The sequence below is a fragment of the Macaca fascicularis genome, chromosome 5 (genome assembly GCF_037993035.2).
Source record: "Macaca fascicularis isolate 582-1 chromosome 5, T2T-MFA8v1.1".
NCBI classification, from domain to species: Eukaryota; Metazoa; Chordata; class Mammalia; order Primates; family Cercopithecidae; genus Macaca; species Macaca fascicularis.
The window spans coordinates 112,437,083-112,725,440 of record NC_088379.1 but is presented as its reverse complement, the minus strand read 5'-3'; the positions used below and the strand labels follow the sequence as shown (position 1 = coordinate 112,725,440).

General features: G+C 35.5%; 1 protein-coding gene across 1 annotated transcript; it reads left to right on the top strand.

Moving 5' to 3' along the window:
* The first annotated feature begins 47,680 nt into the window (after nt 1-47,680).
* On the top strand, nt 47,681-155,492 carry DKK2 (dickkopf WNT signaling pathway inhibitor 2). The gene is made up of 4 exons (XM_005555625.5): nt 47,681-48,620; nt 151,367-151,517; nt 152,611-152,766; nt 153,110-155,492. Exons 1-4 carry the CDS (start codon nt 48,399-48,401, stop codon nt 153,358-153,360), a joined length of 780 nt encoding a protein of 259 aa, XP_005555682.2. The 5' UTR covers nt 47,681-48,398; the 3' UTR covers nt 153,361-155,492.
* Nucleotides 155,493-288,358: the final 132,866 nt, after the last annotated feature.

Sequence of the window (288,358 nt, the reverse complement as noted above, 5' to 3'; positions counted from 1 at the left end):
CACTTGAGCCTAGGAGGTGAAGGTTGCAGTGAGCCAAGATCGTACCACTGCACTCCAGCCTGGGCAATAGAAGAAGACCCTGTCTCAAAAAACAAGAAGTATTTCACTTAATTTTAAAATATATCTTAAAGATACATCACATAATTTCATCATTACAAATTTGATTTTAAAGTTTTTAACAAATTGAGTAAAAAAGTATAATGATATCAAATTTGTTTTGAAAATCTTTTACAGTATTTTTTTTTGGTTATAAAATGGTTTACTTTATTATTATTTTTTTTTTCAGCACACCAACATGGCACAAGTATACATATGTGACAAACCTGCACGTTATGCACATGTACCCTAGAACTTAAAGTATAATAATAATAAAAAAATAAATAAACTTTTACAGTATTTCTTTAGGAGAACTCCTAAATTTCAGAGTTAGAATATAATATTTAAACTACTCTTCAGTATCTACATAGGTTATAAAATAATCTATTATTCATAGGGTTATTCTTAATTTCATTAATAGCACTCATAATAATATTAATTATTTTGGAGACTCTTTCACAATGATCTTGCAGACCAATTGTTGCTATGTATAATGCAATGAATTGGGAAAACATCTGTTTATACTTTTTAAAATTTGGCCATATACATAAATTGCATGTCAACCATAGCGTGGGCTCTATTTATTATTGCAAAATGTATGCCATTGGGAAATGGATTCTTTTTCCAGGAATTAATTTTTAAGGCTTTCAAACATAAGTGACCCCTTTGTAAACATTGTATGTAATTTTCAACATAACATAACTACTAGTACTTTTGCATTCCTTAACAGTCTTTACATTATGAGTAATAAGACGTCATTATCAAACAGGATAGTTTCATCTGTTATAATCAAAAGTTGACTGTAGTTTATTGCTCAGCTGGTTTTCTACCTCTTTCTCAATGTTGTTGACGTTTCTTCAAAAAGAACCATGGCTTGCAGAACAGAAGAAATTTTTTGTTATTATTACTTATAAACTGTCACTCATATAATGTTAATTTTAGTTTAGTGTTGTGAGGTCCATCATATTTTGTAATTATTTATATTCTTGTGTAAGAAACAACTTATTAAAAGTGTTTTAATCAATTCAGTGTTAATATTATAATATTCATTCTTTTTCTCTGAATCTCAGTAATGTAATACACATTTGCCAGTTTTGTCCTTTATACTCTTCCTCTTGCTACTTGCTCACCCTTCTCTCCTTCCTTCCTTCCTTCCTTCCTTCCTTCCTTCCTTCCTTCCTTCCTTCCTTCTTTCCCTCCCTTCTTCCCTCCCTTCCATTCTCTCCCTCCCTTCTTCCCTTCCTCTCTCTCTTTCCATCTCTCTTTCTCCATATCCCTTTCTTTCAAGCTCTGCATATAGGTGAGCTGTATTTTATTAAACACACTCCCAACAACGTTCATTTAAATTTACCCAATTTTTGCTGCAAAAAATTAACAATTTAAATATGACTTTGCAAACTTATTTATACAATTTTTTTTTTTTTTTTTTTTTTTTTTTTTTTTTTTTTTTTTTTTTTGAGACGGAGTCTCGCTCTGTCGCCCAGGCTGGAGTGCAGTGGCGCGATCTCGGCTCACTGCAAGCTCCGCCTCCCGGGTTCACGCCCTTCTCCTGCCTCAGCCTCCCGAGTAGCTGGGACTACAGGCGCCGACAACCGCGCCCGGCTAATTTTTTTTTTTGTATTTTTAGTAGAGACGGGGTTTCACCGTGGTCTCGATCTCCTGACCTTGTGATCCGCCCGCCTCGGCCTCCCAAAGTGCTGGGATTACAGACGTGAGCCACCGCGCCCGGCCTACAAAATTTTTATAAATAGAATTGTTGGAACAAAGGGCTTGGACATTTCTTTGTGTTTCAGGGGAAGAACTGGAATTGTGTTCTCATTGGTGATCAGATCTCTATTTTTGTATTTTCTTCCATCTTTCACATTCTTTGTAGGCTGTTAAAGTGCTATTTTTATTTTAATTATATAAATGATACATGGATTTATATTTGATGAATAATTATCTGGAGAAAAAGTTTTATTCCCTTTTTACTCTCTGACAAATGTGTGGAGAGGACATGCATTTATACACAGATATTGATTTTTTTCTCTTTTTGTAAAGTGGGCTATACTATTCATATTATTGTACGAATATGTCAGATCATTAAGTCAAATTTTTATGCTTTCTCTTTTAAATAGACTTTAAGGAGGGATAAATAAAATAAAATAAAATAAAATAAAATAAAATACATTCATTTAAAAGACACAGGCCAGGTATGGTGGCTCACGCCTATAATCCCGACACTTTAGGCAGCTGAAGCAGGTGGATCGCTTAAGCTCAGAAGTTCGAGACCAGCCTGGGCAACATGGCAAAACACTATCTCTATAATAAATAAATAAATAAATAAATAAATAAATAAATAAATAGTACAGTTTAATGAATTTTAACAAGCGCTTACATCCATGTAACCACAACCACAATCAGGATGTGAAACATTTCATTATCCTACAAAGTTCTCTTGTGCTCCTTTTGCAGGCAATCCCATTCCCAAATCTGGCTCTAGGCCACCACTAATCTGATTTCTATCATTTTAGATTCGTTTTACCAGATTAAAAAATTTATAAAAATAGAATTATGCAGTAAATAGTCTCTTGTGTTTGACATCTTTTTTGATAGCAGGCATTCATTTTTTTCAGAGTCACTCATGTTGAATGTATTAGTCTTGTTCCTTTCATTACTGAGTATATATACGGATTTGTTTATGCACTTACATATAATATACATTTGGGTTGTTTCTACCATTTTACTATTATGAACAAAGCTGTTGTGCATGCACACACACACACACATACACGTCTTTTTATTTAGAGACATATATTATTTATTTGGGGTAAATACCAAGAAATGGAATTATTGTGCTAAATATAGCAGGCACATGTTTAATTTTATGCAATTTTATGCAGACCAATTTATTAACATTTTTCAATGGTCTCCGAATTTAGTTTCTTTACTATTTAATCTTTGCCTGACCTAAATGACTGAACATTTTCTCCTATGATTTCTTCTAGAAGTTCTGTAGTTTTAGCTTTAACTTTTAGGTTTAATAAGATGATTCCAAGTTCATTTTAGTGTATGTTATAAGGTAAATGTCATTTTTTTCCCATGGGGATATCCAACTTATTATTATTATTATTATTTTGAGACGGAGTCTTGCTCTGTCGCCCAGGCTGGAGTGCAGTGGCCCAATCTCAGCTCACTGCAAGCTCCACCTCCCGGGTTCACACCATTCTCCTACCTCAGCCTCCTGAGTAGCTGGGACTACAGGCACCCGCCACCACACTCAGCTAATTTTTTGTATTTTTAGTAGAGACGGGGTTTCACCATATTAGCCAGGATGGTCTCGATCACCTGACCTCGTGATCCGCCCACCTGAGCCTCCCAAAGTGCTGGAATTACAGGCGTGACCCACCACACCCGGCCAGGGATATCCAACTTTTTAATGCTATTTTCTTAAAGACTATTCTTTTCCAATCCAAATTCCTTGGCTCCTTTGTTGAAAATTAGTTGACCAAATATGTGTGGGTCCATTTCTGCACTGTGTTCAGTTCCATTGATCTATATGTGTATTCTTAGAGTAGCACTGTACTGTCTTATTGTAGCTTTAAAATAATCCCTGAAGCCAGATAATCTATTTTCCAATTTTCTTTTTTGTTCAAAATTGTTTTGGCTATCCTGGAATTTTTAACTCTTTGTATATCAATATATATGATATGATCTTCATATCAATTTGTCAATTTTCAAAAAAACCTTTCTGAAATTTGGTTTTCAGAACTGAACTTTTCTGGTTTTCAGAAATTTTATTATGATGTGCTTTAGTGTTGTTTGAATGTGTATGAGTGTGTGTATGTGTGTATGTAGTATCTGTGTATTTGTACATGGGTATATATGTATGCATTATGTATATGAATGTATATATGTGTGTATATGTGTGTATGCGTGTATATGTATACATGTGTGCATGTGCATGTGCCTGCATGTATGTGTGTAGGTGTCTGTATGTATTTGTATGTACACATGTGTGTGCGCATATATGTGCATGTGTCTGTGTATATGTGTATATATGCATGTGTTTAAGTGTGTGCATATGCATGCATGCACTTTTATCTTGCTTTGGATTCCTTGTGTTCCTTGGATCTATGGTTTATACATTTCAACAAATTTGGTAAGTTTTTGGCCATAATGTCTTCAAATATTTTTCCTGGCCAAGCATCCTGGGATGTCTAATTGAACATTTTAAGACCATTTGATATTGCCTCAGGTGTTCCTGAAGTTCTTTTCATTTTTTTACAGTCTTCCCTATATCTTCCCATCAAATAATTTTAATGGTTTCTATTGATGTTTATTAATATCTTTTTTTCTTCCAGTGTCAAATCTGATGTTGTCTAATATTTTTTATTTCAAGTATTTTTTTGGTTATGGAAGTGTCATTTGATTTTTAACAGCAGTTTATGTCCTCATTATATTCATATTTTCCTTTAACTCTTTGAACATATTATAAGTTATTTAAAATCATTTTTGCTAATTCCATCATCTGTATTATTTTTCAGTCTGATTCTATTACTGATTTTTCTTCTGGTTTAGGTTACATTTTTTTCTGATTTTTGTCATTCAGTAATTTTTTTGATTGAATACTGGTGATTGTAAGTTACATTATTGAGAATTTGGATTTTAGTGTCTTCCTCTAAAGAATGTATATTTTGTTCAGGCAAGCAGACAAGTTACTTAGAGATCAACTTGTTTCTTTCAAGTCTCGTTTTTATCTTCTAGAGCTAGTTCAGCCTTTCTACTAAGATATGGCACTTCCAAGGTTGCTGCTGAATGTCTTGGGTATTCAACATGCTCTTCACACTGTGGCTTATCTACGTTTGAACATCTCTCAGCTCTGAGTACCCGGGGGCTTTTGCCTGGCTTCTTTAGAGTTTCACTCCATTGTACACAGCTTTACACTCAGCCAAAGACTCAAGGAGACCTGTACTCAGAAATCTGAAGCTGTTTTTCTGGCTAGCACCCTTCTTTTCAGTGCTCTACCCAAGAAATATCAGCCACCTCAGCCTCCCCTAAATGGACATCTCTCTTCCACTCAGAATATCACTATGTTCTTCCCGTACCAAGACCCAGAAAAATACCTACAGACCAAAATCCAAGTGGTTAAACTGATCACTTTTTTGGTTTCCTTTTACCAAGGATCACTCTCCCATATTATTTCCTGCCTAGTATCTAAAAATGCTTGTTTAATATATTTTGTACAGTTTCTATTTGTTTCACTGGGAAAGCCAGTCCAGTACCGGCTACTCCATCATTGCTAGAAGTAGAATGGTAGGGACATTTTACTTTGGTAAATTTTGCTGAATTTCCCCTCAAAGAGATTGTACAAATTATCACCTCTACCAACTCTGTATGATAGTGGGTACTTACTTTTCTACCCATTGTCAAAACTGAGCTTCACTATTTTAACAGTTGTCCACATTTGTCCATTTGGACATGTCCATTTGGACCTGTGTCTCAACACGTTATTGAAAAACCTAATATTAATTGTGTTGTGCTGTAGTGTTACCTTTATTATATACTAATACATTTGGGGGGTGACAGCACTTTATTTTTATAATTCTTTGACTATGAGCTAGGTTCGATCTATTTACAGATGTTATCAGTTATTTGTATTTAGTTTTCTTTGCCTGTTTGTGGCTCTTGGATATTTCTCCATTATATCAGACAAATTTTTAATATTTATGTATTATATATATTGTTAAATATTTATTTACATTTATATTTTTTATATATTTTTAATGAAAAATGTATTTTTTTATATATTTTAACATGTATTCAATTATTCATTCCCTCAATCATTAAGCAAATATTTATTGTATACTGGCAATGTTCCAGGCCCTGTTTTTAGGACTGAGGACACAGCAGTAGGTTGATTATAAACTGATAAATTTTATAATGAGTAAGGGGGAGAGAAAAAAATTAATATAAACACATTTGCTAAATCATGTGGTGATAAGCAAGTATGAATAAAAATAAAGTAGGGTATGGGAAGTTCGGTTCAATGAAAAGATATTATGAGGGGAGGCTTCTGTTTTATATAAGACCCGAGAAAGGTTCTTTGGTAGGTGATATTAAAGTGAAGACTTGAATAAACAGAAGGAATGTGGCTACCTAGAGGAAGAGCATCCAGTTGGATGAAACAGCCTGAACAAAGGTTGTGAGATGTTGCTGCTTGTCCCACTGAAATAATTGCAAGGAGGATATCATGGCTGACAGGGAAAGACAGGAGAAGTGGGGTAGCTATCGTGGGTCCATCAGTTAGCATGGAGAGGTATCTAGGTTACATATAACTTGGTGGGAAATTGGGAATTTGTTGTTAATTCATTGATTGGGTTAAAATGGGAAGTCATTGGAAGACAATGTGCAGAAGATGGGCAGAACTCACTTTCATTTATAAAGGATCTCTCTGGTGTCTGTGTGGAGAAGATATTGTAAGGGATCAGGAAAGAAACAGGAACAGTGGCCATGTGTCTCAACATGTTATTTTACAACCTAATATTAATTGTGTTGTGCTGTAGTGTTACCTTTATTATATACTAAATTTTCAGATGCATTTGGATTTTTCAGTTCTTTTCATTTGGATCTCTCAGTTCTTTGCCTTTAACTTGTTTGTCTTATTGTTAATGTTAAACTTCATCTTAATATCTAGTAGATCTATAACTAGGGTGACCATAGTGTTCAATTCACTGCCTGTTGTGAATCAACTAATATTGTTAATTACTTTCAATTTGCCTTTCCCATAAAGTGTCCTGGTTTGGATAATAAGTTACATGGTCACTCCGTTTTTAACGTTATCACTATGCTTTCATTCCTAATTTTCTGGGTATTCTTGTATATTTACTTACTTTTAAACTATGGTTTGCTTTCTATCAGGCTTCAGTGAAAATCCAGTTGGCATTTTGTTTGGGATAAAATTGAGTTTTTAAATTAATTTTTATTTTTTGAGATGTCACTCTTGTTGCCCAGGCTGGAGTGTAATGGCATGGTCTTGGGTCACTGCCACCTCCGCCTCCCAGGTTCAAGTGATTCTCCTGCCTCAGCCTCCCAGGTAGCTGAGATTATAGGCAACCACCACCACACCTGACTAGATTTTGTATTTTTAGTAGAAAGGAGTTTCCCCATGTTGGCCAGGCTGGTCTCAAACTCCTGCCCTCAGGTCATCTGCCCACCTAGGCCTCCCAAAGTGCTGGGATTAAAGACATGAGCCATAATTTTCCTAACTACAATAGAGTTTTGCATTTTTAAATACTGAAGTATTCTATATACTTGAATATATTTTAAAGCTTTTAAAATATAGTTATTGCACAATTTTAATGCTCATATTTAGTTATTTAACAAAATATTTTAATGGAATGTTTCAAATATAAAAATCTAAAGAGTATAGGATGATAGCCTCATATAATCATCTGATCGCTTCAATTATTATAATCATTTTCATAATTTTTTAGTAATTTTCTTGCTATTGTTACTAAAATTTTTCCTGCTGTATTTTCTAAATAATTGTTGTTCATATATTATTGTTAATTGTCACCTTTCTGAATTCTATTATTTTTTTCTTAAGTCTTTATTCTCATTAGATTGCCAAGTATAAAACCCTGTCAGCTGCAAATGAAAAATTTTGGTTTCCTTCTCATTATTTACAGCAGTTTTTTGGCATTCTTATGCTAATTAATCTCTTATTAACTAGCATAAATTTAAAATAGCATCATGATAGTTATGCTTATAACAAAATGATAGAAAATATGGTGACAGAAACTTTAATACTTTGTCTTTCTAAGAATCACAACTTGTTTTGCAGAAATGATTTGCCCACATTGTTAGAGATTTCTTTTGGTAAATATTAAGTCTTAATATTATCTACTTATCGTGCAAATGTTAAAAAATATAGAAAATTATTTAAAAAATTGGTGCATCCAAAACTTCATCACCAACATATAAGTTTTGTTGTTTCTCTTTGGTAGTTATTTTTCTATGAATTAAAAAATGTGTGTTTAATATGGTATTTAATACATGATCATTCAAATCCAGATTTTGCACCCTTAATTTTACAAGCTATGCAGTGGTAAATGTTTTAAGAAATCTTCATAAACATCATATTCAACGGATGCTACAATATTCCATTGACTGTACAACCCATCTGGTGGCAGACTATAAGCTCTCAGGCTGTGCAATACCCCCTTGGGGGGTACTGTACTCAGTTGCAGTGTGGGCGGCTAGACCGTGAAGCAAAACCACAGCAAGCCACAAACTATTTGAGTAGATTCTACATGTCTGACCTTCTCTATATTGTATTCTATTCCATCACTTATAGTCAAACTGCCCGCCAATCTCCTACTTTTGACCTTCAAGCAGTTTTATTTTTCCTATTATAAACAACAGTGTGCTGAACATCTTTGACTTAGAACCAATGAAGGATCATCTTTTCATGAATGGTCTGAATATCCCTATATGAATATTTGCAATACTTCCCCAGTTTTATCTAGGGCTGAAGTCTTTGTGATACTTCCCCAGCAATATGTAGCCTAACATGGTAGGCTGTATTTAAAGAACTTCCTGAGTTGTGAACATATCACCACCCAGGCCAGAAAATACAACCCAGAACCTGAGCTAATTCATAGCTACAGAGGCTCAACCTTCACCATTATTTCTAATTGCAACACTGAGATCAGAAGGGTAAATGTGTGTTATGTTTATTATGTTGCGATATAACGTTTTATATTCTACAGAGGCACTGACAGAGGTGGCAAAATAAAGCAATCTATAATCTTGAATGTCTATTTTCTCACTGTTGCAATTTTCAGTATTGAGGCAGTGTTTAATAAAGGTATTTTTGCTTCATCTTTTATGTGGTAAGAACATCAAAACAATTTTTTACATGATCTATGCACACAAGTTAGATTATTTTCCCAATATAAATGTTTAGAATTCAAAGGGCTAGAGTAAAATGTATAGTGAATTTTATTATGATGCACATTTCCATGTTTGCTTTTGGAAATGCTATATCCATTTATGTTTTTACTAACAATGTTTGAGAACCCTTGTTTCCTCACTTGCCAGCCTACATGTGTATTATTAATCTTTTGAACTTTGGGTATCTGATGGGAAAAATATGATATCTCATTACTGCTTAAGTGTGCACCTCTTTGATTAGGCATATTTTCTGGCCACTTTTTTAAAAATACTTTAAGTTCCGGGATAATGTGCAGAATGTGTAGGTTTGTTACATAGGTATACATGTGCCATGGTGGTTTGCTGCACCCATCAACCCGTCATCTACATTACGTATTTCTCCTAGTGCTATCCTTCCCCTAGGCCCCCACCCTCTGACAGACCCTGGTGTGATGTTCCCCTCCCTGTGTGCATGTGTTCTCATTGTTCAGCTCCCACTTATGAGTGAGAACATGCAGTATTTGGTTTTCTGTCTGTGTTAGTTTGCTGAGAACGATGGTTTCCAGCTTCATCCATGTCCCTGCAAAGGACATGAACTCATCCTTTTTTATTGCCGCATGGTATTCCATGGTGTGTATGTGCCAAGTTTTCTTTATCCAGTCTATTGTTGGGCATTTGGATTGGTTCTAAGTCTTTGCTCCTGTGAATCGTGCTGCAATAAACATACATGTGCATGTGTCTTTACAGTAGAATGATTTATAATCCTTTGGATATATACCCAGTAATGGGATTGTTGGGTCAAATGGCATTTCTGGTTCTAGATCCTTGAGGAATCGCCACATTGTCTTCCACAATGGTTGAACTAATTAACACTCCCACCAACAGTGTAAAAGCGTTTCTATTTCTCCACATCCTCTCCAGCATCTGTTGCTTCTTGACTTTTTAATGATCACCTTTCTAACTGGTGTGAGATAGTATCTCATTGTGTTTTTGATTTGCATTTCTCTAATGACCAGTGATGATGAGCTTTTTTTCCTATGTTTGTTGGCTGCATAAATGCCTTCTTTTGGGAAGTGTCTGTTCATATCCTTCACCCACTTTTTGATGGGATTGTTTTTTCTTGTAAATTTGTTTAAGTTCTTTGTAGATTCTGGAATTTAGCCCTTTGTCAGGTGGATAGATTGCAAAAAATTTCTCCCATTCTGTAGATTGCCTGTTCACTCTGATGGTAGTTTCGTTTGCTGTGCAGAAGCTCTTTAATTTAATTAGATCCCATTTGTCAATTTTGGCTTTTGTTGCCATTACTTTTGGTGTTTTAGTCATGAAGTCTTTGGCCATGCCTATGTCCTGAATGGTATTGCCTAGGTTTTCTTCTAGGGTTTTTATGGTTTTAGGTCTTATGTTTAAGTCTTTAATCCATCTTGAGTTAATTTTATCTCCAGTATTAATCACTTATACATATCCATAGTTTCTTTGGATATTTGTATTTTTCTTATGGATTTGTAGAAGCACCGTTTTGAATAGGGATATGAATGTGACTGATATATATTATCCCTCCAAATGGCCTTGTTTTACTCTTTAGAAACTATATAATAAGTTGAATATTTTCCTGGATAGTAAAATTTTCTTTAAAGATATTTCTAACATTTCTTGCTCCAGTTCTTAAGCAGAGAGGCGGTGAAGTACAGGGCCAGGCCACTTGTATTCAAACCCTCACTCTGTCCCTTACTAGTTTCATGTCCTGTGGGAGTTTATGCAACTCCTGAGGTCCCTTCTTGTCAATTCTGAGTTCACCTCTCACCTCTTTCTTCCTTACACCCTGTGCTTAGGCATCATTTAATGATGTTAAGCTCTCACTTGCCATGAGGCTTTTTACATTATAGAACACTCTCCTCTGACTTTTCACCTTATGATTCCTCATGTCTTCAAGTAAACGTACTTTTTTTGATTTCACAAATAAAAGGTAGGTTTTAGGGGCAGACACTGTACGTTAGTTGAGTCAAAAATGATTTCCAGCAAATCAGACACAGAAAAACAAATACCACATGGTCTCACTCCTAAGTGGGAGCTAAATAATATGTACACATAGACATAGAGTGTGGAAAGATAGATAGTGGAGACTTGAAGGGCTGAGGCAATTGGAGGGGGGTGGATGATGAGAAACTACCTTAGGAGTAAAATGTACATTATTTGGATGATGGATGCCCAAAAGCCCTAACTTCAACACTATGTAATCTTTGCACATAACTAAATTGCCTTTGTTCCCCATACATTTATACAAATAATTTTAAAACACCTGCACTAAAACAGCAGCACTAAAGCAAAAAACAAACATAAAACTATTTCCAAATTCCCTCACATTTTCTTTCTTTACTGTAGAGCAGAGAATATCAAAGTGTGGCCCTAGGATCCACAGCATCAGCTTTATCTGAAGACTTGTTAAAATCGTGAAAACCTACTGTGTTAGAACTCTGCAAGTGGGGTCCAGCAATGTTTTAATAAGTGCTCCAGGTGATTATGAAACATACTAGAGTTTGAGAATCTCTGCTATTGGAAGTGGAATAAGTAGAATGCCAATACTCATTCCCCAGCTTCCCGTGATGCTAGAAGTTGTCACGTGGCATAATTCTGGCTGATGAGAATTAGGTGACCTTTGCTGGTAAGGGTTCTGAGAAAGATTTTTCTGCCTTCAAAAGAAAAAAATAAAAAAGACAGATGCACTAGGATGGCTCTTTACCTATCTCCCTTCTTGCTGTCTACAGTATAAGAAATGCTCAGAGGTGCAGCAAGCATTTCACAATACTTGAGTACCTGATAGCTTTGTTAAGCAGCTGAACTAATTAGAAGAAATTAACACCTTTTTTCTTTTTTATCCTGAATTTTACTATATATATATATTCTTAATTTTAAAAATTTAAAAATATAAATGCATTTATCTTTTTTATTGTTGTTGTTTTAAGACAGAATCTTGCTCTGTCACCCAGCCTGGAGTGCAGTGGCATGATCTCGGCTCACTGCAGCTGCTGCCTCCCAGGTTCCAGCAATTCTCTTGCCTCAGCCTCCTGGGTAACTGGGATTATAGGCACACACCACCACACCTGGTTAATTTTTGTATTCTTACTAGAGTGAGGTTTCTCCATGTTGGCCAGTCTGGCCTCAAATTCCTGACCTCAGGTGATCCACCTGCCTCTGCCTCCCAAAGTGCTGGGATTACAGGAGTGAGTCACCGCATCAGGCCATATAGATGCATTTCTATTTACAGTCATATGCTCTAGGAATTACCCTGAGAAATCCTCTTGTTCCCAACTTTAGACATGTTCAACTGAATATAAAATACCTTATTTAAATGTAAGCTACATAAACCAAGAGAGAACTGAAGCCAGAGAGGTAAGTGGGAATGTAGGCAATGATTTTTCAGGAATGGGCAGTTGGAGACAACTGGGAGTTAAGGTTTAAAGAGCCATGCAGGGAAAGTAGAGAAGGCCTACCTACCCAACTGGGGATTCAGGCTGAGATCACAGCATTAAGTGGGGTAAGGATGATAAAGGGAAAAAGGCTTCCCACCTGCAAAGGTAGATAACAAGAAAACTTGATCATCATAGCCTACATTCTGGAAAGAAAAACCAAATCTCTCTTGACAGTACTTATCTATGACTCATCTACAAATAAACTAGGTGTTTTAATTTCCTGTGCAATCTAGAAATTAACATAAAAAGTGGTCCCAAGTTACTTATACATTTAGAGCACCTGGCTAAAACAAAAACAAAACATCCCTAAAGGGATATACCCTCAACGCAGATGGTACTTCCACAGATAAAGTCTCACAGAACATGAGGTCATAATCTAAATTTATAATGAGCACAAGAATATAATTCACTACAAACAGCACATGACACAAGAGCAGAATCAGACCCTGCAGAATGTCAGATTTCTTAGACTTAAAAGATGGAGAATATAAAATAATATACTTAAATGATAAGGGATATAAAGAAAAAAATCTGGGACTTGGACTTCTTGGTAGCAGTGAAAGGGATAAGAATTTCTAGATATATTTTGAAGGTAGAGTTGGCAGCATTTGCTAATGAATGAGGTGTGAATGAATGCGGATATGAGGTGTGAAAGAAATTTCAGGTTTGGGGCATGGTTTTTGCTCTAAATAATTGGAATAATATACACTAAGACTAAAACATTATTACAGTTAAAGAAGACAAAATGATTTCTTCATTAGGAAGGCACGAGTTCTTTACACGTATATGTACTGAAGAAAAGAGCCTCTGAGTATGTGATAAAATTGACAGAATTACAAGGAGTTATTGAGAAACCCACTGTCATAGTGGAAAATGTTTAAGAAACTTCCCATAGTAATTAAAAGAGCAAAGAGAGAAAAGTAGAAATATAAATTATTTTAACAGCATATTTAAAAGTTTGATCTAATGGACATATATTAAGTTCCTATACTCAATAATGAGTGAATACACACTTTTACACATGTATAGTATTTACAAAAATTGAACTCATATTGAGCAATGAAACAAGGATCAGCAAATGCCAAAACATCAAGATCACAAAGACAACATTTTCTAACCACAATGTTGTAGAGTTAGATATTAATGACAAAACATAATTAACTCCCTCAATGTATTTAAACATTCTAAAACATATTCTAAATAATTGATGCATCAAAAAAATCGATAAAAATAAGAAAATATTTATTTATTATTTAAAACATTTTATCTAACAAACTTTGTGAGTGGCAATTAAATTAGTATTTGAGAAAATGTACAATATCAAAAGCTCATATAATAAAATACAAATTTTATTTTCATCACATCTGTAAGTGCATTTAAATTGCTGTTGAAAATATTGTCTAGACATAACCTAGTGCTGAGATGTCCTTCCATGTTAATGTAGACAGTCATCTTTTTATTTGGTTAACACCAAGTGTGACTACACCTATCTGTATTGTAAAAAAGAACACTTTTATGCGCGATTATGTCAATTTCTAATGTTTCCATCAATACTTGCCTTTATCTTATGTTCCATCTGAATCACTTAGGTGTTCCATTGTTCCCTCTGTTTGGAATACCTTTCTCCTTTTATTTTCCTGGAAAATCCTCAACTTTTATTCACCTCCTACCAAGATATTCTTTTTTCTGTTTGTGGTCTTTAGCTTTACTCTCCACTCATCACTCTCTCCTCTGTAACATATCAGTTTCATATACTTTAATCTGTTTCATAGGTAGAATTGTATTACAATGATTTTTATATACCTATCTTTTCTACTGACCTAAACATTTTGAGGGAAAATACTATATCTTAATCAGCATTAGCATAGTGCCTGACATATAGTATGTGCTCAGTGAATAGCTATTAAACTCAAGCAAAGGTAAATTATGCAATCCTTCTGCCTTCTTTCTTCATTTGCAAAGTAAAATGAATGATCTCTAAAATTTTCTTTTACTCTAATACAATTATTATTCTATATAGCTACTAGTCTATTTCTCTAGGGTATTAGCAGAAAAAACTTTAAGAAAATATAAGAAGAGAGAGAAAGAGAGGCAGAGACAGAGACAGACAGAGAGAGGAAATGAAGATCAATATGCTTACAGAGCTTAAACTTTGCAGATGAAGTCAACGAAGTTCATAAAGGGAGGACAGGAGAGAGTTAGACAGAAAGGTGGGAAGAATTAATATGTAGGAAGTGTGAGAAATAAGGTCAATTCATGAAAGATTTAGATAAAAATCTACATAGGGAGGGGAGCCAGGACACTGTGTCAGAGAAGCCAAAGACTGAGTGGGTGTCACTGAGGAGTGCGGATGTTGTAAGTGAAACAAAGTGGTTAAGAAGATGAGAAATGAGAAAAGAGCTCTAGTTGAACTTTGAGCAACATAGGTTTGAACTACACAGCTCCACTTACACATGGATTGTTTTCAGCTAAACTAGGGTCAAAAATACAGTATTATTGCAATGAGAAATCTGCATATATGGGGGGGTCAACTTTTCCTATATGAGGGTCCACAGGACCCACTGAGTATGCGTGATTTTTGTATGCGCAAGGATACTGGAACCAACCCTCCCATATACCAAGGGACAATTATATGTATTTGGCTGTCATCTGGTAAAGGATTATATTTTTGTACTGGGCCATAGTAGATGTCATTAGAACTAAATGAGGGTTAAACATTTGGGGGTTTGAGGTGGACAGGGAATTTTTATAATTTAGAATAATTATCAAGAAAAAAAGCTCTGGAAAACCTTTCTTTTTTTTGTTTTAGAAAAAGGCATTTATTTTTAAAGGAGTCACTTTCAAAATCTTCATCCAAAGTAAAAAAAAAAATGTATATTTTATCATAATTTCTCTAATTATCAACATGACTTTATATACTTTCTTTCTGTTTATTTGGGGTAAATCTTCATTCTCTTTGGAGAAAAGTGTAAATCTAACATATGTTACATTATTTAAAAGGTATCAACTGTACTTTCAGAATACATTTAGATAGTTTATATGTTACATTCCCGAACACTAAATTCTGATGGTTTCATTGCATCACAATGAAAGTCAGGGTGGGCTTAAGAAAAAAGTGAAACTTTCAGAATACACATTTGCTATTGATTATGAGAATGTGTCAGATTTGTGTGGGGGGAAGAGGGAAGGGTGAATGGTGCATGATCTATTAATAAGAAACAGTTTAATGCAGTAGATCACTAAAGCATGGCTAATTCTGAAGCCAAAAGCCACACATTCTTAACTTTCCCCCTAGCTTTAGAACCAGTCTCCACACACTCCCTACAGGAACTGGAACATTACTCTTTGAAAGCAAAGCCAGTGTTTAGAAAATCTGAAATTGAGCTAACAGCACAGCATATAGAAGTCACACAGGATGTTATTTTAAACTGTAATGCAGAAATGTCAGTTCATTTGATATCTTTATTTGTTACATGTGGGCTTGAAGAAAGTAAGTTATGTACATTTTTGCTTTACATAAACTGTGTTACATGGTATTTTCAACTGTCAGGGAGGTTTGAGACCCATCAGAAAACAAGATCTTTGCTGAATGTTTTAAAAACTTGGAGAAAAGAACATACAATGATTTTTCTCATTTATTTCCCTTGTAAAGATAATATTTTAAAATATCACTCAATAGTGATTCAGAAAGGATGTCTAACTGGAAAAATCGTATGGCTTTTTAATTGATTTAAATCAATTTAAATGGCTACGTGATTTAAACATCTAACCCATGTTCTATTAACCTACCCCCTCTCCATTGCATATAAGTCAAATATTTAAACACACAATCGGATCCAAAGAAAGAGTTGTGCAATATCCAGAGGTGGTGAATATCACATTTAATTGGTCATATTTAATTGATGAATGCTTATGCTACTCTCCAAGCACTAAGGTTGAAATGTCTTATGTGGTACACACTCTACACTTAGCTTTTCTCCCATTACTTCATTACCAGTTTGTTTGACTTCTCCCAAAATGTTAAATTGGATAGTTGATTGATGACCTTCTACTAATTGATTAGCTACTATAAGAGGAAAAAATGGAATGTGAAGTTTTAAATCAATAACGCATGGTTTCATGTTCACAGTAGTCTGGAGATTATATACCACCATTCTGCATAAAATATATAAAAATGATTTAAAAATCAGTCTGAATTTTTATGTCTCCATACTATAGATAAACAGAAAACTCTTTTAGATTTATCAGTAAAATAAAGTAATTCTTGGTAACTTTCTTGAAAATGTTTCCAAAATAAAAGAGAGAGAGAAAAGAGCAAAGTTATTTTTCTTTAACAAGGATGTAAAGAAAGAAAAATATGAAGTAATAAAAGGCCTTGAATTTTATCACCTTAAAAATTTAGAAATGACAATCTGTAAGCTATGCCTATATGTCATAGCTGTGTGGATAGTGTCTTAGTCTGTTTATGTTGCTATAACAAAACACCTTAGAGCAGGTAATTTTCAAAGAACAGAAATTTATTTCCCACAATTCTGGAGGGTGGGAAATTCAAGATCAAGACACGAGCAGATTCAGTATCTGGTGAGGTGTTCCATCTCTCCTTCCAACATGCTTCTGCCTTGTTATATTTTCCAGAGGTGAAAAATGTTGTGTCCTCACATGGTGGAAGGGACAGAAGAGCAAAAAAGGGCCTAAGCTACTTCTCTCCCGCTGTTTTATAAGGCACTAATACACTCCTGATGGCAGAGACTTCATGACTGGACCATTTCCTAAAAGGCGTCAATACCACCACAGAGGATGAGATTTCAACACATGAATTTTGAGAGACATTCAGATGATAACATATAGAAAAATTAAAGAATTTAGAAAAGGGTCCACCAAGGTGTGGTGGTGGCTTTGCATCTTGATTGAGGCCACAATGTCTGAACAGCCAGAGCGTGTTGGAGATAATGTACCATAACTTCCTCTCCACTACAATTTAATTGAAAAGAACCACCTGTCAGAATAGATATTTCTAAACAGATGAAGGGATATGTAAAATATGATATGATTTTAAAATTGTATCACCTTCAACAAAATATTGTGATAGGACCACATCTCTTTCAAAATTGTGAAATTAAGCAGAAACATATTTAATCTGGGTTTAATAACCAAGTGTGCTAAAAAAACTAAAGCATACATCTTTCCAAATAACTAACTTGGAAATTTTAAAAATAAGGAAAGCTAAAATTATGGAACAAACTTTATTTAAAAATACTTATTTCAATGAAATACATACTTATTTCAAGCTGCTTAATTAGGAGAGGACTCCACAGTTGCATGTTTGCCCCTGCCCCTGCAAAAAAAGGTAACTATGCAGCAATCAAGAACAGTTACGTTGACAACTATTGGATTCCTTGAATGTTTTCACTGTTTTTATGTTTCTACTTATATCCAATTAAATTAAAAGTTATTGTTTTAGTGCAGTGGATGATATTTTATTATGATTTAAATAATAGTAGTCAGTACAAATCCACTCTCAAAAATAACTTTTGGACAGTGAATACCTACAAAATAATTTTATTTATTCACTTATTCATCCAGCAAATATATTTTGAATGACATTTCTTTACTAGGCATCATTTAGGCACAGAAGACATAGCACATAATAGTTCACTTATTCATGTATTTTTGGTAAGTTTGTTGTCAGAGTATTCCCTGGGATTCTTGTCTTGATGGGAGGATCTCAAACTATTTTGAAGAAAATAAAAAGAAGAGATTGATGAGAGAGGTCACTGAACAACTACATGTTTCTAGTTTTCAATTTTTAGATAGTTTGTGAGTTCCTCATGTGGTCAATGTTAAAATCACTCCCTCTTTTTTCATGGGATAAATATCCAGCAATGAATGTATTTACTTTGAGTTGACAAGACTGAGTTTTCCATCTTCAATGGACATGGGGGCACAGGAATTAAATTCACAAAGAGGATTGAAAAGCTCAATTTTTGCATAGGTGAGCTTGTGATGATAAACTATATAGCTATTATATACACACTGCAAAGGATTTTGTGGCAAGTATAAATAAATTATTTATAAATCTTTACAGATTAGTATCTTTCTCATTTTTAGAAGGGAACAGTTTTGAAATTCTGGCCTTGCTCAATCCAGAAATCATGATGTTATTAACCACATATGCAGCTATTTGTGGACATTTCCAGTGCATGGAGACACACAGAGAGAGACAGAAAGAAAGAGGAAGAGAAAGAGAAAAATTTTAAATCCCACATTTAGTGACATGGTAAATAAAATATAATACACTGTGCTACTTTTGAGAATTTTGTACTTAAAAACATAAGATAAAGAGATTCTACTAGAAAAAATAGGGGTGACAAATACATGTTGAGGGGATAATACTTTACAGCTTCAGGAAACATCAACTTGTTTCAATACATCAAATTCAGTGTGAAAAGAGAATTTACAGGAGAGAACTCAAAGAGTCACTCCAGATTGTGTTGGCACTGGCAGAGCAGACAGATCCAGCACACACCTAAAATCTCCAATCTCACCTGGACTCAGCACAGTGGCTTGGCTGATCAATTCTGTTGCTCACAATAGAGTGACCAGCATGCAGACTCTGGAACCAGGCTGTATGGATTTTGATCTTTGTTATGAGCAGTGAGACTTCAGCAAAACTAATTAACTTCACACTCTCTAAATTCCCCAAAGTAGTGCTGATAAAATTCTCTAATTCATACAGCTGCCCTAAGATAATAAAACTAGACCCTTCAAACAATCTTTGGTGCTCAATAGTTATCTGCTATTATTATTTTTGTTTGCATTAGTGTCTATTCCAAGTATTACCATTCTCCTGAGATCCATTAATAACTCCACCCATCTCATTCTCAACTGACAATCTCAACATCCAGTTTAACCGAGATTATTGAATTCCTTGGGTGTCGTCTCTCTCTACTTCCCACTTCTATTAATTAGATTATCTATAAAAACAAGTGTCTTAACTTTCAATTTTCTAAGCTTAGGGATATGGTGTCTGTCCTATTGTGGGCCAGCCCATCTATATTCTTAAAGTTATCCTGTCTTTTTCATCTTTGTTACATTTGTTCTACTTAGAGTGAGCTTTTCAAGTTATTTTTGGTCAACTTATTCCTCTCTGTAAATCCTTTTAATGGGATTCCTGGGTCCTTAGAATAAGTTGCTAATCAGACAACATGGCCTCCATGATCTGGCTTCTGTTTACATCTTCACTCGCACTACTCATCACACTTCGTGCCTTGGCTTTGTGGCTTCAGCAACCTCATTTTTCTCTAGTCACACTAACAGAATAAGCTCCTTCCCACTGTAGGACTCTGCCCATGTGGTCTCACTTGCATGGAGTGTCCTTCCACCATGCAAGCATCTTATTAAGCCTAACTTGATACTACCCATCTTATTCTAACTCTGATATTACTCTATCAAGTAGAACTTCTCCATCATTCCAAAAGTTGCTGATTTTAACCTCCTTTAAAGCATCCCTAAAATTTCTCCACCTCTGAAGTATTCTGACACTGCCCTTGATACAATCTAAACTGTAGACTTCATAATTACTTGTTCAATTCTTTGATATCTCAAGCAAAACTTCAACAAAGTCTACAACTATGCTTTCTTTCTCATTGTTGTATTTCTGGCACTAAGTGACTATTTTTAATAAACAAATTATGGTGTTATCACTAGAAATTTTCATGTTAGAAAACTTTCTTCTTCCTCCTCTTTAGGCTATTAAATTTCACTACATGATTTATGAGATTCACCTAAGCTTTAAAGTCTACGTAACTCGCCGGGCGCGGTGGCTCAAGCCTGTAATCCCAGCACTTTGGGAGGCCGAGACGGGCGGATCACGAGGTCAGGAGATCGAGACCATCCTGGCTAATACAGTGAAACCCCGTCCCTACTAAAAAAAAAAAAAAAAATACAAAAAACTAGCCAGGCGAGGTGACGGGCGCCTGTAGTCCCAGCTACTCGGGAGGCTGAGGCAGGAGAATGGCGTGAACCCGGGAGGCGGAGCTTGCAGTGAGCTGAGATCCGGCCACTGTACTCCAGCCCGGGCGACAGAGCGAGACTCCGCCTCAAAAAAAAAAATAAAAAAAAATAAAAAAATAAAAAAATAAAGTCTACGTAACCAGCAGAGAAACTGATGAGGAGTTTTAGTTAGTTCACAGCTAATTATGATGAATTGATTTTCTTACCCCTCTAAAATTATTTTATGAATTATTTATGGAATGTTTCATTAATGACTTTTATTGCATTAGTTATAGCCATCTTGTAATTTTGTACTGAAGAGGTGAAACTTGGGCAGGTTAGTTAATCTTTCTTTGACTTAATTTTCTTATTTTAAGTGCAAAAGTATATTTGGTTATCTCTAAAGTTTTTAAAGACATTGTTCTTGGAATATGATATCTACTCAATAAATGACAGAAGCTCCTCATGATTCTTATGATTAATATTAAAGCCAGTTATAAAAGCTATACCTGCAATCTATTATATGTGTGTGTATATGTGTGTATATGTAATTTCATATATATATTTTATTTCATATATTATATATTATATATGTATATATTTGAAAAACCTATAAAGCAAAGTATAGCTTGCCTGGTTGCAACCAATCAAAAAATAAAGAAGAAACTATTCCATGAGAAAGGACAAGGAAGAGAATTGGTTGTGTGCAGTAGGTATAAAGTATATGTTTGTTGAAAGAATAAATTAATAACAGAATTATAATATTATAGCATAAGTTTCATTTTTAGAAATACCGGAAAAATTGAAGTTATTTTAAACTAGTGTTAATTTAGCAAAATTAGGATATTTTAAAATTCTATATATCCATGTTGGTAGATAAATTTACTTTTTCATGTTTTACTCTGGGTTTTTAAGTGTAATTTAATGTAGTTAAACATTTAAATTAGACATTTAAATTTAGAGCAAAAAAGGAGTCTTGATAAAATGCAATATGAATTCTTATTCATTTTTAAAAATAATACTTTCTAGTTATGGTAGAATCCTTCTTAAAAGGTTTGAAGTGATATATTATCACTTCTGACAATGGAATCCACAAAGGATATTTTTAAAATCTCTATAATTTTCTTATCTTGGAGGTTGATTATGAGTGTCTGGTTATGGCAGATGTTGCAGGAGTAATTATAAACAGTAAAATGATTATGTAAGGCTTACATGTAGTAGTAGGCATTCTAGGTCTATCCTGCACCTTCAGAGGCAACTCTACTCTCCACTATTATTAGGAAAGATTCAACCAAGTATTGATAAATATTGCCTTCCTTAACAAAGTCATGTAACAAACCAAGTATTGATAAATATTGCCTTCCTTAACAAAGTAATACAGGCCCTACTTCTCTGGATTTGTCTTGGAAGTAATAGGCCAGTGAAGAGTAAGCCCCTACTTCTGATGTCACCATGTCAGGAGTTGTGGGAGTTGCAAACATTGAGAACCTATTTTCTTTTTTCATTTTTTTTTTTTTTTTTTTTTGAACCAGAGTCTTGCTCTGTTGCTCAGGCTGGAGTGCAGTGGTGCAATCTCAGCTCACTGCAACCTCTGTCTCCACCGGTTCATGTGATTCTCCTGCCTTAGCCTCCTGAGTCTGGGATTACAGGTGTCCACCATCATACCTGGCTAATTTTTGTATTTTTAGTAGAGACAGGATTTCACCATGTTGGCCGGGCTGGTCTTGAACTCCTGGCCTCGAGTGATTGACCCACCTCAGCGTCCCGAAATGCTGTATTGCAAGTGTGAGCCACCTCCCCCAGCCTTAATAACATATTTTCTTGTAAATGAACCATAGCTGAGGTCAGAGTGGGACGTAGCTCTGTGGAGTCTCTGAGTCCTGTTCACAAACCAGGGCAGCTACAATGACTTTCTAGCTCATTACTATTAGGGTGGCACTCCATGAGGAAACCCTACTCTCTCTTCCATCCTTGTGCAGGAGCAGAGGACAAGTACACCCAAACATAGCTAAGAAAAGACATTCACATCACATAAGTCAAAAGTCACATTTATTCTCAGGAAGAATACCTAGAACTGTCCCTGGGATAGGGCCTTGAGACAGAAAGGGAAAATGGGGGTAGGTATTACTAGTTTCACTTGCATTTGCATTCACTACATGCCCTTCCATTCAGAAAATAAAAATGTACAAAACCTATTTCCTAAATTTCTAGGATTGAGAGCTCAATTCATTCAAACTATCAAGATAATTTGGGGAGTAATTATCTTTAAAATTATTTAGGTTTATTGGGAGCCATTCTGAAACTTCAGTTGAATAAATGAAAATGTTAGACTGGAAACATATAAACCTAAAGAATGTTGCAGAAGCCTATGTGTTCACTGGAGAGTTGGAGGTAATGCAAATGGCACTTGTCAGGTTTCTTACTCCTAAATAAGTTCTACTGATGGAGCTCCAAGTGTCTTAGTTGCACATCACAGCCATCAGTGAAACTTACAAGACAGGCATTGCAATTGTTACAAAAAGCCTGGGATAGTTATGGCAGACCTTCTAAACCTAGCTCTACCAGTTAGAATTTTATGTTGATTTAAGACGATATAAATGAAAGTTTAAATAGCAAAACATTGAGATTGGTGGGAAGAGATGAGAGGCATCTTTTATAAAATAATTTATAACTTCATAAAACATTTGACTAAAGAATTATTGCTAATAGTTCAATAACATGAAATTAGAAATACTGAGCTTTTCAGTATTGAGTCTACTGTCTTGTGCAATTCTTTTTCTTGTGCAAAAGTATACATCTCCCTGTAAAATTAAAAATGTAATAATTCAGACAAACAAATTTCAAATTGTGTTCTATGAAATCCTGGAGTTGCAGCAATAAAGAGGTTCATTGAAAGACAGTGTGGTCACGAAAGGCATGCTTTAACACCACCACCTTGGGGACCTGATGCTGACACGGAAAATATGTTGGGGATAGAAAATAAAACTGTCTTCTCCGGTTTGGGGAATTTAGAGTTGTTTTAAGGAAACAGTGACTAATTTATGACAAGTATTTGGAGACGAGATAATGTGTCAAAATAAACATATCTTTCTTATTTGCTTGAGAGGAAGCAAGCTGCTTTATGGAGTTCCTTGGAATCCTTAAAAATAGCAGTAAGATAACTGTTTCCATTATTCATGGAATGTTTTATTCTTGAGGCTAAACAGGTCAAATATTTGTGCTTATATAGGTGAAACTGAAAAACTCCACGAAATGTCGATTAATGAACTCTTTAGGCATGATCCAAGCCCACAGCTTGTCATACCTGTGTTCTGTTCCTTGGGCTTCCTCAGTCTAGGAACCGGTACCTGACTTTAGCCACACACAGATTCTGAAGATTATGTAGGTTAAACAGTGGGCAGGAGAGCAGTGTATAGGGTAACAAGACTATAGTTGGAATTGAGTGCTTCTTTTCTTCCCATGCATAAACAAGGCAGAATTTACAATGCCAATTCCTTGATCACCCTGCTTCTATGCATCATCCAGACTATTTATTCTACCTGAAAAGCCCCTCATATCTTCTTTCCCTCATCCCCCTTAAATTTAATGCTTTAGTTTTGGGAAGCTTCTAAAGACAGGTATATCTGGGTTCAAAGCTCATCCTCATCTGTCAATTTGATATAATATCAATGACTCGCAGGGGTATGGTAAAGACAAGATGAGAAAATGTACATGCAGCACTGAATAAAATGACTGAGACATAAGGGACCCTTCAAAAATGGTAGCCTAAAGTCAAGGATACTGAGATCTAAATCTATTTGCTTTCAATATTGTCCATAACAATGCTATCCCAATGTGCTCTTTCTCTTATTTTCAGTTTCTTCAGCGAGTACTATCTGTACTCTTCTTTGTATGATCATAGATAACCTATAAAATGATATTACCTTGTATTTTTTCTATAATCATACAACATTTTTCTCTATTGTGGTTATAAGCTTACATAGGTTGAGAAATAATTAACCAACTTCCTTAGATTTTATCCTTAGAGGCTATTTTAGGCACACAGTAGGAGAGCACATAGGTTTTTGATAAATGATTCGGAAAATGAATTTTAAATATGTAAAGGCCCCTGACCACATATCAAAAGTGGGACAGCTTGAGTAAACAATTTTTACTCTCTACTGGAAACAAATGTGCGAGATAAGTTTGTGGATGGTATTTGGCAGATTTGGATCTTTTTGGAAGATATAGAGGAAAATAATAGTTCATAATGATTCTAAATTTAATTTAAAATTGATTCAAAAGTCCTTCTTTTTGGTTATTACAATTGTTTAGGTTCTGGACCTCCTCTAATTACCATGATTTTGGGCCCCTTGTATTTCCCCTTTATTTCTTGCCAAGGAATAAAATCAAACCCTGATGTGATTAGCTTTTTTTAATGTTTTCAACCAAGCCATTGTCTTTTCAGGAATATAGAGAGTGAAGCAGGGGAAAGCAAAGTTCTGGTTGAACTGTTCATCTCTGAATTCTCCTCTGGGAAATTTTTTTTTTTACGTCTTCCTTCCCCTAAATCTCTGTAGATGCTATTACTCATAATTATTTACTTTTCTCACTAGCTTTGCACCCTGTACACATTGGTACTCTTTCACTTTACCACATTGTACTGTAACTTATTTCTTTGTATACCTGTCTCCCTTCTGAGACTGAGGGTTGCTTGAAGGTGAAGATTGTGCTATAGTAACTAACCTGAACTCCTGTTTCAATATGTGTTTGGGAATTATCTATTGAAATTAATTGTTGTGTTCTTAGGTCATTACTATTACTTTTAGTTAACACATTTTAAAAACATGGCTACAGTTCACTTTCACAAGAGATCAGTGATAAATATTTGGCTAAGCTGTAATTTTCAAAAATTGTCTATTTTTAAAAGTCGTTGTGATGTTTTGTAATCTCTAGACTCTTGGCAATGAATTCCTTCTGCTTCACATGCAGCTTCAAGCTCATGGTGAAAAGTTTCCTGCCTGTTCTGCCTTTTCTGATTAATGTTTTCCTGTTGGGTGTGTATAAGTTATTTACTTTTCTGATAATGACACATTCTGTCCAACTATACAGTGCCTTCTACCTGTGTTGTTACATAAATATCTTAGATTTAATTGTCCCTAAGGAAATAATATGATATTTAAAAGATTTATATTCTCCCTGTTGCTCCTCTGATAAATAAGTTCAGCAAATACAGAAAGGGTGTTCAATGGGATATTATGTAATATGTCTTTGTTTAACTGTTTTAATTTTATTGTTGTGGGGGAGATAAACATGAGACTATATAAATTAATAAGTGAATTCTGTTTATCTCTCTTCTGTATTTTCAACTTTTATACTTTAATTTTTTATTGTATAAACTTCTAAATACAACAGCATTGTAATGTTAATACTAAAATTTTTCTCTCCTCATAAGAGGGAGAATAAAGGAAGATATATGTACATAGATAGGAATAGATGTTGTTATGGTTTGGCTGTGTCCCCACCCAAATCTCAACTTGAATTTTATCTCCCAGAATTCCCATGTGTTGTGGGAGGGGCCCAGGGGGAGGTAATTGAATCATGGGAGCCAGTCTTTCCTGTGCTATTATTGAAATAATGAATAAGTCTCACCAGATCTGATGGGTTTATCGGGGTTTCCGCTTTGCTTCTTCCTCATTTTCTCTTGCTGCCACCATATAAGAAGAGCCTTTCACCTCCCGCCATGATTCTGAGGCCTCCTCAGTCATGTGGAACTGTAAGTCCGATTAAACCTCTTTTTCCTCCCAGTCTTGGTTATATCCTTATCAGCAGTGTGAAAACAGACTAATACAGATATACATATATTTTACATCAAAACGATTACTGATATTACCACATATTAATAGCAGTAAAATTATTTTCTACATGCAGTCAGGGCCAAAAGGGCAAAATTAATTTTGTTATATAGAATTAAATTATTTTATGAATAATGGCAAATCAAATGTTTTAAAAAATATTTTAAATTATATTTGAAGTAAAATGATCTCACATTAACTTTTTACTGTTTAACTGCTATGATATTTTACATTATTTTATAAAATCATAACATTAATGAGTTTAAAGAGACCTGAATGTGAGTTGTCATTTTGAAGATGAGGTTAAGTTACTTGCCCAAGGTCACACATCCAGCTAGTAGCAGAGTTCTCTTGACGTGAAGGCTGAAGTCCTCTTACTTTTAGGCAAATAAATCAAGAGTACACATTAAATCATGAATTATTAATGTATTCAGTTCTCTCTTTATCAACTATAAGACTTTTTATAATGGGCTATATGTTTGGTGACAAATTTTCATTAACTATCAGTGCAAGGCCTGCTATAAATATGTAGAAAGCTATTGCTTAGTGTTTGTCTCTTTATTTATTCAATAAATGTGTATTTAGTACCTACAATATGCTGCATGGTGCTAGGCACCAAGAGTGCCAAAGTGGATGGGGCATTCCCACCACCTGGGAAGGCATAGCTTTAGTAGGAGAGCTGGCCATGTAAACTTATATTCTGAACAGCAAAGTCTCTTTGAATGTTCGATGAAGAGTGCATTTGAATAAGGTCAGATTACATTCTTGGAGTTGTCCAGGTTTAAGAAGCTAAAACTTTTAGAAGAATATAATTACACATATTGAAACTGTGAAATAAGTCAATAGGGCTCTCTTGTACCTAAATGAAAAACTATTTTCCTGGAATTGTTACTTTTACACAGTCTCCTCTCCTTTGTCCTCAGGAGTTTCTATGCTCCACTTTTTCATGACTACTTGTTATTTGTTAAAGTCCTGCCACGAACCTTTGCAGCTCAATATCTTTGCTCTTTTCTTGGCGTCTGTTACCTTCCTCCAGGTCACTATTACCCATTAATTCCTCAAACCTCCATTCAAACATCGTTTCTTATTGTAAGCATTTCTTGGCCTCTACAAGCTGAATTTATTATTGAGTCATTCCAAATGCAATATCTTTTTGAAGTGACTGCTATTATAAAATTCCGCTATGCCTACTTTATTTTATTGTGACTTCACACTTTATTAATTAATTTAAATAAGAGTGACTGCTAATATTTTCCTTGTCTTAATAGGCATGTGTGGCTCTCATTAGAAGAAATATGTCTCCTTCCTCAAAACTATATTGATATAATTTAAAGACAACCTCCATCATTTACAACAATGATTGTTTTAATAACCTCATAGTATAGAGAGATAGGTTGACAAGAGTTTTCTTCTGAGGTTCCTTAACTTTCTGACTTAAAATAGCAAGTCAGATGTCTCTGGATGAGCTTTGAAAACCTTGATTTTGTACTGCTGAAGACATTAAATAAACCAAAAACTGCAGGTAGAGAACAGAGTGTGTGCCTCAAATAATAACACATTTGAAGCTTCTTTAATGTGTTATCCAACACTGTTTTCTGTCTTTAACATAAGAAAAGTGCTTCCATGTTCAAAAACTGACCAGTTTATTAATAAAATATTATAATTATCACCTTTATAAGTTTGAAATACCAAGCAATATAAGAACATAAACAGTTATAACAAGTATCGTACACTATTTTACATTGTTCATATTAGTGACTCTTTAATGACATTGGCCTCTTTCATCTTCTAAACTAATATCATTTACCCAATTGCTTCATCAGTACTGTTTTGTTTTGTTTTGTTTTTAAGATGGAGTCTTGCTCTGTCACCAGGAGGGAGTGCAGTGGTGTGATGTCTGCTCACTGCAACCTCCGCCTCCCAGGTTCAAGCAATTCTCCTGCCTCAGCCTCCTGGTAGCTGGAATTACAGGCACCTGCCACCACATCCCTAACTGTTTTTTTTTTTTTTTTTTTTTTTTAATTTTTAGTCGATACGGGGTTTCACCATGTTGGTTAGGCTGGTCTCGACCCCTGACCTAAAATGATTCGCTTGCCTCAGCCTCCTAAAGTGCTGGGATTGCAGTGAGCCACTGTGTCCGGCCCAGTACTCTTTTTAATAGAGATTATTTCAATATGTCACACTTCAGAAAAAATATCAGACCTTGGAAAGCTTCAACTTCTTGCTTTAGTTTCCTCCTAAATTGCTTTCTATATTACGTCATAAAGATTTCCTAAAGCTAAATCAGACAGATTCAATTTGTATGGTTATACTTTCTTTGTTTTAGATAAATATTATCTATTACAATGGAAATATGTTTTAAATTATTTTATGATGTCTCGAAAAATTATGTTCACTGTAACATCAGAAACAATTTTGAATTTTTCAATTGATCTTATGGGTTAGTCATTGATGTTTTTCTATTTCCCTTTTTTCTCCTGAACTGTCCAGTAAAATCAACATTGCTAAACAATTATCAGAGTGAACGTATGTTGATTTGTTTCTAAAATCTGTTTCGAGTCCTGAAGTGTGTGTATATATATACACAAAAAAATCTATAGAGATAATGCCATTAATTTGAAACTTCATAAGACATAATGGATAGAATAAATTTAAATGTCTAATGAACTGTTTGAGATGCTTATATTTAATTTACTCTTTAATAAAAACAAGTCAAACTCCTTTGTATGGAGCAAAAATCATTCAATAGTACTTTTAAAGTATAAATTAATTATTTGAAACATTATGATTTGTTTCTAATGCTATCTGTTATGATTTTATCCTGCATCCCCAGTGAGAAGAAATGCATAAGTACCCCTGTGGTAATCAGAATAGTTTTTACATTACTTTCTGTGGAAGAAAATGTAATCATTGCCTTCCTGCTCACATCCTTTTTGACAAGGCCCTTTCTCTACTTGAAGCCATGGGGGGGTGGTGAACCAGCGACGGCTCTTTGTACCAGGTGATCCTACCCCTAAAATGACCTAAACTGATTCTCTTGGCCATGTATTTGGAATTTGAAACCATCAAACTGAGTGAATCATCTAGCAGAGGTAACTGAGTCCGAAGATCATAAAGAGTTGTGACTAGAGTTGGCTCTAAAAAAAAGCCAAATGCAGTTGAAAGCCAAAGTTCCATGGAGAAGACAGCCACAGTCAGCAAATAAGAGAGTAGCAGTATCAGGTCAACATCTAGGCAGTATCAGGAGACCAGCTGTCTCCTGAAAAGCAGAGGGTGTGGTCTTATTCTGGGCTCCCAGGTCTGGATCCCATGCTATCAAGCTGAGCTTTTGTTTTATCCTCAAATGCTTGGGTGCTCTTAATTGGGAGCCTGTTGTACTCTTACAATCAAGTTTCTTCTACTGCTTACTTCAAAATTTCCATGCACATTTGAGAAAATTCTTGTTACTTTCAAATTAATAATCCCAAGAGAGGTATTTATAAATCAAAAGTGTAAGAGATTCTTCTTATAGTTAGTTCCATTTCATAAAATTAGCAGATTCAAAGTATATGAATAATAAAATACATTTCAATCTAAAAATAATTTTTCAATCATAACATATATACCCATATTGGAAAATCATAAGCACTTTTTTTCATATAATATCTATCATCAAAAACAATCATGTCAGATGTTCTCTAATAAATTCTGAAACATCTTTTTGCTTCCAATGAAACCCAAGCTCTAGCATGTGTTAAGCTTGACTTAAAGGAAAATAATAACTTATTTGCTCAAGAGCTTCAGTAATGAATTTCTTCTATTTGTTTCTAGGTTGGAATTTTCCAAAGTAGAACTTTGATTCATTCCAAATTCAGTGTATTTTTAATCTATTAGAATTATTTTAATTATAAATGATGAAAACCCAGGCTTGAAGTAGCTTAAGCAAAAAGGGAAATTTATTGGTTTTAATAGGAATGTCTAACACTGGACTTCAGGTGTGGCTCAAATCATCATCAGTAATTTTTCTCTCTTTGCTTTCCCTTGTACAACATACTTTCTCAGGTAAATTATCTCCTACCTTACATCCTGCTAGTTAAGAAACCTTGACAAAAGGAGAACTTCTTACTTCTGATACTTCCAGCAAATGTCTGACCTTGCTGCTAAGAATCAACTTTTGTGGCCAGGGATAAAATGCTCCAAGTTGCTAGGTCTGGATTCTCTGTTCACTGTTACAGCCACGTGAAGTAAGAATGGGGCAAGGGGAGTGGGGTAGTTCTACAAAGGAAAACCAGAATGCTCTTACTATAAGAAGGAAGATAGGTGGTGCTGGGAGGCATAAGCAAAGATATCCCTTGTATCCACCCAACATTTCACCTATTCCTGTATTCATTCTGACTTCACATGCCCACCTCAGCTCTTATGGTTTTGTTGTTGCTGTTGTTGTTGTTGTCAGCTATGGGTTGTTGACCTACTCATTCTCATGCACTGATAGTACATTATCTTTCAAATGGTACCCACTAATTCAAAAACTATTTATCCAGTAAGAATCTTAGGATCTGAGATCTCTTATGTGATACGATTCAAAGAGTGCCTGCAGATTTCTTTTATTTCCAAATATTTCCTGTCACTATCTGACACTATCACACTTTTTGAGGTTTTATGGGTCTTGGAGTTTTACAGTTTTATTTAAACACAAATGTCCCCCTGGAGCAGTAGTGCCCTAAGCCACTCAGAGTTGGTGCAAAGACAGAAATTTCATGATGGCCACTAATACAATAGTTTTCTTAGGAGCAGTGTTTAAGGGAGACCAAATATTAGATTATTTTCATTGGCACAGCATCAAAGATTTATTTGGTCTAACTTCACAATTTTGTTTATAGTTATTCCTGCCTTAAGATATATTTTATGACTTAAATTCCAATGGAAAAATACAGATTAATTACAACAGATATAGGATCGAGAAACAAACTAAGAAAAATGACAAAAAGGTGTATTATTCATAGATGTTGAGAAAAGTGAAAAAATTTCAAGTCCCTAACCACATGAAAGACAAGATATGGGCCAGGCACAGTGGCTCACACCTGAAATCCCAACATTTTGGGAGGCCAAGGTGGGGGAAATCACCTGAGGCCAGGAATTTGAGACCAGCCTGGCTAACATGGCAAAACCCTGTCTCTACTAAAAATACAAACATTAGCTGGGCGTGGTGGCACATGCCTGTAGTCCTAGCTACCGGGGAAGCTAAGCTGGGAAAATCACTTGAATCCAGGAGATGGTGGTTGCAATGAGCCGAGATCATACCACTGCACTCCAGCCTGGGTGACAGTGTGGTCAGAATACATCTAAAAAAAAAAAAAAAAAAAAAAAACAAGATATGATAGCAATGTATCAGTGTTTGTAGGGTGTTCAGACTAAGTAACACAAAGATAATGTCACCTTCAAAATAACAAATATTGAGAGCATGAAAATGTTATGAAATACAAGTACAAAGCAGTAATGTTTTATTGAGTTGAACTGAAGAGGATTTAAGTAAGTTTTTATTATAATTGCCTTCTGCATGCCAGGCACTGACCTAGGTGTTTGGCATTCATCCATATGTAAAATAGACTAAAATCCTCACTCTCACTGAGCTTACAGTGGAGGACATATATAATACTCAACATAATAAATAAGTAAAATATATAGAATTATACAACTTACAAATGCCATAGGGAAAAATATAGAGCAAGTTAACAGAGATAAGCACTATGGGGTGGTAATGGTGCAATTTTAAGTAGGGTAGACCTGATTGAGAAGATGACATTTGGACCAAGATTTAAAACTGGTGAGGGGGTGAGCCACACAGCTGTTGGCAGAGGTGCCAGCTGGGGCAAAGGTCCCAAGTGAGAATGGATCTTGAAGGTTCAGAAGCAGCAAGAAGGCTGGTGTGTTGGGATTTAATGAAAAATGAGGAAACAGATGAGAACAGAGAGAATGTCATTATATATTCTATAACAAAATATCTTATTACAAAGGTTGTATCCTCTGAGGTTTTAAAAGTGTAGCTATTACAATTTTTAAAATGTGTTCTGCTTTGTAAATATGACTAGGTTAACAAGGTCTGTGCTACGGTCTACTTTGGTTAGATGTTGTTTTACCTATTTTAAAGCCAAAGTTCCATAGAGAAGAGAGCCACAAGTCAGCAAACCAAGAGAGTAGCAGTAGAATAAGGCAGAAGCACACAGCTAGGCAATATCAGTAGACCAGCTGTCTCATGAAAAGCAGAGGGAGTGGTCTGTTTTTGGGCTCCCAGGTCTGGACCCCATGCTACCAAGCTGAGCTCATTCCTCAATTTGGAATCTCATTTTATAAATAGATGTATAAAATCTCATTTTATAAATAGATGTGAATTATAGTCATGTGTCCACCACAACATTTTAGTCAACAATGAACCACATATACCACAGTGGTCCTGTAAGATTATAATACCATATTTTTTTACTATACCTTTTATACTAATATGTTTAGATACACAGATATGTATCATTGTATTACAGTTGCCTACAGTATTCAGTAAGTTACATGCTGTATGGATTTGTAGCCTGGGAACAATATATCCTAGGTTTGTAGTAGGCTATACCACTTAGGTGTGTGTAAATATACTCTATGATGTTCACACAATGATGAATCTCCCAAGGACATCTTCCTCACACAATATATCCCCATCCTTAAGTGATACATGACTGTATTTCCTAGATAGTTTTTTCTTCCATGTATGTTATCAATAGAAGAGTGCTCTTAAAAATGTTTTTCTTGATAGAACCCAAGGATGCAAAGCAGCTTTATGGGACTGCATGCAGCCATAGACTTGACAATGATAAAAAGGACATCACCTTGCTGCAAAATAGGCCTAAGAATGGTTAACTGCAAACAATCTCCCTCTAGCGTCCAAGAGGGAAAAATGTGTATATCTCACTAAAGTAGAATTTGTGCTGAAATGAAGTCACAGATGGAGTTCACTTTGGGTGTTACCACCTATACTCTGAGTGACTATGGGCCAGTTATTCATCAGAATCTTCAGTAAATTAAAAGGTTTGATTGCATCATTGTAAAGTAACTGAACCAGATGTTAAATTGATCTGAGATCAGTTTTCACTGTATGTATTTGTCAATTTGTAGTTAAATTATATGTATAATAATTTGTTTCATAAACATTTTTAAGTATCAAACTCTGTGAGTGGAGTTAAAGTATTTTGAAAGAAAAATTACACAAAAACAGAAAATCAGAATCCCTATTCTTAGTTATAATATATTTGGATTTTCTGTCCCAAATATTTTTCCCTATCCCCATCTCTGCCACTAAGTGACACAATTTATGGCTTCTTTCTAAGTAATGTGATTACTTAGGGAATTGCAATTCATTTAATGTTAGACTAAGTAAAATACAAGACAGCAGGTCTGTAAAAGGAAATAAAATATGACATTCCAAAAATGGGTCTTTTAATGGTAAATTGAGAATTGATTGAATTTTTAAATTGATCTTCTTTTACTACTTTTTAGATCTTCTTTTACTGATTGTCTTAACGTCAGTTTTGCCTTTCACTCTAGGCCTTTTACTGCTGTATTTCCTGGATATTAACATTTTTAAATTTTTTTTTTTTTACCTATTCAAGTAGTATAACCCTTGAATATAGGTATATCTTAACATTTACATAACTTAAACAAAAATAGAAATAAACTATACAATATTTAAATAATATTGAAATGTATAAAATTAAGTTACTTTTTACCAATCCCCTTGTTCTCAATGTTAGCCTTCTCCTTTGTTCTCTGGAAGAGATTCCTAAGAGAGGGATTTCTTACTGAGTCAAAGAGCAAATGCATGTATAACTTCACTAGATGTGAAATTCCTGTTCATACGAAGTGATGCCATTTTGTATTATCACTAGAATGTATAGAATGTGTAAAGGTGCTTGTTTTCTCACAGCCTTGCTACAGAGATATGGTCAAACCTCCAAAAAAATGGATTTTTGCAATCTGATAGGTAAGAAATGGTATATTGGTGTAATTTTAATTTGCATTTCTCTTATTATGTACCAACTTTTTTTTTTTTTTCTATTTTAAAGAGATACTTAGTTTTGTTTCTTGAAACTTGCTATTCACCTCGCCAGGCTATTTTCTCTGTAAAGTTGTTGAACTTTTCCTTTTTCATTTTTAGAAGCTCTTCATATATTAAAGATATTCACCATGTTTTCTTGGTATAAAATGCACATATCTTTCCTTTTGTCGTTAATCTTTTAGCTTTGTTTGTAGTGATTTTTGCCATGAAAAAGCCATCTTCATAAAATCAAATTTTCCAGTCTTTTTCTTTATTACTATTGTATTTAAGCCGAAAGTAAAAGTGTGCTGGTTATGGAGGAATTTAATTTATAAAGGAATTCATCCATGTTTTCTTTTTACCTCTTGCATTGTTTTATTTCTTTTACATTTAAGTTCTTTATTCATTTGGCATGTGTCATGTTGCAGTGTGAGGAATAGATACAGTTTTAACTTTCTTCATATGTCTAGATAGTTAAACCAATACTTCAAAAAAATAAGTAAGTATATGAGATGACAGTTATGTTAATTTGTTTCATTATTTTAACCATTTTACTGTCTATATGTATCCTATAACAACATGTTGTAAACCTCATATGTACCCAATAAGATTTGTTTTTTAAAAATCCATCTTTTTCCTCTACATATTTGAGATGCTGCTTCTATCATATACTAAATATTCATATGCAATTGACTCTACTTCTGAGTTTTCTGTTGTATCATGTTGGTCTGTGTGTCTGTTTATGTGACAATAACAAAGTAACCTCTTTTCCTAAGGCTTCAATTTCTGGTTAGTGTATCTCCAGTCCTCTGACCAATACTCTTCTTTTTTCAGAGTTTTCCTGATCCTTCTTGTTTACTCTCCCAAAAGATGTTTGTTCAATATATTAATTTTAAATAAACTTTCCCAGTTTAGAGAAAAAAGAAATATGATATATTTTTATTGAGATTATATTAAATTTATAAAGTAACTCAGGAATAATGGACATCTTGATGATCTTGAGTCTTCGACTTAAAGGACATTGTATAACTTTATGTTCACCTCAGGCTACTTAAAATTTTTTTCAGAAGTCTAGTAGTACAGTTACATTCATATAGATTTTATATACTTTGGGTTATGTTGCATTATTAGCTTTTGGCAATTGACATGGGGGTCTTCTCTTCCTTTACAATTTCTAATTTATTTATTTATTTATTTATTTTTGAGATAGAGTCTTGCTCTGTCACCAGGCTGGAGTGCAGTGGCGTGATCTTGGCTCACTGCAACCTCGGCCTCGGGGGTTCAAGAGATTCTCCTGCCTCAGCCTCCCGAGTAGCTGGGACTATAGGTGCACACCACCATACCCAGATAATTTTTGTGATTTTAATAAAGATAGGGTTTCACCATGTTGGCCAGAATGGTCTCGATCTCCTGACCTCATGATCCGCCCGCCTTGGCTTCCCAAAGTGCTGGGATTACAGGCATGAGCCACGATGCCTGGCCTAATTTCTAAATTTTAAAAAATAACTAAAGGCTAATAATTATTGGACATTAAGGTTTAAAACTGCTTCTTTAGTAAGTGCTGTTTTTTGAATTTTTCAGATATATACTTATGTCAAATGTATTTTCCACATTTATACTTTTGTCAGATACATACTTATGCAAATAGAAATCGTTTACTTTATGCCTTCTAGTTCTTATGGTTGTTACTTTTCTCTTGCTTAATTGAATGAATGTTACCTCTAACCAGTGCTCACAGAAGTGGAGACTGTGGACATTCTTGTCTGAGTTTCCCATTTAAACATTAAGTGATTTGCTATTAAGTGAAGATGCTAACTTTTGTAATGAGGTGCATGTATATATGCATTCATAGATTCCCATTTTGTTGATTAATTTTTTAACATGAATAGCATTGGTTGAGTGTTGCCAAATGCTTTTTTTGCATCTATGAAAATTATCGTATATAATTTTTCTCCTTAGCTATATTATACTGATGGAGCATATTAGTGTATTGTCTAAATGTATATTTCTAAATAAGCCCCATTTAGTCACAGTTTATTGTTTAAAAAGGCTTTTGGATCTTCATTACTACTATGTTACTTAAAATTACCTCACATCAATATTCACAAGCAGATTAGTCTATTAGTCTCTCTCATATAACTTGTTGCTGCATTTAGCCGTTAGATAATACTGTGTTTTTCTCTGAATAACATCATATAGTCTTAGTTCTACAGGTGACTTCATGTTTATCACAGTCCCTATTCTTAACTGTAATATATTTTGGATTTTCTGACCTGAATTTATCCCTAGCCCTATCTCTGCCAGTAAGTGACATGATTTATGGCTTCTTTTGTTCAAAAAATGTGACTACTTAGGGAATTGTAATTCATTTAATGTTAGACTAAGTAAAATACAAGACAGCAGGTCTATAAAAGGAAGTAAAATATGACATTCCAAAAATGGGTCTTTTAGTGGTAAATTGAGCATTGACAGAATTTTTTTAATTGATAAAATTTTAGATCTTTTACTAATCATCTTAAAGTCAGCTTGTTTTTTCTCTCTCTGTCTTTAATTGCTCGGTGCCTTTCGTATCATTCCTTATTTCAATCTTGCCATCATTATGGTTGTTTTAATATTGTTTTCTGGTCAATTTCCAAGGAGGGGCTTACGTAATAATGTTTTCTGACTTCTTGCATTCACAATCCATTTTGTCGGAAAACTGTTATGTGAAGATCAGTTTAGCTGTATTTAAAATTATTCGTTCACGTTTTCTTTCCTTGAGTATCCTAAATATGTTACTTAATTGTCTTCTGATATAAAACGTGTCTGTTGAAATGTTCTTTGTAAGTGATATGATCTTTTTGCCCACTGGCCAAAGGTTGTTTTTTTCAAGGTCAATAGTTCAGCTAGAATATGTCATGGTGTTGTCCATCCTGGATTTGTTTTCTCCTAAGAAAGTATATCAGTAGTTTGAAATGTTTTTGGTTTTGTTCTCATTATTTTAGAAAAAAAATTGATTATTGTTTTTAGTATTTGACTTGTTTCATTGCTTGGGTTTCTTATTTAGTAAAAACTATTATAAGTATGTTAGATCTTCTTTGTCTATCCCATCTATATTATTTCGTGGTTGAATTTTTTTATCTCTTTACTTATTTCTCTCTAATTTTTCTCTTTCCCATCTTATATTTATCCTAAAGCATTATATGTGGCTTTTTTGTTCTTTCTAGTTTAATATTAATTCTGAAATCATTTTTCTTCTTACATCACTCTTCAAATCCTTTTTTCTTGAATCATATGATTAGAAAATTTCTAGTTATGATTTATAATGTTCGTTCATTATGTAAATATATTTCTTAAAAATGTTATCATATTTTAAAGTATTGTTACTGTTTATATGTATTCTCTGACATTGCTTTATAGCTTGCCTCTAGTGATACTGTTTTGTCCTTATTTTCTTTTTTGTCATATTAGATATACACATGATTGGGCCACAGTCTCATTTGGTTGCCCAGGTTTAAGGCAAATAAGTTTTACTTTGCTATCAGAGAGATGGTTGGGCCAGAATAACTTTTCTAGTTTTATTGTTCTTGGCACCTCCTCTTCTATTGTTTTTATGAAGTGATTTTTACAATGGTGTCACATTTTTGAGATCTGCTTCCTCTCCATCCTGACTTTCATTTAGAATTTTTTCTTTTGTCCCTAATTCCTTAGCCTGCTCAATTTGGATTCAACTCCAAACAGTTTCTCCTCACCAGGGGCTTTGATCCTGGAATTAGGGCCTGCAGAATCCATTTTCTTCTGATTTTGTCTACTGTTCTCAGATTGGCTGTGCTCTTTCCAATGAGGATCTGTTGGAAATTTGAAGATTCTCTTATTCTCAGAGCTCCATTGCTTTCCCTCAGACTTTCTTTTTTTTTCTTTGAGATGGAGTCTGTCTCTGTCACCCAGGCTGGAGTGCAGTGGTATGATCTCAACTCACTGCAACCCTCAACTTCCTGAGCTCAAGCGATTCTCCTGCCTCAGCCTCCCAAGTAGCTGGAATTACAGGTGTCCGCCGCCACACTCAGCTAATTTTTTTGTATTTTTAGTAGAGATGGGATTTCACCATGTTGGCCAGGCTGGTTTTGAACTCATGACCTCAAGTGATCTGTCTGTCTTGGCCTCCCAAAGTACTAGGATTCTGTGCCTGAGCCACCACACCCAGCCCAAACTTCCTTTTTTATAGTAACTGATATTATGTGGGCCTTGTAATTATTGGAGATTAGGCTTACTCACCTTGTCATCTAATTTTACTCTAGATGGTGTGTGTGTGTGTGTGTGTGTGTGTGTGTGTGTGTGTGTGTGTTGTGTGCTCGCATGTACATTTTGGGGAATTGTTATCATCATCTATTTTTCTGGTTTTACATAGCACTGCAGGAGTTAGAATAACTATGCCATCATGTATTCCCAGATTCTACCTTCAAATTTTTACCTATGAAAATTTTGAATAACACCCTCACCTCCTACCATTGTTTTGGGTCTGCTTTATTTGATGGTTTATTTCAAGCAGTGGAACAAGGTGTGGATTCAGGATGATGTGACTGAAGAAAGAAACAGCTTGCTGATGTAGTTTTTGAAAGAACAAGCACAAAACGTTGCTAACACAATTAGGGTAGTAGGCAGCCACAGCAACTAAAGGAAGATAAGGATGGAAGTCCTTGGATTTTGTTGCATTTTTTTTTTTTTTTTTTTTTTTTTCAGGTAGCGAGAGAAAGACAGATAATAAAGTGGTAGTAAATAAGATGAAAAAAGTGCTGTTAATTTCCAATGAATTCTGCACACTTGTGAGACCATTTACAATTTTGTGTACCTGCCTCTGTTTCTGAGTAGTTTGGAAGAGCTTTTACAATGCTACATGGGCAATGTCTGCATATGCCTTGACACTGGAAAATGGTTCCTTATCTATGAAGTTAGATAAGAGAAAACTTTCTGAATGTTTTTTTTTTAGTTCAGTCAACTAATATTTGAAGAGTGTTGCAACCTTTTCATAAGAGGAATAGGTGAATTTATTTATCAGTTCTCCTCTATTTAATAACACTGGTATAGGAAAGGCCATTAAACACTTTTCTCCAGAAAGATTACTTTGTAATAATCTCTGGCTCATCTCTCTTGCCATGATAAGTGTCCATTACTGCCCTCTGCTGCATGAACTTGAACCTCTCAGTATTTCCGACTAATAATCACTACAAGATCACTACTTAAAAAAATAGTAACTATTACTAACCATTAACAGGAATTCTTTTGTTGTCAGATAATAATACCATGATGGGTTGTGTTTTCCATCCCCCACATATATAGATTTACTTAGAGGAATTCCTTAGAATGGTTTCCTTAGGGACATTTTTAACATTAAATAGTCCCTGAAACAGAAAATTGGATATGATTGTGTCAGCTCTATTCAGGAAGTATTTCACAAGTGAGTGACAGATATCATCATAATAAGCTATCTTAAAATTAGCCATCTTAGGCAGTATCTACACTTGGCTAAAGAGAATGAAGAGTTTGGACTATAACATGTATAAATTTTGGTTAGAACTTGCAGCTGGGGGCTTTTTTAATGGACGAACTTCTAAAATTATGCTAACATATAGGAGGAAACACCAAGTAATTTAGTGAATTTGGAAGTGGTATTTAGAAGGCTGGAAATATAGCTTACCTTTTCATGTTAAAAAGAGTCCCCATTTATAGTTATAGTTTATATATTCCTGACCTCAGTGGTAGCTACCTCCAGTGTTAAGTGGAGGGGTGAAATACATTGAAGGTTATAAAACAAAAAGATGGTTTTCAAACTTTCAGTACTTCTATTAATACTGAGCATATTTATACAATACATTTTGATATATAAAAGACAAATTGATCAAAGTTTGAGAGTTTCATTTTATTATTAATTTAAAAATACAGCATTGATTGGCATTGGAGAACAAGGCTAACCCAACAATTTCAGCTGTAACATATAAACAGCTGTTATGTTCTTGGAGATATTGATTGTTCTTTAATATATACAAACGTTCACATACATTCTTGACAATAACAACCAAAATACATTTTATAAATTTCAGGAAAAAACAACAAAAAAGCTAAAGTAAATTTGAGCTTATTCCAACTCAGATTTCTTAATAACTTAAAAGACTAAGTGGTCAAGTGCACTTATATTAAAAATGATTTCATTACCAGTTTCAATGAAATTAGATATCCCCCCTGTTTTTACATATTTAGCACTGCCTTGAATTAATTAAAGGTACTGTGATTCCAGGAACTATTAACTTTCTGAGTAAATTAAACAAATCAAATTAAATAAGTGGACAAATTAAGTTAGTAACAGAACAACTTGCTGATTGCTAGATCACTGTAGTTTTGATTGCTGTTTCCTTTTCCTTTGATCTCTGATGATTTCACTTTTCTATCATGTACTGATATGTTTTATTGTTTCCATCTTTCATTAACTAGGCACTTTTTAAAAATGTAGAAATGACTTTATCTTCTTGGCAAATTGCTTGTATTCTCTCTTCTCTTTTTCAGGGCCCCAGTGGAATCTTGACAATCACAGACTCAGTTGGTTGATTTCTAATTTAGCCATAAGTCACACAAAAAGAGAAGGTAAAAAAAAAAATGAGTGTCATTAACACAGGTCCAGAAATAAAATGGTAATAAAAATATTTAAATAATGTTTTCAAAATAAACATGTAACAGTTCTCTGTTGAGTTTAGGAACTCTGAGAAACTGCTATATGTGTTTTGTACAGAAATGTTACTGTTTTCCCAAGTGTTTCAATATGCAACTACATCTATAAATCTATCTATCTGTTATGAGCTGAATTTTGCCCCATGCCCTGCTGCCAAGTTCATATGTTGAAGCCCTAAGTCCTACTACCTCAAAATGTAACCACATTTGGAGATGAGTTCTTTAAAAAGGCAATTAAATTAAAACAAAATTAAAGTAGATCCTAATCCAATATGACTGGTTTCTTTATAAGAAGAGGAAATTTGAACACAGACCTAGGGATGACCACAGGAGGACACAGTGAGAAAGTGGTGACATATAAGACAAGGAGAGTCACCTCAGAGGAGCCCAAACCTACCAACACCTCGATCTTAGACTTGTAGCCTCCTAAATGGTAAGGAAATGCATTTCTGTTGTTTCAGCCACCAAATCTGTAGTATTTTGTTATGGAAGCCCTAGAAAGCTAATATGCCATCTGTAGCAGAGGGCCTTTTTAAGTTCTCTGCTTTATAATTATTAAGGCCCAAGAGTTTTACTGTATTCGGCGAAGCTGCAATACATGTAGTCATGTACTTATATTTTTGGTGTCCTTTGCAACCCTTTGCCAAGTGATTTATTTTAGCTGCTTCAGAGGAATCTGTGTTGGGGTATGCTACAAGGGTGAAATGGCACCTCCAGTTTCTTCTGATGGATTCCCCTTTTCTTGTGTGTCCTCCACATTATTGCCATAACTGGGCATCCATTACTGTAAGTGGAGACACACTGTCCTGCAAGCTACTCTTTACTCAGTATTATTTTAATACTGGACTGTGCATTCATTATCTTAAAGGGATGAATTATAGCATATAAATAAGAGACACTATATGTAAAGTGTTCAACAAACCTGGCACATGTAAGGCATTCAATAAATCTGGTTTTATTATTACTTTTATTATTGCTGTATATTCCAAGCCAGTTACCTGTAACATTCCTTAAGCTGACTGAAGCATAGTATCTTGACTTTCTTATATCCCAAACCATTTCTGATCCTGGGCATTATAATTTATACCTAGAATGTCAAAAAGTAGGATCTATTACAAACTAATCTTCCAAAGATAAACTAAACACATTTTTCATTTTCTGTTACCAAGCCCAGTGGTGTTTCAAAGACAGATTTTTGAGTTGCCTCTTGAGAATCTATTTCCTTATTATTTGCAAATAGTTGTTCCATTATTTTTAGTCTGCACCATAGTTTATTTTATGTGTGGTATGAGTATAGTTAAATTTTTGCCATATTCTTTAATCATAGGTTGAGATAATTGATCAGGAATAAACCTATGGTACAATGAATGGATTAGCTACCCTGCCTTTTCATTTTTAATGTTCCCTACTTCAAATGACCAAATCATTTCTGACTAAATAAATTGCCATATATTTAATAGTTTCCCCATTTGAGTAATGTTCATTTTGGAAATTGTCTGTAATACTAACAGGGTAGAAATAAATCTATCATGTATTTGGCAGGTTGACGGCTCACAGAGTATTTTGCCCAGTTCACTGTGGCTGCTAAATTGGATCAGCTAACAGTTGATTAAAACCAACCAAACAACAAACACAATCGTTTCCCAAATAAAAACAACAACAAAAACAGGCACTTAAAAGTTAACTTTGATCCAAGAGCTGGATCTCTCTCCTCTGAAATCTTGTAAAAAAATAGCACAGTTCTCAACTTACTTTGAGACCTCAGCAGAACCCTAGTGAGCCGAAAGGAACAGAATCTGAAAATCCCTGGTCCAGATTATGTAAATGTTGTTTGTTTTGTTGCTCATCAGGATGAGATTCTTTGGAATTGAACCTCACTCAAGAATTAAACATATGATTCGTTCACTGCCAAGTGTTTCTTGGTACTTTAGTACTGTTTCAAAAGATGAATCTTGAAAAAACCTGCCAGAACTCAGCAGTGAGAACATACCAAAAAGGATATGCAGTGTATAGAACTAACAAAAATTTTGTATCATAAAGGAAAATGTTTCTTATTAAACATTTGATGATTTTTTCTAATTCCACCTCCATCTATGGTCACATACATGCACAAGGCTCAGTAGAAGTCTTTATCTGCCTGAGTTTCAGATTATGTTATTTGCATTTTTTTATTGTTTGGGTTCAGGCTCAAGGGGAAATATCTGTTCAGTAATCATCTTTCATTTAAGTGGCAGCTAAAGTATGGATAAGATGACTAACTTGTTAAGGTTCAAAAAAGAAGCTGTTGGCTGAGCAATTGTTTCAGATTGATTTATTGTGAAATCTTCAGACCCATTTCACTTGCGCATGTTTGTGTCAAGCATAGCTAGTGATTCAAATGTAGGTGATGAGATCTTTTTTATTAGCTGGTCCTGCTGTCCATGAGACCTTGTCAAGATTGCATCAACAACTGAAATTAATGCAGGAATCAAATAGGAGATGCAGTTTTTTCGTATCTGGTATGAAAATTATTCCCATCAAGAAACACAAAAAGTTTTCACAATATCAATGCAAGCTTACGTTTGTTACCAGGTATTTAAAATTAATTTGCAGCAACACATGAGACTGTTGTTCTTAGGCAGAGGAGAAACATAAAACTCTCAAAGTATGAGTATTACTAGGCTACAGAGCCAGGTAGCTTGGTTTACTATGGAGAGGGAAAACCCACATAATCTTATTTTTCAGATCCTTAACATCTATCAAGGTCCAACCACACATTAAAGATTTTCATGTCTATTCTGTGTGTGCAAGATAATTTGAGGTCCTGTGGGACCTACCAAAGAGAATCTTACTTCCCAGGTTTGCTATTCTGTTCTTACTGACCTAACATTACCATCACGAGGGTCATTTCTTTGGGTTCAACAACAAATGTAGGAGTATTGTCTCTCTGAAGACCATTAAAATGTGCATATAAATTCTGAAGGAAAAAAAAGAACTCTGGGGGACATATTTGATCATTTGTATTCCCAAAGTCACATGAATTCAAGCCAGCTTGGCTTGAATTCGAGTTGCAGATATCTTGTGACAGATTGAACTCGGAGGCTGGCATAATTCAGCAGCAGATGAGAATAGAGAAAGACAGCAGCAACTTCTGAGAGGGGCTAGAAGCAGATTTTAGTAAATCAAGGTGTCTACAGAGCTCCAAGCCCCTTTAGATGGAAGGCCCCCACTCATTCACCACTGTGTCCTCAGGGCCCCATACCTGCTTCATGTATGGGGAATGCATGAACAACTGATAAAAAGGCTATTGTAGGAAGTATTCTCTAATGCAGGGAGAGAGCTAATGGGATGAAAATTAGTAAGCTACAGTAAACAAGACTAAGGTGACAAGTTGTATACTTAACTTACCTTTGGGACTAAGTATTCAGAAGGAATCCGGGATCCAGAAACAACTGCTGAGAAAGTAGTGGCTTTTCTGTGGAACCAAAATGGCCCCACAGCTAGAGGAGCAAAGATAAGAGGGAATGTATGGACAAAGGAAAAAATGTCCATTAAGGCACTTTCTTCTGGACAGGAGGGTTGTACGTCCTGCTTTTGTACAGTCTTCTTTTTAAATATCTACTCTCTAGTTATGTTATTGCAAATGGCATAAAAATCTACTTTCCCAAGTAAGATATGAAGCTTTTGTCTTTATACTTAGGAAAACACACAAGGGAAAAACACATGTGGTGCTATGACAGTAATCCAAAGGATTATGTTTATTTACAGTTAGTTGATTTTGTGTATGCATATCTACTTGTCAACATGTGGGTCATGTATGTTTGTTTCTGTCTGTCAAAAAAATTTACAGAAAGCATTTGTGTCATGAATGAATTAGTTTTTGACTCATTTTTAGCCTAAGGCATAATTGTGTATATTTTAGCTTTTGATTCTATATGTCTGATTTTGTTCTATATGGAAGAATGTTTGTGTAAGTAGATTTTATGCCGACTTTCAATTTAACTGTATTTGTAAAAAATTGCTGTTGGAACTTGTGGGGTGTTGAATGAGCCTCTGAGATAATGTCTTTAGGTTGGTACTCAGAACTGAGAGTAAATGTGTTGTGCTTGATATTTCTTTTCTGTTTAGCAGTACATATGAGTAAAGTTAGGCCTGTGTATGTGGGATATTTTTTTTTAGAAGTAAAGAAAGAAGGAAGTGACAGAAACAGGCAAAGCATCTTCACATTTTCTCATGGTTCATTTGTGTTTGTTCTTCAACGTATGGTCAAAGTCTACACCCTTCCAAGTGAATGTAGAGTGATCTGTTGCCTACATGTTTAGCTTTTATCTTTTCCTTTTGCTCTAAGCTACTTTTCAGAAATATTTAAACCAGTAGATTCCTAAGTTAATTTTCTCAATTTCTGTCATGCTTTCTGATTGGCAAACCCCAAATGAAGGCAAAAGATATACTCTTCCGTAAAATCTAAGCTCGAAATCCTAAGTACTTTATTTATAGAGTAAGGACCCCTCTCCTTGCTTTTTATTAGTGCCTAAAATGCCTCACTTTACTTTATAAACTTACAAATTTATTACTGGGCATATATAGATGTTAAATGTTCTTACTACAATAATATTACATGCGTGTGTATATATATAAATACATATATACATTGTATATGTATATAATGTCACACACACATAAAGTTTATATCTATATAGCATGAGATCTACCTTCTCAATAAGTTTTTAAAAGTACAATGCATTATTGTTGGCTATAGGTACAATACCATATGGCAAATCTCAAGAGTTTGTTCATCTTGGTTAACTGAAACTTTGTGATCATTGATATAGTAACTCCCCATTCTCCTCTCCTTCCAATCCCTGGTATCCACCATTCCAACCTTTGATTCTATGCATTTAACTATTTTAGGTACCTCCTATAAGTGGATTTGTCTTTCTGTGATTGATCATATGATGTCCTTCAAGGGTCATCCATATTGTTATTCCCGGCATATTTTTAAAGTGGGGGTGGGGGGAACACACACACACACTAAAATGTGAAAAAATCTCTATCTTAAAGAAAGGAAATTCAAAAGATAAGAACACATGCTAGAGGGTGCAAATTTTAATCCCCATTTGCTTGTGTATTAAAAAAAATTCTGAAAATGAAGAATTTCAGGGCAGACAGATTCATAGGTCAAGACTGAGAAATTTGCAAAACTGGAGCTGTCTGGGAGAAAATAGCTCTAAATCCACACTTTAGAACTCTGCGTTGTTTGGGGGAAAATAAGAGTCACTAACATTCTCACTTAGCGACAAGTTTAATTCCTACTCATGGACATGCGCCAGGATCAGGTGTGAAAGCTGTGAAATCTAGGTCCAAAAATTCTGAAGAGGATGCTGCTAGTATCCTCCCCTGGCGGCTAGCAGCCTTCTAACTTCAAGTTGTGGCTCAATGCTTGGATTTCTCTGCTCCTGGATGTTAGTGTCTGCGAAGGAGAAATGCAACAACTTTCGAACAATCCCTTGCTGTGCTTGGGAAGTCTCGCACTTGGCCACCAGACATCACCGAACTCCGCGCTTGTCTCCTGCAGCACTTCCGTGGCTCGCTGAACGGCTGCCACTGGCGCCCCCAAGCGCCAGCGCGTCCCAGTAGTTCCCGGAGCCGCCTTCGACCTTCAACCGAAGGGAATTGGACCTGGAGAGCCACGGGGGCTGACAGGAATGACTTCTCTTGTAATTTCCAGGGGTTAGAAGGCAGGAAGCCAAGGGAGACAGGATCTCAAAGGCTCCCTGCCCCCATTCGTTCCTATCTGGGATTTTCTTTTCGCAAAAAGAGCAGTTAGCTGGCATGGTAAAGATGCTCTATCGAGCTGTGAGGTCCAAACTCTTGGAGCGTACCCAGAGCACCCCCTTCTTCCCAGTCCCTCAGGGACATAGACATATGCTACGTGTGCGACGGGGCCCGGGTTCAGAAGGAGACTAAAAAGACCCAAATCGAACAGGCTCATCTTTTCCTCTCTTTGGTTTGCCCCTTTCCTTCCAGATCCTCTATCCGGATCATTGGCCACCCCCTGGCGCACCTATACGACTCCAGCTTCACACACTCCCTGGGAGGCACAGGCTAAAACCAAACGTGAGCGCACAAAGAATACAATTCTAATGAGCAGATGTGCAGATGCTCACTTTTCTAAAGCTTCCATAGGGTTTTTCCAGCTCTCCCCGCATTGTCAGGGGCTGAAGAAGGGTGGGAAGATCTAAGGAAGGGTGGCGGCGATCACGTGGTGGCAGCTTGCCCCTCTCCGTTTCCACCTTTGCCCTCCGCCTGTTTCCAAAGACCCCTCCAACCGCTGGAGTTGTTGGCAGGAATTAGGAGCCCCTATGTTCCACTCACCCCATAGAAAAGCTATATCCCCCTTTTCCAGCAGTTGTGGGGTGTAGACAGAGCGGGAGGATGAGGAGGAAAAGCTGGAGTGGAAGCCGCAGAAGGAGAAGCAGCACGCGGAGAGGAGGGGGGGCGGAAACGGTAGGGGGTGAGAGAAAAGTTTTCACTCTTCGTCACTCTTGAATTGGGGGCGGAGGTAAAAAAAAAAAAAAGAAAAGAAAAGAAAAAACTCACTGTGAGAAGCTATAAAAAGCAAAGAGGGAGGGGGAGAGAGCAGAGAGAGAGAGCGGGAGCCCGCGGCGAGCGTAGCGCAAGTCCGCTCGCCTGGCGTCGCTGCGCTGGCAGCGGTTTTCTGTCTCTTGTGAGTCAAGGGACTACGCTTCGGGGCAACTGTGAGTGCGCGTGTGGGGGACCTCGGTTCTCTTCAGATCTCGAGGATTCGATCCGGGGACATCTCCTGATCCCCTACTAAAGCGCCTGCTAACTTTGAAAAGGAGCATTGTGTCCTGCAAAGTTTGACACATAAAGGATAGGAAAAGAGAGGAGAGAAAAGCAACTGAGTCCAAAGGAGAAGGAACTGGTGCGGGCCTCCTGATCAATTAAGAGGAGAATTAAACCGCCGAGATCCCGGCGGGACCAAGGAGGTGCGGGGCAAGAAGCAACCGAAGCGGTGCGATCCACAGGGCTGGGTTTTCTTGCACCTTGGGTCACGCCTCCTTGGCGACAAAGCGCCTAGCCTTTGATTGCTTCCAGTTATTGCAGAACTTCCTGCCCTGGTGGAGAAGCTGGTCTCGCTTGGGTTCCGCTAATTTCTGTCCTGAGGCGTGAGACTGAGTTCACAGGGTCCTGGGTCCCCGAACCAGGAAGGGTTGAGGGAACACAATCTGCAAGCCCCAGCGCCCCGAGTGAGGGGCCCCGTGTTGGGGTCCTGCCTCCCCTTGCATTCCCACCCCTTCGGGCTTTGAGTCTTCCTGGGGAACCCTTCGCCGGGAGATGGCCGCGTCGATGCGGTGCAAGGATTCGTCCCGCTGCCTGCTCCTACTGGCCGCGGTGCTGATGGTGGAGAGCTCACAGATCGGCAGTTCGCGGGCCAAACTCAACTCCATCAAGTCCTCTCTGGGCGGGGAGACGCCTGCTCAGGCCGCCAATCGATCTGCGGGCATATACCAAGGACTGGCATTCGGCGGCAGTAAGAAGGGCAAAAACCTGGGGCAGGTAGGAAAACCCTCAAACACACTCTTCAGACAGGAGAGGCTGGGGCCAGCTCTCTTGGGCTAGCAGTTTGCCATTGCATCCCCAAAAATTCGGAGCATGGCCCCAGGTATAGAGAACAGACTGCTGGGGAGGGATTCCCCGAACAGGGTCTGCGTGGGTGGGGGGTGTCTGGGTGGCTGCTGGTCCTGCACTGCACGGAGTGAACGGGTTAGGATTCGGTCTCACCTTTGCATTGGGGCGTGGGCACGTATCAAGATCTAGTTAGTGCTTTCCTGTGGAGAAAGTGGTCAGGATGGTCCTTCCATTTAACACTGTGATCAACTGATGAAGATGTTGATAGCATTTAACCTATAGCACCTGTTAACGTGCCAGGCACAGTTCTAAGCGTTTTACATATTCACTCATTTAATCTTCACAACTTTGTGAGCTAAATGCTGTTGCTTTCCTATTCTGCTAATGAAGTAATTGAGGCACGGATTGATTAACGATTTGCCCAAGGCACACAGCTAGTATAAGTGGCAGAGCGGGATTTCAGTCTAGACATTGAGATATTGGGCGTTTAACCATTATATTTTACACTCCGGAGGGGGAATTAGTCATTTTCAGGTTCTCCTTCCCTCCCAATCACTTTCTCTCTTCAAAGAAGTAAGGTCACAGACAAAACAACTCCAGTAGACACGCATTTCTCACTCACGCATAATTGTACATAAATCACCCGGAAGGAAGCAAAAATGATGAGATGGCAATGACAGCGTCGTAGGCGCCAGCGATAGAGCAGAACATTGAAGGCGTTTTTGAGAGAGGCAACTTTCCGCAGGCGCCTCTGTCTCTGTCACACAGACAGATAGATTGAAAGCCACTTGCAAATAGTTATACAAATAGACACGCACAGAGACTAGCGAGCACACTCGGTACCAGCTGTGGCTGGCGCGCAGTGGCCAGGAGAGGGGGCTCTGTGGGCACTGGGAATCACGACAGCTCCCCCTTCCGCTCCTTTTGTGGGAAGCCAAAACTGAGAAAGCCAGTTTGCCAATGGCACACGCACCTCGCACAGCATAAGTGTCAACCCCTGGCCGCGGCCCACGCCGCAAAGATCTGAGTTTCCTTGGAGCCGACTGATGCTGCGGTTCTGCGCGCTATCGGTGTGCTCCGCCGCCCCTGTCCACAGCGCAGCCAGCAGGGTGAAGGTTGACAGAGAGGGCCAAGCCAGTCTGGGATGGACAGAGAGACAAAACTCAGGCCCGGGCTTGGCCCCCTACTGCCCTCTCACGGGGACAATTTTGCAGTTTTGCTAGTTTTGCAGTTCCAGAACTCTTCCCAGAGCTTTGAAATGTCTACCTTTTCAGCTATCCTTTCAAGGAATTACAAAATCAGCAATTAGATTTCTTTTTTAAGGTCTCAGGAAAAATAAGAAAGTACATATACGTATACACAAACATAACCGTTGCACATGCTCACACACGTGCACATGCCTACACGCTTATGTGACCACTTTCATTCGTTTTTCCTCTCCTGGGAGACACCCTAGGATTATCAATAGCAATGGACCTAACCGTTTCTTAGAAGTGTGTCGTAAGATGAAACAGGGATTAGAAAGAATGGGTGCTCCCAATCCAAATTATGACTTCTCTAATGCTACTGACTTCAAATTTCATGTTCCCAGTTGAAGAAAGCTTAATGTGTAGTTCTCCCAAGGACGCAGGGAAGGACTCAATAGTGTTGAGGTTCCTTTCCATTCTAATCTATGTATTTTCTGGGAATTTTTGTAAAGTGCTTTTTGTTTCTGTCCCACAATTGGGCCCACACACCTGATGTTCCTCTGTCAGAAGATCAGTTACACTCGTCTTTTCATTAGCCATAGAGTTACACAGGGGAGACTGAGGGATGCATCCCACAACCTAGCTGCTTCTTTATGTTTTGATACTGTATCTGTATATAAATCGGTATAAAATATGTTTTTATGTGGTTCCCTCTCCAAATAGCTACTTAATTATGCTTCTTAAAGAGTTTGGAAGTCTACTTACATAGCCTTACATTGAGAATTTATTTATTTATTTATTTATTTATTTATTTATTTCACAAATGGGTTGAATTTCTGATATGCCTTTCATAACATACCAGTTCTATGGAATATCTTTTATTATATTTACTGAACTGGAATCCTAGATTGTTAAAATTTGACATTAAGCTTGTGAAAAAAGTGTTAACATATTCAAGATAAAGGTAAAACAAAATAAAATATTGGGTTGAATAGCAGGAGGATAGCTGGCAAATGGGAAAATTTTATTTTGTATATTCCTGTTTAATGAATGATCTAAAGTATGTACTGTTATGAAGAAACAAATAGTAAAACATTTTCTCTTTGAAGTAAAAAGAATAATTCTTTGGATACTTACGAGTCTCTTTATCTTTTTTATTCTATAGTTATGTGGTTACCAACATTCTTAGTATTATTATTTTCATAAATGAAATGGAAATTAGAAAAGCTGTTACAGGGAAGATGTCATTTCCTTTTGTAGAGAAAAACTCTAGAATAGAAATGTAGCTGAGCTAAAGTTTTAGGCATCACAATAGTAAAATATGATTGAAAATATTGGAATTAAAGTGTCAACTAATCTAATTAGCTAACCATATAGTATCATCCTAAAACCTAATAAGTTTGATTTCCCCCAACTCCCTTTATACTTGACAAATGATGTTGTAATATATTTCCTTCAGGGATACAGGAGGAAGAAGCTCTAGGATGCAGCTTCAAGTAGGCAGATTGGAAACTTAGTCCTCGGTGTTCTTTCTCTTAAATGGAAATTGAAAATAGCCTATTTTAATTTTTCAGGATAGAGAATTAAATTTGGCCACTGCAGAAGAAATTCTGGAATAAATTTAGAAAATTAATTAATCCACAAAAGTGAAAAAGAGACTTATATGAGCTCTAAAGTTTTATTGAAAGTTGCCTGATTTCATGTAAAGATAAATATTCTTATTTACAGGAATTCTACTTGTTCCAAAGGCAAGATGGATTATTTGTAATATCACTTCTGGAAAATGTGCCTTTGAATTTTAGAAAAGATTTAGAGAGAGAAAATCCACTGTCCTCCAGACGTGTTACATTTCTCAGTTTAGGTTTGCTTTCAAAGACACCGTATGAGTTGTAAAGGAAACTGACATAGGAAATTGAGAGTGACAGTATTCAGAAGATTGATACAGAATTGGCAAAAAATGAACTGCTGAATTATTTGCATCAATGTTTTAATTTGCCTTTTTTCAATTGCAGCTATTACTAATAAGTACTGCATGTATGTACTATATTTGTATACAGGCTAAATTAAGTTTCAGGACTGTTACTAATATATTTACATAATATACAAATATTTATGCATTTTAATATATATGCCAATTTCTAAGGAGACTGTTTCAGATGTTCTAAATTAAAAGGAATTTCAAACAAAATCTTCAACATCATGTGAATAAATATATTTTGATGAAGTATGCCATTTCTCGATACTATCTCTGAAGTTTGAGGTGTTGACTTGTATGGGCCACCTTCAAAACAAATTTTAAAAACCCAAACTACTAAAAAAATCAAGCTTTGCAATTCACATATTTTTCTGTGTGAATGAAAAACCTTTGGATTTGTGTTTGCAATTGCTTCTTTTATTCTTCTTTTTTTGTCTTTTTGAGACGGGCAGATGAATTTAATTTGAATGCAATGCAGTAGCATTTTGCAATTCTTTTAAAAGTGACTAGAATAGTGATAATTATAGTTATATTTTAAATGTAGATGAGCTTTCTGGTATGTGTTTCTAAAAAGAAGCTATGGTTTAACATAAATTCAGATTCTATGCTTTTCTGACTTGGACACTTCAAGGACAGTGGTTTGGATGAAGTTATGTGTGAGAAAAGAATTGAAATTCATTGAAAGAGAAGCTTGAACGAGTTGACTGAAGAGCACTAATATTTGTAGATTGCATTTTCTTTAATGAAAGTATGCTGTATCTGTATGTACAAACATTCATGAAAGTGCTCACTGAAATAAACTACACACTCTATTTTCGGTAAGCGATCTCTTCGCTTTCTGAAATTATCCATGACTTTTTTTCTAACCTCAGCCCAACTTTCTCCTGCTTAAGAGTAAATAATCTGATAGCCTCTCTGGACATTGACTAACACTAAACATAATCAGGAAAGCAAATCATTTTTATGATTAAATTTTTTTAAATAAAGGAATTTGAAATAATCCATATTAACGTTCCTTTCTTCTCACCACGAATTATAGAAAATTGATAGTTGATACAAGTGGAAAGTTAGCTCGTGAATAGCAAGAAAAGTATTTTAATGATAATCTAATATGAACATCCATCATTTTATTTTTGTGTTAGACTAGAGAGCACAAGAGGACAAAGTTGCTCAAACTTACTCCAGCTGTGACTCTGACCCTGTCATAATCTTCTTGAATATTCTTATCCAATACAAATGTTTGCACCCTCTTCTCCTTTCCAAGATATTTTGAAACTTATAATTTTAAGATTAGGTAAGGCAATGTCATAGAACTCTAGCTAGTATATTCTGATCTACGAAAATATTGACTCTTCTTCATTTCCTTACAAAATTGCTTTAAATGTACGTTAAAATAGTCGGTTACATTTTAGAAGAAATTTATAATAGTTAACATATTTGCCATTTTAGACTAGTCACTAATGACTGTTTATTCTTTAGTATTGAGTTAACAGCAAAATCAATTACAATCTTATTTCTGCCTGTGACTTTCTGATGGCCTGCTGGAGTTGCTTTACTTCCTTACGCCTCTAGTCACTTGTGCTCATTTATAACAAGGAGATAAACCTGTTTTTAGCAATTTATCTGATTGTTCAAATGGTTTATGTGATATTTGTGTCTGCCTGAGCCTGTTACTGAGTACTTTTTTAACAATCCAGAAGCATAAATCAAAAGGAAGTAAGGCTAATCATAATTGATAGACATTTTGCATTATGTAGCATCGCTTTAAGAATGCACAGAAAGATTTAATACAGAATGCATAAGAAAAATTTAGTATTACTATTTGAGGTAAGCAAAAGTCAATTTTCTCTTCCTTCTCTATCCACTCTTGACAGGAACTAGAGCAGAATATCATATTTTTCTCTAATTTTTATGTTAGGACAAACATAAAGCATTCTTTTAAAGAAGTCAATCAATGTAACATTTGGTAGGTTCTTTTCTTTGTAATGGCAAATTGAATCAAAGAAAACTTTAAGGCAGAAAGATTTCAATATCCTGTTTAATTTTTTTAACAGAAGTAATTAGTTTATGTATCACTAACAACAAAATTGCTACTCTAACATGTATTCCACAACCCCTGAATCTGTACAACAGATTATATTTTGGGAATCTCAATAATAGTTTAGATTTCTCTATGTGCTTTAAATAATAAATTCAGAAATAAAATTAGCAAAAATACAAAAGTAGTAAATTTTTAAAAAATGTTACTTATCTTTTTCCACAGAGTCAAAAGGGACAAATGGACATCAGATATCTTTTTAAATACTTTGCAGTATCTAATTTAAAACAAAACAATCTAAAGCAAAAAAGAACAAATCTACAATTTTAACAAATCAATGAGTGAATAAGTACATTAAATGACAAAACAAATAAAAATACCACAATTAGGGAAAATGACTTATCAAAGTGGTAGATCTGACCAAACCTCTCCCAGGAGATATTAGATCTTCATGTTATACTTTATCATCTGGAATAAGATTGTTCTTTCTTCAGGGAAATAGAAGAAGTGAGTGATCTTCAGGTATATTATTTCCTTAAACTAGCTTGCAAGAACTTATGGCACACAATAAATTATAATAAAGGGTACCATTAACTGATTATTCACTCTGTGCCAGGCATGAAACTAAATCCTCAATTGCATTAACTCTTTTGATCCTCTAGCCAACCCTTTGAAGGAAATCGTAGTATCATTCTTATTTTTATAAATGATGAAACATTTAATAAATAATAAAGACATTCCTGAGACACAGAGAGGTTATACAACGTGTACAAGTCACACCTCTGTAAATGGAGAAAGCTAAAGTTCAAACCTAAGCAATCTAATATTAGAACCCATATATTAAACCACCTACTTATGCTGCTACAATATGCTGTTTATTCTGAATTTAGGAGAGAACATGAACACTTACTCTTCCCTCTCTATACTTGAGTGACATGGGTATAACTCCAATTTAATTAAAAGTCACAACAAAATCCAAATTCCCTGTTGCTCCCAGCTGCTACTCTGAGAAGTCTAAAGTGTGTTAGTACTTCGTGGATGCTAAGGCAGGCACCATAGCAATACATTATTTTCATCTCTGCCTCTACTTCCCTCCCTGCCTTCCCACATAAACCTACCTTTCTTCTACTCTTTCCCATTAAAGTATAAAATGATAGTGTCACCCCAAGTAGAAAGTAGATTCTGTTGCATAAAGCTTATTCTCTCTTCTTTCTTCACACCCAGCAACAAACTCCCCTGTCCTCATCTTCCTGAATCTGAATGTCACTATGTGATAGAGAAGCACAGGCTTTGCCAATGGCTTCTCTGCAATGGCTTTGTTTGTTTGGCTGACATGTCCTACATCCTGATCAGACGGGGGAAATTCTCTAAATTTAGAGTCTTGTATTGCTTTTGCTCTTTCCTTACCTTTGACCCCTTCTAGCTGCAGTTCTGATAATCAGATGATCTGTGTCAGCATCACAGCACTACAATTTCAAACAGGTTTTAAATTCCACTCATCACTGATTAGTTTAATGTGTTTGGAAAAGCCAGTTAATCTCTCTAGTCTTTCCTTTTTTCGATATACCCACAAAATAGGGATAACAATAACAACAACAACCATAAGAGTAATAATGCTTAACTTACTGGGCAATGGTGAGGATCACATGAGATAATATATATAAAGAAAACGTTGAAGAATAAGAAAGTGCACTTAGTTATTGTGCTGATGTCATTATTACCACTGCCATTACAGAAATAAGTAAAGTCAAATGCTCGTGCACCAAATAAGAAGTGGCCTCTTAATCTTCCCCACCAAGTTGGGCAGAGGTACAAGAAAGAAAAAAATGAACTCAATTACTCTGAGGCTAAGAATTATAAAGCAAAACAAGACAAAATAAACATACACATACACATGATGTGACATTTCTACTATTTAATGTTTACATTAAGAGAGATGATAAGTCAATATTGTCTTGTAGAACATAAGCACACTGGCAAATAATTAAGTAATTAGTGGAATTGTGGAAAGAGCATGGAAACAAGGGTACCCCAGATGTTAAAAATACAATCATAGTAGGTGGAGGTCATAAACAAGACAATATTAGTTGTTCAACTACAAGAACCAAAATAATTGAACATCATGTTAGTCTGCTTCTAACAGTATTCATTTGATGTTTTCCAAAGTGAGATAACCCCTGCACTGGCAAGATTCTTGACACTTTCTACACAGTGTATTGGCCAAGACAGCTTGCTAGGATTTTGGAAGGCTGACAACCTTTGTTGAGTGTCAGCTGTCTCTTCCAAGAGGACTCGGAAACTGGGAATTCATTGTTTCCATATCATTTTCTTTTTTTTTTTATTATTTTGAGATTTTTTTTGTGTGATTTAGGTAAACTGAAATATTTTAGTAATGTTAAATCAAGAGTGAAATACATTTCATGGAAGCATGTGATAAATTTCATTTAACATATTGGAAACAAACTGCCAGTAAATGTTTCTATCTGATAATGGACTAAAAAATCTTCATCCAAATGAGAGGCAGAGGGAATAATTATCATTTAAAATCACCTGAAATTACAACCACATTCAAATAATGGTTTTCACATTCTATTTCCTCTCAACCCTTTGAAATTTGGAGCAACAGGTATTGTGTTAGTCTTCTGAAATCCAGAGTCTTTTATCCCCACTAACCATGCTCCGTACTCTCGGCAGTCTATGGTCTAGTCCTTATGCCAAATTTATTTTTTGCATGTTTACTATTATGCTATTTCTGTTTTCTTCTCTGGTTCATTCTTCTTTATTTTCTTCACTTATTTCTCTATAATCATCTACCTAGAAATGTGAGCATTTCCTCCAGCTCGCTCAACAGTTCTCTTTTCTTTCTGTTCCACTTTCTCTTCTTTACTGACATTATTTTCCTTTTTGGAATCACCTGCCACATATGCAGCTGTCTACTTTCAGCTTTATAAAATTTTAGGCCCCATTTCTTGCTCAACTGTTTTGGAAATCCTGCCAGAAATAACAGTAACCACAACATAAAAGCCCTTGATAACAAAAATTACGCCTTTTTTTGTTAACCTCATATTGTCTGCAGTCGGGCAACAAAGTCTTCATGATTTCTGACATGATTAAATGACAAAACAAAGTTATCAAAAAAGCCTGTACATTAATTAAAGCTATAATACTCAAGTCTGATTGCTGAAAATTCGTTCTGTGCTCTGATCTATTTCATCACTCACGGGTGACGAAAGAATGCTATGTAGGTTCTTACCAAAAAAAGTGCTTTTTGTTTCTTTAACCCTACTTGAGTATTTGGAGTTTAAGTTATTGAGTATTTGGAGTTTAAGTAGACTTCCATTTTTTTTCTCTGTGATGGACTTGTTAAAGAAACTCATGTCTGATTAAAATGTGCAAGTAACTATGACTTAAGCTCATAAAATGTTAATGTAATATGCACAAATATTTTAAACAGCATATATTTATCTTCATATATTGAACTATGTACTAGAGTTTTTTTGCTATTTACTTTTCATAAATAATATTTTATTAATTTTCAGTGTGAACAACCTTCTTAACATTTACTTTCAACCTGATAAGAATCTTTTAAAATGTTTGAATATTTTAATAACCACATAAGAGGATTCTCCGAATGTGCTTAAGTATTATCATTAAAGATAGAGAGTTTTATAGAAAGGACCAAAAGAAACTTCTATTATCTAAAAGTTTCAAGAACTTATACAACAGACTAAAGCAGGACACAGAACTGGGTAACACATTGGGAACTGCCTAATTTGACTTGCTTGTTTTACACACGAGGAAATCTGATTAAGAGATGTTTCATGATCTGCCCAATGTACTATAATCAATGCCTGTGACAAAGAAATTCTCACTGGACTTGCATCCTCTGACTTCTAATATAAACATTTCAAATAATCAGAAGAAATACTTTCTGTTAAATATTGAATAAGAAATCTCTGTGAAAGAATTACATTCAGTTGCCTTGAGTTGATTAACTACCTAGTGGGAGATAAATTATACGCAGACTCTTTTTCAGCTCTAAATTTGTGTAGGTCAAAATGTATTATCAAAGTTTACAGTGTCACGATGATAGCTGTGTCAATCAATTTTAAACAAAGGTAATGAAAGGAAGTGGCACTGACTGTATTGTTGCTCACTTTTTCAGTCCTGATACTTTAAAGACATGGTTAGCAAGAAGCCTGGCTGGAAAGTCTGCACAGCAATGGCAGGAGCACACAACAGAAGGGACAAAAGTGGTGGTGGGGCTGCTAAGAATGCAGGGTGCTTGTCCTTTGTCAAAGTGCCAACTAGGATAGAGGCCAATGGCTTTTAAACTTTTCTGACTGAGAAAGAAATATATTTTACACTGTGATTCTGTATCCTCTCTTCTCCACTCACACTCCTAAAAAAGTTTCAAAAATAAACTCTCTTATAGTAGGTAATGCAGTATGACTTTTCAATTTTAGTCCTTCTCTTCTGCTGTGTGCTATTCTATTATTCTATCTTAAAACAATTTTTTTAACGTAAATCATTATTCATTGAATTGATTTGAACACCACCGACCCATTAGATTACTGCGCTTCCTGGGCAGAGAACTTGGGGCATTGTGCTTGGAGATCAGCAGTGTTTTAGGAAGACACTGCCTCCGAATCAGCTCCAGTGAGGGATGCTGGAAGCAGCCTGAGCTTCATGTAGAGAAGTATCCACCTTCCCAGTCCTCTCCCAGTTTCCCTTCTTCAACTTCATGCGGACCTCTGACTTAGAGGGATGGGCCTCTTTGCCTGGGGATATGCTTAATCTCTTCCTCTCTCTCCACTTCAGGGGTAAGTGAGCCATAACTATGAAACATTTGATACTCTGATGTTTCAAACATGATTAATCTGTGTCTGTTACCCATGTTCCCTCTGGGTATATGCCTTGTGCACTATCACACTTTAATTTCGAAGAACATACTGTTGAAAGTGGTTATGATTTCTGCATGGGACAGCAGGTGAGCCTGAAAGCATGCTGGATATCAATTTAGAAGAAAACCTCATTAGCCTATTTTTAAAAAATATGCAGGACCTCAAAGAAGTTACCTAACACCTTTAAGCCTTAGTTTTTTTTATTAGTAAAATGGTTATCATAATAGTAAGTCCTTTCTCCATCTCTTTGCAAAGCATAAAACACTACTTATTTGCCTCAACATCATTAGAGGTTATGTTACAAAAAAGAAATTTAAAACCATTCCACCCTGAATTTATGAAGGGTAAATCTGAATTAAGCAGTTAGATTCAACCAGAGAATAATTTATAATTTTGGAATCATGAATTTAGTTTCTGTTTTGATTGATTACTTTTTAAAAATATGGGTGGACAGATTGAAAGTAGAAGTTTTATTGTTTGCTCTTTTCCTTTTGTCTATTTGTTTTGATTTTCTTGGATTTGTTTTAACAACTAGTATCAGTAGTCATACTTTGATACTTCTAGTAAGAACTTAGTTTTTTGTTCTTGCAGGCAGGCTGCAAACAGCTTTCTTGCTTGCTGTTAGAATATCCTGTCTATTCAAGAAGAGACGTATGCATTTATTTTTTTCTGTCATGCCTGGGATGTGCTACTATTTACATATTTTCAAAACACCTTGAAAGGCTTGATAAGAGTCTCAATAATAGATATCAGTATATTTTTAAGGTTCTGAAACTAAGTTTTAGGGTCGTATTTTGGACACATTATAGGTTACAGGCTTCAGAATAGACAAAGTTCAGAGAAATAAGCAATTGTAAAGCCAGGTTGTATTGGTGCAAAATCACATAGATTAGGACAAAGGAAATATATTTTGTCAAAAACTTTTTAAAGAAGAAAGTGAGTGTTTTTCAAAGCTGTTGAAAATACATTATTATATTGTTACACAAGCGTCAAACAATGTAATAGGTCCATTTATTCATATCATATGTGCAGGAATCTCAGAGTGGTAACATAATAAATATACATATAATAATATAAGGGTAAAATTTGTGTTCAGAGAACTAGTGTGATTGTTTTTAAATTATTGTTAATAGGTTTCATTGGTTTTTTAGAGTAGTTTTAGTTTCGAAAAATAGTTTGACCAAAAGTGTAGTAAGTTTCCATCAAGTCCCTTACCTCCTCCTTTCCCTAGCTTCCACTATGATTTGTAGTTTGCATTAGTGTGGTAAATTTGTTACAACTGATGAGTCAATGTCGATACACTATTATTAATAGAACCCATACTCTTTGCATTGCGCATTCTATAGGTTTTGACAAATGTATAATGACATTTATTCATCACTACAGTATCATAAAGAATAGTTTCACTGTCCTAAACATCCTCTGTGTTCCACCTATTTACCCCTCCTCTCTAATGCCTGATATTCATTGATCTTTGTACTGTATCTAGTTTTGTCTCATTCAGGATGTCATGCAGTTGTAATCATATCATATGTAGCCATTTCTGATTGGCTTCTTTCACTTCATAGCATATATTTAAGATTCTTCCATGTCTTTTCACCGTGATGCTTTTGTTTTTATAAGCTAAAATTGTTTTCCAAAATAAATGAATATTCTTAATTTTATCGAGCTCTGAGTGTAATCTTTGACTTCCAGTTTACTCAATATGTGAGCAAAAGTAATGAATTATATAAACATGATTATTACTCTTTAATAACATGAAGAAAAGTTGAAGATTATACTCTATGGAAAAATTGCAAAGAGGGAGACTATTGTGGCAAAAATAAGGCCAAGGATTATAAGCTATCAATTATATGATTAGATTCTCAGGAAAAGTTCTATATATCCACCTTCCCAGGAGTTACATCTACTTGGACATCTGACAGGCAACTCAAATTGAACATGTTCCAAAACTAAAAGCAATATTTATTTCTCTTAAACTTGCTTCCCCTCTTGTATTCCATATAAAGGTAATTAGCATCGCTACCCAACCATTTGACCAAGTTAGAAACAATCTAGGCTTCCTGCTTTCTATCCCTCCTCCGAAGCAATTATACTGTAATTTATAGGATTCTACTTCTTCCCTAATAGTAATCCTTTTTTACTGATTTATTGCTATCCCAATTTTTCATTGCCTTGATTCAGACCATTGTTTTTTTCTCAATAGATTACTACAATATTATAAATGTTTCCTACTCTCTGAAACATTATCTACACTACTTCTAAAGTGAGCTTTCTAATGTAAAAATCTGATCAGTCTATTCTCCATCTATGTCCATTTCTAGAACATGAACATGTCCATCTATGTCCATTTCTAGAACATGAACTCCTCAACATGGCACACAATATCATCAATTATCTTATTTCTCTCTACTGTGTTCCTCAAGCTACACAGCTCGTGAGTAGCAGAGCTGGGATTTAAGGCCAAGCAGTCTTTCTAAAGTCTGTACACTTAACCTACTTAATCACCGTGCTAGGCTGTCTCATATAAGTTAGAGGCCATAGAAACCAGCTACAGACCTTCTATTGGTATATTTCAAAATTCAGATGTGATTCAAATTCTTCAGGTAAGTCAGTCAACTTGCTAATTGCTTACTTAAGTGTATTAGATGCTATGACCACAGTCAACAAACATTTAGGACAAGGTATATGTAGCAATAAAAACAAATGTAATGCATTTGAAGCATCTAGTTGAAATTTTAAGGTTGAAAGAGGCTCCCAGAAATTGTCTAGTTCATGATTCTATTTCTAATACAGTTTTGTAATTGGACACCTTGATGAGTTTTTCTTTTTTATAAAGATTTCTAAGGGTGAACATGTGTATTGTATCTCTTAGTTATCTAGTTAACTTCAGTTAAGGATGGAAACATTCTGCTTTTTGCTAGAAGTGAAGCAAATGAATAAAATAAACTGGATATCAATGTCCACTCAAAAACTTTTCCTCATTAACAGAAAATGTAATCAAGGGATTTTAGTAATTCTTCACAGACTATACACTGGCTCTTTGGGCAGACAGTCAGACTGACTTGTAGGTACAAGCAAGCTACCTCCATAAAGAGTCAGGAAAAGGTCTGATTGTACTGGGCATTATGCTGAAATTATAAAGAATTGATGTCTGTTTTTTACCCCACAAATATTGTAGGAGAAATTAAAGTTTGATTTTTTTGCCTTCGTAAATGCCTCACTGTTCCCTGAGAAGGTCTGATTCTAACTTTGTAATTTTCAAAGCACATAAGAAATATTAGTAAGAAGAGGCAGGCTCACAGGAAAGTAGAATTGTGGGGAGAAATAACTAAGTTGGAGTGTAGGAACTGGCGGTGAACTCAGCATTGATTGGTGGAGAGATGTCAGTAAAGTGGACAAGAACTTACTGCAGGAAGGGCAGAGCAACAGAAAATGTGCTGAAATATATCAAATTAAGACATTTGATAAATAAAGACACAAGTTCAAAATACTGTCATAGATTTTGTAGTCAAGCTTGCTCAAACATTATTTTCCATATTAGTCACCACAGAGAACTCATTCCTTTGATATTGTTCTGTAGACCTTTGTTTTGAAATTAATTTTAGAAGTAGTTTACATGTTTGTTTATTTTAGGCCATGACTTTAGGGCCATAAAAACATTATACATATTGATTCACACACCACATTCAAAATACTTGGCTCTGAGTGGCTTTTTGTTGTTTCCATGAACAAAGTACCCCATAGAAGGTGAGAATGTCAAATAAATGTGTTGTTTCTCCAAGTAATTTTTTCAAGCTCTAACAAGCATTCTGAGTCAAGGATTCAGCATTGTGATTATAACCGTAAACCTTTCAATGTCAATTGCTTTAAGGTGGAAAACCCTCAGTTGGGTTTAGAAAGTCTTAAAATTTAAAATATAATGGAATATTATTTTATAATCTGGTCTTCTCCATTAGAAGAACATGGTCAAAATTCATGTAATATGCTTATTATTTCCAAAAGAATCATGGTGTTCCAGAAGCAGTTAACGAACGTAGGTCAGTGGTATGTTCTCCACCCCAAACCCATCCATTTTCTGAAAGAGGAGGCAGGCACAAATCATACTCAATGCAATTCCCCAGGGTCCAGTCTGGTGGCACACGTTACTTCATGTGCAACTTAGTTAAAATGTGTGCACAGAGACACACACACACACAAAGCCTGTCAAAAATTATTTTTAAAATGAGTTCAATTGTTTTAGGTTCCACATATAAGTGAAAACATGCATTATTTGTCTTTCTGTTCATGGCTTGATTTAATTATTCTACATTGTATTTAATAATTGTAATATTACTTGTACCCATAGATTTACAGAATTCTAAATTGTCAATTTGCAATAAATTTGTTTTTAATTTTAAAAAGTTATTTTTAAAAAAATGCAAACCCATCCCATTAAAATTAAGAGGAAAGACTAAACTTCTTAACCCATAAAAATGTTCTTACAGTTGTTCAAATTAATACAATGCTTCCACAGTACTCTTTGGAAATCCTTGTAAATTTTCTTGTTTGCCTATTTGCCCTGCTGCTATCTTCCCAACACTTTTCAGGAGGAAATGGCTTTTTAACAAGAAAAATCCTCTTGAAATTACATTTCCAAGTGGGTCCTGGCCACAGCATCTGCAATGCATTGTAACATTTTTGGTCTTTTTAAAAATTCTCATTGTTAAAATCGTAAGTGGCCAATACTCAGGTCTTCTGCCACAGCCATCCCAGTGATTGACTACAAATTGAATTGAAGTGTGTACTATGAATTTTCTTATTAGAAAATAAAAGCTTTCAACACAAAAAGGAAACTATATTTGATGGCCTGAACCTTATAAAATTAAGACCTAAAAATATAACTCTGGTTTTTAGCAGAAATCAATAAAGAATAGTGTAGCTCAACCTCACCACTATTTTTTTTTAAATGTCCACTCTGGGAGAGTCAGACACTAACAAAGAAGATGCTCTAATGGTGGAACCAAGATGTTCTGGATATTCAAGGACTATTTCAAATATCTTTGGAAAACAAAGCCAAGGCAGTGAACACATAATTCATGACAAATCCATGCTATTGGAATTAAGAATTGTACACTCAGTGAAGTTTCAATAGTAATCATCATAGTGAGACTTAATGTAAGATATTGAGGGAGTTATATTCTGTAGTTTTGGTGCATGGAAAGGAAAGGAAGAACATAACTGACTGCTGCTTTTAACACAATGATGAGCAAAATCAATTAGGATAAATACACCAACTTCCAAATCGTAGTCATTGCTTATCCATGTATAATGCAGTCTGACGTTAAATGATGCAGTCTGGCATCAGTATACTACTCTAGTATATTCCTAGCAATATGCTACACACAGCATTAGTGTGACTAGATATTTGAGAAATACATCCTTTTTTCTGGAAGATAGTGACAGCTAACATTTGTGGAGCACTTACTTTATACCAGGAATTTTGTGTTGCCTCACTTAACCTTCCCTAAAGCCTGTAAGCTTCTGTTATGTGCAGAGTAATCAGTAAATCTTTGAGGGACGTAATCAAGCAGGAAGGATGATGCCAAAAAAGCGACCATTTAGATTTTGGGCAAGCTCGGTATTTGGTATCTGTGCTCCCATGTGACTTAGTTTCAAACTCAGAATTATTTGATTACAATTTTAATATAAGACAGTGTTGTCTCGTTAAGTGAGAAGACCACTTGAATTTTGTTTTTTTGGTTTTGTTTTTTTTAAAGTGAATGAGATTGCTTTTTTCCCAAGTTGGAGTTCTATTTTGTTTTGTTTTAGGAGGTTAACATCTCTATACAGCTGTGCCCATAAACTCTGGAAACATTGTTGAAGTTCTTATCTTCTCATCTCTGAGGAGAAAATCCAAAATGACCATAATATTCAAGCGGACGAGGTTGTAAATCTCTCTTCAAAGCAAAAAACAAATAAACAAAAACAACTAAAAACCACCGCCAACAAAAAATAACATTTTAAATACCCGATAACTACTAGTAGTTATTGAAAGGTGGCAGATCGCAAAACAAGGACTTAAAGATAGTTTGCAGGAAATTGAGGTCCCCAAATTGCAAGAGTGTTAGTTTATACTTTTTTAGATGTCAGTTTTAGTAGGAAAAAAGATAGGCAGTTAATACTAATTATTCAATAGAGTTCGTATTGTTCACTGTGTTTCCTTTGACCAGATTTTCAATGATCAGGACAGGGAATGGGTCAAATATCGCATCATGTTTTAGAAGGGCTAGGAAAGAGAGATATTCCCTTGTTGATCTGATTGTCATAAACTGAGCAACCCATAGAACATTTTTGGAATGTGCACATGTTTAACACCTGGAATTATAGTCATACTTCATTCGTCACCAGAATGAAAAGCCAAGGGCCGACTAAAGAAGAATTTCTGAGGCAATTCTTCTGGAGCTAGCAATATACCCTACTTGTCATCTCTCAGATATGAGCCTTTAATCCCCTTTTCCTAAAATTGTTTATTTTAAAATACGAGAAAGGCTAGGGATGTTACAACCGAGTTCTGAGCTTTCTGTTTCAAGAATCTAATCCTTCAAACCCATCTTAAGCAAAGAGACTGGCATTTCATGTGCTGAGCAGATGATGTTCTGCAGCTCTGGCCAGCCCACATGTACAGCTGGGCCGGTCTGGCACACAGGTGTTCTGATTTGGACCTTCTTGAAATTCTGACACCACACTATCCTCCATTGGGAAGGATGACTTGGCTATGCTATTTTCTAGTGACAACAGATATACTGACCTAACAAAAACAGCTCCAGCTAAGGTGATAACATAACCCTCTGACTCAGATTGAGCTCAGATTGAGGGTGTATGGTGTGTTCTAAGAGTCTGAGCCAACTTTTTGGTTTTGATTTCCTCTTTTATATTGCGTATTGTCATTCATGTTTCCTCCCTTCACCTCTCAGAATTTTGGGTACTTCTAAGAAGGGTGGGAACATCCCTCGGTGGGAAAAATGCTGGAGTAATCAAACAAACAAAGCTAAAAATTTGTACTGAAATGGGTGTTTTTTCAATCGTTGGTAAATATTGAGCAACCACATTCCAAAGTTAAGTAGTCTGCCAGCATTTAAAAATGAGAAAAACTGGCAAATTTATTAAACTTTTCATAGCATTTGACAAAACTACTGTAAAAGTAAAAGGAGATTTCAAAAATATAGGCAATAAAGAAGAAATATCATTGCTGTTCCTTCTGCATAATCTTTTATATAATCATTTCAGTCTCACTAAAAATATTTCTCAGTGCAAAGCCCAGATGTTTTGAAGCTTTTTTTTTTTTTTAAGAAAGCAATATTTAAGAACTTTTCCATTCCTTTCCATCTTAGTAACAGCTGCTTCTAACAACTGCTTATAATAAGCATGGCTAAATAGGAAAAATAATAGTGGAAATGAATGAGGAAAGTAGATTGTATCACAGTTTAGAACTTTATATTGTGTCATTACTTTGTCTCTGATTCTCTCTCTCTCTCTCTCTAACAAAAACACAATTTTTAGAATTGTCTCAATTAGTAAAACCCACTCATCTTCACTCAAGTGTGCCCTAAAAAATCAATGGGCTCTGCCTTTAAACAGCTATAATTGCTAAGCTCAAGAGGAAACGAAAAAGTTATTATCCAGATGGGATTTTATCCCACTGCATTAAGATAACTTCAACCTTTGCCGTTAATCTAAACTGAATCATATATTGAAGAGATATTCTGATTTTCAAAGAGGGAAGGTTTGTTCTAGTAGAATGGTGAGCTTGTTATTGATTCTGGACTACATTATAGAATGGATTATAAAGTTAAATACTTAGGGAAATAGAGACACCTAAGAAACAACATAGGTTTATTCAGAATGAATTATGACAAACTAATTTCATTTCTTTAACATGGGGACTGGTATGAGTATGAAATTTCATCCTCACCATCTCCAGTCACTCCTTTTGTGACTTAATGGTCTTCTGGCTTTAAATACCACTGTATGTCAATGACTCTTATATTTATATCTCTAGACAAAATGACTCTCTTGAACTACGTATTAATATATTTAAGTGCCTACTTAACATTTCCACTACTAGATATTTCATATTCAGCATGTCCAAATCCCATATTTTCCCTTTCCCAAACCTGCTGCACCCATGGTTTTCTTCATTTCAATTGATGGTTAGTTTTCCAGTTGCTCAACCAAAAGCCTTGGATTCATCCATAACTTTTCTCTTTCCCTTATACTCATATTCAGATCATTAAGAAAGCCCCTTAGCTTTGTCTTCAAAACACATCCTTAGATCCAAAAAAGCATCTCTATAGAAGTATGATAGTACCTTACAGAATAATAGCTAAAAACTGGAAAAACAAATTAAAAACTAGAATAAAAGTTGCTCACCAAAAAATAATTTAGGAATTTAAATTAGGCTGAATAGGATATACACAGGACAGAGGAGACCTTTCTAAGAAAATAGCTCTTATACAAATGTGAGAAACATCTTTATTTTGTAGTTTAGGGTTTGCTTTTATCTGTCTACATTTAGAACATTAAAAAGAATTGGTATTCTAGGAACCAATTAAATAATCAAGTCTGTCAGTGTCAGGGCAGGGAAAATTACCAAGTAGCATTTGTTAAACATGCTCTATAAAAGTAGAAAACTTTTATTTTCCACAAATTAACTGTGTTTTCTTCAGGTCTTTAATTTTTTAAAAGATTTTTTTCTATGTTATGGTACCCATATAGCAAACAGTGAATGCTAAGCAAACAAGGAGAATGGCTTTTTAGATTTTCCACGATGATCTCTAATGCTGTTCAGGTAAGATGGTGACTTAGCTCCCCTCAGACTCAGACTTTCAAATAACTTTGCTCTAATTTGACTCTTTGGAAGAGCAGGCCTTCTTTGTTGCTTAAGGTTAAGAAAAATTATATCACACAAGAGGTGTTTTGACAATGTTACCACCCCATTTATCATATGTTCCATTTTTTATCGTAAGTATTAAAATTTTCTCTTTTAATTTTCACTCCTATTACCAATATTCTTTATCTATCAGGGTGGTACATAGACACGTGAGGGAAATTGTATTTTGTTTTAGCAAATAAAGGCATCTGCTTTTGCCTAAATTTCAGGTCATTCTGTGACCCAATAACAGAAATGAGTATTCATGTATTAAGAGAGATGAAAAGTACAATTATTTAACTAACACTGTAATATTCACAAATTAACCAACAAAACAGATTAGAGAACCTATATATAGATTGAGACATAGACCATTGAGGGAAGAAGAAACTATTTAAAAAGTGATGCTGGAAAACATTGGGTAACAATGTGGGAAAAAGTGGTATTTGAACACTATGTTACTACATACAAAAATTAATTTCCAATGGATTACTGTTTTAAAAGTAAGAATACTAGTTTATCCAATGTACCATGAAGAAAATAGAAAACAGGGCACTAATTGGGAGATGTATGTAGTACCTGTAGTCAACCTAAATCTCGTATGTCTAAAGATTCCTGTTTAGAATATATACAAAATCCTATATATCAATAAGGAGTTACCAGAGAGATAAATAATCCAATAAAAATGGGTAAAATACATGAAGAGGCACTTGACAGAAAAGCAGAATAATGGCTAATAAGTATTTGAATAGGGCCTCGATCTTATTAGTAGCAAAGAGAATGCAAATTAAGATACTGATCTTCCCTTTTATGACATTAGATTATCAAAACTTAAGAATATTAACAATACCAAGTGTATAGGTACCTATGTGAAACTTTAATATATGGTTCATGGGGGTGTAATTATGGCAATCACTTGGCAATATCTTATAATTCTGGATATTCATATATATCATGATCTTGAAATTCTACTTTTAAGAATATAACCCACAGAAATATTTGAGCATGTGCACAAGAAGATATGTGTAAAATGGACCACAGAACCACTGCTTGTCATATCAAAAGATAAGAAACAATCCAAATGCTCATCATCAAGATAATGTATATATAAATTAGGGTAGATTAACACCAGGGAGTAAACACTGGTGAATAAATAAATAATGTACAGTTAGAAATAAACATGAATGAAGATTTGAAATACAATGGCTATTGATAGAAAGAAGACTCTGTGTGTGTGTGTTTGTGTGTGTGTGTGTGTGTGTGTAGAACCTATTTTTAATTTCATTTATAATTGACTAATTGAGACATAATTGTACATGTTTATGAGGTACAATGTGATGTTTCAATACATGTGAACATTGTAAAAGGATCAAATCAGGGCATTTAGCATATCCATCACCTCAAACTTTTATCATTTATTTCTGTTGATAACTTTCAAATCTTCTTTTCTAGCTATCCTGAAATATACTGTACATTGTTATTAGCTATAGTTTATTTTCTATGTAATAGAACACCATAACATGTTCTTTCTATCTAACTGTAACTTTGTACCCCATGGCCAGCCCCTCCCCATCTCTCCCTGCTCCCCTCCTCTCTCCCTGCTCCCCTCCCTCCCTAGTCTCCAGTAAACACTATTGTAGTCTATAATTCTATGAGATCAACTTTTTTATATCCTATATATGACTGAAATAATGCAGTATTTGTCTTTCTTTGCATGGCTTATTTTACTTAACATAATGTCCTTCAGGTTTATCTATGTTGCTGCAAATGACAGGATTTCATCCCTTATATAGCTCAATAGTATTCTATTGTGTATATATGCCACATTTTCTTTATTCATTCATCTGTTGGTGGACTTTTAGGTTGATTCCATCTCTTGACTGCTGCAAATCATGCTACAATAAACATGTGAGTGCAGATATCTCTTTGACATGTGGATTTCAATTCTTTTGGATATGTACTCAGAAACAGAATTGCTGTATCATGCCATAGTTCTATTGCTAATTTTGAGGGAACTCCATACTGTTTGTTACAATTGCTGCATTAATTTTCATTCCCACCAACAGCGTATGAGTTCTGCTTTCTTCACATCCTTGCCGGTATTTGTTATTTTGTCTTTTTGATAGTAGCCATTCTCTGCATTTCTCTGATGATTAGTGATGTTTAGCATTTTGTCATATAATATCTCTTCTTTTCAAAAATGTCTATTAAGGTCTTTTCCCCATTTTTAAATGAGATTATTTGTTTTTTGCTAGTGAGTGGTTTGAGTTCCTTACATATTCTAAATACCAACCCCTTGTCAGATGCATAGTTTGAACATATTTTATCCCATTTTGTAGATTTCCTTTCCGCTCTCCCCATTGTTTCTTTTTCTGAGTGGAAGCTTTTTAGTTCGAAGCAATCCCATTTTTGCTTTTGTTGCCTGTGCTTTTGAGGACCTATCTAAAAATTTATTGCCCAGACCAATGTCATAAAACATTTCTCCTTCATTTTTTCCTGGTAGTTTTATAGTTTCAGGTGTAACTGAATTAAGTAGCTAATCCATTTTAAGTTGATTTTTATATATGTGATAGATAGTCTAATTTCATTATTTTACATGTGTATATCCAGTTCTCCCAGCACCATTTATTAAAGAGACTGTCCTTTCCCTAATGTGTGTTCTTGGTACATTTACTGAAAATTAAGTGGTTGTAAATGTGTAGATTTATTTCTGCGTTGTCTGTTTTGTTCCATTGGTTTATAAGTCTGTTTTTATGCCAGTACTATGCTGTTTTGTTTACTATAACTTTGTAATGTATTTTGAAGTCAAGCATTAATATTATAATGGCTACAGCTTTGTTCTTTTTGCTCAAGAGTGCTTTGTCTACTCAGGATCCTTTGTGGTTCTATACAAGTTTTAGGATCATCTCCTCTATTTCTACTTTTCTAAACAAGTTACCCAAACAAGCAAAGAAAAGATAAATAATATGAAGGATAGTGGTAATTTTGGAGGGAGTCAAGGAGTTGGGATAGGGGAGGTACACTAAATAGATGCAAAGTATTGATAGTGTTATAGTTCTTGGGTTGAATGGTGGGTTCACTCTTGTGTTTGATAATCTAAAGATGTTTAAATATATTTTGCATTTATAAAATATACTTAAAATATTGAAAAAGATATAAAATATATTAAGAGATAATATAAAAGAAAGATCTGAGAATCTTTGTCTAACTTGGGGATCTTCCATTCAGGTAAGATACCTGCAGATGACTCAAGGGAGAGGCAGATATCTCTGAGTACATCTTCTGAAAAGTGTTATTTTATAAGTATTTTACAGAAGGCATAAGTTGCAATATCATGATAAATAGTATTAGAGAAAGTTTTATAAAAGGAGAACTTGGACCTTAGAGAATGCAGTTAAAGCTTTTACAAGTTTCCTCCAAGAACAATGACAAAACCCTTTCTCACTCTCGCACTTCCCCACCTTCTGGAATATTAACTTCATATGTGAACTAGTATATTCTTCTGTTACTCACCGTCTTTGACAATATCCTATTTTGAGTGCTTTCTACATAACTTAGACACACTTTTCTTTTAGAAAAGCATTCATGGCTCCCAGAAACCATCCCTTCTGCAAAACATATCTCCATCCTATTGCTGTGACTTCCTAGGAAATTGGAGAAAGATGAAATTGTTTTTAATGAATGAGAAGAATAAAGAATCATAAAGCCTCAACACAAATAAATACTGATGAAATTTATTTTAGTCATATTTACAAAAAACTGTTGCTGAATTGTTCTACTGTGAATATTCTTTAATCTGTTTGCTTCTTAGCCTTCTTACTTATAAAGTAAGTGATGGGTCTTAAGCTGTAATAAAACAGGTTTAAATTTCTTAAAAATCTGTGTTTAAACTTTTTCTTCAGCAATATTACGTACATGGGATATGAGATCTCTCAGGACTTTAGCTTTGGATAAATTTTGCTTGTAATACACGGAGAGTGTGATTAAAATGATTTTTGTTATTTAAATGACAAGTTATATCTAGTTAGTGACTTCCAGTTATAAAGATAATGGAGGAGGTGTTGCTACTCTTTAGGAGCAAAATAGAAATTTACTTTTACTAATATATTGAAATAAAAAATTGCCTTATGCCAGTGATTCTTCAAGTTTGGTCAGGACTCTTTTGAGAAGTCTAAAAGGTCAAAACTCTTTTCATTAATAATACTAAGGTACTGTTTGCTTTTTCTCACTGTATTAACATTTGTGTTGATGGTGCAAAACATGGTGGGTAAAATTGTTGATGCCTTAGCAGAAATCAAACTGGTAGCAACAAACTGCATGTTGTGTTCTTTATCAACACACTCAAAATAAAATTATACACACACACACACAAACGCACACACACACTCAGACAAAGATATATGCCAATTTCCCTTAAGAATGTCCATGATGAAGCAGCAAATGTTATTTTATTACATGTTGACTCTCGAATACACGTATTTCAGATATTTTGTATGATGAATGTGGAGTATGTATAAAACACTTTTGCTTTTGCTGCATACCAAAATATGATTGTGAAATACTTGAGCTGTGAGCTGGACTGACAGCAATTTTTCACTATGTTTTACCTAAAAAGAATGACTGACAAACAAGCTATGGTTAATTATACCGAAGTATTTAGCAAGTATTTTTTCAGAAATGAACAAAGTGAATCTGCCACTTCAGGAAAATCAACTCATAATATTTGCTGCCATGATAAGCTTTGAGCTTTCTAGGTCTGCAGAATTCTATGAACCCACATTTTCTAAATGAACAATGAACGATATTACAAAATCACAGTGCAAAGTAGACCCAAAGAGTTTGATTGTCACAGAGTATATGATGTTCATTAATATGGTTTCAGATTCCATATTGCAACTAAGCTTTAAGAAACTACCATCTGTCAAATTTTGTTGTAGTTATCAAAGAAGACTATTCACAGTTATAAGAAAAAGCTATTAAAATACTCCTCCCCTTTCAAACTACATATCTGTGTTAAGTCAGATCAGAACATCCACCAAAAAAATTCACATTGCAAGAGACTGAATGCAGAAGCAGATAACAGTATCCAGCTGTCTTCTATTAAGTGAGACATTAAAGAGATTTTTAAAAATGTAAAACAATGCCATCATGCTTCATTTTACTTTCATTCTTGAAAAATATTTTTAATTAAAATATATTATTTATATTAATATCTATGAGTTTTTAATGAATTAATACTTTTTTATTTTTATTTTCTAATATGGTAACTATGGATAGTTACAACAAATATAAACAAAAGGACTTTGGGGACCTCAGTACATTTTAAGACTGACAGTGTCCTTAGATCAATAGCTTGAGAAGAATTTCCTTAGGCAAATTATTATTCTTTCTTTTCCAGTGGTTAGTAGCAAAGTAAATAAAAATTTTCAGGAATTTCAGGACGTTACAGAAGTAAAAGGAAGGCAACTCGATCCCTTTTTTTCAGTTTGGTGTTCCAGTTTCTGAGACTTGACACTTCTTACTAAGGTTGGATCACATACTTATTCTCTTAATCTTTATTGTGAATCTTTTATGCAACAAGTATTGTCTAGAAGTAGGAATACAGAAAACAGAATATATGTCCCTCTCCTCTCCTAGAAGGATTATTTTAATATTGGATTTAGCTTAAACTAATAACAGTGAAAGATTACAATCTATACTTAGTAGATTATTTCAACTTAGAAAATAGAAATAGAATTATTATCTATTTTATTATCTAATGACTTCATACTTAGCTGTCCTAATAAAGGGTTAAAGCCATACTTTAAAAGATAATCACTGGACACTTTATAGCTTTAAGTTGATGAGACTTCAACCAAGAATCATGCTTGCAATTTAAATAAAAGCACACACTATTAGTATAAATGTCATATTATTACTTGTTTCCTACTTTGGGGGAAGGCAGCCTACTGGTAGGTAAATCAAATCACTCATTTATGTGAAGGGAAAAATCCCACAATTTTTTTTAAGTGTAAAAAACAGCTAATATAAGGCTATGAAGTGATGGTAAACTTCACAGATGGAAAAATGCTTTGGAATCCCTAGAGGAAAATAAATTCTTTTGAAGTATAAATTTGAGGAATTGAGGGACAGTCACCTGGGGCCAAATTCTTATTCTCTGTAATTCGAGGAGAATTCCCACAGAATTACAGAGACTTAGAAACTGGTTAGCAAGTACTCATTTAAAGAAAAGTCTCTGTTAGCCAAAGAGCCTAAAATTACTTTTTGCGTAATAAAATGCCTGATTGCACTTTGATACTTATTCAAGAATGTCCCTTCCAATGCTGTGTCAAAGTGAGGGCTTGTATATTTTATTAAAGTGACTTACTTGAAAAATATTGCTGTCCCTTTGCCCTCCCCCAGCTGCAAGCTCCCGTGTGGAAGTATGATTTCATAAATTTATTCTGAAATAAAATTTCATTTTTCCTTTGCTCTACCCTTCCCAGCTGCAAACTCCTACCTGGCTTTGTGTTATAATTACCGCATATGTTAAAATAAAAACTCATCTTCTCTCCTTGCCCTCCCAGCTGCAGATATCTAGCTCTTTTGTGGTTTTATTCAGATTTTTGTTCGTAGTAATATTTCATAAATATAGAAAAAGTACAGATTCTCTCATACCTCTTTCCAAGCTCACTCTGTTGTGCCAACTTTCAGTGGTTCTGATTGCTGCCAGCCCAGATTAGCTAAGGTCCTTCTTCTGTTGCAACATTACCTTTACATTTCACTATTTTTATTTTATTTTCGAATTCTTCAGATTTCAGAATGTTACAAAATGAGCATTCGGCAAGAAAGAGCATGTTATAAGTTTTTAGTGTTAAAATTAATGGGGATTTTTTTTTTCTGTGATTGAAGACAGTAGACACCTACCTTTCAACTGATCCTTTAGTAGGTAATCTATAATGCCTGTATGTTGAAGATGTAAGTCTGTAAAATCATTTTGGTGGTTAAGTAGATATACCTGGTTCTATCATAGTAACCCTTGATGTTCATATTTGTTTCCATTTATCAGATTTGCAAACAGAAAATCTTAATTTGGCAGCTTATGAAAAGACATCAAATATAATCAAATATTCCTGATCACAGAGTAAGGAACTGATATTTCTGTTAGAGAACATAGTTTTGATTATGTTTATTTGTCATATTTCTGCCTGACCTTGAAAATTTCTGCTTAACATGTCTAGGAAACTCTTCTATATTACTAGTAGCACTAAAGGAATTTTATTTGACTTATAATTTTTTAGACTATTGAACACTAAAAACTTGGAAACAAATGTAAGCCTAATTAGACACTAAGTAAATAATTTGAAGTTCATGTGTGCATGTCTGTTTAGGTATCCCTGTGTGTACGAAACATTGAAAGAGCCTTGGCCCTCTCTCCTTGATCTTCTACATTGTGGCTCCAGGGCAAATCTGATTGTGTCTGCCGTTTAAGATAAAGCCGAACTGCCTTAATATAAGTTACAAGTCTATGATTTATAAGATTGCTTATCTTTGTCTAACACAGGGTGCTTTTTCTTTCTCCTATTACAAATTCTACTTGGATATCTCTCACTCATTTTATAGTCTAAAATCCTATATCACTTTCCCCAAAAAGCCTTTCTTAATTTCTCAAAACAAGATTTTTTCTAGGTGTTCCAATAGCACGTTGTATTTATCCTCATTATAATTATTGCTATTCTAAATATTTTTGATCAGTATTACTGCTCACTTCCCATTTCCACTCAAACTGAAAGATCTTATCTTTTTCATCATCATATACCCAATGTCTAGCACAATAACAAACACAGAATAGATGTATAGTAAATATTACTTGAATGAATGAATAAGTGACTATTGAATTATAAAATTGTAAGGTCCCTCTCAACCATGAAATATGATTCTATGCTGATTTTTATCTATGTGGCCTTCATGGGTTTTAATGGTGGTGATCAGAAATTCTCTATTTTCTTTTGGCTCTGTTTTACCAGAGGCTGAAACATAAGCTGGGACATAACTAGTAAAAAGCAATGGCGTTGAATCAAACAAGTTTTTGCCAGGAAGAAAGGGTGAGGAGGTGATATAGGGGACTAGTTTGGGAAGCTTTCTCACTCTGGGGAATTGATGTTTCCAAAGAAATCAGCAAGCCTGTACAATAATAATCAATTGGAATCACCTCCTACTATTTACTGGAAGTTCTAGCAATGCCAAGTATGTCTTTATGTATATATACTCATGACATCAGCTCCTAAGCTTAGCTACACACCAGAATCACCTAATGCCCAGGCCACACTTCAGAGCAATTAAATCAAAAATCAGGATGTAAAATCCAAGCATTGTTAGTTTATAAAGGTCTTCAGATGATTTCAGTGTGAAGCCACACTGATACCCTCTGCACTTCAGGAGGACAACAGAACTTCTGATTTGGAATCACATTCAGATTCACAGACATGTTCAAGGACAGGCATTTTCGGGTTAAATAATCACCTTCAGTTGTGAACTGTAGCACCACCGCACCCAAAATATTTGCTTTCTTTTTAAATCATTTCTTATTTTGTCGTGTTTTTATTCAAAATATATTTATTTTAAAACATGCATGACATTTCAAAACTATGGATAAACGGAGTCACTCTGATTATTTTCAGGAGTGCTGAAATAAATGCGCTATTTTGGCAAGGAAATATAATACATATGAAGAAATAATCTGTTTTCCTTAGTGCTACTTTGCTTAAACCACAATGACAAAGAATTAAAAATGTTTATGATCATATGAAGAGAGAAGGGAGACTTTATTATTCCTGAGTCTATTAACTCAGAGAGGATATTAAAATTCCATGTAGAAGCCTCGATTTACAAGTTTAAAAATCATCACAAACAAATCACCTATGCTTATAAATTCAAGATATCCCGCTGGAGGAAAAAAATCACTAAACTAAAAAAGTAAACTTTCTATAATTGTTGCTTTCCCAAGATATATCCACCCATTTGTTTTATTCATTATCTCTGAAAACGTTCAGTCCTATTTGAAAGAATGCCTTCTATTTACAACATCTTAAAAGAAAAACAGTACTATTCTTTTGTAAAGTATTCTGAGTCCATCAATGTTCGACGTTTGTTGTGTTAACAATACTTATTTTCTTTCACCATCCTCCTCCAAAACAGATACATTTGATAATCAAAGTAGGTTAAGATTTCCTTTTACTTAGCTCTCAAAATGATGTACTTCCCTTTCAACAATTGAGAATAATGTTTTAGCAAAAGGTTTTTATTTAACAGCTATACATTTCTTTAATTTTCATCTGATTTGCTTTCTATAAATGCAGGACGCAAGCCAGAGATTCTCAGCTGCCTTTTCACTTGTCTTTCACTTGAGTTAGATTGAGAGGTATGCAGTGTGGGTGTGGGGAAGGGGTGAGCAGAGTAAAAAGTGGAAACCACCTGCATTCAATTCAGCCATCAAATTAATCATATAGAATTTAACACTTGACAAATATGTGCAGCTAGCATGATCTTGTAGTCATTAAAGATTTCAAGCAGATCCTAGAAATTCAACCCAGACAAACAAACCTTGGTTACTAAAAGATTGTTTTCTGAAGGTATTCTTTTTTCCCACAACCAGGTGCTGCTAAGTGTGGAAAGAGGATCTGAGACCAGAGAGGACTTCCTCCCTGGGGTTTAGTTAGGTTTATAGAAAAATGAACTGCTTTGAAATTATCATTGAGATGCTGAAATTCTTCCTTCTGAATCATTCTATAATACCCTGCCCACATTACCAAAATTATATATTAAAAGATAATTGTCATTAATAACAGAGGAAAATGGTTTGCTTTTTTAAAAGTTATTTTAATGTGAACCCCCAAACCATTACCTTCTAGCTCTTTAATTTTTGTTTCCAACATTTACCTCCCAGCTCATTTGGTAAGTTCTAGCTTTTTGACTGCTTTCTAGATCTTTGGTTTTTATTTTTAATATAATCTTAAACGTTGAAATTGGTCTCTGGAGTCATGACTAGTTTTTACCCCAAATGGTGCTATTTATTTTAAATCTCTTTGCCTTTAATGATACTCATTTTTGTAGAGATAAGCTGTTTTAAAACAAGGGACTATAGTGGTCCCTGAGAAGCTTCCACAATGATTCTGATATACTGTCAGATCTGGAAACCCACTGTTCTAAAAATAAAAGTTTATTAGATGAGGCTGAATAACTTCTTGTAAGTAGGGTAGCTTATTCAGTGGGAAGAAGATACTTCCACTGATAACTGTATGGTCGTAATATAGTTTATCTAATGGTGAATATATGAATCTATCAGAAACTAAAAATGAAATGCTAATAAAATTAAAATCTCCTCATTTTAACTCCCCACTGAAAAACATTTTTGAGACTATCCCTACCTCTTTAATTGCAGGTTCAGAACAATAATGTAAATGGGACTCGTGGGGAGCTTGACTGCATTCATAGCATACACCAAATATCACCCAAGAAAGAAAGAATATAATGATGTCAGAGCACCATCAGAATATCCTCATTTATTTGAGGAGGACTGTGTCAAAGGCATTAAGAAGGAAGAAGCAGATCTTCTAGGACTTTTTGTTGTTTCAACTTAAAAAAAATACATATATATATATATATATATATATATATATATATATATATATATATATAATTTGTTTTCTATGGTTGCTGTAATTACCAGAAAATTAATGGCTTAAATACAAACAAATAATCATTTTATTTTTATTTTTATTTTTATTTTTTTTGAGACCTAGTGTTGCTCTGTTGTCCAGGCTGGAGAGCAGTGGTGTGATCTCGGCTCACTGCAAGCTCTGCCGACCAGGTCACGCCATTCTCCTGTTGCAGCCTCCCAAGTAGCTGGAACTACAGGGGCTCGCCACCATGCCCGGCTAATTTTTTGTATTTTTAGTAGAGGTGGGGTTTCACCGTGTTAGCCAGGATGGTCTCAATCTTCTGACCTTGTGATCCACTCGCCTCGGCCTCCCAATGTGCTGGGATTACAGGCGTGAGCCACTGCACCCTTATAGTTACATATGTCAGAAGTCCAAAACTGGTCTCACTGGGCTAAAATCAAGGTGTCAGTAGAGCTTAGTTCCTTGCTCCAAGTTCTCAGAGAGAATTCATTTCCTTATGTTTTCCAGGTTCTAGAAGCTTCCCACATCCTCAGCTCCTGGTTTCTCCTTCTTTCATGTTCAAAGTCAATGGTAGCAGGTTGAGTCCTTTTCACGTTACATATTTCAAACCTTCCTCTCTTAGCAACATCTCTTTCACTATAGCCTGGAAAGCTTCTCCAGTTTTAAAGACCCTTGTGATTAGATTCTATAATCTTATATTAATTCCTAGATATCCCAGAATAACCTTCCCACACAAAAGTCTTAACTTAATTACATCTGAAAGTTCTTTTTGCCATGTAAGGTAATATAGTCCCAGGTTCCAAGGATAGATATCTTCGGGGGACTATTATTCTGCCTACCATAACATGTGTGACCTTTAGGCAATTATTTTGCTTGCCATGTCTTCTATAATTTGTAGAATTATAGGATTGCATAGTGAGGCAAATTTTGAAATTTTATTAGTGGTATTTTGTAGCAAGTGCATCTGCAGTTAATTAAGGTAACTTATGGATAATGGTAGGATAGATGTTACAGATTCTTAATTGGAGCTTTGGTCTAAGTCATCCTTGAACATTTCTTAGGAAGACATTATTGTGAATCCTAACATAGGTCTGTCAATAATAACCAACAAAATTCGTTTTTCTTCTGTACTGGAATAGATCACTAGAATTGTGATCTGGATTGAGCACCAGATACAGTAGTTAGTAGATGAAATATTCATATCTCTAAACACTTGAATCACAGTGAAGCGAGATGCCCACAGCGTAAGAAGCACTGTGGAACTGAGACTGAGTAATGCTAGCATATTCATATAGCCAGTTCCTCACTGACTCTGATTATGTGTTCTCGAATGGTGAGCTTATTTTAAACTGTTCCCTTTATTGTATTCTATTTTATTGATTCTTGTTCTCTGTTTTTCAATCTACATAGTATTACGAATATGAGTGATGTTGAACCATACTGTTTCATCAATTCTAATTTTGGCCATCTCTCATAAACAACAGTAAATGAAATGAACAGGGAATATAAATTCCATCCAGATGAATTTTTGCCCACTGGTGTGAAATGCAAGATTTACATAATTTCTGGAGCTCTGCTTCTCAAAAGTGCATATAAATTACCTGAGGATCTTATTACAATGCAAATTCTGATTTTTTAGGTCTGAGGTCTGATATTTTAAATTTTAATAAGGTCCCATGTGATGTGATGATGCTGGACCCAGTCCTGAGACAGGTTAGTTTCATACTACTGATGACATGTTGCTGCTGTGGGAATCTTGCTCAGTAGGAAAAGAACCTGCAAGTTCAGACATTTGGTGTATATGCTTGACTGGGGAGCCAATGGGGCACAACTACCATCTGTGGAATTATGACCACAAATCTCTAAGTCAGAATCTCTCCAAAGGAAAATGTTAGGGCAGTGCCACTGATCTTTGGTTGGCTCTCGGTGCAATGAAGGTATACGCTGGTAAGGTTGCCCACCAAGGTGAGCTCTCCAGACCGCTTCAATCTTCTGGGGTGCACTTTAGAGACCAGTCTTGTCCAGAGCATCCAGGAAGCAGAGTATGAGCACAGTGCTAGGGCCTAAAAGATGGTGAACTATGCCTGAGCAGAGGAATGCCACAGGAAACTTGGTGGAGGTTTGTAGTGGTTCTGATGTGCAGATTGGTCATCTGTCCTGAGTATAAGAGTGAAAGACGGAATCTAGTAGCTGATTTCCTGCAAGTGTTCCTCAATATAGCTGGCACACACAGGGAGAATGCTGTGAAATTAAGGCAGAGATCTCTGAGCTAAGACCACCGAAAATTGCCAGTAAACCACCAAAAACTAAGAGAGAGGCAGGGAACAGATTCTCCCTGAGCTTGTTCAGAAGAAGCCAATCCTGCCACCACCTTTTGAGGAACAAGGTTCTAGTAGACTTGAACTAAGAAGAGTCTCACTTTCAATCTACTCATAATCCTGTAGTAGGTGTCATGAATTATGTATTATTCCTCATGTATAAGAGTGTTGACTTACCTAATGCTACATTAAGGATTTTATATGTTATCTAATTTAATCACCACAACAATGCTAAGAGATGGGCATTCTCCCCCTTTTATAGGAAAGAAAGAGAGATTAGAAAAGTCAAGTGATTTGTCCAAGGTCACACAGTTTGTAAGTGTCACGGTTGAATTCAAAAGTATCTACATTATTCCAGGATGTGAACTTTTAATTACTGTAATGCTAACTATTTCTTTTTTTTTTTTTTTTTTTTTTTTTTTTTTTTTTTTTTTTTGAGATGGAGTCTCGCTCTGTCGCCCAGGCTGGAGTGCAGTGGCCGGATCTCAGCTCACTGCAAGCTCCGCCTCCCGGGTTCGGGCCATTCTCCTGTCTCAGCCTCCTGAGTAGCTGGGACTACAGGCACCCGCCACCTCGCCCGGCTAGTTTTTTGTATTTTTTAGTAGAGACGGGGTTTCACCGTGTTAGCCAGGATGGTCTCGATTTCCTGACCTAGTGATCCGCCCGTCTCGGCCTCCCAAAGTGCTGGGATTACAGGCTTGAGCCACCGTGCCCGGCCAATGCTAACTATTTCAACAAGGAGTAGACCGTGAAATCCAGGTCTGGTAGATAGAATATTATAATAAGATTTTTTTTCAGTTTCTCATTCTTAGGCCATACCAAATTTACTTTCGACACAACATTTGTTCAGTGACTAGTGGTTTTCTCTTCCCTTTTGGGTTTTTTTTTTTTTTTTTTTTTTTTTTTTTTTTTTTTACTGTCTTTTTGGCAGTAAAAGTCATTGAGACAGCAAAGCAGAAGCATGTGAAGCCCTCTAGCAGATAAACATTTTCCATTCACGTTTCGAAGAAAACAAAAAAGCCAAATAAAAGAACCCAAATGACAAACACTGTAAAGCCATATCTCTGTAAAAATAAATTTTCGGTGAAGAAGTCTTTCATTTGGAAATGAGATCCAGCTTCTGCTTATGGAAAAAGCAAGTAAAAGGCAGAAAGAACCAATAGGTTTGTTAGCTATATAGCTACACATCGATACTTAGAGTTCAATAATACAAAAATGTAGACTTAAATGATTTTAATAATTTGTTTGCATATCATGCACTATGAAATTAGACATTGTAAGGAAGCAGTCTTGCAGCTAGTTCAGAACAATATAATTTAGGACAGATTTTTTTTTTCCCTAACAGATGGTTTTGAAATTAAAGATTTCTTTTCTTTGAAGGAAGATGGAAAAGTCATTATATACCAAGTGCAAAAAATTAAGTTTGAGTAAGACTTTCATAAAATGGAACATTTAACTTCCTGCTTAACTTTGATTGGGTGGATGTATTTGTTGTCAGCAAAGACCAGTAAGTTTTCCAGGTCTACCTAGGTTGAGGTCTGTAGTGGTGTAATCAAAGTAATGTAATGATAAGTCTTACATGATCCAAAGGACACTAATTTATTCATATTGTGAATTCAACATGTTTATTGTTCTTAATTATTCCAGAAATCATCTTTAATGCAAGATGCACACCTTTCTTTATGGAAAATAAGTAGTCTTTCATTCTTTTAAGTTAAAATATAATTTTTCATTCTTTTATACATACAACATATTGTCTTCTGAGTGTGAACACACTGAATGGTGTGAGACATGGTAACCCATGGTCTCTGCCCTCTACACTTTTAAAACCTGTGAATAACCTGAGAGAAGAGGATAGAAAAAGAAAGAGAATGCACTGTTCTTTACTGAGCACCAGGCATCTTCCAGGTTTGGGGCTAAGAACTTTAAATATATTTAAACAGTACTAGTTTATTTAAATTCTGGTTTTAAATTCTAGTTCTGTTGCCTCTAAAAGCTATTTCCTTAATGCAATCCTGAATGTAGGAATATCATCATGTGAGAGTTAAATTGCTTATTTAGAAAATTCTTAGAAGAGAAAAGTCTTTAGGATTGCCCAAATCTCTGTTATAATTTCCTAGAGTTGCTGTAACAAACTGACACCAATTAGATGGCTTAAAATAACAGAAATTTATTTTCTCACAGCTCTGGATGGGAGAAGTCTAAAATCAAGGTATTGGCAGAACCATGTTCTCTCTGAGGGCTCTTGGGAAGGGACCTTCCTAGCCTCTTCCTAGCTTCTGATGGTTGTGAGCAATTCTTGAGATTCCTTGGCTTTGTGTGTTGTACAGATTGGTGATGCTGGAGAGTGTAAAGTTATAACACTTGGTCTCATTGGGAAATAATGTTTCTAAGCTGGGAGTAGGGTAGGTTTTTTTTCCCCCTTTTGGTTTTGTTTTGTTTTTTTCTGGTCAAAAAAGAGAAGAGCCCTGTCAACATGATATGGTGATAAATAAAAAGAAATCAATCCATAGAGCAGTCATCCTTAGTTTTTCCCTCCCAGGAAGCCTCAAGTCTATGAACTTAGAACCTGTTACAGTTAGTACAGTTTGAGTGATTTTGAAGTTGAGGATATTTGTCTCAACTCTCATAAACTCTGAGGGTAGGGAGATCTAAACTTCCTAGTTGTATGACCACGGACATCATACTTGATTCAAATTCTTCTTTTTATTCTATAAAATGGAAATAATAAACAATGTATGAATACTTTATGAGATGGTATATAAAGAGTCTGGCATCATGCCTGGCATGTAAAGGACCATAGGTATTTGTTCTTTTTTGTCTTATGGCTTATATGGGCATGCTATATTACAAAAGTGCCATAACTTTGGAAATCTGGAACAGGATCCCTTCAATTAGCACATAGAATAGGAAATAGTAAAATGGAAAATGATTAGCATATAACAGAGCAGAAAAACACTTAATAGTTACTAAATGCTTATAAACATTGAAATATGTAGGTTTAAATTCCCTTTTTGCCTTTTGAGTAGAACCCTCGGCTATGAGTAATGTTGCAGGTGCTAAAAGCAGTTTAGTGACTAGAGTTACAAAACTGATGATGTAAATTTTGCTTAGATCAAAAAACCCATAATCATTTTGTCCAAATGTTGTAAACAACATTCTTCATTCTAATGGAAATAAGTGCTATATTGTTGATGAATTAATCTCTAGTCATTAATATCATTCCAAAATCATTGATCTGTGTTTTTAGTGTAAAAGACTAAGAAAGAAAAATCCATAGCAAAAAAAACCCAAAAATTACCATTGACCAAGGACTAAGACTTTTTTAAAAAATAAGAATTCATTGGACACAGAGCCAATCCAAAGAATAGTTCCAGTGGGCTTTTATCTTTGACTATTCATAAAATGACACATTCTTTTAAATAGTCTGGCTTCTTAATGTTTATATTCCTTTTTTATCACCCTATTACACACTTTCCTCTTCTCTGATTAAATTTGCTCTTATCACATCTTTCTATATTTCTTTTTGTAGTACATATTTCATTATCACATTTATGTATTTTTATAGTGAGATTTCAAAACGATCCCCTTCCTTTCACAAGCATTTATTTCTACCATAGTTATGTGAAGAATTGAAACCTTGACAAATTTAAAATTCTCCATTTATACTTAAAATTTCTATTATTTGTCTATAGAATATCAAAATTCAAATTTAACACCAGAAAAAATACAAAAATTTGACATATTTTTAAATTAAATATATTTTTTTGTTATGTAGTCATATCCCTTCTAACCCAAAAAACTAAAAAATAAAAATTGAGCCTGGGGGCACGGTGACTGAATTTGAAAAAAGTTTACTTAGAAAAAGATATAGGGTCAGGCATGGTGACTCACGCCTGTAATCCCAGCATTTTGGGAGGCCAAGGTGGGTGAATAACACAGTCAAGAGATTGAGATCATCCTGGCCAACATGGTGAAACCCCGTCTCTACTAAAAATACAAAAATTAGCCGTGTGTGGTGGTGGGCACCTGTAGTCCTAGCTACTTGGGAGGCTGAGGCAGGAGAATCACTTGAACCCAGGAGGCAGAGGTTTCAGTGAGCCAAGATTGTGCCACTGCACTCCTGTCTAGGACAGAGAGAGACTCCGTCTCAAAAAAAGAAAAAAGATATGTACACATGTGTATGTGTATGCACATAATGTACATATATGTATATGTCATACAGATTTTATTTATGAAGTAGGGTTACTAGTAATGCATTCTTAAAACTCTGCAACCTACAATTGCCCAGACTGTCTGCTGGGTGATTTCCATACTTCAATTGTGAGTCTCACAGCAATCCTAAAAGTTAGGCATAGCATCAGGAAAGTAAAGTAACTTGCGTAAGAACACAAAAACTTAGCTGTGGGGTCAGGATACTAAGTCAGGTTTTTTTTAATCCCCCAAAGTTTATATGCTTTCTCGGACGCCAATCCCCCTTTTATTTTTCTAAAGAAAGTTCTAACAGGGATAATTCTAAAGAGTTATATTATGGGCATATTGGTGAACTCAGTGACTCCCATTTTTAATGCCTCTGTTGTTCCTCTGAAAAAATTATCACATAATATTCAGCAAACTATTTGTATCAGTTGTAAAATCATATACTTACAACGTAATCAATTCATGAGATATAAAATGACTTGAAATTTTACTGCTTTAGATGTACTCTTTCTAATACATTCCCCAGTAGGAGGTACTCTTTTATTTTTTCTATGATTAACACAAACTGCTTTCTTTTTCTGAAAAGAACATAGGGCAGTTTTTCTGAATAACCATAGCTATTCATATAAGACTTATTTTGAGAAAGTCTGACAACAAATTTATTACGAATTTACTTTTGGAAGGTATTATTCATACTTTATAAAATTATTCCATTTACATAAGAAAGCAGTGAAGAGTTTCATTTAAAATTGTTATACTTTCTAAAAATAAAATTGTTATAATTTCTAAAAATCACTATTCTTTATTGACTACAGCTATTGAATTAAATAAGATTATTATAACTACTTGTTGGCATTCATTTCAGAGATTGTTCTGGAAGGAACATTGACTGCATGTCCTCATGGGAGTAAAGGAAGGTAGAAATATACCTTTATAACTGTGAGTAACCAAGGTGATTGCAATAATTTGACAGATAAATGCAGAAACATTTTATGTATACTTCTTCTAGAAGAAAATTAGCAAAAAACTTTTTTGGGGCCAGATTGAGAGCTACCACATTTTGAGATTGAAACAGAATGGACTAGAAAAACCCAACACATTCAAAATACATTAGAAAAATGTGATTCATTTATTTTGTAGAAAAACAAGATATCTTGGTAACTGAGAAGAAAAAATTCCTTTGCTTGGATATTTCAAGCTCTCCATGTTAGTTGTTTAGCATTCTCCTGCCTCACCTACTTACATGTTCACAAAAAGGGTGTTTCATATGCCCATTGAGCTCTGGGTCATCCTTGTTCTTGAACAGTTCTGACAGCTTTAAGACTGTAATTCTAGAAACAGGAGCTTGATGTTAAGCATCTGCACATGTTCTCCATTATTTCCTCTAGAAGAGAACAATAGTTAGGTAACATTGCACTCTAATGGAATCCATTTTCACAAAATAGGTGCATTTAGTCAGTTGTAATTTGGTGGGCAATAAAAGAGAAAAAGAAGAAGCTATTTAAAATGAGAAGGTCAAGTGTAAACCTATTAAAGAACTTTCTGAGTAACTGATTACACATGCGTGCATAGTTGAAGACCTGAATATGCATTTCAACAACCCTGAAGTCCTGGAAATTATTGAAAAGAAAATTCAGCATTTAAGTCATCATGACCTTTGTCATGGATGTTTTGGTCTATAGAATAAATATGTTCCTGTCTCCCCATTAACTTTTTTTGGATGAAATTGCAAGGAAGTTTTTCAGTTAACATGGGAAAATAAGAGTTGAACTCTAAGGGAATTGAGAAAAATCTCTCTGGTGACTGGATAGAGTTTTGTTGATGCTCTTGGTGGTCTCCTATATTTTGAGAGGAGTTGAATCTGTTTGCATATTGCATAACATTGCATAACATGCATGCACAAACACACATAAAACTTGGCTGATAAAAAGTCTGAAATCCATTTCACAGGATAAACAGAAAATAATGGAAGCATTTTAACTGGGAAAGGATGTCTAGTAACATATTGACATGGAGTAATATTTTATTCATTCACATACTCATTTCATAAATATTCTTTGAAAGCCTTCTATGTGTCAGGTTCTGTGTTAGATGCTAAAAGTGTAGAAAGAAAGAACTCTTACGTTACTTCACTAGTATAATGGGAATAGTTATTCTCTGTATTATAACCTGAAAAAGAACTGGGACTACAGCGTGGTCCACTACAGAGAGTGGGCACTACAGAGATTCAAACTTGAGTTTTGCATGAGGTAAAAATTTCTAAACATCATCGATTTCTTTTAAAAAATGGCTAGTTTAAGTTATAGAACTCTCCAGGAGTGTTCTAAAGGTAATTCTGTGCCAATTTGGAGGTAATCCTTATTATTTGAGAGTTGCTTTTTTTCTTTCTACTTTTATTTTAGGTTCGGGGGGTACACGAGCAGGTTTATTACATGGATAAATCACATGTCACTGAGGCTTGTTGATGAAATTTTCTAAGTTTCTCCTCATCTCAATGACTTATTTTTAGTATAGTATGTAATTTTTTTTAGTCAAATTAAAATTAGGTTTTCAGAGTTATCCTTGGCCTATCAAGAAAGGCTAAACTAGGTGTCAGGCAGACATTTTTCAGAGATGCAGGAAACAAATCTACTGGTTGTATTGCTATCACAACTGCCTTAGGAAAGAGGAAGCCAATTTTGTGCAGCTGTTTTTCCTCATCCTGCTAGTTGGTAGACTAGCAAAACAGATCACCAAGGCAACTACGGAAATCTGTCTCCATCCCATGACCCAGTAATTTTGTGTGTGAGGTTAATCACCAGACAGCACCCTTTCTTTGATGTCTTGGGGAAAGAAAGTTGTTGTGGCCTTCAAGACTTGTCAATTTCAAAACACATGTGACTTCCTATAGTTTATGTCAGAACTGGAGTCTCAAAAGAACTTCATTCAAAAACCTTTCTTGGTAACATACTAACCTTATAATCTGCTGTCTAGGAGAGGTGTTCAGTTACCTTTCCCAGAAAGAGAATGGAATCCTGGTCCAAACACTTGAAACAAGAAATGTCTCAGTTTGTCCATTTTCCCTTTATGTTGCATATTCTATGTCTTTCTTAAGTTGAATTGTATGCTATTTTAAAAATCTAATCTACAAATCATTGGTGGTGTGGACAGCTTTGTATATGAACAGTGTTATTCTTTAAGCAATTCTGTAACTGAAGATCCAGAACGACAAATATACATTGTCAATACACTTTCTCTTTGACTTTCATTACAAATGAAAGACTAGCAATGTTGACTTTTTGTTGTTGCTTTTAATTCTTCAGAACTATTTTTCCTCCTTTATGATCTCTCAGTTTCACAGAATTAAGAGTCTGAGACAGATATTTAAATAGCTGGTTGAGTAAAAATATGGAAGTCAAATTTCTTTTGGAGTGCCCATGGAGAAAGAGTATGTTAAAGATACATGGAGTCCTGACCAGGCACAGTGGCTCATGCCTGTAATCCCAGCACTTTCGGAGGCAGAGACGGGTAGATCACGAGGTCAGGAGATTGAAACCATCCTGGCTAACATGGTGAAACCCCATGTCTACTAAAAATACAAAATTAACCTGGCATGGAGTGACACGCCTGTAGTCCCAGCTACTTGGGAGGCTGAGGCAGAAGAATCGCTTAAACCCAGGAGGCGCAGGTTGCAGTGAGCCAAGATTGCACCACTGCACTCCAGCCCGGGTGACAGAGCGAGAGTCCATCTCTAAATACATAAATAAATACACATAATATCCTGTTCTTCAGTGACCTCATTCTGCACATGAAAATTATTTGCTTTTCCTCCTACATTATGTAAGATTATATAAATCATATTTGTGAGTTTAGCTTTTAAAATTTCCTTTAGCAAAAAGTGAATAAGCAAGAGCAAAATGAATTTGTTCTGTGTCTTATTTCATGAGAAACAACAGAACATTGAGACTTTTATCACATGTAAAATGAAAATAAAACTAAGACAATAAATGAGAAACTGGTGACATTTCTGAGATACGGTTTTAATTTTAACTTATAAATTTTATAGAAAGTAGTGTAGGAAAAAGAATTTCATTGTCCTAATCAACATATTGCCAATAATGTCTATAGCTGAAGGAAATAAAATAAAAGGAATAACAAAAATTCTATGGATTCAAATTCTGCAGGCATTAATTCTCAAAGAAGTTGCCTTAGAAAATAATGTTAGAAATATTACTAATCTTAATATAATATTTAATATTACTAAATTTCAGAAACACAAAAAGGAACCAAATTAGATTACAGTAAATTAATATTTTAGGTAATAGTTCAAGTTTTATATGTAGTTAATACTGTTAATGTTATCTGTAACTCATGAAACCATGGTTTTAATAAAATAATATGCCAGGCTTGAGAAATTTTTGTTACAGAATAACAGCTTATTTTAATAGAAAAATGAATTAGCAAATGAGTACTCCCAACTCCCTAGAACTGTTTGAGCTGAGTTAACTGCATGTGCCCCATGTGTTGGCCAAACAGGAGCCCTTGCAGGGTTTTCTCCAGTGTCAGGTGCTGAGGGCATTCCATGGAGGAGCACCAGGACTTCAAAGGAGAGCAGCAGGGGGCCAGATGAGCCAGTGGTAACCATTAAAGCATTAATTGGGAGTTCCTTGCAAGCTCTAATTCTTCCCTGGCTTCTCTTCTGTTATTTACACAGTTATGTTATTGAATTGTAAAACAGAAAAAGAGAATTGGTCTCTACTCCCCCAATTATTATTTCCTTCTACAGCAGATTCACTCAGCATAACACATCCTTTGGATTATTTAATTTAAGATTATTATAAACTTTAATTGTGGATTTGTCCTGTGTATGTGTGTGTGTGTGTGGTGTGTATGTATGTGTGTGTGTGAGAGAGAAAGAGATAGAGAGAGAGAGAGAGAGAGAGAGAGAGAGAGATTGTTCTGAAAGATTTCTTTCTACAAGAAAGGGTGATGACTATGTCTAGATCCCAGACCAAAATTGTGTAAATGGACTCTGAAAATTAAGTCAACTGAATGTAAGCAAACCTTTAGATGTGTTTGTCTTCAGTAATAGCCGGCAATACACAAGCATTGCAGGCAAGTTCTGAAGGCTTGGCTTTTGTCTTCAAGAGGTCTTGGACAGGTTGGTAACAACCCAGAGATAAAGCTAAATCGCCTTACTTGGTGAAAGTAAAGGATGGTATGTGAATTTAATAGTGGAGAGGCTGCTAAATACAGTGTCTGCTGGCAGTTTACAAAAACCACAAAATGCTCTTTAAGTTCTTCAAACCAAATTACTTCAACCACTAGATAAGGTTACAATGCATGATATTATTATGCCGCAGGCTTTTTCCCTCTTCCAAGTTAATATCTTTGTTTTGATTTTGGCTAGGGAAGTTCCTTTGTTGGTTAGCCACAACATTTCCATTAACTCACATAAATTCTCCATCTCATGACTCCTGCCAATTTTCTCCCTGCCCAAACAGGATAGATAACATTAGCAATGTTGCATGAAACATTTAAAATTAAAATTATTTTCCCCGCAGCTTCCGACCACTGGATGGTGAATAACTTCAGTATTATTCACAACATTCATAATCAAAGCAATGAAATTGGGAAGACTTTTAACTAAGAATTAAAACTTTATACATTATATTGAACATTATGTAAAGGTTTAAAAAAACAAAGGAGTGCCAAAGTTGCTTCAGAGATTGCTTTTTGATCTTGTGAAATCTAGTTTGCCTATTTTGGCAGCTCAGAGCAGTGATCCCTGAGAGCTTATATATCTTCCCCCTTTAATCCCTAATAGCATGGAAGAATCCAGCAATTCAATCTGTCAGCAATCCAAGTAGCCAAAATATTTACTAAATACCTGTTAGTTGTAATGGAAATTGGTCTTCGTGGATACTATGGCAATGACTACATGGATAAAGTTAGCTGATATTTTGCTGTTCAAATAAACTAGGGAAATAAGTTTAGTAGTGGATTAATTGGGAAACCTCCATTTATTGAACATTTAGTATGTACTGGCCATGAGGCTATGTGCTTCACACATATTATCTCTTGAATTCCTGACAACAATGCAGAAAGATAAATATTATTCACATTTTACAGATTTACAGGCATAGCTCCTTTCAATATTTGTACATGGCAATATAGTCACCAGTGGAAACTGGGAATTAAGCAAGACTCCAGAGGTTATGCTCTGAACAGTTATTTTATGCTGTTTAATTGAACCCCGGCTAAAGCCAGGTTAGCCAGGTTTTGAGAAGAGTAGAAATGAATAAACTTGTCTGCAGTTGAATTGGTTTCTGATTCAAATGAACTCATAAAGAGGTCCATATTGGTTCTTTGCAATATCCATATGGAATTCTCATATCACTTGAAAAGGGTCCCTGTTCAATCCACATGCAACTCTGTTTCTCCCACAGAAAACACATAGACACTGTTGAGGTCCTAGTTAGACATTTATGCAACAACAATAGCAACAAGCCCAAAGTGCTTTTGTCTTCACCCAGGCCCTGTTTTAAGTGCTTTCCATGTAATAGTAGGTAGGATTTCAAGCACATATTTAAGTAGAGAAATCTCCCTCTGCTGTACTCTGCCCCCAGAACATTAAAATTTACCCTAGAGTGTTGCTGTGAAGACTGAATGAGATTTCTCTATTTAAATATATGCTTGAAATGCTACCTATTATATTATTGTTTTAACAATTCACATTTCATATTGGCTTAGTAAAAGCTCTGAGAAGTTTTGCAGCAAAGAAATTTGTCTTTGTTCTAGCCAGTACAACCCATATTTATTTTCATATACATCCCCTATCTTCATTCACAACTGTCAACATCTCACAGAGCAAAAATTGAGGATGGCTGCTCCAGACCTTCAATAACAGGCTGAATCCAGAAGCAAACTTTGAATGGCCAAGAGATGGGAACAGGGGCAGCCAGGCATGAAGGAGTGTTCCTATTCCAGAGACCACAGTGGAGAAGATGGACTCGGGTGAGAAAAGCTGCATTCCACATGTTAATCAGAAAGTTGTTGGCCAGTGCAGAAACAGATGTAGAAAAATTTGGTACTTAATCACAGTCCAGCACTTAGTAAACCCAAACCTTTAGCATTTCCGCTCCATCCTAATGAACATCTTTCATCTAATAATATGGTGACTCTAGGGCTTAGGGCAGTCTAGCATCATGCATGTTATTGCTAACGATAGGATAAAGCTGTTCACCAGATATAATCTTATTACATTTACTTGTAAAAATTGTTGGTCTTTTCTAGCCTACTGCTTATCTCAGAACTCTGAGGAAAGTTTCAGCAACTGACTGTCATTTAAAATCTAATCACCTTTCTGGATTCATGGGATTATTTTTAGAATTTAATGTTAAAATGGAAGCAAAAAGGAGTGATGCAAAAGAAGGGATGGGAACAACTGCAGTGAGGATCCAGGTACAAAATGAGTCAGGGGATCAATTGCCACTGGAGTTCAGAGTATGGAGCTGATGGTGTAGGCCAGATACAAAGCCTTCAAAAAGCTTCTACTTGAACCTCAATGATGGATGAGGTTTGGAAAAATATGGATAATAAAAAGTGATATTTTGCTGTGTATACATGCATGCCTGTTTTTGTGCGTGTGCATGTATGTGTGTGTGTGTATGTGTTGGGGCTGGGCAAAAATGAGTTAGGATAAAATGAAAACACTGTGGTAAATTGGGCCTGTGTTCTGGAGGTAGCAATAACTTGATCTGGCTGCATGGATGTGCTCATAGAGGACTTTAGAAATGTAGGTTAAATTCAAGTTACGAAGTTCTTAGAGGCCCAGGTGAAGAATTTGGATTTGTTTTGATAGTCAAAAGAGTCTCTGAAGGTTCTTGACTAATGGGATGACAAAAAATGTGGTATCTTAGGAAGAATCACCTCGTGATGCTATGTAGAGTAATCTGGGAAGAAAGAGAGAAGGCAGAGGGCCACGGCAGGCAAAGGCATGAATTGCAGTATGATGAAGACCTGGATTTCTACTGCAGTGGGATGGAACTAAAAGGAAGAATCTGAAGGATTACTGGTTATGAGAAAAGACAGCTGTAGTAGATTGTTAGGTGTACAAACCTGGGCAATTCCAAAAATGGAGGATGAAATAATTAACTGAAACAACATTTTATCTTTGCAGCACTTCAATTTTTTCAATATACTGAATAATTACATTATTAATATAAAAATTTATTGTTTCATGGAAAATGTAACATTTCAATAATTGTCTGCTAAAACTCTTTTTTCAAAAGTTTTATAGCGGAAGGACATTTTTCCTTTGCACAAGCTCTATACTCATAGAACAAAAATTTTTCATCTAACAAATAAAAAATCTGATGCCTGCCCTACTTAACATTCTGCCTTCAAAATCTTCGAGCTATTGATTTCAGCTTCTTTATGACTGTCATTTTCTTCTACATGTATGGAAGTCAAAGATAAAAAAAATAGGTCTTTTTAATTTTGAGCATCTAGTATACTTTCCACTTGCCCTTTCTGACCCTTCTCCATTCTATTCAGTGCCACAGGAGGCTGACATGTATTCAGTGTCATGGGAGGAAATGTATCAGCCACTTTCTTGCCTCTGGTTGCCAGTTGAGTTTGGCCAATAAAAGACACTAGCTGGAGACTGGACTGTAAGAGGTGCTTGGAGAGAGCAAATTCTGCACACCTTTCCACAAGTCTGTATTCAGTGATATCATATGGTCAGCTTATAATCAGTCATGGTGAAAGAATTTACACTATGGAAATGAGCAAATGCTGCAAATCAGAGTTTTCATTTTTGGTAAGTCAAGTTACCAGTATGGAGCTATAGGAGTGTGGTTGTAGGTATTAATTCCTTTGTTTCCCTCTGTACTTGGTCTTCTAGGTTGGTTGCGTATCTGAATCCAAGGAATTTAAAGGGGGCTCTCTCCATACAGCTAACCCCTGAGGTTTCTGAAACCACTGTTTCCCCTTATTCTTTCAAGCTTAAAGCTTCCCTGCTCAAGTCACCTCAGACTACTACACTACGTCTTTTGTTTCTCTAAACCTGCATCATCCAATCTGAAGCCACTAGCTACATGTGGCTATTGACCTCTTGATAGAGGGACTGTCATAATGGTGTGACTGAGGAAATAAATTTTGTATTTTAAGAAAAATTCATTTATTAATTAATGTTAAAATTTAAAAACAAAATGTATAGTGCAAAATATGTTTTTCTTAAACACGACTTTATTATTTTTATCAGACTGCATTTTATTTGAGGATTTATTATTTGAACAGAAATGGGCTGTAAATGTGAAATGCACACAAATTTCAAAGATTTAATATAAAAAAAGAAAACTTACTAATAACTTTTATATTCATTTCTGTTAAAATGATATTTTGATATGTTGGGTTAAACTCAAGATATTTTTGAGATTAATTTCACCTGCTTCGTTTAACTTTTTAAATGTGTTTACTAGAAAATTTTAAAATACTATGTGGCTTTGACTATTGGATAGTCCCACTCTAAGCCTTCCCCATTATTACACTCTCCTCAAACACATAGCTTGAATATGGCATCAGTTTCCTTCTGTGACCCTAACTAATATCACCAACAACCAAAACAGAACAAGCTACTAAGATTAATTCATTTTATTCCTTGTGAACTAAATTACAACTGTATTTTTAAAGAGAAAAGAAACACACTTCCTTTGGAATGTAGTCAGTGGGCAATATTAATTAGGTGATACTTTGTTTCTAATGATGTTTGCTAAGAAATTGATAGAATTTTTATAGTGTGCTCTACTGGAATAATTCTGAAAAATGTTCCCTGAATGGGAGGAAATATTAATACAGTGAAGTAGCTGTCATATTCCAGACAATTTTTGGATAGATTAACCAATTCAACCCTCCCAATAACCCCAAATGATAGAAATGTTTTGAGATACCCTAATTTTACAGAGCAGGAAACTGAGGCACGAAGAAATTACTTGTCCAATTCACACAGCTGGAAAACATAAAGGCTAAAATAATAATCAGATTTGCTTGGCTTTATCGTCCAGGATCCTTCTGGTACACTATACAATAAATATTCCTTACTCCAAGGCATTTTAAACACAATTTATGGGAGAAAGTTGTTGATTTTACTAGATACTGATTTTAAAACTTTCCTCAAAATGTAGGTGGTCTTTAGCATGCCTTCTTCCTCAGACCACATTCCATTTCTTCCTTGACCCCAGGAGTAACCACTTTGACATAGACATAGAAAAGATCAGAAATCACCATACTTCTATGAAAAGTTGCTTCCAAGTGCTTGTCAGGTCACTTGCTGGAAGAGGCGAGTCAGAGGATTGGTGGCGTTAGGCCAGTTTGGGCATTCTGCATTCAGGTGAGCCCAGCTTCAACCCCAACCTTGTCTATCCCACTCTGACTTTGATCCTTAATCCCAGTGCTACTTGGCCCATGAGACAGTGCTGTTTTGCCTTTAGGATGCTGAAAAAGGATGAAAAGAGAGGCTCAAGATGTAAACTGTACACAAGTCACAAAAGGGACAAAAGCCCTTGACCGCTGGATTGGAGACTTAACAGTGCTTTCTCCTGTTCTTACTTTCAATCTAGAAATAATTTGATCCTCCTGCATCTGACTCTGACTTAAAGTGTAGTTCTTCATGGGAGTTTTAAAACGATGTTTACACACATGTTAGCACTCATTGCACTGGACTTCACTTCTCCCTTCTTGCTAAATGGGTGTGAAATAAAAATATTTCTTTAAATACAGGTAGGCCCTGTACTTGAACTCACGTTAATTCGGAATTGTGCACAGCTGCATGACATTAAACACTAAAAGGAGAGTAACGGGAACTTCCAGGATCACTGCAAAATTGGTCATGGTTTTGTACTCCTTATTTAATGCAAGGAATCTTTTGGGTACATAATAAATACTGTCTGATTGAAAGCAACAAAGCAATAGATGATTCCTCTTATATCCATTTTATATTTTTAGTCTAATCTAATATTACTGTGGGACCACCTAGATGTTCTCACACCTGAATGACTTTGAAACTGAAATCAAGGAGTCAATGTTACTTTGAGTTTGAAAACAGAGCTTGGAATCAGGCTTCCTGAGTTCAGCTGGTTTAACTAAGCACCACGTGATTGTGGACCACTGCCCCTTCACCTCTTTACACCTCAGTTTCCTCATTTGCAAGAAGAGGGTAACATTGGGCCGGGGGCGATGGCTCATGCATGCAATCCCAGCACTTTGGGAGGCTGAGGCGGGTGGATCATGAGGTCAGGAGATCGAGACCATCCTGGCTAACACGGTGAAACCCTGTCTCTACTAAATATACAAAACATTAGCCGGGCATGGTGGTGGGCGCCTGTAGTCCCAGCTACTAGGGAGGCCGAGGCAGGAGAATTGCTTGAACCCGGGAGGCAGAAGTTGCAGGGAGCCAAGATTGCGCCACCGCACTCCAGCCTGGCAACAGAGTGACAGAGTGAGACTCGGTCTCAAAAAAAAAAAAAAAAAAAAAAAAAAAAAAAAAAAAAAAAAAAAAGAAGAGAGCAACATCATGTCAGGGTTTTCAGGTGCAAGAAACGGAAATGAACTTTTAACTATTTTAAAGAAATTTATTGTGAAGATATGAGGTAGCTAAAGGAAACAGATGAAGAACTGAACTGGGCCTCAGAAAGGTATGAAGCCATTCAGCTCGAGGGTTTGAGAGAACAAGAACTTATGCTCATTATTAGGGAGCCAAAACTAGAATCAAAGAATGAATTGAATTGCGTCCTTATGCCTATCTACTTAAGTTGCAAATACTCCAGAAACAGTCTGAGTGGCTAGTTGTGATCCTGCGTCCCTTTTCTCAGTCGGGGGAGAGGAGAAAGCAGGATGTCCCGATTGACAGTTCCATCAAACTGCAGGCCATGCCTGAGGCCCGGTTCTCAAATAAAACATCACGGTGGTGTTACACAAGAAAGGGACATGAGTTTTAGACAAGCAAGAGACACTGAAGTGTTTAATAGACTCCTGACTTACATAATTATTATGTTTTTCAAATGAGATAATTGACCAAGGCACATACAGTGACACTATATATAAGTTAGTAATAAAGATAATTCTTGAAAAATATAATTAGAAAGAGCTCACAATCTGGTTTATTCTTCTCTACTAAGAATAATCATGTTCTCAAAGAGCATATTTTATACACACCCACATGCAGGCACACATATATGTATATGAATATATGTGGCTTATTTAAAACAGAACATTTATAACAGAAGATTTTAATATTGTGCTAACTAGGTGGAGACGTATGAAAAACAAAGTAAGTACAATTATGCCTCAAATAGTTAGCATGCAATTATTTAATTCAAAAATCTGTCTTTGCTATTTCAAACATAAGCCAACAATAAATCCCACGCCATCTATTTTAGTTATGGTAAATCATAGTCGTATGTGGTCATGATTATGGCTAATTGTGGGATAAAGTATTTAATTTTAGAGTATAAATGAAATATACTCTTGTTGACATCTTATGCATGACACTCTGGGAACAACAGGGGGAGAGCTAGCAGCTCTGTGATATAAATCCCCCTACAGAGAGAATAGTAAAGAAAGAATAATAAATCAAGGATTCTGATTGTTAATGATGGTTTTAGAAACCCAGGCTCTCCATATTTAGAATGTACCAGCTGCTTCAAATTAGGAAGACTGTAGGCTCTTCTGACATGAGTTCATTGATGATGGTGTGTGTGTATGATGTGAATGAGTCACTCCAGTTACATGTAACAGAAAATCTAGAACACTTCCCCGAGCTACTAGTTTATGAGGAATATATTCTGTGGTAAACTGTTATTTCATACTATGATTGCCAATCTGCATTAAAACTTGTAGCTTTTTTAAGAACATTAAGAGATAATACATTTAGCACTTTGTCCAAAATTGCTTGTAGACTGCATGATAACACCAGAAACTTAAAAGGGAGGAACTCTGTTTATTTTTTTTAACTTCTGCTTTCACTTCACAACAGACAATGTCTTCCATTCAACTAAACAATTAGCCCCGTCAAAGCAAGTCCTCAGACGATTAAGAACTCAAAGTTATTCTCTCAGAAATCTTTAATAAAAAGCAAAATATTTATAAAACATGAAGAAGGAAGAAACTAGAGTATGCCCTTTGCTTCTTAACATGTCTCCAGGAAGAGAAACTCCTAGTGCACTGACAATGGCCATTTAGCATGAAAATATAGTGGCTGTCAAAACTTCAAGGAATTCTGGAAATAAATAGAAGTTGAAGGAAATTTAAAATTGTGCCATTTTATTATTACGCTGTGTGCAGCACACTGCGGGCATTAAACTGAATGTGAATAATCACCTTTCCAAGAGGTAGCACATCTGAGTCAACATTAAGGGATGATGCCAAGGAGATTGGGCTGGCTGAGATCTAAAAGGTTTCCTGGTGAGATTTCTTCCCTTCCTCCCTTTCTTTCTTCTTTCTTCTCACCTTCCCTCCCTTTTTGTCCCTCCTTTTTTCCTCCCTCCTTTCTTCTCTCCCTCCTTTTTGTCTTTTTTTTTCTTTTCTTTTCTTTTCTTTTTTTTGACACGGAGTCTCGCTCTGTCATCCAGGCTGGAGTACAGTGGTGCAATCTGTGATCTGGGCTGACTACAACCACTGCCTCCCGGATTCAAGCGATTCTCCTGCCTCAGTCTCCTGTGTAGCTGGGATTACAGGCGCCCACCACCATGCCGGGCTAATTTTTGTGTTTTTAGTAGAGACGAGGTTTCGCCATGTTGGCCAGGATGGTCTCAAACTCCTGACCTCAGGTGATCTGCCTGCTTTGACCTCCCAAAGTGCTGGGATTACAGGCATAAGCCACCGTGCCTGGCCCCCTGTCTTAATTTTAGTTAAGCTTTTCTTTTTTTTTTTTTTCTCAGATAATTATACATACATATGCAGTTGTAATAAATAATGTAGAGACATCCGATGTACCCTTCATCAGTTTCCTTCAGGGGTAACATCTTGCCAAACTGTAGGTCAACATCAAAACCAGGATACTGACCCTGATATAGTCCAGAGACAAAACATCATCACACCATCACCACAAGGATTTCTCATGCTGCCTTTTATAGTTACATTCTCTTCTCTCCCACCTTAATCCTGTCATTTCAAGAATGTGATCGAAATGAAACCTTACAGCCCATAATCTTTTTTTTTTTTTTTTTTTTTTGAGAGGGAGTCTCGCTCTGTCGCCCAGCCTGGAGTGCAGTGGCGCAATCTCGGCTCACTGCAAGCTCTGCCTCCCGGGTTCACTCCATTCTCCTGCCTCAGCCTCCCGAGTAGCTGGGACTACAGGCGCCCGCCACCACGCCCGGCTAATTTTTTGTATTTTCAGTAGAGACGGGGTTTCACCGTGTTAGCCAGGATGGTCTCGATCTTCTGACCTCGTGATCCGCCCGCCTGGGCCTCCCAAAGTGCTGGAATTAGAGGCGTGAGCCACCGCGCCCGGCCCAGCCCACATTCTTTTGTGTTTAGCTTTTATCAGTCAGAATTTCTCTGGGGATTACAGGCTGTTGTGTGTATCAATAGTTCATTCCTTTTTATTGCTAAGTAGGATTCCATGGTATGCCTATTCTAGACTGCTTAACCATTCACCTGTTGAAGGATATCTGTATTTGTTTTTAAGTTTTTGGCTAGTAAGAATGAAGCTGCTACAGACCCTTGAACACCAATGTTCTTAGTGGCATTAGTCACATTAGCCACAAGGTGGAAACAAGCAAAGTGTCCCATGACAGATGAATGAATAAACAAAATGTTGTATATACACATAATATGAGATTATTTGGCCTTAAAAATGAAATTCTGAGAAACAAAATGTGGTGTATACATACAAGATTATTCAGCCTTAAAAAATGAAATTCTGATACATGCTACATCATGTACTAACCTTGACAACATTATGCTAAGCGAAATAAATCAGACACAGGTCACATGTTGCATGATTTCACTCATAAGCAGTAACTAGAATAGGCACATTTATAGAGACAGAAAATAGAAGTCACCAGAGGCTGAGGGAGAGGAAAATGGGAAGTTACTATTTAATGGGTATAGAGTTTCCATTTGAGGTGATGAAAAAGTTCTAGAAATGGAGAGTGGTGATGGTTGCACAACACTGTGAATGTACTTAGTGTAACAAAACTGTACACTTAAAAATGATTAACATGGTACATTTATTAATACTACAGTAATTTAAAAAATTAATAAACCTGCTACAAACATTTGTACACAGGTTTTTGTGTGAACAAAGTCTTCATTTCTCTGGGATAAAAGCCCAGGAGTATAAATACTGCATTGTAGGATAGTTGCATCTTTAGTTCTTTAAGACATTGACAAACTGCCAGAGTGGCTGTGCCCTTTTCCATTCCCCTCAGCAGTGTGTGAGGGATCCAGCTGTTCTGCATCCTCACCAGCCCTAGGGCTCTCTCATTTATTTGTTAATACAGCCATTCTGATAGGACTGTACTGATATCCTATTGTGGTTTTAATTTGCATTTCCCTAATAACTAATGAGATCAATCATCTTTTCAGGTGCATTTTGTCATCTGTATATCTTCTTAGATGAAATGTCTCTTCATGTCTTTTGCCTACTTTCTAATGGGATTATTTGCCTTTTTACTGTTGAATTTTGAAGGTTCTTTATATATTTGAAATATAAGACCTTTGACAGATATGTGGTTTGGAAACATTTCCTCCCACTCTGCCACTTGTCCTTTAATCTTTTTAATGGAGTCTTTCACATAGCAAAAGTTTTTACTTTTGGTAAAGTATGATTTGTGATTTTTTTTTTTTGATGGGGGTGGTGGTGACTGTGCTTTCGGTATCAAGTCTCTAAGAATTTCTGCTTGGTCTTTGTTTCCAAAGTCTTTTCATACTTTTTTTTAAAACTTTTGTTGTTTCATGTTACATTTAAGTCTGCGATTCATTCAATACTTTTGAGTTAATTCGCGTAAGATGTGAGGCTTGGCTTAGGGGAAGTTTTCCTTTCTTTCTCTTTCTCTTTCTTTCCTTCCTTCCTCTTTCTTTCTTTCTTTCTTTCTTTCTTTCTTTCTTTCTTTCTTTCTTTCTTTCTTTCTTTCTTTCTTTCCTCTTTCTTCTCTCTATAATATTAGAATCATAAAATATGTTATTAGAGTGGTGTTAGTGTTGAATTTGCTGACAGTATTTTATTGATTCACCCAATATTTACTGAGCACATAAATATTTAAGGCATCATCCTAGATGCTACTATGACCTCAAGGAAAAAATATTGCATAATTTCTGATTTCTAAAATTTAGAAATTTTCTTTCTTTCTTTATCTCTCTTTCTTTTCCTTCCTTCCTTCCCTTTCTTTCTTTCTCTTTCTTTCCTTTCTTTCCTACCTCCCTCCTTCTTTCTTTCTTTCTTTCTTTCTTTCTTTCTTTCTTTCTTTCTTTCTTTCTTTCTTTCTTTCTTTCTTTCTTTCTTTTTCTCTCTCTCTTTCTTTCTTTCTTTTTCTCTCTTTCTTTCTTTCTTTTCTTTCCTTTCTTCCTTCCTTTCTTCCTTCCTTCCTTCTCTCTCTTTCTTTCTTCTTTCTTTCTTTTTTTTCTTCTCTCTCTGTCTTTCTTTTCCTCCCCAATGTATAGAAGGTGACTATGCTTTCTCTATTGGTTTTCCTTTTTTTTTTGGAGATGGAGTCTTGCTTGTTGCCCAGGCTAGTTGTGAACTCTGGGCTCAAACAATCCTCCCACCTTAGCCTCTCAGTAGCTGGGATTACAGGTGCATTCCACTATGTCTGTTTTGAAATTTTGTACATTTCTCTCTCTCTCTCTTCACTGCTTTATGTAACCTACAGTATTTTCACTGTGGCTGCTTTTTATTTCTATAAACATAGGTTGGGCACCTTTGTGCTATGAGATTTGATGCTTAGTATGTATATGAAATACATGAATTTATATTTTTTTATATATTTACCAAACACCTACATTGGAATTTCACTGGTCCAGTTAGGCACTTTCATTATTGTCACATTAGTTAATGAGCAAAAAAATGATTAAAATACATAAAATAATTTCAGCCCTCTCTGTTTTACGAGGTACCCAGCACTAACAGCCCTGATTCACCAGAATTTCTTTCTGTTCGAGTATATTAGAAGCAATGGAAACTAGGGAATGAGTCAGAGGTGACTTTCTAGTTAGTGGAAGGGGTGATGAGAACACTAACTTATGCAAACAAATTCTGTGCACTTCTTTCTTCCCCCTCTCTCTTTTCTCTCCTTATCTCTTTCGTTCCCTCTTACACATATTCAATATACACTTGAGAATAAAATGTTGAACAAAGTGTGTATTAGCTTTTATGGAGATTCCAGTCTAGTGAAAGACAAATAAAATAACCAACCAAATAAATGAAATAATCACAGAGTGGAATCAAATATCATTTCATAAGTTTTTATCTTTGCCATACATTGAAATACTCTACTTCTTAAAATATTTGTTCTGTGAACTATAATATTAGAATCATAAAATATGTTATTAGAGTGGTGTTAGTGTTGAATTTGCTGACAATATTTTATTGATTCTCCCAATATTTATTGAGTACATAAATATTTAAGGCATCATCCTAGTTGCTACTATGACCTCAAGGAAAAAATATTGCATATTTTCTGATTTCTAAAAATTTGTAATTTAGCTGGAGAGATATTATACACAAACACATAAATATATTATATAAGTATGACATAAATAGGGTGAATGATAAATAAAAGTAAAGCAAAAATGGTTGGCAAAAAAAAAAAAAAGAAGAATTCCTTTTCTCTGGAAGGATCATGGAAAGCATCCTTGAGTAGCATCAAAAAAGATGGGCTTTGCAGTAAACCTGAAAAGATAGGTAGGATTTCAAATAGGCAGAGTCCACAGAGGAGACAATGGGAAGTAAACGAGAAGATTCTTGCCCTACAAAAGGCTCAGCATGGAGAGAGAAGAAAGCTCTCTGGTTCAGAGAATGACAAAAGGACTAACTTGGCATTATAGTTAAAAAGGGGAAAATTCAAATATGAAGGGAACAAGCACATGGTAATGCATTTTGAATGCTGTTGGAAAGCTACCTATTTGTACTTAGATGCTATACTCAACCATAGTTTCCAAAGCCATTCAAAGATACAGGCTTTAAATAAGAGGGGAAAATGTTTTCATTTGGGCAGTTTATTTTCAATATGTTAGACTGAAGAATGAAGAAAAATGTAATGCTTTCTAAGAAAAATCTTTATTTTCCCAATTAAATGCTAGAAATATTTTTTGCATATGGTGTCAGTTATGAAATTATAATAATTTTATCATTAATTTCTTTTTTTTCCCCTTCAATTTAGACCACCCTTTCAAGTATCTTTAGGGCACAATTTTGCTTTACTCTGAGTCCCTTCCCCCCCCAACCCCATATAGGTTGACCTCTAATGATTTAATAGCAAAGTCAATCAACACTTTAAACAGGCTTTAAATGACTATTATATGACACGTGGGCAAAATTATCAGCAAATTCCTATTACTTTTTCATTTGGGCAGCAGTAGTGAATTCTTGCTCATGAAACTTGCCTTATTTGAGTGGAGGATAATAATAATGCTTATTTCATATTGTTGTTGTAAAGACAAAGTGAGACCATGTTTGTGAGCTTTTAAAAAATTTGGTAGAGTTCAAATCTAATATTATTATAAAATAAACTTTTGGTGGATTGGACTACCCTTTATAGAGTGTTCATTCTCCAAGTGCCTCTATAGCTGGCATGTAGCACTTAGTTATTATTGGTAACATTATTGAAAATAGCAACAATATGACAGTGCATTTATTTTCCTTTACACATGAAACCTGCTTAATAAGCATGTTGATAAATAAACAGATAATGCTCTATGAACTTTAGCTTGCAGCGAATTCAGCATGTATTATCTTATTTAACCATAATAAATCATCCAGAATAGAAAAGTTGTATTATGTCCAAAACAAACAAACAAACAAAGAAAATTCTCATAGAACTATTACTTGTTATACTTTTGGGGTGAGTTCTCTAACATAATGCTGAATAAGAGTTAAATTACATATCTTCCATTGGCTTTACTTTGTCTAAGCAAACATAATACACTTGATATAATAGTTAATATAGAACATGCAGAAATGTTATGAAGTATAATGAAGTTTAGAAGATTTGAGCCTAAACATTTACATGTGACTTTTGATAACATATTGATAGACATATGAATGTACCTGTGTATATATGTACATACACATATATATCTATAGATATATATTAATATGTGTGAATATATAGATGTGTAGATAGTAAAGATATATAACCATATAGTCTAAGTTGAAATCAATAATACAAGTGCCTCAGATGTACTGAGTTTCAAAGCACATTGATAGTGAAACGAAACATAATAAAACAAAATAAACATGTCTAGCTATACAGCAATTGTCTTGTTTAAATTAAAACTTTATTTCGGAGCTCTTCTAGATTACCATTTGAGAGAAGTTTTATGTCATATAAGTTGGTATAGCAGAAACCGTGATATGGTCACCAAAATGACATTTTAGAAGTTTTATATGTATGTTTGTGAATGAGTAATTTAGACTTATGGTAGTAAACTATTTAAAGTGACTAGTATTATGAATTGCCCCCTTATGAATATATTTGACCACTTATAAAAGTCTTGTGTGGTTCAATGTCATGGCTGAGCAAACAAACAAACACCTGGATACTGTGATATATGAGAAAAGACAGAAACTGCATCTGTGTCTGAGTGCAGCGAGTTTGAGTAAGTCGGTAGTAAGGCTGGGAATAGCACAGCATCTGCATGTGTGTTACACACTTAGCAGAGCTGATCCTGAACACGTGCAAGCCCTCATGGTTTTGGCCATGGTCAGCAACACTGTCCCAGAGTGATGTGAGGCTCCTTCTAGGATAACTCATGAGTATGTAATTTACCATGGAGTAGCCTATTTATGGTACACAGGAGGATACCTTGCTGTTTTTCCCTCCAAAGTTATTAAATCTTAGCGGCAGTTAAAATCCAAGATACAGTATGATTTTGCACAAGATGACAGGATGCTTCCTACACTCTTCCTGTATTTGGAAAAAAAAAGAAGGATACTAAGTAGTCTGGTTAGAACTCAGGGAATGGAAACAATGTGAAGAAAGAATCTGATTTTTTGAGTTAGATGAGCTTGCCTTGAAATCCTGGATTTTTATTTAACCTTTGTTAGCACAGAGTTAGTTTTTTGCCCAACAGACAAAGCAGTATGTACCTTGTGTGGTCATTGTGAGTATTTAATGAGGTAATGTGTGCAAATATATAAATATAATATCCTACAACTGGAGGCCACAATTCCTTTATAAAGGATGGCCACCTTCCTTTATTCTTCAACACCATATCTCCTCTCAATTTCCTGTCATCTATGAAGAAGTTAGCAATAGAACTTCACAGTCTTATAAATTCTGGAAAAAAACAAAACAAAACAAAAAAAACCTTTGAATGTTTCCTTATTTAAGATTAATACATGTCGGGGAACTCCCTCCCCTACCCAAGGGAAGCTGTGAGGGACTGTGCTGTGAGGAGCAGTGCATTCTGGCCCAGATACTACGCTTTTCCCACAGTCTTTGCAACCCACAGACCAGGAGATTCCTTTGGGTGCCTACACCACCAGGTCCCTAGGTTTCTAGCACAAAACTGGGAGGCTGTTTGGGCAGACACTGAGCTAGCTACAGGAGTCTTTTTTTTTTTTTTTTTTTTTTTTTTTTTTTTTTTTTTATCATACCCCAGTGCCACCTGGAACACCAGCGACACAAAACCGTTCACTCCCCTGCAAAGGGGGTTGAAGCCAGGGAGCCAAATTGTCTAGCTCGGATCCAATCCCCACAGAGCCCAGCAAGCTAAGATCCATTGTTTGAAATTTTCGCTGTGAGCACAGCAGTCTGAAGTTGATCTAGGATGCTTGAGCTTGGTGGGGGGAGGGACATCTGCCAGTACTGAGACTTGAGTAGGTGGTTTTCCCTTCCCTGTGTAAACAAACCTGCGCCAGGAAGTTTGAACTGAGCGGAGCCCACTGTAGCTCCACAAAGCTGCTATAGCCAGACTGCTTCTCTAGATTCCTTCTCTCCAGGCAGGACATCTCTGAAAGAAAGGCAGCAGCCACAGTCGGGGGCTTATAGATCAAACTCCCATCTCCCTGGGACAGAGCACCTGGGGGAAGGGGTGGCTTTGGGCGCAGCTTCAACAGACCTAAACCTTCCTGCCTTCTGGCTCTGAAGAGAGCAGAAGATCTCCCAGCACAGCGCTCAAGCTCTGCTAAGGGACAGACTGCCTTCTCAAGTGGGTCCCTGACACCTGTGCCTCCTGAGGGAGAGACACTTCCAAGCAGGGGTCGACACAGACACCTCATACAGAGAGCTCTGGTTGTCATCTGGAGAGTGCCCCTCTAGAAAGAAGCTTCCAAAGGAAGGAACAGGCAGCAATCTTTGCTGTTCTGCAGCCTCTGCTGGTGATATCCAGGCAAACAGGGTCTGGAATGGACCTCCAACAAACTCCAGCAGACCTGCAGCAGAGAGGCCTGACTGTTAGAAGGAAAACTGACAAACAGAAAGGAATAGCATCAACATCAACAAAAAGGACAGCCACACAAAAACCCCATCTGAAGGTCACCAACATCAAAGACTAAAGGTAGATAAATCCACGAAGATGAGGAAAACCCAGCGCAAAAGGGCAGAAAATTCCAGAAACCAGAAGGCCTCTTCTCCTCCAAAGGATCACAACTCCTCACCAGCAAGGGAACAAAACTGGATGGACAAGGAGTTTGATGAACTGACAGAAGTAGGCTTCAAAAGGTAGGTAATAACAAACTACTCTGAGCTAAAGGAACATGTTATAACCCAGTGCAAGGAAGCTAAGAACCTTGAAAAACGGTTACAGAAATTGCTAACTAGAATAATCAGTTTAGAGGACATAAATGACCTGATAGAGCTGAAAAACACAGCAAGAGAACTTTGTGAAGCATGCACAAGTATCAACAGCTGAATCAATCAAGTGGAAGAAAGGATATCAGAGATTGAACATCAACTTAATGAAATAAAGTGTGAAGACAATAATAGAGAAAAAAGAATGGAAAGGAAAGAACAAAGCCTCCAAGAAATATGAGACTATGTGAAAAGACCAAACCTGTGTTTGACTGGTGTACCTGAAAGTGACAGGGAGAATGGAACCAAGTTGGAAACCATTCTTCAGGACATTATCCAAGAGAACTACCCCAACCTAGCAAGACAGGCCAACATTCAAATTCAAGAAATACAGTGAATATCACAAAGATACTCCTCGAGAAGAGCAACCCCAGACACATAATTGTCAGATTCACCAGGGTTGAAATGAAGGAAAGAATGTTAAGGGTAACCAGAGAGAAAGGTTGGGTTACCCACAAAGGGAAGCCCAACAGACTAACAGCAGATCTCTCTGCAGAAACCTTACAAGCCAGAAGACAGTGGAGGCCAATATTCAACACTCTTAAAGAAAAGAGTTTTTAACCCAGAATTTCATATCCAGCCAAACTACGCTTCATAAGTGAAGGAGAACTAAAATCCTTACAGAGAAGCAAATGTTGAGAGATTTTGTCACTACTAGGCTTGCCTTACAAGAGATCCTGAAAAAAGCACTCAATATGGAGTCGAAAAAGCAGTATGAGTCACGGCAAAAACATATCAAATTGTAAAGACCATCGACCCTTTGAAGAAACTGCATCAACTAACGAGCAAAATCACCAGCTAGCGTCATAATGACAGAATCAAACACATGACAATATTAACCTTAAATGTAAATGGGCTAAATGCCCCAATTAAAAAACACAGATTGGCAAATTGGATAAATAGTCAAGACCTATTGGTGTGCTATATTCAGGGGACCCATCTCATGTGCAAAGATACATATATGGTTAAAATAAAGGGATGGAGGAAGATCTACCAAGCAAATGGAAAGCAAAAAAAAAAAACAGGGGTTGCAATCCTAGTCTCTGATAAAACAGACTTAAACCAACAAAGATTAAAAAAGACAAAGAAGGGCATTACATAATGGTTAAGGGATCAGTACAACAAGAAGAGCCAACTATCCTAAATATATATGCATCTAATACAGGAGCACCCAGATTCATAAAGCAAGTTCTTAGAGATCTACAAAGAGACGTAGGCTCCCACACAATAATAGTGGGAGATTTAACATGCCACTGTCAATATTAGACAGATCAATGAGTCAAAAAATTAACAAGGATATTCAGGACTTGAACTCAGCTTTGGACCAAGTGGACCTAATAGACATCTATAGAACTCTCCACCCCAAATCAACAGAATATACATTCTTCTCAGCACCACATCGCACTTATTCTAAATTTAACACATAATTGGAAGTAAAACACTCCTCAGCAAATGGAAAATAATGGAAATTATAACAAACAGTCCCTGAGACCACAGTGCAATCAAATCCTTATTAGAACTCAGGATTAAGAAACTCACTCAAAACCACGCAACTACATGGAAACTGAACAACCTGATCCTGAATGACTACTGGACAAATAACAAAATTAAGGCAGAAATAAATAAGTTCTTTGAAACCAATGAGAACAAAGACTCATTGTACCAGAATCTCTGGAACACAGCTAAAGCGATGTTTAGAAGGAAATTTATAGCACTAAATGCCCACAGGAGAAACCAGAAAAGATCTAAAATCGACACACTAACATCACAATTAAAAGAATTAGAGAAGCAAGAGCAAATAAAGTCAAAAGCTAGCAGAAGGCAAGAAATAACTAAGATTCGAGGGGAACTGAAGGAGATAGAGACCCGAAAAACCCTTCAAAAAAGTAATGAATCTAGGAGCTGGTTTCTTTTCTTTTTTTTTTTTTTTTTTTAAGATTAACGAAATAGACTGCTAGCCAAACTAATAAAGAAGAAAATAGAGAAGAATCAAATGGACACAATTTAAAACGATAAAGGGGAGATTACCACTGATCCCACACAAATACAAACTACCATCAGAGAATACTTTAACACCTCTAGGCAAATAAACTAGAAAATTTAGAAGAAATTGATAAATTCCTAGACATATACTCCCTCCCAAACTAAACCAGGAAGAAGTCAAATCCCTGAATAGATCAATAAGAAGTTCTGAAATTAAGGCAATATTTAATAGCCTACCAACCAAAAAAAGTCCAGGACCAGATGGATTCACAGCCGAATTCTACCAGAGATACAAAGAGGAGCTGGTACAATTCCTTCTGAAACTATTCCAAATAATAGAAAAAGAGGAAATCCTCACTAACTCATTTTATGAGGCCAGCATCATCCTGATACCAAAACCTGCCAGAGACACAACCAAAAAAGAAAATTTCAGGCCAATGTTCCTCATGAACATCGATGCAAAAATCTTAAATAAAATACTGGCAAACCGGATCCAGCAGCACATCAGAAAGCTTATCCACCATGATCAAGTTGGCTTCATCACTGGGATGCAAGCCTGGTTCAACATACTCAAATCAACAAATGCAACCCATCACATAAACAGAACCAATGACAAAAATCAGGTGATTATCTCAATAAGTGCAGAAAAAGCCTTCAATAAAATTCAACACTGCTTCATACTAAAAGCTTTCAATAAACTAGTTATTGATGGAATGTATCTCAAAATAATAAGAGCTATTTATGAGAGATCCACAGCCAATAACACACTGAATGGGCAAGAGCTGGAAGCATTCCCTTTGAAAACCAGCACAAGAAAAGGATGCCCTCTCTCACCACTACAAGTCAACATACTATTGAAAGTTTGGGCCAGGGCAATCAGGTAAGAGAAAGAAATAAAGCATATTCAAATAGAAAGAGAGGAAGTCAAATTGTCTCTGTTTGCATATGACATGATTGTATATTTACAACACCCCATTGTCTCAGCCCAAAATCTCCTTAAGCTGATAAGCAACTGCAGCAAAGTCTCAGAATACAAAATTGATGTGCAAAAATCATTCCTGTACACCAATAACAAACAGAGAGCCAAATCATGAGTGAATTCCCATTCACAATTGCCACAAAGAGAATAAAATACCTAAGAATACAACTTACAAGAACTGCAAACCACTACTGAAGGAAATAAGAGAGGCTATAAATAAATGGAAAAACATTCCATGCTCATGGATATAAATAAATGGAAAAGCATTCCATGCTCAGGAAGAATCAATATCGTGAAAATGGCCATACTGCCCAAAGTAATTTATAGATTCAATGCTATCCCCATCAAGCTACCACTGACTTTCTTCACAGAATTAGAAAAAAACTACTTTAATTTAATATGGACCCAAAAAAGAGCCCATATAGCCAGGACAATCCTAAGCAAAAAGAACAAAACTGCAGGCATCATGCTACTTGACCTCAGACTATACTACAAGGCTACAGTAACCAAAACAGCATGGTACTGGTACCAAAACAGATATATAGACCAATGGAACAGAACAGAGGCCTCAGAAATAACACTACACATCTACGACTCTGACCATCTGATCTTTGACAAACCTGACAAAAACAAGCAATGGGAAAAGGATTCCCTATTTAATAAATGGTGTTGGAAAACTGGCTAGCCATATGCAGAAAACTGAAACTGGATCACTTCCTTACACCTTATACAAAAATTAACTCACGATGGATTAAAGAGTTAAATGTAAGACCTAAAACAATAAAAACCTTAGAAGAAAACCTAGGCAATACCATTCAGGACATAGGCATGGGCAAAGACTTCACGACTGAAACACCAAAAGCAATGGCAATGAAAGCCAAAATAGACAAATGGGACAAAATAGACAAATTAAACTAAAGAGCTTCTGCACAGCAAAAGAAACTTCATCAGAGGCAACCTACAGAATGGGAGAAAATTTTTGCAACCTCTCTGTCTGACAGAGAGAATCTACAGAATTCTCCAGAATCTACAAGGAACTTAAACAAATTTACAAGAAAAAAACAAAAACCCCATCAAAAAGTGGGTGAAGGATATGAACAGACACTTCTCAAAAGAAGACATTTATGTGGCCAACAAACATAGCAGAAAAAAACTCATCATCACTGATCATTAAAGAAATGAAAATCTAAGCCAAAATTAGATGCTGTCTCACTCCAGTTAGAATGGCGATCATTAAAATGTCAGAAAACAACAGATGCTGGAGAGAATGTGGAGAAATAGGAGCCTTTTACACTGTTGGTGGGAGTGTTAATTAGTTCAACCATTGTGGAAGACAGTGTGGCAATTCCTCAAGGATCTAGAACCAGAAATACCATTTGACCCAGCGGTCCCATTACTGGGTATATTCCCAAAGGATTATAAATCATTCTGCTATAAAGACACATGTATGTATGTTTATTGCAGCAGTATTCACAATGGCAAAGACTTGGAACCAACCCAAATGCCCATTAATGATAGAGTGGATAAAGAAAATGTGGCACATATACACCATGGAATACTATGCAGCCATAAAAACGGATGAGTTCATGTCCTTTGCAGGGACATGGATGAAGCTAGAAACCATCATTCTCAGCAAAGTAACACAGGAATAGAAAACCAAGCACTGCATGTTCTCACTCATAAGTGGGAATGGAACAATGAGAACACAGGGACACAGAGAGGGAAACATCACACACCAGGGCCTGTACTAGGGTGGGAGGGTAAGGGAGGAATAGCATTAGGAGAAATACCTAATGTAGATGACGGGTTGGTGGGTGCAGGAAACCATCATGACACATGCATACCTATGTAACAAACCTGCATGTTCTGCATATGTATCTGAGAACTTAAAGCATAAAACAAAAAGATTAATATGAATTCATATGACAAGAATATAATAGCTTCTCATACATTGGTACTCCTGGCCTAAAGCTAGACACTGTTCTAAGAACTTTATATATGTTGTGATTTTAATCCTTGCATTAATAAAATCACAAGAATATAATAGCTTCTCATACATTGGTACTCCTGGCCTAAAGCTAGACACTGTTCTAAGAACTTTATATATGTTGTAAATTTTATTGCAAGCCCATTTTGCAGATTATTGTCATAATCTTGAGGGAAAAAGTGACAACTTACGTTTATTGGCTTTATAACAATAAAACAAGCTCTGAAAGAATAAGGTATATCTTACCCTCCTTGTCTTTTAACAGTAGTTTGTACTTAGGAAGTCAAGAAACAAAGTTTTGTTTTGTTTTGTTTTGAGATTTTCATTGTTAAACCTGGAAACTCTGGAGACTCTCTGCTTCTTTGATTCAAGTAATAATCAAGAAGCTATGTAGTAAAGTCTATCTAGGTAATAAATGAAGAAGCAAGATACTTGCTTTGTAATTAGTGAATAACCTGGATAAATTTGCTTCTGTAAATTGACTTGTTTGTTAGTATAAAAATGTGGGTGGGGAGGAGAAGTAGTGAGGTGGGGGTAGATGGCACATAATTCTCTAGGTTTCAGGCACAAGAAATTACAGCAAATTATCCTTGAAGCCATTGAACTGCATTCAATAGGTTGCTCTGAAAAAAGTATATTAGTGAAAGATTTATTACAGCATTACCGGCCTGAGGCCTTTATTTATCTGGACTTACTAGCTAGCATCACAAATTAATGGACCCTTCATTACAATGGATTTAGAGTACCAAACAAAGTAGTGTCAGGTTGCTACATCTGGATTATTTTCAGGGGTGGAAAAAGAAAATAAGGAGGATGCCAACTGGGCCACCCACTGCAAAATGTGGGTGACTAAATGAGCCAACAGAACCTCTAATGAGTATTTACTCCAAGGACTCTGCATGTAAACTACTTCCAGACTGATGTGGTGCCAAGCTTAGAGGATTAAGTCTTTCAATAGCTTTTGTTGATTAGCCGCCAAGGAATCTAGGAACAAAGGAGGGGTCTCATTATTAAACTATCAAGAATATTACTTTCAAAAAAGAAAAATGCAGAGAATGGATCAAAGAACACTATAAAATAGATGGAAGACAGTAGAAATAAGTAATAGCAGCATCATTCATACTCTGGATGTAGGGAGACTTTGTTTAGTTAAGGAATTATTTTTCAGAAGACTTTAAAGCATCACTTAGCATTTCTGTGGTCTGGCCTACATTATAGGTAGTTGTGTACATGTCTTTGGTTTAGATGATCTTAGAGGCAGAGAATTGTCTGTTCTGTCCCATTAGAGTGTCATTAATCTTACAGTTATTTCCTTCTCCAGCACTAAGCAGAGCGTAGATATAAGCTGTTTAATAATTAGTTTTGAAATACATTAAAGTGAATTATGGGGCTACTATTGTTAATAATATAGAAAGCAACATAACATGATTTCCTTTTAAGACAGAAAAATCCGTTAACACAAAGAAATTGCATGTCAACAGGGAATGGCCCAGTATCACTTAGAAAGTTAATTTCTGGGTTTATCCTGACTCCTGGATCCTGTATATCTCCAAAGTAACCCAAATGACAGAGTACATATGGAAAATTACATTGTCTATATGTTTACTCAGAGGGAACACAAAGCTAGAAAACATTTGCACACTGTGACAAAAGTCAGTGCTAGAATAGATTCAAAGATGGCCACCCAAACAAATGTTTACTTCAGTAAAGCAAAGCAAAGCAAAACCTAATTTGGTATTTTAAAAGTTTAAAACATAACAATAGCAGTTATTGTATTCCTTTTTTCTGTTTCCAAATGTTGACGTTTTGGAAACCTCACCTCTCTAGTTCTCAAAGTGCTTGATTGCATTTAATAGCAAGATTTCTTAAGAAACACTTTCAAATGTGAATTGAAACTGGCCACCAGTTTTCCCCTCTTTAGGTTCAAGGTAACCATATGGGTTTTAAATGTTGACCTGCACCATCTGGATTAAAGATTTTCCAATGATCAGCAGTGCCAGTTTTGCTACAATGCTAACATTCTGTGGGCTCAGTAGGCCTTGTACAATATAGCCGTCCACAAACAAGACCACAGTGGTAATGAGATGGAATTTTGACCAAAACTGGAAACACCTATTGAGTCAATCATTTGAGAGGTTCTGTAATAGCAACAGGGATTGCCAATCAAGAGATTCTTGATGATGAGCATGCCATGGGAAGGGTTATATAATATGATAACATTGATAACAGTAGTAATCATAGCTATTGTAGAGTACTTGCTCTATGCTAAGCACATTTCTGGGAATTTCACATACTGGATGTGCCATTATCACTCTAAGGATGCAGTGACATTTCATCTCACCATATTTCTAGAGTGATATTGGCAAAAATAGGTAACCACTATTCTCTTTCAGATCCACTAGTGCAGGCTTAATGTTATGTATGCATTCAGAAAGTTTCTGCAGTGTTTATCTATCTCTTTAATTAAACAGTCCCACACAGTGTCAGAAAATGTTCTCAGTTCTTTACATTAATTAATTTAGTTAATCTTTATAATACCCATGTAAAGTAGATAACAATATTGTCCCTATTTTATAAATGTAAAAACTCAGGCTAAATAATTGTCAAAGGTAATGCATCTCATAAGTGGTAGAACCGGAATTCGAATACAAGCTACCTGGCTTATGTGCACTCAAGTTTGCTCCAAGCTTGAAATACATGTTCTGTTAAAAATAATGACAGTGGTTGAGTTTTCATAAAGTTGTATCCAACTCATAATATCCCTGAAACTTTGTATTAAGAGTTCCTCTCTTTTACTTCCCACCCAGGTCTATAGTTCTCTAGGTCTTATGCCCCTGGAGTAGGAACGCCTCACAGATTTGAGCTGAGAGGAAGGTTAGAATTATGAGGGTGATAGGTAGATATCTGACTTATTTAAACTATTGGAGATATTTCTGTTCTATTCAGGGCTCTGTTTCTTCCTTTCATCAGCCTTTTCCTTTTGCTGCTACCAGTTAATTCCAAAGAGTTTTTTAGTCCCTGCTCTCTTTAATTTAGAAAGTGGTAGAATATTTCTCACACATGATGCAAACACCCAAAATAAATATCAAAAGCTTCCAAAAAAAATATTGGAGAGGAGTGAAAACATGTCAGGGGGAAAGAATACCACTCCTGTCATTTTTTAAACACTGTCTTCTTCTCCTTTTAAATACAACACTTGGTGCAAGTTACTTACTAATCTTCAGAGTAAATTTTTTTTTCTGTTTAATTGTGAAGTCAGCATGGTGCTTTTCTTAACAGAGGGCTGGGAAGCATGGGAAGTGATAGATCAACAGAGAGAACCATTAGTACTACAGAGAGAGTCCCAGGAAAATAGTCATGAATACAGAGAGGTGGGATCATCTGAGATGAGCCCTGAGTATGTGAGATGAGAGATGAGAGAGGAGAGATAAGAGAGGAGAGAGGAGAGGGGAGAGAGGAGGGGGAGATGGGAGACAGGCAGAGAAAAGAGGGGCCCCAAACTGGAGGCGAGAAGTTTGAGCAAAAGCAGAGCAAAGGAAGCCCAGCATCAATTCTGAGCAAAGATTAAGAAATGGCTTCTTTGAGGTCACTGATTCCTAAATTAGAGAAAGAAAAAAAAAAGCATAAATCAACTCAATCCTTCAGGAACTTAGTACTTAATTCCAGAAAGAACTGGGATGTACTTTTGTTCAATGTTAAAATTTCTTTTTCGGTACTTTCGTTTTACTTTCCACATGCCCGTAAATTGACCAGGTATGCCTTAGTTATGCTTCTGTGAAATCCACACTGGCAACACAGGAAAGGGATATATATTGAAACTGTTTATATGGAGGGAATGTCTTTTTGTCTTCTCTGGGGTTGAGGAGTCAATAATATTAGCTGCTTTCCTCTTGACCTGAAGGAACTACAAGCAGAGTCAGCCCTTTAATTTTCTATCAGCCTCATGTATGACAACCACTTGGGAAACTTACCAACACATTCAAAGCCAAACTGTCCAGAAAGCCATATGGAAAATGAAGACTCAATTACTTCATTATGCAGTGCATTTTATGCATAAATAAAATTCCCACTATCTGGTAGGCGCACTCTTTCACAGCAACTTTACTTAAAAGTAAATATAATGTTTGTAATAATTTTAAGAATATATAAGGCATGGTCTCATTATTTTGACTTTTACTTGGAATCTAATAAAAATTAAGACATTCCCAGTGGAGAGAGAGAAAAAGGACATGTGTGCACAGACATGATATAGGTCTACACACACTCATTACATGAATGTGTTAATATTCTGGAGAGAAGGCTTGTTTGAGAACTGGTTACATCACCTTAAGCAAGTTGATTATCCTGGGTTTATTATCCTCATCTATAAAAATGGGAATAACCACCAAAATGAGATTACCTGGGATGTTATGGAGAAAGTTCAAGGAGCCACAGTAGTAGATGGGGAATCGATTTGACTTGTGTCTAAATCCTAGGCCTCTGCTGTGTCTCACTCTTTGATGTTTCCTTCCTTCTCCCCTTTTTCCCTTTCTACCTACCTTCCTTCTTGCATTCATTCCTTCCATCCTTTTTTGTCTCTTCCTTCCTTGCCCCCTCTCTTCTCTCCCCCTTTCATCCTTCCTCCCTTTTTTTCTCCCTTCCTTCCTTTTTTCCTTCCTTCCTGCCTTCCTCTCTCCATCTCCTCTTACTCCCTTTCTACTTTTTTCCTTCATTCCTTTCTTTCTTTGTTTCCCTCTTTCTTCCTTTCTTCCACCCCCTCCCCACCCCTTAACCTGTCTCTCCCTCCCTTCTTTCTTCTCCTTTTGCTTCCCTCCTTCCTCCCTTGCCCTCTTCTTTCTTTGCCTTTCTTACTTTTTTTCTTTCTTCTCTTCTACTCCCCTCCTTTCTCTTTTACTTTCTTCCTTTCCTAATTCCCTCCTTTCTTTCCTCCCTCCCTCCCTCCCTCCCTCTGTTCCTTCCTCCTTTTTTCCTTCTTTTTCCTAACAAATATTTATCAGCTATATGAAATGTCAGGCATTGTCTGCTAGGTATCATATTTCACAAAAGCCCTGGCAATGAAGATAGATCTGTGGCATAGAATGTCATCACCCTCCTAAAAATCCTGTAACTTCCTGTTTCTTCCAGGGAAAAGGTCAATCTCTGGAACATGGATGAGCAGCCTCATCTCACACCATCCCTACCTTGCTCTCTTTCCTCTGGGGTTTCACCTTATTTATCCCCAGGCTTTCTCCAGCCACAGGGACTTGACATAGGCCTTTTCAGTTTCTGGTGCTTTTCCTCAGCTTGGCTCTCGTTTCAACCAGGTAACTCCTAGGTATTCTTCAGTTTTAGCTGGAGTACCACATTTTTGCGATACTTCTGACTTTTAGTCTAGGCCAGGTTCTTCCACTCTGCAGTGTGCCATATTTACTCAGACTACTAAGTTTGGTGGCTTTATTTTATTAATTGCTAATCTACTCCACAAAATAGTAAGCTCCCTAAGAGCAAGGGTTGTGTTTGTCTTCTCCTACCACTTTGTGTAGCCAGTGCCTGAAACAGTGCCTGGCCTATGATAAGTGCTCAATATTCATTAGTTAAATTAATGAATTGATCTATTGAAGAACTTTATTGATATCCTATTAGTACCTGTAAAACTTTAAATACAGTTGTTCCTCCTTTAAACTTAAAACATAAAATTCATGACTCCTGTAATATACAAATGAACTAGAGTAATGAAGGAAATTGATATGGTTTGGCTGTGTCCCCACCCAAGTCTCATCTTGAACTGTAACTCCCAAAATTCCCACATGTTGTGGGAGGAACCCAGTGGGAGGTGATTGAATTATGGGGGTGGGTCTTTCCTGCACTGTTTTCGTGATAGTGAATGAGTCTCATGAGATCTGTTGGTTTCAAATATGGGAGTTTCCCTGCACAAGCTCTCTCTCTTTGCCTGCTGCCATCCATGTAATTCTTTGGAGAGAGTTCTTCATTGTGACCTTTCTTTTACTTTATTATTAACCAGAAACTTATGGCTGAAATGGCTGTTAGTTCAGAGGCAGCCTCCAGGGAATTATGACTTCCAGGCTCTTCATTAAGATGCCTATTGTTTAAAGAAATGAGAACCCAGGGGCTTATAATATGCTGTTTCAAATACGACTATTTGTGAATAATGATCAAGACATTTAGTTTAGTTTCTAACACATGAGATTTAAATAAAAAACATAAATACATTCTTGGAAAAATTTGAATGGCTGAAAATTTAGAAGAGATGGAGAGTGGATGCATATAATTATATATATTTCATTGTGTAAAATGTATATAAGAATCAAGGAATTACACACTTGTCTGTAAACTTGAAGTCTGATTCCAAAGTGAAAAACATTTATTATTCTTCAGTGAAAGAGTAGTACATCACAAAAGCCAACTTTTTAGCAGAGTCAGAATTATTGCATCAAATTACTAGGTGGTTATTCTGTGATTTCAGTCACCTCATGAGCACAAATTAATTATCCCTGAATTATTACAAGCATCTAAGCCTAAGTTAATTTGCAACCACTTATCTAAAATCCTTTACATTTTCCCAAGTTATTTTTAAATCTCAAATTACTATAAGTACCACTGGATTTTCACTGAGTTTCAAGTATAACCAAGAATTTCTTAGTAAAATTAATATTCTTTGGAATTAAATGGTAAGAATTATATAAATATAAAAACAAGTGAGGTTACATATATTAAATTTTATTTTTGGTGATATGTTCCAGTTTTTATTGCTTTTTAAGCGAGAAGACCTGTATAACTCTTGGCTTTGACATTCTTGAGAAGCTTATTCCTGCCAAACCTTTAGAAATAACTCACCAGACTCACAAAAGTTTATGTTGTCATAGTTCAAACACAATGGCTAATATTAGTTGTCCCTCAAAATATAAAACATTAATTATCTGGATATTAACAAAATAGAGCAAAGACATATTTCGATTTTGTATCTTTGACACTTCTATCCTAGGTGGTGTTTAAATATCAAGAAACAAAATTTATAAGACATAGATAAAGTAAGAAGAATGTAGGAGTACAAGAAAAATATGGAAAGACAAAGATAAATATATTTCTTATTTTACCTTTATCCTATTTGAAATCATGTAGACTGAGTGATAATGAACACTGCACTGTATCAGGCAAAGTTTCCAGAGAATCAGAATCTCTATCTATCTATCTATCTATCTATCTATCTATCTATCTATCTATCTATCTTCATCTATCTAATCTATCCTCTCTCTCTCTCTCTCTCTCTCTCTCTCTCTCCCCCCTATCTATCATCTATCATATTGTTTAAGAAACAGGCTGACACGATTGTGGGACTGACAAGTCCAAAAATCCTTAGGCTGGAAATTCAGAAACAGTTGGTGTTCCAGGCTTGAGGCAGAATTTCTACTTCTCTGGGAAATCCCACTGTATGTCCTTATGGATTTTTGACTGATTAGATGAGGCCCACCAACATTGTCCAGGGCAATATCCTTTACTTAAAGAAAACGATTATAGATGTTAACCACATGTTAACCACATCTAAAAATTACCTTCACAGCAACATGTATATTAGTATTTGATTATTGGGCACATGTGGCATTTTGATACAAGCATATAGTGTGTAATGCTCAAGTCAGAATAACTGGGATATCCATCACCTGAAGAAATCAACATTTTTTTACGATAGGAATATTCTAATTCCACTCTTAGTTATTTTGAAAAATACAATAAATTGTTAACTATACCCACTTTATTGTGCTACCAAACATTAGATCTTATTTCTTCTATCTAAACATCATTTTTGTACCCATTAACCATCTCTTCTTTATCCTGCTCTCCCCACTGCCCTTCCCAGCCTCTGGTAAACACCATGCTACTCTCTACCTCCAGGAGTTCAATATTTTTTAATCCCCCACATATGAGTAAGAAGATGTAATATTTGTCTTTCTGTGCCTGGCTTATTTCACTTAATAGAGTGCCCTCTAGGTCCATCCATGTTGTTTTCAATAGCAGTATTTAATTACTTTTATGGCTGAATAATATTCTATTGTATTAATTTCATTAATAATATTCCAGTGAGCAAAAAGAACAAAGCTGGAAGCATCACATTACCTGACTTCAAATTATATCTTAAAGCTATAGTAACCAAAAAGCACGGTGCTGGCATAAAAACAGATACAGACAAATGCAGCATAACAGAGAATACAGGAATAAATTCAGGCGTTTACAATAAAGATGTCAAGAACATATGCTGGGAAAGGACAGTCTCTTCAATAAATGGTACTGGGAAAAGTGGATATACATATGCAGAAGAATGAAAAATATACTTAGAAGAAATAAAATCTAATGTTTGGTAACACAATAAGGTGGCTACAGAAATGTACCCCATTTTCTTTATCAGTTCACCCATTGTTGAACATGTTGAATCCCTATCTTGGCTATTATGAATAGTGCTGTAATAAACATGGGAGTTCAAATATCTGTTCTATAGACTGATTTCCTTTCTGCTGGGATATATACCTAGCAGTGGGATTACTGGATCATATAGTTTTATTTTTAGGTTTTGAGCCACCTCCCAATTGTTCTCCATAGTGGCTACAATAATTCACATTCCCACCAACAGTGTATGAGGGTTCCTCTCTCTTCACATCCTCACCAGCATATATTATTGCCTTTCTTTTGGATAAAAGTCACTTTAATTGGGATGAGATGATATCAGATAATAGTTTTGATTTGCATTTCTTTGATGATTAGTAATGTTGAGCTTTTTTCATATACCTGTTGGCCATTTGTCTGTCTTCTTTTGAGAAATGTGTATTAAGATTTGTTGCCTTTCTTTTTCTTTTCTTTTTTTTTTTCTTTTTTTTTTTTTTTTTTTTTGAGACAGAGTCTAGCTGTGTAGCCCAGGATGGAGTGCAATGGCGGGATCTTGGCTCACTGCAACCTCCGCCTCCCGGGTTCAAGCGATTCTCTTGCCTCAGACTCCCAAGTAGCTGAGATTACAGGTGCCTGACACCACATCCAGCTAATTTGTGTATTTTTAGTAGAGACGGGGTTTCACTGTGTTGGCCAGGCTGGTCTCGAACTCCTGACCTAGTGATCCGCCTACCTCGGCTTCCCAAAGTGCTGGGTTTACAAGCATAAGACACCATGCCCGGTCTTTTTTTTTTTTTTTTTGAAATGCAGTTTAGTTCCTGTTGCCCAGTCTGGAGTGAAATGGCTCAATCTCAGCTCACTGTACCCTCTGCTTCTCGGTTTCAAGCGATTCCCCTGCCTCAGCCTCCTGAGTAACCTCTTTAGAAGTAATTATTTTACTTTATTTTATTTTTTTCTGTTCAGTTGTTTGAGTTCCTTATATATCCTGGTTTTAATCCTTTATCCGAGGTGCAGTTTGCTAATATTTTATCCTTTTCTATGAGTTGTCTCTTTGCTGATTGTTTCCTTTGCTGTGCAGAAGCTTTTTAGTTTGATGTGATCTCATTTATCTGTTTTGCTTTGGTTACCTGTGCTTTTGAGGTCTTACTCAAGGAATCTGTGACCAAACAAATGTCTTGGAGTGTTTCCCCAATGTTTTCTTCCAGTAGTTTTAAAGTTTCAGGTCTTAGATTGAAATCTTTAATCCCTTTTATTTTGATTTTTGTATATGGCGAGAGACGGGCATCTAGTTTCATTCTTCTGCATACACACAAACACACACACACACACACACACACACACAGTTTTTCTGGCCCCATTTATTGAAGAGACTGTTCTTTCCTTAATGTATGTTATTGGCACATTTATTAAAAATCAGTTGGCTGTAAATGCCTGGATTTATTTCTGTATTCTCTATTGTGTGCATTTGTCTATGTGCTCAGGATTGCTTTGACTATCTGGGTCTTTTGTGGTCCATATAAATTTTGGATTTATATTTTCTATTTCTGGAAGAATGTCATTAATAACTACCAAATTTTAAAATGGTGATGAGTGAGAACAATATTTTGAAATCTGTAAATAACTATAATGTAATATGGACATATCTATAATTTCTATTGTTGACAACATTACAGATATTGCTAATAGCACTGTAATAGATTTTGTACATTCACAATTGAAGGACATATAGTTAGAAGTTAGTGGTAATAAAGATGTCCTGTTTTCCCAGTCCAGTTCAGAACCCTCTGGTTAAGACCAGTGCATTGCTTGGTGAGAAAATTAATGATAATTTAACAAGCGAAGACTTGAGGATTATTGATGGATTTATGTTCTCAAGCTTTGCCCTGATGACAAGCATAATAATAGTAGTGGCTAACACTGACAGCACTTATGAAGTGTCAGACATTGTTTTAAGTGCTTTGCAAATGTCATAATACATCATTCTCAGAAAAAGAGTGGTAAGATTTTACAGATGCACAGAGAGGTGCGGTAACTTGCCCAAAGTCAACAGTTTTTCAGTGGTGGAGGAAGGAATCGAATAGTACAAGATCTTTTAACTGTATAATTGACTGCCGGGTTTTTTTTTGTATTTGCCTGAGTTGTGCATCAAATAATGAAAGTGCAAGACTATGTGAGAAAACCTTTTCAGTAGAAAAAGCTATGAAGCATATTGTGAATATCTGTAAATTTACATAAAGCATTTATTATTGCCTGTCTGAATTTCAAATGATTGTAACTAAATTATTAATGTCAGCAGCATAAGAAAGAGAAAGACCATAAAACCATGTTTACAAAGAAAGTCTGTGACTTTTAACTTTTACCAGACTCTGTGTGTGTGTGTGTGTGTGTGTGGCAGGCTGTTGGTGGCTGCAAATTTAAGAGTTTGAAATATTTTATAATGACAAAATTTTAAAATTTATTGTTACATGGTTGTTTGTTGAAATTCTGTAACCACTTATGAAAATGTCAAGGTCTTAAAAGTTGTAACAAGATTAAAAATTTAGGAAAATTAATGTGGTGTTACAACATGGCAAATATAATTAAATATTAAAGTTTTTCAACTGTAAAAATTTTGTAAAAGAGACAACTCACAACATGTACCAACTTCTTAACAGGGTCAAAATAAATTTTTTCTAAAAGATTTAGTGAATTTAGGATTACAATTTTAGAACGCATGGACATTTTGTTAACTTTTGATTCTCCAAAGAAAGAGGAGGTGAGATGGCAAGAATCTTCACAAATATTGTCCAGCCAAAATTAGTATTTAACGTTAATATAAGCATTCTCTTTTATCAAAATAGTAAACTTCTAACAAATAGATGCACATTTAAAAGCAATTAGCCTCTTCATGTATTAACCTGTAAAAAGAGAAAACTTCAGATAAAAAGAGAGAATAGAAAGATCGAATTCTTGGACACTTCTAAATATGTATAATTGTCATGAATACTAAATATACAGTGACAATATAATTTTACTATTTCCCTCAAGTAGAGCAGACCTATGATATTAGAATAAAATAATCAGTAGAAAGGAAGAAAATTGGAAAAATATAAACCAGCTCACTTCATTGTTTTTTGTACTTTAATTTCTCATTATTGTAAAGACTGGCTTGGTAGAAAAAGAGAATTTAGTTAATCAATTATAAACATTCTCTCTAGTTATAAATTATAATGAATGCAAGGGAAAATTTGTATATTTTATAAAATATAAATATAATATGAAATATCCTGAAATTTCAGGCAGTGTGTCTTAGAGTTAGTTGACCATGTGTTTAGTGAGACATAAATCATTGTTGACAAAATGGATATCTATTTTTTACTTTAACTTTTAATTTCAGTAGCTTTTGGAGTACAGTGGTTTTTGGTTATACGGATAAATTATACAGTGGTAAAGTCTGGGATTTTAGTGCACCTGTCACCTGGGTAGTGTTCCCAAAAAGTACCTACATTGTTCCCAAAAAGTAGGTTTTCATCTTTTAGTCACTTTCCAGCTCTCCTCTTCTGAGTTGCCAGTATCCATTCTACCACTCTGTATGCCTTTGTGTACTCATGGCTTAGCTTCCACTTAGAAGTGAGAACATGTGGTATTTGGTTTTAGATTCCCAAGTTACTTCATTAGAATTGTAGCCTCCAGTTCCATTAAGTTGCTGCAAAATACATTATTTCATTCTTTTTATGGCTGAGTAGTATTTTTATATATATATAAAACATTATATATATATATATAACATTTTTTCTCTGCTCATCAGCTGATGGATACTTAGGTTGATTCCTTATCTTTGCAATTGTGAATCATGCTTCAATAAAAAATAAAATAAAAAGGATATCTAGATATCTAATATAAAAGGGATACTAAACATCAAAGTTTTTCTTTCTTCGCATAACTAGTTTTATACAGTTAGCAACTCTCATTTCAGCTTTTATGCCACTGAGCAAATTGTTTTAAAATTTGTTGTCTGAAAGGATATTTTAAAAATTACTTGAACTTCATTGTGTATAAGCTTAATTGAGTATTTATACACCCCAAGGGAGGAAAGGCAACTAGGTTTCACAAGGGGCAAAAAGTATTTGGTGAATGAATGCATGAATGAATGAGTAAATGAACGAGGAGTGAACTTTTGCTAACTATAATTTTTTTCAATATCTTTTATTTTTCCAAGCATACTGTTATGAATTTGTTTATATTGCATATTTTTAAAAAAGCTTTGAAATTTCCATTAAAATCACACCATTCTGTTCCAGAATTGAAGTTACTTATGGGAAGTTTACAAATTGTAGTCTAGATCACACTTAATCTATATATCCTCTTAGGAAATATTTGAAAATATAGGCATGAAGAATCAAGTGTACTTCCCAGATAAATGAAAAAATTTACATGAAAGGGAAAAGAGTAATTTCCTTGGGTTGAGTACAGCAAGCCAACTATTTCTTAATGGCATGTAAGACCAATTTCTTAAGAACGAGATCAATCAAGAACATAAACTTATATAAGGCAATCAGGTGTTCATAAAAACAGCTTAATGAAATGATTTTTTTGTGATGTGGAGATGCGGGATATTTCATTCCTAATCTACCAGAAAAAAACCCTTTTATATATTTGGGATATTTTCTCATACAGGCAAATAAAATCTTTTTTTAGACATCTTGTGATTTCAGAAAGTAAAATACAATAATTGAGCATGTATTTTTGGTTTTCCAAAATATTGTCTGCTTCATATAATCAATTTTTAAGAAAAGAAATTTAAACATATGCGAGTATTTAATATCTTTCATCTTTTATATTCATATATTAACCTTTCTTATCATTTTGTTTTATTTAAGGAATGGAGATAACACTAGGAAAACTGAATCTATTAGGAATGAAGGCAGTTTGTTGAACTGGACATCAAAAATTAGAAGCAGCTGTGCTTAGTTAATATTTTCTTATTCTTTCTTTTTTTTTTTTTTTTTTTTTTTTTTTTTTGAGATGGAGTTTCACTCTTTTTGCCCAGGCCAGAGTGCAATCTCGGCTCACTGCAACCACTGCCTTCCGGGTTCAGGCAATTCTTCTGCCTCAGCCTCCTGAGTAGCTGAGATTACAGGCACCTGCCACCACACCCGGCTAATTTTTTGCATTTTTAGTAGAGATGAGGTTTCACCATGTTGGCCAGACTGGTCTTGAACTCCTGACCTCAGGTGATCCACCCGCCTCAGCCTCCCAAAGTGCTGGGATTACAGGCATGAACCACTGTAATCCCAGCAATTTGGATATAGATTTTACCAACTATATCTTTCAAAAATATTGCTTGGCATGCCCCGATAAATTTAGACTTATTTCACAGTGCCTACCATATATTCAGTACAGTAGGACTCCAGTTTAATTTATAAATAAAGGAGTGGAGGAGGTATAACATGAATGGACAGTAATCATGACAATATCACACTTGTTTCTTGAATATAGGTGCAAATCTTGTAAATTATGGGTAATGTATAATCCAGGCATATTCTCATAGATCTCAGGTTTGCATCTAGTTTTGACTAACCCTTTTAGAAAAGATTGACTAACATTTATATTTGAGTTTGGGAAAACTTTTTAATTATTAATAATGCTCCCAACAAAGATAAACAGAGTAAAGCAGTCCATTCCAATACCCTGTAATATAATCTATATATAAAATATACTTTTAAAATATATTATCATGCCATCAATCATTTCTTTTGTAGGTCATAGAAACTGCAAAAAAAGTTTTGAAATGCAGACAATTCTAAATAAATTCTCAATTTACTTTAATAGACTTGGTTAGCTAAATTTTCTAAAGAATTATTTCTCTTTGAAAAAAGGCTAGTAAAGAATCATCTTAACACATATGCAGTATATTTATTAATTCTTAGATTGTGTTATCATTATCATTTGGAATTACTCTATGTATTCAATAATTATCCACTGACCTTCTGTGTACCAGAAACTGTTTCAGGTGGACTTACAAATAGGGATGAGTTAACACCTAGTTGCCCTTGGGGAAATTCTAAACAGTCATAATAAAATGAGATCAATGTAGCTACAGTAAAAGGAAATCAGTGTATCAGTAAAGGTAAAAGAGTTCAGGGAGTAGGGCTGAGGGGTTTGATTCTGAGCTGGAATGCAGGAGGAGGTCATGAAAGAGAGGACTTGACAGAAGGGTAATATATATTTCAAATCTTTACTGGACTATGTCATAAGTTAAATGCTGGATTTCTTTTTTTATCAGTATTCTGGTAAAATAGCTTAATACCAAGATATGTTTTTTATTTGTTCTCTTTATGTTTCTTATTGTGTTAAATAAAACCAGTTGATATATCTAGATTTAGCTGCAGTTTTGACAAAGGTTTCCATGACCCATCACATATTTGTTGATCCTTATAGAAAACAATTTAATTCTTCTTTTGTATTGTTAGGTGTGAAAAGGGAGATTGTGGTGAATTCATGGGTGAAGTGTTGATGTGTGTTGGGTGTAATTCCATAGGGGGAAAGCAATTAGCCAACAGCACACTGTGGTGTGGCTGTTCCTCTGCCAATCCTACAATGCCCTAAATGCCTGGCCTAGCAATTGGAGCCAGCAAAGGAGTCTGTTTACAAAATGTCTTTACCTTACATTATTTTCAGAAATCGTTAGCTATGAAGATGCTTTACCTTTCCAACTTCTAAAGGAGAGATAGAAAAATATGGATAAGGAAGAGAGGCAAAAGGGCCATTTAGCCTTCAGCTTTTGGGAGGGCATTAAACATTAGACATTATAAGAAATAACATTATAACATTAAAAGAAAAAATAAAAGCCCATTCAATTTCCAGCAACTTATTATTTTTAAGATAATTAACATTAAAATTATAGTACATTATATCTTGTTCATTATTACTTGATTTATGAATAAAACAAATTTCCATTGAGAAGACATGTGAAATTCCCCTGTTATACAATACTCAAGGCTCTTCAATTGAAGCAAAGTAATGTTACTAATTATGAATGTGTGAGGTCATTGTCTACAATGGGGCAACCCCTGTATATTATTCAGAAATGTTTCCATTCCAGTTCCTCCAGATAAAGCCTTCTGTTTAACATTGATGGTATTTTCTGTACAGCATTAACTGCTGAAGACCACATAAAAATGAACATTTCTAGCCGGGTGCGGTGACTCACACCTGTAATCCCAGCACTTTGGGAGGCCAAGGCGGGCAGATCACGAGGTCAGGAGATCAAGACTGTCCTGGCTAACATGGTGAAACCTCATCTCTACTAAAAATACAAAAAAAGTAGCCGGGCGTGGTGGCCACACCTGTAGTCCCAGCTACTCAGGAGGCTGAGGCAAGAGAATCTCATGAACTCTGGTGGTAGAAGTTGCAGTGAGCCAAGGTCATGCCACTGCACTCCAGCCTGGGCAACAGAGTGAGACTCCATCTCAAAAAAAAAAAAAAAAGAAAGAAAGAAAAGAATCTTTCTAAAATCTGCTTTAGGGTGTCATTTAAAATAATGGAGTTGTACATTAAAGAATATATTGTATCTTGATTAAAGTGTGACATAATAGTCATCTCTTTTTCCTCTCTTATTTCCTAGGCTAAAATAAAATTTTAGATAGTATAAATAAAAAAATAAGGAAGTGATAATAATATTGTATCAGGTAAAATGAACCAATAAATAAAACAAAGAAAGAACTCAAAACTTTGAAGTTCATATGCACAGTACTAGAACTTTTAGATAATAGCTTGCCTTTTAAATATATTTTCCAAAAGTGTAGTGAGTACACTGGTGACATTGGCTACATCTGGGAGAGGAGACAACTTTCCATCCTGCATGTTATTTTCTACTCTAGAGCTTATATATAAATCAATGAGAATAATAACTTTTAAAAACATTTTATACTTTAAACAACATATTATTTCATTTGACTACTCAGTGACATACTAAATAGTAATATTATTATACTCATTGTGTATTTGTGGGAAACTGAGGGTTGGCCAGTAATTCGCAAGAGATGGTCCCCATACTCAGTCTAAGACCTGGATTTGCCTCACCACATTGCACAGCAGGACTTTTAGCCATAAGAAAACTAGAAGTCAAGAGCTTAAGATAAGTTGACTAGAATTACAAAGTAAATGAATAGAAATTTGAATGCTTAAATATTACATTTTGTTTCCTGAAAATTATTGGATTGTGCTGCAAGATCTATAAGATCTACGTCCTATGATTCTGTGATTCTGAAATGTCAGAAGGAGGCTAAAGTGTTCCATTTCTGAAGGGGAACATCCTGAATCCCATAGTTTGTCTCAAATGGACACAGAAAAAAAGTAATCTCTCAGTAGCCTCTGAGCTTCTGAGGGATGGGTGGAAAGAGTAGGAAATCTCAAAGTTTTCCGTTTTCATCTACAGAGTGAAACATCTGATCTGTAACCTTGAAAACTGTCAAAATGGAGTTGATCCTGCAAGTGGTAATGGTTAAAGCCTTCTCTGTTCCCCTCTCCACCCCATATCTTTGTGATTTTTTAAAACACTTTGTTCTTTTTATGTAGAGCAGAACTGCTGGGAAGGTATGAACAGAGTTTACATCAGAAGGGTGTTCAAGCCGCCTTTTTAAGTTTGTGCTCTAAGTGAATTTTTGTCTGTTTTATTTCCATAAAGAAAGGTGAAGTCCAATTACCCACTCTGGAGTAGTGAATGCATAGTGATGGGGAGAGCCAGCACTCAATGCTGGTTGCCCTGGTAACAACATCTCAAATCTTAAACTAACATCTGGTGTTCTTAAGTTTAACAGCTGGTGTCTACAGAAAAATTTGAACAAGGAGTTGAAACACAAATGGGAATACCACAAAATAAACGTGGTTACCTAGGAGGAACACCAAGAAATAACCTAAGATAAGGAAAGAAAGTAGATACAACTTGCAAAAGACAGAACTATATCAGATATTCAAAAATATGGATAAAAGAGAATGTTGTCCCTAAAAAATACAATGCAAGTATTTTTGTTTAAGCTTTGAATTAGTTTTTATAAGCAAATTGACAAACATATGAGGGGAAGATGAAAGATTAAATTTTGAAGAATTTATACTAACAAAACCTGAGTGTTGAAATGCTAACAGAAGTGGCAAACATGGTTACCAGTTCAGACTCTTGACCATTCATGATAAGGTGTCTGACGATCAGAAAATGCCCAGATCTTTCCCTAGAAGTGGTTGATCAATGATTTTTAGTTTTTTATTTCTACACATTAAATTAAACATATTATCATTATATTTTAAGACTTGGAGGCTATTTTTATTTTTGAGAAGGCTGCTTACTTTATGGACTCACTGAATAGGTATTGACATTGAGGTAGCCCTCATTTTAAATCATGACCTTAATATAAATAAAGAATTTTGTCATCAATATAACTTATTTTGAAGGAGATAGGATTTGATTAATTATGAAAAGTTTTAAATAGAAAGGCACAGTGAAGGTTCTTAACCTTCATCTCATTTAAGTTGGAAAATTCAAGCTGCCAGTTTCTATGGTTTAAGAAAGTTCTGCTATACCTACTATCGTGCTAGGTGATATCAGTATAGCTGAAATAAAAATAGGTTCTTTTCTATAAGGAAATTAACTAAAGCCAAGAGGGTACTTTTTTAGAGTTTTAAATATAATCATAGCATTAAATAAAACCTCTGAACTTGCAAGAGCCTAAGACATACTCTGAGTTGATCTACTAGGAAGAACTAAAAAAAACTGAATAGGCTAGAAAGGGAAATAGATTTTTACTTTTTATGGGAAAGAACAGCTTAGCAATTCATTTTCAAAATGGAATGGACAGCCCCTTGAGGTCATGCTTTCCCCTCTCACTGGAGCCAAGTTAGATGGCCACATGTCAAAATGCAGAGTAAAAATTCATATGGAGTTAAATAACTGCTAAGCTCACATCCAAATCTAAGATTCTTTAGTTTTGCTGTTGTTTAGTCAATACCACACCAAACAGGCAGTTGTTTCCAAATATGTGTTTGTGTTTTACGGCATTTAACAAAATAAGCAAATTGACTACATTACTTTCCATTTAATACCAATGTTTTCCCAAATGGTAGGCATATCTATTATTTTTTTTCTCAGGAGCCATATTTTGCAGAAAACTTTAAAACATTAAATATTTAAAAAGAACAATTAGCCCCTGATTCCCACCAGTTAGAACTAAGAACTATTAATGTTTTTGCATACTTGCTTTAAAAAAATAAAATGTTAGAGTTTAACATGTTTACCTTTATTATCAAGAGTGCTCTGCCACCTACATATAGTTCCAAGCCTGTGGTGTCTGTCATTCTACTCCCCACCTTCATGAGGTCAACTCTTTTAGTTCTCAGGTAGGAGTGCTAAAATATGCAAATTTTGTCTTTATGTGTCTGGCTTATTTCACTTAACATAAAGACCTCCAGTTCCACTGCAAATGTCATGGTTTCATTCTTTTTTATGGCTGAATAGTATTCCATTGTGTCTATATGCCACATATTCTTTATCCATTCATCCACTGATGGATGCTTAGGTTGATTGTATATGTTTGCGATTGTGAATAGGACTGCAGTAAACATGTGAATGCAGGTAACCTTTTGATATATCGATTTCTTTTCCTTTAAATAAGTACCCAATAGTGGGATGCCTGGATTGTATGGTAGTTCCTTTTCTTGTTGTTGTTTTTTTGAGAAATCTTCATACGGTTTTCCATAGAGGTTGTATGAATTTGCCTTCCCACTCTCTTTCTCTCTTTACATATAAAGAGAGAGTATACATATATTTTATATATATATGTATATCTTTTGATTAAACATGGGTGTGCATTTCTTTTTGGTGTCATAAGAGAGGTAAATTTGATATGTTTGTACACTGAAAAAAGTGTGTCAGCAAAAATAAATAATCTGTATTTACAGGCAACAACATGCGTGAATCAAAAACATGATACTGGGTAAAAAAAAATCCACATACATTTCAAAACCACCCAACTAATAGAATGATAATAAAAGTCAGAATATGGTAGACTTGTGGGGCTGGTAATATATGGGAGGAAGCACAAAGGAGGTTTCTAGGGGGACTACCAGTATTTTATTTCTTTACTCAAGTTATGGTTTCATGGGTGTGTTAACTTTGTGGAAAATTTAACAATGTGTACACTTATGGATTATGTACTTTTATATGCATATTATAATTTAAATAAAGTGTGAAATAATTTAAATAAATAATTTAGGTAGTGAGGTAAACTTTTACAAGAAATAATAATTGGAGTAAGAATCTTTGGGGACTAAAAGACGGAGAACTAGTGCTCAGCCCCCAGCCCAAGGATGCTGGCATGTGGGAATAACAGTGGGAAGATGAACATGGCTGGAGCAGGGTGAGCCAAGAGACAAGTTGTAAGAAAGAACCTGGAAGCACTAGCAGACAGAAGGGGCTTGGGTGTTCGTGCTGAGTGAGATATAAAGCCAGTGGGTGGCTTTTAGCAAGTGAACTGACATGATGAGATTTCCCTTTCCACAGGCACAATAGGGCTGCTGTGTTGATAACAAAATGGTGTGGGAGAAAGCTGGGATAGAGGGGCAGGGTGGATGTCTTGGAATAGAGTGGCAGTAATGCACACATTGAGAAGAGGCCGGATTCTAAAAACACTTTGAAGATACAGCTGACCAAATTTGCTAATGGACTTAAAGTTGGGAGTGAGAAGGGGAATTAGAATTGCTCCAAGGTTTTTGGTCTGAGCAACTGCTTTTGTACACTTTCCATTTACTGGGATGGAAAAGACTGCTGTGAAAAGGAAATAGAGTAGCATTTAGAATATTTCTTGAAGACCTCTAAAGAAATCCTTCCTTACCTAAAACATTTTTGCAAAACACATGTATCTACTGAGACCTTCTTGACATTCCAGTTTGTAACTGAATTGTGAAAGTTGTACAATTCAAGACATGTTTTACACTCTCCAGAAGCCTTCACACAGCAGTCATTGCTTGTAAAGCTCTTAACATAGAGCATGGCACAGAGGAAACAGTCAATATTCGTTATTATTAGAATTGTTTGTATAATGCTGGGCTGTGTTAATAATGTTGATGCTGTTTCATATTAACAAACGTTCTGTCTAGGTGTTTGGTTTTGTCCTAATAGATGGACACAACAAAAAGAGGTCATGTCATATTATTTCTGTAATGCAAAAGAAAAACAGATTAATGAAAAACAGAATAGCTCCAGGACCATGGTAAATTTTTCGCTAATTGCAAGAGATAACTTGTTAAATAAAAACCCAAAACTGACTATTTAAAGCTGATTTCCTTCATTCCACATAAAAGAAAACAGAAGCCACAAATGTTAAGTGACATGTGTAAAGCCTACATCTGAATTGATGGTAGAGTCAGGACTTGAACTTAAAATTCTGCCTCTCAGTCAGTGACTTTGACTACAAAATATCCTCTCTTTTGCTTAAAGCCGGACATCATTCTTTGTGCTTTTATTTGATGTATGGGCAGAAGATAAGTAAAAATCATACCAGTGTAACCAGAACTGTTCTCTTTTTACCCGAGGTAAAACAGAGTCAAAATAGCCACCCACCCACAGAGAAGAGATCTAGAAATGTGTGAGTAATTCAAGTCACCTGGTAATATGGGCTCTGCAGGTGTTTGTAACACACACCCTTCACTGGAAAATAGTTTCCTGGTGTTGCATTTAGTCCCAGTGTCATTGCATAAAGAAGGAAATCTCAGACATCAAAGGAAGAAAGAAGATTAAAGGATCCCAGCACTTTAGAAACAAGACATTGTCAGCTCTACTGTTGACTCTCCTGAAATGCTCCACCTTACCCAACCTCACACCAAATGACCAGGAGGGTACACACAGATCTGGTAGGCAGATGTTGAAATATGTGTTCGCTATTTTACAGATTATCATTATACACCCGTATACATAAAGGGAAAGGGCAAAGAAAATGATTTTTGGTTGATGCTAAAACATTGGCATCAACTTTAACAGAGATCTGAAAGAGAAGCGGAAGTCTCGGGCACTTCAATACATTAAGGTGGCTTTTTAATGCATTTAGACTAGGACACTGGCATGAAACCTGACTTGGCTAGTGATTAACTTATATATAATATTATGTACAGTGATAACTTATGTATAACTTATGTATTGTCCATGAAGTAGATCATATAGGTTCTGAACATTTGGAAGTGCTTCAAATAATACCAAAAGAAGCCCTCTTACCTTTGATGTTCAGTAAACTAATTTATTAGACAAACATTTAATAACTACTATATGCCAGGCACTGTGTCAGACCCATGATAGGAGATAATTCTGGTTCTGGCCTACAAAATTACACAGTTCATCAGTTTCCTCAGATGTACTGTGAGAGATACTAAATTCAGGTGGTTAAGTAAAAGGGTCTTTAGAAAGACATTTAATTCTAATCTACATGGCAACTTTTAAGCTGGCAAAATGCTTTCACCTACATGTTTTCATTCCGATGGTGAGTTAACCAAAAAACTGGTGAGGTACAGAAAGTAAGCACCTCCTACAAGCTGACTTTGTTTCAATATATAACCATCCCTGAGTGAGTTAACAAAACCTATAATTAAAGAATAGGAGAATGGGAAATTCATTGTGGTGCAATGGTTCCCAAAATGTGGTCTCTGGATCAGAAATATTAGCATCACTTGGAAACGTAGACTTTCAGGCCCCACACAGACCTACTGAATCAGAGGCTTTGAAGCTGGAACCCTGCAATCTATGGTTTAACATGCCCTCCAGGTGATTCTGATGCACACTAAATTTTGAGAACCTCTGGTCTGGTAGAGAGTTTACAATTAGCAAAACTGGGTTCTGTTTCTAGCCCTAACACTTACTACCTGCATATCATTTGACAGTCTCTGAGTAGGCTCCCTCACCCATAAAACTGAAGTTAATAATGCCCACTCAAACTGCTTAATGGATGCAGAGTTTTATTTAGGAGTGATGGAAATGTTTTGGAACTAAATAGAGCTAGTGGTTGCATGACATTGTGAATGTACAAAATGCCACTGAACAGTTTACTTCAAAATGGTTAATTTGCTGAGTGTGTTGACTCAGGCCTGTAATCCTAGCAACTCGAGAGGCTGAGACAGAAGGATAGCTTGAGGCCAGGAGTTTGAAGCCAGCCTGGGCAACATTTCAAGACCACAGATAGGCATGGTGTGCACCTTGCAGCCCCAGCTACTTGGGAGACTGAGAGGGGAGGATTGCTTGAGCCCAGTAGTTCGAGGTCACAGTGAGCTATGATCATTCCACTGCACTCCAGCCTGGGTGACAGAGCATGTACCCATCTCTTAAAAAGAAAAAAAAAAAAAGATAATTAATCAATTTTTTAAATGCCTACCCAACTCACCTTCCTTATCAGATAAGAAAATATGTACAAAGGCTCTTTGCCAAAGAGAAGGTACTGTACAGATATGAGTTTATGGGAAGGCCGCTCCAAGAGTAACTATTCTTACCTATTTTCATTTTTCCTGAAAAACAGAGAGCTCTGTAATTTCTATTACCCAGACATTTAGGAAGTGTTGCCAAACAATGTGGTATTTTAATAAAAATACTATCATTGCAGTATCTTTCAAGCTGTTGTCACAGGGTACAGTACCTTTCAAGCAGCTGTCACAGGGCACCAACATTGGGCTGAGCAGAGAGGAACACAGGCTGCCGATGTGGTTAGTTACACAGAGTGATGCCACCTTCAGATGCCACACCTCCAGGATGTATATAGATCCAATTCATTCCAAGACCAATAAATAAGTCAGTCAAGGTACTCCATATAATGGAAACTTTTTACCCTGGTCATATTGATTCATTCCCCCGTTTGCCCCCTCCCACTCCAATATAATGGAGTTCCTGTGTGGTCCCCGAAAAGATGGATTGAAAGTAAACACTTTGTCAGCCCTTGATGAGCTGTGACTACCCACAAAAGCAATGGCTTGGTTCTGCCCCCTATAATATGGGTTTTTTGAGGGCAGTGACCATGTTTTAAACATCTTTACCTCTGTTAAAATACCTACATTAGTAGGCCTTTGGTAAATCATCAATGGATCGCAATGGTTTGGAATGCATGTGTTTTCCTGTTGGCTCTTGGGATAATCTGTGCTCTAGGGATTTGAGGAGCAGAAGGTAGAGCAGAAGGTAACTGGACTATTTATGAGCCCAGTTAACTCATGGCTACCTCTGTACAGTGGATTGTGACCATCCAGCTTGTGGAAGCTCAGAGGTTTCTTTACGCTACCAGAGGTCTGTTCAGCCTTGTCACAACCTTATCAGAGGTTGATTTTTCAACCTCTCCAAGGAGAGGATGGAATGAGGAGAGCATTTTGATTCACAGTATCAGGGTGCTGCCTATTATCTATGTGTAGGAACCAAGAGATGTGAGATTATGTCTTCAACTGGCTGCTTCTTGAAGATTAGTTTGGGAGTTCTGTCTATGTTGCAGAGACTCTAGTTTTGTTTTGTTTGTTTGTTTTTTAAGTGGAAGCATCAGATATATGCAAAAGTATAGAGAATAGTATGAGTGAACCCCTATGTGTCAGTTCTATAACCTCAACAATTTTTAACTCATGACTAATCTTGTTTCATCTACACTTTCAACTCATCTTACTTCCCAGGGATCATTTTTAAGGAATTCTGGACATCATATTATTTCACCCATAAATAATTATTTCTTTAAGAGAAAGGAGATTTTTAAAAATAGCTGCAATACTATTATCAAAACTAAAAATTAATCATAATTCCTTAATATTAATATTATTAAATATCCAATAGATAGAATTCTTGAATTCTTACAAATCTGGAAATTACCAAAGACAAGTGATTACAATTAAAATTTGTAATAAAGACCAGCAGTTGGTCTTTATTCATTTGTAAAATGACACATGGATAAAGTGCCTAGGCAAATGGTGAAATCATTTTGTAAAAAGTACATCTGCAAAATATCTGTAGTTTCCAGGAGCCTGTTATTTTCAGGGTCTCCTGAAAATATGTGCAGTTTGTAAAGAAGCTCTAGCAATCATGGCATCTATTAGCAGGAGGAGTCTTTTTGGCTGGTGAGATGGTGAATTTAAGGATCCATGGCTGGCTGTGGTTATGTGTAGAGTTACTGAACTCTAGTGAGAAATGTGAAATGCTCATCTTCACCACACCCAGGTTATGCACCCAAATTCCCAGACAATTTTTGTGTTATTTTCAGCAAAGTTTGTCCTCAATAGAAAACATATTGCTCTATCACTGGAAACACATTTTTGTCTTTGACTGGATATGGTTGAGGACTCAGCAGTGAACCAGCCAGACATCAGGATATGGGTATATATTATTACTCCATCTCTGTACATCCAAACATGTTTTTCTAACCATGAAAGGATCCCACTGCAGACGTGAACAGAACACATGGATGTTAAATAAATTTCTTCCCAGAGCTCTCCAAACATGTGTTGGAAATTTGCAACAGAGAGAGGTAGTTTGTTAATACTTAGGAACCTCATCACTTCAAAGACAAAAAGCTGTATGTACAGATGCTGTTTAATATTACTATTAATTATTATTATATAATCAGTAACTGACTGATTAGTCCTCTAACTGGTTCATTTTGTTAAACTGTGTTTGGAAGGTTCCCAGAAAGCAGGACTGAACTTTTTAGCAAATTTTATGACACTTATTAACATTTCTATATAAGAAAGGCATTCTAATGTTTCTTGGAAGCATCACTTGCAAGTTGTAAATGGTTTTCAATGTGCCATTAATAAAAGTGAGGTTCCAATTCTCTTTACTGTAGGATGAACTGTTTTATTTGAAGAGCCCATTCTTTGCTTTTTCAAAACATCCTACTTAAAATCCTGGGCAAAATTTGATCAGTGTGTATCAGACAGTGCTGTGCTCTAGAAGGGAAGAGGAAGAATGGTGCATGACCATATCCTTATGCTTTTGATCTGTCTGTCCTCAGACAGGAGCCTGACTAGTGCTAGGTTTTATAATAAAAATCACTTCATCCAGTTTTAATGTGGAAACGACCTGAGTTGTTTGTGTGAGTAAAGTTCTGGTGATCTCATTTAAACCTAGAAAATGTTATAGTCAGATGGTAATCCATCCTGTTTGATACCTGCTGTGCCCAGGTGTTGTGGTGTCTTTCTTTTTATAGAACAAGGGAATCCAATTACTCTGGTCTCTAGAGTATACAGCTAGATGTATAAGTCTTAAAAGGACTTAACATTTTCAAATACACAGTGGCATCCCTGTCTGGACTCAAAGCAAGTAGCAAAAATGTAACTTAGGAAATTTAACCTAGAAAGTAGAGTTCTTATTTCTTGCCTCTTTGTCCAGGTAACAGGATTATATCATCTTTCTACAAATATCGCATGTGAACCAAGCTTATGCTGAAGAAAGTATGTACATTTCTGTAAATTATGTAAATTTCTGTAAGGTATTAAACCTGGGATTAGGGTACGAAAAAATATATGGGTGTTTCTAAAACTTTAATAAGCATGGGCATAATGAGAGGAGTTATATGGATGTGTACAAAGGATCGCAGACATTATTTGAAATGAATTTGGTTCAATACCTAGAAGCATTGTCTACATTTCTGATAAAAACGAACATGCCATGAGGTTTCACTAATATAACATAGCTGGTGAGAACCCTGTTTAACTCAATTTGTTTAGGATCATAAACAAGTTAGACATCATATAAATGTTTGGGTGGTGACATTTCATGAGGAAAGCATTTGGCATTTGCAACATGTACTTTACTTGTTGGGTACTGGTTGCTATATTGCTGTGACTAAAGTGTATCAAGAAATTGATCTCCTTAGTACCAACAAGATGTTGAAGTCTGTGCATCCCCAAGATGTTTAAAGGAAGCTATCATGAATTATATTCTTGCTCCTTTTCAATAACACCTCATAGTGATGGTGCTTAACTAGGAACACTATCAGATATGATCCACCAACAGGAAATATATTTACAGACAAGGGCAAAGACAACTTAGAAATAATTATTTAGGATGGAAGTGTCACCAGTGCCATCTGATCCTCAGAAATACCCATTGTCATAGCTCCCACATGCCAATAGGCTTGAAGAATTTTCAGATGATTAGAAAAGGGGTAAAATAGTTACTGCTCTGAATGGCTATTGGGGAATCATTATTGCTGGGGCAGAAACAATGTATGCCACTTAGAAATAGAGAGCCTAATTTTTATCATATATAATTTGTAGATGAAAAATATGATCACTTGTAGAAATGTAATGCAGAACTGATGGTAGTACTTGAAAATGTGGGCTGATGCTTCAACATAAAATACTTGCAGCCAAGTTGCTGACTGCAAAAGTACTCACTAACTAATGTTCTTTCTTCTCAAATACATATAATACCCTTCCCTCTATACTGTGTAGGTTATAAATGGCTTTTGTAGGACTTAAATTTTAAAAATCAATTAAAAAATATCCACAAAGTCAACTCTTTCATTTCAATATTTTCCTTTTTATCATTTCCTGATGGGTTCTTATGTGACTATTTTTGTCAATTTAATGCTATATACTTCCAACCACTGTTGCAAAAAATATCATAATTAATTAGTGGACACATTGTGGAATGGTAAATTATTCCAGGTATAACGTGGCCACTGAAGATACAGAAATGAAAGATGATTTCCTTACTCAAAGAGTATAGATGGGGCAGATGAAGAATTCAACAGAGTGTAATCTACATCATGGTGCAAATAAGCATGTGGTGTCAGCAACGTGCAGGTTAAATGGGACATCAAGCTTATCTGGGGTGGTCAGCCAGCTTGGAAGACTGCTTAAAAGTGAAGTCAGTTGATATAATCTCCAAATGATGAGTTGGAGTTATTCTCACGATGAAGTGAATGGAGGAAGGTGTTCTTGGCAGAGGGAAACTTTGCAAATGCAATGAGTCCTGAAGGAGTGTGGCTGACTAGGGGATGTGCAAGTAGCCCCGTACAGCTGGAGTGTATAATACAAGGCTTGGAGAGGTAGACAGGGAACACAGGGTTTATATAGCATATTAAGAACAAACATGTTTCTGATTAGTCTTATTTGTAATGTAGATTCTTTCTTTGTTTAAAACAAACAAACAAACAAACACCAGGCCAGATTTCATATAGCATACTGTAAATGTAGTTCCAGATACACTTGACTGTTCAATGTGAGGGAAAAAAAAATTGAAAAAAGAATAAGATTACAGATTGAGCCTAGCAAAGTTATATAAAAGCTCTATTAGCCAGTTGGTTAATAAATCTTATTTGTTTTGTTTGCCTAGACTTATTACCCCAAACAGCACTCAAATGATGTGTTATGTATCTCAATCCCTGGGGGGAATTTCTTATCTGAGCTTTCCTTTCTTTTTCACTCTCCCTCCCCAGCTCACTTTTTGAAGCCCCATATCTGCTGCAAAGGCTACTGGAATGGGAGGCCAGATGTAGAGACTCTTAAAAAGAGTCTAGTATATCTGGGGATCCTGAGTAATGAACAAGGGCCAACAAAAGAAGTAGCAGTAATACAGAGGAGTATACTCTTTAAACAGACTAGGAGAACCAGTGGGATGGAGGGAAAGTCACTTAAACCTGGAGACAGGATTTCAGTTTTTATCTGGTAACAAATCTTTCCTCTCTTGCACCATTGAGAATGTACTGGTCACCACACCAAAGCAGATGTACTGGGATGTGGGTGGTGTGGGGGACCAACATTTTCAGTATGTTCTTTTGGGGATTGCTAACACATTGCGTATGTCATCACAAGATGTACCACATTTCTGAGGCTGAGATTTGAACACTAGGGTCACGCAAACCAAAGCATCTATCATCTGGCTTATAATTTCCTCCCTTTCAAATCCTCTAGCAAAGCATTCAAACAGAATATTTTGTTAGAGCCTTTCTCTATACCATGTTGTTCACTAGACATGAATCTCTTTGGCCCTTGTGAGCTGACTTTTCCTTCTTCCACACAATAAAAATTTACATTAGTTTATGGGGGTAGGAGGCTGAGAGGCAAGCCCATGTATGTATTGAGATATTGATTACTTTTTAGAAAAGTATTTTATTTTAATAAATAACATGTGGTCATATTGTTGCTATTATCAGAAATTTAAAATAAAAATTCCCTCCATGCTGGGGCTTTTTAACTAAATAGTCTGGAAAATTTCTGAAATAAATGAATGGCTTTGGCTGTTGTAAAATTCTATCTGTCAAAAAAATAAGCAACTCTTCTAGCAAGATGCTTAACCCTATGATTATGCTGAAACTCTGACACTGCCCAAACTCTCTCAAACATAGTTTGTCCTGAGTTTTGTAACCCAGTACCGATTAGATGGACAATATAGTGTACTTGGGGTGCTTCATTGCATTAACTGCTATGTGAGATCTGCCTTGAAAACTGAACATTCCAAAGAAATGAGAATGTAGCATAGGCATGGAACACATATCCTTACCTATTTCACAGGTTGTGTAAATACAGGCCTGAGATACCTAGAGAAGGAATCAAGCTGGAAAATGGGAAGGCATACAGATAGTAAAAGAACTGATTATGAGATAACTTCCATTTCTTTCTCTTACTAACAGACAAGCTATCTTGTTCAAGGCTCAGGAGTTAAAGTCCCTTATCCTGTTGCAAATATAACTTGCATTTAAGTCCTTCTATGTCTCGGGGAGACATGATGATCTTAACCCAGAACTTATTCCAGAAAAATAAACAGACTTACTGTTTATTTTCTTCCAATGGCAAAGGGAGAAAAAGATCAGTTAGGTAGAGTTCTGTGGTGGAGCTGTGAATCACCTCCCTGTCATGCTTTTTTAACCAAAAGGTTTATCAGTCTATTTAAACTTTATAGTGATCACTATTGAGTAAACCTCTTGCTCAAACTCTCTAGTTAATCATTTGCGGCCAACTTTTTCTCAAGTCATTGCCTCTGCACCAGCACACCAGAGGGATAAAATGCTTCCTGCCTTCTTGTTTATAGGTTCTATATTAAAGTGGGAACATTTTATAATTTTTAAGCAAAATTTTTGTAGCACTTAAAGTATCTCTTTTTAAACAGAAATTAGAAGTCATTTCACCATAGAATGAATATCAAGGATTATATTTTGCTGTGCTTTTTTCTATCTTCCCAACCACGAAAGAACAGTCTTTTAAATTTTATCTGCTTCCCTCAGCTGTTTCTTCAAAAGCAGAATAGAATTTGACTATTGGTCTGGCCTAATTCCTAGAGGAAATGAAAGAGAATTCGACAAGATTAGAAAAGTGTTACTGTTGGAAATTTCTATATTAAATGAAATTAGCCAAGGCAATAAACATTAGCTCAATTAAATAATTGTTGGAACAATGCATTGTGTATGTGTATGTATATTATATGTGTGTGTGTGTATGTATTTGAATGTTACATCGATAGTCTAATTCTGCTATTAAGGTGACATTTCTGAAACAAAACAGACAATTTTTAATAAAGAAACTTCAGTCGGGGTGCTTGATACCTCTTCTAAGAAGCCCTGCCTCTAGGAAAATAACATCTTTCAAGCTCTCTTAGCATGAAACCATAAAGCATAAACTAGCAAGAAGTAAGACATTTCACTTTAATATTGTAGTATTAGTTCCTTTTTAAATTGCATTAATTTTAATAGGTAATACATGCATCTAGTGCAGATTACAAAGTGTTTAAAAGAGTTTACATGTAAAGTAAGTTGTCTCCTTTCCTCTGTTCTCAATCCTGTCTGTTCTCAATAAGCCTGTCTACCTTCCCATGGGTAAACCCTGTTACACACTTTCTGGGCGTATTTCCTGAGATAACTTGAGCTAACTTTATACATACGTGTGTGTGTATGTGTATCTGTGTGTATGCATATATATATATTTTCGTATGTATATATGTATACATATATATGTGTATATATATATTTATATATGTGTATATGTGTGTGTGTGTATATATTTCTGAACCCATAAGTTAAAAATTACTTAAACTTGTATAACATTTAAAACTCACAAGTGTTTACATTTTGGGTGCAGAAATATTCACCAACCTTAACCTGTTCTATAATCATAAAAAAGTATTTTCTAAAAAGCAATTTGAAAGTATGTTTTCTTATCTACCTGAATATAAACTTTTGAATTTTAAATGTCATTTTCATTGGAAAAGAGAAAGGTGATGCTATACAAAGAAAAGCATATAATAAAAGCACACATCATCTATTTATCATGCTTGATATGGGGAAGAAGAGTGTTTTGTAAAGGCCCACAGGATACAAAATATAAAGAAAATGCAAAGTTTGAGCATTGCCAGCAAGACATAGGTGTACACCACATGAGGATATGAAACAATCCAGCCATAATGGGTGTGTTGACAGCTCTGAGTCCACACAGCGTTCCTCCCAAAGTGCACTGGTGTGTTTGTTATGTGTTATTTTACTTTTTCATACAGTTTTAGAAACTCTCAAGCCCACCCCCAAGCACAGTGGCTAAGCACTAGGAGTGAAGATGAACTTTCCTGGAAATTGTTGTTGTCAGTGAGCCTCTCATTTAGACTCATGTTGTTTTCAGGGAACCAATCCTTCACTTAGACCCATGTCTATTTGGAGATAATACTGAGTTGCATTTTATATAGACCAGGCATTGTCAGTATGATATATATGCAGGAGGCATCAGTAATCTTGCAACAGTTCTATATAGCCGTGTTTCCCTATCTTACCATATTGTATCATCACCAGGACGGTATTAGTTAAAAGTATAGATTCGTGGACCCCATCCAGTCTTCTAGAAATAGAATCTCTAGTAGAAGAGTCTGTGAAGCAGTAATTTGTAAAAACAAACAAACAAACAAACAAACAAAAACCAAAAAAAAACCCCATGGAATTTTTATGATTAAGTAAGTATGGAAACACTGCTGAATTCAGAAATTGTAACCATTTTATCATAGAAGAAACTAAGACCCAGTAATTTAGCTAATGGTCCCTCAACCAATCAATTTTGTTTGATTTAAGAAAGCATAAATTGAATTGCAATATAACTTCATATTTTGCCCTACCAGGTTACGAAGTAAAATTAGGTCATGAGATCAGGAAAATTTACAAGGCAACAATGAAAATGTTATACTATAGATGATCAGTTCCAGATTTGGAAGAGACGTTAAGATTTTGCACTTTCTTCCTCTCTTTTGGTTAGGACAATTATACTTACCCAATTACAATTTATAGAGGACTTTATAATTATATATTACTCCCAACCACTGCTATAAAACCTGAGATGCTGCTTTTTCAGCATAGAGTAGAAGTGTTTTGTCCTGTACATTTTAAATGAGTGGGGATGGGTCAAAAACAAACAAAAACAATCAAGAGCCAGGTAAACCTCATAGTTAAGATTTCTCTAGGCGCTGAGACCACATGGAAAAGTTTAACTCTCTCCATTCACCCCATGATCAATATCAGTATTGTACATGCTACAGTTGAGAATGTGGTCTGTGTTCAAAGTAGAGCAATCCCTAGAATTTCTTTTCTGCTTAATGACATACAGAGAACAGGGAGGAGCAACCAAAGTTAAAGAGGACCCTGCCTTCCTTTGATAGAGTTACTGTTTCTTTGGATTTAAATGAGGCTTTCTGAATACATTGGAGAGGCTAATGGCCCACTAGAAGAAATCCATCATTTCTAATTTAGAATTCAGATAGGTTTAGGAGATACTCTTTTATCTCTGAACTTTTGTGTCAAAAACCAACTTGCTAACCACCCTAGCCTTAAAATGAATATGTGTAAAAGGTATTGAAATATTTTCCATGGGGTGTAGAGCATGAGTTGTTCTAATAAAATCAATGTCCAGATCCTCAGCTTCCAAATTTTTTCTTAAAATTCTCAAGGAATATGCCTGGGTTTACATTAACTTTTTTGCCATTTTATATGGTGAAAAAAGGCAAAACCTTCATGCATTCCAAATCTCAATAGACTGCATTAGTCAAAGGTACAAAAACATTTTTAGGTGACAAATAAGTAAAATTTGGAATTTTGATTGGAACAAAGATATGTTTAATGACTGATCAGGGCATCTTAAACTCACAAAGGTACTTTCTTTCTTTGTCTTATATTTATTTTTTTAAAAGTGAAACTTGGCCCCAGTTGGAAATTCTGTATGCAGAACATTCCAAATAGTTGCGATGACTTGTATATTTTACAATCTAACTGAAGGTTTTTCAGATTATGTAATTTTTCAAGAGAAAATGCCCATGAGTAAATACGTTGTGATTAATTTCAGGATCAGTATGCTTTGATTAATACAATAGTCAGAAGTTATTTTATTAATCATGTCAAATTACTGCAAATTTTATCTTAGAAAATGTTTAATGATTAATAAAGTAGCCAAAAGTTATTTTATTAAATCATATCAAATTACTGCAAATTTTATCTTAGAAAATGTTTAACATTATATTTCATATTAATAAAACAAACACACTCCAAAAAATTTTACGTGTCAAATGTATTGAAGGATATATGTTTTTTTCAAAATTATTTTAGGGGTAACAGACAAAACATTTGCACATTGCAGAACTAGTAGTTTCTGGATCATAGTTGGTGTTCAATAAATAAACGCTGAATAAATATTGATTGAATACTGAATAAATACCCAAGCAGCTGCCTTAACGAACCTGTAACTACACATGCAGGACATCATGTAACATCTGAACTTTTCCCCTTAAATTTAATATAGCTCAATCCCCCTGGCCTGATGTTCATGAATCTTCAAAGACGCATCTAGTACACCCTTATCCCCTAGAGGTAATAGGAGACAAAGTGAAAGATGAGATTGCACAGCCTTTGGCAGATAGTGTACAACACCACACAGCCAGATTGACATATAAGTCCCTACACCTCCTGCAGTTGCACTTCAGTGTTTGATTTTGAAATGACCACCTGAAGGGTAGTGTACCCTGCCTGTTTGTGGAAATACAGCTCTATCATGTAGAATATCATGATGAGGAAAATTAATCTTTTCTCTAAGGACTCACGGCAAGCCAGTCCGATCAGGTTTCCCAAATGTAATTGCCAGTCTTCTGCTGTGCTCTCAGAGACCCCAGATATATTCTCATCCCCAGTTCTTTGCTGCTACCTCCATCTATCCACTAGTCTCAAATATTTTTCATTCCCACAGCTGGGTCGTCCCCTGCAGGCTTTCTTCTGCCTGCCTAGCTGATGATGTTTTTCTGGCTCCAGAAAACTTCTGAGATGGTTACAAACAGTGCTTGTGGGGACAAAGGATTGTCCTGATTAAAATAACAAAAAAACTAGGACGGTCTTGCAAGAATCCGGATGGGTGGCCGTCCCGCATGAACACTGTGATGTTTCTCCCTTCTTTTCTTCCTCTCATCATTAAATAAGGCCAATATTATTATTTTGAAAACTTAGGAGTTAAACTAAGGTATTAGTTGTAGTCAAAGGTTTATTCAATGATTGGTACTACTGAGATACCTATAACACTTTTTCTCCTTTCATTGTTCTTAGGGATCTGATTACTTCATTGTTGTATTTTCATGTTCAAAGGGATAGGCAAGTGAAAATTAATTCAACCCTAAATGTAAGTCTCGAGTTAATGGGCCTTTTCTTCCTGCAGTTTTGAGAAGACTTTGGGGGAAGAGAGACTCAATTATTTCAAATAAGATTGAGTGACTACATTTTATTTTACTTGTGTTCATTAGAATATTATGTAATTATCATTACTTTCATGATGGACTTTTGCTCATAACTCTGATTTACATTGAGTTTAAATGAACATAAAACTGTGCTCAAGAAATAGAATGAGAAAATACTGTTTACAGCTTTGTCAGTGTTTTCTGCCAGTATTCTGTTTTTCCAACAGCTGCAGTAGGACATGCTGTTGGTATTCAGAGGCTTCTAGAAAGAGATGTGGCCAAGTATATTTTTCTAATCTCTAACTTCAGCACAAAGGTCACCACTCAGTCACCTTGTTGATGTGTCCATTACACTCTCACTATTAATCGCTCTTAGTGATGATACCTGAGGCCTGAACGCCAGGGAAGAACTCAAGATCCCTAAGTTCTCTGCCACTGAGCACACGTTACTGATTTCTAGCAGTTACTTAAACTCTCTTCACTTTACTGCTAAAGTTTTAGGTAATGATTCTAAATTTGTACAGAGGAAATAGACTTTAAAAAATATTTTATGCTAAAACGAAATACCAATTTCCGATAGATTTTATTTTCAAAATGTGTCCAATATGTGTATTCTTCTTCTAGTTCTTCTCATGGTTGTAATAATAAGTAACACTGCTATTTGTGGAAATCACTCTATTTTTAGCCTAGAAAGGGGGTTGCAGAAAATGTCTTTGTTTTTTGGCCTAATCACTGACAGTTCCCATGTATTCTGAATTTATGGCCAATCATCTGCTATTATTAGGTGTCCTGAATTAATTCATCTCCTAATTGTAACTGATGCAATAATGAATGATTCTGCATGAAACTAAATATTCCTGGATGCTCATAAGCTGAATTTATGATTCAATTGTGGAGCATTTTAGCACGTGATAGGTGTAGTAGAGTCCTTCCCTAATTCTTTCACTTGATTTCCAGTCTTCCACAAAATCATTGCTCCTCAGACAAAAAGGAAAAGTTATCTATTCTGTTCACCTAAAGTCCAAGTAATCAAAGAGCCATGAGAATGCACTATTAACAATTGGCATAGCAAGTAAAACAAAAATCAGCCCTTTAATTCACCTTTAAAATAAGCACCAGGTAAGCATATTATTGATTTCGTTAAATGGAAACTTAGACTAAGGTATTCAAGCCCATTTTTTGCTTGTCACCAAACCATCATCAAATGAGACTAGGCAACAGCCTTTGGAGGCCAAAGTAAATGGAAAATAAAGATTATCCATGTGAAAGTTTCTGAATGGCACTTTAATTAATGTATATAATTCCCTCCAGCCGTCCTTTCATTGCCACAGTCACTTCTTCAGGGTCCTCCACAACTACTGTTAACCCTCTATCCCTCTCTCTCTCTCTCTTTCACCAATGATATCATTTCCAGAAACTTTAGAGGAGCTAATGTAGGGAAAAAACCAATGGCATCTGGCAACTGCAGAACCCTCATACTTCAGTAGAAAATGCCTTCTTTAAAACTCTTTACTAAAATGTAATGCATTATGCTTAGTAAGACATGAGAATTGTTATTAATGGGTTAGAACCATATTATTTCATGTTTTATGTTTTCTTGCTAGAAGTTATCACAAGGGAAGCTTTATGGTTGAAAAAATCTGGGCTAAGGGAAATTGATTTCAGAGGGCAAGGCATGCCCCCAAATATCACTTGCTTTCCCTATACTCTTCTTCAATCTATTTAATCCCCTCTTGATTGTATTCATATATAAAAACTGTGTATTGGATCCAGGAGTTACATAAGCATATTAGAAGCTGTGTAACATAACTTTACTTTTCAATTATTAAAAAATTTATTTTTAAAATTTCCAAATAATGCCTCCTAGTATTTATGTTCTGAGATTCACTTCCAAGTATAAGTTCCCAATATATATAACCTTGTATAGTTAAGCATTTTTTGGCATAATTTCTCTGCCTGTGTCATTTTTACTTCAAGTTAATTAAAAGACATATTGGAGCATAATAAAACTATGTATCTTCTAATTACTTTCTATTTTTGACAAAATGAGGTTCCCTCTTTAAAAATTAAATTATGATAATTTTACTGTAATCCCATTCAAATAAAAGGCTACTGTGCATCTCATTTTTTCTAATGTCATCTGCATCAGATATTTGTCATTTTAATATTTTCCAGTTCCTGTCAACTGAGAATGGAAAGATGGTGATGCGCCATTCACAATTTTTTTTTGCATACACTGCGACTTTTACCAAATGACCAGAAAATAAACAACTATCAATAACAGCTAATAAATAAAATAGTGTATCCTGTGGACTATTTTGGGGGGATGAAATCCAGGATTATCCTATACTCAGAATTGCTTGAGGATTTGTTATTTGAGTTGTAAACAGCACATGATGTTTTATGTGGCACATGTTTATTTCCGTTGAAAGAGCATGTCCTCTTTTTGAGGAAGGAAAGAAACTTGTAACATCAAATGTTTCTTGCAAAACAATTTGATGAAATAAATGTAAATGAATCAGAAGCATGTGAATTGTATTTCATTAAAATTAATGGGTTTAAATGTGAAGGGGGTAAAATGCTTGGGGGAAAGAGTGTGGTAAGGCGGGAAGGGACATTTGTTTTGTTTTCATCAGTCTTGGATTCTTTAAAAATGGCTTAATAGTCTGAATTTCATCTCATTAAGATTCTCTTAAGCCTAATGGTGGAGTTACAGAGTGGGACAATAAAATGCAAATTTATTTTATAGCTTTATGTGGTTCCAGTTATAAAGCACGCATCAAACATTGCCACTATGCAGTCCTTCAAAATCACTTTCAATTTGAAGTTGGTGGTTTTTCTATATAATTCTTTTAACGGTAAACAAGAAACTGTAATGATGCTAAAATACATGTTTTATCTCTCAGACTCACACATAAATTTCACATTTCCTTTTTCTAACTGAAGATGATCTGATCTAAATGGAAAACATGTGAGAGCTGAATGTGTATGTGTAGACATATATGCAGGAGATGGGCAGGAGGAGAAGACACTGGAAGAAAGGGAAAGAGTAAAAGAAAGAAAAGGAAAAAAAGACATGATCAATGCAGGCCAAGCTATGCCATCAAACCTAATTCATAAGTAAAGCAGTGAAATCTCACTAAGTATTTGCGAGCCATAAACATTTTATCCCATAGTTTATGTTCAAATTATTTATGCTTGCTTAAAAAGAAATACATAGCTTATTTTATATTTTGTATTTTCATTTAAAAAATCATCTATTACTCTGAAAACAAGAAAAAAATCAACTTCAAAAAAGAAAAAAGGTTTACAAATGAGTCTCCCTGCCTCAAAATCTGAGTAATTTGATGTGGGTTATGACATTTTAGTTTCTCAACTCCCAGTCTCTGAACACAGGGACATTTTTAATGTTCCAAATACTTCCGAGAGGCGGGGGGTACACAAATGGGTATATATGTATGTATAACCCCCAAAATCTTCGTTTTCCTAAACTCTGACCACCTTCTGTATTTTACATGTATTTTTTATTTTTTTATTTTATTTTTTTATTATACTTTAAGTTCTAGGGTACATGTGCATAACATGCAGGTTGGTTACATATGTATACTTGTGCCATGTTGGTGTGCTGAACCCATCAACTCGTCAGCACCCATCAACTCGTTATTTACATCAGGTATAACTCCCAGTGCAATCCCTCCCCCCTCCCCCCCCCCCCCCGTGATAGGCCCCGGTGTGTGATGTTCCCCTTCCCGAGTCCATGTGATCTCATTGCTCAGTTCCCACCTATGAGTGAGAACATGCGGTGTTTGCTTTTCTGTTCTTGCGATAGTTTGCTGAGAATGATGGTTTCCAGCTGCATCCATGTCCCTACAAAGGACACAAACTCATCCTTTTTTATGGCCACATAGTATTCCATGTTGTATATGTGCCACATTTTCTTAATCCAGTCTGTCACTGGTGGAGGTTTGGGTTGATTCCAAGTCTTTGCTATTGTGAATAGTGCCGCAATAAACATATGTGTGCATGTGTCTTTATAGCAGCATGATTTATAATCCTTTGGGTATATACCCAGTAATGGGATGGCTGGGAAACCCTAGAAGAAAACCTAGGTAATACCATTCAGGACATAGGCATGGGCAAGGACTTCATGTCTAAAACACCAAAAGCAACGGCAACAAAAGCCAAAATTGACAAATGGGATCTAATTAAACTAAAGAGCTTCTGCACAGCAAAAGAAACTACCATCAGAGTGAACAGGCAACCTACAGAATGGGAGAAAATTTTTGCAATCTACTCATCTGACAAAGGGCTAATAGCCAGAACCTACAAAGAACTCAAACAAATTTACAAGAAAAAAACAAACAACCCCATCAAAAAGTGGGCAAAGGATATGAATAGACATTTCTCAAAAGAGGACATTCATACAGCCAACAGACACATGAAAAAATGCTCATCATCACTGGCAATCAGAGAAATGCAAATCAAAACCACAATGAGATACCATCTCACACCAGTTAGAATGGCAATCATTAAAAAGTCAGGAAACAACAGGTGCTGGAGAGGATGTGGAGAAATAGCAACAGTTTTACACTGTTGGTGGGATTGTAAACTAGTTCAACCATTATGGAAAACAGTATGGCAATTCCTCAAGGATCTAGAACTAGAAGTACATGTATTTTTTTAAGACAATATATGACACTGCTGAAGTAGCCTTCTGGACATACAACTAGGTAGAGAAATGTGTGAACAGAGGTTCTTTACAACTGAAGGCGTAGCAGACTGTGGGGCTATTTCAGGTCTGTAAGGAGTCTGCTTTTGTGCTTCCTGGGAATATAATGATATGACTGGATCTTAGCATCTCTCTGGCTGCTGGGAGCTCTACTGCTGCTTATCAACATGTTTGGAATGAGGATCCTGTTCCTTAGTGTCTTTGTGTCAAATAATTCACTGTCTCAAACTGTTCTGGAAATGTTTCTCCTCCTTGCTTTTATAGTTAGGAACTGAAAGGATTCACTTTTAAAGTATTTGTTTCATAATTGGGCAGGAGATACGTTTTGGCTTCTAGCATAGCCCTCTGTTGTTTTATTTAACATTTCTCTCATCGTTCTTTAACAGCTGAAAAAAATCGAGTGGCGAAGATGACTGTGTCATTTGTACCTTACAATAGCATTAATGCAATAATTACAACTGCTCTGGAGACCCCAAAGTCACTCATAAGGGTTCTATGCATCAATAAAAGTCTAAATTCTAACTCTAGAGTTGTGTCAATGAAAATAGACGAACAGCTTCAGCTTTATCTTTGTCATCAACAATAGATATTTATAAGGTCCTCAGTTAAGTGTCACTACTTAGGATCTAGCTTCAGAACATTATGATGATGGTATAGTTCCTTCCAGGTGAGATAGATCGTGATTTATTTTCTATCATGATTTGCTATAGTAATGTTTCATAAGAGAAACAGGATCTAATCCTTTACTTTTGGTGTTGTTCCACTTGATGACAGGCCTATCCTTGTAGCAGTGATAAGGAGTGTGAAGTTGGGAGGTATTGCCACAGTCCCCACCAAGGATCATCAGCCTGCATGGTGTGTCGGAGAAAAAAGAAGCGCTGCCACCGAGATGGCATGTGCTGCCCCGGTACCCGCTGCAATAACGGTAAAAGATCTCACTAAGTGTTCATGGGCCTCTTTCTTCTCATCATAGTAAGCCTGTCTCTTGAGTCAGGCTATCTTCTCCTTACTCGGACTCCTGAAATATAAGGAGCCTGGTAGAATTGGTTTAGGTAGTGCAAGATTACCTGAATTTCCTCCCCAAATCTTATTTTTCCTAGACTCTGGTTACTTTCTATATTGTATGACCTGTGCTGATCTAGAATATTGCCATGTTGAAGTGTTACATATAAACAGCAAGGCGTTCTATTCCAGTAAACACATAAGTGAATGCATGTAAAAGAACCAAAGACAGAAACTTGATATGATTTAGTAATGCAGTTGTAAATATCTATTCCAGTTTTGTACTTTGGGTTTAGTCAAGATGTTCTGTAGCTCAGTCTTATGGTAGTAGAGTGATTGGTTCCTCCAAAGAGAGACACAAGATTTTACTCCCCAACCTGGCTTCATCCAATATCAATGAATTCATAGGCAGACAATTCAGCAATAATGATGAAATGGATCACAGACAAGATGTGGCAAAAACATTAAATAATTGCAGAAGGTAATTAGAAATATATACTTAATCATATAAAACAACATAATCAGGCTCATATTCTCATGCCTATTCCTGACCTCTGGGTGTAGACCTATTGTGAATCTCTTGCACAGGAGGTGAAGGGAAGAAGAAGACCTTATACCATTAGAGAAGTTTACAGTGTAAACTAAGATTATGTTGTTAATTAATAAAGGAATCTGGATCCAGAGGGTGAATGTCTGATCAGATTATTTAAAAATACTAATAGCTAACATTGATTCTTCACATATATTCACAATAACTTTGTGAATATATAAAATTATGCTTTTATTCCCAGTTTTGTCCAAGGTCACTTAGTCTTGAGAGAGACAAAATTCATACCAAGGAAGTCTCACTTTAGGGCCAAAGTATGCTCAGTCTCAATAAACAAGTAAATGAATGAATGGGTGGTTAGATAGATAGATAGAGAAATGGCTTCATATTTCACATCAAGAGAGTACGTGGATAAGTCTCACATTTCTTAGAATTGAATTAGTCTAACTGATTATGTGATCACCTCCAGGTATCTGTATCCCAGTTACTGAAAGCATCTTAACCCCTCACATCCCAGCTCTGGATGGCACTCGGCACAGAGATCGAAACCACGGTCATTACTCAAACCATGACTTGGGATGGCAGAATTTAGGAAGACCACACACTAAGATGTCACATATAAAAGGTAGGGATATCTGTAGTTGTGGGTTTTTTAAAAATAAATAAATAGAAGAAAAATATAGATAATTAATTCCATTGGTTTTAGAAAAACAATACAAGGAAGGTTCTTTAATCCTAGCTAGTCATTAAACTTGTTATTCAGGTGGCAAAAAATGGAAACAGATCATAATGGATTTATGTGATTAGAGGCATAGCCAATCGGTACCAACCAATACTTTTCATTATAAATGGTAACAACATAGAAGATAGTATAAGTGAAAATATTTTATGTGCTTCTGATTGCAAAATAGAATTTTTTTTTTCTGAAGTGTCAGGGTAACATCTATTATTGGTCATCATTTCTGCAGGGCATGAAGGAGACCCCTGCCTACGATCATCAGACTGCATCGAAGGGTTTTGCTGTGCTCGTCATTTCTGGACCAAAATCTGCAAACCGGTACTCCATCAGGGGGAAGTCTGTACCAAACAACGCAAGAAGGGCTCTCATGGGCTGGAAATTTTCCAGCGGTGCGACTGTGCGAAGGGCCTGTCTTGCAAAGTATGGAAAGATGCCACCTACTCCTCCAAAGCCAGACTCCATGTGTGTCAGAAAATTTGATCACCATTGAGGAACATCATCAATTGCAGACTGTGAATTTGTGTATTTAATGCATTATAGCATGGTGGAAAATAAGGTTCAGATGCAGAAGAATGGCTAAAATAAGAAATGTGATAAGAATGCAGATCACAAAAAGAGAGAAAGAAAACATGAACTGAATAGATTAGAATAGGTGACAAATGCAGTGCAGCCAGTGTTTCCATTATGCAACTTGTCTATGTAAATAATGTACACATTTGTGGAAAATGCTATTATTAGAGAAAAAGCACACAGTGGAAATTACTGACGAGTAGCATGTGACTTTCCAAGGTTTAGGTTGTGCTGGAGGAGAGGTTTCCTTCAGATTGCTGATTGCTTATACAAATAACCTACATGCCAGATTTCTATTCAAAGTTAGAGTTTAACAAAATACTCCTAGAATAACTTGTTATACAATAGGTTCTAAAAATAAAATTGCTAAACAAGAAATGAAAACATGGAGCATAGTTAATTTACAACAGAATATTACCTTTTAATTTGTAACACTACTTCTGCTGTTCAATCAAGAGTCTTGGTAGACAAGAAAAAAATCAGTCAGTATTTCCAAATAATTGCAAAATAATTGCCAGTTGTTTATGAAGGCCTTTAGGAAGACAAATAAATAACAAACAGCCACAAAAACATTTTTTCAAAATTTTAGTTTTACCTGTAATTAATAAGAACTGATATAAGACAAAAACAATTCCTTCAGATTCTGTGGAATGACAGTATATCTCTCTATCCTATGTGATTCCTATTCTGAATGCATTTTAGTTTCCAAACTATACCCACAAATTGTGACTAGTAAAATACTTGCACAGAGCAGAATTTTCACAGATGACAAAAAAAATTAAAGATGTCCAATATATGTGGGAAACCAGCTAACAGAGAGATCATTATTTCTTAAAGATTTGCCATAACCTATGTTTTGATAGAACTAGATTGTTAAATACACGTATTCATACATACTCTGTGGCAATAGAGAGTTGAGCTGGATCTGTACTGCACTGGCGCAAGCAAGAAAATTGGGAAAACATTTTCGTTTGTTCAGGTTTTGGCAACACATAATTCATATGTCTGAGGCACAAGTTGACTATTCATCTTTGAAACCAGGGGATGCACAGTCTCAGTGAAGAGCTACATGGGATTTGCTATCACAATATTTACTACACAAATGAATTCAGTGTGAGGTCATGTGTCCATACTACCCTCAAATTATTTATTTTACAGTGCTGAGATCCTCAAATAATCTCAATTTCAGGAGGTTTCACAAATGGACTCCTGAAGTAGACAGAGTAGTGAGGTTCCATTGCCCTCTATAAGCTTCTGACTGGCCAATGGCATCATCCAATTTTCTTCCCAAACCTCTGCAGCATCTGCTTTATTGCCAAAGGGCTAGTTTCTGTTTTCTGCAGCCATTGCAGTTAAAAAATATAAGTAAGATAACTTGTAAAATCTGCATATTGCTAATCTCTAGACACCACAGTTTCTAAATTCTTTGAAACCACTTTACTACTTTTTTTACTTAACTCAGTTCTAAATATTTTGTCTAGAGCACAATAGAATAAAAGGTTATCTTATAGTCGTGACTTTAAACTTTTGTAGACCACAATTCACTTTTTAGTTTTCTTTTACTTAAATCCCATCTGCAGTCTCAAATTTAAGTCCTCCCAGTAGAAACTGAGTTTGAGCCTGTATATCTATTAAAAATTTCAGCTTCCCACATATATTTACTAAGATGATTAAGATTTACATTTTCTGCACAGGTCTGCAAAAACAAAAATTATAAATTAGTCTATCCAAGAACCAAAGTTTGTATAAACAGGTTGCTATAAGCTTGGTGAAATGAAAATGGAACATTTCAGTCAAACATTTCCTATGTAACAATTATTATATTTACAATTTGGTTTCTGCAATATTTTTCTTATGTTCACCCTTTTTAAAATTATTATTTGAAGTAATTTATTTACAGGAAATGTTAATGAGATGTATTTTCTTATAGAGATATTTCTTACAGAAAGCTTTGTAGCAGAATATATTTGCAGCTGTTGACTTTGTAATTTAGGAAAAATGTATAATAAGATAAAATATATTAAATTTTTCTCCTCTAAAAACTGAATTCAAAGTTCCTTGTGTTTTGCCTACGGGAAGAATTTTCATAGACTCATACTTTCTGAGAGTTCAACTGAACTTGGTCTGATTTTGAGGACTGGGTGTGAATCATTTGGAGGACATCAGCATGAGATAACTCAGAGCAGTTTACTATTACAAAAGGTAGTTTATTTCATGGCAGTTGAGCTGTAATTGTTAGAGAGTTGTTTCCTTTTTTTTTGTTTGTTTTTTTGTTTTTGTCAAACCAAAATATTCCACCTTATGATTTACACCATTTAGTCATACTTTGCCTTCTGAAAAAACTTGGAACAAGAAAGTGCTCTTCACAATTTCTTCAGAATACTATAAGACAGGTAACATATGCCCCATAATCTTCTCCCTAAGCTAAAGTTTTCCAAAATGGAAATACTATTATGCTTAGAGTATTGGTTCATTTCTACATGAACCAATGAACGTGAGCTACACGATGCCTTTTTCTGTGTTTGGAGAGAAACTGAGTGAAATCAAATCCACTTCCTGGGAAGCGAGTGTTTCCTCTGCTTCCTGAACTGGAGATAATAGGAGTGTTTTGAGGAATAGTGTTCACTAAGTATGAGACCAGGGATGGCTACAAAAGCCCATGTTGTATTAGACATCAGAATGGGCTGCAAATGTGGATAATAAACATTCTGTCACATAGTGAATGAATTAAATGTAGCTATGGTTCCTTCATGAAGCTAAAACAGTCCCACAGCTAGAAGTTAGAGTTAAAAATACTTTAAGCATTGCTGAAATATTTGCCACAATATGTTAATTAGTCATTTAAAGATATTCTTAAATCATTGGCCATTTCTTCCAATGAGAATATTTATATTTTCTAGTTAAAGTGTGTTTTTGGCTATAATAATCATATGGGAGACCTTTTCCTTTTCTATTTTGCTCAGTGAGATGCTCTGAGAACTGACAAATTTTCCTGACTTTTTTACTTTATTTTATTTTATTTTATTTTATTTTTTTTAGTTAAGAAACAAAATACCCTTAAGTAGCCTTAGTATTTTAGGGGAAAACATTCGGTTACACTTTTGTAAATGTAATTGTAGCCTTAGGATTTTAGGGGAAAGCAATCAATTATAATTGTCTTCACTCAAAATCAGGCCAGTTGAAAACCAGATTTTTTTAAAAAACAAGCAGATGAAAGATTACTCATTGCTGGTGAAGTTAATATTGGAAAATGTAGCTTGTACCTATGAGCAAGAAGACTTTCTAACACTAAACACCAGAAATAGATTCTGTGCCCATTCACATTCAATACCAGGCTATATCAGTTCCATCTTATGGGAGCAGCCCTATAAAATTTATAATATGGATGGGCGGAACAGAATGACATGCCTCCTTCTCGGGTTAACACCAAAGATGAAGGGGATGGAAAAAGGGCTGAACTATGCATTTCTCATTCAAAAATCTCATCCAAAATTTTCCAAAACTGGACAATTTGTACTACATGAAAGGAGTGAGTGAGGGGTGGAGTGAGACAAAGATGATCATTCCATGCCACATCAAATTCACTTTAAAGATTGGGAAAGAAGAATCCCTCCTCATAGCCTTCCCCAGATCTTTATATTTTTAACCCATTGTGCATACCATTTGTCTATGGTGAAGATATGAGTTTTAGCCAAAATCTGACTTGCTACCTCCTAGGGGAAGTCCCTGATGAAGTCATTTTCCTAATGACAATCATTCCTTCTTTATGGATCCTTTCAGGATATGGTGTGGTGGGAAATTTAGCTTTTGTCCCCAAGAGCTTGCAAAATGTTTGAAAATAATACATTAACTAAATAAACTTCAAGATCACTCTATATCCAGGACTAGAAAATAATTATTTATTCTTTTTACTGTCCCAAATTATATCCATCATGTCATCTAACACAGTCTATTAGAGATTGTGCAGTGAGACTAAATGATACATTGAGTATATGATAATAAAATATGTAAAAGCATTTCAATAATAAAATTCTAACAATGCAGAGATGTCTCACCTTTGAATATAAGTCTTCTTTCATTGAAAATTTCTTAGGGAGAAAGTAAAGGACAAAAATTAAATCCTCTTGCATGTTAAAGTCAAAATAACTTGAAGTTCAAAAGAATTAAAGTCTGCAATTATTATCTTTCTCTTTAGGATAAGGAGTCCAAAGAAATCAAAGTTTAAAATCTTCAGGTTAATAGTTAAATTTTTCTTCTTTATTTTATGTTTTGCTCTGTCTCAGCCATAGGGTTTCCAGATGCCTGGGTGAACTAAAACTTCTTCAGCAGCTATGGCCTGACTAGTTTCTCACTAGAATGACTGCTGGTTCAGAAGATTTATTAGTTTGACAACAATCTCTGATGCAGCTCACCTTTACTAAAGTCCAGTAAATTATTATACCACACTCAATTAAGCCAAAGGTGCCACCACATTTAGAAAACAAGCTAATCTAGTTCTTAGAGCAGACACCTTAGGCAAAGTGCTGTTAACATATGCATGGCTTACAATGCCAAAAATCATAGCAGAGATGCATGGAATCTGAATGCAGAAAGGTGGAGAAAAATCTGGTTTTGGTTTGCTAAAAACGTCAGTCAATCCAAACCAGGTGTCTGTACCCCATGATCTATGAAACTTAAACTTACATGGGAAAAATGTCCCATCAAGAAGTTAGGTATGGCACCACATTTTTCCTTACGGTATGGTGGGAGGAGAATCCACTTGAATTCTATCTCCTTATAGGGCATGAGTGGTAATTGAGGTATTGCTGCCTTCAGTAAACGTGGTCAACTTTAAAAATTTTGCCATGACATTAGCCTCATTAGGGCTTCTTTCTTTTGCAGTTAGCCTATTCAAAGCCTCACCAGTGCTTAACTGAGAATAGGCTCTGTCTGGTGATGTGCGCTCCGATTATCTTGAGAGCTGACCTTTTTCAGTGCTGTGCACAGTGGCAGCTTCCACTGCTTCATGCTGTAGAATTATTTGCTTCCTCAGCCCTGCGTTTGTTCTACTTGTACCATAACATCAACAGATTCCTGAATTAAAATTGCTATTGATACCTCTGAAAGTTATTTTAGCAAAGGGTACACTTCCAGGAGCCAAGAAGACGCTCCTAACTTATATTCCCTCACTCAACATCTTCACCAAGCATCTATGATAATGTGCTAGGCCACTTTGTAAGCACAGTGAGTAAAAGTAGAGTACCCAACTAATAAAGTCCATGCTCTCATTTGTACATTCCAGTTAATTTTTAAGGCAATGGCTACAAGGCAGAAAACTAAATAACAAAAAATATCAATACTATAGGGGACAAAGATGAGCACTGTGAAGAAAATTGAAGGAGAGAGGGTGATGAGTAGTGTTATTTTAGATTTTCCAGTGAGGGAAGATCTCTTAAAGAAGGCAGATTATGAGCAGAAACCTGATTGAAGTGAGGGAGTGGTAATGAAAATGGCTGGAGAAACTGACACGGGCAGTGGAAGAGCAAGGTAAACATTTGACAGTGGGAAGAGGTTGAAAATGGAGACTAGGATGAAAAAAGGGAGGAGATAAGAGATGAGACTAGAAAAGCAGCTGGGTCAGGTCATGTAGAACCTTATTAACCATGATTAGTTTTGTTATGAAAGAGATATGGAACTGGTAGAAGTTTTTGAGCAAGGGAGTAGCTTGAGCTGACATGTTTCCCAAGGATCGCCCAGTCTGCTGCGTGGAGAATAGACCACAGGGCAGTAGGGCATTCAGGCAAGAACCGCTGGCTCGGATTAGTGAGGTAAAGTGAAAGCCATGAGAGTTGTTGGATTTAGGGTATGCTGGAGGTGGATTTGCTGTTGGATTGTTTATCTTTCCTTCCAGCTGTAGTGAAAGAATGAAGGTGGTGAAAGGAAGAAGGCAGTCTCTCTAGACTAGCCTGAGGAACACAGAAAAAGAAAATGTTGATAACAAAAGTTAAAAAAATATGCCTGTGCATAGCCCTTGTATTTAACATGTAAAGAATTGCCTCTCAGTAGAACATCAGAAATTCCTTAGAAAGTGGATCTTTGTAAATCTCTCATCAGCCATCCTGAGATCTTAAGAAAAACTCTATAAAAGAAGAATTACATCCACAAAATACAGCTTATTGGATGTGCTAAGGGAAGAGGTTGCAAACAAATGAAAGGGTGAGGGAGTGGCAGGATGACACAGAAAGGAGAACAAAGACTGAGCAGAATTTCAAGTGAGAGTATAAAAAAAGAGACGCATCAAGTGGACTGCTGGGAATCCTAAAATGTGCTAATAAGAAGCTTCAATTTGACATAGATGCCAAAAGGCGTCAAGAAAAACTTATGGGAACAGAATAGTTAACTCACAGCAGTAGGCTTAGAAAATGATTTTAGCAAAGTGTGCATCTCAGGCAACCCTCCCATTGACATTGCGCCAATGAATTGCATTAAAGGGAAATTTCTCAACGTAAGTAATAGTTCTCTTTGAGTATTAAGTAATTGTATAGTTCAGGACCTGGGAATTCTAAAGAAATAACAGCATGCAAGTAATTGAAGTACTTTCATGAGAAATACACTTGCCATCATACCTCTCACACATACGTCATGAATACCACAGTGCACATAACCTTTTAAAATTTCCTGGGGGTCAGCATTTCTTATAGATGCCATGGACTTTTTTATTTGCTCCACACCTTCCCACTTCACTGCACCTGCTACACCAGTCATCATTTTGTGTTTAATGGCCAGTCAGTCTCCAGGGCCTAGTAACAGATGGAGAATATCAGATCAGCTAGCACCTGTAAAATATTCTAAGTCCTACTTAAGCTTTTCAGGCACACGTTGAAATTAAGACTATTTTAGCCTCCATTTATTTTCCTCTCTTCTTATCTTTCCTTCCAGTGGGATCTTATTCCTCCCAACAGTCACCAATTCTGTGTCCAAGTGTATGCCATACATAAAGCTGATTTTGATAACCATAAGATGCAGCAATTTCTGTGGGAATTTCACAGTAACTTTCAAGCTGTTTAACACAGGTCCATGTCTTAGAACTTTTCAAGATTCAAATATAGTGATGCTTCCTTTTATAATGCCTGAAAGGAATATACAACATGACTCTGATTTACATGTTTCAAGGGACCTTGCATTCTGTACAGGGAGTAAACACCCCAAGACACTATGGGCTTCACTTTGAGACTGTTAAAAATCAATATTAGCTCTGGAGAAACGTGGGGATGCTGTGCAAAACTTTTCCTAATATAAGAGAGGTCAAGACAACTTGAAAGCATTTAGGATTCACTTCTTCAATGAATATAAAGTTGCTCAAAACGCTGTTTTAAGGTTACAGAAGAAAATGGGTATCTGTTGTTTAATAGAAAAAACAAACCTAAGAGAGATCTACTCAATGGTTAAGAGTAAGATAGGCAGAAGAGTTTGATCATCTGGGAGAAAGGGGTAGGAAAAGGTAATTCAAGAAAATGTTCAGGGAGCAGGAACTAGGTGGACTTCCCTTTCATAAAAACATGTTATGGTAATCTTGAAATAGGACACATAAAGAGAACATTTAGAAAGATTGATTGGGTGAAAATTCGCTGTTAGGAATGGGGACTTTACAGAAAAACTAGTGACTTAAGGACTATCCAAACAGTATTGTGTTAGTCCAACATTCTCCTCTTACTAATTAAGTCATCTTATCTCATTGTCATTTGGCAAAAAGCATAGTTCATAAGGTCTCTCCCATAGGATTCAAAAATAATAGTAGTGATAATAATCTTACATCTATTCAGCACTTTTTACTTTGTCTCAGAATACCATCAAGGGTGTTACTACACTTTATTCTTTACAATAAGCTGTAATTCTTTCTATTGATTGTTTGCTGTAGACTAGGTGCTGGCTTAGTGCTGTCTCTACATCATCTCATGTCATCTATCACAGCAACCTCTGCACAGTTAAGAGGGGTTGAGCCAGGATTTGAGACCTTGACTGTCTGAAGGCAGAGCTTTCACTTTTAATCATTAATTTATACTGCTTTCATTAGAAATCAGCCTGTTTACGATTTGGGAAGATTCTGTGGCTTGCCTGCTGTCAAAGAGTTCATGAGTATCAGAGCGGAGGTTAAAGGCTATCTTTGGCAATCATTTCTTTACTTTAAGCTTTGTTGATTACATCCCAGAACAGTTTCCTAACTTCCTCCAAAACCGTAGAAGTTAGTGCTGGTATTAGGGCTAACAATCAATATGTCACTCTCTCCTCCAGCCAATATTGCTCCCTCTTCGTTTCTTTTCAGAGGACAAACTCAACCATCAGTCAGTATTTGGACATTAACGAGAACAACTTAAGGGTTGTTCACATTCTTCAGGTTATAAGACATATAAATAAAATCTATATCATTTGATATGTAGAGAATTGAAAGGTAATTCTGAAAGTCCAAAATTTCACAAACAGAGTGAAGAGCAGGAAGGTGATTTTTATAAACAGAATTTAGGGTGTATGTGGCTGGAATTATTAGACTTAGTATGACCAACACATTAAAATAACAATTGGCTCTCCATCCTATCCCCACCTTGCATTCTGCTGTGAGAACATGTTTCAGAGTAAAAAATCACCGTTTCTTCAAAAATATTGCTATATTTTAGAAGTCCATTTAAGTTTCCACTGAACTTATGCTCTGTTTTGTCTCTTACTAGAGCACTATCTCTATGTAGATAATACACCTAGTTACTAAACATAATGAAAATGTATACACCATTCTTTGACTGCATACACTTTTTAAATGTTAATCATCCTGTCAGGGAAACTGAAATGCAGACAGAACCAAATGACTTGCCAAGATCACTGGGTTGAAGGCCAGACGAAGTAGAGGTGGAGATTTGCCCGAACTATGACCAATATGCTTTGATTTCACACCTGTGCTTTATTTGTGGGCCAAGTTCTCTTATGTGTTCTTTAAAAATACTATTTCTTTTTCCTTTCTATAGTATGGCCTAGAGAATGTATCAGCTTCTGGAGGGACTGTGATTTCTTATACTAAACAGTGCTTTGCTGATATCATCCATTTATCCATTCATTATGGTTGGCTCCTTAAAGAGAAAATTGATTCTAAGTTCATGTATGTTTTTCTTGAAACCCTGAAGGCCTTTTTTTTGTTTGTTTGTTTGTTTGTTTCTTGGGGGTCTTACTCTTTCGCCCGTGCTGGAGTGCAGTGGTGCTATCATGGCTCACTGCAGCCTCGACCTCCTGGCCTCAAGCAACCCTCCCACCTCAGGATTTCTTTCCTTTCTCATTGTTCTCTTTCACAATTACGAGAGTAAAGATGTAATGTCATAAGATGGTAAATTATCAAGACCAGGCCTTAATCTGGCTTCCAAACATGTTTAGTTTTGTACACAGAGAGCTGGCTTGTACAGTCGTCCTTTGGTATCTGTGTGGGATTGGTTCGAGGACAGCTAGCAGATACCAAAATCTCAAAACACTTGAACCCCACAATGGCCCTGGGAAATCAGCCAGTAAGAGTCAGCCCTCAGTATGGTGGGGTTTTGCATCCTGTGAAAACCGCATTTTCCATCCACGTTTGGTTCTGGATGTGGAACTCACTGATAAGGAAAGCCAACTGTATTTATTGGAAAAAATCTGCATATACATGGACCAGTGCAGCTCAAACCTGTGTTATTCAAGGGTCAACAGTCTACTGAATGTAGAAAAATTTGTATTGTTTACCAATATTTTGAAAAAGGAAAGTTTATCACATACAAATATGGATTTCTAGATTCTCCTGAAAAAGAAACACTCTCCCTATAGGCAAATTCTGGGCCTGAACCTCTGCCTATCAGTCATTAACTAGTCCTAAGAGACAGCTGGAGTTTTCTGGGTGTTTTCAGTTCCCACTACTTCCTGATTTTTCTGAATATCAGTTGTCTTTTAAAAAAAAAAAAAAACAGTGTGGGCTTCCCCCCTCCTTATGAAACATTAAGGAAAAAATAATTCTTACACCATTCCTTGGTTACAAATACTCTCAAGTCTCCCATTACCTTCATAATAGCATCTAAATCCCTTGTGATATGGCCTATCTTCTGGGTCTCATCTCCTATCTCCCTTTCTCTTGCTGCATTCCAGACGAACTGATTTTCTTTCTGTTCCATGAACAGACCAAGCGTGTTCCATTGAACTCATCCATCCTTGAGTCCTTTTGTCTAGTATAGCTTTCACAAATACACCTTCACTTGAACTTCACTGGACTTTCTTCATTACTTTCCTGAGGTCTGTCAAGTGCTACCTTTTCAAAAGCTCTTCCCTCTAAAACCTGAAGGGCTCCATTTAGAGAAGAGAATCTAGCATGTATGTATACAACTCCAGTGGCATTCTTTTTTTTTCCTTCTGGCTTCTCTACCTGTTATTTATTTATTTACTTTAATTCCAGCTCCACTATCTCTCAGCCTCATCCACCAGTGAGTCTATAAATTGTGGCAACGAGTGAAAAAATACCGCATGACCTCTGTAAGGTCCAGGTTGTGAATGTTGCTTCAGTCCTGGGATTAAGGGGTAAAAAAGTTATTATGCAATATTAAAACCAGATGGTGTTATTTTAATTAGAGTAATGGGGGCTCTTAATCAGGAAAGGTGCATTAAAAAAGCCAGGATATATCATCTCATCATGACCATTAAAAAGAATCAGCAAAGAATTGCAAAGCTATTACATTAGAATACGCTTGAAATTTTCTAGAAATAGCCATTTCCATTAACATGTGTACTTGTAATCCTTTTTTCAAAATTTCTTCCACAATCTTTTATTCTTTGAGTTATTTCAATGAAAAGACAAAAACATAAATGTCTTAAAAGCACATAAACTTTGAGTTTTGGTGCTTCATTTTTTGAAGAGGGAATGTGTATTTTCTATATGCGTAAGGTGTGTTTTCCTCAGAAATAAATAAAATAAAAGACAAATCCTCCCTTCGGAACCATTACCCACAAAAGATCCCTATGAGAAAAGTGAAATTTAATTTGGGAGGGATGAATGGAACAGTCTGGTCCCACAAGTAGTGCAATATACTTTGCTCCACTCCAATCATTTTAATAACTCACACCCACTCTTTATCCTTTTCACTTGCCTGTGTTTTAGCACTTCTATGTATATCTCCAGAGACCTGAGCATTCTTTCCATCTTTCTGACACTTGTGCTTATACATATTGGGGCTGATCCTCTTTCTTCCATTAGGTTTTAAATTTATGGTGCACCCAGAACTTTGTAACTCCCCACACTACTTAGTAGCCCCACAGCTGAAGACTTACCTTCTCCATGAACTCTCCTACAGATTCTTCTGACCCCTGGTGATCCTTTTTTTCTCCAAATTCATATTGCATTTTTCACTGCATCATACTCTGCAGCACTGTGCTGTAATAACCTTTACTGAGCACTTGCTAAATGATACACACTTTTTTCTGCACTTTATATACGTTACTTAATTCAACTCTCACAATAACTCTATGCATCAGGTACTATCATTATGCCAGTTCAATAAACCAGATTGAAATATTTGCTGAAGCCATACAGCCAGTAAATGCTAGCACCCACCCAGGCTTCTGAATTTAGAGACCTTCTTTTTCACCATTCTACTTAATCATGTTACACATTCTCCCATATAAATAATGTCTATCTTCAGTCTCAGGCAAATGTTGTACTTTACTCAAATATCACCTACAGTGCTCAGGTCTATTCTATGGGAGGCCCTGAATAAATATATCTTAGTGAATTCAGAAGCTATAGTTGGAACTCAACGGTCCTCATGAGCATCTCTGCAGTCCTACACTAGCTCACCTACCTGAATGAGGCCAAGTTTTTAAAATCTATGAGACTTTTGTATGTCCATTTTGAAATTCATTAGAGTACTAAAAAAAATGAGTTATGTTATGCAATTGAGATTATCACTTTCAGGCTCCAAGAAAGAAAAACTGAACCAGCAAAACCTTCTACACAACAACGTGATGAGAAAAAGTAATTCCTTTCTGGTGTAGAATGAGTTACCGTGTTAACTAGAAATACTTCACCTTCATTTATGATGTGTGGATAAACAGAGATGCCAGGAGAGAGAAGAAAAAAAAAGAGGCACCATTTATTAAACTTCTCTCTATCTTATTGCACAAATTTAACTGGTGTTTTAAACTATTAAAGCTGTGTCTTAAAGCAATTTAAACAAATCAGTCACAAGAAACTAAGATATCTGTGTTCTTTTCTTTGTCCTTGTGTAGGAGTTCTTAGAATTTGACGGTGTCAACAAACAGACTCCAGGGTGTTCAAAAACATTATGAAATTATTTGCAAGATTTTGTGTCCATTGTTATACTGAAGTGAGAGTTTTCATAGCTTCCATCATTTCCTCAAAGGGCTTTGATCCATAGTCTCAAAATTAGAGACCGATAAGATCCATCAGTATCCTTATGATTATAATTCATCATAAGTGACTGAAAAATTATTTACTTTGCTCATGATCAAATAGAATAATATTAAATTTATATGAAAATGTTCAGGTTTTTATGTCAGGAAAGTGAAAACAAAATTGTTTGTACTTTAGAAAACACTTCTCAGGATCCTTTTACACTCTCAAAAGTGATTCAGGATCCCTAAAGTGCTTCGATATTTGTGAACTGGATCTATTAATATTTGTGTTAGGAATTGGAACAGAAAATTTTTAAATGTCAGCATACATAAGTTCACATTCCGTTAGTCGTCAGAGTGACAGCAGCATCACATACCACGTAGCCCCTGGAAGACTCCATGGTGCCTTCCTGTGAGAATGGGAAAGAAATGGCAAAGAAGCCATCATTTATAGGCCCTTGAAGAGTGTAAGAGATCCCCAGGCATTCTCAGACCACATTTTGAGAAACCACTGTTTTAGAGAAACTAGTTTTTACATTGATACTATTTTCCCATTTCTTGTTTGTTTTTGAAATGATAAAATCTAAATGTGAGACTATCTCTAGAAAATGGAATTAATGTTATGAAAGTGTTAACCACATTATTCTCTGATTTCAGTCTTTTCTCTTTGCCTTACTTTTGTTATATATTTATTTAACTTGCTATATTGTGCACATATTTATAAATATCCTTAAATCCTTTTTGGGATAAGACAGTATTTAGTATTTGAAGAGAAAAAACAGCACTACATCACAAGACGCTGAGATGGAAACAATTTCTTAAAGCAATTTATTCTGAAATTACTAAGTGTAGTGTCAAGATACTATTAGAAAATCTGCAACTTTTAGCAAGTGAAAAACTTATATAATGTGATAAATTTAAAGCTAGAAGAAATTTTGGTGCTTTAGTCAAATATTGTCTTTCTACAGAGAAAGAAAATAAAGTAACAAAGTTTTTCTTCAGTTTCCTCAACTATTAAATATTAAATATTAAATTCCTCAACTATTAAATATTAAATAAATTTTTAAAAATTATTGATATAAAAGTTACATTGGTAGAAATACTACGTATTTTCTCATAATTTTGCTGTTAATGGTGATGAGCATTTTGATAATTTTTTTACATGAATGAGCCGTGATGTCATTTACCTTATGTGACTTCAATATATAATGGCTATATTATATACTGATGTTAAATTTATTACAGAGTTGGTGATCTTGAATGGGAGTTGGTACAACAGAAGCAGCTAGTATCTGTTTCTATGCACTGTTCATCACTGACAACAAAATACCATATCTTTTATGTCCATATGGTCACTTTCCCTCTGTGCCAGTAGTCCATTGTTAAAGATACATGTTTGCAAAGAGGAGCTTTCTCCCAGGAAACCATAAATCTGTGTTTGGGGTATTGTCTAATTTCTGTTGTGGGAATGGATCTGACATCACCATCTGCAAATTATGACTTTTTTCAACTAAAAACTAGGATGCAAATGACCATGAAGAAAAATTTCCTCTTTATATTGTGTATAATTTTGTTATACACAATAACAGAATAGTGTATAATCCTGTTACCTATGTTGAGAGTTAAATGGACTTAGAGTTTATTATCCTTTAATTAGAATTATCTTTCATAGATGTTGTGGTTTATGTGTTCACTAAAAGCAATTGAACTGAGCCCTTCCTTCTCTTCTAGCTAATTCTGGGCTGGAGAATGCAGATGTCATCACTGTAATATTATAAGTCATGGAAACAACCCAGAAAAGAGGATTTCCATCCAAGGGCTCAAATCAAGTCCATATTTCTAAGTCCCCAACCACTTCCCCATGTTCTTTCATCAAACATTTCCAGTGTACATCACACCTTGCTGGAAGTATTTTTAAAATTCCACTTGTCAGATTGACATGATGCAAAAGTTTTGCTTTATCATAGGAAAACAACCTGCCACCTATTTATCCATTCACCCTTCCTTCAATTCCTGACAACACCCTCCAAGAAAATAGTATTGCTTTAGTTACTTCCCTTCTTCCTTTTTTTTTTTTTTTTTGATATTTGAGCATATGTTAGAAGCAATGACATCATGTGCTAAACTTCCTGTCTCCAAGAGCATACAACACCTTTCAAGCAAGATGCTTGAAGCAAACATTAAACATGCGTCTTACCTCTCCTCTGCATGTGGTTAACCATCTCCAAAAATGCCACAGAGAAGCTGACCTACAGGTCACTCCATGATCTGAGGGTGTAGCAGGGAATAGAAGCCAGAAGCCCCACCTGTTTCTGAGGTTTTTCAACTAGAGAATACTCGGCCTGTTTCTTCAGGGGTTTGGCCAAGTGGGATGCAGGTCAGGGCTTCTTAAGCTCTGAAATGAGCACCCTTTCAGATAACTTCACAGTGGTTCTTATGTGGGTGTGGCCTTTGATGAATAATTATTTCTATCTGTGCAAAGACAATTCAGACCCATGTTTGATAGTAATGTGGAGGCAGTTTTTCTTTTTTCAAAAGGAGTATCAAAGACTGGAGGAGGAGGGCTGCTCTGTCTGGAAAAACCCCAAACACACTCCTTGACCTATGAAAAAAATCAAAACAAGCAAACAAACCAACAAAAAACCCATTGTGTACCTCTATGAAGCGCAGGCAAAAATAGGTTCGCCTTTTAATTTCAGGGATTAATTAATTTTTGTTGCTGTGAGTTGCATTAAGTATTTTGGGCAGCTACTTTATTTGGTATTATTAAAACTTAAATATGTTGAACTTATTCAGGCCTCAGAATCTGAAAGTTTTAGTACAGTCCAACTATGTCCTTCAATCCTTTACCAGTAGGGTTAAGTTCACCAGCAATGGGGGAAAACATTTTGTTAAAAGAAAAACATAGTTTGCTTTCTATCTGTATTTCCAGTTCAAAACAGGTTGCCAATAAATACTTTTTTACTATAATAATGAAAATTGCTGTCAAAACCCCCATGCCTGTGAAGGATGACCATTCCCTGTGTTTTTCTGTGGAGAAAAAAATGCACCATTATTGGGGGTGAGCAGCTCATGGGATCCTGAAGAATACTTTGATAACATCTCCTGGCCGGGCGAGGTGGTTCACGACTGTAATCCTAGCACTTTGGGAGGTCCCAGCAGGCAGATCATCTGAGGTCAGGAGTTTGAGACCAGCCTAGCCAATACGGTGAAACTCTGTCTCTATTAAAAATACAAAAATTAGCCGAGCGAAGTGACAGGCACCTATAATCCCAGCTACTTGGTGGGCTGAGGCAGGAGACTCGCTTGAACCTGAGGGGCAGAGGTTGCAGTGAGCCGAGATCAAGCCACTGCACTCCAGCCTGGGTGACAAGAGCGAGACTCCATCTCAAAAAAAAAAAAAAAAAAAGAAAAAAAGAAAACTTGCAAAATATTTTGAGATCTATTACTCATGCAGTCATGGGTGTCACTACTGAATCAAATGTGTCATTAGACTTGTTTTTCTTTTTCCACACTGTGTAATTATTGTCTTTGCATTACTCTAATTGGCCAAAGCAATGAAACCTCTATGTCTACTTAAGTCTTATTTTTCAGAAAGGCAAGACCTAAAGGAGGAGACTGAATTTTTTCCTTATGTACATTCAACATGACAGTCAGATTTTAAAGCAATTTTTAATTCTTACTTGTAAGTTTCCTATAAACTAGACCTTCTTAAACAGGGTTATAAAATCTTCAAGTTAAATACCATAACTGTATAGAGATAATCAGACATTTGCCAACTAGTAACTTGGACTACTGGTTGTTTATATATAGAGTGACATATAAACTTGTATTAAAAAGTGATAAACATGAGTTAATTAGCAGGACACTGGGAAGAGTTCAGATGGAGAGAAAAAAAAAATCAAAGTAATTTTTAAGTTAGTAACCTTTCACCTGACTCACATTGGTCAGAATCCAGTGTTGACCAGAGGGACTGAAACTCATTCTGATGATGTGATGGTAAAAAGTTGTGAGTTCAATATGTCTGGTGGTCTTGGCATTATTCCCAGAGAATTTGAGTTCCCAGCACATAACTAAAGGACCTCCACTTTGGTCCAAATTGCAGTCTTTGTTCTGTCAAAAAAGACTCAGGGTGGAAATGGGCTATGGGGACACATTTTTTTCTTCCTACTGACAGGCTTCATCTCTGAATGAGTGGAAGGGAGTTTGGTGGTCACCCTGGAGAAGTGGTGTCCAGGACCCTATTCTCACTCTGACCTATGGTTTCAGTGGACTTGGGTTTTGAAGGAGTCCTTCTCAAAGGCTAATGCTATCTTTGGGGAACATAACAGAATATAAAATTTATCATTTGGAAAGATAGAATGATTTCATGTGCAGCCTTCATATCAGAATCCTCAAGGAGAAGTGATGAATAAGCTGAGAAATTTTATTCAGCAGAACTGTTCCCTTGGGTATGGGGAAGAGTGAGCCATGGTCATCTTTATTAGAAATTATGCACATGAAGGCTCCCAGACAGAGTGAGAGAGCATGCATAACCCCACTCTAAAACACTTTACGAAAATCTTTAGAATGCATTAGTGCATTAATACACAGGGGTTTAGCTCTGATTGCCTGATATGGAAATCCCAGCTGCTCATCTTTAAAAAGCTAACACTTTCCATTATAATGTGATTTCTCCCCTCACTGGTTTTCTTCTTTCTTTTAATTCACAGTATTCATCTACAGAATCCTTACATGGTCCCTATGGTTTCTAAAATTACTAAAGAAAGAAACTCTTCCCAAAAGTCATTGTAATTGGCTGTGGTGAATGATTTTTGTTCACGGATCAAGATCCAAAAATATATGAAAAAATGCAAGCAAGGTTATGGTGAAGTGATTCTAGTTTCCATAATGTACCATTCTACTGGTGTTCCAACCCAAATGGATTATTTGAAGCCCAGGAGTTTCCTGGTGGGGTTCAATCCCAGTGTGAGAAGGATACAATCAATCAGAAACAAACATTACAAAATTAATTCTATAAAAGAGAGGAAAGGAGCTGCTAGACAATTTCCACAAAAGAAAAAGTCACATGCTAAGCAAGAGGATGCAAGACGAAAATGTAGTCAGTACCTCCGACTTGTACATTATTTGGGCTTTTGGCAAAATCTGACACTTTACAATGCCCTCTGTCTTTGAATTTTCTCTTCTCTTGACCTTCATAATAGAAATTTCCTATCTGGGTTCCTACTCTGTTAGCTTTCTGCCTGAAAATGTGATTCTTTCAGGGACCTAGATCCTCTTTTCTTCCCATTCTGCAGACTCTCCCAGGAATATCTTCTCCTTTTCTTTGGCTTTAGATTCCATTTACTTGATGACAACCTCTGACTTGGTCACGGATCTGTCAGAGGCTAGTAGCAGAAAACAAAATTAAATCAGAGGAATTTTTAAAGGATATTTATTGGCTCACCTAACTGAAAACTCTAGGCATAATCATGCGAAGGTTCCTTCATTTAACAATATGTATTGAGGACCTACTATGAGCCATGCACTATTCTAAAGACTGGAGAGAGAAAAGTGAACTAAATTGACAACAATTTCTGACATCATGTAATATACAATAAAAAATACACCACAAATATTTTAAAGTATACTAAAACATATTGTATGTTTGATGCTGGTAAGTGATAGAAAAATAAGGCAGGGAAAGCACATAGGGAGAGCTGGGATAAATTGGTGCTACTATTTTAAGTAGTCAGGGAAAAATATCACTGAAAAAGTGATATTGAGTCAAGATAGAAAGGAGCTAAAAGAGTGAGCCACATGGATAATTGGAGAAAGTGCATCCTAGGCGGAGGAAACAGCAAGTGCAAATGCCTTGAGAGAGTGTAAGTCTAGAGAGTGTGAGATTTGCAAGGATGCAGGGTAACTGCAGAAAAGTGAGTAAAGGAACCAGAAAGAGATGGATGTAGAGAGGCATCCAGTGGCCAGACCATACATAGCCCTGTGAGACATCGTAAGCAGCTTGGTTCTTACTCTGAAAGAAATTAAACCATTGCTCTGTTTTAAGGAAATGAGAACCATAATCTAACTTATGATTTGATAAGATTATTCTGATGACCATATTAGGAAAAGAAAAGTTAGAAATAGAAAGACCAGTTGATGGGTGTATCACCCTAAAACTCAGCAACTTAAAACTATAAACACAAATTTTCACTCATATACCTTTAGTCATCTGGTTGTTTTCTTTCTCTGGTCTCAGTTGAGCCCACTCATACATCTGTAATTGGCTTCAAGTTGGCTCAGTTGATCTTAGCCCTCCTTCATTTTGGAAGATTGATTTACCATTAGTTAGACTCAGATAGACTTGTATGATCTGGGCTGGGATGACTGGGATCTCCTCTCTATGTGCCCTAATTTTCTCAGGCTGGTCCAAGGTTGTTCACATGGTGGTAGCAGGATTTCAAGAGACAAAGCATGAGCAATCGCAGCCTTTGTGGCTCAGCCACAGAACTGGCACAATCACCTCTTTCACATTTTGTTGGACAAAGCAAGTCACAGAAGCCAGTCAAGAGTCAAAGGGTAAAGAATTGTTCTATCACTTTATGGAAAATACAGCAAAGTCACAATGCAAAACCTATGTAGGGAGGTCACTGATGCACAATAGTTTTTTTAATGAGATTAAATTATCTGTATTATAAAAGTAGAGCCAAGAAAACAGATGCAGCATGTGAGAGAAAAGAGGACTGAAATTTAATGTAAATTTTTCTATCTCCAGCAATCAAAATGCTAGAATTACTATAAACCTGGAAAGAGAAGTTAGCAGGAGAAGAATTACTTTTCTCTCCATCAGGATTCTAATTCTAACATCTGATTTCCTCTAAAGGAAGTTTTCCCCAAATCTGACAAAAATGGTCACCGGTAGCTTCAGTAATATCTATTTTTCTGGATTAGCAACTGAGGGAAAAATGAGTTTTCTTTCCCATATTTTTATTGGAAGTTCTGACTCATTTTCATTAAATCAGTCAAGTCCTGTGCCCATTCCAGAACCAGTTATTGTGGTTCTGATTACAAGAGTTAGTAAATTAATATTAGGTATCTCTGTAGCAATGTTGAGGATAACTCAAGCATTGAATCCTCTGTGGCCACCTTCCTCTTTGAACCCTTCACTTGACTTTCAAGAGTCTCCAAAAAAAAAAAAAAAGAAGATCTCAGTTCCAGGGAGGTTCCAAGATGGCTGAATAGGAACAGCTCCAGTTTGCAGCTCCCAGCGTGAGTGACGCAGAAGAGAGGTGATTTCTGCATTTCCAACTGAGGTACTGGGTTGATCTCACTGGGGCTTCTCAGACAGTGGGTGCAGCCCATGGAGCAGGGAGGGGCATCGCCTCACCTGGGAAGCAAAAGGGGTCGGAGAATTCCCTTTCCTAGCAAAAAGAAGCTGTGACAGATAGTACCTGGAAAATCGGGACACTCCCACCCTAATACTACGCTTTTGCAACAGCCTTAGCAAAAGGCACACCAGGAGATTATATCCCGCACCTGGCTTGGAAGGTCCCATGCCCATGTAGCCTCCCTCACTGCTAGCACAGCAGTCTGAGATCGAACAGCAAGGCGGCAGCAAGGCTGGAGGAGGGGTGTCTGCAATTGCTGAGGCTTGAGTAGGTAAACAAAGTGGCCAGGAAGCTTGAACTGGGTGGAGCCCACCATAGCTCAAGGAGGCCTGCCTGCCTTTGTAGAGTCCACCTCCAGGGGCAAGGCATAGCTAAACAAAAGGCAGCGGAAACTTCTGCAGACTTAAATGTCCCTGTCTGACAGCTTTGAAGAGAGTAGTGGCTCTCCCAGCAGAGTTTGAGATCTGAGAATGGACAGACTGCCTCCTCAAGTGGGTTCCTGTCCCTCAAATAGCCTAACTGGGAGACACTTCCCAGTAGGGGCCAACTGACACCTCATATGGCTGGATGTCCCTCTGAGACAAAGCTTCCAGAGGAAAGATCAGGCAGAAACATCTGCTGTTCTACAATATTTGCTGTTCTGCAGCCTCTGCTGGTGACAGCCAGGAAAACAGGGTCTGGAGTGGACCTCCAGTGAACTCCAACAGACCTGCAGCTGAGGGTCCTGACTGTAAGAAGGAAAACTAACAAAAAGAAAGGATATCCACACCAAAACCCCATCTGTACATCACCATTATCAAAGAACAAAGGTAGATAAAACCACAAAGATGGGGAAAAAACAGAGCAGAAAAGCTGAAAATTCTAAAAATCAGAGGACCTCTCACCCTCCAAAGGAACACAGCTCCTTGCCAGCAGTGGAACAAAGTGGGATGGAGAATGACTTTGACGAGTTGAGAGAAGGCTTCAGACAATTGGCAATAACAATCCTCTCCAAGCTAAAGGAGGATGTTTGAACCCAAAAAAGATTAGACGAATGACTAACTAGAATAAACAGCGTAGAGAAGACCTTAAATGACATGATGGAGTTGAAAACCATGGCATGAGAACTGCTTGACACATGCACAGGCTTCAGTAGCCAATTTGATCAAGTAGAAGAAATGGTATCAGTGATTGAAGATCAAATGAATGAAATGAAGTGAGAAAAGAAGTTTAGAAAAAAAAGAGTAAAAAGAAACAAACAAAGCCTCCAAGAAATATGGGACTATGTGAAAAGACCAAATCTACATCTGATTGGTGTACCTGAAAGTGATGGGGAAAATGGAACCAAGTTGGAAAACACACTTCAGTATATTATCCAGGAGAACTTCCCCAACTTAGCGAGGCAGGCCAACATTCAAATTCAGGAAATACAGAGAACACCACAAAGATATTCCTCAAGAAGAGCAACTCCAAGACATGTAATTGTGATTCACCAAAGTTGAAATGAAGGAAAAAAATATTAAGGGCAGCTGGAGAGAATGGTTGGGTAACCCACAAAGGAAAGCCCATCAGACTAACAGCAGATCTCTCAGCAGAAACTCTACAAGTCAGAAGAGAGTGGGGCCAATATTCAACATTCTTAAAGAAAAGAAATTTCAACCCAGAATTTCATATCCAGTCAAACTAAGCTTCATAAGTGAAGGAGAAATAAAATCCTTTACAGACAAGCAAATGCTGAGAGATTTTTGTCACCACCAGGCCTGCCCTACAAGAGCTCCCGAAGGAAGCACTAAACATGGAAAGGAACAATTGGTACCAGTCACTTGAAAAACATGCCAAAATGTAAAGACCATCAATGCTAGGAAGAAACTGCATCAACTAACGAGCAAAATAACCAGCTAACATCATAATGACAGGATCAAATTTACACATAAAAATATTCACCTTAAATGTAAATGGGCTAAATACTCCAATTAAAAGACACAGACTGGCAAATCAGATAAAGAGTCAAGAAGCATTAGTGTGCTGTTTTCAGGAGACCCATCTTACGTGCAGAGACACACATAAGCTCAAAATAAAGGGATGGAGGAAGATCTACCAAGCAAATGGAAAACAACAACAACAAAAAAGCAGGGGTTGCAATCCTAGTCTCTGATAAAACAGACTTTAAACCAAAAAAGATCAAAAGAGACAAAGAAGGCCATTACATGATGGTAAAGGGATCAATTCAGCAAGAAGAGCTAACTATCCTAAATATATATGCACCCAACACAGGAGCACCCAGATTCATAAAGCAAGTCCTTAGAGGCCTACAAACAGACTTAGACTCCCACACAATAATAATGGGAGACTTTAACATCCCACTGTCAACATTAGACAGCTCAATGAGGCAGATAGTTAACAAGGATATCCAGGACTTGAACTCAGCTCTGCACCAAGCAGACCTAATAGACATCTACAGAACTCTCCAACCCAAATCAACAGAGTATACATTCTTCACAGCACTACATCACACTTATTCTAAAACTGACCACATAGTTGGAAGTAAAGCACTCCTCAGCAAATGTAAAAGAACAGAAACTATAACAAACTGTCTCTCAGACCACAGTGCAATCAAACTAGAACTCAGGATTCAGAAACTCACTCAAAAATTATCAACTACATGGAAACTGAACAACCTGATCCTGAGTGACTACTGGGTACACAATGAAATGAAGGCAGAAATAAAGATGTTCTTTGAAACAAATGAGAACAAAGACACAACATAACAGAGTCTCTGGGACATATTTAAAGCAGTGTGTAGAGGGAAATTTATAGCACTAAATGCCCACAAGAGAAAGCAGGAAAGATCTGAAATTGACACCCTAACATCACAATTAAAAGAACCAGAGAAGCAAGAGCAAACACATTCAAAAGCTAGCAGAAGGCAAGAAATAAGTAAGATCAGAGGAGAACTGAAGGAAATAGAGACACAAAATATTCGTCAAAAAATCAATGAATCCAGGAGCTGGTTTTTTGAAAAGATCAACAAAATTGATAGACTGCTAGCAGGACTAATGAAGAAGAAAAGAGAGAAGAATCAAATAGATGCAATAAAAAATGATAAAGGGGATATCACCACTGATCCCACAGAAATACAAACTACCATCAGAGAATACTATAAACACCTCTATGCAAATAAACTAGAAGATCTAGAAGAAATGGATAAATTCCTGAACACATACACCCTCCCAAAACTAAACCAGGAAGAAGTTGAATCCCTGAATAGACTAATAACAGGCTCTGAAATTGAGGCAATAGTTTATAGCCTATGAACCAAACAAACTCCAGGACTAGATGGATTCACAGCCAAGTTCTACCAGAGGTACAAGGAGAAGCTGGTACCATTCCTTCCGAAACTATTCCAATCAATAGAAAAAGAGGAAATCCTCTGTAACTTATTTTATGAGGCCAGCATCATCCTGATACCAAAGCCTGACAGAGACACAACAAAAAAAGAGAATTTTAGATCAATATCCCTGATGAACATTGATGCAAAAATCCTCAATAAAATGCTGGAAAACCAAATCCAGCATCACATCAAAAAGTTTATCCACTATGATCAAGTAGGCTTCATCTCTGGGATGCAACATATGCAAATCAATAAATGTAATCCAGCATATAAGCAGAACTAAAGACAAAAACCACAGGATTGTCTCAATAGATGCAGAAAAGGCCTTTGACAAAATTCAGCAGTCCTTCATGCTAAAAACTCAATAAATTAGGTATTGCTGGGACGTATCTCAGAATAATACGAGCTATTTATGACAAACCCACAGCCAATATCATACTGAATGGGCAAAAACTGAAAGCATTCCCTTTGAAAATTGGCACAATACAGGGATGCCCTCTCTCACCACTCCTATTCAACATAGTGTTGGAAGTTCTGGTCAGGGCAATCAGGCAAGAGAAAGAAATAAAGGGTATTCAATTAGGAAAAGAGGAAGTCAAACTGTCCCTCTTTGCAGGTAACATGATTGTATATTTAGAAAACCCCATTGTCTCAGCCTAAAATCTCCTTAAGCTGATAAGCAACTTCAGCAAAGTCTCAGGATACAAAATCAAAATGCAAAAATCACAAGCATTCCTATACATCAATAACAGACAGAGAGCCAAATCATGAGTGAACTCCCATTCACAATTGCTTCAAAGAGAATAAAATACCTAGGAATTCAACTTTCAAGGGATGTGAAGGACCTCTTCAACGAGAACTACAAACCACTGCTCAGTGAAATAAAAGAGGACACAAACAAATGGAAGAACATTCCATGCTCATGGATAGGAAGAATCAATATCGTGAAAATGGCCATACTGCCCAAGGTAATTTATAGATCCAATGCCATCCCCATCAAACTACCAATGACTTTCTTCACAGAATTGGAAAAAAAACTACTTTAAAGTTCATATGGAATCAAAAAAGAGACCGCATTGCCAAGATAATCTTAAGTCAAAAGAACAAAGCTGGAAGCATCACACAACCTGACTTCAAAGTATACTACAAGGCTACAGTAACCAAAACAGCATGGTATTGGTACCAAAACAGATATATAGACCAATGGAACAGAACAGAGTCCTCAGAAATAATACCACACATCTACAACCATCTGATCTTTGACAAATCTGAGAAAAACAAGAAATGGGGAAAGGATTCCCTATTTAATAAATGGTGCTGGGAAAACTGGCTAGCCATATGTAGAAAGCTGAAACTGGATCCCTTCCTTACACCTTATACAACAATTAATTCAAGATGGATTAAAGACTTAAATGTTAGACCTAAAACCATAAAAACCATAGAAGAAAACCTAGGCAATACCATTCAGGATACAGGCATGGGCAAGGACTTCATGTCTAAAACACCAAAAGTAATGGCAATAAAAGCCAAAATTGACAAATGGGATCTAATTAAACTAAAGAGCTTCTGCACAGCAAAAGAAACTACCATCAGAGTGAACAGACAACCTCCAGAATGGGAGAAAATTTTTGCAATCTACTAATCTGACTAAGGGGTAATATCCAGAATCTACAAAGAACTCAAACAAATTTATAAGAAAAAAAAAATCCCATCAAAAAGTGGGTGAAGGATATGAACAGACACTTCTCAAAAGAACACATTTATGCAGCCAACAGACACATGAAAAAATGCTCATCATCATTAGCCATTAGAGAAAGGTAAATGAAAACCACAATGAAATACCATCCCACACCAGTTAAAATGGCGATCATTAAAAGTCAGGAAACACAAGGTGCTGTAGAGGATGTGGAGAAATAGGAATGCTTTTACCCTGTTGGTGGGACTGTAAACTAGTTCAACCATTGTGGAAGACAGTGTGGCGATCCCCAAGGATCTAGAACTAGAAATACCATTTGACCCAGTCATCCCATTACTGGGTATATACCCAAAGGATTATAAATCATGCTTCTATAAAGACACATGCACATGTATGTCTATTGTGGCACTATTCACAATAGCAAACTCTTGGAACCAACCCACAACCCACATGTTTATCAATGATAGACTGGATTAAGAAAATGTGGCACATACACACCATGGAATACTATGCAGCCATTAAAAAGGATGAGTTCATGTCCTTTGTAGGGACATGGATGAAACTGGAAACCATCATTCTCAGCAAACTATCACAAAGACAAAAAACCAAACACCGCATGTTTTCAATCATAGGTGGGAACTGAACAATGAGAACACTTGTACACAGGGTGGGGAACATCACACACTGGGGCCTGTCATGGGGTGGAGGGAGGGGGGAGGCTTAGCATTATGAGATATACCTAATGTAAATGACAAGTTAACGGGTGCAGCACACCAACATGGCACATGTATACATATGTAACAAACCTGCACGTTGTGTACATGTACCCTAGAACTTAAAGTATAATAATAACAATAAATAAATAAAGTAAAAAATAAAAAGAAGCCATGGAGTTTGGACCAAAAAAGAAAAAAAAAAAGAAGATCTCAGTTCCTACTCCCTCAAGTTCCCCATACGCACAAGCTTCAGGAGGCTTCTTGCGAGAGAATCCTGGGAAAATCCTTGACATTCAAGTATTTTTTTCCGCAAAGATGACACCTTCTTCAGTGATGCAGTCAAATCATTAAACAGAACACCTAAACTGACAGCCTGAAGGATTTGTGTTTGGATGCTGTTCCCAAAGTCCTGGCCTCTCAAAACACAAGCAGTATCCATCAAAACAGCTCATCGAAACAACAACAAAAAGAACATGTCAACCATAATATCTACTGCTCTCTCTGTAAAGTTATAGAAGGTCAATTTCTGGCAATTTTAGGACAGTGATCTTGTCCTGAAAATCAGTCAATAAAGCTTCAGATACATCGATGCACAGTCAGAAATCTGTAATAGGTAAATGCTACAATTTAAATGTTTTTCTCAATAGTGAAGCTAAATATGGATTTTCCTAAATCATCTACCTTTGCAAAATACAACTTCATGTAGACTATCCTAGAAAGGTGTCTATCAAGGAGATTCAAAGCCCAAATTAGTTACTTGTTTTCAAAACAAGTGTGGGAAATTTAATGTTTTATCCAATTTACTCCCACCACCATTTCCCTGGCATCTCACCCCAGAAGAGGCTCCCTCTTTGCCCATACAATATGCTTTCAAGTAAACTTGCTCTAATAGTATCATTTAATTCACTTTCAGAGCCTTTTTTGCCTTTTCTGCTTTTTTCTTAGTTAAGGAGATTTTCTGCCTGGCACAAAGTCAGAGTCAGAGAAGAAGATTCTACAGAGGATGAGTATTTCCTCCTACAACAGATCTTTAATAATCAGGCTAATTAGCAAGACTAGAGGCTTAGAACTGTCTATTTAATTATAATTAATTTTTAGTAGAACTGACACAACTGTGTTGAGAAATGTCATTGATAGTGACAGTTCAGATTAAGTATGGGAAGGGGAGTGATGTTTGCCTTTTATACAAGGCAGAGTCTAGAGAAGCTTACCATATAGTTCTTAAATTCTGATTAAAGGCACCACAAAATAAGCAACAAACTAGTAAGTAACTTTTATGAAAATTGTATGCTTAATTCAAATTAACAATTTTTAAGAAGTTAAATTCTAAAAGTTATTTCCAGGCTTTTTATTTTCTTTCATGTTAGTAAAGAAAAAAATTCATTGTCAAGCAACATTTAAAAATTTAAACTTTAAAATAAACTTTTCCCAGGAAAACAATTTCCATATTTGAACGCTTCTCAATACCAGGAACTGATTTAAGAGGAAAAGGCCAGGTGCAGTGACTCATGCATGTAATCCCAGCACTTCGAGAAGGTGAAATAGAATGATCTTTTGAGTCCAGGAGTTCAAGACCAGCCTGGGCAACATAGTGAGACCCTGTCTCTACGCATTTTTTTTAATAGCCAGGCTTGATGGTGCACGCTCGCTCATAGTCCTAGCGACTCAGGAGGCTGAGGTGGGAAAATCACTTCAGCCCGAGTTCAATGTTACAATGAGCTATGATTGCATTACCTGTACTCCAGCTTTGGTGACTGAAAATTTATCTCAAAAAAAGAAGAAAAAAGATAAAGAGCATAAAGCTTTAAACATATTGATGCATGTGAGTGAGATGAGAAGGATAAATTCAAATTACCAAGTTGGAATTAATGTAGGTATTATTATTAGTTTGGAAGGTGAAATTTCAAACCTTTATACTAACTCTAAGAAAAAACGTCAACACTTCAAGAAGTCACCAAAGAAAGTGAAACACTACCTATATGAATGGGTATCTGAAAGAGAGAGAAACTAGACTAACTCCCATGAAATTAAACTCCATTGAAATATCATTGACATCTCATGGAAATACTTTAACATTTTCTGACCTAAAATGAACAATGATTTTACTATAAAATCCATGTAGGCTAGAATGCAAATTCTACTTAAAGAGTTAGAATAAGTAATACTGATATTTTATGAGTTAATCATAACATAAAGTTTAACTTTAGAACTCAGGGAAATCAGACCTTACTCTTCATAGGATGCTAAATGTTCACCCAGCAGAGGGCGATGGTGTATGCTTACAGCTCAGCTCGGAACAGTGCAGAAGCAGTGAACTTGGTAAATAATCCGTTGGAAAGAAAGAAAGTGTAAAGAAGTAAACATGCAAAGCACAATATGTTAGAATTTATTGCAAACATTTTCAAGATTTGATAATAGTGGGAGATAAATCATTTCAAATCTTCAAGGTTTGTTGAAATATTGGTACAAACTGCCTAGAAAGGGAGAAAATCAGCTTTTGAGATACTCTAGCTTCAAATGGCAGATTCAGCTGAGTTAACAGTAGTGGGAATTATATGTCTTTTCACTTTTTAAAAATCTTTTAACTCCATTTCTAATTTTTTAACTTAACAGTATTAAAATTATGTTGTTTTACTGTTGTATGCAACAATAAAAATAGTGGTAACTAATATTTATTGTTTCTAATTTAGTTCATTTATCTCAATAACTGTATTGCATGTGTACTGTTACATTTCCTTCTTAAAAGTGAAGAAACTGAGGTTAAGTAACGTTTGTACATCTAGTTTACTGCTTTTCACAGGCTAACCATATTTGAAATTATTTCCTACACCATATTCTATTGTATGTTATCGTACTGCAGAAGCATGGATTGCCTCTAACCCGCCATTATGCAAACTGAATTGCAGTGAACACATTCAAATTTTCTCCTGTCCTTAACTCTGAAATACGTGTTCATCTGTGTAATCGTTTGGTTGAAAGGTATATCAATACTTAGTTTCACTAAGAACTGCCAATTTGTTTCCAGAATGGCTATACCAGGTTGCACAGAGAATTCTTGTCTTCTCACATTCTCACTAATTAATATTTTCACTTGGATCTTTTAATTTTTCTCATTACTAATAAGCTGTACCATTTCTCTAAATAAATTTGTTACCCATTTGAGAATTTCCCAAGTGCTATTTCAAAATAATTAATTTTGATGTAGGAAAGTCTAGTTTTCACTTTAAGTTTTATTTTTGGGGGGTCTTATTCAAGACTTCTCTGACCTTGGATCACAAAGATGCTGCTTTTCTTCTATTATCTTTTCATTTTTCTTTTCATATTTAGGTTTTAAACCACATAAACCCACTTTCATATGCAGCATAAAGTCAAAATTGAGCTATGTTTTTCCGCATATGGTGAATGAAGAGTTTTCCCAGCACAATTTTTCCCAGTCATTTAGTAGTCACCATTCATCAAGTTCTTACATACTCTCAGTGGCATATTAACAGTATAGTTTTCTGTTTTTATGTCAGTTTCATGATATTTTTAATACTACAGCTTTATTATATTCTACTTTTTGTAAGGTGTACTAGCTTGTAATTTACAAACACTGAACTCACCATTTTAAGGTAGAGTTCTATGATTTTTGAGAAACACACAGAGTTAATGTAACCACCACTTGGCACTGTATCTGTAACCAAGATACAGAAAAAATTCCATCACCACTTAAAATTCCCTCATGGTCCTTTGTAGTCATCACTTGGCTCCAACCCAGATTCTGGCAGTCATCATTTGTTTGTTGTCCCTTTAGATCTGCCTTTTCCAGGATGTCATACAAATGGAATTACATAGCATGTGTAGCCTATATCATGACAAGAAAGAAGGGCTTCTTTCACTTAACATACTTCACTTGAGACAGTCCACATTGTTGCATGAAAGAGTAGTGTGTTCTTTATTACTGCCGAGTAGGAAGCCATCCTTTTCATACACCACAGTTTGTTTATATGCTCACGAGTTCAAGAATATTTGAGATGTTTTTCACTTTGGGTGATTATGAATAAAACTACTATAAATAATGACATACAAGGTTTTATAAGAATATAAGTTTTTATTTAATCTGGGTAAATAACAAGGAATGAGGTTGCTAAGTTACATATTTAAATATATAAAAGAAACCATCATACTGTTTTCCAAAGTGGTGAAAATATTGTGCATTCCGATTAGCAATATATGAGATTTTCAGGTGGTCTGCACCCTCTCTAATGACCATAATTTTTTTCTTTTTCTTTCTTTTATCGATCATTGAAACATATATGTACTGGCATCTGATTGTAATTTTGATCTGTTTTTTCAAACTGGCTAATGATATCAAGCATCTTTTCATGTTTTATTTAACTTTTAGTTTCAGAGGTTACATGTGCATGTTTGTAATATAGATAAATTGTGTGTTATGGAGATTTGGTGGGGTAAAGATTATTTCATCACCCAGGTAATAAGCGTGGTACCTGACACGTAGTTTTCTGACCATCACCCTCCTTCCACCCTCCATCCTCAAGTAGGCTCTAGTATCTATTGTTCCCTTCTTTATGTCCATGTGTACACAATTTTTAGCTCCCATGTGTGAGTGAGAACATATATTTGGTTTTCTGTTCCTGTGTTAGTTTACTTAAGATAATGGCCTCCAGATTCATCCACGTTCCTGCAAAATACATGATCTCGTTATTTTTTTGTGGCTGAATAGTATTCCATGGCGAATTTGTAGCACATTTTCTTTATCTAGTCTACTGTTGATAGGCATTTAGGTTGATTCCATGTATTTGCTATTATTGTGAATAATGCTATGCATACATGTGCCATTATAGTAGAATGATTTACATTCATGTGGGATCCAATAATGGGATGGCTGAGCTAAATGGTAGTTCAGTTTTAAGTTCTTTGAGAAATTGGCAAACAGCTTTCCACAGTGGCTAAACTAATTTACATTCCCACCAGCAGTGTATAAGCATTCCCTTTTCTCTGCAAACTTGCCAGTCTGGTTTTTTTTTTTTTTTTTTTTGACTTTTTATAATAGCCATTCTGACTGGAGTGAGAGAGTATTACATTGTGGTTTTGATTTGCATTTCTCCAATGGTTAGTGATGTTGAGCATTTTTTCATGTGTTTGTTGACCATGCATAGGTCTTCTTTCGAAAAGTACCTATTCATATACCTTGCCTACTTTTTAATGGGGTTGTTTTTTGTCTGTTAATTTGTTTAAGTTTCTCAAAGATTCTGGATATTAGACCTTTGTCAGATGCACAGTTTGAAAATCTTTCTCCCATTCGGTGGGTTGTCTACTTACTCTGTTGACACTTTCTTTTGCTGTGTAGAAACTCTTGTTTAATTAGTCCCCATTGGTCTATTCTTGTTTTTGTGGCAATTGCTTTTGGCATCTTCATCATGAAATCTTTGCTAGGGCTTATGTCCAGAATGGTATTTCCTAGAATTTCTTCAAGAGTTTTTATAATTTTAGGCTTTACATTTAAGTCTTTAATCCATCCTGAGTTGATTTTTGTATATGATGTGAGGATGGAGTCCAGTTTCTCAATCTTCTGCATATGGCTAGCCAGTTACCCAGCATCATTTATTGAATAGGGAGCCCTTTCCCCATTGCTTGTTAGTGTTGACCTTGTCAAAAATCAGATTGTTGTTGGTGTGCAGCATTGTTTCTGGACTTTCTATTCTATTCCATTGGTCTATGTGTCTATTTTTGTACCACTTCCATGCTGTTTTGGATACTGTCATCTTGTAGTATAGTTTGAAGTTGGAATGTGGTACTTCCAGCTTTGTTCTTTTTGCTTAGAATTGCTTTGGCTATTTGGGCTCTTTTGTGGTTCCACATAAATTTTAGAATAGTTTTTCCTAATTTTGTGAAGAATGTCATTGGTATTTTGGTAAAAATAGCATTGAATCGGTAGATTGTTTTGGGCAGTATGGCCATTTTGACAATATTAATTCTTCCCATCCATGAGCATGGCATGCTTTTCCATTTGTTTGTTTCATCTTTGATTTCTTTGAGCAGTGTTTTGTAATTCTCATTGCAGAGATATTTCACCTTCCTAATTAGCTGTATTTCTAAGTGTTTTATTTTTCTGTAGCTATTGTAAATGGGATTGCAGTCTTTGTTGGCTCTCAATTTGAACATTATTGGTGAATAGAAATGTTACGGATTTTCCTACATTGATTTTGTGGCCTGAAGCTTTGCTGAAGTTTTTTTTTTATCAGATCGAGAACCTTTTGGTTAGAGACTATGGACTTTTCTAGGTATAATATCATATCATCTGCAAACAGAGATATTTGACTTCTTCTTTTCCAATTTGGACGCCTTTTCTTTCTCTTGCCTGATTGCTCTGGCTAGGATTTCTAGTTCTATGTTGAGTAAGAGTGGTGAGAGTGTGCATCCTTGTCTTGGTTCAGTTCTCAAGGGTAGTGTTTCCTGCTTTTGCCCATTCAGTATGATCATGGCTGTGGGTTTGTCATAGATGGTTTTTATTATTTTGTGGCATATTCTTTCAGTGCTTAGTTTATTGGGGGTTTTTAGCATAAAGGATATTGAATTTTATAGAAAGCCTTTTCTGCAACTATTGAGATGATAAAATAATTTTTGTTTTTAGTTCTGTTTGATGAATCATATTTATTGATTTGTATATGTTGAACCAAACTTATATCCTACTTGATCTTGATCATGGTTCATAAGCTCCTTTATGTCCTGCTGAATTCAGTTTGTCTGTATTTTCTTTTTTTTTTTTTTAGTTTATATGTAATTTATTAGTAAACATTTATTGGAACTGAATAGTTTTTTTATTATCATTATACTTTAAGTTCTAGGGTACATGTGCATAACGCGCAGGTTTGTTACATATGTATACTTGTGCCATGTTGCTGTGCTGCACCCATCAACTCGTCAGCACCCATCAACTCGTCATTTACATCAGGTATAACTCCCAATGCAATCCCTCCCCCCTCCTCCCTCCCCATGATAGGACCCAGTGTGTGATGTTCTCCTTCCCGAGTCCAACTGATATCATTGTTCAGTTCCCACCTATGAGTGAGAACATGCGGTGTTTGGTTTTCTGTTCTTGTGATAGTTTGCTAAGAATGATGGTTTCCAGCTGCATCCATGTCCCTACAAAGGACACAAACTCATCCTTTTTGATGGCTGCATAGTATTCCATGGTGTATATGTGCCAAAGGATTATAAATCATGCTGCTATAAAGACACATGCACACGTATGTTTATTGCGGCACTATTCACAATAGCAAAGACTTGGAATCAACCCAAATGTCCATCAGTGACTGACTGGATTAAGAAAATATGGCAGAGCTGAGTTCAATTGCTGGATATCCTTGTTAGCTATCTGTCTCATTGATCTGTCTAATGTTGATAGTGGGGTGTTAAAGTCTCCCATTATTATTGTGTGGGAGTCTAAGTCTCTTTGTAGGTCTCTACAGACTTGCTTTATGAATCTGGGTGCTCCTGTATTGGGTGCATATATATTTAGATATATATTAGATATTAATTTCTATATTTATTGCACTGTAGTCTGAGAATGTGTTGGTGTGATTTCCTTTTTTATTTTATTTTTTATTTGCTAGAAACTGTTTCATGGTCAATTGTGTTGTCAGTTTTAGGGTATGTGCCACATGCAGATGAGAAGAATGTATATTCTGTTGGTTTTAGGTGAAGAGTTCTGTATATGTCTGTCTGGTCCGTTTGGTCAATTTTTAAGTGCTTGTCTCAGATATCTTTGTTAGTTTTCTGCCTCAACAATCTGTCTAATAGTGTCTCTTGGATGCATATATATTTAGGATAGTTAGTTCTTTTTATTGAATTGAGCCTTTTATCATTATGTAATATTCTTTTTTGTCTTTTTATATTGTTGTAGGTTCAAAGTCTGTTTTGTCTGAAATTGGAAGAGCAACTCCTGCTCTTTCTGTTTTCCACTTGCTTGGTAGATTTTTCTCCATTCCTTTACTTTGAGCCTACATATGTTGTTGCATGTGAAATGAGTCTCTTAAAGACAACATACAGTTGGGTCTTGCTGCTTTATCTAATTTGCCACTCTGTATCTTTTAATTGGGGCATTTGGATTGTTTAAATTCAAGGTTAATATTGATACATACAGATTTGATCCTATCATTGAGTTGTTAGCTGGTTATTATGCTGACTTAATTGTGTATTTGCTTTATAGTGCCAATGGTCTAAGTACTTAAGTGTGTGTTTGTGGTGGCTAGTAACAGTCTTTTGTTTCCATATTTAGTACTTCCTTAAGGACCTCTTGTAAGGCAGGTCTAATGGTAACATATTCTCTTGGCGTTTATTTGTCTGAAAAGAATCGTATTTCTCCTTCACTCATGAAGTTTTGTTAGGTGTAAAATTATTGGCTGAAGTTTCTTTTCATTAAGAATGCTGACTATGGGCTTCCAATCTCTTCTGGCTCATAAAGTTTCTGCTGAAAGTTTTGCTGTTAGCCTGCTGGGGTTTCCTTTGTAGGTGACCCACCCCTTCTCTCTAGGTGCCTTTAATATTTTTTCTATCATATCAACCTTGAAGAAGCTCATGATGATGTGTCTTGGGGATGGTCATCTTGTATAGTAACTCATAGGGGTTCTCTGCCTTTCCTGAATTTGGATGTTGGCTTCTCTAGCGAGGTTGGGGAAATTTTCATGGATGATATCCTCAAATATGTTTTCCAAGTTGCTTGCTTTCTCTCCCTTTCCTTCAGGGATGCCAATGAGTCGTCGATTTGCTCTTTCTACATAATCTCATATTTCTCAGAGGTTTTGTTCATTCTCTTTATTCTTTTTCCTTGTTGTCTGAGTTAGTTTGGAGAACCAGTCTTTGAGTTCTGAGATTCTTTCCTCAGTTTGATCTATTCTGCTGTTAATAATTGCAATTGTTTTATGAAATTCTTGTAGTATGTGTTTCAGCTGTCAGATCAGTTTTGTGCTTTCTTAAAATGACCATTTTGTGTTTTAGCTCCTGTATTGTTTTATTGTATTTCTTAGATTCCTTTGAATTTCAGCTTTCTCCTGAATCTCAATGATCTTCATTCCTATCCATATTTTGAATTCTATGTCTGTCATTTCAGTGATTTCAGCCTGGTTAAGAACCATTGCTGGGAACCTAGTGCAGCTGTTTGGAGGAAATAAGTCACTCTTGGTTTTTGAGTTGCCAGAGTTCTCCTGCTGGTTCTTTCTCATCTGTGTGCGTTGATGTTCTTTTATCTGTGGTATAATTTGAGTATAGTCAGTTGACTTCGTTTCTAGATGTTTTCAGAGGGACAAAGGTTTGTGCTGGGATTTTATTTGTGGCTTAATTCTTGTCCTTGGTTTCACATGGGGTATATTTTAGACTTTTGCTCAGCCATGAGGCTCCTCTGTATTTCCTTGCATTTGCAGCCAAGCTCACCCTCGGTGCTCTGAGAGTCTGGGCTCCTCTCCCACTGGAGTGGTGGCTGCAGATCTCGGCTTGGCACTCCCAGGCTGTGCACTCCAGCTCTGGGGCAAACTCAAGTTTTATGTTCCCTCCTTAGCTTGTAGGCAACAGGGGAAGTGACCTTGGCAGTGGCTGTGGCAAAGGACCTTTCACTCGTCTCTTTGGGCTCCATCCCAGAGATATGCAGAGCTGCTACTAGTCAAAGCAATCAATGCAGGGTGGGGTGGCTGCATTGTGGGTCCAAGTTGGGGGGCCCTTCCTGGTGACAAGCAGGAGTGGCAGGGAGCTTGCAGGGAAGATAGATTGGCCTTTTTTCCTGAGGGTGGCATATTGCGGGATATGGTTAGCAGCCTGCAATGCAACGGGGCTCTTTATTTGTCCCCAGGTGGATTGGCAGGTCGAGAAATGATAGACACACACAAGATAGTGAAAGCTGGGTCCAGGGGGGTCACTGCCTTCTGGTCCTGCAGTGCCACCAATGCACTGGATATAACAGCATTTATTATTTAGTGAGGGCAGGGGTAGGATAGTGAGGGATTTAGGGTCATTTGATTATGAGGTGAGATGGTCACATGAGGATGAAGTAATTATTTAACATAACATCTGTATGCAGAAGTACAGTATACAGAGATAAGAATTTACAGTATAGTGTGTGCATCAGCAATTTCTAACAGAACCTTAAAACAGAAACACAGTCTTTCCATAACCTATGATTAGCACAATATTAATCAGCAGTAACAGTTGCAGCAAAAGCTGGTTACAGCAATCCATAGAAACAGGACGTGAAGCTAGACAACCAGTTAGACCAGAAATTCTCAGAAGCGGGTATGCCTTAACCCTAAAGAGGCCTAGAAGAGCCGTGGCAAGATGAGGGCGTTTCTAGCTCTATCTATCCATATGAACAGGTGCTCCTCATGCGTCCATTTATAGGCTCTCCACAAGGGTCACATTCCATTCCCAGAGCTATGAACAACTGCTTTTCTGGGATAGGAATCTTGGGGATGTGAAATCTCACTGATTGCATGTCTGTTCATAGGCTCTCTGCAGGGGGAAGCACATCACACGCTGTTGGCTCATTCTGGCAGTCCAACCTGGCATTGTCTTTACACAATCCTGCATGCAACTTTGTATTTACAATAATCAGGAGCATTTCATCTTTTATTCCATAGCAATAGTTTCAGGGGGTCTCCCTATAGGTGACCATGGTGTGCTGAAGATGTGGGTAAAGCACTCAAGGTCTTTGTTTCTTCCCCAGTCCAATGGCAGCAAGGGCAGTACCACTGCAGTGGCAGTGACAGAGGGCCATCAGTTTCCTCCAGGAATTCCATCCTGAAGAAACACAGAGCTGCTTCCAGTGGGAATGCTCAGCTGGGGATGGGACAGCTGTGCTGCAGTCCTGAGCTGGGGGCCCTGGCTGGGGCTGAGGGCTCAGAGGGAAGAACAACTGGGCTCCTTTTTGTATGGTGAGTATGGTGTGCTGGAGGTGTCAGTGAAGCATCCAGGCCCTTTTTTCCTTCTCCAGCCCGAGGGCAGTAAGGGCATACTACTGCAGCTGCAGTGGCAGAAGGGCTGTGGGTTGTTTCTGGAATTTCTTCCCCAGCAAAACACAGATCCACTACCAACTGAAGTGTTCAGGTAGAGGCAGGGTGGTTCTACTGGGGGCCTGAGTCTAGAGGTCCTGCCCAGAGAGGAATAACAGAGGCAGGGACTCACATGGAAAACAGTCTGGCCACTTTTCCGTAAGGCCACTGCTCTGTCCTGGGTGCCTGTGTTAAAACATAAGCTCTTTGCTCCTTCCCGAGCTTACAGGCATCAGAAGCCGGCACTGCAGAGCAGCAAAAATGGCGAACCTGTGTGCCACCTCTGGGAGTTCCATTCCAGTGAAGTACAGAGACATTATTGGCCCAAGAGCTCATCCAGGGCTGAAGTGGCCGAGCGAGGGTCCCAGGTCAGTGAGCCTTGTCTGGTGAGAGGCAATAGATGTCAGGCCTGCAGTCCGTCTGCTCCTCAGCCCCATGGATTTGGCCCTTGTACTGGAGATGTGCAAGGAAGCCTGGCCTCCCCCACTGCTAGAGCTACAGACACTGGTGTCAGGGTGCCTAGAAGTACAAGGCCCCCAGGACTCCACATATGCCTGAGTGACAGCTCTGTCTGGACTCCACACAGCTCTCCATTTCTGTCTGGAGGCCCCAGTTGCGGGATGGGAGGGGATAAGAGGAATCACCTGAGCCCAGGGTTGCAAAGGTTTGTAGCATAAGTATGTGTCCCTGGGGCCTCTCACTCACTATCTTTTCCCCATAGTGTGGAGCCTCTCCTTGCTGCCAGTCCTGGGTGGACAGCTGTCCTGCTTCACTCTTCTCTGTTCTTTTGGGTTGCATTGTTTCCCTGATGAATCCCAACATGTCCACCTGGATGATCCAGTTGTAGAGCTGGTGTTGCCTAGCCATTCTATCTCCTCTCCATGAGAGCGATGCACACTAGCTGCTTCTCGTTAGCCATTTTAGCACTTCTCATGTTTTCTTGACAGCTGTATTCTATGGTGAATGTCTGTTAAAACTGGTCCTATTTTTTATTTGGGTGTTTTGTTTAATTACTACTGAGTTTCAAGAGTTATTTGTGTAGTCTGGATACAGATATTTTTCTCAGACACGTGTTTTGCAAATATTTTCTTTTACTCTGTGGCTTGACTTTTGTTAAAAAAAAAAAGTGTCTTTAGAAATATTTAATTTTGAAGAAATTCAATATATTAACTTTGCCTTTAAAGATGGTGCTTTTGAAGAGGTATCTAAGAAATATTTGCCTAAATCCTAGTCACAAATATTTTTATCATATGTTTTCTTCTACAATTTTTGTAATTTTACCTTTATGATGACGACTAGTATCTATTTTGACATATTTTTTGTATATGTTGTGAGTTATGGGTCAAGGCTACTTTCTTAATATGAATATCCAATTTTCTCGGGGCCATTCGTTGAAGAGATTATGCTTGGTCCTTTAACTTTCCTTGGCACATTATTGAAAATAATTGACCATATATGGGGTCTATTTCTGAACTCTATTTGATTCCACTGTTCTATCTGACTATGCTTTTGCCAATACCATACTGCCTTGATTATTGTAGCTTTATAGTGGTCTTTAAATCAGATATTGTGTCTCCTCTTTGTTCACCTTTTTCATAATGTTTTCAGGTATTCTAGGCCCTTTGCGTTTCCATGTATATTTTAGAATAAGCCTTTAGGTTTCTAAAATTTCTGGGATTTTTGTTGGGATGACAATAAATGTATAGATTGAATTAGGGTATATCCGTGTTCAGAAATATTGTGTCTTTTATTCTGTGGGTGAGAAAGGTCCAAATGAACATAGTGCCTTTTCCACAAGCAGCATCCATGACCCTCTTTGAAGCCTACAATGCTGACAGGAGTTTTCTTGCATTTCTACCTGTAATTTTTCTTGTGAGTGACCACTTGAAGTCTGTGGAGGAGAGCCTACAAATTCATGCCAACCCTCCTTTTATCTGCAGCATCATACTCATCCTTCATCCTTGCCCAGGGATTTCACATCTGCATAGTCACCAGGGATTTAGCAATTTGTTAACAGTTTTTGCTAAATTCTTTCCATCCATTTTTATGGCAGTATTGTCTGTCTCTCATGCTCAAACATGAGTTTGGGGCACCTACTTTTCTTTAGATTAGGAGAGAATAGGAGAATAGATCACTCTGCGACCTCAGTTACTAAGAAATTGAGGACAACAATGATTTTGTAGATATTCTTGGTTTTTCTTGTCAGGGTGGGAGTGATATTTTTTCCATCTTTCTACATCCTGGGTGGAAGCCAGGAGTTATTATTATAGCTTTACAGTATGTTTTAATATCTGATATTAAGTCTCCTCTCTTTGATATTTGTGAAATTCGTTCTTCCATATAAATTCTTTTTATATAAAAGTTTGCGGGCATATTAATTGGTTATACTGTAGAATAGAATTTATGAACAACTTGGAGATAATTGACATATTTTCTAAGTTTTTCATCCATAAACATGATTTAAATACATATACATATATACACATACACACATACCATATAATATATAAATATATATACAAACCCACATATTCAGAAGATTTTATGTCTTTTCATATATGTTTATTTATTCCTATTGAGGTGCAATTCACATGACATAAAACTAATCATTTTAAAGGGTACAATTCAGTGGAGTTTAGTACATTCACAATGTGTGCAACTGTCACCTTTATTGAGTTCCAAAACATTTTCATCATTCCAAAATAAAACCCTGTACTCAGTAAGCAATCAGTCCCCTTCCGCACCTGGGCTAGTTCTGATAACCATCAGTCTGCTTTCTGTCTCTATGGATTTACGTGTTCTGAATAGTTCATGTAAGTAGAATATGTGAGTTCTTCTGTCTGGCCTCTTTCACTTAGTATAAAGCTTCACAGTTCATCTATAAAAGTTTTTGATTGGACAGCAAGGACAGGAAAGGAGAAAACAGGTGTATTTTTAATTTATCATTTCATTTTCTTTAATCATTCGAGTTTTCTATCCTGGACTCTGGACGCTAAATACACCAATTACATCCTCAGCCACTGTGATAATCACAAACACTTGCACTGATATTCAAATGCCAGATAGAGATTGATATTAACTCTGGTTGAAAACAATGGTTATAGATTATGAAACTTCTTAGCGTATGTTGCTCCAAGTCTTCTTATGTCATTTCTTAAATCTCTGGTATCTGAGGTTACATTCCCCTTTTACTGTATGTTTTTGCTTTGCACATTTTCTTTTTACTGTAAGTTTTGCCAAAGTTTTGACATTTTTATCAATCTTTTTGCTTTGATGTTATTCTTCTCTCATTACTTTGTTATTTTAATAATGTTTGCTTTTAAAATGTTTATTGCATTATTCTTATTTCATAGGGCTTGCTCTGTGCATGTTTTTCAAAGTTAAATTAGCATTATTTCAACATTTTCTGCTTTATGACTAATGCATATAAAACTATAACTTTCACAATTCTGCTTTAGCTCTAATAAACTTTGACTGCAAGGTTTTCATTTTTGTTCACTTCTTAATGTTTTATACTTTCCCTAAAGATTTACTCTTTTACTTAAGGGTCTTTTTACAGTACACTATTTAGTTTTTTTCAGACATTAGGTTTTTTTAATAAGTTTATTCCAATTATTTCTAATTTTATTGCTTTGTGATCAGAGAACACAATCTGTACAATATTAATCTTTCTGAATACACTAAAGCTTCCATATGGCCTTGTCAATATTTAATTTCTGACTGTTTCTCATTTAGTTACTCAAGAAATATTTAATAAATACTTATTCTGTGTCTGGTACTCTCTTAAATACTTGGGATAAACAGACAAAATTATTTTCCTCTTGGACTTTCTACTAAAAAGAATAAGATAATTAAAATAACCATAATAGATAAGTGGAAAGTTAGATAGATATAAATACATGTAAAAAGTAGGGTTACATAAACTCTGTTGGGATTGATAATTGGGGTAGTATTTCAATTTTACATAGAGTGATCAAGGTAGGCTTTATAGAAAAGATGCCATTTGAGTAAACAGGAGGTGAAGGAATTAATCATTGGGATATCTGGAGGAATATGATTCCAAGGAGAAGGGCCAGCCCATGCAATGTCCTCTGGTAGAAACGTATTCAGACTCTTCAAGGAATGTATGGCAATGGCAACCAAATTATGGAGAGTCTTGTAGATGATTGTAAGTTGTTTGGTTTTTACTTTGACTAAGATGGGAACCATTGATGTTTCTGAAGAGAAGAGTTATGTGATTGTCACATTTTAAACACTGGCTATTGAGTGAGGACAGACTGTGGGGTCAAGAATAGAAGCAAGGTCCCAGCACTTTGGGAGGCCGAGGTGGCAGATCACGAGGTCAAGAGATCGAGACCATCCCGGCTAACACGGTGAAACCCCGTCTCTACTAAAAATACAAAAAATTAGCTGGGCATGGTGGCGGGCACCTGTAGTCCCAGCTATTCGGGGTGGGGGCTGAGGCAGGAGAATGGCGTGAACCCGGGAGGTGGAGCTTGCAGTGAAGCTAATGCGCCGCTGTACTCCAGCCTGGGCACAGAGCGACACTCGGTTAAAAAAAAAAAAAAAAAAAAAAAAAAAAAGAAGAAGAATAGAAGCAAGGAGGGGATTTAGGAAACTGTAGCAATAATCAAGATAATCAGAGATGGTGAATCATATCACGGTCATTATAGTAGAGGTGGTAAAATACGGTTGGATTGTGAACATATTTTTAAGACAGTGAAAACAGAATTTTCTGATAGAGCTGATGTAGGAAATGAGAGAAGAAAGGAGTGCAGTACACTTCCAGGCTGTGGATAAAGTAAGTGTAAGGGTAATTATAAGTTTCAACAAGGTGAGTTTAAGACATTGACTGATAAACTAGATATATAGGTCAGCAGAAATGTGTAGGCTAGAGATATAAATAAATGCGGGAAATACTTATAAGATTGGATGAGGTGAAAAACGTATAATTTTTATACATCGAAAGTAAGGTTATCCACATATCTATTTATTACACGGTATTGCTGTTTAAATTGTCTGTCTTTTCTTGCCTATATGTTCATGATTAATACAGTTATTAGATAATAGTATGAAACCTAAAATCATAGTAACGGGGTTTTGATTCTGGATTTAACACTTTCTTTCTGTGGACAAGTTACCGAACAAATCTATGGCTCAGTTTTCTCATCTACTAAATGTGGATGATAGAAGTACCTGTATCTTTAGGTTGTCACGAGGATTAATTGTGTTATAATATGGACAGAGTATAGAACAGCACCTGCAAACAGTGTACTCATCATTTTATATGTATTTATATGCATCATGAGCATTATTATTTTATAACAATAAACACATTTTCCCTTAAAACTAGTTTTCTTTTCAAATTCAATTTGTCTGATGATATGATTGGTACTACATATTTCTTTGTGTTTGGTATCTATTTTTCCTTTTATTTAATTTATAGTTTCCTTTGATATAACTATGTCTTACTGATAATATATTGGTAAACTTGTTTTCCATCCATTGAAGAACCTTTAATTTTCGTTTTGATTTGTGAGTATATTTCATTATGTTTCCTAAAATACTCATTATGTTAGGACTTATCTATAGCATAATACTTTCTTTCATTTTTTTTTGTTTGTTTCCTGTTCCAATTGTACAGATTATATTTCCTTTTTTTCTGCTGATTTAAAAGTTATATATGTTTTACTTTGCTATTAGTTACACATAATTTAAAATCGAGTTTTTAAATTAATTATTAAAACGTGTTATTCCACTGAAACAAATACTATCTCCCTCTTTATATCAATACCCCCTTCACCAGTCATTTAGTTATTACCTTTTTAAAAACGTTTCTGTGTTATATGGGTTATCTTTCTTGCATTTTTATATTATGTGTGTGCACGTGTTGTGTGTGTGTGTGTCAATGTGTGTGTGTCAATGTGTGTGTGTAGTTATTGCTTGCCACTACTTCTCACACATGTCATCCTGACCTCTTAGGTTTACTTCTCTTCGTGGAGTACGTCCACACCAAGGGTTTTCAAAATGGGTCTTTGCATGGTTAAATTTCTGGTATCTTTTTCCACTGATCTCATATTTAAAGGATAACAACCAACTACAAAATTCTAGATTAGATATTCTTTCACTTTAATAATTTAAACTTTTTACTTAATATTTTTAGTGCATCTTGTGTTACTTTTTGCAAGACAATTTGATTCTTGCTCTTTTTGAGTCATCTGCTTTTACTCTTTGAAATTATTTAAAATGTTCTTTTTTGCAATTTTAGTGGCATATGTCTAATTATGCCTCTACTTGAAGACACAGCCCTTACTCCCATGGAATGGTTCCAACTCTTAGGCTTTAGCCCTGACTGCTAAGATGTAGCATTTATGATGCCTTAATTGCAATATAGGTAATAGGCAGAAGGCTCCTAATACTCATAAACAAAGGTAGGATATGAACTATAATCTTTTGTACAAACAGCACACAGGTAAACTCTCTTATCAGCTTAGTTCCTTATAGTTATTCCCTACTGAATTTTTTTGTAGTTCTGTCGTTCACACATACATCTTAGGAAATGGCAAAAGACCTGGATAATGTCTATAAAGAATTTTAGTGTCTTTCTCTGTTGTTTTCTCCATTCCTGAATTCTGTTCCTCAAGTCTCAGTCACTTTGGCTGCACAACACTTCAACTTCTGTCTCTTGAGCTATTGAGATCACTTCCCTCCTCTTGGGTTATATTCTTCTACCCCTCAATGCAGAAATTTCCTTCAGAGTATAAATGAGACTAATGTGTAACTTACCTGTATATTTCTCTTTTCGCAAGTACTGTCATCTCTCGAGTCCTCCTGAGCTGATTGCTCTCAAATGTCTTTAAATGGTTGTTTTATGTACTATGTCCAGCATTTATAGTGATCTTCTGCAGGAGACTTGGCTCAACATAATACAAGCAGCCATTGGATTATGGTCAGAACTGGTCTGCATAATTTTTATTTTAATTTATACACAACATCACAGCCTAGAACCCTGATCAAAGCTGGATCAATTATATTCTTGTGCCACCAACCCCACTGTGCTTGCTGCCATTAATAGAGCATTTATCAAATGGTGTAAATGGACTCTAACATGACTGAATCCAGATGTGTACACGATGTCATCAAGACAATGCTTCTCTTCATTTTCTTGTCATCTTTTCCTATACGTTGACTTTATTGTCAGGCAGGCATTTTCCTGTGGCAGCAAGGATGACTTTCAGCATCCACACGATTGTAATAATACTTTTAACTCATATTCCCAGTTGGAGATGGCATAAAATTCTTATATATAGCATCCATGTTAATCCTACTCCCAAATAATTCTAATTTGTACTGATATGGTTTTATGCTTACCTAGAAATACCTATTATTTCTACAGGAATGTAGTACACTGAAGGGTTAACCTGGATTGCACATCTATACCTGTGGTGAGGAAGTATTGTCAGAAATTCCCCATCCCTACCAGAATATCATAGTTGGGAAAGGGCAGTTCTCAAATAAAACAAGGTTGTCCTATTAACAAAATCTACTAGGTAAGTAAAATAATAGATAATTCACATAGAGCTCTTCCCTGGGACTACTGAGATAAAACTGAAGAGAATGATTCCTGCATGTTTGAGTCTTAGAAACAACCTTCTGTAAAATATGAACCCTAGGAGATTCTGGGGGCCATGTTATTAGACTTGTTGAGAAAGCCATTGGGCCATGTGATTGAATGAAGCTACCAAAGGTCCAGAAATTCATGAAGTTCCATGTTCTAGTGGCTCTTAAGTCTCTAGTTACATCTTTGATTCTTTATTGCTTGGACTTTCCTTGGTTTTATGGGTCCAATAAATTCCTATTTTGCCTAAGTTATGTCACTTGCAAGCCAGAATCCTAACTAAAAATATGCAGACCTGCACTTTGGAATATGGCAGCCATTAACCACAAGTGGCTACTGAGCACTTTAAATGTGGCTGGGACACATTGGAATGTTTTGTAACTGTGAAATACACGCTGGACTTTGATGACTTAGTATGAAAAATATAATAAAATTAATTTTAAAAATTAATAAAATTAATACTTTTTAAATGATTACACATTAAAATTGTTTTGCTATGTTAAATATAAAATATTAAAATGAATTATATCTTTTTAAAATTTTGAAGTGGCTATGAGAATATTCAAAATTGTATATGTAGCTTACACTATATTTTTATTGACAATGATGCTAGATGATTACTTAAGATACATCTCTAAATATACAATTTGTAAAATCCATATTTCTTTATTATTATTATACTTCAAGTTCTGGGGTACATGTGCAGAACGTGCAGGTTTGTTGCATAGGAATACATGTGCCATAGTGGTTTGTTGCACCTATCAACCAGTCATCTACATTAGGTATTTATCTCCCCGAGACCCACACCCCTTGATAGGCCCTAATGTGCAATCCCCCCAGCCCCATGTCCATGTGTTCTCATTGTTTAACTCCTACTTATGAATAAGAACATGTGGTGTTTGGTTTTCTTTTCTTGTGTTAGTTTGCTGAGAATGATGGTTTCCAGCTTCATCCATGTCCCTGCCAAGGACATGAACTCATCCTTTTTTATGGCTGCATAGTATTCCATGGTGCACATAGTATATGTGCCACATTTTCTTTATCCAGTCTATCATTGATGGGCATTTGGGTTGGTTGCAAGTCTTTAATATTGTGAACAGTGCCTCAATAAACATACATCTGCATGTGTCTTTACAGTAGAATGATTTCTAATCCTTTGTGTGCATACCCAGTAATGGGATTGCTGGGTCAAATGGTATTTCTAATTCTAGATCCTTGAGGAATTGCAACGCTGTCTTCCACAATGGTTGAACTAATTTGCACTCCCACCAACAGTGTAAAAGTGTTCCTATTTCGCTACATTCTCCCTAGCATCTGTTTTTTCCTAATTTTTTAACGATTGCCATTCTAACTGGCATGAGATGGTATCTCATTGTAGTTTTTATTTGCATTTCTCTAACGACGAGAGATGATGAGCTTTATCTCATGTGTTTGTTGGCTGCATGAATGTTTTCTTTTGAGAATTGTCTGTTCATATCCTTTGCCCACTTTTTGATTTTTTTTTCTTGTAAATTTGTTTATGTTCTTTGTAGATTCTGGAGATTAGCCCTTTGTCAGATGGATAGATTGCAAAAATTTTCTCCCACTCTGTAGGTTGGCTGTTCACTCTGATGGTAGTTTCTTTTGCCGTGCAGAAGCTCTTTAGTTTCATTAGATCCCATTTCTCAATTTTGGCTTTTGCTGCCATTGCTTTTGGTGTTTTAGACATGATGTCTTTGTCCATGCATGTGTCCTGAATGGTATTGTCTAGGTTTTCTTCTAGGGATTTTAGGGTGTTAGGTCTTACATTTAAGTCTTTAACACATCCTGAGTTAATTTTTGTGTACAGTATAATGAAGGTATCCAGTTTCAGCTTTCTGAATATGGCTAGCTGGTTTTCCCAACACCATTTATGAAATAGGGAATCCTTTTCCCATTGCTTGTTTTTGTCAGGTTTGTCAAAGATCAGATGGTTGTAGATGTGTGGTATTTTTTTCTGAGGCCTCTGTTCTGTTCCATTGGTCTATATATCTGTTTTGCTACCAGTACCCTGCCATTTTGCTTACTGAAGCCTTGTAGCATAGTTAAGTCAGGTAGCATGATGCCTCCAGCTTTGTTCTTTTTGCATAGGATTATCTTGGCTACGTGGGCTCTTTTTTGGGTCCATATGAAATTTAAAGTAATTTTTGCCAATTCTGTGAAGAAAGTCAGTGGTGACTTTATGGGGATAGCACTGAATCTATAAATTACTTTTCATGATACTGATTCTTCCTATCCATTAGCATGGAATGTTTTTCCATTTGTTTGTGTCCTCTCTTATTTCGTTGAGCAGTGGTTTGTAGTTCTCCTTGAAGAGGTCCTTCACATCCCTTGTGAGCTGGATTCCTAGGTATTTTATTCTCTTAGTAGCAATTGTGAATGGGAGTTCTCTCATGATTTGGCTCTCTGTTTGTTTGTTATTGGTGTGTAATGTTTGTGATTTTTGCACATTGATTTTTGTATCCTGAGTCTTTGCTGAAGTTGCTTATCAGCTTAAGAATATTTTGAGCTGAGATGATGGGGTTTTCTAAATATAAAATCATGTCATCTGCAAACAGAGAAAATTTGATTTCCTGTCTTCCTGTTTGACTACACTTTATTTCTTTCTCTTGCCTGATTGCCCTGGCCAGAACTTCCAATACTATGTTGAATAGGAGTGGTGAGAGAGGCCATCCTTGTCTTGTGCTGGTTTTCAAAGGGAATGCTTTTAGTTTTTGCCCAGTAAGTATGATATTGGATGTGAGTTTGTCATATTCAAAAGCTAGCAGAAGACAAGAAATAACTAAGATCAGAGCAGAACTGAAGGAGATAAGACACATGAAAAACCCTTCAAAAAATCAATGAATCCAGGAGCTGGTTTTTTGAAAAGATCAACAAAATAGATAGACCACTAGCAAGACCAATAAAGAAGAAAAGAGAGAAGAATCAAATAGATGCATTAAAAAATGACAAAAGGGATATCACCACTGATCCCACAGAAATACAAACTACCATCAGAGAATACTATAAACACCTCTATTCAAATAAACTAGAAAATCTAGAAGAAATGGATACATTCTGGGACACATACACCCTCCCAAGGCTAAACCAGGAAGAAGTCAAATCCCTGAATAGACCAATAACAAGTTCTGAAATTGAGGCAGTAATTAATAGCCTACCAACCAAAAGAAATCCAGGACCACTTGGATTCACAGCCAAATTCTACCAGAGGTACAAAGGATCTAGTACCTTTCCTTCTGAAACTATTCCAAACAACAGAAAAAGATGGAATCCTTCCTAACTCATTTTATGAGGACAGCATTATCCTGATACAAAAATCTGGAAGAGACACATCAAAAAAAGAAAATTTCAGGACAATATCCCTGATGAACATTGATGCAAAAATCCTTAATAAAACACTGGCAAACTGAATCCGGCAGCACATCAAAAAGCTTATCCACCATGATCAAGTCGGCTTCATCCCTGGGATGCAAGGCTGGTTCAACATACACAAATCAATAAACATAATCCATCACAGAAACAGAACAAATGACAAAAACCACATGATTGTCTCAATAGTTGCAGTAAAGGTCTTCAACAAATTCAACAGCCTTTCATGCTAAAAACTCTCAATAAACTAAGTATTTGTGGAACATCAAATTCATATTTCTAACCTGAAATGCACTTAAAGAGTTCAATAGAATTGTTTAAGACTTCAATTCTAAATGATAAATATTTAAAAATAGTAGGAATAGGGCAATAGGGGAGGAGATATGTCATATTTGACCAATAATGTTATTTTTTTCTAACTTTGAGAATGACATGTGCTCCTTAAGTTTATGCAGCTTGCATTTACACAGTTGTCTCCTGCTCAATCAATCCTTCCTTCTCAGACTTTGGCCTTTACCCTCATCTGAACTCTGTCTCTCCATTCATACCTACTATAGGCCCTGAACCACAGGGTTTTATTTTCTTGGCATGGCTTCAAGATTCATACATTTTCTCACTCCTGGCCCGCTGCTAGCTGATCAAGAGCTCCCTAGTGAACATGGATCTAGATGCCTGTTTAACTTCTGTCCTCAGCATTTCAAAATTATTAGTCAGGATCTGGACTGGGGCCAAAAGAATATGAATATTTTAAGATGCACAGTTACTCCCATACTTCCCCCACCCCTGCATCTGGAAGACAGATAATGACTCCCCCAGAGTCTTGCTTATCCATACCCCATATTAATTTTAGTTATAGTACTAAGTTAATAGCTCATTTCTGGCTATTAAGTTTAGGAAAGCTCAAGTGGATCTGGAGACTTCTGGCATGCTGAGTTACCACAAAGTGGCTTTAGGACATATGGAGAGACTAGTGGAATTGAATTCTTGGGTCATGGAGTATTTGAAGCTTAAAGTACACCCCCAAGTCCTCTGTCATATCAGCTGATTCTGCCATTTTCATTCCAATAGGATAGATCCATGACAGTTTGGATTAACTGTAAGATAAGTGCAGTTCCAAGCCAATTTATTGTCAGTGTGAGCTTCTATTCCTAAAACCCGCTCAATCCCCAGGCATTTGTACCTCCAGCTGCATCTCTATAAATATAAGGTCCTTGTTCTTGAGAAGCCCTACTGTTAAACTCATCTGCAGGTATGCAGTGCCTCTTGGAAGCCCAGTCCCTAGGCAGGCTTTCTATCTTTAATTTCTCCAGTCTAAGGTTTTTTTTCTCTCTGGGGAAAGATAACCCCGATCTCACTAACTCTTAATTTCTGGGAATATCACAACACATGCTGAATCTAAATAGAATATGGGTGACCAGCAATAACTTTTCTGCCAAGACTTAGACTATAAAGCTGCTGCCCTTTCATTCTTCAGTAATCCATACTTGTCTTTTTCCTACTCCTCTCAGCCATTCCTCTGATGATTTGATAACTCTGTCTTATCTTGTCTTAGCTTTTCTAGGATCACTACTCTGTTCTTCACTGTTTTTCTTCTAAACATTTTTTTCTTTCCTTTCTTTAGAAGACTTTCTCAGACAACCCCTATTTTGTGTAAGAAATAGCTTGTCAAAGTTCTACTTTTCCTTTTGATCTACACAAAAAAGAATATTTCATAAAATTTAAAAAATTAAAGCTAATTTGTATTTTCTTGATAGTAAGTACTCAACAAAATCTTTCTCGCATGACAAAAACAATTATAATGTGATTAGTGTATGACCTAAGTATACATCTCAAGCTATGAGGAAGATCTACACATACTTTCTATATTTCCAGAAGAACAAAAAATCAAAATAAAAAAGTCATCATTGCTTATAAGCATATAGAATTATTTTAAGTACTATATTTAAACCAGCAAAATCATTTCATAAAATGTAGAAAATATTCAATTTGAATATACTCTCGCATGGGGTGAAATAAAATCTTTCCTCAATTTGTCATGAGAGAATTAGACCCTTTAATAAATGACATATAAATAATTAGAATTTACATTTTTAAAAATTGGATATCAAATAACTGACTTCATATCAATAAATTTTAAAAGCCAATTATGTTTTTTGCAATCAAAAAAGGTGAGCTGACAAAAATATAATTTTTATTACATTTAAACTGCTAATTTATGTTCTATTTGTATGATATATTTGACAATGGGAATACAATCACGAAATGTGGTAGTGTAAAATTCTATGATAAATAAATGATGTGTATTATCTTCTTAATACTTTGCCAAAAATGAGGACATTTTAGAGCTTATATACCACTGAATGAACAGAGAGGATTAAATCTGAGAATAAACACTGAGAATTAATCATTAATCAAATAGAATAAATTTTCTTTATGTACAGTAAGTTATAAAACACTATTCTGATTGTAATTTTTAAATCTCTACTATAATAAAATTCACTTTATACAAAAAAAGAAGATATCAAATAGAATCACATGCATGTCCATATTAGAAAAGCTTTTTTGATTCCATATTTGAAATGCTTTACATTGACCATGATATTTTCTTAAATTTATTTTCTAGAAATACATTTTAGAGTTGAAAAAAAATATGAGCATTCTTTCCTTATGTGCCTTTTGATCTCTGTTACAGGAAAAATATTTTGTTAATGTGAATGGAAAGTAAATAAGCAGTTTTTCAGATGCAAATAAACATCAAATAATGTGAAGTTATTTGTAAACAGAATGGGCACCTGAACTCTTAAAAAATAAAGTGAGGACACAGAACAGATCATGTTAAAAGGTAGGAAGTTAGAAAGAATGATTTGGGCTACCAGATGATATCCACATTGTTGAATGAAAGAAAAAGTAATGTACAGGGTAAGAAAAACATTAAATTGGAGAAAAGCATGTTTAAACATTTCTAAATTTTTTTCCAACAGTACATAAGCATTAATGTTCATACTGGAAAGATTTTTGGATATACAAAATTCCTGAAATATACTGGAAAAAGTAAAACAATACCCAATTTGAGAGACCATCATTAATTAAAAGACCCAAGATTTTCTTAGCCTTGGTTTTATATTAAAGAAGCAGGCACTTCGGTTAATGGCTCCTTTTGACAAAATATTGTTGTGACCAGAAGATGATCTCTTTAGGTTGCTTTTACTATGATGCATTTGAGAACAAAAAATCTGTCATTAACAAAGAAGATTTCTAGTCTTGCAAGATTTACTGTGCTATGTTCACTCAGATCTGGAGTCATACCAATGCCATATTGTTCTGAGGAAACCCAACAGTCATTAGAGCATACTTGGTTGTATAATAGCCTGCAAGAGGAAATATCTCCCTGTCCTTGACTGACCAGCATCATCACTCAAATTAGAAGTGTTGACAGTCATCATATTTTTCTTTGTAAAGAGATGACTGAAATTTACATTAAAATATTTCACACTTTTCAAAATGATCCTTTCATACATAAAATTACAGCAAATCAATTTAAACCTGGCAAATATAATGATGTGATTTTATATGTTTATTTTGGTTGAATACTTTATGATAATTTGTACTTGTATATTATTTTAAGTTCTTGTAAGTCATGCTCAAATACTTTATTTGTTGTCTTTTCATTTCACTAACTCAACAAATATTCATTGAGCATCTACTCTGTGACAAGCACTGGAATAGCACTAGAAATAGAGCAACAAACCAGGGCACAGGGCCCTGTCCTCAAAAACTTTACAGCCTCACAGCATCATCCTAAAACCCCACGAGGTAAACCATAATGCCCATTTTACAGATTGGGAGAGTGGACTTCGGAGAGAGAGTATGTGACTTGAAAAAGAGACACATTTAACAAATGCAGAAACCATGACTTGAAAGCTGATTCACACATTCTTATTTCTTTAATTCGACAAACCATTTGGCAATAGCTGTAAGAACATATGCAGTGACTTTGAGGAGTATGATTGGTGGAGAACTTCCAGATAAGGCTCTTAATATGACTTTCTGACTACCCTGCAGAACTGAAAGAGTTGGACAATTCCTGCAGCAGTATTTACAACAGCAAAGCCTTGGAACCAACCAAAATACCCATCAACGATAGACTGGATAAAGAAAATGTGGCACATATACACCATGGAATAGTATGCAGCTGTAAAAGAGAATGAGTTCATGTCCTTTGCAGGGACATGGATGAAGCTGGAAACCATCATCCTGAGCAAACTAACACAGGAACAGAAAACCAAATACCACATGTTCTCACTCATAAGTGGGAGCTGAACAATGAGAACACAGGGATACAGGGAGGGGAATATCACACACCGGGCCTGTTGGGGGGTAAGGGACATGGAAAGGGAGAACATTAGGACAAATGTCTTATGCATAAGGAGCTTAAAACCTAGATGACAGGTTGAGAGGTGCAGCAAACCACCATGGCACATATATACCTATGTAACAAACTTGAACATTCTGCACATGTATCCCAGAACTTAAAGTAAAATAATATATACATATATAGATATAGATATAGATATATGAAAGAGTTGAGCAACTCCATACCGTAAGTACCTGAGGGGCTATCCTTTCTTCTCAACATCCTCAGGTAGATCATTGCTGCTTTGGGGTCACTGAGAAACTCAGACAGGCCATGCTTGTGGCACTCACATTGTTCCCTAGCTGCCTCTTGAGTCTTTATTGCTAAGTTATCCTTTTCTGTTATAATTTATTAGAAGCAGAACACACGATGGCATATGTTTAGTGTCACTTGATGAGAACATCATTATAGTGATCCTGTTTTTGAAAGGGTTTTCATTCTCCTCTAATTTGTTGATCAAATTTCCTTAGAGATGCAAATTACTTTTGGCATGTATTCTCTGAATTAAATCATTTTTCTTTTTAACATTGGGTAGTTTTGAAAGATTCCTTTCACATATGCTTTGTGGCTAGATCTTAAGGACTGAGAATTGAACAAATACCAGGGTAGCTGAGAGTCATTTGGCAAGTTGGCACTCTCTGTGAGGAAGTTATGCTTCATACCAAGACTCTTAAGCACTGAGAAAATGACTTTAAACTCCGTGGCATTTTCAGTTTTTAAAATATCAAGGTCCAGAATTAAAATAAAATACTTTTAAGTTTTCAAAGCCAGGCCTCTGGTTCCTGGTAATACATTACAATATCACAGTGAAGTCAAAGTTCAGAGTTGAACAGATACAACTGTCTAACTATGACTATAGTTATAAAATTTAAGTAATATTATGCCATATTTCTCCCAGAAAGGGCATACTCCTTTGGCACTTGTCTCAACTTCTGCATTCTTGAACAAAGACAATAGAGGAAAAGAGAGGAAGAAGCCTTAAGGATCCAGTTGTCAGGGAACTTTTTAGTGATCTCTCCAAAATTATATTCTGAAAGTAAGTGTTCTCTCTTGGAAAAAGGAATGGAAGTTTAAAGTCAGTAAATGACATTTTTTCAATTTACAAAAAAAAAGTGGTATCTTAGGTTCTTAGATTACCATTTTCTAAATGCCCTAAAAACACTTTAGAGACATTTTGAGAAATAAAGTAATATAAACAAACATAATATTTCTAAAATAGCTAAATCTCTTCCTTAATTTTGTAAGCCCCATCCCTGTCAACACCAACCCCCACTGGCTCTGCCAAAAAATTTATTATCTCAAGAGAAATGATAAAACTCTCAAAATTAAATGAATTTTAACTTCATTTCCAGAACATGTTACAGAGAACATTTAAGAGGTTGATAAATACAGTATCTTGTTTATATTTGTTGCTTCAGTATGAAGAATGGCAATCACCACATTTTTTTAACTAGTCAATTATTTAATAAAGCAAGAAAGTTGAAGATTCTTAAAACTAAAGGTCACATATACTTATTTTTAATATTGGAACTGTAATATATATTGCAGTTATATATTTGCATATATACATATACAAAATGTATTTCTTATATTTTAGCTACTTGCTACTTTGTAAAGACATATCATCTCCTTTATAAGACAAGATCCAGAAACTCCAAGGAATGATGCAGGAAGTACATGAACCTCATAATGACAGCTACGGTTTGAGGTATTTACCCTGTGGATAGAAGCATTTCAAATGTGTTCTCTATGTTCACACACCATTTAGTATTTAGAACTACATTAATATATATTGGTTTTATTTCCATTTTAGTGGTCAGGAAAGAGGTTAGGATAATTAAGTGACTTGTCCAAGACACATATTAGGCTCACACAAAAGTAATTACAGTTTTTGCCAACTTTTGCACCAACCTAATAGATTATAAATGAAAAAACAAATGCTTAAACCCAAAGCCTATCTACCTCCAGAGTAGTAGTGCCCTTAATCAGTGCCCTGATAGCTGTTCATGGGAAGGAAGATATTTTAATGACAATATTTTACATTTATTCATACAATCTTACAATGTTGTCTTCTATATAATCAATTTTGGAGATTAAATCTTCAAATTCAGAGGCTAACCCCACTCTAAATCACTTTGGCCACTAACAGTTATGCACACTATCAAAACTAACTGTGGTTGCAATTGTGGACCCCTTTTTCAATTTTGCTGTTGATCATAGAGTAATTTTGAGTCAATTCAAATTATCTACTTTCTTCTTAATACAATTAAGTGAAGGAAGCAAAATAGCCTCTCTTAAAAATCAGCCAAAAAGTTTTTGAGCCAGATGATCTGTCATCTGGAGTTGGCTCATTTGAAAGTCTTTTGAAAATAAGTTATTTGAGGTTGGCTCCTCCCAAATCCTCTGCCTTTGATAATACTTTAGTCTACGTAGACTTAGGACTATATATTGCCTTTAATTTCATCATCTTATTGGATAGTCTTCTATTTACTCAAAAGTTTTTTTATTCGAAACCTAATGAGAATGTAAACTTTGTAACAGCATTTTAAAAGACAACTAAAAACATAGTTCCCCTGTTTACTAAATAAAATGTATTTTCCCAGTTCCAAAATTAAATGATTTTCAATAAAATGGACAAGATTTGCTCTGGAGCTTCTTTTTGTTTTTAACATAAAATTTATGTACAGTGAAACTTTTCCTCTTTAGTGCACAGCTGTATGAGTTTGACAAATACACACAGTTTTGAAACCACCACCACAATCAAGATATAGAAAAGTTAAAACACCTCCCCAAATAACCTTGTGACCTTTGTTAGTCAGCTACTCCTAAAACCCCAGTTGCTGGAAACCTGACTTTCTGTTCCTCTAGTTTTGCCATTTCCACAATGTCACAAAAATTAGTTCGGGTTCTTTCATTTAACCTAATGCATCTGATATTTATCCATGTTATTGTATCTAGAAATAGTGTCAAGAAGTGAATATCTCTGTGTATCTGCATGATAAAAGCTTTCTGAGCGAATTTTACAGAAACCTAAATTAAAGGACAGTCTTAGAGGTCAAGGGGTATTAGACCTGGAGCTCTCTATTCCCATTTCAACAGTAATAAAATTTAAAAACTTCTGGAGCAAAATGCTAGCTTTCTGGGGTAGAAACTTTTCTCTTTATTTCCAGATAGCCCTTCTTTACTTTTCAAAGAGCAATAAAACCTGGAACAATAAAACTGGTGACTTAAATTTCAAAAGATTGTAAATAACCAGGGAGCAAATATTTCTCTGCCTCTCTCAGGAAAGGTTGATTGTGGGGGTCACAACTTCCAGATTCGTAATCTCAAATTCTTCTCTCCTGGTGCAAGAAATCCTCTTTAGTATACATGCAGGGTCCATATGTCTCTCATCACAATGCCCCAGGAAGAGGAAGAATTAGGATGTTGGAAACCAATGAAGTTATTGTTATAATTACTAATAATCTTTTTTTGATCTAGAAATCTAATGTTTATATTCAGGATAATACAAATACTGATGTTAAAAATGTATAGTTTATTTCTTTTTATTGTCAAGTGGTATTCCATTGTGTAGATATTCCTTAATCCATTCTTGAATGAGCTTGGCAATTTGTGTCCTTAAAGGAATTGTCCATTTCATCAAAACAGCTAAATTGTTGAAAGTTGGTTATATTATTATTTTTAACAATATTATTATTTTAATATCTTTAGGATCAGTAGTAATATACTTTAATTGATGTAACCATTTACATTTAATATAATTATTGATATGGTTAAGTTAAAATTTGCCAACTTGATAGATATTTCCTATTTGGTGTTTTTTTTATTTATTTAGGGATATTTTTGTCGCCTTTTATACGTTAATGAAGTAATATTTATATTCTATTTTATCTTCAGTATTTTAGTTCTTCAGGGAGTTCTAAGGTTTTCAATATGCATCTTTCTCTAATAAAATATGGTCTGCTTTCAAATAGTAGTATATCTCTTCATGTGTAGTATAAGAAGCTAATGACAGTATATTCCCAATTCTTCATTCGTATCTTGTATCTTGTTTTTATTATTATAAATTTACATATTCTACAAACAAACAATACATTGGTACTATTTTTGCTTTAGACAGCTATTTTTAGAACAATTTAAAAAAGAATAGATACATTTACATTTATTTATTCATTTTCCAATGTTTTACATTTCTTTTTATTGTTCCATGTTTTAATCTGGAATAATATTCATTCTGCATAAGAACTTTTAACCTTTTTTTAATAGTCTGGGTCTGTTCTTCATGAATTCTCTCACTTTTGTTTACATGGAAAATTCCTTAATCTTCTAATGTCTCACAGACATTTTCACTGGGTATAGAATTCTGCATTGGTAGGGCTTTTTTCCTTCCATTTCTTTATAGATGTTAACTCTATTGTCTTTTGGCTAACATAGTTTCAGATTAAAAGTCTGCAAAATTTTTTCTTTGTATTCCTCTCAGTAATGCATTCTTTTTCACTGTTAGTTTGATATCTATTTCTAGCATTTCCACTTGATTCTTACTCAGAGTTTCTGTCTCTCTGATAAATTTTCTCATTCATTCATGTATGTCTACTTTTTGCACTAGAGATTTTAACATATCAATGATATTTATTTTAGATTCCTTATTTGATAATTTCAACATATGGGTGATATGAGTCTGGTTCTGTAGTTGATTTATCTCGATAATGTTTTATTTTTCTTGTTTTTTAATGCATCACTGTAATTTTTTGGTAAAATCTGGTTATCTTTTGTAGAATAGTAAATAAGGAAAATAGTATTTACACCTGGAAATGGCATGTTTCTGCTTTTATCAGACCTTTAGTGTCAGAGTTGAATCAATCTAGTCAAAACATGAGGTATGTTTGGGGTTTGTTCTTGCTATGATTATTCTCAGTTTACAATAGACTTCAAATTAACTAGTGTATAAGATGGGAGCAGGCTTGCCAGAGTGTTTTCCTCAGTGTCTGTTTTATCACCAGCTTTAAATCTTACCTCTGGCCCCGTGCTTCATCAAGGGTCTCTTTCCATGCTCTTATCCCCATCCAGAAGACTGTTACTTGTTACTAGACTGTTAGCCTATATGCAATATGTTATGCAGCACTGGTGGGGTCCCTTTCTGTTATTCCGGATCATTTTCTATGTTAGGTAAGCACTGTATCCTTGGAATTAGGGCCTTATCAATGATACTGCCTCTCTTCTAGCAGTAGGAGATTTCTAGTTTTGGCGGCCCAAGACCTATCCATGTTCCTCCACCACAAATCTTATCATTCCCCTCCTTCAGCTGCAATTGGTCTTCACTTGTGACCTAAAGTTAGCCAGTTTCGCTGCTCTTCTCCCTAAGGCTTAAGGTTTTTGTTGCAAGAAAAGATGACATAGAAAGATCTTTGTGGTTTTTCTGGAAAGATTGCTATTTTCCTTTCCCAGACAAGATCACTAGGGAGGCTTCTTTCCCTCCCTTGACATGCATTAAGTCTTTGTTGTAAACATCATGTGAATTCTGTGAAAAAGACTCTTAAGTGTATGCAAATTGCCTTAGTGTGTTTAGCTCGCAATAAGTGTATTCTCAATGCAGACTACATTTGGTGTTTTGCAGTCTCTTAAAATTGCCTCATTCTTCTGATCTGTTTGGCTTTCAGTATTTGCCTAAGTGAAGCAAGTGATAGGGTCCAATCTGTCTTTGGAAGCACCTGTCCTTCCATAGATGCTGAGCAATGTGATTACGCTGTAACCTCAGCTTCTAAGAAAAGTTGCTGTTTTTCAGATGATCTGTGTGACTTTTTTGTTTATTTTTTGCTGTAACGGTGGGTCCAATGGTCTTTTCAGCTTTGTATATCTCAAGTCCAAGCCAAAATCCTAGAACAACGTCTTTCCTCTTCTTTCTTCTCCTTCTCCTCCTCCTCCTCCTCCCCCTCCCCCTCTCTTAACTTCTTATCAATTATTCTATAAAACTGCTCTATGAAATGAAGTCTATTAATTATTTTTTTTAAAGTAACCATAGGGTTGATGAAGTTAAAGTCATAATATTCTTACTTTTCCTATATGTTTAAGAATAATTTTGTTTGTTATTTACCATCATTTTAATATTTGAAAATCTGGCATATTTATCTTGTGATTTTTGAGCAAAAATACACAAAATGTTGACTATTTGCAAACTATATTAGAATAATTAAGATTCTAATTTATAATGTTTAGTTTACCTTTATAAACTATTTATAATGCTAATTTATAATGTTTAGTTTACCTTTAAAATTATGACTATGTTGGTACTGTAAATTCATTTTTTGAAATATCTAGAAAAGTTAAAATAATTTTGAATATAATAAAATTTCCAAATGCAGTTTAAAATGTATATGGAGTGTAATTAAGTTTGTGACTGTATCTAATGATTTAAGAGTTTAATCCATTCAATTTTAGTATAATATTGTTTTTAAAAAATGATTGTGATTATTATTGTTTAATAAGATCAATAAGCATTATAGCAAGATTTGTTAGTTTAACTTAACGATGCAAAAATTCAGTTAAAAAATTTAGTTGGTATAAACTGAGTATTATTTTAAAGCATAATTAATTACAAGTAATTTTCTAACCCAAAATACCTTATCATAAAAACTCAGGTGGTCAGCTGAATTGATAAAATTAAAACATATTTCTTTATTCAAAATTCATTAGATCTTTTAATATTTTAACATAAAATTTGAATTTCTAAGAATTTATTGTAGTATGTAGTATGTATTCAGTTATTTGTCCATGGGAAACATTTTAATTTGTCATCACTATTAACATTACAATCTATTAAAAATGTTTTTTGGAAACAGTCTTAGAAATAAATATAAATGGAACAAAATCCCTTATTAAGAGAGAAAAATAAATGAGAAAATTTATTCAAATGTGCTTTCAAACAGATAAAGTAACCTAAACAGTTAAAAATAAATAAATACATTAATATATTAATAGTAATAAATATATTAAGAAAACAGAAAAAAGTAAATCAAAGGATGCAATATTAATATGAGTAAAATTTGCATTAAACACCCTAATATGATAGGATGTTGATAAATTTCTCAATACATATTTGATTCTATCCAATTAAAGAAAATTTTAATAAGCCTAAAATATAATTATTCAACACATGAACATATATATACATGTCCATAGACATATACACACACGTATATATGTCATTGAATATAAATATTTATAGATGTACATATTCATGTATTCATTCTCCCAAAAAATTGATTTTTAATTTATGAATCTGCATGTCCAGAATGCTCACTTTATTCATTCTCAAACAGGTTACAAAAGATTAGAGAAATCAGAAAATAGAAACTAATTTTGTTAAGCTGTAGCCAAGGATATTTGTTACACAGGATACATGGAAAATTAATAATACAATAAATAAACTTTATTTAATTGCCTCATATTATACATTGACACCTACAAATAAAACACTTTCCTCAGTTCTTACAGAACTCCTAGAATTGATGATACATTTGGCCAGAAAGAATATCTTCCAAAAATCTGGAAATATCAATTGTACAAGTTATATTCCCCTTTGAAATGAAATAAAATCAGGTAATACCAGCAAGAGTAAAAAGAAAAACAAGCAACTGTAATACTTATTCATTCAGAAATTTAATAGTACTCTCTTAAGTAACTCTTGTATCACTGAAAAATGTAAAGTGCAATTAGAGACTATTTATATACTGTAACTGCCCTACAAGTTATGGAATACAGCCAAAAGGAAAAAAAAATGTAGCCTTAAATGCCTTAGTATTAATCAAGAAAGAACGGAAAGAAATTGAATATTCAGCTAAAGAAATTAGTAAAAGCACCACACCCAACAAAAGCCAAGCTTAAGAAGCACATAAGAAAACAATAAAAATAAGAGGAGAAGCTAAATGACAAGAAAACAGAAATATAGTGGAATTGCTCCTCATATTTGAGCTGTTTTTTTAAAAGTTCTATGACATAAACAAGACTCTGGAATAGCTAGCAAATGCAAATACAGGCTATATAACTACATATATGGAGAAGCTACTTCAAAAATATATTAAAATATATAACTAAGCTATAAAATTTGAAAATTTAGACTACTTTAATGTTTTTCTAGAGTATGTAAATGACCAATATTGAACATGGGTAGGCTTCTCAGACCATTAAAAGAAATGGAAAATACTGTCAAAAAACTACCATTATATAGGTTCAGGGACCATATGTTTTAGGGATGCGCCCTATCAAACCTATGAGAAATTGATAATTCTGCTGACTACTTATTTTAGATCACAGAAAAGACAGATATATTTTACCTTTATTTTAAGAAGGTAGCATAAATCTCTTTTAATTTATTTTGTCTGGAACATATAGTCATTTTAGTATTCATATTTTTACATCCTAGAAAACAATCTCTAATATGTATCTTTGATCTATTGCTTTTTTAAAATTTGGTCTAAGTATTTTCTCCAGAAGTATCGATTTTCAACTGCTTTCTTTTGCAAACTCACTCAAATTTTTCCTACTAATTATTGATTTAAATGTATATACTTTCAATATACATTACACAGTGAATTTTCAATCTGACATTGTTAGTTTTTCTTGAACTTCTTTTTAATCTCCTACCACCCTTTCACCCAAGTATACTATCTTTTCTCTTTTTTGTCTCTTCTACTACTACGTTTTAGGCTTTCTGGTCTCTTCTGATATAATATTAAAGATTCTATAATTTTTGGACATTATTTCTGGATTTCACTGGAGACAATTTTTAGAGGTAGCTTATTTTCCCAGTCCATCAAGACATTTTTTCTAGTGTTCTGTCATATTTTAAAATTGATTCTGATGATATTTTTATCTTTACAAAGTTTGAAGTGGTGGATATCTGAGGTAGGGTCTGTGGCAGGACATACTGGGCTCTGCTGTCTTTCTCTACTGAATCATAATTAGGAGTTCAGGCACTGGAGCCAGACTGCCTGGGTTCAAATTCCAATTTTGTCACATACTAACTCTGTGAATTTGACTTTTCTATGTTCCATTTTCCTCATTTGTAAAGTTTAGGTTATAGTATAACAGTACCTCCTTCATACCGTTTCTAGAAAAATTAATTTATATAAAATTAATTTATATAAAGAGCTTAGGATGATAACTGGAATATACTAAATCCTGTTTTGACTTAGTTGAAAGGCAACCTTCTCAGATCAACAACAAAAGAACAGATCAATGTTCAGAATTCTAGTTTAGGGCAAAGAAGTCTGCCATATAGACATGTTGTCTTCTCACAAACTGTTTCTCTGCTATTCTGATTTTTGGAAAAATAAATAATGTTCCCAGCAATTTGACAACTAACAATCTTCTTACCCCCTCACTGTAAGACTGTGAAGTTTATACAATGCCATTGCTATGTCCTTTCCTTTCTGTCCAATTGTTTGCTTGGAGTTACTACTTCTGTATGAATGCAAAATCATTACAGAAGAGGCTGGAGATAGGGATAGTTGACAGCAGAAATCAGGATTCTGGCCTCCTCAGTAAGTAGCATCTACTTAGTAAGGAAAGGTTACCCTAGGTCTTTTATTCAATTGGGAGTAGGCTGTGCTAGGGATACACAGTCTTTCTACCTTCTCTAATTCTCTATTACATGTGACAATATCCAGAGGTGCCATGAGATCAGGACACATACATGCATACCTATATACATTCTTATCCTGGTTCCATCTGTCCAGTAGTTAGTGAAGACCTCAGCTAGGTCCAAGCATTTATCATCTTAATTAGTGTTTATTATTGTTTTAAATGTGTACTTTTTTCTTGGTGATATTATACATATTTAAAGAGAAGCTTGAGGGATGCTGGGGCTACAAGGCAGATAATTGCAAACTTTGTATATTTTTAGTGTAACAGAATACTATATACAAGATTTTCAGCTTCAGCCTTCCATATAAAAATAAGAAATATTTTTCTTCCTCCAATGTACTGCCCAGCATCAGTTCTTTGAAACAGGTAATAATTAGATGTTTATGTATGATGTATGTGTTAAGTTGACAAGGAGAAAATGTCTCCTTTCCGTGCTTGTTCCCCCAAACTTAATAGTAATGAAATAAATAACCCTGGCTTAAGAATACGAAAGTGCTGTTTGCAACTGTCATATCAGATGAATTACATTAAGAAAAATAACCACAAACTGTCATAGGCATATGTCTCCTATAAATAAGACTATTTAATACTCTTCCCCTTTCTCCAGGAAAACTCCCTACATAAACATGCAATTTTGTAATAATTTCTCCATGTTTTTTACATGATCTTTCAGGCTTTCTAAATGAGAACTTCCCACTCTCCCACATTCCAGTGTCATTTAGTGTAATTTACCTCTTTCACACATATGGTTTTCACTTGATTTCAGGATATTTAGCAGATTTTCTCTTGGGAAAGTTACATTAATTAATTGAAGTCAATTGAAACAAACAGTATGGCTTTTGAAAAACTATGATATCTGGTAGCCTTTTTCCTCCAAAGTTCTCTTTTACCATCCTTTTTAAGCTTTATTTTGTCACTAAATAGAGAGGCTAAGAAAACAAAAGAATGTAACTACTTGGCTATTTTGGTTAATCTATTTAATTTAAATTAAAACCATGTGTAAGAAGGGTCTCAGCATCAAGACAGGTATAATACAAGGTAAAAGAAAGACAGAAAGTGATATTTTCTGAAATTACAGAGTCCTTTTCTTTTTCTGGTTGAACTTTGAGTATTCTTATATTTGGATCTACCAAATATTTTCCAACTCCAGTAGTTGGATCTTTTGCTAATTAAAAAATAGTGACTCTGTGGTTGACTGGTATTCCAACCATGTAGCAGATGTCTGTTGGGCACAAAACAAGTCAGGAGCTTCATGGAATAGCAAATTTCATGGCTTTTACCTCTCCTGTACTTAATGCCATAATCTCATTTTTTAAAGAAAAACACTGAAAGATAACTGGTGTTGATAGTCCTTCCCACGGACAGAAAAGATCTCGGTTGCATATGTTTTACATATTTTAAGTAGCCATGAAAGAAAGTATTTTGTTTATAAAGATCACTGCACATATGGACAACAACTGGAATTCACACAGAGGTTTCATCCGTGTAAACAATCATCGAAATAATAAAATTGGCTATTTTGGTCCTCTGGGCTGCTTTGTGAATCGGAACTAGCAATTAATCATTTTCACCATTCTTATTAAGAAAAATTTACTAAAAATTTGAACTTCTGAGATATCTACTTTGTTCCGTTATTCTCTAGCCTAACTGTTATGCTTACAATATGAAAAACAGCACTTAAAATCTCCTCTAGATAGGCAGTCTCCTACTCTAAGATTATATAGCATAATGAATACATTATTCCCATAGTTTTTCATAATACTGAATTCATACTTCTATTATAATTTACTTTCCATTCTAATAAGCTTAATTGGACAGCCATTTCATTTTCATGTCAGAATTCAAAAATAATAGAGAGAAATCAAAATTTGAGACAACAAGCAAGAACGTGACTGCATGAGATAGTTTCTTTCCTCTTCTCCTTCTAGAATTCATAAAAATAATCAACTAGGAGAAAGAAAGAAAATCAGAAAACTACATTTTAAAGAAAACTAAACATATACATGTAGCCTACAAACTGCAAATTGCATATGGGGGCTACCGAAACAACTGAGTTCAGGCAAAAGAAATGCAAGAGGAATTATAGAGAAGAATCTTAGAGAGGTTTACTATACCGCAAATTTACCAACAGATGAATACTTACCAGAAAAATGTAGCTAGGGAGGAGATGAAAAGCATTATTTGTTTCAAAATTAAAATAATGCAATTTCCTCTAAAAAGAAATTTTAAATAGGGAGAATTCAGGGAAGAGATGTGAAAACAGGATTAGTCAAAATATGAGCAGGTGGGCAGGCAGAACTCATGAAAGAAGTAGAAGAATATGCAATGGTAGCAGAAATGATGATAATATTCAAAGGAGCATGAGGAAGCATTGACACAGTTGAAAATACTGCATAGGCCGTAGAGAATGGAAATGAGTAAATGAATTTTTAAAAACTGAAAATAAAAGACTTAAGGGGAAATAGACATAGACAATAAGCAGAGAAGATTAAGAAGATACTATCTGATTTCCTGAACAAGACGTATTTAAAGGCCCATATTTGGAAACTCTACTAAAATAAAAGAACAGCCTGAATTTACAAATTGAAAAGGCCTACTATGTGTCAAAGGAAATAGACCAAGAGCATAATGATCAAAAACACTGAGCAGCCAAGCAGTCAGATTATCTAAGAAGTTAGGGAGAAATTTGGAGATTATATTAGAGCAACACATATAAAATAAACAAGTAAAGAAATTATGATCTAGGGATTTATATCTAGTCAGGTAGCTTTTAAGCAAAAAGATTTCAAAGATTTCGAACATGCAAGAATGCAGAAAAGATTTTTTTCCTGATCTCTTCTGAGGAAAATTCTAGAGAGTAAATTTCAGCTTACCAACAAATAATTGTAGAAATAAACCCAAGAACTGGAATGAGTATTTAATATATTTGACCATACAACTAAAAGCTAAGGTATTAGTATGATATACATGTTTTATACAAAGACACTATCCAAAGAATAAAACTAGCAAGAATTGAGAGAGGGGAGATCAAGGTTGTAGGCAAGATGAATTTGTTGAATTTCTAGGATCCAAATGATATCATTTAAAGCTGATAAATCATGTAAAAGAAATGTAAGGACATTTTATATTACAAAGGTAAACACTAAGAATGAAAACACCATTGACTATATCGAATAGAAGGAAAGGATATGGAAAGTTCTCCAAAGTACTATTAAGTAAATGACAGTGATGTGGGATCTTTTTTCTCCATCACTTTCCAAGTCGGGCACTTCCAGCCAGCAACACCCCACCCGGACCCCCCTTGGCCATGCTACCATGCCCCAGCTCGCCTGTGTTATAGCTTGTACCCACGTTCGGCAGTTCCCGAGCTCTTGTACTGAGCCCAAAAAGAATCAGTATATGCTGGACGTCGAAAGGTGAGGAAGGCGAAAAATAATTTTATTGAGCCATGAAACAGCTTTCAGTGGAGAGGGAATGTGGGAGGGTGGTCCCCCTACCCGAAGGCAGAAAAGTTCCCTCCTGTGGCTGGATCTGAGGTCTTTTATGGACTCAGAGTGGGGAGTGTGTGCTGATTGGTTTGTGAGTATGTAAAAAAGGTTAAAGCAAAATGTCGCTCAAAGGTGGGCATGACAGTGTAGAAAACCAATTAGAAAAGTGTAGGCATATGTAAAACAGATGAAAGGTGGGTACTATTCAGACGAAAGCGCGCCAAACAGAAAGACAAGTTCTCAATTCAGGCCGAGGATCTAACTTGTAGCTTGGCTTTCAGGTTTCAAGCTGTCTTTGGCTTGGAGGTGGGGTTTCCTCCACCTGGACTGGGGACCAGTTCCTGTCTGCCTAGGCATTTGGCTGCTTCCTGTCACCATCAATAGGAAGCTGCAGAATTCTATATAATATTCTTTTGTGTAAAAGGAAGGAGAAACAAGAACAATTATTTGTGCTTTATTTACATGAGAACATTCTGGTGGAATATACCAGAAACAAAAAGATTTTGTTCTTGGCGAAGAAGGAAGTACCAGGCAAATTGAGACATATGTGGGAGGAAAATTTATATATATACACATACATACATATATATACACACACATACATATATATATATATAAATTTGAATATACCATTCTGCAGAAAATTAAAATTAAAAAAGAAGAAACTAATTTGTATTTTCTTGTCTTTCTAGGACTAGGGCATTATCAAAAGTTGATGTCCTTCTTCTTTATCCAAGGTTAGTCTCTTAACTATGTCTTAATATGTGCTTGCAATTTCAGACCTTGCACTTTTTTCCAAGGTCAATCCATTCCCTAAACTTTTGTTATCATTCCTCTAAACCTTCCTAACAGGCCCATTCTAATTATTATCTTCTCCATGGAGCCCTTTTCCAGTACCCTTACTCTGACTTTTTATCCCTTTTTTGAGATCTTTTTATGCATATACATTGTAAGCTTTTCCTTGATATTTTATTATCTATGGCTTTATGGTGTTCCATAATATGTTTAAATATTTTGTTCTTATGTCCCCAAATATATGAGAAACTCCTTTAAAAATGGAGAAATGAAGGAGAAGAAATCTAGGATTCTATTCCTTGCTTGAAGAATACTTATTTGTTGTGTGATTGTGAGAAAGTTATTTTACCTCTCTGGGATATCCTACATAGTCTTAAAGTCTCTTTCTTACCTAAAAACATTAGCAAATTCTAAGTCTTGACATCGTTTGGAAGAAGGAAATGAATTAGCAAGTGAAAAACAGTACCATAACTTCAGTGGAATAAAAACAGAGATCCAAAACACAAATTTATTATCCTTTTTAGTAACGTACCCTCATTCTTTCTTCTTTCAGTCTCCTGACTATTCATTATTTGGTGAATATTTACTGAGTAACTTTCACATTTCTTGGGTAATTGCAAGTAACTACAAGCCTACTGCTAGGCAAGAGTGATACGAGATGAACAAATACTCTCAAGAAGTTTGTAATCTTATGGTTGTGTTTGTGGGGTGTTTATACTGGTGTGGTCTTTGTACAGGTGTGTTTGTGTGCATGCTTTAAAAATGGCAAATGGTTTAAAGGTAAAATTGATTTTTTTCAAGGTGTTTGGCTATTAGGCAATTAACAAAATATATTCAGTTATATTAGTATTTACACATCCAAGTTGGTATTTTCTTCTTCAAAGCACTTATCTTTGGAGCCTATGAATGTATTATGGATAAAACTAATATTTAAAATATTTTTAAAGCAGTTTTCTTCTTTAGCCATGAGCAACTTAAACTCAGAAACTTGGAAAGAGTTAAGGAAAATATCTTTTGTATTATTGACTTACTCTATAAACTATAAACAATTTATATAAGAAATATTTAGATCAAGAGTTCATCAGTGTTATAATTATTTTTAATAATAATAATAATAATAGTTCACATTCCTTGAATACATATTCTATTCCAGGCATTGTTTTAAGTGCTTTGCAAGTTTTGAATCTTAACTACCATTGTAGCTTATAGAATAAATAGTACAATAGATACTTTGTATGATCAATATTAGTGAATCAATATTTTGAGGCATGGATAAAACTTAGAAATACTTTAATCAAGAAATGTTGGTTCTATTCATGGCATTAAAGGAAGATTTGATTTAGTCATTAGTAAGTGTATGTAGCTTAAGATAAACCTTTATTGACACCAGGTCATTTTCAGGTCACTTAAAAGTAGAATGTTTAATTTTAGTGTAAGCACCACTGCTTTTGCACTATTGCCATTATACTGAAGTAGTAACTGAAGAGAAGAGGTGGTGGTACAGTTTGAACAGGTGAACTGAACAGGCCACATAAATGAAATGCTCTGAGTGTGGAAACATGGAGTTAGAAAGATGTTTCATGTTGACATATTTTATTATTCAAAAATAAGGGGCAGTGAAATAATAATGAGGTGTGAGGCAGTAAGCTACTAAGAAGTATTCAGATTAAGAGTTTATCAGTGTTACAATTATTTTAATAATATTAATAATCACAGAGCACATTATTGGAATGCATAATTATGTTTCAGTCATTGTTCTAAATGCTTTTCATGTTTTGAATCTTATCAAACATCATAGTAGGTGCAATTATTATCTACATTTTACAGGAAAAGCACAAAAGATTGAGATATATCCCCAAGGGCAATGACACAAGTAGTGACATTTGTATGATTAAAGAGTAAAATATAATTTATCTTTGTCTGTACAAATTCTATTTTTTTAAAAGGCCTGAAGGAAATGAGGTAGAAATGTTGGAGATCCTTTGGCAAAGTATTGTGGGAAGGGTCAGAATATGGAAAAAGATAGACTATTAGAATAAAGGGTGTGGCAGAATGTCAAAATGGATTTATTACATGCAAACAGAAAATCTGCTAATTGCCCATGCTCCCTAGAAGACGCAGGGGACATTATTTGTATTAAGGCAATAGGGATACTCTATGTAGTCAGGGTGCACTGGCACCTCTGAGAAGTTCAGGAACTGCTATCATCTGTATTGTGTAACTAACTGTATGATCTCATACCAATGGAGAAAATAAGATACGGAAATAGCAGACCACTTAATTCTTAGGGGCACAGTAGACATAATTGTTAGAAGTGGCTATTATGGGAGCATAATTGCTGATTATAATTGTTAGTCAAAGGACGCTGCTTTGCTGGTCAAAGAACCCTGTTTGCCACTGTGATACTAATTACCAGCATTCTTTGACTAGCAAGAATTTGTGACAATAACTAATATAATATTTTCCCTTAGGGCACCTGCTGGACTTGTATAATCAGAATATATATATATATATTCCACTAAAATGTGCAATTGCAATTCCTCAGACACTTTCAGCTCCTAGCCAGTTCTCAAGTCTAATGCTCAATTAAAGAAGATGTTAAGTCATCTTGAAGAATGGCCTTGAAATAACACAACAGTATATACAGCAATACAGCAGTTATTTCCCAAGATTTTCCCTCAAAAAGACCTGTAACCATTTACTAGAATAACTATAACTTAGAGAAAAGGAAATAATCAGATCTTCAAGAGCATTTGATATAGAATCTGACCTGACATTGATACTGTGGACTTAAGATGACCTCTTGTCCCCTGTCTAATTGGAGTTGTGGCAGTTAGGGACAAGGTGATAAAGGACTCAAGTGTATATAACACAGTGAATTGATGTGTCCCTGGTGCTCACTGTCTGATCCCTGAATACATAATTGTGATAATATACTTCACAACTGAAATAACTATCACATTGGTTCTTTGATCAATGGAGTAGAATTATTATGGTAGGAAGGTAAAGTGAGACCCTTTAAACTGCTAATTTCCTGCAATCCCAGCCAAAAGATTATTGGAAGCAAAACCACATTCTCACTGAATTGCAGATATTTTTGTCACCCATGTAGTCTGGAGTAATGGCCCCGTCATTTACCCATTCAGTTTACCTAGTGGCAGCTACACAAACTAGATAGATTGAGTTACATAACAATGGATTATCATAATCTTAACCAATGGTAGTTCAAATCTCAATGACTAAGCCTGATGTGGTAGTTTAGTTTCTTCAGGCTTCTGTAATCAAGTGCTGCAAACTAGATGATTCAAAAACAACTGAAATGCATTCTTTGACAGTTTGGGAGCTAGATGTCCAGAATCAAAGAGTTGACAGAGCCATAATCCCACTGCAATTTTAGGTGGAATCCCTCCTTGCCTCTTCCTAGTTTCTGTTGGTAGCCATGAATTCTTGGTGTCTCTTGGCTTCCAGCAGCATCACTTCAGTCTCCATCTCTGTCATCACAGGCATTTTCCCCTTGTGTCTCTGTCTTCTTATAAGGACGTGAGCCATATTGGATTAAGGCCCATCTTCATAACCTCATCTTTACTTGATTACATCTGAAAAGACACTGTTTTCAAGGATGCTCACATTTAGAGGTACTGAGGTTTAGGGCCTCAACATATCTTCTTAAGGGTCACAATTCAACCCCATAGCTTATAATATCTGTACTGGAAAAGATCAACTCACCCTCTGGTACTTGATATGTACTTATTGATATGGTGAATCCATTATTTTTATTCCCTTAGGCAAGAGAATCAAAAGAAGATTGCTTTTATGTGAGAAAAGAGTATTTATTCAAACTCTTGTTACAGAAATGTTAACTGTCCTGCTATTTGTCACCATATGTTTTTCAGCAATCTTATTTTTCTTGATATTCCATCAACTATTATGCTGTTTCAATACGTTGATGATATCATGCTTATCAGACCAGATGTACAGGAGTGTCAAGTACTCTAAATACCTTAGTATTACATGTATTTAAGAGGGTAGGGGAGAAACTCCATAAGGATTTAGGAACCTGCCACATCAATAGTCTTTTAGGGGTCCAATAGCCTAGGACACTCTAAGACTTATCTTTTAAATAAAAGACCAGTTGGAATTTACACTTCCTATCATTAAAAATGAGACAGGTTGGGCTCGGTGGTTCACTCCTGTAAATCCAGCACTTTGGGAGTCCAAGACGGGAGGACTGCTTGAGTCCAGGAGTTCAAGACTGGCCTAGGTAACATAGCAAGACCCCATTACATACATATATATATATGACTCTGACACCAGTCTGAACTGCCCAGTCTCAGGTATGTCTTTATCATCAGCATGAAAATGGACTAATACATAATGTTAAATGTGTTAATTCTACAGACACATGTGTGTGTGTGTATAGACAGAGAGAGAGATAGAGACAGAGAGAGAGCTGGGTGTGGTGGCACATGCCTATAGTTCCAGCTACTCAGGAGGCTAAGGCAGAAGGATCACTTGAGCCTAGGAGTTTGAGGCTGCAGTGACCTATGATTGCCACTACACTCCAGCGTTGGTGACCAGAGTGAAATCCTGCTCTCTCTTAAAAAAATAAAATGAGGGAAAACATTTGGTACACCTATTTGCTTCCTGGAAGTGTGTATTGCACTTGGGAATACTCCTCGTTCTATTTAAAATATTTCTTAGAAGGTACTATTGAAGTATAAGGGGGAAAAAAAGGATTCCCATGCTGTTCTTGGGATAGTAAATGGGTCTCAGGAGATCTGATGGTTTTAAAAAGGGAATTTCTCTTCACAAGCTCTTTGTCTGCCACCATCCATATAAGATGTGACATTCTCCCCCTCACCTTCCACCACGATTGTGAGGCCTCCCCAGCTACGTGGAACTTTTAAGTCTAATTAAACCCCTTTCTTTTGTAAATTGCCCAGTCTCGGGTATGTCTTTATCATCAGCGTGAAAATGGACTAATACATAATGTTAAATGTGTTAATTGTACTAAAAGTTAAAGATCCTTAGTTGTGTTTGGAAAGCTTCGCTTAGGCCACTATGATTTTGGAGTAAAGCCATTCCTTTAACATCCAAGAACTATGGACTATTTGAAAAGCTGGCTCTTAGCAGAGACTGGGTACTGATAACAGGAGATTAAGGGAATATAGCTGCCTATGATGAACTGAGTCTTATCAAATCTGCCAAATCATAGTTTGGTGGGTAAAACAGCAAGCTATAACACTCTGAAAAGATACTTTGGAAATCAGGTCAAAGCAGATATTGAGGACACCTGTAATTTCCAGCAATAGATTGCCCAAATCCCTTTCTCTCCTATTGTTGAACCAATGCCTCTGCATCTCACTTCTATGGACACTGAGTTTGTTCTATAACTTGCTTGTAAAGAAGTAAAGAAACTGAGATCTAGGTTTGCTGCATATATGAGTGTTAGCCAATGCTGCCACTTGACAAATCAGTTCATGGTGGTCTGAAGAATAGGAACGAAAATAAATCCTCCAAGTGGTCAGGGTGATGAGCAAACTCAGTCAAACACTTTGTGTAGAGGAAGAAGTGTCTGAAGAAAGGCTATCAATTGTTGGCAGTAGTGAATGGCTTGGCAATTTGGTCATGTGTCTAGAAAAAGCAACATTTGAAAATTAGACATAGAAGTCTATAAAAGAAGCATTAATTATACTTAGAGAAATAGGTACATAGAATTCACATATCTATGTCTTATGTGAATGCCCAACAAAGAACAGGTTTTGAGTTAGCTCTCAAAAACAAGGTAGGCAGGATAACTCATTTGATGGATGTCAGTTAGTCAGTTTTTACCATTTTCAATGCTAGTGGTTCATAGGGATTATGGCCAGCCACCACCTTGAAAACTTAGTGGCAGTATGGATTACATGGAGCACACATAGACTGGAGTGAAACAAGACAGAAAATGAAGCAGATACTACCGATATATGCCACATAACAGTCCTTTAACCAACCTCCGAATCAGTCACAGATGTGGTCCCTATTACAAATGACCCTTTTTTCCTCAAGAGTTCACAGGGTTCCTTTCTGTTTCTGTCTTGGGGTCCTCTCTGAAGCTGCAGAAGCCCATTTTACTGACTTGTAAATGCATAAAGCATGAAGGAGGTAATAACTCTGGGGACACCTTAAACAGTGAGATAGAGGAACCCGTTTATCAATGCTTCAACATCCCATCATTCAGGTAGAAAATTTTGGAAGCATTCTGATTGCTTTTTAGAAGATCCTTGTAGAAATGAGCCCCCATTTTTGACAATCATTACCATGAAAACATACTCTTATATTGCCTTTTCTTACTACTTTGAGTCAATCTTTTTAGTCCCCCTCTCCTTTTTCTATGATAATCTCTCAAATATAATTTATGTAGCCTAATCTTTGTCCTATGTTCTGCTTTGGGGGCAATCCAAACTAATCTACTTGCCATTATTTGAGATATAAAACAAGAATAGTTTTGGATAATTTTGAAATATATTATTGGCAGTTAGATGTATGAGAGCCAAATTTAGGAGGGTGGTTATGTTGTTGATGTCTGATTCAGGATCCTGACCTTGCTGCACAGAAGAATTTGAGAGTGAGTCCAAAATAAAAGTAGGCAAAGAAGTTTATTCCAATGAAAGGATACATTCTGATAGCTGGGTCAGCACAGGCTGCTCAGGAAATGACAGCTCCATCTTACATTGGGGAATTTCTCTTTATAGGATGTTTGTAGGATTATTTATAAGAGGATGGGGACAGACATTGCTGTTAAGCATTTTGCTGGTGGTCTCCTGGGTGCACATGCACAATTGCTGTACGTGCTAGAATATACCTCACATGTCTCATTAGCATCTTAATTATCCACTCAGTGCTGTGTTTTTTAGTATTATAATGAGCATACATCAACCCAAGGACACTAGTCATGGATTTTCTGTGCTTGCTCAAATTTGGGGATTTTCACTTCTGCTCTTCTTCTTCCTTGCTGCAGTATATTCTAACCACAAGCCCTGGATGCTGTTTGGGCACTATCAAGGAGTTCGTCCTCTTCACCTGTTTGGCAAGTTTGTCTCCCTTTAAGGAAGGCTATGACCACCCTATCTACCTACCTCAGTTTGGACCAAAGATTTACATTTGTAAGTGGTTCATTAGACAGTTTTAAAGCCACATGCTTGGATAAGGTCACCAAGCTAGTGGAATTCACTGACATAAACCAATATCTGTTGGATAAGGTATTGTCTCAGTTCCTCCAAAATTCTACTCCTCTTTTGAAATCTACCTGGATCTTCTATAAGTCTATTAATTTAACTCCATGGTTGTCCAGCATGTATTTGATTCAAAGTGGGAGTAGTAGGAAAGGGCAGTGATCAGCAAGCTGATAGAGTTCCCTCTTTCACTGTCGCTTCAACCATAACACATGTGCTCATAGTTATTGTATGGAAAAGTTCACATAATATTTAATTAGCTGTTTTCAAAAATTTATTTTAGTTTGAAAATCGCATTAGAAGATCAGGTTCAGGAAAGAAAGTAACTTTTATTGTAAACCTAATATGCTCTGAACACCATGTTATATATTTTTCCATTTACTCTTTCTACTATCCTACTTACTTTCCTGCCCAGGTAGGTAAAGGTCTCCAGAAGTTAACTATCTTGTCCAAAATTATATACCCGTTAAGTGGATTTGAATTTCCAGTATAACTCCTGAAAACAGTTTTTTCCCATGTTTATGAAAGTTTAAAATAGACTGTACGTGGTGGTTTGAGGTATGGTCTATTCTCAACATTTCTTTCCTTTTAAGCCTTAAACTTGTGATGTTTTCTATATTCCATTAGGCTAAGTAAGACTATATTCCATTAGGCTAATTTTCAAACATAAATATATAAAATATAAACAAAAACATCCTGTAATAATTGAGTTCAGACTCTGGCACTAGATATCCTAGTTCAAACGAGAATGGTAGGTTAATACTCATGTGATTTTTCACAAGGTACCTGCCAACTCTCTGTGCCTCAGCTCTTTCATCTGTAAAATATATAGGTCTATGAAACAGTGTTCAACATCACTAATCATCAGGGAAGTGTAAGTTAAAACTACTATGAGATATCACCTCACACACATAAGAACAGCTATTATCTAAAAGACACAAGATAACAAATGTTGGCAAAAATGTGCAGAAAAGGGAACCCTAGTACACTGTTGATGGGAATGTAGATTGGAACAACCATTATGAAAAACAGTATGAAGGTTCCTAAGGCAATAAAAAAATAGAACTACCACATGATCCAGTAATCATTTTTCTGGCTATACATCCAAAGGGGATGAAATCACCACCTTTTAAAAGTTTCTACACTCTCATGTTAGTTTCTACACTCTCATGTTATTCGCAGTAACCAAAATATGGAGACAACCTGAATATACATTGATAAGTGAATGTATAAAACAATGTGTTATATATACACAATAGTTATTATCCCATCTTAAAAAACCAGGAGAGCCCGACATTTGCCACAATGTGGATGAACCTGGAGGAAAAAGTACTATCTCCTACATAATGGTATACTTATAAAAAAATAATTAATAAGAATAATGTACTCAGAAGAGTAGTACTTAGTACCTGAGTTTGTTTGGGCTGCTATAACAAAATACCATAATCTGAGTGGCTTATAAACAACATAAATTTATTCCTTACCTTTCTGCAGGCTAAGAAGTCCAAGATCAAGGCACCAGATCCATTTACTCTTTCTGTTTACTCTTTCATTTACTCCTTCTATTATCCCACTTACCTTCCTGCCCAGTTAGGTAAAAGTCTCCAGAATTTAATTATCTTGTCCAAAATTATATGCACCTTAAGTGGATTTGAATTTTCAATATGACTCCTGAAAATGTACTGTTTTCTCCAGGTCCATCCATGTTGTGATAAACGTCAGTCTTTCTTGTTTTTTTTTTTTTTTTTTTTTTTTTTTTTTTTTTTTTAAGGTTGAATAATATCCATTGTGCATATATATCACATTTTCTTATCCATTTGCTCAAGGCATTCAAGATATAGCCTAGCTGCTTCTAACAACGTATGCTCATATGCATTAACAAACAAAATTATATTTAAAGGGGAAGCAGAGTGTAAAAGTTTGGAAAATTTGCAGCCTGGTCATGTGGTAGAAAAGAAAAGCTCACTTTCAGAGGAGGAATTCAAACAGGTTGAAGAAATTGGCATAAATAAAGAGGAACCAATTGCTAATAGCCAAGACAAAGAGGAAAAGGCCTTTAAGGCATATCAGAGACTTTTGCAGCAGCCTCTCTCATCACAGGCCCAGAGGCCTAGGAGGGAAGTTTCATGGGCCTGGCCCAGGTCCAGGTCCCTGCCACCCTGCACAACCTCACGACACTGCTCCCCACATCCCAGTCACTCCAGGGTCCCAGGTACAGCTTGGGCTGTGGCTCAAAGGGTCCCAGGTACAGCTTGGGCTGCTGCTTAATAGGGTGGAAGCCATCCACATGGTGTTAAGCTTGTGGGTGCACAGGGTGCAAGTGTTGAGTCTTGAGAGCTTCCACCTTGATGTTGGAGGACATGTGGAAAAGCCTGGATGTCTAGGAAGAAGACTTCTGCAGGGGTGGAGCCCTCATGGAGAACTTCTACTAGAGCAGTGCAGAGGGGAAATGTGGGGTTGGATCCCTGACAGAGTCCCCACTGGAGAACTTCCTAGTGGAGCTGTAAGAGGGCCACCAACAACCCAGGACGTGGAGCTTGCAGTGAGCCGAGATTGTGCCACTGTGCTCCAGCCTGTGAAAGAGAGCAAGACTCCGTCTAAAAAAAAAAAAAAAAGAGGGCCACGATCCTCCAAACCCCAGAATGGTAGATCCACTGACAGCTTACACCCTGCACCTAGAAAAGCCACGAACACTCAGTGCCAGCCCTTGAGAATAACCATATGGGGTGAAACCTGCAAAACCACAGGGTGGAGCTGCCGAATGCATTGGGAACCCACCCCTTGCACCAGTATGCCCTCAATGTGAGACATGGAGTCAAAGGTGATTATTTCATAACTTTAAGATTTAATGACTTCACTGCTGGACTTTGGACTTGCATGGGGACTGTAGATCCCTTCTTTTGGTTTAATTCTCCCTTTTGGAATGGGGATGTTTATCAAAGAGTATTTATCTGTACCCCCATTTTATTTTTAAAGTAGTTAACTTGTTTTTTGATTTTACATGCTCATAGGCAGAAGGGACTAGCCTTGTCTCAGATGATAATTTGGACTTTGGACATTTCAGTTAATGCTAAAATGAACTAAGACTTTGGGGAACTGTTGGGAAGGATGATTGTATTTTCAAATGTGAGAAGGGCATGAGATTTGGGAGGGGCCAGGGGTAGAATAATATGGTTTGGATCTGTGTCCCCATTCAAATCTCATGTTAAAATGTAACTCCAATACTGGAGGTGGAAGCTGATTGGGTCACGGGGGTGATTTCTAATGATTTACCACCAACCCCCTAGTGCTCTTCTCCTAATAGAGTTCTCATGAGATCTGGTTGTTTAAAAGTTTGTAGTATCTTCCCCCTTTCTCTCTCACTCCTTCTCTAGCCATGTAAGAAATGCCTGCTTCCCCTTCAATTTATGTCATTACTGTAAGTTTCCTGAGGCTTCCCCAGAAGCCAAGCAGATGGCCAGCATCATGCATACTGTATAACCTGTGGAACCATGATCCAGTGAAATATCTATTTTAAATAAATTACCCAGTGTCTGGTATTTCTTTTACACCAGTGTGAGAATGGACTAATACAGCTAATATGTACTGAGACTCTCTAGGAGAGTCTGAAAAGATGACAATCCATATTATTCTGTGGTAAAACATTTAGTAGAAGTGTCACCTGTCATAACTTGGAAGGTTAGTAATGTACTGCTTCCATTTGTGGTTTTAGATGGAGAGATTAGTCAGTAATGTTATACTGTGCCTTCGTTGCACACAAATAAGGTGATACAAGAAAGATATGAGTTCAGAAGTGAATTGGTCACTTTTCAGGAATGAAAGAAAACGGTATGTTCCAGATAGTTCAACATTTTTAGGGACATTTTTATAACATAAGTGTTTCTCATCTTTGACAAGTGCGATGAAAATAAGAAGGTCTTAAGCAATAAAGGCCAATTAAAACTCCTACTGGTGGCAACATGGAAGGTACAGTATTCATACTCTTTATTAAAATATTTGAATTATTAGGTGGCACTGAGCAAATTCTTTATTGGACAAAGTGGCTCAAGGAAAAGAAATAAAAGTACAGTTCTTCTGGGAAAGACTGATAATCTTAAATTACTGATAATGAAGTAAAGGGAGAGAAGATTATCTCTCTCAGAAAAAAAAAACATGTGGACATGGCTATTGGCACACATAATAAAAATAAAATATAAATAAAAATAAAATAATTGAATATATAAGAAAAATCTATAATGGAGAAACAAGAAGAATAAAATAGATAAAAAGAACTAAAATTACAAATGACCTAAGTGGTGGACAACAAATCCCATTATGCTAACATCCATTATGGACACTAAATGGTTTGATCATTTAAAACTGTTATTTTGAGTATTTTTTTTTATCAGCACATGTTAATTACTATTTGTATGGCTAATCTGATAGATAAAATAAAACCTCTGTCTTGACCGAAATTCTTCCTTGTAAGAAGGGCTGCTTGGTGAATTTGAATTATCTGTTTCACAAAGAAATGTATCAAGTTACATATCGGGGTGATTCTTAGATACTAATAGTATTATCACTGAAATATATTTCAACTCTATATCATATCACAATGAATAACATTATATTTGAAGAGTACCAGTTCCAAACAATATTGAAATTAAATGCTCAGGCTTTCAGTGCACACAGCTGGCTTGCAGACCGCTGCTTTATCCCTGTGTCTGTCCTCTCATGGCTTCTTCTCTGTGTATGTGCAGAGAGGGAAAGATAGAAACAGAGACAGAGTGCTCTGGTGTCTCCTCTTCTGCCAAGGACACCAGTGCTGTTAGAATAGGGCACCACCCCTATGACTGCATTTAAACTTTATTATAGTATCTCCCTAAAGATCCTGTCATCAAATAGGTAACTAGGCTTCAACCAATGAATTTTGGGAGGGCATGATTCAGTACATAATAAACGTCATCTGGAAAGAGGTTAGATGTTTCTAATTTTTTAGTCATTGACAGGCGGAGATATGATCCTAAGAAAAAATATAAATTTGAAAAACAAATACTTTATATGGCCAATGAGAGATGTGCTTTTTCAGAAATACTCCTTAATCTCTGTAACAGACATTCAAGAAATGGGAATTCCAAAAACTATGACCTATCCTAATCAGAACATATATGAAGAAATGCAGCCACATTATTAAGGGCCTAAATTTGTCATGAGATAATTCACATTTCCCAGGATTCCTGCATAGGTATACTCAGAAGTTTGAAGTCTCACTCTGACGGAATGTGATGTTTCTCTTATGCTGCTTGAAAACTCAATTACTTATGTCTGAGAAGACAGAAAACTGATACCAGAGACCTATTGGAACTAAGGGAAAATAAGAAAGAAAACAGACATAGCATTGGTGAAGAGACATTTGATATTTAGAAAGCTTTCTGAATAAATGTCTTGTCTGATTATAATTGAAATGTTTGCTTTTAATATTCTTTTGTAAAGAAGTGAAAGAAGACCAGTGTTATCTTTATCCAAAGAAAATTTCTTGAACATACATAAAAACTGTTTTAACTGTAGGTATTTGTAGGGGTTAGCTATCCTGTATGTTAAAACAAAATACAAATCAATAAGCCAAAACCATAAAATTCACTCGCTTCAAATTATTTGTTATGAGCTAGACTACTTAACAATGCTTTACTATTCCTGAGAGTAAGTCCATTATAAATAAAACATTAAATGCACTTAATATTATATTGTTTATATTAGTAAGCACAAACTTAGCCATCTTACCGGTCACATTTTCCTAAGAAAAGAGCTCTACTATTTTATTGTGTGACTGACTAGGAATTTGGAAATTGTGTTTTCAGGCTGATTGGATCTCTGCCACACTCTGATTTTTAATAGAGCTCAGTAAATTGACTTTTTAAAATTTAAACTGTTTTACATACTAAATATAGACATAACAAATCTAACATTTGAAGGGCAGTTGTATTGCCCAAAGTGCCAGCAGTATAGATTATAAAATATAGTGAATGCTTGAGACCTTTTGGCCCTCAAGTTTCTATGGGCACAGCTCAGGCTAAGGAAACAGTACAGTACCTAGTGGGGCATGCTCTGCAATGGCACCTTCACATGTAGCCAAGGAAAAAATGAAGAAACTAAGGACCTTCCTGAGGGTAGAGTCCATGGCAATAAAACATTAAAATAAATTGACTCAGGAGCTACATTTAGAAATCCAACTCAAAATCTAACCAAGAATATTACTTATTCTCAGGGTATAGTTAAAACTACCATGGAAAGAAGGAAAAAAAAAAAAAAAAAAAAAAACTTTTGTAGAGAAACCTGACAAATGCTACCTTAACCAGGTGATTAAGGTTACTTTCAACAGTGACAGGCCAGATGCAGTGGCTCATGACTGTAATCCCAGCACTTTGGGAGGCTGAAGCGGGCAGATCACTTGAGATCAGGAGTTCGAGTCTAGCCTGGTCAACATGGTGAAACTCCACCTCTACTAAAAATACAAAAAAATTAGCAGGGTGTGGTGGGCCATGCCTGTAATTCCAGCTACTCAGGAGACTGAGGCACGAGAATGGAGAATCACTTAAGCCTGGGAGGTGGAGGTTTCAATGAGCAGAGAATATGCTACTGTACTCCAGTTGGGGTAATGGTGTGAAAAAAAAAAAAAAATTACAAATTTTGTTGACAGACAATATTGCTCTTGATATGATATGATTAAAACAGTATTTTACCTCTGTAGTATTCCTTTCAAAACATAAAAATTGAGTCTAATTATAAGAAAAGCATCAGAAAAATTCCGGTAGAGGCTCATGCTATAAGGTAACTGACAAGTATTCCTAAAAACTGTCAAGGTAATCAAAAGCAAGGAAAGTCTTAGAAATTATCCCATCAAAGAGGAGCATAAGAAGCTATGATTACTAAATGTAATGTGGTATCTTGGATGGGATCCGGGAACAGAAAAAGGACATTAGGTTAAAAACTAAAACAATCCTAGTTTTTAAAGCATGAACTTTAATTAATAATAATGTAGCAACATTTTTTTTTGTAAAAAATGTCCCATATGGAGGTAAGAAGTTAATAATGGAGAAAAATTGTATATGGGGTTATATGGAAACTCTATCTTTGCAATTTTTTTACTTCCAAAAATGTTTTAAAATAAAAATGCTATTAAAAGATAAAAATTAAAAAGAATAATTTTGTATTCATTGTGTAGGTTTCATTTTTTGCCCAATATTAAGTTTCTGATATCCATGATGTTGACATTTGTAGCTATAGATATTTATTTTTACTGCAATATAGTATCTTGTAAATGAATATACCATTTCTACTTCTACCTTCTTGTTGTTGACATTAAATTATTTCATATTAAAACATATCACTATAAGTAGTTCAGTCTATATCTCAACATATTTATATATATTTTTTTTGTTGTTGTTTGTTTGTTTTTCTGAGATGGAGTTTCACTCTGGTTGCCCAGGCAGAGTACAATGGCGCAATCTGGGCTCACTACAACCTCCGCCTCCCGGGTTCAAGCGATTCCCCTGCCTCAGCCTCCCAGGTAGCTGGGATTACAGGCACATGCCACTATGCCTGGCTAATTTCTTTTTCTTTTTGTGGGGGGATTTTTAGTAGAGATGGGGTTTTGCCATGTTGGCCAGGCTGGTCTTGAACTCCTGACCTCAGGTGATCTGCCCACCTCGGCCTCCCAAAGTGCTAGGATTACAGGCCTGAGCAACCATGCCTGGCCAAGAACTTCTTTAGAGTGTATACCTAGAGGTAGAATTGTAGGATTGTAGGGTCATTGAATATTCAATGTCACTAGATAATACTGTATTGCTGTGTGAATTTATTCTCTCATTGGCAACATGTAAAAGTTCCTGTTACTTCACAAATCATTCAACATTTTATATTGTCAGATTTTGTTTGTTAATGTTTCAGATGTTAAAAGAACTTCAGTATAAACTTGCATTTTCTAGATTATTAATGAGATTAAATATTTTAAAAGAAGCTTATTGCCTATTTACATATTTTAAAATCTGTGATGTATATCCATTTACTATTAGGAGTCTCTCTTTCTCGACATTTTTTTAGTATCTACTTTCTCAATTTTAATCTTTTGTCGCTTACTTGTGCTGCAAATGTATTATTTCAATTAGGTTGTTTAGGCTGGGAGCAGTGGTTCACATCTGTAAACCCAGCACTTTGGGAGGCCGAAGCAGGCAGATCATTTAAGGTCAGGCGTTCAAAGCCAGCCTGGCCAACATGGTGAAATCCTGTCTCTACTAAAAAAATGAATAGATAAAAAATAAATTAGCTGGGTGTGGTGGTGGATGCCTGGAATCCCAGCTACTCGGGAGGCTGAGGCAGGATAATCGCTTGAACCTGGGAGGTGGAGGGTACAGTGAGCAGAGATCACATCACTGCACTCCAGCCTGGGAGACAGAGTGAGACTCTGTCTCAAACATAAAAAAATAAAAAAATAAATAGTTTTCTTATATTCTCACAGGCTTTTGGTGTCTTTGATGAATAGACTTTTCTAATTTTAATGTATTAAATGTATTTAAATTTATTTTTCCCTTAAATTTATAATTTTTGTGTCTTACCTCCTGCTCATAAATATATTTCTCATTTTTAATGAAAAATGTTGAAGGCCATCCAGAATTAAATACATTCACATATAGTGAATTTTACTTTTTTTTATTTCCACACTTCTGTGAGTTTTGGCAAAAGTATGAGTCATGTAACCATCTTCAAGAAAAGGTATAGCAGATTTCCATTACCCCAAAAAGATTTCCACATGCCATTTGTGGTAACGCTCCCTTCACCTCCTCACTCTCAGCCCCTGGGAAACACTTGTCTATTTCGTACCTGTAGCTTTGCAATTTCCTGGCACAATGAAATAGTACAATATATAGTCTTTGCTGTTTGGTTTCTTTCACATGGCAAAATATTTTTTAGGTTCATCCATAGTGTTGCATGTTTTAGTTAATTCCCTTTTATTGCTAAACAAAATTCCATTATATGAATGTATCAAAAATTGTTCATTCACTAACCAGTTTGTGAACATTTGGGTTGTTTCCAGTTTTTATGATAAATAAAGCAACTATAAACATTACTATACAGATATTTGTGTACATATGTTTTCAATACTTCTGCTTAAATACAAAGGAATACAGTTATTCATTCATACAGTAAGGGTATGCTTCACCTTATAAGAAACAGATATAAACTATTTTTTGAAGTGGTTATACCATTTGCATTCCAACCAGTAAAATGCACAAAAATTTCGATTGCTTCAAATTCCCTCCTACCTTTTGTATTAGTTTTTGTGATTTTAGACTGTCTAGTACTGTCTAGTAATACCTTATTGTGGTTTGCATTTGAATTTCTCTAATGAATAATGAACTTGAGCATCTCATCTTGTGATTACTAGGTATGCAAATCTCTTGCATACAACTATTTGTCCAGTATTTTAAAGATAGGTTGAGTTTACATTATTGGATTGTGCAATATCAGTCTATCTATCTATCTATCTATCTATCTATCTATCTATCTATCTATCATCTATCTATTCATCTATCCTGAATATAGACCCTTTATCTAATATGAGATTTGTAAATATTTTCTCTTCATTTATTGAACTTTTTAAAAACTTCTATTTTAGGTTAAGAGGGTACATGCAGTACATGTATAGGTTTGTTACATGGGTAATTGCTTGTCACTGAGGATTAATGTATAAATGATTCCATCACCCAAGTAGTAAACATAGCACCAGATAAGTAGTTTTCAACCCAAGCCCCACCCTGGCCTAACACTTCAAGTAGTCCCTGGCCTGTATTGTTCCTGGTTTTGTACCTACGTCTACTCAATGTTTAGCTCCTGCTTATAAGTGACAACATTTGGTATTTCCTGTTCTTGAATTAATTTGCCTAGGAGAATGGCCACCAGCTGTATCTATGTTGCTGCAAAGGACATGATTTCATTCTTTTTTTATTGCTGCATACTATTCCAAGTATTCAATGGTGTATGTGTATCATATTTTCCTTATCCAGTCCACTGTTGATGGACATCTAGGTTGATTCCATGTCTTTGCTATTATGAACAATGCTGCTGTTGAAACCAGTCCAACATTCCCATAGAATTGATGTTTACTGTTTTGTGGATAATGATAAAAACTGACCCTCCTGGTCTTAAGGCTCAATTCTACATTTGTCTTATCTGAGTTTCTTCCCCAGGAACACCACCCTTGGGCCTCCCAGGTAGTATCCAGGAACTGAACTCACCAGATCACTACATCCAGACAATGAGATGCCAGACCATTCATCATGATTCTTGTTTACCAACTCCTCTTCATTACCTCTCCATGAATACCAACTCCTCTTCATTACCTCTCCATGATTTCTGTTTTTCCACGTGTAGTTCCATTTCTTCCTTGCTATATAAACTCCTAATTTTAGTCAGTCAGGGAGATAAATTTGAGTCTCATCTCCCATTTCTTCTTGGCTACAGCACTTGAATAAAGCCTTCTTCCCTAGCAATAGTCATTGTCTCAGTGATTGGTTTTCTATGTGGTGAGCAGCAGGACTCACACGAAACCCCTAGTGTTTCAGTAACACAATGAAGATACATGTGCATGTGACTTTTAGATAGAATGATTTATTTTCCTTAGGGTATATGTCCAGGAGTGCACCTGCTGGGTGAGTGGTTGCTCTGTTTTAAGAATTTTTGAGAAATCACCAAGCTGCATTCTACAGTGACTGAACTAATTTACATTCCCACTAGCAGTGTAGAAGGGTTCCTGTTTCTCTGCAGCCTCACAAACATCTGTTATTTTTTGACTTTTCATTCTGACTGGTGTGAGATGTTATCTCATCACGGTTTTGATTTCCATTTCTCTAATGAGTAGTTGAGTATTTTTTCATGTATTTGTTGGCTGTGTGTATGTCTTCTTTTGAGAAATGTCTGTTCATATCCTTTGTCCATTTTAGATTGAATCTGTACATTGCTTTGGGCAGTATTGCAATCTGAATGATACTGATTCTTTCAATCCATGAGCATGGAATGTTTTTCCATTTGTTTGTGTCATCTTTGGTTTCTTTCAGCAGTGCTTTTTAGTTCTTGCAGAGATCTTTCACTTCCTTGGTCAGCTGTATTCCTAGATATTTCATTCTTTTTGTTGCTATTGTAAATGGGATTGCATTATTGATTTGTCTCTCAGCTTGAACACTATTGGTGTATAGAAATGCTACTAACTTTTGTACATTGATTTTGTACCCTGAAAGTTTACTAAAATTTTCAGTTCTAAGAAGTTTTTGATGGAGTATATAGGGTTTTCTAGGTACAGAATTATATTATCTGTGAAGAGAGATAGTTTGACTTCCGCCTTTCCTATTTGAATGCGTTTTATTTCTCTTGCCTGAATGCTCTGGCCAGAACGTCCAGCACTAGGTTAAGTAGGAGTGGTAAGAGAGGAAATTATTGTCTTCTAGTTCTCAAAAGAAATGCTTCCAGCTTTTGCCAATTCAGTATGATGTTGGATGTGGATTTGTCATAAATGGCTTTTATTATTTTGAGGGATGTTCCTTGAAAGCCTAATTTGTTCAGGGTTTTCATAATGAAGGGATGTTGACTTTTATTGAAAACTTTTTCTGTATCTATTGAGATAATCATGTGGGGTTTTAAAAATTTTTTATTTTTATTTTTTTATTTTTTGGTATTGAGGTTATGTGGTGAATCACATTTTTTTTTTTTTTTGCATATGTTGAACCAACTTTGCACCCCAGGAATAAAGCCTACTTAATTGTGGTTGATTAACTTTTTGATGTTTTACGGGATTCAGTTTTTTATTATTTTGCGAGGATTTTTGCATCTATGTTCATTAGGGAAACTGGCCTGTAGATTTCTTTTTCATTGTATCTTTACCAGGTTTTCACATCAGAATTATGCTGACTCCACAGAATGCATTAGGGAGGAATCCCTCCTTGTTTACTTTTTGAAACAGTTTCAGTAGAACTGGTACGAGCTCTTCTTTATATGTCTGTTAACACTCAGCTATGAATCCACCTGGTCCAGGGCTCTTTTTTTGGTTGGTAGGTTTTTTATTACTGATTCAATTTCAGAATTCATTATTGGTGTGTTCAGGATTTCAATATCTTCCTGACTCACTCTTGGGAGGTTCTGTCTTACCAGGAATTAATCTATTTCCTCTAGACTTTCTAGTTTGTGTGCATAGAGGTGTTTGTAATAATCACTAAGGGTTTTTTGTAAGGTTTGTGGTAATGTCCCCTTTGTCATTTCTGATTATGCTTATTTGGATATTCTATTTTTTTCTTTATTAATTTAGTTAACAGTCTAGTCTACCGATCTTGTTTAATCTTTTGAAGAACCGACCTGTAGTTTCATTGATCTTTTGTATAGATTTTTGCATCTCAGTTTCATTCGGTTCAGCTCTGGTTTCGGTTATTTATTTTCTTCTACTAGCCTGCAGTTGGTTTGCTCTTGTTTTTCAAGTTCCTTTAGATATAATGCTAGGTGGTTAATTTGAGATCTTTCTAACTTCTTGATGTTAGAAATTTAGTGATATAAACTTTCCTATTTACACGGCTTTTGCTGTGTCCCAGAGATCCAGGCATATTGCGTCTCTGTTTTCACTAGTTTCAAGGAATTTGTTTATTTCTGCCTTAATTTCCTTCTTTATCCAAAAGTCTTTCAGGAGGAGAAGGTTGTTTAATTTCCATGTAATTATATGGTTTTGAGACATCTTCTTGGTATTGATCTCTATTTTTATTGTGTTGTGTTCCAAGAGTGTGGTTGGTATGATTTCAATTATTTTGAATTTGTTGTGACTTGTCTTATAGCTGAGCATGTGGTTGATCTTGGAGTATATGCCATGTGGAGATGAGAAGAATATATATTCTGTTGTTGTAGAGTAGGATATTCTGTTGATGTCTTTTGAACTGTGATGAAGTCGATTTATAAATATTTTTCATTCACAGCTTTAGTTGTTGTGTGCTAAGAAATATTTACCTAATACAATGTCATAGTTTTTTTAATCCCCCAGAATTATTACAGTTTTAAGTTTTACATGTAATCTATCACCAACTTTATGTTATTGTATAGATTAAGAGTTAAGATTTTTTTTGCATATGGAATTCCAATAGCTCCAGTACCATTCATTGAAAATATTTTTTTCTTTCCATTGAACTTCTTTGGCAACTTTGCTGAAAACAAATTGAGCATACATGTGTGGATGTATTTATATGCTCCCACCTCTATTCCATTCATCCATGTAACTATCCTTATACTATGCCATATATTTATTACTATTGTTTTATAGTAAGACTTGAAATCAGGTACTATGAGTCTTACAGTATTCTCTTACTCAAAATTGTTTTGGGTGTTTTAAGTCCTTCACTTTTCAAAGTAGTATATAGTCATTCAACTTCAAATAAAAAGTCTAGTAGGATTTTGACTGTGATTAAATTCTTAGATCAATTTAGGGAAGATTGACACAATATTCAGTCCATTACAATAGTATAATTTTGAATACATTCAGGCCTTTTCAAATTTTTGTCATCGATGTATATTTTTCAGTGTTCAAATCTTAGTTCCTTTTGATATATCCCTCTTTTCACATTTTCTGATGCTATTGTAAAGGGCATTTTATTGTTAATTTTCAGTTGTTCATGTCTAGTATGTAGAAATTCTATTGTAAACTGACCTCATATCCTATATTACTGCTATACTTATTATTTCTCACAGTTTTTTGCAAATTTTTAGACATTTTCTAAAGAGTTCCCTCTTTTGATAATGGGTAATTTTAAAGTTTGTTATTGAATATCCAAATATTTATAGTTGTTGATAGCACAAATATCTTCTATGTTGTTAAATTCTTGGTGTGCACTTGAAAAGAATATTGCTACTGGTTGAAGGAGGGAGGAATGTCTTATAAATATTATTTAGGTCCAAGTTGTTTGATAGTTCTGTCCACGTTTTTGATAGCATTATTGACTTATTGGCTTTCTGTTTACTGAATAATCACTGAAAGAAGATTGTTATAACTGAATTTTCTGTATCTGAATATTCTATATCACCAAATTCCATTTTATTATGTTTTGTTTTATGTATTTTGAGATTTTATTTTTGGTTGAATACACATTTAGAATTGTTTCATTTTCTTGGTGAATTGAAACCTTTGTTATTATATAATGCCTCTCCTTATGCCTGTTTAAAAAGTATTTTTAATTGTTGTTATTAATTCTCATTGGGTTTCTGTAGTTTATTGTTTCTTATTATTTTTTGGAAATTTTTGGTCATCTCTCTTCACGTATTTCTACTATCCTGTTCACTCTCTTTGTCTTCTTCTGGGTTCCCATTTTAATGTATAACAAATCTTTTGATTTCTTTTTACAACTCTATAAGTTCTGGGTTTTTTATTTTTTACTCTTTATCTTTCAGATTAGATAATTTCCATTGATTTATCTCTCAGTTTACTGATATTTAATTTAACAATTTCTAGTATTGTGATTTTATTGAATACATTTTTGATATCTGATATTGTGTTATATATTCCTATAATTCTATTTAACTTTTTTTTTTTGGTTTTGCTTTTTTTTTATTATTATTATACTTTAAGTTCTAGGGTACATGTGCATAACGTGCAGGTTTGTTACATATGTATATTTGTGCCATGTTGCTGTGCTGCACCCATCAACTTGTCAGCACCCATCATTTATAGTATCTATCTCCCTATTGAAATTCCTCATGAAAATCTATCTGTTCATGCATGCTGCTCACATTTTTAACTAGATCCTTTAATTATTTTAGAATCTTTGTTGGCTAGTTCTAACATCTGAACCACTTCCGAGTCAGAAATATTGATTGCTTTATCAGTTGAAATGTTCGTATTTTTTAAAACTCTCTTTTATGTGACTCATAATTTTTGTTTGAATGCTGGGCATTGTATTAAAAAATAGAGACTGAAGTACATAGTATTATTTATGAAAATGGATAATCTTCTGTCAGGGTTTTAGTGTGCGAGTATGAGTCAGTTTATCAACAGTTGAGAAGTGTGTAGGTTTTTTGTTCCTGTTTGCTTTCAGTGCAAAATAAGCTTTATATTTTTCAGTGGGGGGCTGTTGATACCATGTGCTTAGTGTCGAGTCAGGGCTTGGAAGCGTTTTTCACAGTGTTCTTGCTCTACCGTAAGGTAAGCAGTCCCTGCACGCCTGAGCCTCAAAAGAAGATCTTTCTCTATGCTCTTATCCCGCCCATACTGTTGTAATGCAATTACTTTTTACCCTGTGTTTGGCTTAGGATGGAGCATAGGAGTAGTGTTTCTGTTTGCTTGGTACAACATTGGTTTTAGGCAAGTCCTCTGTGTTTAGGCCTCATTGGTGAGTCTCTTAATTTTCCTGACCCTCTTTCTCAACCTGGGGTAAACATACTTTGCTTTATGTCTATGATGGCTCTTGGTCAGGATAATTTTTCTTCTCTACACCAACTGTTGCTTCGTGCCAATGCAAGATTCTGAGCTCAGTAAGTTTTACTACATTTACCCAAATGCAGCGCATCTTTGTCTAGCAGCAAGAAGGTTTGCTGAGACTCCCCGGAGAACTTAAAAGTTTGTTTCACATGAGAAACTTTGTTTCACAGGAAAGTGAAAAGTTTTTGATGTCTGTCTTCTAGTAGAAGTCAATCACTACCTGCATACCTTTGATGCTATAGGAATATCTCTCTCCAGACTCCTTATCCTCTCCAGCTTTTCTCAGAAGAATCCAGTAGAGGTCTGTATAAAAGTTTCTTGTGTTGAGGGCTCCAAGTTTTTCTAAACTGACATGCTGCATCACAGCAGGCCTTTAAGAAATTTTAAAGTTTTAGCTGCTTTCTTTTTATCCACTTTTTTGGGAGTTACCTCTTCCTGAGCTCTGTTTATGTGCCTTATGTACCTCAGTGTGTAGGACTTTGTCACTGTTTGAAATTCAGTTCTCTCGTGTGTGTGTGTGTGTGTGTGTGTGTGTGTATTTAATTCGGCGCTTTAATAGGATAAAAAATTTAGATTATCTGAAATATTGTTTCATTTTTTAGGGTGGAAGTAATATTTTCTCTCACATCTTTGCTATGTAAAAATGAAACAAAATTAATTTTTGTAGAAAATTTGAAGTAAAATTATATTTTAATTTTTTTCTCTGTAAAGAATCAATTACCTCCGAACCATCAGTTCAACAAATTTTCTCATTTTCTTTACTTTGAAGTGTTTGAAATCTTCAAACCATATAATTAATTAATTTGTTCTTGATACTGTTGTAATTACATTGTGGTCAGAGAACATGGAATGAATACCATTTCTTTGAAATTTGGTGAAACAGGCCGGGTGCGGTGGCTCAAGCCTGTAACCCCAGCACTTTGGGAGGCCGAGACAGGAGGATCACGAGGTCAGGAGATCGATACCATCCTGGCTAACATGGTGAAACCCCGTCTCTACTAAAAAAATACAAAAAACTAGCCGGGTGAGGTGGCGGGCACCTGTAGTCCCAGCTACTCGGGAGCTTGAGGCAGGAGAATGGCATAAACCCAGGAGGCGGAGCTTGCAGTGAGCTGAGATCTGGTCACTGCACTTCAGCCTGGGCGACAGAGCGAGACTCCCTCTCAAAAAAAAAAAAAAAAAGAAATTTGGTGAAACTACCTTCATGGAATAGTATGTTGTTAATATTTGAAATAGTCTATGTATGCTTAAAAATAAGTACTTTCTCCAGTTGTTGAGTTTATTATTCTACATATGTACTTCAGATTAAGCTTAACAACTAGGTTATTCACATCTTCTACATGCATATCTTATGTCTGCTCAGTCTATCAATACTACAGTATGTATATTACAGTTTCCCACTGTGAGAGTAGATTTAACAATTGCTTCTTGTATTTTTGTCACTTTTTCCTTTATATGTATATGTTTTACGTATGCTAAATGGTGTATACACATTTAAAATTACTATAGATATTTATCAATAGAAATAGTACTCACATACAGAGATCCCACATTTTTATCTTTAATTCTTTTGTTTGGCCTTAATGTTTACATTGTCTGTAACTCATATTACTACACTAGGCTACGTTTATCTGTTATTTGAGTAGTTTAAGTTCTTATATCCTATTATTACCATCCTTTTTGTGTCTTATGTTTTAATTTTTTTATAAATATGTATTTTGTAAATCTTTATTTGTATATATCTGGCAATCTTTATCCTTAAACTTGAGGGTTTAGTCTATGTTTTTCCATTACAGTTTATTTTATTTATATAGTCTTGCTTTATCCTTCCCACTTATGCCAATTTTTCTCTTTCTTTATTAATGCATATTCTCCTCTTCTATTTAACGCTGTATTTTTATAATATTTGACCTTTATTTTTTAATAAATCATATCAATTAGAAATTAGGGTTTTTTACTGTTAATATTTGTTTTATCATATCTGCATATTTGCCAATGTCTTTACTTTCGATCTTTCTTGAATATCTGACCTTTCATTTAGGAATTTTTTTCTTTGCATGAAGTAGCCACTTTAGAATTTCTGTAAATGAATAGTTGCTGGTGATAAACACTCTGTTTTTCTCTGATTGAAAGTATTTTTATTTTGTCCTCATGTTTGAAATATAATTATTCTATATTTGCATGCTGACAGTTATTTTCCCTGAGCACATTGAAGACTATTCCATTGTCTTGTGGTTCCAACACAGAGATTTGGATAATTGCCTCCTTTTTGGTAGGTAATATGTTCTGCCTTCTTATTTTCTTGTAAAATCTCCTCTTTGTTTTGGTGATTCCATTACATCAATCTGAATCTAGGTGTAGTAGGCCAAATAATGCCTCCCTCAAGATGTCTACACCATAATCTCCAAACCTATGGACATACTATTTAGTTGCTAAATAGAAATGAGAAAAGGAAAATAAAAGGAAAGCCTTAAAAATAATCCAGTCCTTTCTTCCACACAGGGCTTATGTCCCAAGAATTAGATTTCTTCCAGTAACTAATTTACTACCAGAAAAAATAGAGATAGTGGGGAGAATGTCTAATTTTAAAAGGTTACAAGCCTATGTCTCAATATGTACCAGTGGGGGTCTCTGTTCTCTGTTACCTCATATATTGGTACCGGTAGAGTGGGGTGCTGCTGTAAAGATACCTGAAAATGTGGAAGAGACTTTGAACTGGGTAACACACAGAAGTTGGAACAGTTTGGAGGGCTCAGAAGAAGATAGGAAAATATGAGAAAGTCTAGTACTTCTTAGAGACTTGTTGAATGGCTTTGACCAAAATGCTGATAGTGATACAGACAATAAAGTTCAGGCTGAGGTGGTCTCAGATGGAGATAAGGAACTTGTTGGGAACTGGAGTAAAGGTCAGCCTTGGTATGCAAAAACACTAGGGGCATTTTGCCCTTGCCTTAGAGATCTGTGGAACTTTGAACTTGAGAGAGATGATTTAGGGTATCTGGCAGGAAAAAAAATTCTAAGCAACAAAGCATTAAAGAGAAAGAAGAGCATAAAAGTTTGCAAAAATTGCAGCCTGACCATGCAGTAGCAAAAAAATAAAACCATTTTTCTGGGTAGAAATCCTAGACAGCAGCAGAAATTTGCATAAGTAATAAGGAGTCAAATGTTAATCACTAAGACAATGAGGAAAATGTCTCCAGGGCATGTCAGAGACCTTCAAAGCAGCCTCTTACATCAGAGGCCCAAAGCCTAGGAGGGAAAAATGCTTTCCTGGGCTGGGTCCAGGGCCCTCCTGCTGTGTATAGCCTTGGGACTTGGTACCCTGCCTCCCAGCCACTCCAGCCATGGCAGAAAAAGGTCAACATACAGCTTGACTGTGGCTTGAGAGGGTGCGAGCCTAAAGCCTTGGCAGCTTCCATGTGATGTTGGTCCTGTGGGTACACAAGGGGATAAGAACTGAGGTTTGGGAACACCACCTAGATTCCAGAGGATGTATGGAAATGCCTGGATATCCAGGCAAAGGTGTGTTGTAGGGGTGGAGCCCTCATGGATAACTTCTACTAGGGCAGTGCAGAAGGGCATTGTGGGGTTGGAGCTCCCACAGAGAGTCCCCACTGGGGCATTGCATAGTAGAGCTGTGAGAAGAGGGACACCATCCTCCAGATCCCAGAATGGCAGATCCACTGACAGATTGTACCATGCCTGTGAAAGCAGCCAGGCTGGAGGGGGGTTGGGCACCTAAGCCATACCCTGAAAAACCACAGGGCTGGAGCTTCCCAAGGTTGTGGGAGATCATCTCTTGCATCAGTATGCCCTGGATATGAGACATGAAGTCAAAGGAAATCATTTTGAACTTTAAGATTTAATGACTTCCCTATTGGATTTCAGACTTGCTGAGTCTTCTGGCCTTCAATTTACTCCTGTGCTGGATGCCTCCTGCCCTTGAACATCAGATTCAAAGTTCTTCAGCTTTGGGACTCTTGGACTTACACAGTAGTTTGGTAGGAGCTCTTGGGCCTTTGGCCACAGACTTAAGTCTGCACTGTTGGCTTCCCTACTTTTGAGGTTTTGGGACTTTCACTGATCCACCACTGGCTTCTTTGCTGTTAAACTTGTAGACAACCTGTCATTGGAATTTACCTTGTGATTGTGTTGGTCAATTAACCTTAATAAATTCTCTTTCATATATACATATATACTATTAGTTTTGTCCCTTTAGAGAACCCTGACTAATACACTTCACTTTAAAATGAGTGGTTTCAATCACCATCCATATTATATTAATAGGACACAACTAGGGTTTCCTGAAAAATGTGAGAAGACTTTTCAGAGCTCTCACATCTATAATGAACATAATGAAATATATTGTTGGGGTTTCTGCAAAATAAGTACAAATAATTGATCTGGTAGCAATTACCTGAAAGATTATTTTAATTGAGTGTGTTTTGCTGTTGACTCATGTCTCAATATCTGCCTATTATCTGCAGTATTGAAACTGTATGGCATGATATGACAGGCAGGAAAGCTGCATTTGTCTTTTTTGCCCTTGCTACTTCTCATGCTTATACCCAGCACTGTCCCTTTGTATCTGTTTCCTCTACTGAAAGTTAACCATTCCTGCCCCATTCTTGGGTACAGTCCAAAGAGAGCAGTTCTTATTCTTCTATGTCTCCCCAACCAGATACTCACAGGCATTACTCTTTCTCTTCAGTTACTAGGCACCAATTTTCCATTTTTATTATTGGAACTTCATCATACTATACAAGATTTAGATTGCTCTCTGCTTGAATTTTATGTGCAAATTTTCCCAATTTGCCACATAATGCCAGTCTTGCATATACAGAAACAGGTATTTATATATATAGGTTGAGAGGAGATAGAATCAAACTCATTCTTAAGTTTAACTTCATTAAATGATTAAAATGGAGGGTCATTAACCATTGGCAAATACAGACTGGATTAAGAAATAGATTATAAAGTTATTATATACTTGATACTCTGTTGGTTACTAAATATCATAACACTATATAAAAATATAATTGAATAAAACAAGAATTTGTCCTTTTCTGATTATAACATTAATGTATAATTATTAGAAATATATTTCCCTAAAGCATAGTAAAATTAATATTAAAACTCCAGAATTATATGCTGCTTTTCCAAAAATTTCAAAATATTTATATACAAATTAAAGTATTTACAGAAAAACATCCAGGGCATACTGATGCAAGAAGTGGTCTCCCGTGGCCTTGGGCAGCTTCAGCCCTGTGACTTTGCAGAACTTATTTCACACCCCCATCTCCCCTCTAGCCTGGCTGCTTTCACAGGCTGGTGTTGAGTGTCTGTGGCTTTTCCAGTTGCATGGTGCAAACTGTCAGTGGATCTACCATTCTGAGGTCTGTAGGATGGTGGCCCTCTTCTCACAGCTCTACTAGGCAGTGCCTCAGGGAGGACTCTGTCTAGGAATGTCAACACCACATTGCCCTTATGCACTGCCTTAGCTAAAATTCTCTATGAGGGCTTCACCCCTATAGCACATCTCTGCCTGGACATCCAGGCATTTCCATACAGCCTCTGAAATGCAGAGTTCATGAATTTGCAAAATAATTTTGAAAAAGAACAAAGCAGAAGAGTCACACTTCCCAATTTCAAAACTTACTACAAAACTATGTTAATCAAAACTGTATTGTACTGGCACAAGGATAAACTTATAGAGCCATGGAATACGATTTAGAGAGCAGAAATAAGCACACACGTCTATGGCAAACTGCTTTTTAACAAGAATGGCAGGATCATTCAATGGGAGAAAAATGGCCCATTCAACAACTAGTACTGGGACAATTGGATAGCTACATGTAAAAGAATAAAGCTGGACCTTTCCTTCACTCTGTCAACAAAAATTAATTCAAAATGTATCAAATACCTAAATATAAGAATGAAAACAACAAAACTCTAACAACAAAATAAAACAAGAAAACACAGGGGTAAATCTTCAAGACCTGCAGTTTGGTAATGGGTCTGTAGATATGATATCGAAAGCATGAACAACACAAGAAAAAATTAGATGAATTGGATTTTAGCAAAATCAAAAACTTTTAAGTGTCAAAAGAAATTGTCAAGAAAGTGAAAGGACAACCTATAAAATGAGAGAAAGTGTTTGCAAATTATTTATCTGATGAGGATCTAGTCCCTGAATAAATAAAACCTCCTAAAACTCAACAATAAAAGGAAAACAACCCAAGTACTGGAATAAACGTTTTCTCAAGGAAGATAGAAAGATAGGCATAGAAAAAGATGCTTTACATCAGTTGTTATCAAGAAATGCAAATTAAAACCACAGTGAGATACCATTTAACACCCACTTGGATGTCTATAATTAAAAAGACATACAACAAGTGTTAATCAGGATGCAGAGAAACTAGAAGTCTCATATATTGCTGGTGGGAATGCAAAATGATGAAACATGCTGTGAATAAGTTTGGTAGTTTCTTAAAAAGTTAAACATAGAATTACCATATGACCCAGCAATTCCACTCCTAGGGAAAATCCCAAAAGAATTGAAAATAGATACTCAAACAAATAATCACATGAATGTTCATAGTAGCACTATTCAAAATACTAAAAGTAAAAACAACCAACCACACGGATAAAAAAAATTGTGGTGTATTCATAAAACAGAACAATTTTATATCATAAAAAAGAATGAAGTGATAATAAAAGCTACAAGGTGGATGAATCTAAAAAACATTATGCTATGCCAAATACACAAAATATCAGATGTTGCATGATTCCACCTATATGAAACATCTGGAATAGATACATCCATGGAAACAAAAAGCAAACTGGTGTTTGCCAGGAACTGAGAGAAGGATAAATGGCAAGTAACATTTTACTGGGTATGGGGTTTTATTTTTGGGTGATACAAGTGTTTTGGAACTAGATAGAGGAGGTACTGGTATACAACATTATGAATATACTAAATACCACTGAATTGTTAACTTTAAAATGCTTAATTTTATGACTTAATACCTTCACCTTGTTATGAACTGGAATTTGTGTCTCCCAAAATTTCATATGTTTAAGCCATAACCTCAATGTGATGGAATTAGGAAGTGAGGCCTTTGGAGTTAAGTAGGTTTAAATGAGATCTGAGGATGGAGGCCCCTTGATGGGATTAGTTCTCTTACAAGAAGAAGAGACACAAAGCCTCCTCCCTCCACCAATTGAGGACACTGAGGTACAGTGGCTGTTTGCAAGCCAGAAAGAGAGCTCACACCAGAATCCAACAATGCTGGTCTCCTGGTGTCAGATTTCTAACCTCCAAAACAGTAAGAAATATATTTTCTGTAGTTTAAATCACCCAGTCAATGATATTTTGTTACAGTAGCCAGAGCTAATAAAGATATAGCTCAATTAGAAAATAATTTAAAAATTATGAATCTGTCTATAGAATACTTCGCGTTTCAAACTAATTTGATCACTTTTGCAGTCATTAATTTGATATTTCTATTTCATTTAAATATAATGTGAGAGGATAAAGAGATGAGCATATTTTAATATTTTATTCTTGTTTGCTTGTTTTGTGAGAAATTTTCTTATGAATTTGGATTGATTTTATTTGAATAGAGGATTTACTTAGAATAACACATTTTTGGTAGAAATGTAATTTACTTGAATTATACTTAGTGGGTTAAAATAACTTTTAAAAGTTCATCTTTTGGTTACTGAATTGTTTATAAATATAATATTTATTTAATCCTTAGGAAACCGTATGAGGAAAATGCTGTATATGATTTTTTTGAACTGAAAATGTTGCCCACCAGAGGGCTCTCAGTTTTCTTCTATTGTGCATTGTGGAAAAATGAAAGTTATATTTTAATAATCATAGCTTCTACATTATTGAGCAAATCAAATATATTTTCTGAGTATATATATGCAGTGGCTTCCTGAACAGTAATTTAATTACAATTCATTTAAATAAGTGTAGTGAACACATTAAGTAATTAAGCACATTTAGATAAGCTTGTCATAATTGAGGTACAAATAAAACATACTTCAGATGTACGCACTCAGTGTTTTCTGCATTTCTTTATAAAACTCCCTGTGAAAAGGAATTTGTAACGTGAACTGTTATGATTTATTAAGCAGAAAATAAAACAAATTCTGTCTTCAGAAAGTCACAGAGATCAATCTCCAATGTATAGTTAAGTTTAAGTATTAATCTCCATTGAGATGGAAAGAACTATTCCAACTTGGATCTGAAAATTGATAAACCGGATTTATGTCTAAAAAATACTTTTAATGCACTGATACTATGCCTTCAGGATATGTGAATAATTAAGATACAGGTACTTTTCTTGAGAAGCCCAAACTATAATAAGAAATAGGCATCTGGATAAATTACCGTATCATTTAATGGCTATAAGAAGTATGCCATTAATACATGTGCTGATCTGTAAAAATATCAGATGGTTTTTCCTTTGTCTATTTTGTCTATTTTGCTTTTTCATACCATTAATTTAATTGTGTCCAATTAAAACACTGTATCACTAAATCTCAGGGAGAAGGGAAGAGTGGGAATGTAGTATATTTTGAAAAGGTATCTCCAGGCATTCTCATCCCATTCATATTCCACTGTTGAGAACCACTGTGCTAAGTGAAGACTGTGATGGGAGTTATAGTTAGTTAACCATACCTAGGCTATCAGGGAAGTTTCCCAAACCTGAAACTAAAGAGTGTATTAGATAGAAAAAGGGTGGAAGGAGCAATCCAAGTAAGGGGAAGAGATTAATCAAAGCCACAGAGCTAAGAAATTGATAAGAAAACAAAATAGACAAAGGAAAAACCATCTGATTTTTTTTTAAAATTTATTTATTATTATTATACTTTAAGTTGTAGGGTACATGTGCATAACGTGCAGGTTTGTTACATATGTATACTTGTGCCATGTTGCTGTGCTGCACCCATCAACTCGTCATTTACATCAGGTATAACTCCCAATGCAATCCCATCTTATATTTTTACAGATCAGCACATGATTCGAGTGTCTGGGGAAATGCTTTGGCCATGTGAATGGTGAAAGATGCCGCCATTGGAGAATGTAGGATCACACCTTCCAAAGCCCTGAATGCATGCAAAAGAGTTTGACTTTACCTTAAATGTAGGAAGTTTAGAGTCAGAAATCATCTTTAATCAGAAGAATGGCTTGAATAGATTGTTAATTAGACAGCTAAGTTTGAGGGACCCGGAGAGTAAATTAATGGTATGAAAAAGCAGAAGCAATAAAATGTGAGACATAGAATCTGATTAAGAAGCAATTACAACTGTTGAAAAAATTAAGAACCTTTAGAAGACCTGGACCAGTGTGGATGGTGAAAAAGAGATTGAGGAAAAGACATTAACATCATTAAAGAAACATTTCACCAAGCTTTAAGCTAAGCATATAACTTTATCTGCTCAATGACCTTGAGCTTGCTAGAGATTATGCAACTCATTCCAGGACTCTTTAAGAACTGTGTCTGTGATTTTGTGGGGTAAACCAGAGAAATGACCAATCCCTAACAATACTTTTTTTATCCTCACCTCTACTAATCAAATGATATTCTACTTTGTTCAGGGAACATTTGCTTTCTTTATCCTGTTAAGTGATACAGTGAGGTGAGACCTATAAAAAGGCAGGAAGATGTCCCATTAGAATGGAGAACAAACTTCTAAGCAGAAGACAAGAAACTGGTATAAAATGATGGTGATATATTTAACAAATCAGGCTAATTCATGAAGCCTCATTCTAGGATTATGGTAAATTTGTTAGCTAATATTACTGTGAATTCACTATATGCCATGAACTACTCTAAGCATTTTACATGTACTAATTTATTAAAACCTCACAGTAATTTTATTGGGGAAAAGTTTATTGTTATGCCCATTGTGCAGATTAAATAGTGAGGCAATAATTGATTAAGTAACTTGCAAGCATACTCAGCCAATGATCACAAAACCATTAGCTGAAGCTAGGCAGGGTATATTTTTTGAATACTAATCTATCCTACCTCATTATCTAGCAGGAGGCCAGAGATGACAGAGTTAATTGCAGGATAAAGAAAATCTTGGCCTCCATCTACCAGGCTTCTGGGTAAACATGCTAATGTTAGATTTCGTGGAGTTCTTATTTAAAAGATGATTTAAGCAGGTGTGCTTGGTCTCTCTATACTGATTATTGTAAATAAATATGAAACTTATGTAATTATGGAAATATAGCTGGCTGGAGAATGGAATGAGTCTTATGGAATCATTGCCCTGGAATGACTACCCACATTATAAAAACTAAGCAGCTTAAAATCTGAATGACTTGGTCTGAGCTGACATACACACCATGCATTGTTAGTGCTTGCTTATTAGTCTCAGTAGGGAAAGGGGATGAAGAGGATGCTGTTTTGAAGGCTAAAGCCTCTTAGGAAAGAAATATGCATGTGTGTCTGCTTCATGCTTGTGTCTTTTGAATTATTAATGATTTGGTATTGGGTAAGACCTATGATTTGTATGAGTTTGTTTTGACAATCTTACCTTTTTGGTAGCTTACTATGGGAAGAGAAGAGTACTTTTGTGGGTATTTGGCTTTGAGCAGATAGAGTCTTGCCCTAAGTTAACCTATTTTGATACAGAATTCAATAACACCTATTTATATTTACACAGATACCTGCAGTATCAACAATTCCTAAGCTTCCTTCTAAGAGTCATAAGTCCAGTTCAGGTCTTTAGTTTGGCAGAATGGGAAATACAAATTTTGGGCAGGTACAAATTATTTGTTTTAAAAAAGCCAATGTTATTGTTTATCTATCTTCACTATTAACTTGTTTACTTTTCATAGCCAGCCACATTATAAGATTGGCAACCTTATCATTGCTGTTTTATAAGTGGACACACTTAATGTCTGTGTTCCAATTATTGTGCTCAGTCTGGCCAGTGCTTCCTTCCCACAGAGGGGCGAGAAAGCTGGTGCAAGGAGTGGGGAGAAGCAGTCATCCCTTACCTTAGAGGTAATGCCGGCGTCTCCCTCAGATTCTGTCTCCTGTTTAGTCAACCCATAGGGTTGTGTTAGTCTGCTTTGGCTACTATCACAGAATACTGCAGACTGTGTGGCTTAAGATCTATTTATCAGAATTCTAGAGACTAGAAATCTAATACTGAGGTCCAGCAGGTTTGGTTGATAGATGGACAGATGGACATCTTTTTGCTGTGTCCTCTCGTGACCTCTTCCCTGCATGCGAAGCCAGAACGAGCTCCCTGGTGTCTCTTCTTACAGAGACCCTAATCCTATGAGATTAGACCTGCCCTTATAACCACATGTAACCCCAACTATCTCCTCACCCCACTAAAGCTCTCTCTTCAAACATAGTCACATTGGGGGTTAGAGCTTTGACGTAAACATTTTGGGAGGATATGATTCTGTCTGTAACAATGGTTCCTTTATCTTTTTGTCCATTCACTCTTCCTTTTCCACTTGCCTCAAACCTTTTGAAAACCTTTTTCTTCTTTGCCTTGATTTCAGTTTCATGGTACTCACAGAGGTGAGAAATAAATTTGCCCCTCTTCCTGCTGAGAACAGAGGAATCACAGCCTTGCTTCCAACTGAACTCCATTTACTTTTATGTCCTAAGGACTGTTTTCCCAAGAACTCTCCTACACAGCCCCTTTTCTTGTCATCTATTGTCTCTTATCACCCTTGAAGTGCTTAAATGTGTGTCTAAGTAGCTTTCCTAGGCAGAGTTGGGATGAGTAAGATTTATTTGCTGAAAAGCAATGAAATTAATTATTCTCCTCTTTGGGGAAGGGCTTGAAATAGTCTTCCTAGAAAATAGCACAGTAAGAGTTATAAGGGTGGTAAAAAGGAACAGAAGAGCAGAGCAAGCAACTGATGGGGAACTACTACACTGGCAAGTGCTACCTTGAGATAAAAGAACAAAAGAAGACTTCCAAATGGGAAAAATGTAACTGTAATTATAGCCCATTTCATTTTCATTCTGTACTGCCAGAAAAAAGTGCTGTTTTTCCTACAAATGTGTGCAGAAAAATATGAGAAATATATGTACAGTGTTGCAATAGAAATAATTTGAATGTTGTCTAAGAAAAAGTGGGAAGTAATAGATTGCTTTTCAAAAAGCTAAATTCTATGTGATTATAATGAGTGCATTTGGGAGGGAGATGATTATCCAACATAATCCATCTTCTTTGTCTCTTTTTTTTTTTTTTTTTTTTTTTTTGAGACGGAGTCTCACTCTGTCTCCCAGGCTGGAGTGCAGTGGCATGATTTTGGCTAACTGCAAGCTCCACCTCCCAGGTTCAAGCTATTCTCTTGCCTCAGCCTCCCAAGTAGCTGGGACTACAGGCGCCGGCCACCAGGCCCAGCTAATTCTTTGTATTGTTAGTAGAGATGGGGTTTCACCATATTAACCAGGTTGGTCTTGGTCTCCTGACCTCGTGATCCACCCACTTGGGCCTCCCAAAGTGCTGAAATTACAGGTGTGGGCCACCACACCCAGTGCCTCTTTGTCTCTTAATGCTAGTGTTTCCGCTAAACATGTTCAAAATGAAAAATCAAAATATCTTTTCCTTCTATTGATAATTCTAAACTATAAGCAACTAAATTTTCCTCTTAATAGTAGCTCTAATACAAAAAAAAGTTGAAATAATGTTTAAGACTTTTTACAGAGCACAGAAGATTAAACATGTATGTTTATTTCAATGCTTTTTAAAACTGATTTAAATTATAGCAAATAAAATTTTTTAAATATTAAAAATGCATGGTGGATGAGAGGAAATACCAGTAGATGAGAAATGTCACCAACTCTTTGGAAGATTCAAGGTGAACTGATGAGTGACAACTGACTTTGCAGAACATGGAAAGGTGAAATCCAAATGCCTACAGAGGGAAATACCAACAAGGTTCAAGATTGGAGGGATCTCGTATCACAGATAGAAGTAACAGAAGAATAGGTAATGAGCCTATTTAGGAGTAATTAGATCCCAGATACCCTTTCACACTTTGTACTTCTATAACCTTCCTTTACTGCAGCAGGAAATTGGAGGAGAAATTACATGATAAGTCTCTCTGTGCAGAGGTGAATGACAGGCTGGCTAGCTCTAGAACTGGAGAAAGTACCTGGGAATATCCTATGGACAAGTGTGAGAAAATTAACACACAACTCACTTCCCTAAAGTTGGTCCTAAGTTCGGGCAGCAGGCCTCATCCCCAGTAGAATTATTTCCAGGAGAGACTGACTAGCTAACAAAAGAGGACTGTCATTTGTAGAACTGCTCGTGAAACAGACTTGATTTTATTGTCCAATGTGAAGCCAACCAGTTGACAAAAACCCTTCCACACACGTAGTTTCCAATGAGCTTTTTAAGGTCTCCTTCTCAAACATTAAAGGCTAGCCAAGAGTGCCAGGATGATTAAGAAATCTGCCACGTGAAAAATGAAAGAAAAACACAATCAAATAGAAGAAAAATTCAACAGAATACAGAAGGAAAGAGGGACGGGGGGAAAATATACATACACACACACACATTAGATATATCTAATATATATTTATATATGATTTAATATATATGTGTGTGTGTTTGTATATAGTATGTAAAATTTTTAAGAACTGTTTCTTGATCTCTGCACTCTTTCTTTGCATCTTTTCAGATATCTTCTTCCCTACTTCGCCACGAATATATTATTTTTTTAAGTTTTATTCTCCTTTGTCCAAAAACAGAATTGATAGAGTACCTGATGCATGTGACTATACTGAGAGGGCTTTGGCTGCTCAATAGAAAATTTGAGAAGTATTAGTAGTAGTTACACTGAAAGTTAAGCAAACAAAACAGAAGGTGACTGTTAACTCCAAGAAAAACAAGTTGTAAAAGAAAGGAAACAAAATAATACTGCACAGTGTGGCTCACCTATGAAACTTGCTTACTTAATCACAATGATGTAGACATTGAATATCGATATACTAAGAAATTGTGGTATAATGGAACATTAGGAGAAAAGGGTATATGTACGTGTGCACTAAATTTGAATCCACTTTACCAAGCAGAAAGTACATAATAAAAAAAATTCAAGGAATAGCATTATAAACATATTATCTAGAAATGTAGAAGCAAATAAAACAAAAAGTTAAACATTTTAAGGTAGGATAAACTTGGGAGAAAGAGGAGTGGGCAAATTGCTGTTTTCTTTCAAGACTTTTGCACTCTTTGGTCTTTTTAAATATATATATGTATTAATTTAATATAATATTCATTTTAATTTTGCTTCTGTTTATCATATGACTTTACTTATCATAGATAATTTTATTTGATTCAGTTGCAAGATCTCCTCCTCATAAAGTTTTATCCATAAAAATTATTTCCGACCACAAAATATCAACAATTTCTATTTTTATTAATCATGTTTAATATTAAGTATCCCACAGCATCTTTACTAGTTATTGAGCTCATATAAGAGATGAAAAATTGGTTTCTCATCATTAAATTTGTACTTATTTGATTATATTTGATTAATAATTAAAGATAAAATTAAATTGCCAGCCACAGTTCTAAGTTCTTTTTATATATTAAGTGCTATGCATATAGTTTACATACATCAATTCGCTTAATATATGAGGCATGCATATCATTTTGGAATAGATTTGCTGCAAGGGAGAGAAAGCCTAAATAGCAGTGCCTTAAACAAGAGGGCAATTCATTTTCACACATAAGAAATGTGTGGGCCCAGTGTAGTGACTCATGCCTGTAATCACGTGACTCTGGGAGGCTGAGGTAGTCAGATTGCTTGAGCTCAGGAGTTGAAGACTATCCTGGGCAACAGGGTGACATGCCGTCTCTACAAAAAATACAAAAATTAGCCAGGTATGGTGGTGTGTGTCTATAGTTCCAGCTACTTGGGAAGCTGAAATGGGAGGATGGCTTGACCCTGGGAGGAGGAGGTTGCAGTGATGAGAAACCACACCACTGCCCTCCAACCTGGGTGACAGGGCCAGACCATATTTCCAATTAAAAACAAAAGAAAGAAAGAAAGAAAGAAAGAAAGAAAGAAAGAAAGAAAGAAAGAAAGAAAGAAAGAAAGAAAGAAAGAAAGAAAGAAAGAAAGAAAGAAAGAAAAGAAAGAAAGAAAGAAAAGAAAAGAAAAGAAAAGAAAAGAGAAAAGAAAAGAAAAGAAAAAGAAAAGAAAAAAAGAAATGTCTGGGGTGGGCACAGTGCCTCATACCTGTAATTCCAGCACTTTGGGAGGCTGAGGCTGGAGGATCGCTTGAGGCCAGGAGTTCGAGACCAGCCTGGGGCAACATAGAGAGACCTGATCTCTACGAAAAAAGAAAAAAAATTAGGCCAACGTGATGGCATATGCCTGTAGTTCTAGCTACTCTACTCATGAGGCTGTCAGGAGGATCACTTGAGCCCATAAGGTGGAAGTTGCAGTAAGCTATGCTTGCATCACTGCACTCCAGCCTGGGTGACAAAGTAAGACTCTGCCTCAAAACAAACAAATAAAAAATAACAAAACAAAACAAAAAAACTAAAAAGACATAATTACCATTATTAAATCAGCTGCTCTGTCATTTGGAACTGGACACTGTCTCTAAAAAAGAAGAGGAAGAAGGAAGAAGAAGGAGTGGGAGGAGGATGAGGAGGGAGAGGGGGAGGAGGAGGACGTGGTGCAGGAGGAAGAAGAAGAAAGAGAAAGAAGGAGGAGGAGGAAGGAAAGGAGGAGAAGGAGGAGAGAAGAAAGAAGAAGGAGAAGAAGAAGAGGAGGAGGAGGAGGAGGAGAAAAGAAAGAACAAGGAGAAGAGGAGGAGGAGGAGGAGGAGGAGGAGGATGAGGAGGAGGAAATGTGTCTGAAGATAACAGGGCAAGGGCTGGTGAAAGATTCTGCTCCAAAAAGGCTTCAAGAACCCAAGGTCCTCCCAGCTCTTTGCTCTGTCATGCCCAGAGTATGACCCTTATTTTTATGGCTTAAGATGAACACAGACAACCTCTGGGCTACAGAATAGAAAAATGGATGAACAAGAGAAGCAAAAGGTGAACTTCATCTTTTACTTAAGGAAGGCTAACCAAAACTGTCATAGGCCGATCTAGTTTAGTTTCCTTTCGCTATGTTCAAATTACTCTTGGTAATTTTTTACAAAGAAATAAAATACTTCAGTTCTCAATGTTTCCAATATTTTAAATAATAGTGTACTGTTACTTAAATATATATCTATTTAATACATTATTATATATGCTAGTGCTATGATATTTTATTTATTTCTATATTTCTAACTATCAGTAAGGGTTTTTATGGTTTTTGAAAATATTTTCAAAGGTCATTGAACAATTGTAATCTCCCTGATTAATTATTAAGATAGCCTTGCATGTTCCCACTTACATGGCTATTATATGTGAATATTGATAAGAAATTGTGGTATATTGGAATATATATATATGGTATGATATAGCATGTGCAATGTGAAGATTGTCTTTACAAGAGTAAATAGGCAATGGCAAATGGCTTGTATAGTTGTCTAAGGGTTCTGTAAAGAAAAAAGGAGAAAAACTGAATAATGAGAAATGAAGATGTTCAGGACAGAGGCATGTAGTTATGGGAAAAAGAACAAAATGTGATGATTTTGGTTTTGCAGTTTTTTTTTTTTTTTTTTTTTAATTTATTTATTATTATTATACTTTAAGTTATAGGGTACATGTGCATAACGTGCAGGTTTGTTACATATGTATACTTGTGCCTTGTTGCTGTGCTGCACCCATCAACTCGTCATTTACATCAGGTATAACTCCCAATGCAATCCCTCCCCCCTCCCCCCTCCCCCTTCCCCCCTCCCCCCTCCCCATGATAGGCCCCGGTGTGTGATGTTCCCCTTCCTGAGTCCGAGTGATCTCATTGTTCAGTTCCCACCTATGAGTGAGAACATGCGGTGTTTGGTTTTCTGTTCTTGTGATAGTTTGCTAAGAATGATGGTTTCCAGCTGCATCCATGTCCCTACAAAGGACACAAACTCATCCTTTTTGATGGCTGCATAGTATTCCATGGTGTATATGTGCCACATTTTCTTAATCCAATCTGTCACTGATGGACATTTGGGTTGATTCCAAGTCTTTGCTATTGTGAATAGTGCCGCAATAAACAAAATTGACAAATGGGATCTCATTAAACTAAAGAGCTTCTGCACAGCAAAAGAAACTACCATCAGAGTGAACAGGCAACCTACAGAATGGGAGAAAATTTTTGCAATCTACTCATCTGACAAAGGGCTAATATCCAGAACCTACAAAGAACTCAAACAAATTTACAAGAAAAAAACAAACAACCCCATCAAAAAGTGGGCAAAGGATATGAACAGACATTTCTCAAAAGAAGACATTCATACAGCCAACAGACACATGAAAAAATGCTCATCATCACTGGCCATCAGAGAAATGCAAATCAAAACCACAATGAGATACCATCTCACACCAGTTAGAATGGCGATCATTAAAAAGTCAGGAAACAACAGGTGCTGGAGAGGATGTGGAGAAATAGGAACACTTTTACACTGTTGGTGGGATTGTAAACTAGTTCAACCATTATGGAAAACAGTATGGAGATTCCTCAAGGATCTAGAACTAGATGTACCATATGACCCAGCCATCCCATTACTGGGTATATACCCAAAGGATTATAAATTATGCTGCTATAAAGACACATGCACACGTATGTTTATTGCGGTTTTGCAGTTTAATGCCCATTAGAGATTATCCCCTGCAGAAGTGAATGAAACCATCAAGTTAACAGAATGACTTGACCAGTAGATGTCAGCCAGACTCCATCCTCAGCCACCATACTGCTCCTTCAATGAGACCACGACCTGAGAGTAACCATACTAGCAGAGATGGATGAGTTTTATAGGCCAAAAATCATGAGCTTTTAGGCATATAGCATTTAGCTGGACTATTCAATGTCCAATATCTCATCAACGCAGTTAGCCATCCAACTAATCAATGTCCAACCTGCCAGCAAAATAATCCAGTATTGATCTTCTACTATGGTAACATTCTCTGAGGAAATCAAAGCCACTTAGTATTAGCTGTAGATGTTTTATAGATGACCTATATCCACATAAAGTCCCTCTATTCTTAGTTTTTATAATGAATGGGTGTTAAATTTTGTCCAATACTTTTTCTTCATCTATTGTGACTGTATGTGTTTTCTTAGTCTGTGAATATGGTAAAATACATTGTTTGGTTTTCAATTGTTAAACCATCCTTGCATCCCAGGAATAAATGTCACTTGGTCATGATTCAACTTGTTAATATTTTTTAAATATTTGTGCCACTTATATTTGTGAAGAATGTAGGTTTGTGGTTGTCTTATATTGTCTTTGGTTTTGGTATCAGGATTATGTCAGTCACATTAAATGAGTTGAGAAGTGTTCCCTTTATCCTGTGAATACGTTTTGGTATTTTTTTTCTTTAAATGTTTACAAGAATTCAGCAATAATGTCATTTGGGCTTGGAATTTTCTTTGTGAGAAGGATTTCAGTTATAAAATTCTGTAGTAGACACCTATCAAGATGTTTTGTTTCCCCTGGAGTCATTTTTGTTAGTCTTTCAAGAAATTTGTCCATTCTATCTAAGTGATCAATTCATTGACATCATATTTTTTATATTATTTTATTATCCTCTTAATGTAGGATCTTAGTGCTGCCCCCTCTTTCTAATATTGACAATTTATATCTTTTTTTCTTTTTTTCATCAGTCTAGCTACAGGGTTAACAATTTTCTTGATAGTCTATCTGTAATGTTCATCCGTTTTCTGTGTAAGGTATTTCTGATTCTATATTTATTATTTTCTTTTTTCTGCTCACATTGACTTTAATTCTTTTTTAGCTTCTTAAATTGGAAGTTTTGGTAACTAATCATTTTTAATATATGCAATTAGTTATAGATTTTCCTCTAAGTATTGATTTAACTATATTTCACACATTTTGCTAGACCTGATAAATTTTGTTTCATTTTCAGCCTGTTCAAAATATTTTATACTTTCCATGTAATTTTTCCTCTAATCCATGGCTTATTGAGCAAAATCTGGCTTAATTTTCTAATACACGGTGATTTTTAGATATCTTTCTGCTATTAATTTCTAACAATTCCCTTGTGGTCAGGGAACATGTTCTGTATGATTCAATCCTTTTTAATTTATTGAGACTTAATGGCATAGCTTGGAGCACATTTGGTCAACGTTCTACGTGTACTTGAGAAAAAGAGTGACGCGCTGTTGTTAAGTGAAGTTTCTATTAATATCCGTTAGACCAGATTGCTAGATAATTGTTTAAGATTTTTTATTCTTACTCATTTTTCTGCTTTAGTCATTCTACAAATTATTGGGAGAGAAATATGAACATAATTGGAGATTTTTTTTCTCCTTTCTGGCGTATCATTTATGCTTCTTGCACTGTGAAATTGTTGCTATATTCATAGACACTTAGCATTGTCGTGTTCTTGTTTTCTCAAGCCATTTGTTAAGAAATATTTCTATCTCTGGTACTATTTCTTGTTATGAAATATGATAGTAATATGATCCTTTGGTTTTCTTATAATTGTTTCCATGGGATATATTTTTTCATCTTTTTAATGTATCTTTTAGATTTAAAATGGATCTTCTATAGACAGTGTGTGTTTGCATGTGTGTGTGTGTATGTGTAAATAGCTGGGCCTTGCTTTTTTATCCAGTTTGACCATCTGGAATTTTATTGGAGTGTTTGCCATTTATATTTAATTTAATTACCAGTAGGACTGAATTTACAACTGTTACCTAATGCAAAATCACTAAATAAAATAGCTAATGATTAAGCTATAACAGTAAAAATTTGATTGCATCTATCCTAAAAATGTAACATTTAACTAGTAGAATACCTATAAATGATTTTAAAATCATTTCAATGAGCTGCTTAAGAAAAAAATGAGCTAAAAATTTATAATTTATTTTGAAAAATTACATATGTTTGAAATTAAAAATAACAATAAAATTTATCTCTTTTAAACATACCATTAACCCCACAATTAATGGAAAAAGTATAAAACTATATCTCTATCAATTTTAAAAGCATCAACTTTTATAGTTTATATTTTTTTATAGTTTCATCATATGAGAAAACAAGAACATGACAATGCTAAGTGTCTATGCATATAACATATTGTAGTTTCATCTGTATCCTTAGACACTATGGTATGTCATTTTGCATAGTTCAAATGTGTATGAATGAAATTATACTGCAACAATATTTTTCATGAATTATACTTCTGATATTCATTAATGTTGATTTATGTAGTTATAGAGTATTTATTTTCCTATCCATATTAACATGACAAAACATATGTATCCTTTTTACTGTGTATAGACATTTTGGCTGTTTGCCATTTTTCTATTATAAGTAAATGACTAACTACTACTCATACAAATCCAGGAGATGCTTATATAGAATACAATGTGAAGAGTATCTCACTGAAGTTGAATGGTACTTGGACCCTTACTGGCAATACTAACAGAAAAAAAATTTTTATATGTATCTCTTGCTGAGTTTGTGCAAAAGCTTTTCTGGGATATATCTAGAAGTAGAGCTGCTACAACATAGGATATATGAATTTTCAAGAATACTTTGACATCACTTTACTGTTTGCCAAAGTGGTTACATCAATTTACACTCCCATTAATAGTAGTTGAGTTTCCATTACTCCACAACTGAAATGTGTAAAAGGGTGAAGTGGTATTAAATTGTGGTTTTAGTTTGCATTTCCTAACTATGAATGAGGTTGTTGATCTTTTACTATGTTTATTGCTCATTTGTGTTTCTTCTCTCAATTTTTTTGTCCAAGCCTTTTGCTCATTTTTTGTGTTGGCTTGTTTATCTTTTTCCTATTTATGTTTTTATATATTATAGGTTCTAATTATTTATTTATTATATGTGTTGGAAACTACTTCTACCTATATGTGGACCATATTTTCATTATATGGTATCTTTTCATGAACAGATATTTTAATTTTAATGTATTTTTAAACGTTAATCATCAGCTAGTCTTCTAGAGGTTGTTCTTCTCTGACTTAAGAAACCCATCTGTACCCCAAGGTCCTAAAGAATGTCTTCCTATATTTTCTTCTAAAAGTTTAATAGTTGTGCCTTCATTAAGTCTTTGATGAATGTGGAATTTATTTTTGTATATGGTGTGAGCTAAGGATATAATTTTATTATCTCCCATATCACAACCAATTTTTCTATCCCTAGCCATGCCACAAAGGAGGTATTCATATGTGTGTGGGTTTCTTCCTGCTTTCAAACTAAGACAAAATCCTGGGATCATGTCTTTGTTTATTTTGTGTTGCTATAACAGAATGTCACATGCTGGGTAATTTATGAGAAAAGAAATTTATTTGTCACAGTTCTGAAGACTGGAAAGTCCAATGTTAAGGGCCTTGCATATGGCGAGTTCCCTATTGCTGTGTCACCCCATGGCAGAAGGCAAAAGGGGAAGACAGAAAGAGAGAGCAAGAGAATGAGAGGGGACCAAACCCATCATTTTATCAGGAAACTCACTCCCAGGATAACAAACGCACTCCCCTGATAGCAGCATTAATCCATCCATGAGAGCAGAGGCCTCACTATCTAATAACTTCTTAAAGGTTCCACCTCTCAATTCTGTTGCACTGAGGATTAAGTTTCCAACACATGTACTTAGGGGTGTAGCAGGATGAACCACAGACAAGAACCCCTCAGACACTGAGTTGTAGAAGGAAGGGCTTTCTTCAGCTGTGAGCATCAGCAGACTCACATCTCCAAAAACTGAGCTCCTGGAGTGAGCAATTCCTGTCCCTTTTAAGGGCTTACAACTCTAATGGGGTCCACGTGAGAGGGTCGTGATCGATTGAGCAAGCAGTGGGTACACGACGGACCATGACCAGGGGCTGCATGCACCGGTAATCAGAACTGAACAGAACAGGACAGGGATTTTCACGATGCTTTTCCATACAATGTCTGAAATCTATAGATAACACAAGCAGTTAGATCAGGGGTTGATTTTTAACTACCAGGCCCAGGGCACGGTGCTCGGCTATCTGCCTGTGGATTTCATTTCTGCCTTTTACTTTTTACTTCCTTTTTCTTTGGAGGCAGAAACTAGGCATAAAACAATATGAGGGGTGGTCTCCTCCCTTAGGGGGACACATCTAAACCATAGGAAGTCACTTCCATTTATGTATGTATGTTCTATTCTGTTCCACATGTCATTTTTCTATCCCTGGCCCAAATTAAATTATAAGAATATGTTTCTGTTAATAAATATGATTTGCAGAATGTGGTATAGGTATGTAGCAACAAAGGGCTTTTTAGAACATAGTAACAAAGGGCTTTTTAGAACTGTATCCCAGAATTGAACTCATCTTTTCTGTCACAGTTCTGAACAAGCGCAGATCTTTCTATATTGGATTGGGGGCTGCCCTTGTAAAAATTATAGCACCAAGTTGCAGAGGAGAATGTCTGGCTCATGTTGGCAGCTTGCTCTCAAAAAGAGAAAGGTAAAAGGCAGGAGAATTCCCAATTTCTCTTTTCAAACTTGCTAACTGGAATTCACTCCTACTTCCATAGGAAGAGTAAATAAGGAGAGTAGAAAGGAATAGCATTGTTACAACAGAACTTCCTCCAAATGGAAATTCAGAGCCAGGGAAAGAAATTTCCCACCATTTTTTCAGGGTTCCCAGTTCTAATTGCTATATCTGGTTAAATTTCTTCCCCGTTAATGAATGAAAAAGCACAGGTGGGAAATTTGAATGAAGAACACATGACTGTAAGATCACAATAGGATACCTTTGCCAAGACACAGTTAATCTATCCAGTAAATCCCTGTTACCTGGACTTAGTCTTTTACCTTCATGTTCCAGAGTTAGGTTGAGGATTTGGTCTCTGAAGAAATACAGTCTTCATTAAACACTCAAAAATAAACTCAAGTTATAAGGATGCAAAATATATTATTAACATACTGTTAAAGAAAACCAGAGCTGGACAGTAGTTAAAGTGGTAAAAACAAATTGTATTTAGGAACTATTAGGATAGGGTAAAAGACCTAGGTAAAAAACTGGACTCAACTCTAAGCAAAACATGGGCAAGTGAGGATTTATAACTGAGGAACAGGGTGATGGTCAGTAGATGGAAAAGTACTGAGAGGAAACATCAGGGGTGGTAGTGGTAGGGATTCTAGTTATCTGGACATAATGAGATTTTTGCTGAAGGCAAGCCAGGGTGATCAGATATCGCCTAGGGGATGGTGGATATCGAGGACTTTGATCTGATTCCTAGGGTGATCAGATAAGGGCATAAAGAGGATTCTTCCTAAAATGATGTAACTTGATTCTTGCTATAATTGGATGACGCAGTACTGATAAGGACGATGCCAAGGTTGAGGCCTAGTGGGCTTAGAGGAGCCTGACTATAGTTTTGTCAATATTTATGCATCGAAGTGTCCCTCCATCAATTATAATTAAGACCTTGACAAACTTCATCTTAACTAAGTCAATACTGTGAAAAACTTCATCTTAACTGTTAATAATACTGTGAAAAACTAATATAATGTGGCCCCTAATAAGATGTACTGAGAAGGACATAACACTATTTCAGTGCCATTCCTGCCAAAATACCCATAAGCTAAATCTAATCATGAGAAAACAAGAAAATAACACAAATTTTTATTTTATAAAATAACAGGCCTGTACTTTCAAAGAATTCAAGGTCAAGAGGAAAAAAAAAAAAAAAAAAAAAAAAAAAAAAGCTGAGGGCCTGTTCCAAGTTAAAAAGACTAAAGAGACATGAAAACAAAATATAATGTAAGGTCCTGGATTGGGTACTGGACTGGGGAATAAGTAGCTATAAAAAATGTCAATGAAACAATTCATCAAATTGGAATGTGGACAGTGGATTGGATTGTATACTGTATCACTGTATTACATTTCCTGATTTTGATGACTATACTGAAGTTATTTAAAGGAATTCCCTTGTTTGGGGGACATATACACTGGAGAATTTAATGTAAAACAGCACTATGTCTCCAACTTCCAAATGTTTCGGAATAAATAGAAAATGTGTGTGCATACATGAGGAAAGAGACAGGGAAGAGGGAGGGGAGGGGAGGGGAGAGGAAGGGGAGAGAAAGGAGAGGAGAGGAACAGATGGTGTAAACATATAACCAATTGGTAAATGTGGACAAAGGTCATATAAGAGTTACTTGTAATTTTTTATTAGGACAAAAGGATAACAAAGTAATTAAACAGAAGGTACCATGAAAACTTCTTAAAGAGTTACAGGGCTGTAGTTGGTAGGATGTGTCAAATGTCATTAAGAACAGCCATGGTTCTGTTTCTGTGAACTTAACTGTTCATGAATTAAAAGGGTCTGAATGGCAGACTCAATTTATAATAAAAATTTACACTCAATTTATAATAAAAACAAAAGCAATCATTCTTTATTAAGGCCTTATTTTGTGCTCAGCACTATACTAAGAATTTTATACACATTGTGTTTATTTTAAACAACAATCCTATAACATTGAACTATAACAATGCTCATCGTACAGATGAAGATACTGAAATGATGAGAGGTTAAGCAATCTGCTTAAAGGCATACAGCTAGTGGTGGAGATGTCAGGATTTGATCTCGAGACTATATCACCCTAAAATACATCCTGTTAAACACTATATTATACTCATTCCAAATATGGTATGCATGTTTGGAAGATCAATCCATTAAATTACTTGAAGTTGGTGCACTGAGGTTACGGGTTTTATTTTCCAACAGCAAGACATAGTACTTTTGTTTTTCTCTTTAGCAGAGGATCTGCTCAAGCTTGTCTAAAACATTGTGGTCTTTGGCTCACACCGTCTTAATAAAACCCAGGTGTATTTAGCCAGATTATATGACACATGTTCAGATTCATGTTTGATTTCAAATTAAGCATCTAGATGATTTATGGTAAAGAGTTTACCTCCTTCTTTCCCATGGGGATTCTAATTCTAATCTTCAGCCTGCTCTTCCAACACTTCCAGCACTTAGAGTTTTCCCACTTAAACCCTTCGTTGTTATTTCTATAATCACAAGAGACTGTTACCTAGCCTAGCACCTGTTATTATTTCCTTAATTTTTTTTTCTTTTAGAAAAGGGAATGTGACTACACCATATTTTACCAAATTCCTAGGGAAAAGCATTGCTTTTTTGCTTCCCTAAATATATTTGATTACACCAGTATGTAACTATAATAACAGAGATCATTTAAGCATTTTAAAATTTTAAGTCATTTCCATTTTAAATGTTGAAATATGTAACTATATGAAATTTATTCTCTACACTTCTCACATTTTGAAGAAAGGTATAAAGGCAAAGACAGTTGCATTTTGGGGACAGATAACTTGAATTCTAGTATGATTGATGAATCAGATTACAAAAAAATCTAAACATACTGTAGTTTTCATCACCATGATGAACTGAAAACCAAACCTACATGAAAGTTTAAAAACACTTCATAACTGATTTTATTCATTCTATTATTTCTACAGTTCTTGATTAGTCTAACAGCAGAGTCACTATTTCCACAATTGTGTAAGACAAGCTTTTGAGCTGACTAAAATTAGGAAGCTAAGAAAAGTCTCTGGCCAAAGGCTATTTTCCATTGACTTTATTTTACTGCAGGTTTTTGTACTTGAAAAACCAACAAAGAGAAAATCTTCTTTCATGAGATTTCCAGCTTTTTTGCAGATAAAATTTCAGTAAAATATGTAAACATGGGCATTGTTACTAAACTGAGTTGTTGAGTGTCATTTTCATTCACTATATATGGTCTAACAATTTCAGAGAAAGTGCCAGCCAGCAGGTAAAACTGTTTCCAATGCATAATGTAGACGGAAACACAGGTTTTACTAGAATATTTGCCAATATGTTATATTATCAAGATGCCTTAAGCTAAGTTTCTTTCTCTAATAAGAGGGATTCAAAGATTAGCAGGCCAGTCATTAACTCATTTATGCCAGAATTTGTAATTTTTGTGTGTGTGTGTGTGTGAAAAGTCAGACCTTGGTGATGACCTTGAGCAGTAGATATACATAACTCCCACAAGCTTGGCATTCCAGTGATGGAACACTAGGCATAAATAGGTTAATAAGATTTGGATTAGTCACTGGTACTTTTTACTGTGCTTATATATCATAAGATATATTGACCTATACATAAGAAACTGGGTGTGAAATTAGAACATAGAATGCTTATTTCCTGATTTAGGACATTTTTGTGTTTTTTGTTTGCTTATGGACCCATAGAGGCAATTGCTTTTGAAATTTTAACTAATTTTCTCCCTGTAGAAATGTGAGATGCCTATAGGAACTGCCAGGATCACATCCTCCATGCCTCTTCTCAGCAGGAATAACCCTGAAGCAGGCAAGATGGACAAGTACCATATCTACCCATTCATTATGAACTGACTGTTTTAGTTGTTGATGATCACGTTAGTATTCTACATCAGAAATTTGATCCTCTCATAGAGAATTAGGACCAGGAGAACAATCTGAGCAATGAGCCGGTTCACACATGTACCATCGTAGAGCCTCCACGTTTACCCCCTTCTTGATGTCCTCCATGTAGGGATGTTAGTCACTAGTATGAGAGAGGTAACCTGGGTGCTCAATTACATGACTTATGAATTACACTGATCTGAGCAGAGACAGCAGGTGAAGCAACTTGGCTGTAGTTCCAAGATATATATTCTAGTGAATAGACTTGCATCAGCCTTTCTTTTTCTGCTCACAAACTTATCCCTCACTTCTCCACACATCTTCCCACAACACTAACTCCATTGTTAATTACCTTAAGTGCTTTATATTACTTACTCTGTTACGTGCCCATTTTATTTTTATCAAAATACAATAAGGTAGGTATTTTTTCCCCCATTTTTACAATGGGAAAAAAACAGTCATTAAGTGGTTAAGTAATTTCTTAGAGTCTTCTTGCTTGTTCATTGTGAAACCAACAGTTCAGAGTCCTAGTGTCTAATTATCATCATCAGGCCTTTAAAAATGTGATTTTTAAAGTTTCAAGAATGGAAATACAGTAATCACTTTAGGATTAAACATACTTATGGTTAGGATAATCTCTAATTAAAGTATTGACTTTGAAGTGTAAGCCTCATGGTATTTTAAATTTAAGATTCAGAAACAAAAATATGAAAGAAATAAGTTACAATGTTCCATAAAAACATTAAACTAGTTTTTACCTTCCAATTTAATTACAGAGTACCTTGGCACCACAAAATAACTAGATCAGGTAGTAAGTCATCAAGGATTTCTATATGGCTAATAATATAAAAAAAAGCTATATATATGTTTTTTTCCAACTTGTTTTCATTTATCCTAAACCAGACAGTACATTAGTATTGGGACACCTTCAGAACTCTAGCAGGTTATTTGTTTGCCCCAATAACTAGCATTCACTTAATTAAGGGAAAGTGTGTATATGTGTTAGGAAGGGGGTGAAAGTAATATGTATTTTATGTGTACTAAGAAAACTAAAAAAGTGCTTCTTATACAACTACAACCACACTATATATTTAAGATATGGGGAGGAGTGAGAGAACAAGGAGGAGAGAAAGAGAGGGAGGGGGAGACAGAAGTGGGAAAAGGTTATTATGTACATGTACATCTTAGATCAAAATTAATATGATAGCAGAGTTCTTTTGCTATAAAAGCAACAGAACACTTTATTTTAAAACAAAGAATCAGTACTTTCTCTTTGTCATACGAATTCCATTCCATTAACTGCCACATTGTCCTGCTCTTGTTCACATTCATGCTTTTGTTTTTGACATAACACAAATGGGATTGCATAGTTGAGAGCTGCAAAATTCACTGCTTTTCTTTAAGCCTTCTTTTGGCTGAAGTAAGTTATTAGACAATGATGGCTACCATAATTTTATTGTATGAGATCTTTAGCCACCTTTATTACTCTTTAAAAGGAGAAACTCTGTGCAAATGATAAATACCCAATTTAAGAAAATACCGACAACTTTTACCTGTTCATCAAGAATGTTTACATACTCCAATATTCTATCTACAAGAACTTACACATCATCTAGATAGCTTGCAAAATCTTGTTTTAATGAAACACATTTGGAATATGATTTTAATGAAACACATTTATACCTTTATGTCATGGTTTCTGAAATAAAATACGGGTTTGCTGCACTATGTGTGGCTCATCAGTAACCTGCAGGCAACCTTGGCTGTTATCAACCACCTGCATGCCTATCTCTCTCATCAACACTTTCATTTCCTTTGGCTTATTGTAAACCACTTCACATTTCCCAAGATGAAAAGTGAGGGGAAAAAGCTTCCTTACTTTAAATTTAGAATTGAATCTTTTAATGATAACGTTTTATATGAACATAGTACTTGTCTCCCAAACATAATCTACACATACAGTAACTAGATCTTCTCCCTCCACTAGCATTATTTTTAAGGTAATACAAAAATGTTGAAAAGACGGTGTATGTTGGAAAGATCTTGCATAGAAGAGCATAATCTGAGGAAATGGTCATAGGATATTCAAAAACCCAGGAAAATAGATTAGCTTATACTTGAAGAAATCCTTGAATGATTCAGAAATTGCTATATAAAAATAAAGCTCTTCTGTCTTTAAAATTAAAGAATGTTTGTTTCACAAATTGTAATAAACAAGTATATCCTCCTCACTTGTTATTACCTTAATAACAAGTATAATCTATAATAACAAGTATATAATCTTAATAACAAGTATAATCTATAATACATTAAAATGCATTATAGAACAAGTGAATTAAAGGTAAAAGAATTGATATATATAATCTTTATATTTTTTGAATGCTGAGAATAAATAGACACACTACTTAAGTTCCCCTTCCTCTAAAGTCACATCATAATATTTGAGTGAAATGCTTGAATGTAGACCAGATCCAAATTTTGTGAAATGAGGATATTTGAATTGATGTTATTGTGCCAGGTCATCTTTTCAGCTAGTCAACACACCTATGAACTCCAGTTAATAGTAATTAATTGTGACAGGTCACTCTAACTTTGTGATCTGTGTAAAATACCTGTCAAAGATTTAACAGAAACACACTGCTTAGTGATAAGACCTTGTAACTCAGACACCAGGTGCTTTTTATTCTACACTTTTTATGACATTCATTATGTACAGCTATGCCAGAGAAAATCCAAAGCATATACAAAAATTACTACTGTTTAAAAGGTAAACATTTCTTTAAACCTTAAAAGTATGTTTCAAGAAAACAAAATTGAAGATAAAATGCACCAACCTGCTTTAGGGAAGAAAAAAATTTAGACAGATATGCCCACTTTGACCAATCATAATCTCATATTCTAATATTAATATAAAAAGTGGATACACTTAAAGTTTATGTTGAATTTGAAATATTTTGCTTCATCATTTACTATTGATCATTTCTTCAATCTGGAGGGCAGTAATTTTACATTGTAAACTTTAATTCTAGTTACTTCTTTTTCACTCTGTGTATGTGATCCCCTCATATAATTTCCTAAATTTAAAAAGTTATGTTAAATTTCTATATTGAAGACTATCAAAATGATTAACATGAAACCAAATAATTTCTGAGCTTATTGCATCTTTTACATTTTTTCTCTTTCATGCAGATGGTTAATGATGATCTATTAGCAATATTCCATTTGTATTCTAGTTTTTTAATTATCCCTTGATGGCTTGAAAAATAATGTAATGCCTTCTGTGAAGTAAAAAGAAAAACAAAACGAAAAAAACCCCTTAAAACATTTGAATGCCTGCTGTTGAACATGCTAAATGAGCTAAATAATGGGAAACACATTTACAATATACTTTAATGGTGAGCCTATCCAATTTGTGATTTAAGAGGTCAAACTATTGGTTATTTTTGCATTCTTGGTAATTTAAAGAAAGCAGACTGGGAAATATGCACTCATAGGCCTTATAAAACTGCCGCAGTGATTTTGACTAATAGACATTTATTGCCAATGTTCTGCTGGTAGAAAAACAGCCTTGTAAGGTTGTAAACTAGCAGAAGAACTCACAGAACCTTGAGGTGTCCACAGCCACAATTGTGTAAACAAAGCCAAGCCAGAAATGAAGGAATCTTCTGTGTTTGTGAATTTATGCAATGTGGATAACCCATTAACAATCCAAGGCTGCTTCGTGTGTATTTGTCCACACATGTGTGTGTATGTTTCACCTTGGTCACCTAAGTCAACAGATAAGATTTAACCAGTAATTTTCTATCTCCTGAACTCTTCCTTTATTTCACATTGTTCTCCATTGATTAATAGAACTCCCCTTTCCCCCACTTGTATCCTGTGCTCCAGTATGGGAAAAGTTTGTGATTAACAAGTGCAAAAACTACAATTAATTTTGTGATGCTAAATGAATCTTCAAATAGTTTGAGCCACTAGAAGAAATTTCTGTTTTGGTGACATTCCCAGAGAAAATTACATACCAGAAATTATAACTGATGATAAATAGTTCTTAGGTACAAACACATTCCTGTTTGCCCAAAGGTTTTCACTTGAAGAGTGAGAAAGAGAAGAGAAACAGAACATCAACTTTTCAACAATTGAGTAAAATTTGTCATTTCTGTTCACATATTCTCATTCCTAGTCTTTATGGGGAAAAAATATGCTTTGTTAGGACAATATGAACATTCTCAACTAATGCAAATGTTGTAATTGTTCTCATTTCATTCTTTATTAAAGTTTTAATGTTTAACATATTACACTCTATTTATGAATAATAAAAGCATTATTTTCAACATCTTTTACATAATGTGCTCAATAAAATAATTTTAATCCCTGCCTAAATCTCAGACACAGGTGAAACTATGAAAAATGATACAGAAAACCTTGATAAAGAAAATTATTTGAATTTTTCTCTCCCAGAGTTTGCTAGTTTATTTTAACAAAGAAAATTTTCTATGCAATTGAAAAACAATGTTGTTAATATAACAATCTTTGTTCATAACATATTGGAGAATATAAGGAATGAAACGCTTAAAAAAGAAATAGAATGAGAAAGAACAGGGATAAAAGACTTTATAGATTGTTGAAATAAATACAGAGTATCTAAAAATCTACATAGACAGTTAAATTTGGCATAGTATATTTTCAAGTCCATGGACACTACTACTTAAAAGCACATATTATATACCAAGTTTTATCAGTATTCATGTGATTACATTTACAACAATCCTATGGGGAGGTATTAAAATTATCCCCAGTTGTTGATGTGGAAACTGAAGCACTGAGAGGTCAAGTAACATATCTAAGGTTATTAAAGGTCAGGAGGTCACTGGGTAGACACCAGCCGCTCTCCACTGGACCTCCAGACCACTCCCTACCTCCAAACACTGCCTCTTAAGATGTGCTTTTATCAAAATCCCTGAGACCAAATATTATGAATATATTTTTAAATTTTTAAATTTTTGAGGTTTTGAAGTTTTGGGGGCTAAAATACATTATTAAGAAATTTAAAGTATGTCCTGTCAGCACATTTTAACCAAGTTGATTGTGACTAAACTTTCCTTAGCTACACTTCTACTCAATTTCAAGAGAATATTTTTTCCACTAAATTTTAGCTTTCTCCACTTCATTTTGTTAATGCTGTATTTTAATTGAAGAAAATGTTCTGAAAAGTTATGTCTTTGGGTACATACCCAAAGTTGTTACCAATTATTTCCTTTCTTTTGCTCTTAAGGGAGTCTGTTAATAAGGTAAAATCCAGTGTAGTCAGCCCAGTGGCCTGGGCTCTATATTGACTAGTAAATTGTTTGGCAATAACAGTCTTGCATTAACAACTGAGAGAACTGTATTATTAATGAAAATTGAAATGAGAAAATACCTATAAATTCATGCACAAAATATATTTTAAATATTATGACATTCAATATTGTAATGCCTTATAAATGTTTCAACATTGTCTTGTGAAGGTAATTTCATTTCATATTTTCATATGACATTTCTGAAAAAATGATATGATTCTGAATTACTAAAGTAACGGTCAATGATAATGCAGCTGCACTATCTTGGTTGATTGGCCCAAAGGATAAGCGGTCAAAAAGCCTCTTCCTAAATAATTTTTACCACCCTATATGCTCCTCTAATATGTATACAACTTTAAGGATTTATTTAGAGAAGTGTGATATTTGTATCCTGGCAATAAAAAAAATGACAAAGATTATGGAGGCTAAAGTAATTCCATCTTGGATGCTAATCTGTCATGTTGATTTCCAGTTAACCCCAGTTGCAGGAATATCTCTCAGATTTCTATATTATCTATTGTTCTTTGTGTAAGAGTATATGTACTTATCATAAATCTTTCCCTTAGGTCAAAAAAACCTTGATGTTATCCTACTTCAGTTGGCCTCTGTGTATCTTCTGAATCACATATATACTTTTCCTATAATATATAAGCCCTAGATTTGCACAGGTAGTAGAAGAAGGATCCATCATCTTGTTTCACTGGCCCCCAAGAAACAGACATGACTTCTATTCATAAGTCCCTATTAAATGTTTCTTTCCAAGAAACTGGATATGTCAGCCTCCTTCTTTGGTATCTCAGCTTCCTTACACTTTGGGGTAGGTCTGTATAGACCTGCCCACCACAGAACAAGGATTAAACAATAATATCAGTGTAAGTTAGGGTTCTTAGCTGCAAGCAATAGAAACCTACTATATGAGGGGAAAAGGAATTAGGCAGGAAAAAGGTAAAGAAATTCGGTAGATCCTAGAGTCTATATGAAGACCAGAAAATCAGGCTAAGCAAACAAGATAAATGCAAATGAGGCTTTACAGCAAAAATAATCTAGTCAAAAAGAGTAAGGTGTCCTTACTCTTTGGAAACCTAACCACTGACCATAGATTTAACAACCACAAATCAAATCTCAACTGTCAGTTGTCTTTCTAGTGCTTATTCAAGTTTCAAACTCTTTAGGAAAAGAGTACCATTGCTGAAGCTATCCTTGTGGACTGGCTGCTTCCTTGGTAGGACATAATGATTTCACCTCTGCTGCTTGGGGTGGGGGTGTGTGGAGAGAGGAGGGGTAGGAATATGCCTCCTACCTCTCATAGATTGGGGAATTCCACAATATAAGAATGGCCCAAGGCTGAGAAAGTACTCATTATAAAAAAACAAAAGTCTATAAAACTGTTTTCATAGAAACTGTAGCAGATATTTCTTCTGCTCCATTTCATCTTTCCCACATGAAATGTTTTTCATCATAATTGCAGGATGAAGATCAGTGTTCTCTTTGAAGGCACTGAAGCTCCATCTCAACTCTCCAAATTCTCAAGAAGGGAAACAATAAGGGTTGTAAATGAGACAGATCATCAGTGACATATAAAATCAACTACATAAAAAGTAGGTCTATTTTCTCTATAATTGTAATATTACTGTTTTCCTACCAAAATAGGAAATTAAAAACAAAAAATGCTATAATTATAGCATAGTTCATCTGGTGATGGATTATATTTTAATTTTGCCTCCTCTAGAAGACTGGGTCCTGTCATTTTACCTCTCCCGCTAAGTATCCTGTTGTTTTCAATAATACTAGGGGAATTCAAAACTCCACTGAAAGCATCAGACAGATTACTGAGGTAGAAAACTAACAAATAAATTCGGGACTAAACTTTGACATTAGACAAATTGGACCTGATAGACAGCTATAGAACACTCCACCCATCAACCACAGAGTATACATTCTTGTCATCTGCACACAAAACATACTTCAAGATCAACCACATTCTTGGGTAAAAAGTGCAGCTTTTTGTAATTTTTTTTTTTTGTAAAAAGTGCAATCATACTCTCAGATCACCTTGGAATAAAAGTAGAAATCAATACCAAGAGCTCCCCAAATCACACAAACAACTTATTCCTGATTGAATTTTGGGTAAGCAATGAAATTAAGGCAAAAATCAAAAGATTCTTGAAATTAAAGAAAGCACAGATACAACATACCAAAATCTCTGAGATATAGTGAAAAATGTGCTAAAAGTTTATAGTGCTAAATGCTTACCTCAAAAAGTGAGAAATGTCTCAAATTAGCAACCTTATATCACACTTAGACAAACTAGAAAAACAAGAACAAACTAACCCCAAAGCTAACAGAAGAAAATAAATAAATAAAGTTGAGCAGAACTGAAAGAAATTGAGACCCAAAGTCCGTACAAAGATAAACGAAACCAGAACTTACTTCTTTGTAAGGATAAATAAGATAGATAATTCAATAGCTAGATTAACAAAGAAAAAAGAGAGAAGATCCAAATAAGCACAACCAGAAAAAAAAGTAACATTACAACCATTCCCACAGAAATACAAATGATCCTCAGAGGCTATTATGAATACTTTTATGTACACAAACTGGAAAATCTAAAGGAAATGAATAAGTTTCTGGAAACACAAAGCCTCCAAAGATTGAATCAGGAAGAAATTGTAACCCTGAATAGACTAATATCAAGTTCCAAAATGGAATCAGTAATAAAAAAACTATCAAACAAAAAGTTCCCTGGACCAGATGGATTCACAACCAAATTCTACTAGACATGCAAAGAAGAGCTGGTTCCAATTCTATTAAAACCATTTGAAAAATTGAGTAGGGACTTACCTTTAACTCATTCTATGAAGTCAGCATTACTCTGATACCAAAACCTGGTAGAGACACAAAAAAAGAAAATTTCAGGTTGATATATCTGATTAACATAGACATAAAAATTACCAGCAAAATTCTAGCAAATTGAATACAGCAGCACATCATAGAGTTAATTCACCATGATTAGGTAGGCTTTATTCCTTGGATACAAAGTTGGCTCAACATATGTGAATCAATAAATGTCATTCACCATATAAACACAATTTAAAACTATATGATCATATCAATAGATGAGAAAAAGTTTTCAATAAAATCCAACATTCCTTCATGAGAAAAATCCTCAACAAGCAAAGCATCAAGGGAACATAACTCAAAATAATAATAGTCTATGCTATGACAAACCTATATCCAACATCATACTGAATGAGTAAACGCTGGAAGCATTCTCACTGAGAACTGGAACAAGACAAGGATGCCCACTCTCATGACTCATATGCAACATGTACTGGAAGTCTTTGCCAGGACAATCAGGCAAGAAAAAAAATAAAAGGCATCCAAATAGGAAAAGAAGAAGAAAACTCCTTTTACAGATGATATGATTGTACACCTACAAATGCCTAAAGACTTCAGCAGAAGGCTTTTAGAACCAATACATGATTTTAGTAAAGTTTCAGGATACAAAATAAATATACAAAAATTAGTAGCATTTCTATACAATAGCATTCAATCTGAGGACCAAATCAAAAACACAAACCCATTTATAATAGGCACAAACAAAATCAAATATCTAGAAATAAATCTAACAAGGAAGATAAAAGAGCTCTACAAGGAGAACTACAAAACACTGCTAAAAGAAATAATAGATGACATAAATAAATGGAAAAACATTCCATACTCAAGGATTAGAAAATCAATGTCACTAACATGGCTATATTGCCCCCCAAAATTTATAGATTCAATGCTATGTCTATCAAACCACCAACATCACTTTTAACAGAATTACTGTTCTAAAATTCATACGAAACCAAAAAAGAGCCTGAAAATCCAAAGCATTCATAAGCAAAAAGAGCAAAGCCAGAGGCATCACATTACCTGACTGTATACTACAAGGCTGCAGTAAACAAAACCAGTACCAAAACATGGTACTAGTACAAAAGCAGACACAAAAACCAAAGGAACAGAGTAGAGAACCAAGAAATAATACCACATACATACAAACACCTGATTTTGCCAAAGTCAACAAAAATAAGCAAGGCGGAAATGATTCCCTATTCAATAAATGGTGCTGGGATAACTGGCTAGCCATATACAATAGAATGAAACTGGAACTCTATCTCTCACCACATACAAAAGTTAACTCAGGATGGATTAGGTATTTAAATGTAAGACCCCAAACTATAAAAATCCTGGAAGAAAACTTAGGCAATACTCTTCTGGATATAGGCAAATAATTTACGACTAAGTCTTCGAAAGCTATTGCAGCAAAAACAAAATTTGACTAGTAGGACCTAATTAAACTAAAGAGCTTCTGCACAGCAAAAGAAACTGTCAGCAAAGCAAACATACAACTTCTAGAATGAGAGAAAATGTTTGCCAGATCTATAAGGAACTTAAATCAAAAAGTAAAAACAAAAACAAACAAACAAAAAAACACCACACACACATATAAAAAGTGGGCACATGCACACTTCTCAAAAGAATACATCCAAGTGACCAACAAACATGTGAAAAAATGCTCAATATCACTAATTATTGAGAAAAATTATTAGAGAAGTGCAAATAAGAACCACAATGAGATACCGTCTCACACTAGTCAGAATGGTTATTATTAAAGTAAAAAGTAACAGATGCTGATAAGACTGCATAGAAAAACGTATGCTTATACACTGCTGATGGGAATATAAATTAGTTCAGCCATTATGGAGAGGAGTTTGAAAATTTCTCAAAGAAAAAGAACTTAAAACAGAACCCTAAGCCTAACTCTAACCTTGCCCAGTACCATAATCTGGGCAGCTTATAAATAACATAAATTTATTTTTCACAATTATGGAGGCTAAGAAGTGCATAATCAAGGCACTAGAAGATATAGTGTCCTGTTCCATGTAGACAGTACCTTCTCATTGTGTCTCCATATAGTCAAAGGGGCAAACAAGCTGCCTTTAAACCTCTTTTTTAAGGTCATTATTTGCATAATGAGGACTCTTTTCTTACGACCTAGTCACCAACCAAAGGTTGCACTGCTAATGTTATTACATTGGCATTAGGTTTTGAAACACAAATTTTGGGGGCCACATTATGTGTCAATCAATAGACAGAGATCAGCAGAATGAATTTTTAAAAAAATATCCAAATGTATACCTTTAGGAGAAATAAGTTGATGGTAAGATAAAATAGGTTGAAAGTAAGGTGATGTGAAGAAGGCAACATATAAACTATAATCACCTGGAAAGCTAGAAGAGCTATACAAATAGAAACAAACAGATTTTGAGAATAAAATTGTTAACAAAAATAAAAATGGATATTTTATGCTGATGAAAGTGCCAATCCATGAAGAATACATAATTATAAACGTATATGTACTTATAGAACCCAAAAATACATGAAGAAAAATCTGACAGAATTGAAGGAGAAACAGATGATTCCACAAAATCTTCTTCAAAAAACTGAAGATTTTCATAGCTCACTTTTAATAATAGATCAAAGAACTAGACTGAAGAATAATAAGATGAAATATTGGAACAACACTAAAAATCAAATAGAACTAATAGACATCTATAGGACAGTCCATGCCCAATTGGGAAAATACACATTCTCCTCAAGTCAACCTGAAACATTCTGCAGGATAAACTATGTTTGGTCACAAATCTGTCTCAAAAACTTAAAAGCTTAATGTTATAGAAATGTTTCAAAGACAATGCAATAAGGTTTAAAACCAACACAATTGACACATTAAGATGGCAAAATAGGAGTTTCTGGCCCTCATCCCCCAACCAAAACACCTATTTAAAATCATCCATGGATGAAAATACCTTTTTGAGAGCTCCAGAATACAGGTGAGAAGGTACAGCATCCTATTAGAGTACAGAAAGGAGAAAAATGCATTGAAAATAATAATAATAATAATAATAAAACAAAAACAGTTTCACTTTACCTGCTTCACTCATTTCCCCAATCTGAGATGTCATGACACACAGAGCACCTCTGCTGCAAGTTGTCCTATGGAGAAAAAGAGAACGAAGTGAGCATCTGACCTCCTTAGTCTTTTGGGGCACACCTGACAACCTTGCCTATATTGCACAATACCCAGAACACTGAGGGAATGAGTATGTCTTGATAACATGGGGACAACTAAAGACAAAAAGGGGCAGTGGTGTTAATAGCCAATTTGGGGACCTTGACAGCCATCCTGTGACCCATGATAGCAGTCCCTTCCCCAACTCCCTGGATCCTAACAACATGCCTGCTGATGCACAGTCCTTAGCACTGAGCATACCCACCCATAGAGGCCAGCTCTGGATTCCCAGCTGGCCTGTCTGTTGACCACTTCGACAGACACCCAGACTATTTGGCCACACTGACTATACCGACTAATGAAGGACTTTAGCCAGTCTGTAAAGACCAGAAGAAGTAAATTCTTCCTTAAATTCACAGATACCAATGCAGGCTACAGGCATCATAAAGAATCAGGAAAACATGACATCACAAAATAAATAAAAAATAAAAATAAAGCTCTAATATATCAACCCTACAGAAAATGAGACCTGTGAAATACCTGACAATGAATTCAAAATAATTGTGCTGAAGGCGCTCATTACGCTACTAAGAAACAGAGCTAGGCAGCTAAATAAATCAGGAAAACAATAAATCAACAAAATTAGAAGCTTAAAAAGAGCTTACCCAGAATCAAACCATAGAGGTTATAAAAAAAGAAAAACAAGAAAAAGAGATAAAAACAATTAAAAGAACCAAAAAGAAATTCTGGTGCTGAAAATACAATAACTGACCTAAAAAATTAAATAAAGAACTTCAACAGAAGTTCAACCAATCAGAGGAAAGAATCAGTGAACTTGAAGATAGATTGTATAGAATTATCTAGTCAAAGTCACAAAAGTAATGGAAAAGAGTGAAGAAAGCCTGTGGGATGTATGGGATATAATCAATAAAACCAATATATGCATTATGGCAATGCAGAAGGAGCATACAAAGAGAAAGGGACAAAAAGCTTACATAAATAAATTTTAGCTGAAAACTTCTCAAATCTTGGGATGTAAATGGACATTTAGATTCTTGAAGTTCAAATAAACTTAGATTAAGCCTAAAGAGGTCTACATGGAGACACATAATTATATTGTGAAAAGTCAAGGGTAAAAAATTTGAAATTAGCAAGAGAAAAGCAATTCATTAAGTAAAAGGGAAACTCCATATGGCTATTAGCAGATATCTCAGCAGAAACCTTTCTGGACAGAAGATAGTGATGATATATTCAAATTTCTAAAAAAAAAAAAAGAAATATTTTTTAAATTGCCAACCACAGATGCTAAACATAGCAAAGTTTTTCTTTAAAAATGAAGAATAAAGACTTTCTCAGACAAAGAAATACTGAGGAAATTTGTTACCATTAGACCTAAATTACAAGAAGTGTCAAACAGTTCTTCAAGTTGATATAAAAAGACAATAAACAGCAACACAAAAGTATATGGAAATATAAATCTCACTGGTGAAGACACCTATATAGTCAAAAACAGAATAATTTAATAATGTAATGGTGACAAATATCTTTTTTTAACTCAGGTATAAAATTTAAAAGACAAAAATAATAAGAATAATTGTAACTACAAAAGTGTGTCAATGGATTCACAACATAAAAAGAAGTGAAGTCTGACATCAATGACATAAAATGTATCAGGGGAATAAAACTGTAAATTTTTTGGATGCAAGTTATGTTAACTAGTTATCAGATTAAAATAGGTATGACAAAGTGTTTTATATAAGCCTCATGGTAACCCCAAAGTGAAAATATATAGTAGATACACAAAAAATGAAGAGAAGAAAATAAAAGAACACAACTGCATAAATAATCCATTCACCAGGAAAGACTGAGAGGAAGAAAGAAACAACAGAACTACAAGGGAAAAAAAATCAAAAGCAATTAACAAACAGGCAACAGTAATTCCTTTCTTACCAATAATTACTTTAAATTTAAATGGACTGATCTCCCTCAATCAAATGATGTAGTGACTGAATAAATAAAACAACAATATTTAACATTAATGCTACCTACAAGACTCATTTTAGATTTAAAGACATATGTAGGTTGCAAGGAAATGTGGTAGAAAAAGATACTCTACGCATTTGTTAACCAAGAGAATACAGGATGTCTATACGTACATTAAAAAAAAAAGGATTTTAAGTCACAAACTGTCACAAGAGACATAGAAAGTCATTTATAATGATAAAAATGTCAATTCAACAGAATGATATAACAATTATAAATATTGCCCAACATTAGAGTACCTAAGCATACAAAGGAAATATTGACAGATCTGAAAGGAGAAATAGACAGCAATACAATAATAGTAAAAGACATTACTACTCCAGTTTCAATAATTCAGACATTATCTGGACAAAAAAATCAACAAGAGGAGACTTGAGCAACAAATGGACCTCACAAACATACAAAATATCCTAAACAACAATAACAGAATACACATTTTTCTCAAGTGACCACAGAACATCCTCTAGAATGGATAACATGCTAAGTCATAAAACATTAAAAAATTTAAGAAGACAAATTATTCTAAGTGCATTTTCCAAACAATAATAAAATAAAACTAGAAATCAATAGCAAAAGAAAACTGTAAAAATTTATAACTACATGAAAATTTAAAAACACACTCTTGTACAACAAATAGGTTGAAAAAGAAATCAAAAGGGAAATTGGAAAACATTTCAAGACAAAAACACAACATAACAAAACTTCTGGGATGAAGTGAAAGTGAAAGCATTATGAAAAGGGAAGTGTACAATGATGAATGCCTATGTAAAAAACATTCCAAATAAAAATCCAACTTAACACCTCAAAAAAAAAAAAAAAAAAAAAAAAACTAGAAAAAAGAAAAATAAACTAAGCCCTAAGTTACCAGAAGGAATATAACAGTAAAGATTAGAGTAGAAATAAATCAGAATATAGAAAAATAATACAAAAAAATCAGCAAAATAGTTAGGTTTTTAAAAAGGTAAACAAAAACTTAAAACTCTTAGCATGATTCTAAAAAGAGAGAAGACTAAAATAAATGAAATAAGACACAAAAGAAGAAATATTAAAACCGATGCCACAGAAATAAAAAATCGTAAGACACTATCATGAATAATTATATGCCAACAAATTGAACAAACAAAAGAAATGGATAAATTTTTAGAAGCATACAATCCATAAATAAAGAAGGTAGGAGCAAACATTTTGAAGTAATGGATATGTTTATGTCATTGATAGTTACGATGATTTCCTAGGTGTATACTTACCTCCACACTTACTAGGTTGTATACCTTAAATATGTGCTGCTTTTTCTATGTTAATCATACCTCAATAGTGCTCTTTAAAAATTATAAAATGAAACAATTTAAAAATTAATAATGGGAGGGATAGCATTAGGAGGAATACCTAACATAGGTGATGGGTTGATGGGTGCAGCAAACCACCATGGCACGTGTATACCTAGGTAACAAAACTGCACATTCTGCACATGTACCCCAGAGCTTAAAGTATAATAAAAATATTAAAAAATAAAAAATAACAAGAAATTTTTGAAAAGTCATCAATATGTAGATATTAAATAACATTTCTAAATAACTAATGGGGCAAAGAAGAAATCACAAAAGAAATTAGAAAACACTTTAAGATGAATGAAAATTAAAACATGACAAATATGACATGCCAAAACTTACTTGATGTACCAAAAGCAGTAGGTACAGTGAAATTTATAGCAATAAATATCTGTATTAAAAAAGAAGAAAAATAACAAATCAATAATTAAACCTTAATAAATGAGAAAATTAAAGGCAAACTAAAAATGAAGCAAGCTGATTTAAGGCTATAATATAGATCAGAGAGAAAACGAGTGAAATAGAGAATAGAAAACAAATTTAATTGAAAAAGACCAACAGTGTATTCTTCAAAAACAATGAACAAATTGACATTCCTTTAGCTATACTGAACACGAAATTAAAAAATGAAAGCTCAACTACTAAAATTGGGAATGAAAGAGGTAACATTATTACCAAACTAATAGAAATAAAAATGATTATAATTGAATACTATAAAGAAGGTATGCCAAGAGATTAGATAATATAGATTAAATAAGAAAGATTCTTATTATAGAAAGACTGAAACTATCTCACAAAGAAAAGGTCTGAATACAACCACAACAAATAAAGATAATGAATTCATAATAAAAAATTCCCCAGTAATGAAAAGTCCAGAAAAAGATGACAACACTCTACATAATGTGTAAAGAAGAGTTAACATTTATTTTTCACAAAATCTTCCAAAATAAAAGAGGAGCAAAAGCTTCTTAATTCATTCTATCCAGGCAGTATTACACTGACACCAAAATCATACAAAGACATTACAAGAAAACTACTGACAGATATCACTTAGGAATAGAGACATGTAAATTCTTAACATTTGATCAGCAATCAGAATCCTGCAATATATAATATGGATAATACAACATAACCAAATGAAGATTATCCCAGAAATGCTAGGTAGGTTGGTTCAACATAGAAAAATCAATCAAAGTGATACATCCAAACAAAAATGGTCATCTTGATAGATAAAAAAAGCATTTGACAAAATCCAAATCATTTAATGATATAAAAAAAACACTCAAACTGGAATAGAAGGGAACTTCTCCAACCTGACAAAGTGTATCTATGGAAAATACAAAGCTAATATTATACATAGAGATAAAGACTTCATTATAGTGAAATCTTTTATTTCACTATAATAACAGGAACAGGACAAGGCTGTGCTTGCCTCTTCTTTTGTGCATTTTTTTCATTTTTAATTTTTGTGAGTACATAGAAGGTATGTATATTTATGAGGTACATGGGATATTTTGATACAGGCATGCAATGTGAAATAAGCATATTATGAAGAATGGGTTATCCATCCCGTCAAGCATTTATCCTCTGAGTTGCAAACAATCTGATCACAGTCTTTAAGTTAATTTAAAATTACAAATAAGTTATTACCGACTACAGTTACCCTGTTGTGCCATCAAATAGTAGGTCCCACTCATTTCTTCCAACTATTTTTCTGTGTACTCATCAACCATCCCCAGCTCCCCTCATCCTCCTACTACTCTTCCCAGCTTCTGGTAACCATCCTTCTACTTTCTATGTCAATGAGTTCAATTGTTTTGATTTTTAGATTCCATGAATAAATGAGAACATTCAGTGTTTGTCTCTCTGTGCCTGGCTTATTTCACTTAACATAATGACCTCCAGTTCCATCCATGTTGTTGCAAATCACTGGATCTCATTCTTTTTTATGGATGACTAGTACTCCACTGTGTATATGTACTACATTTTCTTCATCCATTTATCTGTCAATGGACACGTAGGCTACTTCCAAATCTTAGCTGTTGTAAACAGTGTTGCAACAAACAGGAGCGCAGATGTCTCTTCAATATACTGATTTCCTTTCTTTGGGGTAGATACCCAGCAGTGGGATTGTTGGATCATATGATAGCTCAAGTTTTAGTTGTTTGAGGAACCTCCAAACTGTTCTCTACAGTGGTTCTACTATTAGCATTCCCACCAACAGGGTATAAGGGTTCCTTTTTCTTCACATCCTTGCCAGTATTTGTTGTTGACTGTCTTTTCAATAGAAGTCATTTTAACTGGGGTCAAATGATATCTCATTGTAGTTTTGATTTTCATTTCTCTGGTGATCAATAATGTTGAACACCTTTTCATATGCCTATTTGCTATTTTTATGTCTTCTTTTGAGAAATGTCTATTCAAATCTTCTGCCCATTTTTTGATCAAATTATTAGATATTTTTCTTGTGGAGTTGTTTGAGCTCCTTATATATTCTAGTTATTAATTCCTTTTCAAATGAGTAGTTTGAAAATATTCTCTCCCATTCTGTGGGTTGTCTCTTCACTTTGTTAATTGTTTCCTTTTCTCTGCAGGATCTTTTTAACTTGATGTGAACCAATTTATCCATTTTTTGCTTTGGTTGCCTGTGCTTGTGAAGTATTGCTCAGAAAACTTTTGCCCAGTCCAGTATCCTGGAGATTTTCTCCGAAGTTTTCTTGAATGAGTTCTATAGTTCGAGGTCTTAGATTTGTCTTTAATCCACTTTGATTTGATTTTCGTATATGATGAGAGATGGGGTCTAGTTTTATTCTTCTGCATACGAATATCCAGTTTTCCCAGCACTATTTATCGAACAAACTGTCTTTTCCATAGTGTATATTTTTGGCACCTTTGTCAAAAATGGGTTCACTGTAGGTGTGTGGATTTGTTTCTGCATTTTGTTGTTGTTTGTTCGAGACAGTCTCACTCTGTTGCCCAGGCTAGGGTGCAGTGGCATGATCTTGGCTCACTGCAACACCCACCTCCCGGGTTTAAGTGATTCTCCTGCCTCAGCCTCCTGAGTAGCCACTGCACTCCAGCCTGGGTGACAAAGCGAGACTCCGTCTTTAAAAAAAAAAAAAAAAAAAAAAAAAAAAAAAAAAAAGTTTAAACAACCAAAATGCCCAGAAACTGATGAGTAAGCAAAATGCAGTATATTCCTAAATTGAAAATCATTTAACCACAACAGAGAATGAAGTGTTGATACATGCTATAACAAGATGAACCTGAAAAGATTATGCTAAATGAAAGAGACCAGACCCCAAAAGCCACATATTATATGATTCAATTTTTAGGAAATGCTTATAACAGGAAAAATCCATAGAGATAGAAGATAGATTAATGACTCTCAGGGGCTATAGAGATGAGGAGTTGTGGAATGTCAGCTAATGAGTATAAAGTTTCTTTGTGTGGTGATGAAAAACATTCTGGAATTTGATAATTGTGATGGTTGAGAAACAACTGTATACTTTAAAAGGGCGAACTTTATGGTATGTGGGTTCTATCTCAATTAATTTTTAAAAAAATAAAGTACTGTCTTTAAACAATTAACCATTAAGTGAAAAGTGATCCACATTCAAGAATATAATTGACTTGGTGCAATTTTTAGAAATTTAACTAGAAATTCAAAAAGCTCAACGTCATCTATTATTTTATCAACCTTCTCTCTTTTGATTACAATTAGTTACATATTCTTCAATATAATGTTTCTTACATTTTAGAGCTTTTACACATGTTGTGATGTGGCTAATCATAGCAGAAAATGTAAAGCATTCATTTTCTACTCTAAATAATCAAATGTCACTATTGAGCCAAGATTGGTAATCAAATTGCTGAAATTTGAAGAACTCAATGGGATTGTGAAACAACATTTGAGCAACTGATGTTTTTGGCATGATCCATAAAAGAAAGCAATAATTGATAAGCTGGACGTCATTAAAATTAAAAATTTCCGCCCTGTTTGCAAAAGACATTGCCAAGAGAATGAAAATACACACCACAAATAGAGAAAACATTTGTATAATTCTATGTATCCACATTTATAGTATCATATAGAGAAGGCTTCCTGCCTGAAAAGAATCTCTGTGCTCTTCCTATTTATCCCTCTCTCCTTCCCAACCCCTGGCACCACTGGTATCTTTATTGTCTCCAAAGTTTTAACTTTGCAGAATGTCATATAGTTTAAATCCTACAGTATGTAGGCTCTTCAGATTGGTTTTGTCCACTTAATCTGTGTTTAAGTTTCTTTCACACCCTTTCATGGCTTGATATCTCATTTCTTTTTAGTGCTGAACAATATCTAATTGTCAGGATTAACTACAGTTTATTTACCCATTCACCTACTGGAAAACATCTCAGTTGCTTCCAAGTTTTGGCAATTTTACGTATAAAGCTGCTTCAAACATCTGCGTGCAGATTTTTGTGGGGAACATGTTTTCACCTCCTTTGGGTAAATACCATGGAGCATGATTATTGGATCATACAGAATGCATATACTATTTAGTTTTGTAAGAAACTGCAAAACTGTCTTACAAATTTTCTGGGCCATTTTGCATTTGCACCACTAATGAATGAGAATTCCAGTAGTTCCACATTCTTATCAGCATTTGGCATTGTCGGTGTTTTTTGATTTTGGACATTTTAATAAGTGTGTAGTAGAATCTTGTTGCTTTAATTTGCATTCTCTGATGACATATGATATGAAGCATCTTTTTATAAGTTTATTTGCCATCTCCATATCTTCTTCAGTGAGATATCTTTCAAGGTCTTCGACCCATTTTTAAAAAGTGTGTTGTTTTCTTATTGAGTTTTAAGAGTTCTTTATGTATTTTGAATAACAGAATCACAGCTTTATATATTTTGAATAAGTTTTTTGTTTGTTTGTTTGTTTTTGAGATGAAGTCTTGTTTTGTCACTCCTGAGTGACAAAGGAGTGAAGTGGCAC

Coding starts and splice junctions, on each gene's coding strand:
- DKK2 (XM_005555625.5), top strand. CDS start 48,399: ATGGCCGCGTCGATGCGGTGCAAGGATTCGTCCCGCTGCCTGCTCCTA. Junction 48,621..151,366: donor AGGGCAAAAACCTGGGGCAG/GTAGGAAAACCC, acceptor ACTTGATGACAG/GCCTATCCTTGTAGCAGTGA. Junction 151,518..152,610: donor CGGTACCCGCTGCAATAACG/GTAAAAGATCTC, acceptor GATCACCTCCAG/GTATCTGTATCCCAGTTACT.